General features: G+C 47.9%; 6 protein-coding genes, 1 long non-coding RNA gene and 1 pseudogene across 10 annotated transcripts; 3 read left to right on the top strand and 5 right to left on the bottom strand.

Annotated features, from left to right (window-relative positions):
* The first annotated feature begins 33,702 nt into the window (after positions 1–33,702).
* LOC307047952 lies at positions 33,703–34,091 on the top strand. Its single transcript, XR_013810694.1, has 3 exons — positions 33,703–33,786; positions 33,868–33,984; positions 34,074–34,091. It is a non-coding gene; the product is annotated as an uncharacterized lncRNA (long non-coding RNA).
* Positions 34,092–34,096: 5 nt separating this feature from the next.
* On the top strand, positions 34,097–35,756 carry ZBTB17 (zinc finger and BTB domain containing 17; the record flags this gene model as incomplete). The annotated part of the gene is made up of 5 exons (XM_079696709.1): positions 34,097–34,194; positions 34,420–34,550; positions 34,877–35,086; positions 35,206–35,295; positions 35,372–35,756. 5 exons carry the CDS (start codon positions 34,097–34,099, stop codon positions 35,653–35,655), a joined length of 813 nt encoding a protein of 270 aa, XP_079552835.1. The 3' UTR covers positions 35,656–35,756.
* A 2,454-nt stretch (positions 35,757–38,210) lies between these two features.
* SPEN (spen family transcriptional repressor) lies at positions 38,211–120,293 on the bottom strand (the record flags this gene model as incomplete). Of its 2 annotated transcripts, none has more annotated exons than XM_079728389.1 (15): positions 38,211–38,342; positions 38,816–38,974; positions 39,304–39,498; positions 39,665–40,138; positions 40,560–48,666; positions 53,791–53,891; positions 54,861–54,974; positions 56,090–56,203; positions 56,553–56,678; positions 59,743–59,894; positions 63,462–63,662; positions 65,870–66,030; positions 90,805–91,281; positions 94,609–94,929; positions 120,211–120,293. In XM_079728389.1, 15 exons carry the CDS (start codon positions 120,291–120,293, stop codon positions 38,211–38,213), a joined length of 10,917 nt encoding a protein of 3,638 aa, XP_079584515.1. The 2 variants fall into 2 exon arrangements, with proteins under 2 accessions (XP_079584515.1, XP_079584516.1); XM_079728390.1 differs by having other exon boundaries at positions 39,665–40,135.
* Positions 120,294–146,612: 26,319 nt separating this feature from the next.
* LOC307063708 (dehydrodolichyl diphosphate synthase complex subunit NUS1-like) lies at positions 146,613–147,455 on the top strand (annotated as a pseudogene). The gene has a single exon. The product of its transcript is annotated as a dehydrodolichyl diphosphate synthase complex subunit NUS1-like (transcript).
* A 23,740-nt stretch (positions 147,456–171,195) lies between these two features.
* On the bottom strand, positions 171,196–190,051 carry FBLIM1 (filamin binding LIM protein 1). Its single transcript, XM_079697068.1, has 8 exons — positions 189,968–190,051; positions 189,267–189,536; positions 184,095–184,270; positions 183,414–183,531; positions 180,949–181,118; positions 178,314–178,492; positions 177,373–177,490; positions 171,196–172,683 (listed from the first exon to the last, which is right to left on the bottom strand). Exons 2-8 carry the CDS (start codon positions 189,514–189,516, stop codon positions 172,570–172,572), a joined length of 1,125 nt encoding a protein of 374 aa, XP_079553194.1. The 5' UTR covers positions 189,517–189,536; positions 189,968–190,051; the 3' UTR covers positions 171,196–172,569.
* A 15,080-nt stretch (positions 190,052–205,131) lies between these two features.
* TMEM82 (transmembrane protein 82) lies at positions 205,132–208,770 on the bottom strand (the record flags this gene model as incomplete). Its single annotated transcript, XM_079696928.1, has 6 exons — positions 205,132–205,379; positions 205,705–205,892; positions 207,055–207,472; positions 208,092–208,266; positions 208,468–208,540; positions 208,683–208,770. 6 exons carry the CDS (start codon positions 208,768–208,770, stop codon positions 205,290–205,292), a joined length of 1,032 nt encoding a protein of 343 aa, XP_079553054.1. The 3' UTR covers positions 205,132–205,289.
* Positions 208,771–210,793: 2,023 nt separating this feature from the next.
* Positions 210,794–213,465, bottom strand: SLC25A34 (solute carrier family 25 member 34; the record flags this gene model as incomplete). The annotated part of the gene is made up of 5 exons (XM_079697923.1): positions 210,794–210,976; positions 211,608–211,742; positions 212,101–212,253; positions 212,354–212,419; positions 213,046–213,465. The coding sequence occupies 5 exons, from the start codon at positions 213,463–213,465 to the stop codon at positions 210,794–210,796; spliced, it is 957 nt and encodes a 318-aa protein (XP_079554049.1).
* Positions 213,466–215,229: 1,764 nt separating this feature from the next.
* PLEKHM2 (pleckstrin homology and RUN domain containing M2) lies at positions 215,230–256,047 on the bottom strand. 2 transcript variants are annotated; one of them, XM_079727129.1, is made up of 20 exons: positions 255,866–256,047; positions 231,355–231,461; positions 230,853–230,962; positions 230,183–230,282; positions 229,556–229,643; positions 228,519–228,705; positions 227,149–227,208; positions 223,919–224,147; positions 221,341–222,186; positions 220,960–221,029; positions 220,722–220,812; positions 220,323–220,387; positions 219,900–219,988; positions 219,165–219,297; positions 218,748–218,938; positions 218,322–218,387; positions 217,508–217,667; positions 217,006–217,185; positions 216,807–216,923; positions 215,230–216,158 (listed from the first exon to the last, which is right to left on the bottom strand). In XM_079727129.1, the coding sequence occupies exons 1-20, from the start codon at positions 255,923–255,925 to the stop codon at positions 216,024–216,026; spliced, it is 3,084 nt and encodes a 1,027-aa protein (XP_079583255.1). In that variant the 5' UTR covers positions 255,926–256,047; the 3' UTR covers positions 215,230–216,023. The 2 variants fall into 2 exon arrangements, with proteins under 2 accessions (XP_079583255.1, XP_079583256.1); XM_079727130.1 differs by lacking the exon at positions 227,149–227,208.
* Positions 256,048–257,462: the final 1,415 nt, after the last annotated feature.

Raw genomic sequence — 257,462 nt, 5'->3', positions numbered from 1 at the left:
AACAGCCAGATGGAAGAGATGCACAGGCGAGGTACGTACGCAGGGCTAGGAGCTTCCACACTGTCTGAGAGCGCCACTTTTCCCCAATCTCCACGTGTTCACCAACCCAGAAGCTCTCCAAACCCTGTTCTTTTGGGTTTTAATGGAGGTTCGTTACATAGGCACAACTGATTAAATCACTGGCCTTTGGTGGCCATCATTCTCCAGCCCGGCTCACATCACAAGAGGTCAGGGGGTGGGTGGGACTGACAGTTCCAACCCTCTAATCACGTGGTTGGTTCTCCTGCCCACATTCTTAGGTGACACAGGGGCTTTCCAAAAGTCATCTCATTTACATAACAAAAGACACCCTTTTCACTCTTCTGACTTGGGAAATTTCAAGGCTGTTAGGAGCTCTGTGCCAGGAACCAGAAGACCAAATATATATTTATTTAAATATATATATTTATCAGAGGTGTGGACTTTGAGATAGGGATATTGATCTGGATTATCTGAGTGAGTTCAATCTAATCACACTAGTCCTTATAATTGGAGACCTTCTCCTGGCTGGGTTAGAAAGAGATGCGACAGGGACTTCCCTGGTGGCGCAGTGGTTAAGGATCCGCCTGCCAGTGCAGGGGACACGGGTTCGAGCCCTGGTCTGGGAAGATCCCATATGCCGCGGAGCAACTAAGCCCGTGGGCCACAACTACTGAGCCTATGCTCTAGAGCCTGCAAGCCACAACTACTGAGCCCACGTGCCACAACTACTGGAGCCCGTGCTCCACAAGAGAAGCCACCGCAATGAGAAGCCTGTGCACCGCAACGAAGAGTAGCCCCCACTCGCCGCAACTAGGGAAAGCCCGCGCACAGCAACAAAGACCCAACGCAGCCAAAAACAAATAAATTAAATAAATTTTAAAAAAAAGAAAGAAAGAAAGGAAGGATAGGGACTTCCTTGGCGGTCCAGTGGTTAAGACTCCGCACTCCCATTGCAGGGTGCACGGGTTCCATCCCTGGTCAGTGGGGAGAACTAAGATCTGCGTGCCTCACAGTGCAGCCAAAAAAAAAAGAAAGAAAGGAAAGCTATCCTAAGTACATTTAGCAAAAGTTAACTGTTGAATATGGGTAATACGGGTATAGAAAATATTTCATTATTTTCACTACTCTTGTGTACTTTACAAAGTTTTCAAAATGAAAAGGAATTTAAAAGTGTAGGGCCTCCCTGGTGGCGCAGTGGTTGAGAGTCCGCCTGCCGATGCAGGGGATACGGGTTCGTGCCCCGGTCTGGGAGGATCCCATATGCCGCGGAGCGGCTGGGCCCGTGAGCCATGGCTGCTGAGCCTGCGCATCCGGAGCCTGTGCTCCGCAACGGGAGAGGCCACAACAGTGAGAGGCCCGCATACCACAAAAAAAAAAAAAAAAAAAAAAAAAAAAAAAAGTGTATGTCAAGGATGTGTGCCGAGGATGTCTGTGAAGAGTAAAGGAAACCATTACATGAAAAGTGAGCAGAGAAAAAAAAAAGTAGCCTTTATAAATTAATACACTGTTATATAATTCATGATTTTTAAGCTGTTTATAATCAAACTGATAAACTAAATTGTATAAATAGATATTTGTCAGTTTATCTACAGCGCTTCAAGTTTATATCCACAAGCTGGCCAACCAGTTAAAAAAAATCTCCTTATTGGGAAAATGCAAGGTAGCCCATGTGTAAGTAGTGACTGAGCTTTGGGAAGACTTTAGGGTAGGGGGTGGATGAGGTTTAGGCGGAGACTTCGGAGATGGAGACGGGCCCTGTGTCTCACTCTGAGGGCTAAGGGGTTAGAGGGGGAGGAGCTCGGGGTGAGGGAGCCAGTTAGTAATACACTGGAGGAATGGCCCCTAGTGAGAAACCAGGACAGTCAGTCCTTCACTCACTCAATCAACACATGTATACTTACTCCTGCCCTGTCCCAACCATCCTGCCCAAATGTTTGCATTTCTTCCTCTCTGTTACTCTAAAGAGTTTCTGTCATCTCACCGTCATTTAATGAAGACCACTATGGGGTCCAGATTTTATTCAACCAACTGTGCTGTTAGAACCATTCTCAGCTGGAACATTAAAACACCCAAATCTTTGTAATGTGCATTTGTATCGAGACATTCTGCCAAGTCGAATGTAATCTCCCTTCCTCCTGGACCTAGCACCTTTAGAATCCAGTTACACCCATATTCCCCAGGTTGCAGCTCATGTATTAGTTAAGGTGCTCTCTCTCTCTCTCTTTCTCTTCCTCCTTCCCTCCCTCCTTCCTTCCCTCCCTCCTTCCTTCCTTTCCTTCCATCCCCCTTCCCTTCCCTTCCTTTCCTTCTTTCTTTCTTGTGTGTAAGCCATCTCCATAGTCAGACTCTGTGCTTGTTCCCTGGGGCATTTTGGAATTAGACTCTCTTTATAGATCTGGAGACAAATGAAGGATGGTGGAGTGGTCTCTGAAAGGAACCAGCATCTCCTTGTAAAATAACTTCCTACTATGAGGTTATTACATGCTCTCCAGGGAAAGCAGGATCAGCCCATTCGATGGGAGGAGGGGCTGCTTCGGTGGCACGGGAGTTTCATTGAATTCTGGATTTGGGGAGTCAGGGAACTCAGTCATCTGCATCCACCCAAACATCCCCATTTTGATTCCTAAGTGTCCCTTGTTCCCAGTCAATGCATCTGGCCCGTTGCAGTTATACTGCAATTATGTTACAACTTAACATTGCAATTATATTGCAGGTTAGCAACCCACAGGATCAGCTCTGTCCAATTTTTGACTGCATAAGCCCTGTGGCTACAAGAGATGAGAAAACATATTTAGAGTAGTCAGGAGTGGGCCCTGGTTCTCTGGCTCTGTCTTGAGCTGAGAATTTAAACCCTAAATATTTCTTTTTTGAAACTCTTCAGTGTAATTATAAACAGCCAGTTCACCCCACAGTCCTTGTGGTCCTCACTCTCACCATAATGGTCAGTTGCAGCAACTGCTCCATCTACAGCCTTACCTTCATTAGGCACTTTCCTCTAGGCAACAATACTTATTGTGATGAATGGTAACTTATGTAACTATTTTTTGCCTGCATGAAATAGACTAGATCTGCATCACCTTCAAACTTAATGCCCTGATTTCCATCTTTGAGGGTCAGTTTCCTGCAGAAATAGAAACCTCACTGGACTTTCTCTTTAATTAAACTTTTTATTTTGAAATAATTGTAGGTTCACATGCAACTGTAAGAAACAATACAGAGCAATTCCATCCCCCTCCTCATCCTTTACCCAGTTTCCCCCAATGGTAACATCTTGCAAAACTGTAGTACAATATCACAACCAGGATATTTATATTGACATAGTCAAGGTACAGAACATTTCCATCACTGCAAAGATCCCTTACGTTGTTTCTAAGCTTATTTTAACTAGAAATGGATTTAATACAGAGAATTAAATGTTTATAAACTTACTGGGGGGGCTGAAAGAATGGTCTCTAGACTGGGCTTTTATTAATGGCTCCCAGAATACCATAGAACTCACCAATTAGGAGCTATTACTTCTGCCACAATCAGGAAGATGGGGAATTGAGAGGCCACCACTCAGATTATTGCACTCAAGAACATATCACCACAGCAAGGGTCCATGGATCTAAATTTGGGACTAGAAGCTGGTTCCCAGGCACTAGAATGCTGAGTTCGGCTGGCAACATCTCACAGATGCTTCTGAACACTCATGAAGCTGGAGAGTGGCCACAACGCACTGCTGCAACCCCCCACATTTGCATGACCTTTCTTGTCAGCAAAAATCAGCTAACACCAGCAGGCCAATGGCTACTCCCTCTCTTCCACCCTCCAAATCTTACCTACTGGCAGAACCATCTGTATCGGGAATTCTAACTGCTACTGAGTCTGGGAAATAAAATTTTAACTTTTTAAATTCTGGAAGGAATGGATGCCGAGTCTCAATTGACTACATCCAACACAGATGACTCAGAAGTAGATGTGCATGCTTAGTATTGGGAAGACAGGAGAGTTCCTATCAGATTTGCTATCATTTTCCTGTAAATGAAAGGGTGAAGTCAACTGCTGCTGAGTTTTTTAGTTTCTCTAGTTATTGTGAAGAGAGGAGCAGTCAATTGGCCAGACTGACATATGTTGAAGTCCCTATTAAGGCTGGCAGTCATGGATTTGTAGGGAACAGTCTGTCCCACTGGGTACTTTCTCCAATTGTGTTTGGCTGTTTAGGTGTTGGCAAAGGGAAAAGGAGCAGTTGGATTCACCCAGGACTGAAATTTTTACCAAATCCATGTGACAAAAAGACAAAGAGCAATGGAGTTTTGGATTGTGACAAGAGTGTTTTTTAAATTATGGATCATGAAAAATAAACAGGGTCGGAAGTGAAGAAAGGAGAAAGCCGAGGAACTGTTTGGAAGTAGAAAAGTCAATGGCCTGAAGGTGCTGAAAGTTGGAAAGAGGCCACAGTGTGGCTGGTCACGTCTGCAGGCAGACTTTTGTTTCCAGGCACCCTCATTCACATCCAGGCTAATCCTGGATCTCCTCTAAACAGGGAAGCGGGTAGTGGTTGGCTCAGAAAGTAGAAAAACATAATCGTGGTTCTGCAGCTTTGATGCCACAACTAGGTTCACATCTCTGCTTCATCACTTGTAAGATGCTTGACAGCTGGCAATTCATTTACCCTGAGACTCCGTTTTCCCTTCTTCAAAAGGGAGACAAAAACATCGTATGTTGGTGAGAGGACTTGAGATAGTGCACGTAAAGCGCTTAACACAGTGCCTGGTACAAAGTAAGCGATGAACACGTAGGAGCTGTTATTGTTACATTTGGAATAGAAAACCAAGAAAGGGTTACAAGGCGAACAATTCTAACTGCAGAAGTACTGTATTACAGTAGGCGCATGCGCCTGTCCACGAGCTACGGCTAGGGCGAACGCTGCGCATGCGCCGGAAGTTGCAGACGGGAAGCCAGCGAGGTCGGTTCCGCCCGACTCCAACATGGCGGCGCCCTTTGTCTGCTCTGAAGTGCTGTCCCCGGCCTCCTCGCGGCCGTGATGCACCTCCCTCTGCGGTGGGGTCCAGGACATGGCAGGTGAGGGTCAGCAAGCACCCGGGGCCGGAGGAGTCCCAGGAGTTGGGCGGAGGCGGCGCAGGATGGGGCGCGGCGGGACGCCGGGGACGGTTGTGTGGGGGAGGGGAGGGAAGTGGACTGAGAAGGGAACCCGGACTGAGGGGACCCCACAGGACAAGAGGGTGCGGGGCAAATGGGTGGGGGGCGCCGCCCGGCGAGCGGGCGGGGGGTGGGCGGGCGGACCGGACCCGCCGTCCCGGCGAGGGAGCGCGAGTCGTCTCCGGGCTGGGTGACACCCCAGCTGGTAGCATCTCCGCCCCCGCCGCCCGGCTGTCACCGCCCCTTGACCCCGCGCGCCGCTGCTGGTGGGCGTTCTGAGGCCGCGAGGTGGCGGGGTGCAGGCGTAGCTCACTTTGGCCGGCGGGGCCCGATGGCACAAGCCTGTCAGGGCCTAGGAGGAGCTTGCCGTGTAGGAGGCCGACACTGCCCCCGCATAAGATTATTTCATTCATTCGTTGGCTCCACAGACAGTGCTTCAGCTCCTGATAGGTTCTAAGGATAGAGAGAGTGATCCAGACTGGCATAGTGGTTAAAAAGTTTAAACTGTGGAGCCGGGCAGCCAGGTTGGAATCCCGACTCTGTGCTTGCCAGAGTTCTTCCTTAGTTTCTCTCTCCCTGTCTCGGTTTCCTCATCCTTAAAGCAGAGTTGAGAATAAAATCTGCTTCCTAAGATGGTTATAAGGATTAAATGAGGTAATAGGTGTACAGTACTGAGAACGCTTCCTGGCACAAAGTAAACGCTGTATGTGTTTGTTGCCGTTATCTTTCGTATCAGCATCATCACCCAGAGCTCAGAGATTCATGTGGGAGACATACAGATACATAGGCAATTCTGATGTGATGGAAGAAAAGCAGAAAAGTTCTTGCTCTGGAAACACTGAGTAGAGGCACCTTACTCAGTCTAGGCGAATCCAGGGAGGCTTCTGTTCCCCAGGAAACTGAGACCTGAAGGATGCTTGGGGAGCGCGGGCAGGAAAGAGGGAGAGTATTCTCAGTTGAAGATAGAATTTGTGAGAAAGCTGGGAAGCCAGTGTAATAATTAAATGTAGTTCTCTGCCTAGAGACAGAGATTAGAGGTAAGACTAAAGAGGCAGTCTGGTCTGGTCCTAGGGGGCCCTCCCCACTTTTTTTTTTGGCCACCACACGGCATGCAGGATCCTTAGTTCCCTGATCAGACATCAAACCTGTGCCCCCTGCAGTGGAAGCAGTGGAAGCCAGAATCTTAACCACTGGACCACCAGGGAAGTCCCCTAGAGGGCCTTTTAAACTTAGCTGTGGACTTGAAATTTTAGGTTAATGGGACTCCATTTAAAAGTCAGATTTGTGGACTAGAAAGATCACTCTAGTTAAAGAACGTATTAAAGGGAGTGGGCCCGGAGGCCAATTAAGAGGCTACTAGAACTATCAGGTGAGAAACGAGGGTGGACTTGAGTTAGATTAGAGGCAGAAGGTGGGGAGAGATGTTTTGGAGGTAGACTTGACCAAAGTTGGTGATTACTTAGATGAGGGGTTTAGAGGCAGGGAGGAGTCAGGTTGACCCCACATTTTTGGCTGGTGGCTGGTGGTGCTGCTCAGTGGGATAGGGGGCAGGATGGGGGGCAGGTCTGAGGAGGGAAGATAAATTTCGTTTTGAACATGTTGAGAGTAGGTGCCTGTAAAACGTTCAAGTGGAGCTGCCCAGTGGTGACCTAGCCTCCAACGAAGGTCACTAAAGTTGTGGGCAGGGATGTGTCACCTGGGTGAGGGTCTGGAATGAGAAGCACGGTGTCTGGGACATCCCAGAGGAATGCTAACGCTATAGTAATAATACTTGGACACAGCCTCATTGCTTTTGCTTGTCGACCTCGTGTTATGTCTTTCGGTCAGCAGGCGTTCCTGAGTGTAGGGAATGGGACTGGGTTTATTGATCTTTGTGTCTCAGGTGTCCAGCACAGGGTCTGGCATGCAGCAGGCCAGTAACAATCCAACTTAACACTTTGTGCCAGGCTCTGTGCTCTGCATTTGCCTGTGTTTGGTGGATGAAAGGGCAGCTCTTAGGGAGCAGGTACCCTACAGTTTCTCATCAGATTTTCCACTTGGTCTTCGATTCAGGTAATGAGCTGGAGGAGGAGCGCCAAGCTGGAGTTGCCCCAGACAAACTGTCAGAACAGAGTAGCCTGGGCTACTTGGAAATCTGAGGTATGTCTGTAATACTCGAAGATGAAACAGACCAGGGGGTCAGTTTGTTTGTCCTTCTCTAGGCTCAATGTGATTCAAATCACCCTTTCAAGATAGCTTTTTCTTTACAATTATACAGTAATGACAAAATCCTAGTTAGTTTGGTTGGGAGAATGTTGATAATATTATTGTCGTTTTACTAACAAAGATCATGCTAAGTTAATCCCTGGGCAATGTTCACACCTTGTTTTGAGTAAGTACAAACCAAAATGCTCCAAAATACAGTGGCTGAAAGGAAATAGAAATTTATTCCTCGCTCCTTCACAGACTGGAAGTAGGCAGTCCAGAGCTGGTCAGGGCAGCTCACTCTGTTCCATGAAGTTATCCAGACACAGGGTTTCGTTGATCATGTGGCTCTTCTTGCTCAAACCCAGGCTTCCATCTCATGGACTAAGCTGGCTGCTCTAGCTCCTGCCATCACGGATGCACTCTGTCTGGCAGAGAGGGAAAGACAGAGTGGGGAGCGCACGCTCATTCCTTTTAAGGTTCTAATGTTTAGAGATACATATTTTGGTACAACGTGTCCCCAAACACAAGCATCTGGTGTACAACCAAAGGAGGAATCACGACTATTCCAGTGCTAGAGAGAAAGCTGGCTGACAGAACCTGCTCTGTCCCCAGTGTGACTGGATTGCTGGCTTTGGGGGTTGGGCCCAGCCCAAGGGAAGTCCACTGCACTGGTGAAAGAGGGTGGGGTGTGTTTCCCAGGCCTCTGGGTCCCCAAGGCAGGCTCCCCTGGCTTTGGGTAGTTTGTGTTGCTTGGGCCCAGGGAGTCCAGGCTTGTTTACTCGTTCAGTGTTTCCTGTGCCTGACGTGTCAGACACTGCGCTGGAGGCTCGGGATGTGAAGATAAGTGAGACTGGATCCTGGGAGCAAGGAGCTCTTAGCCACATGGGTGATCACAGTACAACACAAGAAACGCCACAGATACCTGTTCAAAAGTGTGTGGTGTACAGAAGGAGGATGACGGACGTTGGAAGGCTGTACTGAGGTGGTGAAGATTCAGAGTACATGACATGTTTTGGATTGATAACTATAAAGGTCCCCTCAGATAGAGGCGGCAAGGACTCTGGAGTTGGGTGTGAATCCCTGCTTCCCTGGTTAGTGGCTCTCTGTCCTGAGGGTCAGTTACTTCATTCCTGTTCCTCAGTTTCCTCATCTGTAAAGTAGGATAACAATGTTTACTTCAGAGAACTGTTTTGAGAATTATGTGAGGTCGAGCATGTAATTCATGGGATCTTCTGTGAACACGTCAGTTGCCTCCTGCTGCAAGGGGTGGGGTGGTTCGAAGCCAGAGAGACACGTTAGGATTGCAGTTGAAGAACGCCCAGACCGATAGGGAAGCCAGGTTGCGGTCTGTCCTCTCGAGGCAGGAATTATCCAGGTTGTACTCAGAGGGGCAAGGACTGCTCTGTGCACTCCCTGTTTTTCTCAGGGGTTCCACCAACGTTCTAATTAAAGTTGTCAACCTGGATTCTCAGAGACCATACTCTGAAAGGTCTGGTGAGGGGTCCTTTGGGAAGGAAAGGATTCCCTCTGCCTGCTCAACTCCTTCAAGCTCAAATGCTTCTGGGAAACCTTCTCCCAGTCCTACCCACCCCTGCACCCCCGCCCCAGCTGAGTTTGGAGCCGCTCCTCTGTGATTTCTTAGCATCCTGCAATGACCTTGCAGTACTTTTTTTTTTTTTGGCTGCGTTGGGTCTTTGTTGCTGTGTGTGGCCTCTCTCTAGTTGCCGCAAGTGGGGGCTACTCTTTGTGTGGTGCGCGGGCTTCTCGTTGAGGTGGCTTCTCTTGTTGCGGAGCACGGGCTCTAGACACGCGGCTTCAGTAGTTGTGGCGCGTGGGCTCAGTAGCTGTGGCTCACGGGCTCTAGAGCGCAGGCTCAGTAGTTGTGGCGCACGGGCTTAGTTGCTCCGCAGCATGTGGGATCTTCTTGGACCAGGGCTCGAACCCATCTCCCCTGCATTGGCAGGCGGATTCTTAACCACTGCGCCACCAGGGAAGCCCCTCGGAGTACATTCTTACCTCCTATGATGATCATAGGTTTTCTTGCCCATCTCCCTGTGAGACCACCAGCAGCTCGTGGGCAGAGACAGGGTCTTATTTCTCCTGGTATTCCCACTGTGTAGGTCATTTCCTGGCACGCAGTTGGTGCTCAATAAACATTGTTGGATGAATGGATGATCGGCCAGTGGGGCTGGAGAGACCTCCAGTGTGATGAGGGCTTGGCATGCTATTAATGAAGAGAGGACAACCCAATGGTTTATTTGGTGTTTGGGTGTAATATGGGATGTGGACGTGGTGAACTGTGACCTAAACTCTGAGAGTCTAGGTCAGAGATAGTTTCTCTGTCTTTCTTTTTCCAGTAGAGCAGGGTTTCTCAACGTTGACATTATTGCCATTTGGGGCTTAGCGAATCTTTGTCTTGGGGGCCGTCCTGTGCACTTCAGGATGCAAGTAGCATCCCTGACCTCTGCCCACCGATGCCAGTAGCCCCCACCTACCTCCAACTATGGCAGCTGAAAATGTCTCCAGAGGAGGCTGTACGTCTCCTGGGGCAAAATTGCCCCCAGCTAAGAACCCCTGAGGTACAGGGTGCTGGTTAGAAGCATGAACTTCTAAGCCAAGCATACCTGAGCTGGTCCTTGTACTTACTAGCTGTGTGCCTTTGGGCAAAGTACTTGACCTCTCTTAAGCCTCCACTTCCTCGGGTGTGAAGTGGAGATAATGATGACCTCACAGTAACTTTATTGGGTGGAATTATTAATGAGGTAATGCATGTAAAGTGCTTAGTCAAGTCCTTGACTCCATAACTGATAACTAGCATTCTTATGTGTTCGGAGAGGTTGACCTGTGAGGGTCAAGAAAGAAGGTGCGCAGAGCTGAGGAAGGAAAAAGTGTTTAGGACAGGAATACGTGCACGAGGTCCCAAATCAGAAGGTTCTAACAAAAGTACTGGGGAAAGTAAGTCACCCTCCCACGCCTGACCCGATTCCCCTCCCAGATAACTATTAACAGAGTTTGCGTGTCGTGCCCGGGCTCTTCTGTGCATATATATGTCTGTATGTATATATAGGGAAGACCATTTTTAAGTGCCACATGGCTTGATTTTGTTGCACATATACTGAACCTTCCATTTAGAACGCTGAAAGGGCAGCCTCTGTGGGTGGAGCTTCAGTTTTAACAGTTTGCCATAGAAGAGAGCAGGTGGCCCACTCTCTCCCGTCCTGGAATTCCCCCAAGATGGTTCCGCGTGGGTGGCACGGAGGTACTCAGACATGGTGTCTGGCAGGGTGACAGACACCACAAAAGGGAGGGACCCCAACCTTAGAGGAAATGAAAACTCCCAGTACATTTTGTGCACAAAGCATATTGTCCTGGAGACCATAATCTACCTCTTTTGCTGGCCACATTTTTAAATGATTGAAATCAGAGAGGTCACAAAGAGTAGGCATTTTAGCACCGAGTGCTTTCAGCATTTGCTGCAGATGTGTGTGTTGAGTGTCAGCATAGGTGCCTGGCACTCTCGGAGGTCCTCATGGGTGTCAGTAGCTCAACAGTCCAAGGACCAATTAAGGTTGACCTCAATAATGTAGTCACAGATACGTACAGAAAACCAGAGCATGGGCTCTTCCATTCAAAGCTGCTTGTTATGAATTGGAGAGATCAGCCTTGAGCTTCAAAGGAAGGAAGCAAAGGGCATGGTTAGAATTGAGAGTTGTTCACTCATGTCTAAACCGCAGAATGCAGAGGCTCAGAGGCGGCAATTCCAGCTGAGAGTAGGGACCTAGCCCGAAGGGAGGCTTGGTGGGTTCATTGTAACATCAAAAACATACTCAGCTTCTGGTCTTAAAAGGTCTGGCAGCAGAACCTGTTCTCCCCACCCCACCCGCGCTACTTCCTGTACTGGCCGATTAATCTAAGCAGTAATTTTCCTGTCCTGAAGGGAAGGCTCCAGGGTTCAGTGGGAAGTTGTATCTCTCCGGCTTCGGAGCCAGGGTGGTGAAGCACTTCTCATTACTATAGTCTCAGGGCTGGGTGGGCCCCTGTCAGGGACTTTCCTGGTTTAGTGTAACTCAGTCAGCTGCCCAAGTTAATGCTTCAAATCATTGCTTAAAGTCAGAAGGAACATGGTTTAATTTTGTAAATTGTCTTTTTAAATATTGAGTAGATACAAAAGGATACTGTACCATATAAAGGAAAAGGATACAAGGAACACCCATGTACCCATCACCCAGTTTACAAAAAAGAATGTTACCATTACCTTTGGAGTGCCCCTCCCTGATCCTGTCCCATTCCCACCCCCACCTAATCACTGAATTTGGCTTTTATCATTCTCTTGCTTTTCTTTTTTTTACTTTTTTTTTTTTTGGCCCTGCCGAGCCTGCTTGGGGGATTTTAGTTCCCTGACCAGGGATTGAACCTGGGCCACAGCAGTGAAAGTTCTGAGTCCTAACCACTGGACCGCCAGGGAATTCCCACCTCTAGCTTTTCTTTATAGTTTTACCACATGTGTTTGTATTGCTAAGCAATGTATTGTTTAATTTGGCATGTTTTTGAACTAAATAAATCATTTTGTTATTTTTCAGTGATCTAAATTTTTTCCTTAACATATGTTCTTGAGATTAATCCATGTTACATATAGGTGTATTTCATTTTCACTGATGAATTATGTTCCATTGTATGAGAACATATCCATTCTATTGTTGATGGACATTTGATTTGTTTCCAGTATTTTGCTGAGGCAGACAGTGATGCTGTGACCATTCCTGGGACACACGTGTACAGCCTCTCAGGGTACACCCCTGGGAGGAGGACTGGATCACAGGGTGCGTGCATCTTCAATTTGACCAAATAATACCAAATCGTTTCCAAAGTGGTTTCCCCAGTTTACACTTCAACTGACAATTCTGTTTGCTTCACATCCTCCAAACAATGGTATTATCACATTTAAAAATTTTTACTAACCTGTTGGCAGGTCAGTGATACCTTGTATGGTTTTTTCTTTTTTAATAAATTTATTTTGTTTATTTATTTTTGGCTGCATTGGGTCTTCGTTGCTGCACGCGGGCTCTCTCTAGTTTCGGTGAGCAGGGGCTAGTCTTCCTCGTGGTGTGCAGGCTTCTCATTGCGGTGGCTTCTTTTGTTGTGGAGCACGGGCTCTAGGCGCCGGGGCTTCAGTAGTTGTGGCTCATGGGCTCTAGAGCACAGGCTCAGTAGCTGTGGTGCACAGGCTTAGTTGCTCCGCGGCATGTGGGATCTTCCCAGACCAGGGATCGAACCTGTGTCCCCTGCGTTGGCAGGTGGATTCTTAACCACTGCGCCACGTGGGAAGCCCCCTCATAGTTTTGATTTGCATTTTCATGATTATTAGTGTGTTGAGCATCTTTTCATGCATTAATGGATCATTCAGGTTTCAGCTTCTCTGAAACAACTGCTTAAATCTTTTGCTCATTTTTAAAAATTGAATTGTTTTTCTTTTTATTTATATGTAGACATTTTTTCTTGTTTTTTGTTTTGATACTAATCCTTTGTCAGTTAGATGTGTTGTAATTATCCACTTCCAGTTTGTGGCTTGTCTTGTCACTGTAGCTTTTTTTTTTAATGAAAAGAAATTCTTTTTTTTAAAATTAATTATTTATTTGGCTGCGTTGGGTCTTTGTTGTGGTGTGTGGGCTTCTCATTGCGGTGGCTTCTCTTGTTGTGGAGCACAGGCGCTAGGCGCACGGGCTTCAGTAGTTGTGGCATGCAGGCTCAGTAGTTGTGGCTCATGGGCTTAGTTGCTCCATGGCATGTGGGATCCTCCTGGACCAGGGCACGAACCTGTGTCCCCTGTATTGGCAGGCAGATTCTTAACCACTGCACCACCAGAGAAGTCCCCAATGAACAGAAATTCTTAATTTTAATGTCATTTATCAATTTTTTAATAGCACTTTTTGTTTCTTTTTAAGAAGTTCCTACTTCAAGTTTATAAAGGTATTCCCCCATATACTGTCTTCCAAACATTTTATGATTTTGCCTTTTACATTAAGTTCTTTAGTCTGTTTATAATTAGTTTTGTGTACAGTGTGAGATAAGGAGCTAATTTCTTCTTCCTTTTTTTTTTTTTTTTTTTTTTTTTTTTTTTTTTTTGTGGTACGCGGGCCTCTCACTGTTGTGGCCTCTCCCGCTGCGGAGCACAGGCTCCGGACGCACAGGCTCCGGATGCACAGGCGCAGCAGCCATGGCTCACGGGCCCAGCCGCTCCGCAGCACGTGGGATCTTCCCGGACCAGGGCACGAACCCGTGTCCCCTGCATTGGCAGGCGGACTCTCAACCACTGCGCCACCAGGGAAGCCCTCTTCTTCCTTTTTTAAAAATAAGCACATCAGCTTGTCCTAGTACTATTTGTTGAAAAAATATATCCCTTTCTTGTGGGTCTTTAATGTCACCAGTAACCATTATCATACATCAGGTGTCCACAAATGTATGGGTCTATTTCTGGCCTCTTTACCATCTATTCTCTATCTGTGTGCCAGTATCACACTGACTTAATTTCTAAGTTTTCATATAATAATTCTTGGTATCTGGTAAGGCTTTGGCCCTTTGCTTTTCCATCTTCATTTTAGATTGTGCTTATCAAATTCATAAAAATTGTTGGAGTCTTTTATTAGAATTGCTTTGAATTTTATTAGAATTGAATTTAATACATATCAATTTGGATAGAGTTGACATTTTTATGATATTGATCTTCTGATCCACGAATATGGTATATCTCTCAATTTACATAACTTACCAAATTCTAACATTAGTCAGTGTCTTTACACTTTACTCTCAAGCAGTTAGAACCTTAATTCACTTTAATTCCTAACAGTCCCTCCTCAACTTTTATTCTATAGGTGTGTATGTTCTTTTTCAATTTTAGAAGACGTCATTTGTTCAGTATTTGTTTAGATTTACTTATTTCTTACTTACTACTTTAGTTGGTCCTCACTCCTTCTTGCATTTAATACTTTCATTCTGGGATCACTTTTTAGCTACCTGAAGTGTACCTTTTATAATATGTGAATTTGGGCTGTAGTCCATTTGGGGGCCATCTAACGGTTACAGATTCTCCCAGGGAGAATTTTATACCCCTCCATTTGGTGCCAAGATTTCATATAGGCTTTTTCTGTGCCATCTTCTTTCCACTAAGATATAACCCTTTGGGGCCAGCTTTATTCTGGAGGGCCCTCCCGAGAGACCTCCCTTCTTGGCGGCAGGGAGAGAACTCGAGTTTGCTCAGTTCTGCAAACGCCCTCGCGGCCCACCCTCATAGCTCCACTTGCTCTCTGGATTCCAGCCTTTGCTTAAGTTTGTTTCATCTGTCAGTATTCCTTACTGACTTGCCAGTTCTTCGATGCATTTTAAAAGATGTCAAACAATTTTTCTTCAGTATTTGTAGCCGTTTGTAATGAGAGCCAGCCAGGGTACCTGGTGTGCCCTTCTTCCAGAAATTAAGATGCTTCAGAGTTTCAATTTTGTGTTTCATTTGGCAGCAACAAACTCTGCAGGTTAGAACTAAGACTTAGCAATGTTCACTTCTGACTTTTTTTATAACATGTTTTGTGACACTGATTAGTATGAGGAAAGGGGGTTGGTAAGTGCCAATTAATGACAGAGAATTTGCCCTTTTGGGACAGACTAAGGACCTGGTGAACCCAGAATTCCGTGTCTGTCCACGGAAGTTTTGTCCTTGTTTAAAGTGAAAAGAGGACAGCTTGTAGAGTGTGGTGGACTTTGGCCTTGAATCTGGGCATGTCGTTGAGACCTGGGTCAGATGACAACCCCTCTAAGCCTCATTTTGCTCATCTGCACAATGGGGGTGATCATATTAATACCCTCCCAGAGGACTGTTGTGGGTGTGGATGAGGTAGCATGTATATATGAAACACTTTGCAGGCAGGTTGCCACGGCAGCTACTCCAGTTACTCCCTTAGTGGCCCCTGTTAGACGTGTGCTCTCCACAAGTCGCTGCCCTTGGGAAACAGCGAGCCTACTATTTCTCTTGGCAGTAACCTCCCCTCAAGCGTTTAGCATGGCGGGACTTATTATTAGCAAGACTGTTTTATCTAGATGCAGTCCCACAGTCCCACCCACAGTCCTTTACCAGGACTCACGATTTCCTTACAGCTGGGTAATACCCCATCAGGCTGGGAAACTGTAGCCTCTGTATGGGACTGTCTGATCAGTTACTTACATCCAAGCATTTATTGGTACCTAACCAATGAATGTATTTAGAACTTACATCGGTATTGACAGGTCTGACCCAGTGTACCGCCTTCTGCTCCTGCTCGCTGGGGACATACACTGACCTACAGTGGAAACTCAGTCTCTTCAGTCTTTGCCAGTTTGAAACTGGAAGTGGTAACTTGTACTTATTCATATTTCTTTGATTATTAGTGAGGTTGAACATCTTTTTTCTGCATCGAGTATATTGACCACTCGTATTTCTTCTTTTGTGAATTGCCTGTTCATTTCTCTGACTCATTTTTCTGTTGGGAGATTTTTTCTTGTTGTTTAATTTTAATAACAGCTTTATTGAGACAGTCTCATACCATACAATTCACCTATTTTAAGTGTTCAATTCAATGGCTTTTAGTTTATTCACAGAGTTGTGCAGCCGTCACCACCAGAACATCTTCATCGTCCCCAAAAGGAACCCACAGCCCATTAGCAGTCACTCCCCATTTACCTCTATCTCCCCCAGACCTAGGCAACCACTTTCTATCATTATGGATTTGCCTGTTCTGGGCATTTCATATAAAGGGAATCACGCAACTTGTAGCCTTTTGTGGCTGGCTTCTTTCACGTAGCATAATATTTTCAAGGTTCATTCAGGTTGTAGCACATATCAGTACTTTTCTTATTGTCAAATAATACTCTATTGTATGGATATACCACGTTTTATTTATCCATTCATTAGTTGAGAGACATTTGGGCTGTTTTGACCTTTTGACTATTATGAATAACGCTGCTGTGAACACTTGTCTACAAGTTTTGTGTGGATGTACGTTTTCATTGTTGATTAATTTTAAGAGCCTTTGATATATCAGGACTATTAACCCTTATTTTGCATATAGGCTGTAAACAGTTTCCCCCAATTTATATTTGCATTTGGGAAGTTGAGAAGATAAGGGTAGAAATGTGAATGAAACAGAACATTTAGGTTTCTGACCAGTCTTTCATACCCCTAAGGATTAAGTTTGTGTACCCTCACTTCTCCACCCTAGTCCCCATAAGCAGCCCCTTGGGGCTGGCAGGCTTCCTTACATGGCCGTGCGGGTGCTCTCTCTCTCTCTCTTTCTCTGTGTCTTTGTCTCTCAGCCTGCCTGCCCTAGAACCAGGCAGCACTTAGGGTGGTTTCCAAGTTTCTCTCAGAAGCTTGCACTTCAAAATAGCTGGCTGAAAAACCTCCAGGGTTGCAAGTCATCCATTAAAAGGCCTCACGCCGCTGCAGGTGGTGGGTGGGAGGGGCAGGAGGTCCGCAGCGCTGTTTCTTCAAGGGCCGGCGCTGGGGCCTGAGCTGCTTCTAATCCTCCCAGGGCTGCTGTCCAAACACTCTCTTCTGGAGCGACACTCAGCATCTGGATTTGAGTAGCCTCACAGTTTTAAGAAATCCTTGGAAATTGAGACATTGAATTCTTGACCACTTTCTCTCCAGGCCTATCTTAAGTTTTTGAGGTCTCTTAGAATATTCCTCTAAAATATCCTCTTACACATTTAGTTTTGCCCAGTCAAGTTTTACAGAATATTAACTTTAGTTTAATCCTATTTGGAATAGTAAATGTACGACTTGATGTTGGCTTATATAGTTCATAGATGTTCGTATACAGTTCGTAGTTGATGTTCATGTCCTGTATAGTTCATGTTCATAGTTGGAAATCTTAAGATTTCCAATATAGGGAAAGTTTTAGATGAAATAAAAAAACTCTGCTAAATGCTAGATAAATATCTCATTTTTATTGTCATTCACATGGTGTCTGTTACACTTCAAATGCATGCATTTATAATCTTATTAATGAAATCAGTTACTCAACATTTATTAAATCTTAACAGTAGAAGGGACCTTCACAGTTACTAATCGTAATGAGGAAACAAACCCAGAAAAAGACAGTCCCATGAAAAGCATATGCTACATTGAAGTCCATATACGTCTACCTCCTCATAATTAGTATTCAACCTACTTTTCTCTTTTGCTTTGGATTCTTGATCTTAACTAATACCATGGGACAACTAATCCTTCCTTTGGACTTGGTATAGTCTATTCTCTTCCTCAATGAAAGCCTCGTTGCTCCTCCAAAATCATCATGTTCTTTGTAGAAAGAAGTTAGCGGGACTTCCCTGGTGGCGCAGTGGTTAAGAATCCACCTGCCAGTGCAGGGGATATGGGTTCAATCCCTGGTCCGGGAAGATCCCACATGCCACGGAGCAACTAAGCCCGTGCGCCACAACTACTGAGCCTGCTCTCTAGAGCCCACGAGCCACAACTACTGAAGCCTGTGTGCCTAGAGCCCATGCTCCACAACAAGAGAAGCCACCGCAATGAGAAGCCCGCGCACCACAACGAAGAGTAGCCCCTGCTCGCCGCAACTGAAGCCCGCACACAGCAACGAAGACCCAACACAGCCATAAATAAATAAATAAATAATTTTTTTAAATTTAAAAAAAAGAAGGTAGCTTTTGCCTTCAAGTACAAAGCACCTCTGCCTTGCCTTATGGTTACGGTTGAGTGGAATAAGCATTGCAGTTTGCAGGGCCTTTTCCTGATCTTTTTTCAGGTTGAAGCTTTATCTGTCGTGGGTGCCTGGGTTACTGATGAGATTTTACCTCCATTTTTAGAAGGTAGGGCCAGGAGGAGAGCATTGGGTTCCCCGTTTTCCTGTAATAGATCGATGTTGCTGGCATGGGTTTATATGTAGTCATATAAGAATGATGATCATCAGCGGCAGCTCTGTGAAGTGGAAACTTTTATCATCATCTGCATTTTACAGAAAGGAAATTGAGGTGCAGAGATTTAAGTACTCTTGCCTGAGGGACTTAACCAGCTTTGGCTGGATTCCAAGGCAGGGGTTTTAACCGGGTGTGGGGAGTCAGTCAGCCCCCTGAGTGTGTGTGACTCTCCCAGGAGAGGCCTTCAGTGCCTTCGAAGTGTCGGAGGGGTTCATCTGGGTCTGGAAAAGGCTACCAGCTGCTCCTCTAGGGGATTTTCCATTTTGTCCCCTTAAGGAATTTTTGCTCATCATGTTTTCCCGAGTGACACATTCTTTGTGCAAATTATCATAATTTTCCATTTCCCTTATGAGAAATTTTTCCTGTTGAGAAGTTTTCAGTCACCAAGTCTTGTAGAAAATGTCTGAAAGGTTTTACGGTGAATAGAAACAAAGAAACTCTGACTTCGTGGACATTTTCTTTTTTTCTCTCTTTTTTCTTTCTTCCCTCCTTCCCTCCTCGTTTTACTTTCTCAGTTTTAATATTTTAATAGATAACATTTACAAATGGTAAAACAAAACAAACAAACAAAAAATCCAGAAAGGATACAGAGTGAAAAGTGTAAGTCCTTTCCACCCTTCCCCTGCTGCTCTGAGGGGATCCCCGTTACCACTTTCTTGAGATGTGGGCGTTTTCTTTGAAACGTGAGTAAGAGGTAGGAATTCTCAGCCTGGGATGTGGGTTTGGACGAGCATCGTGGCCCAGCTTCTCCCAGGAACGGTCGGGTACTAAATATTAAGGGACGTTGAGGCACTCGAGGAAGAGGTACTTAAAACCTTCAAAGGACGTTATAATATTCAGCAGGAGGGCCGCTTGCACAGGCTGCTCAGAAAGATCCACAGTAATTGTGTTGGATTCTGGGCACCAGCCACATCCTCCTGGTGCCAGCGGGGGGTGACGTCGTCCCATTCTTCACGTCCTGAGGGTCCAGCGCCACGGGACTTCCTGAGTTGTTTTTCTGCTTCTGCTCTTGCCCCTTCAGCCTGTTCTCCTTACTCATGCAGCCAGAGTGACCTTTCAGAAATGTGAGTCTAACCATGGCTCTCTCTTGCTTAAACCCCTGGCATGACTCCCATCAGCTGGGGATGAAGCTAAGTCCTGGTATGATAGGTGGGGCCTCCAGCCTGTCCCTCCAGCTGCATTTCTCACCACTTTTGCCACTCATTTGTTAATCTCATGATGTGAAGCGTGCTGTTCTCCCCCGGCCCAGTCCCCAGGCGTGCACACCACTCTTTGTCGTGCATCCACACCGTTGCTTGTGCTGATCTTTACCTGGACGCCCTTCCTGCCTTCGTTCGTGTGTTTTTAGATGTACTAGGCACCACTTCCTTCCAGGTTGGCACTCGGTGGCACCTGTCAGCTCTCATCAGTGGGTAGTGACAGTCTGGGTCTTTCTCTCCGGGGGAAGGTCCTCGAGCGTGGGTGCCCACACAGCCTTGGCCTTACTCCCCTGGGAGCCGCCAGCTCCCAGCAGGGCCCCCGCACTGGGCAGTGCTCTGCAGTTGGCCTGAAAGTCCTGTCCACTCCCCTGTCCCCTCAGCCCACCACATGCAAAGATTGGACCCCGAATCCATCTATATTTGACTTGAGTGGGTGATTCTTCCCAGGCTTTCTGCCTTAAGTCACACAATCACAAAGACCTGACAGCAGACGTTTGAAGCCAGGTAGGAACAAAGTCCACGGGCTTTTTTGTCACGTTGGACTAGAGTGTGGCTACTTTGGTCTCCAACTGCCTTCCCGAGGCCTTGACCAGCTGCCTTGTCCGAAAGGAGCCATGCGATTCACTGGTAAAGGGACTTCACTGGGATAACCTGGTTTGTTTTAATTAATTCATTTTTTCCTTGTTTGTTTCACTGTGTATCAGTCACAGACTTTGTTAGAGAAAAAATATCTAATTCTACTTTTGCCAAGATTTGTGCAATACTCCCTGTTATTTATCTTCTTTAATCCTCACAGCCGTTGTGTATATGGTGGTTCTCCAATTTAATGGGTGAGCAATCTAGAACTCAGGGAAGCTTGCTTGAGCCCCCCTTGGTAATATTGGAGCCAGGATTCAAATGCATGGGCTTTGAGTCTGAGTCCATAGGTCTTGTCTCTTCTTTGTACAGTAATCTCTCCCAGGGTGGTCCCATTCCGTCTTGTGGCAAAGACCAGAATGAAGTGAAGAGATCTGTTCAACCATCTCTGCTGTTGACATCTCAACTGTAATTGGCCAAAACAGAACTCTTGCTTTCCTCCCACTAAACCTTTGCTCCCACAATCACTCCTCACCTCAGTAAGTGGCACTGCCACTTGGCCAGGCTAAAACCTTGGCCAGGTTTCTCAGGCTAAAAATTTTGGTGTCATCCTTGACTCCTTTTTTTTTTTTTTTTTTTTTTTTTGCGGTACGTGGGCCTCTCACTGTTGTGGCCTCTCCCGTTGCGGAGCACAGGCTCCGGATGCGCAGGCTCAGCGGCCATGGCTCACGGGCCCAGCCGCTCCGCGGCATGTGGGATCCTCCCGGACCGGGGCACGAACCCGTGTCCCCTGCATCGGCAGGCGGACTCTCAACCACTGCGCCACCAGGGAAGCCCTTGACTCCTTTCTTTTCTCAAAACCCGCATCTACTTGATCAGCCATATGTTGGCTCCACCAAAACATATCCCTCATCTGACTACTTCTTTCCACCTCCACCTTGGTGGAGGCCACCTCCCTCTCTTGCTTCTTTCCTGGTGTTCCTATGTCCACGCTTGCCCCCTTGCAGTCACTCTTCTGCTCTCAACCCTCCTAGGGCGCCCCAGCATATTTAGAACTCCAAAGCCTAACTGGCCTCTAAAACCCTGAGTGATCTCAGCCTCTCCTGCTGCCGACCTCAGTGCTTCTCATCCTCTCACTCGCTTCCTCCTTTTCAGGCACGCCGGCCCCTTTTGCCAAGGTCACACCCGTCTCAGGACCTTTGCATTTGCTCTACCTTGTACCTACTGTAACGGTCCCTGGGCTTTTGGTAGCATGGCTCACTCTTCATTCTGGTCTTTGTTTAAATGTCACCTCCTCAAGAGAGGTCCTCCTTGACCCTTCTCTTAGATAGTTAATAGCCTCTGCCTCGGCTTGCTTTGGTTTTCTTCACAGCACTTAGTATGTGACATTATGTATTATATTGATTTATTGCCTGTCTTCCCCGCTAGGCTCAAAGTGAGAATCCTGTCCCTAAGGTGAGCACAGAGTAGGCACTCATTAAATGTTTGAGAAATTCCTTGGTCTTTGTTTATATCTGTTTCTTAATTTATGGACTGAGGACCCCTAGGGGGAATGCAGTAAGTATGAGTAGTTGTGCAGCTGTATCACACCACAGATCTTCTGTATATTAGGGGAGATTTATCATTCACTTACATAGAACTGTTTCTCAAATACATATTAATGCTGTTGTGATTAATAGACGGGAAATTCATTTTTCATAGTGGTTCTTGTCTATATTTTTTCACTTAACAAGCACCAAAAGTACAATGATCATTTCATGAGGGTCCACAGAATATTTTGGCCTTGAGTTGGTCATATTCAACAAGGCCAGGAATTCGTTCTATAGCAGGCCTGTACCCCAACTTGATTTGAGGGCAAAGTCCTAGGGTAGGTGCTATAAACAGCTGTAAGGAAGAAACAAGAAGTCGGCCTGCCCAACAATGAGGTTATTAAACTTGGTAGGGGAGTCCACCTACCAGTATAATTTCAGGCTGTGTCCATGTGCCACCACCACTCAGGCAGTACTGGGCAGAGGAGAGCAGGGGGGACGTTGGGAGAATGATCAGACCCCATGCCAGTGCCACATGTTCTGATTTTGTCTTTTTGGTAGCAAAGCCCTTGATTTATCCCGTGTCAAGCTTCAAGAGTCCCCAGAGCAAGTACTAGCATGATGGGTTCTAAACTGGCACAGGTGCTGGGATACAGGACACACTTTCTTCAGGGCCAGCCAGCCTTCCCGCTCAGCCACGTTCCTAGAGCAGTGGGGTCCATCGGGGGTCAGGGAAAGGGATGTCCACTCCCTCTTCAGAAGTGTGGTTAAATTTAGAGATAGTACAAGTTGTATAGTTTGAAAAGCAAAGTCAATAGCACAGTTTAATTTTATATTCAGACATTATTTTTAGATTTAGAAAAAAGTCATTGTTTTTTATAACACAAACTTTAACGAAGCAAACGGTACTAAATCTTGGCAGGGAGCATTCTGTAGAAGGAAGCAGTGCTTTTTTAGGGTGGGGGCCACTATTCAGGAGAAGATGAAGCGTTTGGGGCTGTTGGGAAGGGCTGAGTCAGGTTTGTGTGTTTCTACAAAGTGGAAATGGACTTTAAAAGTTTGAGAAACACAAGCTTAATATAAGAGCTGTGTTTGCTGGGCAAGGAGGAAAGTTCCAGTACGGCTGGTTTTGTTGATATTTCCTTCTCTGCCACGTTGCGCTGAAAAGGGACGGGTTGTCACAGCAGGTGGGTTGGTGGAGTTGAGCAGGTTGCTTTCATGTTTGCAGGGCTGGCCTGCTGGGAACTTCCGTTCCCTTGGCCTGAGTTTGTGTATGCCCGGTTATGTACACGAGCCACCACTATTTCTGGAAAGTCAGGAACGCTGATCCCTGTCACCCGCTCTCAGGTGCCTCGAGGCCCTTGGATGGCTGTCTCCTGCCCAGGCCTGGAGCTGGCACAGCATGTTCCGGGAGCTGGGGACCGTTGTTCATCAAGGTTGGCGGGCGTCTCCTGGTGGTGGCCAGTTGTTTCCTAGCTAATGGTTTCCCTCTGTGCGGCAGTTTGGAAATGCATGCAGTTCAGTGCTTGCTAATAACCTGGGCAATATTTCATGTTTGACAGGTGCCCATTTGACTCTGAGATGGAGCGTTGCTCCGTGGACCCACTTAGAGCTCTGGGCAGACGCTCCAGCCTTCAGCCAGGAGCACCCTTGGGGTTTATGGAACAGTTGTTCAATATAAAGTGCTTCCCTGACAGAGAAAATCGCTCTGAGTGGTTCTTGCCCAGTGCCCCCCGTCTCTTCATGTTAATTGGGCTCCGGGATTTTTCCAGACTGCATTTAGAAGGAATAATGGGTTGTGATTACAACATCTAAACAAGGTTCAAGTCACCAAGTAGTTTTTGTTTTGTTTTGTTTTGTTTTTGCGGTACGCGGGCCCCTCACCGTCGTGGCCTCTCCCGTTGCGGAGCACAGGCTCCGGACGCGCAGGCTCAGCGGCCATGGCTCACGGGCCCAGCCGCTCCGCGGCATGTGGAATCCTCCCGGACTGGGGCACGAACTCGTGTCCCCTGCATCGGCAGGCGAACTCCCAACCACTGCGCCACTAGGGAAGCCCAACCAAGTAGTTTTTGAGTACACCCGAGGTGCCCAGCGTGAAAGGATATGTAGAAACCATCTGATGTAGTCTTTGGCCTAAAAAAAATATAGAGTCAGCATCTCTGCTTCCTGGTAACAGTCGTTTGCTGAGTGCTTACCACATGCCAGGCACTGGGCAGGCCCTTTGCTTACGTTACCTAGCTTAATCCTGTAAAGAACGTGGGAAGTAGTCCCCCTGGCTCCACTGTGCCAAAGGAGAGCTTTGCTGTAGGTCACCTGCGGGTGTGGTAGGAGGCAGGACCTGGAGGTGAGCCTACTTGGCTTTGGCCCCAGAGGCTCTGCTGCCTCCGTGGTGCTGAGCTGCCTCTCAAGTCCTAACTGCTGGAGGCATCAGGGCGGAGCTTGGGGCCTGGTGTAGCCTTGCTCTTAGTTTTTAGGTGATTGGACTGTGCCACACGTGGTGCCGTGCTGCTTGGCGTGTTGAAGACCCTCCATAAATGCCATTTTGTTGTTACTGTGGGGATCTGGGAATCGGGTTTTGTTGAATTGAGCAGAGTGGATTTCATGACCCAGGGAGAAACTTTTCTCACGGCAGCAGTCTGTGTGTGGATGTTTTGGATCCGAAAGGCAAATGAGATGGATTGTGTTTTCTCCGGCGCTCCACCGCCCCTCACTCCTGTCCGCCTTTGCGGCTCTTTCCCCTCCTCAGGGCAGCCCTGGCCAGAGCGTCTGGAAACATGGTTGGAAACATCCCATCTCTGCACGGATTGAGTGTGGCACTTTTACCTCACTTTTTTCTTGTTACAAATTTTGTTAAATTTTGAAAAATGTTCCCGTATAAAGGTATATGAAATGCACATATTTAGTTTAAATAATAAATCTAGGTGTATCCAAATAAAGAAATACAGCACTCCCAGGATCTCAGAAGACCCTAATTGCTCTTCCTCCCACCCAGAGAGAATTGTTACCCTGAAATATTTTGTTAATCATCCCCTTTTCTTTACAGTTTTACCATCTGTATCAGTTATCTCTTGCTGTAAGCAAACCACCTCGAAACTTAGTATCTTTAACCATCAGCAGTTTATTATTTCTCCCCATTTTGTGGGTTGACTGGGCAGTTGTTTTTGTTCTACAAGGTGTTGAGGTCACTCGTGTGCCAGCATTCAGCCAGTGGCTGGGCTGGAGCCCTGGTGCTGTCAGCTGGGGCATCTCAGCTCTTCTTCAGGGGGCCCGTGCACATTGGTGTCTCCTCCAGGGCCCCTCCATGTGTCCTCTCCCCCCAACAGGAGAGCCCGGCCATCCGTGCCGTGGGGTGGCCGGGTTCCAAGAAAGCAAAGCAGAATCTTCCAGACCTCTTAAGGGCCAGGGCTGGAACTGGCACAGAGTCACTGCATCCTGTTGGTCAGTCATCCCAGGGCCACCCAGGTCCAGCTGGAGTCTCACGGCAGGTGTGGTAGGATGGGAGGGATTGTTGGCGGCCGTCCTCAGAGACTGCGCCCACGGTGCCCGCACATCCATGTCTGGGTTGCCTGTTTGCATCCACACTGCGGGGCTTCCCCAGGTCTCTCACGTTTTCGTTCCCAAATGAATTCCTTGTGAGGCTGGCCAGGGCTTGTGTCCAGCTAGGCTACTTGTCCTCAGGGGAGCATCCCACCTCTGACACCGAGGTCTGCCCCGTCAGTCAGGGATATGGACCGAGCAGACGGCCGTGTCATGGAAGGTGCCCGCTCGCAGGCCGGAAACACGAGGGCTTTGGGCTCGATGGGCTCTGCGGTCTAGTTCTGTGTGAGTTTTCTGTTGTGCTAAGTTTTGGGGGTCTTTCTTAGAAGCAGCTTTAACTAAGGCCCACACGTAGCACCCTTGAAGCAAGATGAAACGAGGAGGAAGGGACCCCACTCTCGTGCTTAGCGGAGGGCACCGCACACCACGGGTGGGCCGGCAGAACCGCACTCGATCCCCGAGCAGCGGGCTGGCTGCTGATCTTGTTACTGTGTTCAGGTCTCCTCAGACGATGCCCCCTCCTTGCGTGCACTGGGGACGCGGCTCCCACATCGCCGCCCGCCCCTGGGGCCCCCATGTCCCTCTGTGTGGCCCAGGCAGGTGCATCCTGCCCCACGCGCTCCCCTCTTTTCCTGGTCCCCTCTAAGCTTGGCCAGATCCTGGTGGGTTCCTTTCACTGTAGAGTATAAAAGAGGAGACAGGAGACAGTCAGAGGACTGCATGCTCATTCTAGAATAACAGTTCACCTAGGTCTGGAGGTGCCCCTCACCGGCTCACCGCACCGTCTTGGGGAGAAGAGAGGGGCTGTTGGAGCTTCGTAGCAGGCAGGCAGCTGGGGGAGGTGAGTGGGTGAGCACTGGACCACAGCCTGGGGGCTCTGAGCTCCACTGCCCCTGGGGGCTGTGCGATTATAAAATCCACGGTGCTGCTGACAAGTGACACCATTTAGCGCTCGCCAAGCCCCGCAAGGGCCCTCACACCCCCTGGGGGGGCCCGGGCACAAGATGGGGCCTGTGAGTGCATGTTTTAGCGCTGTTTATCTGTTGGTGGGGATGGCCTTTTTCCCCTTTTTCCTTCCTTCTGGTTCCTCTCCCTACTTCCCCCATCCTTCCCTGCTTCCTCCTTCCCTTTTATCCTCGGGTGTTTTCTCTCTCGTCCATTTCTTTCTTTGATTTTGTCAGAACAGATGCCCTTTGAGGACTGTTTCTCTTGTTGGAACAGCTTTGGAGGCTTCAGAGGGATTCCAGAAGCCTCTGGTGTTCTCCCGACACCCACATTTGGGGCAGAGCCCACTTCTGGGCGGGCGTCTCGCATCAGAACGCTGCAGTTAGCTTTGGGTGGAAAACATTACTCATGGCGTGCAGCTGCTCCCCCGTGTGTGGGGCGGGAAGGGGCTGGGGTGCTGGGCCACCGCCCACCCTCTCGCAGGGACCTGTACCAGCCTTCTCCCAAGGCCTCTGGAAGTGAGTGCACCCCGCCCCAACGTGTCCCGCCCCCCGCCCCCTGGGCTCCTCTCGGCCTTGGTCCCAGGCAAGGCCAGTAACCACCTGACCTTGGGGCTGGCAGGTCCCTTCCACCCTGTTGGCCAGGAGTCTTGTCTCATGTTTATCTTCCCAGTAAGTCAGATCGCTTTCTGGCTGGAGGGTTCTGCTCTCAGCAGGCTCCAGCCCGGGGGCCTGGGAACAAATCTGTACCTCTGGGGGGAGGGCGGGGGCGGCACGCAGGGCATGGGTGCTCAGCCAGTGCTCCCCAGTTGTTTCTGAGCCTGGGAGGTTCTTCCTCCCAGTTCAGTCCTTGGGTTGGCTCCTGGTGAAGGTGAGGGAGCCAGGCCCACTGCCAGGAGGGAAGAGTTTGGATCTGATTGGAAAGTTCTGAAGGGGATTATTCTGCAGCTGGTTGAGAAGGCACCTGCGGGCCCTGGTGGGCCCTCCCTTTCTGCACCTGGGGGGTATTTCACCTGAGGACAAAGAGAGTGAACTGGTGATGGGAGCTCAGGGGCTGCCCATGCACACGTGCACACATTTGTCTGCTCACGTGGCTTTTTCCACAGCAGAGAGAAGACAGCTCAGGTCGGTTTGGCCCAGGCCTCTCCTTACCACCTGCCTTTGGTTCCATTTACACCTTAAGCCTGTGTGTACCCCCTTTAGGTCCTAGGCCTAAGTGCCCAGCCTGCCTGTTTAACCCTACAGGCTGTACACTGGTTCTTTTCCATGTCCTCCAAAACTTCTCTGTTTTAGCTTTGACCTGCTCAGGAACAGAACAGCTGAACTTCTCCCTTGCATCCCTTGAGGTCACGAATGAGAACTTGCTTTTTCTAGGGACTGAAGGCCTAGAGGAGGATGCCTTTATGGAGTGTCCTGGTCAGTAGCAGCCTTTGCTCCGGCAGCTCCGTGCTGTGCCGGCTGGTTTGTCACCGAGCAGGTTGTTCAGCAGACGCAGAGGGCCCAGCCGCCTTGCACCTGGACCTCTTGACGCTGGGCCTGGCTTCCGGCTCTCCCCTGCTTATACCTAAGAGCTTGAGCCTCAGCCACTTATGATCTGAGCGGTCCAAGAAGCTGTGCCTCTGGCTGGGAGCTTGTGTGTGGAGGCTGGGACCAAAGGACAGTCCTGGGGACATTGGACAGAGGCAGAGGGTGTTTTCAAGTCTCTAACAGCAGCAACTCTGAACTCATGACTCAGGGGCTGGCACCCCATGGCACACGGCCTGTTACCACTGCCTGTCCCCCCTTACTTGATGGAGCCCTCCCCACCTACTCGGTGACTTCTCCCAGTTCAGCAAATACACCCTTCCACTTACGAAAAGTTTCCAGACACCATGGGTGGGTGGGCTTTGCATCCTTCAAAGCCGATCTGTGCTGGCTAAGCCACGTGGGCGGGGGCGTGGCTTTCGTTATGTCTCATCACAGCCAGACGGCCATACATGGTCACTGCAGCTCCAGAGCTGCAGCGCGGTGACTCAGCCCCAAGAGGCTGATGTAACAGGGGAACAGCCGGAGCCAGTGAGTGGCTGCTGAAACCTGGAGGCCGAGAGCCTCCCAGGGTCATGCTCACCTGCCCAGAAGCCTCCTAGGGCAGCTCTGAGCAGACCCAGGCCTCAGAGGAAAGGTTCTAGAAGGAACTGGAAGAGAAACCACTGTCACTTATCAGATTCCAGGCCAGGGTGTGACAGCCCAGCCCGGTTGGATCTATGTGATGTGGTCCCAGGAGTGGGCACTGACGTTTACTTAGAAATTGGCTCTTTCTTGAAAGGAGAGTCTGCTGCTTTTCCCTAGAAAATGCCAATCCTGAGACTGACTCTGGTGTGGTGTTGAGGGGGAGGGGAGAGCCGTTTTAGATACTTACTTAGTCCTGGCTTGTGCGGTTCAGGATGATGATTTGGCACCAGGCCATGGAGTTTTTGTGAGCATTTTTACTTGAGACAGTTGTGGAATTTCCAGGCAGCAAGTGAGGCCTTTGACAGAGAAACTGCAGCCAGGCCAGCAACTCCTGGGCTCAGGATCAGAGTTCATTGTTTCTCGAGGGACAGCCTAGAGAGGTTTCTGGACGCAGAAGACTCACCAGCTCTTGTGTAGTTCCCTGAGCCCATGAATCAGAGGTGGGGGAAGTGGGGGAGAGATGGATCCTCATCCCCCAGGGCCAGGCTTTGCCGAGGACACGGGAACCTGCACAGACCCCTGTGGGTGCAGTGGGAGGGGGGCTGACTCCTGAAATGCTGGATGATGAAACGTCTGCCTTCCCAAGAGCATATTTCACCTGTACGTGACAAACTGAGAAAAATAAGAACAAAATAGAAAGGTTTTCATGAAGCCAAATCTATCCAGTCGAGAAAGATCTGTCTTTTAGTCTAAGATTATCTCATGCATTCTTTTTGTAAAAAAAAAAAGTTAAGCGACCATGTCTTCTTTTTTTTTTTTTTTTTTTGAAATGCTGACAGTAATCAGTGTTTTGTGTGTGCCTGGTTTTTGATTCTTTAATGTCATTACCTGGCAAGGCACAAAGGTGGCTGTTTTGTGTTGGTCCCTCCATGCTTTTTGGGTTTTGGAACTTTCCTGACCAGTCAGCACAGGAATCTAGAAGCCAGCCCCTGGTCGGTCTGGGCCTGCAGAGGCACCTGCCCTTTGTGGATTTGGTTTCACCCTCCCACCCATCCCCCTGCTTCTCACCTGGGAGTGCTGGGATTGCTGTTGCGGCTGGTTGGTGTCCTCCCTCGTGCTAACTCGAGGGCTCTGTGGCTTTCCCCAGCCATGGATTTTCCCCAGCACAGCCAGCATGTCTTGGAGCAGCTGAACCAGCAGCGGCAACTGGGGCTTTTGTGTGACTGCACTTTTGTGGTGGATGGTGTTGACTTTAAGGCTCATAAAGCAGTGCTGGCGGCCTGCAGCGAGTACTTCAAGATGCTCTTCGTGGACCAGAAGGATGTGGTGCACCTGGACATCAGTAACGCGGCAGGTACCCCACTGGGTCCAGGGCCGAGCTTGTGGCGGGCCCCGTGCCACGCGAGGCCCTCCTTTGAGCAGCACCTTCCAGCTGTGGGGTGCGCCAGACCTCCCACACGAGACTCGGCCATGAGTGCGTGGGTACCAAGTTCTTACCACATTTGTGGGCCCTCTTTTGACTGGGAGTGGGGTGGTAAGGGGAGAGCTGGCAGGAAGGGCTCATGCTAAGCTCCGGAGTGAACACAGGACAGGCTCATCAGGAGGGACAGAGAGCGGCAGGGCTCTGAGCCCTGGTCCCTTTCCATTGCTGAGTCAGTCCTCAACCCCCTACCCCAGTGCTCACCTTGACGGGAATGGCAAGGGTTGGGATCGGGAGGGGTGTCAGGAAGGTCCTGGGATTGAGGAAGGAGCTAACTGGTCCTAGGTTCAGGTTCCCAACCCAGAATGACGTGCCACGCCGCCGGAAGTTCAGGCAAGGTGTCGTTCCCCCATTTTACACATGCGGAAACTGAGGCCCAGAGAGGTCAGGTGACTGGCCTGGAGGTCAGGTAGAGAGTTTATGGCGGAGCCCTGATGAAAGCCAGTGGTGAAAGACTCTGTCCTCTGGTGGTGAAGTGCAGTGGATGGGCAGACAGTGTTCAGGGTGGGCACTCACACCCTCCGCCCTCTATGGGTGTGCTTCTTTTTGGAGGCTGTTGTCTGGGTTGAGAATCCCCAGGTTGCCCGCCTCTCCACTGGCCCAGGAGATGGGGAGACAATGGGCTGCCACTGCCACTCTGCTTTTCACAAATCCCTGGATCCTGCCACGGAGTGGAGCAGCTGGACAGGCTGCTGGTGCCAGGCCTCGAGGTGGGTCCGTGATGGCTGTCTGTGTCCTTGGCAGGCCTGGGGCAGGTGCTGGAGTTTATGTACACGGCCAAGCTGAGCCTGAGCTCTGAGAACGTGGACGATGTGCTGGCTGTGGCCAGCTTCCTGCAGATGCAGGACATCATCACGGCCTGCCATGCCCTCAAGTCACTGGCTGAGCCGGCTGCCAGCCCTGGGGAGAGTATGGAGGCCTCGGCCTTGGAAGGTAAGATTCTTGGCAGGCTGTTCCTGAACAGGTGGCTTTTGATGGGAGCTCTGCCCCCGCCTCTCTGTGTCACCTCTTTGGCCTCGCCTGTGTTGTGAGGATCTCGTGGGGAGCAGCCGCGGCGAAGTCTGAGAACGCCTCTCAGAGGGGCCCCGTCTGCCCTCCCTGCCTGAGGGCACCGGCAGCCACGCCTGGCTCAAGGCCTTTGCCCAGGACTTCCCTCTTCCGGCAGGTCTCCCCTCCCACACCCGTCCTCCTGCCCCCCTTAGTGCCTCAGGAAGGCCCCCTGCGGCCCAGTGTGGGCCACATGCCTCGTGGCACACTTCAGAGAACCACGCTCCTCTCCTTGTAAGCACCCATCTCTGATCAGCGTCATTTCACGTGTGACGACTGTCTCCCCAACCAGTCTGCGAGCCCCGTGGGAGCAGCAACCATGACTGTTGTACCCCAGGCCCAGCGGCAGCCTGGTGTGATGTCGGTGCCTATGAATAATCTGTTGAATGAGCAAACCAACAAACCGCTACTTAGATGTATCCCCAGGGAGGTCTGGAAGCGCTGGCAAGCTCTGGGCTACCTCACCCCACCAAGTGGAGGACACCTGATGGGAAATGGCAGGTCTGTCCTGTTCCATCTCCAGTGGGGGACAAGAGAGCCAAAGAAGAGAAGGCGGCTGCCACTACACTGAGCGAGCTGGACCTGGCCAGAAGCAGTCCACCCGCGGGCCTGGGCAGGGAGCCCAAAGAGGAGCGAGGCGGCCAGGCCGAGAGCACGGCCAGCGGTGAGTTGTGATGCTGAGGACCTGGCTGACTGTCCATCACCTGCCAGCAGCGTGGGCTCCAGCGCAGTGAGCAGCTTTCTCAGGAGGCTCCTGGGGGAGGGAGGGAGGGAGGGAGGGAGGCACAGGCAACTGCATCCCTTGAGCCCAGGTTACCCAAAACCACCAGTTATTTTTCCTGGGGCATTTGTTAAAGCCAGAGCAGAGACTCAAGCAGCCCGAGCTTGGATGTGCTCCCCCCACCCCCGGGGCCATAGCCGCTTCCAGGGGTCTGGTCCAGGAGAGCCGACCGGCCCCTGGACAGAGGGTGCCAGTCCAGCCCCGGATGCCCCCACACCCCTACCCCAGGTGCAGAGCAGACGGAGAAGGCCGATGCCCCCCGGGAGCCTGTGGAGCTCAAGCCGGACCCCACGAGTGGCATGGCTGCTGCTGAGGCCGAGGCTGCCTTGTCAGAGAGCTCAGAGCAAGGTACCCTCCGCCAGCTGGGGCACCCGCCCTCACACAGGCGTCCCCCACTCACACGTCACACACACACACACACACACACACACACACACACACACCCTTCCGCCAGCTCTCTGCCTCCCTTAGCTGATCTCACTGTGAGTCGCTCTTTCACATCAGCTTTTGGGCCGACATCTTTCCTCATCCTTGAATTTTGACATCAGTTTCTTGGTTGTACACCCTGGCCATGCCTCCCTTTAGCACAGAAGTGTCCTTGTCGCAGTACTGGCCCTGCTGTTTTTCCCTGGGCTGAGCACCGTGGCGGAACTTGGCCGCCCATGGCACCCACCCCAGCCCCCGCCCCCAGTGCTTGTTGGCTGATAGCACCCTTCCCACCTGTGTCGCCAAATATGGGGCCCCCGGTGGACTGAGGCCCATCTGCATCCTCCAAGCGGCAACTGTCCCGGTCATTGGTCTCCCCTGGGCTTGCCCTGGCGGTGCTGGGGACCATTTATCTGCGGCTCCCAGACACTGCCCTGCCCCTGCGAGGCGCCCACGCAGAGAGAGACACGGTGTGTGCAGAGATGAGCCGTGCCCAGGCCTCACGTGGCCAGTTGCCAGGTCGGCTTCCTCAGCGCCTGCCCCTCTTGTGGCAGAAATTGAGGTGGAGCCAGCCAGGAAGGGAGAAGAACGAGAGGAGGAGGGCGCCGTGCCCGCGGTGGTCAAGGAAGAGGGTCCAACGCTGGAGAAGGGCGAGGCCCCCGAGGAGAGCGAGGAGTCGGCCAGCACGGACTCGGGCCAGGAGCTTGGCACGGAGGCGCGGGGCCTGCGCTCGGGCACCTACGGCGACCGCACGGAGTCCAAGGCCTACGGCTCCGTCATCCACAAGTGCGAGGTGCGCGCGCGCGCGCGCGGGCGGTGGCGGCCCCGCCCTGGCCCCCCGCCCGGCGCCGCCCCTGACACCCCGCCCCCTGCGCCCGCAGGACTGTGGGAAGGAGTTCACGCACACGGGCAACTTCAAGCGGCACATCCGCATCCACACGGGCGAGAAGCCCTTCTCATGCCGGGAGTGTAGCAAGGCCTTCTCCGACCCGGCCGCCTGCAAGGCCCACGAGAAGACCCACAGGTAGGCCCAGCGGCCGCCCCCCATGCCCGCCCGCCCACCCCGGCCCGCGAGCCCTGCGAGCCTCCTGTCCTCGCGTTCTGCCGCCAGCCCGCTGAAGCCATACGGCTGCGAGGAGTGCGGCAAGAGCTACCGGCTCATCAGCCTGCTGAACCTGCACAAGAAGCGGCACTCGGGCGAGGCGCGCTACCGCTGCGAGGACTGCGGCAAGCTCTTCACCACGTCGGGCAACCTCAAGCGGCACCAGCTGGTGCACAGCGGCGAGAAGCCCTACCAGTGCGACTACTGCGGCCGCTCTTTCTCCGACCCCACGTCCAAGATGCGCCACCTGGAGACGCACGACACCGACAAGGAGCACAAGTGCCCTCACTGCGACAAGAAGTTCAACCAGGTGGGGGGAGCCGGCCCCGGGCCCCTGTGCTCCGGCGGCTTCCATCTCGGGGGCCCGGGGGGCCTAGCGGGGAAGTAGGTGGTGTTGGCTGAGCAGAAAATGATCCTGCCGGGTGGAGCTCTTGACTGCTCTGCCGAGCAAACTGGGAAGGCAGGCTTGGCGGGCGGGCGCGGGCCAGGAAGAACTGAGGGGGGTGGTTTTCCCATTTCCCCCGGCCTTGAGGAAAGGGGGAGCCCCGCACAGGCCCCCCGGGAGGACCGAGAATCGGTGGTTCCCTGCCGTCTGACCCCCTGCCTGGGCGCAGGTGGGGAACCTGAAGGCCCACCTGAAGATCCACATCGCTGACGGGCCCCTCAAGTGCCGGGAGTGTGGGAAGCAGTTCACCACCTCAGGTAGGGCCCGGCTGGCCCCGCCCCCAGCCCCGCCCCCGGCCCCGGGCGCCTGTGCCAGGCCCACCCTCGGTCTCGCCACAGGGAACCTGAAGCGGCACCTTCGGATTCACAGCGGTGAGAAGCCCTACGTGTGCGTCCACTGCCAGCGGCAGTTCGCTGACCCCGGCGCCCTGCAGCGGCACGTCCGCATCCACACGGGTGGGTGAGCGGCCCGGCGGCTCCCGGGTGCGGGCACAAGGGAGGAGAGCAGGCGCCGACACCTTCCCGTCCCCTGTCTCCGTCCCCAGGTGAGAAGCCATGCCAGTGCGTGATGTGCGGCAAAGCCTTCACCCAGGCCAGCTCCCTCATCGCCCACGTGCGCCAGCACACCGGGGAGAAGCCTTACGTCTGCGAGCGTTGCGGAAAGAGGTCCTGCCCTTCCGGCCCCAGGCCGGCGCCCTGTGGGGTCCCGGCACTCGGCGGGTGGAGGGGGTCAGAGAACAACCCCAGGGCTCGGTCGGTAGCCCGGCAGACTGCTCCGGCGCAGGTCCCGGCGTCCTCTCGGATCTAGACCCTGAGGTGGGAGGCCCCAGCCCAGCACCCCCGGCCCAGGCCTGCGCGGTTCTGTGTAAGCCTTTCCTTCTGGCCCTGCAGATTCGTCCAGTCCAGCCAGCTGGCCAATCACATCCGCCACCATGACAACATCCGCCCTCACAAGTGCAGCGTGTGCAGCAAGGCCTTCGTGAACGTGGGGGACCTGTCCAAGCATATCATCATCCACACTGGTGAGTGCGTGCCACCCGCCTCTCTGTCCCAAGCCCTGGCTCTGGGGCGCGTGGTGGGGTGGGAGGTGCCCCGGACCCCAGCCTTCGGTGCCGGCGCTTGCTGAAGGCGGCCTTGAAAGCAGTTTAACTCCAAGGAGGGCCCCATTTTTTCAGAGCTTCTGGAAGGTGCAGGGGCCACTGGAAGCTTCCCTGTGCCTCAGGTGGCCGCCCCAGAGCGCTTCCTGCTGGAAAAGACAGGGCTGCAGGGGAAGCTGGAGGCCACTGAGGTCCTACCCCACCCCTGCACCCCCCTCAATGGCAGGAGAGAACCTTGCCTCCCCCCCCAGGAGAGAAGCCTTACCTGTGTGACAAGTGCGGTCGCGGCTTCAACCGGGTGGACAACCTTCGTTCCCACGTGAAGACTGTGCACCAGGGCAAGGCAGGCATCAAAATCCTGGAGCCAGAGGAGGGCGGTGAGGTCAGCGTGGTCACCGTCGATGACATGGTCACGCTGGCCACTGAGGCACTGGCGGCAACGGCCGTCACTCAGCTCACAGGTGCGGACCGTCACTCAGCTCCCAGGGCAGCAGGGGGTGGTCACAGCAGGGGTTGCCCCTGGGGTGGCAGCAAAGGGGCAGGTGAGTCTGGTCTCAGGCCCTGCCGATGCCGCCCACAGTGGTGCCAGTGGGGGCGGCGGTGACCGCAGATGAGACAGAAGTACTTAAAGCCGAGATCAGCAAAGCTGTGAAGCAAGTGCAGGAAGAAGGTGAGAGGGACCGCCTGGGGGAAAGCTGCTGGCCCCAGGGGCCCTTCCTGTGCTAACTGCAGCCCCACTCCCGCAGATCCCAACACTCACATCCTCTACGCCTGTGACTCCTGTGGAGATAAGTTCCTGGATGCCAACAGCCTGGCCCAGCACGTGCGGATCCACACGGCCCAGGCACTGGTCATGTTCCAGACGGATGCGGACTTCTACCAGCAGTACGGGCCAGGCAGCACGTGGCCGGCCGGGCAGGTGCTGCAGGCTGGGGAGCTGGTCTTCCGCCCTCGGGATGGGGCTGATGGGCAGCCGGCCCTGGCCGAGACACCTCCCACAGCCCCTGAATGTCCACCATCTGCTGAGTGAGCAGGCACCCCCTCCTCCTGTTTATTTAAGGTTGGATGGCACCCTAGAACTGAGAGGGGTGAGCCCATTCCCTAGAGAGAATAAATCTGATTATTTTCTAACGCTGCCTATAGCTCCCTGTGGGGCTGGGGCGGGGAGCTGGCAGCTGTGGCTGATGCCGGGGAAGGGTTGCTCCACCCAGCGACCAGTCGGCAGAGACCTGCTTGTGGGGGAAGCCAGGCTGTCCCTTTGCAGAATGGGACTGGAGCCCCGGGACCCGTCTAGAAGCAAGCTGGTTGCTTTGCCCGAGTTGGGGTGTGGGCAGCACACTCAGGCCAGAGAAACTGCGGCTCCACGAGCCCATGCTGGCCTCCTCTTTGGAGGCTTCTCGTTGGCTTGGCGTGAGGATCGGACCTCCCCTCTCCACCTCTCTCCGCTGTGGAGCCACGGCTGTGACCCTGCGCCCTTGGGTTGGGAGCTGGGCCCACAGGGCTTGGCCACAACTGCTTACCAGGATCCAGGCCACCCGTACAGAGCCCAGCTCGGGGGCCCATTCAGCCACAACAGCAAGGTAGGCAGGGCACCAGACCCAGCAGGCCACAGGCCTGCTTCTGTTGGGCCTGGGAAGAGGGAGAGCTCCACACTCGCCTCACGGGAAAACCCTGGCCGCGAGATCAGGGCCAAGCCAGCGTCATCTTTTGAGAACGTTTACTTGCCCTGAATCAGTGGCGTCTCTACAAGGCTGAGAGCCTGGAGGGACAGGAACGAGCAGCCAGGAGCTGTGATGGGGAGGTGGGAGATGGCAGCACTGCTTAAACCAGGAGCAGCAATGCGGACTGTGAAGCAGCTCATTCTTACCTCTGCCAGCAGGGAGACAGGAGATGCCATCTCTGCCGCTTTTCCATACAGCTTGTCCCCAGCAGCTGTAATTCCTCCCTCAAGAGATGGTACCATCTCGCACCGCAAGCATAGCTCTCTTTGGAGGAGCCCCAGGGATACTGCAAGTGAGACCAGCAACTTTGTGGTCCTTGTGTTCCCGTCCCCCACGCCCAACTCCCCAGCTTGTGGTGGGTCCAGCTGCTGGGGAAGCGTGGCCCACCAGTGCCATCCTCCTACTGGGAGGAAGCTGCTGCAGGGCCAGCCTGCACCACGCCCGGAGGAGGAAGGGACAAGAGGCAAGACCCCAAGCCTTCCTTAAGATGTTTCTGAGTTTGAGTGGGAGGTGGCTTTATTCTTTAATCAATCAAATTTGAAGTGCCTTCGACATTACGCAGGAGCCGATTGGGACCTTGAAGTGTCAGGTAAACACCACAGCACTGAAAAAGTTCAAGGTCAGTCTGTGATGCCCATCTTTTGTACAAGATAAAATGATCCTTGGGGAGGATCAGTGGCAGAAAGGAAATACTAGGTTCCATATACAGACGTGGGGGGGGGGTTGAAAGCAAAAGTGGGACGAAGGCTAGCTGTTCCCATAAGCCAAGGACCCCTGGTCCTTCCATCCAAGTGACAATCACATCCACACTTGACATGTTCTGTATTTTTTAATAAAGTTTGTAATCCAATGGACACACAAAACAAAACTGCGCTGAGAAAAACAGTTTTCATAAATTAATAAGTGTTAGGAAGTTGGGGGAGAGGTCAAGGTCACAGGAAGAAGGGAAGCCAGTCTTCTGTACAGTCTTTGTGTGTGTGTGACACTTCCAAGTTGCGGGAGCGGGGCCCGTGCTGTGACGAAGCGCACTTGTACAAATGAGTGACAATACAAAGTCTGAGTATGAAAATAAGATTTTCTCTGAAAACACGTTTTTGGCACAGATTAAAAAAAATGTATGTCGGGGAATTTGATTTTTAAGTCAGTATTATATATATTTATATATATTATATATTTATATATACACACATCCCAAGTTCTGCATATTCCACCAAGAGAGAAAATCCTTGTTTGCTCCTTTCTGATTGTAAACTGTACATCCTGGGTGAATCAAAGACGGTGGCAGCAGGAGAATTAAAGAGAGGTGACATCCAAATGAGCAAGGGGAAGGGAGGGGTGGGGACAACACAGCCCAATGAAATGTTCCTTGACCCCAAGGTTTCAGCAGAAGTTTGAAGTCCTGCGTGAGAGTCTGTGATGTGTGTGCCATGTGTGTTCACGTACACCAAGACATCCAGAGTGTCACAGCCTGTCTTCACTGTGCAAAAGTCCAAGTCACTAATTTAGTGCAAAGGCAGTTCTGTTTTGTTTCTTAAAAACAAAAGCAACAAAAAAATTCCACTGCCCTGTTCCTTTTCTCCAAAAAGAGGAGAGAGAAACCCAGCCTCAAGGTGTCTGCAAGTCCATTGGTTGGTGGTCTGTCCTTGGGCTAAATGTCATGTAAACATACGAGTAGCAGCACCACTGCCCAGGGGGGGTCTGTCGGAGCCGGGCGGGCGAGCGGGTAGGAGAGCGAGGCTGGCCGTCTGGCAGTGGAGTCTGTCCCCCTCGGCAGCTTCTTCCTCCACTTGGCTGGGTTGTCCTATGTTTTATGTTTTGCTGCAGAGCCTCAGGAAGATACACCGAGTGGTGACCATTCAGTGGCTCACACAGAGGCAATGACGATCATGAGGTGGGGAGAAATGTTGGAGATGCTGGCCAGGAGGTCGGGGGCCAGACGGGACAGGTGACTCTCAGAGAACTCGCAGGGCGGGAAGATCTGCAGCACGTAGGCGGGCTGGAGAAAGGGACAAGGGAGAAAAATGGGACCTCCTGTCTTCACATCACCCACCCCACTACCACTCTTCCCTAAAACATTTCCAGCTGGGGGCCCAAAAGCCCAACAGAGAGCCAGGCTGACTCAATTTCCCAACCAGCTAAGGTCTCCAAGACTCTGTCTACCAGAAGAAAACTAGGTATCAGAAAACTAACATGAAACTAACCCGAGAACTTCTTCTCTATCCTTAAGCTAAAGAAAAACCTCTGCTGCCTCAGCCGTCCACTGACTGTCTCCAGGCTGGGCAGCAGTAGTCCGGCCCATGCACTCCACTGGTTTCCTCTATCCAGGATGCCCCTTTGTCCAGCTCCTCTGGGAAGCTGTCCTGACTACTATAGCTGGCACTGGCAGCCCATGCCACCAGATCAGTCAGACGGCCTGACCAGCCGAGACCAGCCCCACGTGTGTGTGCCGAGGCAGAACACTGGGCTGACCTGATTGGAGCCAGGGTTGGGAACGTTGATGATGCCTGCCGCCTGCTTGGCCTGCAGATATGTGATGAAGGCAGCCTTGAGGGACTCGGTCTGGCTCACGACGTCCTCTTGGTCACGGCCACAGGGCAGAGCCAGCAGCAGACAGTAATCTGTCTCCACCTGGGGAAGAGGAAGCTGTCAGTGATCGGGGGGCCATCTCACAAAACAGCCCAAGAAGAGGCCCGTCCAACCCAGGTGACTCGGCTCCTAAATCCCCACCTCTACGATGACCCTGAGGGCCATCCATATATTTGCTGAATGAAAAAAAGCATCTCTGGATCTAGAGGCACTTTACACCCCTCGTGGAGAGAGAACATGCCCTTCATCGTCCCCTCCAAGAAAGCCATTACTGCACCCCGTGACAAGCCACGGAGACAGGCAGTGGGGGGCCACCCGTGCCTTCCCCTGCTGTGGGCGGGGCAGTTGCTCACCTGGGCCCTGAGTCTTACCGTCATCCTTCGGGCAACCCCCTCCAGCTGTGAGGCCTCCAGCCGCATCCGCTGGGCAATCCTCAGGGGGGGCCCTCCTTCAGAGAGCGGCAGGGACCGATGGGCCAGGACATTGTTGCCAGAGACGAAGTGGAGCTGCACAGCAGCTGTGTCGTTCTTGAGGGCCAGTAGGCCCTGCCACACGATGGGGTACTTCTGCTCACAGGGAAACAAACAGAAGTGAGCTCACGGCTGGAGAACACAGCTGTGCTGGCCACGGCCCCAGGCAGCAGCTTGCTGATCTAAGTCAAGTGGGGCTCTCGGGACACTGACAATAGCACAAAGCTCGAAGGGTGGTAGGGGAGGCCCCGCCCAGGCTTACCTTCAGAAGCTGGACCATATCCACAGGTCTCTGGGAAGTCAAGTGAGGAGAGGAATCCTGTTTGGGGGCGGGCTGGCTTTCAGTGTGCGGCACAGCCAGTCCTGGAGGGGGGCTGGGGCCTGAGGGGGTAGGGACAAACAACGGCTGCTTTGGGGCAGCCTGGGCAGGAAGAGGGGCCGGGAGGTCGGGCTTCATCGAGACAGACACGGGGGAGGGATAGGAGGTCTGGCTTGTTTCCGCCTGCGCCCTGTGGACCTGGGCGTGAGGCTCAGCCGGCCTGTTTCCAGGTACGTTTGGGAGGCGCGGCTGCTCTACTCCTGTCTGGGTGCCCTTTGCCTCCTGGGAGACTGGAGGCATCTTGCTGCTTGGTGGCTGGCCTGGCTGGCTGAGCTGGGAGGGCTGCGTGGACTGGGCCGGCTGTGTGGACTGCGCAGGCTGCAGAGGCTGCGAGGGCTCGCCTTCAGGAGGGAGGCCCTGGAGTTGGGCGGGAAGAGAAGGGAACAGAGTCAGAGTCTGTTACGCACCGACAGCATCCTGCCCCAACCAAGCAGCCGTGAGCCCCTGGGCAGGCCAGCTGCAGGGCATCTCCTGTAGGCCAGGCCCCCGGAAGGGGCTTTAGCCAGACGGCCATGCTCTCGGGCGTTCAAGATTGAGGGTTCCGGTGAAAGGTCACCTGTTCCCTACCTCCTCACCCCCCGCAGGCAAGATCCGCCCAGCCACCCGCTCCCACAATGAGCTCCCTCCATGTCCCCAGGCTCTCTGTGCTGTGATTCACCCCTCCATTCTGAAATTTAGGAAGCGCCTCTAAATCCACAACAAGGACAATGTATTTTAGGGACCTTACTGGCACCTCCACCACTATTTGGACCAGAAGGCAGATTTCTGGCGCTCTCACCTGAGCAGGAGCCTTGGTCCGGGAAGGCAGGCCAATGGAGGCAGCAGCAGGAAACTGCGTGTGCGTGAGCTGAGCCGGGCCGTGGTAGGTGCGGATGTCCCCGTACCTGTACTCCTGAAAGAGCTCCCCGCTGGAGTGCACGATCTGCACCCCGTGGGTCACCACCACGGGCGGGGTCAGAGGCAACCCCTGCAGCTGGTTGCTGGGCGTGACTGTGAGGATGCGGGCCTCACCGTGGGGGGCGGGGGCAGGGGCGGCTTTGGCATCTGCCACCTTGGCGGCTTCTTTCCCTGGCTGCTGAGGGGCCTTGCTGGCTGGTGGCACTTTCACCACCCCGTCCGCTGCCCGGGGCTGCTCGCTGACGGCTGTCACATGAGGATGCACCATGATCCTCACATCCCGGGGCACAGTGTACGGGTGTAGTCGGTACTCGGACTGCATGACCAGCACCTCCGACTGCACAGGGGCTGCGGCTCGAGCAACGGGGAGGTGATAATGCACTTCTTCCTCTGGAGAGTGCTGGGAGGCCAGGGCGGGCACACCAGCTGTGGCTGGCTGCGGGGTGCCCGCCCGCTGCGGGGCCCGGACCTCTATTTGCTGGGGCTGCAGGGGGGCCCGAGGAGAGTGAAGCGTCTCTGGCCGGATGCTGTAGGTGATGCTGGGCAACGTGGGCGTGTTCATCCTCACCTCACCCTGTGACAGGTGGCTGAGCGACACGGTCTGGGTGATGCTGTGGGGTGGCATGATGACGGACTGCTCTGGGTGGATGCTAGAGATGAACTGCGGCACAGGAATGCCCGCAGCCAGCATGACCGTGGCATTAGTGGAGAGCGCGGTGGACGTGGTGCTGCTAGGGTGGCATGCCCTCGGGAACGGGGACGGAGCCGGCCCGCTAGGTCGCGGGGGATGCACATCTGGCTTGGTGGCTGCCAAATGGGAGACAGTCCGATCTGTCGGGGTGCTGGGCCCCGAGGTGACGTGGTTCACTTCTGCAGGCAGTTTGCTGGGCAGAGCAGGAGGGTGGTGGGGTGTAAGAGTGGACCCCAGGTTTGCTGGCTGAAGGACCTTGGTCTCTATTTTGAGGGTGACGGGGTCAGCAAGCTTTTTGTTAGTGGTGACTATGCTTGGGGTGAGGACCAGCTGGTTGTGAACCAGCACCGGGGGTGTGTTTATGCCCTGGGTGAGGACCTTTACTGTGCCACCCTGGGTGACGGGTGTGGACACAGAGAGATGAATGGGCTCAGGCTTCTCCAAGGACGGACGGTCGGCCTTAACCGATGAAATCACAGGAGATGCGTTGTAGGTCTGGGCAGTTAGTACCAGAGTAGAATGGGTGGCCACGTTTGCATAGCCTGAAGGAGCTTGAGGGCCTTTGGGCGGAGGCTGAGATGGCGTGACAGAATCGGGTTTGACCTGGGACTTGGACACCGACTGCTGAAACTCAATGTCCATTGCACTTGCTGGGGGGATCTGGCTAATCTTGGCACTGATCCTCTGTGGGCCTTCAGTCTTCTGCCCCGAATAGCTCAGCAGCACAACCCCTTCTGAAGTGTTCACACGCAGCCCAGCACCAGAGCCCGTGTCTGCCGGACGGTCGTCAATCACAGACATAGACCCTGGGTGGAACCGGCTGTTGTCATTAGTGCCGGATCTCTGTCGGCACTTTGCGGATGGTGCAATCACTGCACCTGCCACAGTCACCGCACCTGTTGTCGTGGCAGTCACAACCCCAGATGCAGCAGTCACTGCACCCGCGGAAACTGTCACCGCACCCGCGGCAGCGTTCACTGTGCCCGTGGCGGCGTTCACTGGAGCTGTAAGAACATTCACGGGCCCCGTCAGAACGTTCACTGGTCCCTTTAGGACGTTCACGGGGCCAGCGGGAGTGTTCACCAAGCCTTTCAGTGTGGCCACCGAGCCCTTCACAGGGCCTTTCAGGGCATTCACTGGGCCGGCCAGCGCATTCACTGGAACCAAGGAGACATTCACCAGGCCGGTCAGGGCGCTCACCAGGCCAGTCAGGGTCTGAGGAGCTGGTTTCGCCAGAGTTATCTTTTGCGAATTCTCCAAATCAATGCTGACAGGCATCCGGCTAATAACAGAAGTAATTTTTGGAGCAATGACTGGAGTCACCTTTTCTTTGTCAGTAGCCACTGGAACCTCTGAGGCCTGTGTGTCGGAGGTGTTAGTTACTGGAGCTGCTGCTTTTTCTTCTAAAAGAGGCTTTTTAGGTTCAACCGGAGGGGGCGGTGCCTCATGCAGGCAAGGGGCAGCACTGACAGGCTCTGCAATGGCAGTTGTGACACTCGTGGAAGTGACGCCCGTGGCAGATACGTACTTAGGGTCCATGAGGATCTTCCTCAGCGTGCTGGAGCTGGTGTCTATGTCAGAGGCCTTCGTGTCTGGGGGAAGGGCCGGAGATGGGGTGGACTGCGCCCGTGGCTCCTCCTGCCTCGTGATCCACTCTGTCACCTTTGTCGGGGGACTCTGGTGTGGGATCCCCCCAGCAGCGACAGGGGGTGGGAGCTTTGCTATCGTTATGGAAGGAAGTGGGGGGGTGGGCATGCTTGAGTCACTGGGCGGGGTCACCGGGTCACTTTCAATGATGGAATGCACCTTGAATCTGGCTCGAGGCTCGTCATCCACAGCGGCTGGCTGTGAGGCCGGGGGAAGGTCTGGGAGCGCAGATGCTTTGGTTGGAGTCTTTTCTTCAACACTGCTTTCTTGGGACAAATTTCCCTGGGATGTAGTCTTGCTTGGGTCAGAAGCACAGGACTCAGGGGGAGTGGACTGGGGCTTGTCACTCTGCTTTTCTTCCTGTGGAGTTTCTGGGGGCTGTATCGTGGCCCCCTCACTTGTAGCAGGGCTCTTGCTTTGAACTTGGTCAGGTTCAGAGACATGGGTCTCTGTAGCGCCCCCAGTTTTCTTGTTTGTATTCCGTTTGCGGCGTGATCGAGTGGTCTTCTGGCGCCCTTTGTCTTTCCGAGCAAGAGTAACTTCTGCTTCTTTTGATCCTTTGACTTCCGGCACTGGGTGGGAGGTTTCGCTGCTGTTCTCTCTGGCTTCCTTGGTATCTGCTGGGCCTGCTGAGGCATCAGGTGCACTGCCTGGTGGCCTAGAAGATTCTGTAGCAGCCTCAGTCTCCAAGATGCCCGACACAGCCTCATCGGTCTCAGGCTCCATCCCTTCCTCAGGAGACTGAAGATCTGTCTGCGACTCTGCAGGGTAAGGTGGAGGTGCTGGGAAGTTTTCTGGCTCCCCAGAAATGTCATTGATGATGGAACCGATGGCCGCAGCCAGCTCTGTTTCGCTGGCCTGGTGTGCGGGCTTGTCCCGGTCCTCTGTGGAGAGGCGCTCTGGGGCATCTGCAGCTGCCGCCTTGAAAGCCGCGGGGGTGGAGGTTTCTGCGAGCTTCTCGATGTTCTCCACGGCCTGCTCCAGCTCCATCTGCTTGGCTAATTGATTTGCTTCCGGGGACGGCTTAGAGGCAGACCCATCTTCCTTCTCTGGTTCCTTGCCCAGATCAGCTGGCTCACTGTTCAAACGCAACGATAAACTACCCTCCTCTTGGGGACTCTCGCTCTTCTCAGGGGAAACTGCCACAACCGCAGGCGTCTCCTCCGCTGGCAGTCCCGCAGGGCCTGCAGCCACGCTGGGACTTACGGTGGCTTCCACATTTCTCAGATTTGCAGATTTGTCCACTGCTGATCTAGAGTTTCGAGATCTTCCTCTCTTGGACTTGGAGTTTTTCTCAGGGGCCGTTTTTTTCTCCACCACTTCAACTGAGGGGGTTTCAGGTGGATTTTTGTCTGTGCTAGTTTCTTTTCTATCACATTTTTGTTCACTTCCTGCTTCTTCTTTATCAGTCTTGGATTTTGTGTTATTTTCTTTCACGTTTAATTGGGGACTCACCTCAGTGGTGGCCTCAGGACGTTCAGCATCAACTTTTGGTTCATTTTTCCCCTTTTTCCCTTGTTGGACACCAGCAGCTGCTTTCTGGGATCGTGGGGATCTCCATCCCTCAGCTGGTTTGACTGTCTCCACTGGCTCTTTTGCCTCGGTCTCATCATCTTCATCAGCTCGACGGCGTGCCTTTGGAGGCCTCCCCCTCCTAGGGGTTGTGGGAACCACTGCAGCCTCCTGCAGCTCCCGCTCCAGTCTCTTCCTGGTCACTCGTGGTTGCTCAACGGGCTCCTTGACTGGAGAGCGGCTCTCATGGTCACCCATGGTTGCGTAGACGCTCCTTACATTCCTGCGCCTGGTTCGGCTGAGGGGCAAGCTCGGCTCAGCGTGTTCAGGGTCCGCGGATGAGTTTTTAGAGGCAGCCCTTGTAATCTTCTCCGCCTCCATCTTCAATTCTAAGAGCTTCTGTGCTTCTCCCCGAGGAGAACTGGACCGCCTGAGCTTTTCCCGGTCTATCCTCTCACTCTTCCTTGTGACAGGCTTCTCCACGGTACTTGCTGCAGCTGCCTGAATGGGGGCCTTGGAACGTTTACTTTTGTTCGGCTTTTTATCTTTTGCAGCAACTGGAGGATCAACCTCTACACTTTCAGCAGCTGGAGGCTGGACCTCGTGAACACCTTCAGCGTTTTGACTTGCATTAGGTTCAACATTAGCAGCTGAGTCTGGCTTCTCCACTTTTGGCTCATCGGCTTCCTCAGGCTTCTGAGTCGGTTTTGAAAGTGTCTGGGTACTGGCAGGCTCTGGATCTACACTGATCTCTACCTGGGAAAATGAGGCCCCAGGAGTTGGAGGCTTGGCATCCAAATAAGGCAGCTGATCGACTGATGAACTTTCTTCAACAACTAAAGGAGTCTCAGCAACGTCTTTCCTGGCGTCCACTCCTGGGGGCAAGTCTACTTGTTCAGGCTGTTCCACAGCGATGGGAGTCAGATCAGATAGAGGTTTTGCTTCTTCTGAGACAGAGGCTGGCTCAGTGGTCTTCTCTTCTGTCACCAAAGGCACCTCTCCTGTTTTTTCAGCAGCTGTCTTCTCCAGTGATGAGGCTGCAGACTCTGGAGCTACAACTGTGACACTAGGAGGCCCAATCGAAGGTGGCGTTTTCAGTTCTGACTCTTTATTTTCAGAAGCAGATTCTGGGGTCTTGGGGTGATCCTCTGTATCCTCCTGTTTCTCGACCTCTTTGGGTTTTTGGTCTTTTTCTTTTTCTTTCTGTTGCATTCGTGTGAGTTCCATAAATCTGCTATGGAAAAGAACTACCGGCTCTTGAATCAAATCAGTTGTGCTATTCACTCCATCAGATGTCTGCCTCCCATATAACCTGCCAGAAACGAAGTCAGATTCTTCATCTTTTCTCTCTAGATGCTGCAGTCGCTTGGAATCTTGTTCAAAGATTGAGCTGTGTAAAAAACGAGAAGCAAATAATTCTTGCCTTTCCTGTTCTTCTTCTTTATGGTCATCTTTCTTATCATCCATTTTTCCTTCTGAATCAGTCCGAATTTTCTTCTTTTTCATGTACCAGGATGGAATAGGTCTTGGAGCAGAGTCAACCTTTTCTTTATCTTTGTTGTTTCGAAAATTAGCAAATCGGGAGTCCCAATCAAGAAAAGACCAATTTTCTTCTCGAGATGTAGACAGGGATTTAGCTCTTTCAAGCAAAGCCTTAGTGTCTGGTGTGATTGTCTTATCCAACGCGAAAGAATAAAACTTGTTCCTTTCTAAAGAACTGGAGAGTCTCTCATCTCTCTCACGTAGTTTGTCTTCTCTGTCCCTCAATAAAAAAGACAACCGGGAACTTTCAAATAATGCAGAGGCTCTGGGTGAGTGAGATTTGTGTTCACCATCTTCATCAGAATCAGAAGGCACCTCACCAGGTTCCAAGTCACGTACAGACCTCTTTCGAAGGCTGTCTCTCTTAATTATGCTGTTCGGGAAACTCACGTCAAATCTGCTGGCATCTTGTTTCATTTGAGAGTCCCACCGATTTAGTTCATCTTCAGGATTCAAGACAGATAGCTTTATTTTGGCCATGTCTGCCATCTGTTCTCTCCTGCTAGAATCATAAGGATTAAATTTTAAGGACTCTTCTCTGACTGTTATATTAGAATACGGGAGACCTTTTTCATCTACTTTAGGAGACCCTCTTATTGACATTACCCTCGGGGAACCAACAGGGTCATCTTCCTCATGGAAGGAACCATGTCGGATACTGGGGGAACCACCAGTCCTTTCCGAATCTTCACTGATTTGGCGTGAACTTCTGTAGTTCCGTTCTCTCTTGGTGCAGATGTCAAAATCGACATGGTCCATCCTTTTCTTTTTGCTGGGAGGAGAGTCGTCGGTGACATCCTGGGGGGGTTTGCCGACCTCATGAACAAGACTGCGTCTTTCATATTCGTCCACGTCTTTTTTAGGGCTGCCGAACTTTTCGGACTTGGCTGTTTCCATCTCCATCTGCTGTTTCCTACGACTCTGCTCCATTTGTTTTCGGTAACTCTGCGTGTGATCAATATCAATGCCAAGTTTTTCTTCAGTATTTACTGAATGTGGTTTATCTTGGCCTGATTTACATTCAAGTGGTTCATCACGAAGACTGCAATAGTTTTTCCTATTATCTTCTCTCTCTGGTCCTTGATCATCTAATAGCTCCAGCTGTTTGAGTGGTGGTTTTGAAGGAGTGGGTTTTTTGGACTGGATGTCTTGATTTTCCACAGATTCACCTACTGGTTCTCTCAGCCTTGCTTGCAGATCTGAGTTAGGCCTTGATACAGTCCCAACAGAAATGCTGGCAAGCTCCTGACACTCTTTGGGGCTGGGAACAGCACTAAGTCTGTCTAGTTTGATTTTTTTAGATTCTCTTTTAAGAATTTCTTTCCTCACCGTCTTTTTTTCAGACTCTCCTTCCCTCAGTAGAATGACATCTCTAGATGATATGTCAGGCTGTTTCTTTAAAAGCACCCGAGCATCTTCCATCTCTGGGCTACTTTTCTTAACATCTGATTTTTGCCTTTCTGCTTTCAAATTGGAATCTGCAAAACGCCTTTTCCTCGCTTCCAGCTTCTCCAGATCCACAGCACTTACCCCATCAACAGTTTGCTCTGGTTTTAGGTGCTTCCTGGGTTTAGGCCTGCCTTCCTTATCTACCACTTCTATGTGGCTTGAAAGCCCCCTTTCCTTTGGCGCTTTCATTCTAACAGATTCTAGTTTAGACAACTCAGATTTTGCAGGCTCTGTCTGAGAGACCTGAAGTTTCTGATCTAAGGCAGAAGACTTGACAGTGTCATTATCAAGCTTGGCTTTCAGCTTTTCCAAAGGAGCGTGGTCAATAACCTTCCCCTCCTTTTCCTTCACTCGAGTCAAAACCACACAAGGCATGAGTTCCAAGCGGTTTTTTGCTACTCCTTCTTTGTCAGCTTTCTCTCTGCTCAGTTTATTAGAACTCCTTGATTTTTCAGGGCTTTGTTCTCTCTCATTTTCTTGGTCTGTTTCTGAAGACTGAGAACTAGGGGAATGAACTTTTCCTTTCCGTTTCTGCTTGTCAGTTTTGTCCTTCTCCACCTTTTCCTTCCTTATTAAACGTCTCTCTCTTTCCACTCTCTCGGGATCAAAAGTTCGTTCTTTATCTGTCTTTTCATTTTTTGTATAGCGTTCCAAACGAGGTTTGTCAAGTTTATCATATCTTGGAGGGGAAAGTGAGCTACAGCTTCCACTCCGGTCCGAGGATCGGCTGTAAATCCTCCTCTCGGAATCACTAGGTAATCTCTCTGACTGTGAGGGTGACGCTCCAGGACTCTGTGGGCGTCGCAAGTGAACTGGACTCTGACTGCGTTCAATTGGCCTCCTCTCATGGTCTCTGTCCCGGTCAGACTCAAATCGTTCACGTTCTCTTTCTCGTTCCCTTTGCCTGTAACTGTATTCCCGAATATCTTGTTCATAAGGATCATTTCTGTAATCCCTATATTCCCGGGGATCATCGTAATATCGTGATTCATAGTAGTCTCCTTGGTAAGTTTCCCATTCCGAATAAAATTCTCTCCCTCGAGCTGGATAGTCCCGTCTGGAATCCTCAGCATACGTGCCTGGAGTACGAACATTCTCATAATATGTACGATCTTGGCTATAGTCATACGATCCCCTTCGTTCTTCTCTGCCAAAGACAAAAAAGAATGTATTAGTTTTTTGTTTCCTCGTCACTTACACATTAATCATACATATGAGATTACAAAGTCCTGCTTCCTAAAATCTTTTCCATTTTTTAATCATTAGAACTGCACTGTCCAATACCATACCTACAAGCCACATGTGGCTACTGAGAACTTGAAATTTGGCTAGTCTCAGTTGAGGTGTGAGTGTAAAATACACACTGGATTTGGTAGACTTAGTTTCAAAAAAAAAAAAACACTTCAATAATTTATTCAGATTGAGTATATGTTGAAACAGTATTTCAGACGTATTGGGTTAAATAAAATTAATTTTACCTTTAGTTTTACTAGAAAATGTAAAACCACATATACAGCTTGCATTACATTTCTATTGGACTTGGACAGCAGTGCTTCAGCCCCTTTTTATTCTTTTGGTATCGGCTGTCGTGACTTATGATGAGCACTAGTATTAAACAGTATCACATCCCACATCTCTAAGTCTTTCATAATTACTTTCCTGTCAAAAGATAGTCTTACCACAACTTGGGAAACAAATGTACTGTTTGAAAAGATAACAATTTAACTAAAATCTTCCCACCTATGCAACCTGTATATCGGTAACACCTCTACCTCAATTCACAATTTAAAAAAACACATTGGGGACTTCCTTGGTGGTCAAGTGGCTAAGAGTCCGTGCTCACAATACAGGGGGCCCGGGTTCAATCCCTGGTCAGGGAACTAGATCCCATGTGCCGCAACTAAGACCTGGCGCAGCCAAATACATATTAAAAGAAACAAAACAAAAAAATCCCCACACACGCTGGGGGCCAGTCTCCCTGGGCTCAGTCTCCTCACTTACAAAATGATAACTCTTCTTCACAAAGCTCTTAAGATTAAATAAGATAACATTTGTAAAAACTTTCCTAACATAATACAAGGCACATACTTGGCCTTCAGTAAATGTTACTTTTCCCCAACCTGCCAACTAACAAATTAGGTGATTACAAACTGTGTCAGATAATTCCTTAATTGTAAAAGAATTCACCTCAGATTTTCTCCCACAGTGACATGTCCCAGTGCATTGAAAATAGGATTAAATTTACGTGCAAGAACATGTATGGTGTATAAAATGAAATTCACCTGTAATAGAGGTCAATTCCTTTACTCTTGTTCACTTTCCATTTTTGTCTTTCAAGCAGGTATGGCTTACTCAGTCTACATAGTACTGTCAATGACGGCTCAATGAAACATAACGAACCTAGAACTTAAACCTCTGAAGGCATGAGCTTTTGTCTTCTCGGCTCACAGCAGGTACTCATTTGTTGAAAAAATGAACCTTAGAAAAATATGTCAAAGTTGCTATTGGGCAATGTTCTAACCCATTTTCAATAGCCAATGAAGCATCTAGACTTACCATTCAAACACTGGAAGCATCAATAACATATTATTATATGCATTTATACTGAGCTTTCTCATTTCAAAGAGAATAGTTTATGACATATCTATGATATCTGACTTAATTGGATTCAAGATGATCCTTCTACAGTTCCACAGGAATCAGATTCTTTGCCTCAATACTGGCCAGCCATCTTGCAAATAGATGTTACTAGGAATGAAATTAGGCTAATTTAACTCATTACCATCATAAATACAAACTCCAAGGAAGCATCACTTTCATTATGTAAAGGTGAAAACACTACAAGCTTTCTTTTCTCCTTTGGCCACAGCACTGCTTGTGGGATCTTAGTTCCCTGACCAGGGGTTGAACCTGGGCCCCTGGCAATGAAAGTGCCGAGTCCTAACCACTGGACTGCCAGGGAATTCCCTAACTTTCTAATATAAAGTGGTTAAGACACCTAGAATGGCCACTAGTTTGCTGCCTGCATTAAAAGTATGTTTAAAAATGGTTTCCAGATATTTTCTAAAAAAAGCAAACTAAAACTATATCCAAAATATGAAAGAAAAAGTTACAGAAGTCAAAAGGTATACGTGTAAACATTAGTGCTGCACTGTTCAGTTTAATAGATGATGATTTTGTACATATTTTGCCGGGCTCTACCAAAAGAAATGAGCATTCCTGCCACCATGGAACTCAACTTATGCAAGAGACAATACAACTGCACACTGGTACTATATACAAAAGGCTCTGGCAGGACTCTGAGGAACTTAGAAATGTCAGGTTTTCAGAGAACGCTGTTCCCATGACTGCACGATATCCAAACTACCGTAAGTAGGTGGGAAATTCATCTAAAGCATAATGTGACCCTATAAATGTCTTGAGAATCACTTTGGTAAACGGTAAGGCTCAATGCATTAGCAGGTAGGAGCCCTGGGTTTACCCCCAGCCCGACCACTTACTAGCCTGTGACCTTATCAGCAAAGTCATCTGATCTTCAGTTCCCACCATAAGTAATAAATGACAAGGGCCACAGCCCTATTTCCCTGACACTGTATTTAAGGGAATAAAAGAAATATTACTTTTAAACTGCAGGGCACTATGTAAATGGGTCATCATTTGCATTCCTGAGCTGAACTGTCATTAGGGGTAAAGCTTTTTTTTCCCCCCACTTATTCATCAACTCTTCAGTGGGATGACTTCCTTCCACTCTATGGAAAAAGGGCAAAGATGCTCAAGTTCTACTGCAAGGAATGCATTCCAGAAGCACTGCCATCTGAAACCAAATGGGGCAAAACTGGGTCACAGTGAAGTCCCACACCCTCCTACTTCCCCACTTTAGGAGATAAACTCCATTCAACAGAGATAGATAACCACAGGTAAGAACCAAAGAACAAAGCCAGAGCCAGATCATCAGTAAAGTGAGAGAATTTAAGTGATAATATACAAAAATTAACACCCACACAACATTATCAAACCCTCCCAAGATACCATTCTTTGAAAAATATTTAATGTGCACACAGAATTTTAATGGAATTTTTATGTCTTAAGTGCCACTAGACCATCAACACACTTTTCACTCACTTATAGGTAAGAATTCCTATCAGCACTTAAAGTATTAACAATGACTTCAGACTGCTGGGGTGGGGGATGAGGGCCGCCAAGATGGAGAACCCTCCCTACAGACACATACGTTCTCTTACATATGTTCATTCTCTCTCTCTGTCTCACACACACACACACAGAGAGGGAGGGAGGGAGGGAGGGAGGGAGGGAGGGAGAGAGAGAGAGAGAGAGAGAGAGAGAGAAATTTAGAATGTGGATTCCAATCCACTAGTGAAAAACCATCGAAACCTTAGAAGTTCAACCTTTTGGAAATTCCGCTGTAGGGGACATTTTTCATTAAAAAACCTCTCAAGTATTCAATGACCATTACACTATACTCCATGAGGAAATGAAAAAGAAATATATACCTTCTATGATTTAAACAAAAATGAAGTGGCAAGAAGAGGCAGTAAAAAGGGAATGCATTCAACAGGTTTCTGGGAGCACGATCAGGATTTTGCCTCATCCTTGCCCTAAAGCCCTTTTATACTTGAACTTGAGTGTCTAAAGGCATTTGTCAAACGGTCTTTTGTCTAACACACATCTACAGGGGTGGAGAACTAGTAGTAACATTCCAGGAGACTTAATCAGAGGCATGTTGGAACAAACAGGTTCATCATATGGATGATAGTTTCCATTTTCAAATGTGATCAGTTACTGAAGAACCTGGTGACATTGTTAGGATGTTTTAATATATTTAGTCTAAAAAAGAATCAATCATCAGTTCTGGGGCAATTTTTAAGCTAACGGAGACAGCCTGATTCACACTGTGAGACCTTAAACGATTGTGAAATGTTCCCACAAGCTGCAGAAAAAAATACTACAGTCCCATGACTGAAAACATTAACAAGAAGAAGTAAGGTTTACTTTTCTTTTCTTTTTTTTGGGTCGTGCCCTCATGGTTTGCGGGATCTTAGTTCCCTGACCAGGGATTGAACCCAGGCCCATGGCAGTGAAATCACCCAGTCCTAACCACTGGACCACCAAGCAATTCCCAAGGTTTACTTTTTACACAGCTAAACTTACCAATTTATATCAGCTTTGGCTTACTGATTCACAAATTTAAGAGATCTGAATTTAAAACAAAGATCTTGACAGTCTTTTGAAAGTTTTTGTTTTTTTAAATTAATTCTATGAGCTCATGTGTGGTGACAACCTGGATGTTGTCACTACTAAATTCACAGGGCATTTAATAATTTACAATGCGGGGCTTCCCTGGTGGCACAGTGGTTAAGAATCCGCCTGCCAAAGCAGGGGACACGGGTTCGAGCCCTGGTCCGGGAAGATCCCACATGCCGCGGAGCAACTAAGCCTGTGTGCCACAACTATTGAGCCTGCGCTCTAGAGCCCGCGAGCCACAACTACTGAACCCATGTGCCACAACTACTGAAGCCCACGCGCCTAGAGCCCGTGCTCTGCAACGAGAAGCCACCGCAATGAGACGCCTGTGCACCGCAACGAAGAGTAGCCCCTGCTCGCCGCAACTAGAGAAAGCCCGCACAGCAATGAAGACCCAACAAGCCAAAAATAAATTAAAAAAAAAAAAGTTTACAATGCATTTCAACATGTTATATTTAATTTAAAACTGTAAGGCAAAATGATTTGTACATAGTTATAATCTGGAAAACAATAACTCTTTAAATGAGTATTCTCAGGGAGAAAATACCCCAACTCCCATGAGCTACATGAAAATTGGATCCATAAAAATCAGTTTTTACGTGTTTGTTTTTGTTTTGTTTTTTAAAAATATTTATTTATTCAGCTGCATCAGGTCTTAGTTGCGGCATGCGGGATCTTTCATTGTGGCACGCAGGCTCCAGAGGATGCAGGCTCAGTAGTTGCGGCACGCAGGCTTAGCTGTCCCACGGCATGTGGGATCTTAGTTCCCAGACCAGGGATCGAACCGGTGTCCCCTGCGTTGGAAGGCGGATTCTTACCCACTGGACCACCAGGGAAGTCCCTTTATGTGTTTTTTATGTGTTTCTTTCTGTATGTGGGGATAAAAGGGATAAGTTTGGGGGGAATGAGAGTAGCAATAAGGGGTAAAAAACAAAATTTAATCCCATCTAAATTTTACGTATTAGAAATTTTAAAATTCAAGCTATGGTGATAGGTTTAAAATACATACCTTCTTTCTGCTAACATTTCATAGAAGTCTCTGATATCTTGACCAGATTTTTCCATACAGTGATAAAATGCCAGCTGACTTTCCCGATTTGCAAAATCCACCTTTAAAAAAAAGAATACTGCGTGTTTAATACAAGTTCCAGATTTTAATGATGGAAAGTGTTACCAAATTTGAAAAATTCTTCCCAACATAGCCTTCTGGATAAATTTCAAGAAAAAGTAACTTATCCAAGTGAAACAGTCCTCATAACTAAAACTGTATTTTGTTAACCTGAAATCTCTCTCAAATTCTACACAAATCTTGATAAAGAATTACAATTTAAAGTTCTAGAACCCAATCCTGAGGAGGGGAAAAAGCAATATGGAAAACTGAAACATACCTATCATGATTCTAGGTTGTCAATTAAATAATCAGACCAACTAAATCCAGTAATCTATTGTGCATAATTTTCTGGAACCACAGTTAGAACATAAAATAAAATATGGAAGAACATTTGAACTTTACTCACAGCCAGGCCTCAGAGTCACTAAAGCATGATAGCCACCATCTATCAATATCTTATTTAGAAAAGACTGATTTCAATCTAACTGTCATAGTTATTAAGTGCAAAAATTCCTTCAAACTATCATAAACAAAAGTTTCTAAACAAAAACACCAGACAAATATCGTGCTTTCAGTGGTTACCCACTCTTTAGGAGAGGAGGAAAGAAGATGAAGAGAGGATCATTCAAGAAGCTGGACTGATACTTGGAGCTCCTGGGTGTGCAGAAACCCACAGGGGACTGTGGGCCAGCCTGCACTAAGCGCACACAAGTGAGCGTCGGGTACCTGGGGGCGTAGGGAAGCACACGTCCTTGAATGAGAGGATTTTTAGGGAAGGTTCTATGGCTAATGGTTTAAAAGACACTGTGCCCTTAAGTAGCTAGCCATATATAAAAAATGTAATATCGCCCTTAGAAACTGAGGCCATATATACTGCATGTCCTGTAAACCAACAAAATGCCAATTATTAAGAGGTTGGGATCTGAACACGATTTTGTTTTGCTTCTGTTTGAAGTCATTCTGCACACCTTAATTTTATTCCCACCGATTTTCCTCCCCTTGGTCTCTTTTACAGCTGCTTGTGCATATTCAATTTCATTGTAGAGAACCAGGGCCATGCCTTTTAAGCGGTCAAACACCACCTGTAAAAAAAACGACGACAAAAAAAAACAAGAGGCTCATCCACTAGACTTAGTGTCAGTCCCAACAAAATCCTAAATCACAATGACACTGCTAAGAAAAAATATATATATTTTTTTATTCTAGAAAAAATTTCAGGCTTTTCTGATGATGCATGTTATACTGAAAACACAACAAAATGTCGTAGGGACCATTTAGAACCATGGATATTGTGGCTTGAGGTATATTATGCCTTTAAATTGTTTTTCTGTATTTACTTTATTTTACTGTATTTCTTTATTTTATGTTGACTGACTCATTTTGGCTCAAAAAAACAACACCCCTGAAAAAGGGGGAAAAAAGTAAAGAGTACTGAATCAACATAAATTTCATATTGTACATCCACTGTACTTCAGCAAAAAAAAGAAAAAACTACACTATAGCAAAGGAAAAATAAGAAAAAAAATAGTAAGGTGCAATGAATTTTGGTCATAAGCAGCACTGTCTTAAAGCTTCTAGGTTTTTTATTTATACTAATAGTCTTTAAGATGTGCTTCTTCAAACAACAAACACTACATTTCAAGAAATGTCAAAGTTATGCAACATACCTACCACAGTATAAATCTGCTTTCAAGAAGTTAAAATCTTTACCTTCACATAATGGAATGGGGTCCAGAGACCCTTTTCCTGTTATGTTTGTGAATGTGTTACATAACAAACATTGGTTAGATGAGTATTCTGTTGTGTGTTCCTTTAAAGTCATCATGGTTTTAAAAAAAATCAAGTCTAATTACATATTAGTGTGAATGTGAGTAATTATATAATTAGACTGTCTAATTTTAATGTGAGATAAAATTACAGAAATCCCTAAGAAACATTCTATTTAACAGTATTATGCAGATTAGTTCCAAAATTAATCATTTTGGCGGGTTCTAGATAGTTTCTCAAAATATTCATTCATATCATAAGCTAATAGATGCAAATACTCTTCTAAACCCAATTTTGGAAGAGAATTTTAATGTATGAGTTACTAAAGAAAAGGAAAAGTCAGTACTAGAAACTGGGATTGAAAGGACAGAATACCAAAAAAAGGGAGTCAGAAGTAACTCTAAACCACACAACCAAACCTCCCACCTACCTTCACCACAGGCCCATATCGGCAGAAATGTCGTGTTAAATATTGATCCGATACGTTTGAAGAAAGCCCATCTAACCACACACAGTTTGTAGGCATGCTCTTTCCAAAACCCAGCTGAATACAAAAGGCAAAATTTCTATTAGTTAAGTCATCAATTATTCAACAACAAAATTCTGAGAAAACTTGTCTTCTGTAGGAATCTTATCAAACCAACACCTCAAGTGGGAACCATCAGGTTAAAATCAAACAGAAACTGACACAAAAATTATCCTGCCTGGCTAAGCGAGGATTAACTCAGATTACAGTATAACAGGATAAGGATGCAAAGAAGTTTATCACCTTTATGGTTATCTAACTGTACTACCACAATTTTAAATAATCAGACATATGAACAAAAAACTGCAAATCTTAAAAAAAACGCAGCGACTATTAACAACACAATAACTTATGTAAATTCCTTTACCTTGAGACGATTATTTCCAAGGTATTCCCCATCCATCTTCTTAATAGCCTTACAAACGCTGGCAATATCACAGTATTGCAAGAACGCATACTGAGGAACTCCATTTACTTTCTTAATATCAATATCCTGAAAAAGCCAATGGATGGATACCACTTAGTGATACGCCAATAAAAAACAATCAGAATAAACCAAGTCCATATGAGCTACATATTTCTCAAAATAGTCATATTCCCCCAAATCATTTCCTTAGTTACAATTATACATCTTAATGCAACTGTAAATTAACAGCCTAAAAAACTATTCAACACAGCATTTGTAGTCACAAACCATGAAATCCTTCTCACGTGAAGCTCTTTGCAGAAGAGCAACTGCAGTGCAACTCAGAACTCAAAATTTTAAATCCACAACACCTGTGTTAAGAGAAATTTAAGAGAAGAAAAAAAGGCAGCCTATTTAATGAAAATCTAAGAAATAATTCCCTTCTGCAATATCTAAAATCCTTATTAGGGGTAAGCCATTTAAAATATAGTATCTGGGAAGAGTAAGAATGATAAAGAAATCATGTTTTCAAAAAGTGATTTAAAATATGCAATCCTAAATTAGAAGACTCATTCTATCAGTATATCTAACTGAATCAAACCTGGTGATGATAAATGTGGTAATAATCTCTCATAACCAGAATGAATGGATTATATAAATACCTGAACTACTCCATGAAGATGCATTAGAACATCATCCCTGGATTAAAGAAACACTCTATAAAGGAATACCCCCATCTCTTTGGAATGCTCAAAACCTGTAGTCACATCTGACACTCCAGTCCTGCCTACTAAAAGGAGGTAGTGAAAAAACCTGGCTTACACAGGAAAATGGTCCAGAGAAACCAGACACTTGGATGGCAAAACTTGTACTTAAACAATAATGAGCTGGGCCATATAGTGCAGATTATGTGTTGTGATTATCTAAGCCTCCTTAAGGGTCACAAGCCAATAATCAAAACCTGAAACAGAGCAAAATGAGTAATGCATTTAAAGAGCTGTTTGATGGGTCTTAAAAAAAAAAAAGCAGTAATTTACACTCAAAATTTTTCTAAGTAATGGTAAACAGAAGCTGTTTTCATCATTATGTAGAATATAATAACCCAGGATAGCTCTACTTAAGAGAAATGTTTCAAAGGAATATTGGTGGGTAGATTCACTAAATAGGTGCTTCCGGCTATAGCATAATCTGTTATCGATAAGCAGAAGACCATGTTCTCAAAGTTTGTATGTCATTAAAACAGTGACAATCATGAGCAATTGCAAACATGGTAAGATAACAGTTTTCAAACAGAGTACTGACATGTCCACCTTATTGATAAGCATAGCTCTTAAAACACAATAATCATCCCATTTTTAGCAACCCTGGTGATGAAAATGTATCCATGTGCCCAAATACAACTTTTATACTCCTCCAAAATTTATAGTAGCAGCTACATTCAATAAAAGTATGTTTGAAAGTTTTATCAATTCAAAGCCTCATGAATGCCAAACAGCAAATTAAATAACAGATCGTGGTCTAAAGACAGAAGAAGCTGGAGCCCAGATAGGTAACTGAGCGTCTAGTCACTCATCCAGGTAGGCAGTAGAGCTGGAATTAAGAGTATACACTACCCTCTGGGCTTCCCTAGTGGCGCAGTGGCTAAGAATCTGCCTGCCAATGCAGGGGACACGGGTTCGAGCCCTGGTCCGCAAAGATCCCACATGCCACGGAACAACTAAGCCCGTGCGCCACAACTACTGAGCCTGCACTCTAGAGCCCGCAAGCCACAACTACTGAAGCCTGCGCGCCTAAAGTCTGTGCTCCACAACAAGAGAAGGCACCGCAATGAGAAGCCCGCGCACCACAACGAAGAGCAGCCCCGCTCGCCGCAACTAGAGAAAGCCCACGTGCAGCAACAAAGACCCAATGCAGCCAAAAATAAAATAAATAAAATAAAATAAATTACTTTAAATTAAAAAAAGAGTATACACTACCCTCAAAAAAATAAGAAACTAAGAAAAGTCGAAATAATTGAAAAAGAAAGATGAATGTTTTGCTGGTATATCTAAATGTACAGCTTCTCTTTTTTTTCTTCACTTCTACCAACCACTTCAATCTCTTGCCTCAAGCCCCTAAAGATGAGGTTTAGCTCAGCCACAAGCACAAGTAATGTTTTATTCACAGGACTAGATTATGTCATTAAAAAAATTAAGAATCTTTTGCTTAGAGCATTAGTGTATAAATACAGATGAACAAATGGACATCACACACACCCCTAAAAGATTAACAATAGCTGTTTCTATCCAAAACATTTTTTTACTCTCCTAAGTCCAAATATACTACAGTACTTTCTTCACTGTTATTAATATAGAGAAAGTCTAGGAAAACAGAAGTATTTCCCTGTTTTTTCAAACACAAAATAGTATATCCTAAGGGTACAAAGCTGCAACCAAACTATTTTCACTATAATTTGACTCAAGTTTTAAGTCATGGGGAATAGAAAAATCCTTCTATCCCTAAATCTAACAATGACTTGCATAATTTAAAAAATGATTCTAATTAGAATTTCAAAATAGAACTGAATTTCCAGCATGCTATCCACATTCTAGTAATCCCCAAGGTACTTCTGATGTGCATTGTGATAAAAATAATCATACACTAATCTGCTGCTTCTTTCTTACAAACACATTTTCTCTTCCAGATTTTCCTTTCAACCCACAGGACGAGAGATGGCATTAAAACAGCACCAGATGGACAAAGATAAGAAAAGTGGAAAGGAAAATATATATGTAAACAAAATACAGACAATTATATATTTTTACATATACACATAAAGCAGTCCCTGCTGGGTTTTGCCAGATCATCTTTTAGCAGCAGTTATAAACACATAGGGCGGGAGATACAAGAGGGAAGAGATATGGGGATATATGTACATGTATAACTGATTCACTTTGTTATAAAGCAGAAACTAACACACCATTGTAAAGCAATTATACTCCAATAAAAAAATGTTAAAAAAACAAGCAAACACATAGGGCAAATGGGAAAAATATTCATTACACCATCTAAGTATCGTTTTTCCAAATATAATCTCTGCTATGCTTTATGTTTTATGACAAAGATCTAACACTGTTTTTATTGTAAAAAAACAAAACAAAACAAAACATACCACAATTTCTCCAAAGCGCTGGAAGATGTTGCGAAGATCATGATAAGTAGTGGTTTTTTCAAGGTTACCAATAAAGAGGGTTCTTGTTGCTTTGGGGTGAAATTCATCTATCCTTTCATCCAAAGGGCGAAATTCATTTTCACTTTCTGTTTCTGTAAGTGGGATGGGGACAGAGAGTGTTTTAATGTATTCATATATCATGGGAAAATCTACTTTAAAAAATTAGATCTCTGAAATATTGGGATTAATTCTCATATAATCTGAAAAATTATACACACCATCAGAAATAGCTCCAAATCAAAAGAATACAGAGGCTAGAGAAACTTGTCCAAAAAATTAAGAGAAAGCTAACACCCTGATCTTTAAAATAGTAAAGAAGACTGAATTTCAATCTAAGTTGATTTGTTTTAAAAAATAGTCACTAATACAGGAATAGGTTTTAATCCCCAGCAAAAAACAGTAATTATTTGAGCCTAATCTTAGGTTCCAAAATTATGTGGCAGGCTCTGAATGTGGAGTATAAAACTACAATCTGAAATAAACATAAAATTCAGCTAAAAATAGTCCAGCTTCATTATTTAACTTACATTTCAACATTTTATAAAATAGTTAGCATTTTATGTTTGTCATACCCAGCTGTCTAAATGCAGCAATTTTTAAATACAAGAATAATACTCGTATGAAAACTGACTGAAGTAACGCTTATGAAATATCTTCTTTTGGTGTTGCATGGTACCCAATGACAAACAGAAAGAGATTAAATGACTCTTAAGGTTTCTATTTCTTATGATCAAAAGCCCTGGTTCAATGTCTAATTCAATCACAGGCTTTCTCTGAAGCTCCATTTATTAACTTCGTCTAGGGCAGGGACATTCAACGTTTTCTGGATAGTAATTATAATACAGCCTGTATGTTCTCGCTCTCTTTTTTAATGTAAAACAAACCCATCCCAAAAAGTTAGTATTTGATCAACCTGACTAATAAAACAAAGTGTTTAGTGCCAGCCACTGAAACACTACTGATGATGTCAATGACAACACCGGTATTAAAAAGACTCAACTTCTGAGATGTTGGGTGAACTCAGCCAGAACACATCTCACTCCTGATTCCAGTTTGATAGTTCTAATGGCAGCTCAGCTTAATCTTACCTGTGTCATCAGAGAGTACATACTTTTTCAGTCAGGTGACCCCAGAAACTGCCCAGCACTCATACACCTATCTCTACATTTTCATCTTATTTCACAGGGGTATATCTCATTTTAAGCTCAACTAGGTCTTCTTAAAATTATGTAGCTAATAGAGGGCACATACTTAGAAATATTTCATTTAAAAGGAGAAAAAGAAAAAAATAATTCAGGCACATCTTGAGGTTTGTACTTCAAAAGGCAGAATCAGGGGAGTTCCCTGGTGGCCTAGCGGTTAGGATTCTGGGCTTTCACTGCCATGGCCCACGTTCAGTCCCTGGTTGGGGAACTGACATCCTGCAAGCCACGTGGCGTAGAATAAAAAAAAAGGCAGAATCAGAAGGATAAAGCATGATTTGCAACCATTAAAATCTGTAATGACTTCATTTCTACCAAATAGCTCACTTAAAATTTCAAAATCAGAAATTCAGTTGGGGGCAGGGAGGGAGTGTCTTTTCCACATGTAATCTATTCAACCTTCATGACCAGTTTTAAGTCTTACTGTCTACACATCATTGAAAAGACTGTTTTATCCTGCAATTTCATGTTTAGGGGATTGTAATGCTGTGCATAGGAGTACAAAAGCACAATCTGAGAAGCCACCAGAGGTCTGTCTACAGAGTTAGGTTTCTTGGATTTGGATCTTTTTAATTCCAAGACGTCCTTGACCTAAGGAAGCAATCAGCTCCATACATTTCAATATAAAACATTTATGACAACCATCCAACAGCATAATTCCAACCAAGTGTCCCTACTCAGCTTTCAAATATCCCATTTAAACTGGTGTTTCAATGCTGTCCCATCTGGAAAAAGTACCTTCAGCTTTCCGATGCTTGAACCAATCAAACTTCTCAACATCTTCAATGGCAGGTGGTTAAAAAGCCCAATTAACATCCTGGGTGCTAACTAATTAGGTAAAATGATTTTTTTTTTTACAATAAATATCTCAAGCTAAGCCCACTACTTGGAGATTAGAAAGTCACCTATTGATAATGCCCCTGAGTTAGATCCTCACTAGTTAATAATTATATATGGCTCTAAAAACTTATATAGATGATATGACATTCTAAATATTATTCCTCAAAGTCAGTTCTGACCTGTTCCAATTGTGTTAAATAAGAACTCCTGAGTTGCTCTTAGCCCAGTACAAGTTAGGGCAGTACATCTCAAACTTTGCGGAGGAGGGAATGTGAAGGCATAAGTTATAATTCCTTTGAAAAGATAGTATGTCTTTGAACTCCTGTGTTTTATCATAAAATTATGCACACTTTATAGTCTTCACTCTAACAACCCTGACTGTGCCTGTTTTAATATACAAATGACACATTCTTATCAGGGAAATTCTATTTTTTTCCTCTTAATTGTCACATAAAATGAATATTCCAAGAAAATGGTGTGTTTACCCTATAAATTCCACTCAAAGTTTTAGTCTTAAAGTTCAACTGTCCCACACACATAATGTGAATGCATAATTTTAACATTTCTATTCATTCTTCTACAGATTTACTCACAAGTAAGTCAGGGGTTTTTAAAACTTGAATATGCAAATTTTGAACCAGTAAACTGGGGTATGATCAAAGAGTCTGTATTCTAAACAAGCACTGCAGGTGGTTCTGAAACAGGAAAAACACTGACCCAAGTCATGCCTGACAAGACTCCCTGCCTTAGAATAGATAGGTCTTACAGGTAGGTTCAAGCAATAAAATGTCCCCTTGAAATTTTCAATGGGTTACACTCAAAAGACTTAGTCCTGCCACTCTGTCACTATCTTTCAAGGTCATGGAAGCTAGAATAACAGATCCAATTTGTGCTGGGCATAGTGGTAAGAAAACTGGTCTAACTAGTCCCTCAAATTGATATAGCCTGTTTTCTAATTCAGAATAATTCTGGTGTCATTCTCCTCGGAACTATCACCTTATCTCAATCAACTCAATCCTTTTGGGAAAGCAGGGTTCAACAAGGGACTATACTTTGCCTTTCACAACTCTTCAAAGTTAGCATACTCTCTAACAGAAAGAGTACAATCTTTAACCCTTCCTAGCCAAAACAACCTATTTTATTAAGTTGAATGACAAAATGTAACCACTCTTTAAAACAGAAGACACCGAAAGTATGTTTTAATAAACAGAGCTTGGGGGCTTCCCTGGTGGCGCAGTGGTTGAGAATCTGCCTGCTAATGCAGGGGACACGGGTTCGAGCCCTGGTCTGGGAAGATCCCACATGCCGCGGAGCAACTAGGCCCATGAACCACAGCTACTGAGCCTGCGCATCTGGAGCCTGTGCTCTGCAACAAGAGAGGCCACGACAGTGAGAGGCCTGCGCACCGCGATGAAGAGTGGCCCCTGCTTGCCACAACTAGAGAAAGCCCTCACACAGAAACGAAGACCCAACACAGCCCAAGATAAATAAATAAATTTAAATTGTTAAAAATAAAATAAAACAGAGCTGGAATAGTGTCCACATTCAGGATAACATGTGGCCCTTTCGTATAATGGAATAAAAATTACACTAAAACTCAGCTTCCTTGTCTCTTACCTGGCCCTATCCATGCTGTTACTTCAATCTGCATGCCAAAGAAAAGTTTTCCTTTTGATGCAGTCAATGCTTTTTCTTGGTCCTCCTGCTGCCGAAAGAATACCAGACCATACCTCTCTTCTGAAGTTCCATGTATCTGCACTGAAGTCACCTTTCCAAATTTCTTAAATTCATGGAAAAGGCCATCTTTGAGACTTGTATCTAAATCCCCAAACAAAAACAAGTTGCTTATTTTTCTAATTTAGTTACAACTCAAAGTGTAAGCTACTAAATCTTTAGTCTGATTTTTGACCTAATTAGCATTAAAACTTTACTTTTTCAAATAAAATAACTCTAAAAATGCATTTTAGAGACTACCGTACAATTCTGAAAATAAACCAGGGGTTAGAAGATATTACTAGTCATTTGTTAGGTAAGAATGATATCATGCTTACGCAGGAAAATACCCTTATATTTTACAAATAAATACAAAAGTGTAGATCTTTTAAGTTAAGTGTGAAATGATGTAACATCAGGGATTTACTTTATGATAAAAAGGTAACAAAGAACAGGAAAGAAGAAAGATGGAGACAGACAAAGCAAATGTGGCAAAATATTGATGATTTTTTAATCTGGGGTATGGTATAAGGGGAGTTCATTTTGCTACTCCTACTGTGGGTATGTTTAAAATTTTCATGATAAAAACTATACAAACACACATATATATGCACATATAAAACTTTAAAGACTTAGAAAGAAAGCCGTATTTCTAGTTTTCCAAGCATCATGTTGATGATAACATTGTGTGGGAAATGGCATGTAACATGCTAAACAACGTTAAGGCCTTTTACAGATGAATTATACTATCTGTCGGTCTTGTGTTAATTTGCTTCATTATAAAAATTAAAATTGTAGGGCCTCCCTGGTGGCGCAGTGTTTGAGAGTCCGCCTGCCGATGCAGGGGACACGGGTTCGTGCCCCGGTCCGGGAAGATCCCACATGCCGCGGAGCGGCTGGGTCCGTGAGCCATGGCCGCTGAGCCTGCGCGTCCAGAGCCTGTGCTCCGCAACGGGAGAGGCCACGACAGTGAGAGGCCCACGTACCGCAAAAAAAAAAATAAAATAAAATAAAATTGTAGAGAAAGACAAGCCAATTATAACCCCTGTCCATTCCTAAATTACAAAGTAATCTAAATCAAAAGTTCACCAACATTTGTGTCTCAATATCTCTATTCACAAACCTGGTATGTAGGTTTTATAGGCTGTTTTAATAAATAATTTAAGTAATCATTAAAATGCACTTAGCTAAGAAATGCTTAGTTTGGTCTTTGTTGGTTTGACCACCTACTAACAGTTGTTTAGACCATCTACTAACAGTTGTTTATATACTCAATATGCCTGACATAGAAATAAAAATATATTACGGCCAAATGTCAGTAAAAAATATTAGGAATAAAAGACAATGGTATAGCTTTTAACTATATAAAGTGATTATTCATCACTTTCCTCATTTAAAATATTAATATTTTGAAATGGATTTCCTATCATAATTTTTTTATATCCAAGTTATTTCACACAGGACTCCAGACCAATATAAATCTAACTGAAAATAGTATTTCTACAATTTCATCGTACCAAATTTTCCCTAATATCAAAATATTTAATCCAGAAAGCATTTTTATTCAAAAATGAACCATGCTTTTTGGGACTTCCCTGGTAGCACAGTGGTTAAGAATCCTCCTGCCAAATCAGGGGACACGGGTTCAATCCCTGGTCCGGGAAGATCCCACATGCCACGGAGCAACTAAGCCCATACGCCACAACTACTGAGCCTGCACTCTACAGCCTGTGAGCCACAACTACTGAAGCCCACATGCCTAGAGCCCGTGCTCCACAAAAAGAGAAGCCACCGCAATGAGAAGCCCGTGCACCACAACAAAGAGTAGGCCCCACTCGCTGCAACTAGAGAAAGCCCACGCGCAGCAATGAAGACCCAACGCAGCCAAAAAAAATTAAAAAAAAAAAACATTCATAATAAAAAATGAACCATGCTTTCTTTACATAACACGCACCATAAAGTCTTTATGTGTGTATATGTATATGCATATAATATGCATAATAATGTGTATTTATATATGTATGTGTATATAATTAAGTACAAGTAACATGCAATCTTTACATATATAACAATCTAGAAACTACATAGTTATAATCACTTGCTTTTTATTACACGGCATTAAATATCAATGAACCACAAAAAGAAAAAGGGGGAGAGAGTCAAATTGAAAGACAAATAGAAAATATTACCAACAGTCAGATAAGAAAGAGAGCTATTTAAACAAATTCTGTACAAAGTATAGAATTTAAGTTGCTCAATCTCTCATTCCCCAACAGTAGCATAGAGGAAAGCAGAGTAACACAAAATTTTACCTGTAGAGCGTACTGGAAGATTCTGAACCTTGATCCCAAAACTTTTACGGGGCTCATCTTTTTCCAGGGATGAAAGCAACTGGGAAGTGGGTGCTGGGACTGCTGCAGACTGAACTGATCGGGCTGGAGAGTCATCACTTGAACTACTGCTGGAATCAGTGCTACAGAAGGGGGGGGAAAACACTTACATGAAAAATCAAACAGAAAATGGGTCGCATATAAAACTTCTTAAAATTAACATATGGCAATAATTAAAAGGTCTAAATTTCAGGTCTGGGATTGTTAGACACCCTACCTTCTCCACATCTATTTCATACTCTACCTTCAGAGATGGCAGAAGACAGCAAATACCAGCCTGGGAATGTGGAAGTAAAAGTAACAATCTTTTACCACCACATGCCACTGAAAGACAAATGTTTCGTTCTGTGCAAAACCTGAACAATTTTTTCCAAATGAAATATGACTAGTAAACACAATTGACTTAAGGGTAATATTAATAGAATAGTGGATATATGGGTTTTGGATTCAGAGATCTCGATTCAAATCTTGGCTCAGACATACAGCATGTATCCTTGGACAAGTCACTTAACCTCTTGCTAAGCCTCAGTTTCTATATCTGTAAAATGGAAATAATAACAGCACCTATCTCACAAGGTTAAGAGTTTGATAAAATAACACACAGGCTAACAGAGTTTGGAATATGACGGCAATCCATAAATGAAGTGGCAATGCTCTGTTCTATTACTGTTACTACTACTATCACCACCGCCTCATGGGTAAATTAATCTTTAGGAAAAAATAGACATCCAAAATAATTTCCCAGGTAATTTTAATTTTTAAATTTTTGAAGGACTAATAAAGAAATATTATATAAGTTACTTGAGTCTTGTTAGTTTAGGCTCTTTTCTCTGTGAATAACGTGGGAAATGAGAGGCAATGAAATTTAATTTCTCTCTTCAGTTTAATACAAAGCTCAAAGGGAGAGACAGTCACAGTTGAAAGACAAGGAGAAAATATTACCAACATGGTCAGAACAAGTTTATTATGCCCAAGAACCATGTGAGAAATATTAAATTATTTCAGTACTGCATGTGCAAGACTGCTATGGTTTTAAGTTCTTTTATAGCATTCTCAAATACATTAATAAAAAGCTATTTACAGGTTTATGAAATTTTGCTTCATACTCTCCCCTCCTTGCCGCGGAAGACTTAATCCTAAAAGCAAATAACTTGGGGTGGGGGGCAGGGAGGGCAGGCAGTTTATCCACTTTAGGCACACTCCGTAGACAGGTTCAACAGTTTTTGTCATTTGCGCCCAGACTACAGCTCTCACATCCAATACAAACTCTAAACCAGCCAGATGAATAAGTCTAACTCCAGGATCTGAGACAAATTTGCTATCTATCACTTTTTAAAAAAAGAAATACCATAAGAAAATAGAATTTACATAGCATTTTTATTTAGCTCTCACACGATAGGCAAAAGATAAAAACTTTATGAAGTTGCCAGAGCTTTCTGCAGTTTGAAACATAAAGAAATAAATCTATGCCAGTAAGAGCCAAAAGGAGATACCTGAGTTACAAAATACAAACTACTATGGATAAAAGCCTCAAGGTAGAACCACAAGTCATCATTGCCAAGCCTCCTAGAAATGACTGGGTTTCAATTTTCCCATCAATAAACATAAATTTTTTTCCGTATCATTAAGCAAAAGTAGTATTACTAGTACTAAGTGAATAGGACATTGTACTTTCTCAAATTAAGGGTTAACAAAATTAATTTATCTTCTGTTTTTAGCACAGAAAGAAAAAAATGTTCTACATGTATAACGTACTCCAAGCAATACAAGATTATTCATAAGGCCACCAGATGACTACAGTATAGAATATGTGGGTGACTTATCAACTTAATTCCAAGGAATCATAAAATAACCACTAAGGAAAACACTTTAATTACAATACCACCAATAATATATACACCAAAATTCCTTAGCAGTAGTGGGTAAAGAAGTAAACAAATATGGGCAAGAGCAGAATTTCTGGGTACTAAAATAATGAGCCAACAAAGTTCTGTTTAAGTCCATATTATAAAAATGCAACAGGGGCTTCACTGGTGGCGCAGTGGTTGAGAGTCTGCCTGCCGATGCAGGGGACACGGGTTTGTGCCCCGGTCCGGGAAGATCCCACATGCTGCGGAGCGGCTAGGCCCGTGAGCCATGGCCGCTGAGCCTGCGTGTCCGGAGCCTGTGCTCCGCAACGGGAGAGGCCACAACAGTGAGAGGCCCATGTACCGCAAAAAAAAAAAAAGCAAAGGAATCAATGCGAGTAATGATTTTAAAGTATAAAATAGTGATAGAAATTAATTTTGTTATAAATGTCATCACACTTTTGGTGAATTCCCTGCTACCACACCAATTTTGAAACAAGATGTAAAATTTAACTGGCAGAAATATCTGTTGACCAATTTGAAGTTATAACTAAAAAGGAAAGGTTTTAAAATAAATTATGAAATGATAAAATGATACAACTTTTGAGTTCACATTTTAATATGCTAACCCAAAACTGCAATGTATATTTCCAGTGTAGTCTATTAAATGTACTATGGATTTTAAGGTCCTGCATCAAAACAGGGGCACAAATTTAGACCCCCAAATACTTTTTAGTCCTATAAACTGAAAGAAAATCCAAATGCCCAGAATATGTGTGTCAATTTTAACTTTAAAAAATTCTTATTTTCAGAATCTTGTTAAAACTGAAGAATCACAAGAATTCACCAAAACTTATGATATATAGTATTTTAGTTGTTTCTTTAAAGCCAGAAGTAGTTAATAAGAAGCTTTTCAATCTAAACTGTCTAAAGTAGTGGCAATGATGGTGCATCAACTCATAGTTTTAAGAAAGTGAACTTCAAAGTTACCTGGCCACAAGAGGCACATGAAAATATCTCCAACATCGCTAATTATCAGATAAATGCAAATCAAAACTACAATGAGGTATCACCTCACACCGATCAGAGTGGCCAGCATCAAAAAGTCAACAAATAATAAATGCTGAAGAGGGTGTAGAGAAAAAGGAAACCTTCTACACTGTTGGTGGGAATGTAGATTGGTGCAGCCACTATGGAGGACAGTGCGGAGGTTCCTTAAAAAACTAAGAGAGCTACCTTATGATTCTATAATCCCACTCCTGGGCATATATCTGGAGAAAACCATAATTTGAAAAAATACATGCACCCCAATATTCATTGAAGCACTATTTACAATAGCCAAGATATGAAGGCAACCTAAATGTCCATCGACAGATGAATGGATAAAGAAGATGTGGTATATTTATACAATGGGATATCACTCAGCCATAAAAAAGAATGAAATAATGCCATTTGCAGCAACATGGATGGACCTAGAGATTATCATACTAACTGAAGTAAGCCAGACAAAGAAAAACAAATATATGATATCACTTATATGTGGAATCTAAAAAAAATATGATACAAATGAATTTATATACAAAACAGAAATAGACCCACAGACACAGAAAACAAACTTATGGTTACCAAAGGGGAAAGGGAGTGGAGGGTTAATTAGGAGTTTGGGATTAACATATACACACTACTATATATAAAACAGATAACCAACAAGGACCTACTGTATAACACAGTGATCTATACTCAATATTTTGTAATAACCTATAAGAGAAAAGAATTTGAAAAAAAAAGATATACATGTATGTATAACTCAATCACTTTGCTGTACACCTGAAACTAACACAACATTGTAAATCAACTTCACTTCAATAAAAAATTTATAGGGACTTCCCTGGTGGCGCAGTGGTTAAGAATCCGCCTGCCAATACAGAGGATATGGGTTCGAGCCCTGGTCCGGGAAGATTCCACATCCTGCTGAGCAACTAAGCCCGCGCGCCACAACTACTGAGCCCACGCACCTAGAGCCCGTGCTCTGCAAAGAGAGAAGCCACCACAATGAGAAGCCCACGCAACGCAACGAAGAGTAGCCCCCACTCGCCACAACTAGAGAAAGCCTGCGTGCAGCAATGAAGACCCAGTGCCGCCCAAAATAAAAATAAATAAAATTTAAAAATAAATAAATAAAATTATTAGACTTTGGAGCTTCCTCTCCAGAAGCAGACAACATCTTGAGGTATTTGGCTCTCCCATTTTCATGGATGAAGATCTTTGTCTCCAATATGAAAACTTTATTCCGTTTGCCTTTTTGCCTCTTGCTTTTGCTCTCTGTAAATGCACAGAAAGACAATGTTCCTTAACTCTGGCAACTGCCTCTAAATCTACCACTAAGGCCACAGCTCCACAACAAAAGTCCCTAGAATTTCTTGCTAAGGTGGTTTTGGATAATAGCATTGCTTTCGATTACTTACTGGCAAAACAAGCCATAAATCTGTGCCATAGCAAATACCTCCTGCTATAACTGGATCACACCCTCCGATACTATAGCAAATACAGGAGATTAACAAACAAGCCTCTTGACTTAAAACAGGTTGATGGCCCTTCGGGTACATTCTTTGCTTTATTTGATAAGAACTTGTTTGGTTCATAGGGAGCCCTAAGGAGCATATTCAGTCTCTTGGTATTATCCGACTGACCGTCATCATTATAATCTCCCTGGTGGGCTATGTTCTCTCAAGGGTCTTAAATTCATGTCTGTAGCCATCAGCAATACATCAGATGGTCTCACTGTACTTGCAGAGAAATAAGATAAACAGTGAGATGAACAGCAAAAACAATTCTTCCACAGACCAGACTCATAACCTATGAGTTTCACGACGAGACAAAAACAACAACCTGATGGGTGACCAAGAGTGGCACTATCACCAAATTTTTGGTTAAACTCTCCGATATGAGAGGAGGGCGAAAAGGAGGGGGGAATGTGTTAAATTAATTAAACAAGGAGACCATTAGACCGAGGTGGTTCTAATACCTTAGCAACCCTACATAAGCAAACTAAAACCTAAGCCTGTAACTGCCTCAAGGCTAAGAAATCAAACCTAAGGACAACCAATAACAAACAGCCAATGAGGCTTTTCCAAATAAGGCAAACGCTAAAGCTATAACTGATCAACTAATTTTTCTGCTTTGCTTTTCTCTATAAAAGCTTTTCCCCCAGCTCCTGTTGATGGAGCGCTCCTAACCATTTCCAGTTTGGCGCTGCCCAATTCAAATAGATATTTGCTCAAATAAACTATTAAAATTTAAAAGGAAAGAAAAACGTTATGGCGAATTAATAAAATTTTCAAATTAAAGTTTAAATTTCTAATATGGCAAATGTCAATAGATATTACAAAGTAAACAAAAGCTCAATAATTTAAGAATGTAAAAGGGTCCTGAGCCCAGAAAGTTTAAACTAGAAACAAAGACTCCACTAGCTTAGTAGGCATTCTGATGTGATCTTAATTCCATTTTCAACTCTACCACTTCTGATACAACCTGAATTAAGTTTCTGTCTTTTTTGTTTTATAAGAAAATCAGGAAGGAAATACTCAACTGTTCAGTCTGGTAAGGTACCACATTTTGCCTCTCTAAACTTTAATTTCCCTAGTGGGTTACCAGACCTCATGACCTTCAAAGGTCCTGCTAACTCTAGGGTTCTATGACTCTCCACCTACCTCCAAACCTTCCAGCTGACAGCTCCACATTGTTCAACAAGGGAGAGAGGGGATCCTTTAGAACTTGGCCCCAAACTAATTTTCTAGTCACTTATTCTCATTCCCTTGTCACTCTTTATCCTACCCACTAATGATCTATCCACATAAGAGTATACTAGTTTTGGGAATTCCTTGGTGGCCCAGGAATGGCCACCAAGTGGTTAGGGCTCTGCGCTTCCACAGCAAGGGGCATGGGCTCGATCCCTGGTCGAGGAACTAAGATCCCGCATGCCGCACAGCGTGGCCAAAACAAACAAAAAAAGAGTATACCAGTTTCTAATCATGGGCACTCCCCTTTTTTTCTTATTAGATATAAGTCCTTGGTTAAATTACTTCCTCTCTAATACTTCACTTTCTTGTATGTAAATGGTGATAATACCTATCACTTGTGAGGGGCTATGGTGAGAATTTAATGAGTTAGTGATTGTAAAGTACTTAGCACTCTGCCTAGCATACAGCAAGAATATGAGAGCTCTTGTCCATACCTATTCCTACTGAAGACACCTTTCTGTCCCTCCCTGCTTGCCCTGCCTTCAAGGATTAGCTAGTTCCAGTGTTAACCTCCTGCTCTGCAGCTGTTCTTGACATTCCCACCCCACCCCATAGCATTCATTGATTTCTTAGTTGTGTATTTCTAAGCCTCTTTTACTACAATGTCTATCTCAAACCCTTTCACTCTGTATTATAACTACTCATTTACCAGCCTCCTAAAAGTCCAAGACTAGGTTCATCTTTGTAAACAGAGCCTAGCATGGTGCCCAATATGTAATGGATGTGTGACTCCAGAAAATTATTGATTTGAATTATCCAAGCAACTGAAATTAATGCCTAGGAAAGTACACCAAGCCCGATAAAATGAAGGTATTAACTACATTCAGTATCTAAGAGTGAAATGAAAATTTCTGAGAAAATATTACTTTGTTGGAAACTGCAAAGTATGTCTTTCTTCTTTCATGTTAATGGCTGTTCTAGCCAAGACTCTAGGACTTTGACATATATTAATAACCTGACTGAAAAATCACTGGTAACTGTAAAAACAAAAACACTTCATGGATCCTGTCATCTAGAACTTGGTAGAAGATGATTTTTTAAAATAGACATTTTTCTGGGATGAAAGCAAAAGCACAATTATAACACATAAAACAGTGCTTTAAATATCTAACAAAGTCCAGAGTGTGGATTCTGCACTATTCTATTTCATTCATAAATCCTATAATTGTGAATACCTGCATCAGTGGCTCTCAACTGGGGCCATTCTGCACCCCAAGGGACATTTTTGGTTGTCCAACTGTGGGTGGGTGGTGAAGCTTACTGCAATTTAGTGAGTAGAAGCCAGGGATGCTGCTAAACATCCTACTGTGCACAGGACAGCCCCACAACAAGGAATTATCTGGCCTCAAAAGTGAATAATGGGGGCTTCCCTGGTGGCACAGAGGTTAAGAATCCGCCTGCCAATGCAGGGGACACGGGTTCGATCCCTGGTCCGGGAAGATCCCACATGCTGCGGAGCAACTAAGCCCATGCGCCACAAGTACTGAGCCCGCGTGCCTAGAGCCCATGCTCCACGACAAGTGAAGCCACGGCAATGAGAAGCCCGCACACTGCAACGAAGAGTAGCCTCCCCCTGCCGCAACTAGAGAAAGCCCGCGCGTAGTAACTAAGACCCAACGCAGCCAAAAATAAATAAAATTAAAAATAAATAAATTTGTTTTTTTTAAAAAAGTGAATAGTACCAAGGTTGAGAAACCCCAGCCTACATGACCTTCTTTGACCGCTTTCCCTTCTTTTGAAAATCCAACATGCTCATATTAAGCTGCGATTCAAATGCAGGATCCTTACAGTCACTGTTCTTCCTTATTACTAATATATCACTTCATAAAAATCTCTGAATAAGTGCAAAACTTACGGGGGAAAAAAAAAAAAGGTCAACTTCTAAAGATTAGACTGAGAAGAAGCTGGGATCCAAAATGTACTGATGTCACTCGATTCTGGCAAACATGACAAAAAGAGAAACTGCAAATAGCTTTTTACAGTATGTGTTTTGCCATGTCAATAGCAGGGTCAAAGTATTTGTAGACAAAACTATTTTATAATTTTGAACAAATAATGGGTGAAATATATAGTACTGCTACCCCTACTCTAGTAAGGCTTACATCAATGGTAACTATTCCAATTCATGTTAAAATTGTTTCTCAGCTCAATAGCTTTGTTTACCCTCAAACTAGGGACTTAAGATGGTAGTTTAGTATCACAACTAGATTTTTTCTCATCAAGTACCATGGTCAGAGAATGAATAAAACTTCTATTCTGCATAAAGAGCTTAAGGGGGTATTTTGTCTTATAACTTTAAGACATTTTTAAATTTGCCTTTAAGAATGAAAACATAACTCAACAGCAAAAAAAAAAAAACCAAAAAACCAATCAACCAACCAGATGCAAAAATGGGCATCTTTGAACTCTGAACAGACATTTCTCCAAAGAAGACATAAATGGCCAAGGCACACATGAAAAGATGCTCAATATGACTGTTACGGAAATTCAAATCAAAACAACAGCAAGATACCATTTCACACTCATTAGGATGGCTATTATCAAAAAACAGAATATAACAGTGTTGGCTAGGATGTAAAGAAACTGGAAGCCCTGTGCACTGCTGGTGGAAAAGTAAAATGGTGTAGACTCTATAGAAAACAGTATGGTAGTTCCTTAAAAACTTACAATTGCCACAATCATTCAGCAATTCCACTTCTGGATATATAACAAAAAGAATTGAAAGCAGGTACTTGAATAGATATTTGTTTACCCACATTCAGAGCATGTTTAACAGCCAAAAGGTAGAAGCAACCCAAGTATATAGCGACAGATGACTGGATAAACAAAATGTGGTATCTATATACAATGCAATATTATTCAGCCTTAAAAGGGAAGAAAATTCAGCCATACACTAAAACTTGTATGAACCCTGAGGACATTTTGCTAAGTGAAATAAGCCAGTCACAAAAGGACAAATGCTGTATGATTCCTTTTTTTTTGAGGGAACTAGAGCAGTCAAATTCATAAAGACAGACGGAATGGTGGCATAGCCTGGGGCTGGGGAAGAGGAGAATGGGAGTTGTTTAACGGAAAGATGAAAGGGTTCTAGAGATGAACAGTGGTGATTGCTGCACCACAAGGTGAATGTACTTAATACCACTGAACACTACACTTAAAAATGGTTAAAATGGTAAATTTTAGGGCTTCCCTGGTGGTGCAGTGGTTGAGGCTACGCCTGCCGATGCAGGGGACACAGGTTCGTGCCCCGGTCCAGGAAGATACCACATGCCGCGGAGCGGCTGGGCCTGTGAGCCATGGCCGCCGAGCCTGCGCGTCCAGAGCCTGTGCTCCACAACGGGAGAGGCCACAACAGTGAGAGGCCCGGGTACCGCAAAAAAAAAAAAAAAAAAAAGGTAAATTTTATGTTACTTTAACACACACAAACACACACATATACAAACATGACCTAAGAAGTAAAGTACAAAATGAACTGTTTTTCTTGGGAGTTCCCTAGTGGCGCAGTGGATAAGACTCCGCACTCCCAATGCAGGGGGCTCAGGTTCAATCCCTGGTGGGGGAGCTAGATCCCGCATGCATGCCGCGACTGAGAATTCACGTGCTGCAACGAAGGAGCCCATGTGCCACAACTAAGGAGCCCACGGGCCACAACTAAGACCGGCTCAACCAAATAACAAAAAAATAATTAAATATTTTTTTAAAAAAAACAAAAATGAACTGTTCTTCTCTTTGCGCCTTAGAAAAAAATGAGATTCCAAACCCGTCAATGTAACAGGCTACCTGGTGGGTTTTGTCAATAAGGCTCTGCTGAATCAAAAGGTCTCACAACCTGGCTTATCAAGGTAAAAGTTCCTCAGAAATGATTTCAGAGAAATGAGTCAGCTCTAACTGGCGATTCTGCAACTACTGCAAAAGAAACGGGGAAAGCACTTTAGGACTTGACTGTATAAATGATAAATTAAATTCTTTAGAGCCAAAGTTAATGAAAAGTTGTCTAAATTCTTGGTATTTAGGATACTTATTGAGAAAAACTGTATTAATATATTAAACAGTGAAAATGCATTTTTTAAATTATGGAAACCAATATTTTAACTTCAATTTTGTTTTGGTCCACATATTTCTTCTTCTATCATTACAAACCACAAAGACTTCTAATGGGAAAAGATCTGATTTAAAAAATTACGACTAAATAAATTAATAGAGTGAAACTGACAACAGAGGAAGTTTTTTTCTCCTTGCTTTTTTGATCATTTATCTGTTTTTTTCTAATTGAAGTATAATTGATTTACAATGTTGTGTTAGATTCAGGTGTACAGCAAAGTGATTGTTATTTATATTCTCTTTTTCAGATTCTCTTCCACTATAGGTTACTACAAGATATTGAATATAGTTCCCTGTGCTATACAGTAGGTCCTATTGTTTATCTATTTTATATATAGTAGTGTGTATCTGTTAATCCCAAACTCCTAATTTATCCCTCTCCCCTCCTTTACCCTTTGGTAGCCATAAGCTTGTTTCTATGTCTGTGAGTCTATTTCTGTTTTGTAAGTAAGTTCACTTGTATCATCTTTTTAGATGCTACACATAAGTGATATCATAAGATTTTTGTCTTTCTCCCTCCGACTTACTCTGCTTAGTATAGTAATCTCTAGGTCCATCCACATTGCTGAAAGTGGCATTATTTCATTTTTTATGGCTGAGTAATATTCCGAAGTGTGTGTGTGTGTGAGTGTGTGTGTGTGTGTGTAAGTCTTCTCTTAATAGAAACAGGTAGAAGCAGAAAGAGAGCCATAATCCACCAGCAGTATTTTTTCCTTTCACTGCAATCAGTTTTTATTGCTGATATAAAAAAATAATTTATTTCCTAAGGATTTCTAAGTATAACAGAAAATCTAGGGCTTCCCTGGTGGCGCAGTGGTTGAGAATCTGCCTGCCAATGCAGGGGACATGGGTTCGAGCCCTGGTCTGGGAAGATCCCACATGCCGTGGAGCAACTAGGCCCGTGAGCCACAGCTACTTGAGCCTGCGCGTCTGAAGCCTGTGCTCTGCAACAAGAGAGGCCGCGACAGTGAAAGGCCCACACACCGCGATGAAGAGTGGCCCCTGCCTGCCGCAACTAGAGAAAGCCCTCGCACAGAAACAAAGACCCAACACAGCCATAAATAAATAAATAGAAAAAAAAAAAAAAAAAAAAACAGAAAATCTAGACCTCAAAAATTAACTTTTCTTGAGTTCTAGTTTCCACCTAGCCTTCCCCTGTGAGCATTTATAAATATCAAGCATGCCTAAACCTTAGACAGGTACTGGCTCCATTTTATAGGTAGATAAGATTGAACATGTTTAGTGTTCATGGTCACTAAAGTGGTGGTAAATTCAACCACAGTAATTAAAATAATTGGTTTTATTTATCTTCCTATTCTAAAGTCCAACAGTTTACATAAATGAAGGAAAAAACAAAATCATTAAAGACAGGTTTTTAAAGAGCACCTTATTTTGGTGGAAAATACTGTTTAAAATTGAGCTTAAATATGCTATGTGTGGTTATGCACAAGTAACTCTTTAGGATGCAATTACAGCTACAAGTTAATGTTTTTAAGCTTACTACTATTTTTAGTAGAATTAAAAGGAATATAGAAATAGTTTATCTATAGGATGGCTGCTGGATAATTAAAGGTTACCCCAAAAAAAGCCTGAAGGAATATTTTTCAGTCTTAAAAAGGAAGACAGGGGCTTCCCTGGTGGTGCAGTGGTTGAGAGTCCGCCTGCTGATGCAGGGGATGCGGGTTTGTGCCCCGGTCCGGGAAGATCCCACATGCCACGGAGCGGCTGGGCCCGTGAGCCATGGCCGCTGAGCCAGCGCGTCCGGAGCCTGTGCTCCGCAATGGGAGAGGCCACAACAGTGAGAGGCCCGCGTACCGCAAAAGACAAACAAACAAACAAAAAAACACACACACACACAAAAAAAGGAAGACACGACTTCCCTGGTGGTGAAGTGGTTAAGAATCTACCTGCCAATGCAAGGTACACGGGTTCGAGCCCTGGTCCGGGAGGATCCCACATGCCACAGAGCAACTAAGCCTGTGCACCACAACTACTGAGCCCACATGCCTATAGCCCGTGCTCCACAACAAGAGAAGCCACTGCAATGAGAAGCCCACGCACCGCAATGAAGAGTAGTCCCCGCTCGCCGCAGCTAGAGAGAGCCCGCACACAGCAACGAAGACCCAACGCAGCCAAAAATAAAAAAATAAATTATAAAAAAAAAATGAAAACAACTTAGACCTAATTTTTAAAAAAATAGTTAAAATGGTAATTTCATATTATGTATATTTTTACCATAATTTTTAAAAAATTGAAGGCTTACAAGTTTTGGCATTAAAAGCATAATTTCGTGGTTTCAAATCTAAGTATTCTAATAACAATAGCAAAAATGGAAAGCAGCTATGCTCTTATAAATCTATTACTAAGAATCACGTGGCGTATTTGCTGGTGGGCTTTATGGGACCCTAAAAAATTCCCTAGTTAACTTTAAGAATTATAAGATGATGGGTTAGCAGAGACCTAGTCACGAAGTGCAGCTTACCATTTTTTTTTAAAAACAGATTTTTCGGGGGCAGATATGTGATCTGATTCTGCTACAGACAGATTCTGCTAAGTACAAAATTCACAGAGGATAAAGTGAAAAAATTATTTTTCTACATATTCTGTGTCCAAAACACAGCCCTTACCCTAGGGCCAAGAGTACTTCTGTCTTAAATTCCAAAGAGCCTAGGCCTGCAGTGTCATTACATTCTTGGCAATCCCTTAAGACTCACAAAACCTGCTACTCAGGTAACTCAAAGCAAAAACCATCAAACATGCAGGCGCCCTAGAAGTAATGAGCAGATATAACACACCTGCCTAAGGAACAAGAAATCTTTCTGTATGGCAGCAAAGCCCTTAGAACATCCATGGGATGGATGCCTCACTCAAGGGACAAACTCAGGAGAAATCTAAACTGTTAATTGTAACAGTGGGATTTCTTACTTCCTTAACCACATGCAGTATAAAAACTACTATATATATATTTCTTATATGAACAACTAAATGGTTTAAAAGGCATAAACCAAGAAAGCATACAGATCACGTGAAACCGTTTTGTTGTTGTTGTTTTTAAGTTCCAAATGGTTATGTACAAATGCCGTAGCCTTTACCAAACCTAAAGTAAATTTGAACTTTGGGTTTTGCCTTTTTCCAATTTAACTTTGGTGCTAATTACATCTCCTTACTATCCAGAATAAAAAAGCTTGCTATTTCCCACTTCTGAACTCTCTGTTAAGGCAGCTCCATACTCAAGAGGTTAGGAAGGGCACCTAACTCCTCACCAGGAAGCCTAAAGCCACCCACTGTTTGATGCACTTGTTTAATTATTTATAAATGACTTCAAATTACTCACCAAGAAACTCCAGCCTAAAGTCCTTCTACTTAAATAACTCCTCTGCAGTTTCTTCCAGTGGAAACAAACACAAAGCTACACTCCAAATGGCTCCAACCACCATGACACAGCACATTCAGGAAGCTACTGTGCCCCTCCCCACACAATCAAAAATAACATTCAAAGAACCATGGAACTCCCCAGGTGTGGTTACATAAATCATATCTAGAAGCAAGACGAGCATCTATAAAATGTGTGTCTTATTCTAATTCCAACACCAGAACTCCATGCCTGTTAATAGACACATTTTAAACCTCTATCAAAAGTATTAGCCATCGCTTCAAAATTACCTTCAGATTAAGGGGTTGTGTGTGTGTTTTTTTTTTTTTAATTAAAAAAAATTACTCTGGTTTAGATGACTTAATTTTCTTCTTGGGGGATTAAACTAATTTATTTGGGGACTTAAATATTAAAGCTTTTCAACAGCTGAGACACTCCCTTGGCCACCCTGGAAATCAACATGCATTTTAATATTTTAGCCTGACCAATCCTAAATTTTTTAAAGACAGAATCTGCAAAATAGTTCAATATATATTTTAAGCTCATAAGTCCCAAGAGCCTTTTCCATTAATCCATAATTTCAAAAGAGTAGAAGGGTGTTGAGAATAAAAATAGTGGACTCTATTCTTTAAACAAAATGAAAAGCAGTAAATGGACACACAAATTACTCCATGACATTCTATCTTGATAGAGCTCATTTCTATTCTGTGCTGTCCAACAGAAATTTAATAGAAGTCAAAAATGTAATTTAAAATTTTTAAATAGCCACACTTTAAAAAGTAAGGGACTTTTACCCACTGGTGGTCCAGTGGGTAAGAGTCTGCACTCCCAATGCAGGGGCCAGGGTTCAATCCCTGGTCGGGGAACTAGATCCCACATACATGCCGCAACTAAGAGGTCCACATGCGGCAACTAAACATGCCGCAACCAAGATCCCAAGTGCTGCACTAAGATCCAGCACAGCCAAAATAAATAAATAAAATTTAAAAAGTAAGAACAGGTGAAATTTAATAACGTATTTTATTTAATGTAATATACTTGAAATATTATCTCAACATGCGGTCAACATAAAAACCAGTAATACTTTTTTTTTGTGCTATATCATCAAAATTCTGTATTTTTAAAAATAGTTCTACTGGGGCTTCCCTGGTGGCGCAGTGGTTAAGAATCCTGCCAATGTAGGGCACACAGGTTCAATCCCTGGTCCAGGAAGATCCCACACACCACGGAGCAACTAAGCCCAAGTGCCACAACTACTGAAGCCCACGCGCTCTAGAGCCTGCAAGCCACAACTACTGAGCCCGTGTGCCACAACTACTGAAGCCCATGCGCCTAGAGCCCATGCTCCGCAACAAGAGAAGCCACCGCAATGAGAAACCCACGCACCACAATGAAGAGTAGCCCCTGCTTGCTGCAACTAGAGAAAGCCCGCGCATAGCAACAAAGACCTGACGCAGCCAAAAATAAATAAAATTTTTAAAAATATAAAAAATAAATAAAAGTATACAATAGTTTTTAGTATATTTATGGAATTATGCAATCATCACCATAACGTAACTTTGGTACATTTGCACTGCCCCAGAAAGAAACCTCATACCTATTAGCAGCACTCTCCATTCTCTTCCATCCTCTACCCTAGGTAACCACTAATCTACTTTCTGTCTCTGTAATTACCTATTCTGGACATTTTATATAAAGAGAATCATATAGGGCTTCCCTGGTGGCGCAGTGGTTGAGAGTCCGCCTGCCGATGCAGGGGACACGGGTTTGTGCCCCAGTCCGGGGAAACCCCACATGCCGCGGAGCGACTGGGCCCGTGAGCCATGGCCGCTGAGCCTGCACGTCCGGAGCCTGTGCTCCGCAATGGGAGAGGCCACAACAGTGAGAGGCCCGTGTACCGCAAAAAAAAAAAAAAAAAAAAAAAAAGAGAGAATCATATGATTCGTACCATCTTCTTTCACTAAGCATTTTTTTGAGGTTCATCCATGTTATAGTGCGGATCAGTATTGGTGCACAGACTAGCCAAATTTCAAGTGCTCAACAGCCACATGTGGCTAGTGGATACAGTACTGGACAACCTAGTTCTAGAACGAGAAAGCTCCCCAATAAACAAGCATATCAGCCTTAAATAAGAGACCATGTTAGGAACTTCCCTGGTGGTCCAGTGGTTAGGATTCCAAGCTCCCAATGCAGGGGGCCCAGGTTCGATCCCTGGTTGGGGAAATAAGATCCTACATACCGCAACTAAGCTCAGGTGCCACAACTACTGAGCCCATGTGCCACAACTAGAGAGCCCTCATGCCACAACTACTGAGCCCGTGCACTCTGGAGCCCATGCATCACAACTAGAGAGAAGCCCACAAGCCGCAATGAAAGATCCCATGTGCCGCAACTAAGACCCAACGCAGCCAAATAAATATTAATAAATAAATTAAATTAAAAAGAGTGTAACTCAGATTCTTAGGAAAAACCAACTCTGTTTTGCAAAGTTAATTTTAAAATATATTTCACTATCTTGTCTACCTGGAAAGAGGAAGTACATTCATCCTACAAAGTAGACTTTTAGGAAGATGTTCCACAGAAATGACTTTATACAATTTGTAGCAGCAGGAAACCCTAACGGCATTTAGATTAAGTAATGACTAATAATTTAAGCAAATAAATTATCAGAGGGTGCTCTTTCCATTTTCTCATAGAAGAAGCAATCACAAAACTACCCTTTATAGATAAAGGCAAGCACTTAGGTTGTAGTCTAAGACATAGATATTTTAAAAAATATTAAGGAGAGGGTGTGGGTAATGAAATCTTGGCTAATTCTGAGCTTCAGAAAATGCTAATGTTTATTTTTAAATGAGAACACCACATTTTCCTTTAGTTCTGTGCATGGATGATCCCTTTGTTCAGGGCAGGGTAAAATTATACCATGACTTCTGAGAATGACCATAGAAGGCCTCCAAGTGAAAACAACCCAAAAAGGATAAAAGAGAGTAACAAGGTCTCTGAAACTGCTCTGAGCAAACTTTCACCGTAAGTAAAAAAGACTAACAGAGGTTTCGATGTCATTCCAAAAGTTTAAAACATAAGCAAGGTTATAGGAACTTACATTTTCTATATAGCCCTGGCGCTGATAAAGACAAAAATAAATGTACCCCTTTATTTGTGGTTTTAATATTTCTTAGTGACTTCCGAGTGTTCTCTGATCAGGAATTAGGCCATGTTTAACTCCCTTGTCAAAGAGGAAAGCTGACAGAGAGGCTATGCACAAAGCAGTCACGACACTAAAATATGCAATTTAAGCATTTTTTAAAGAGTTTGCTTCTAAATCAAACAAATACAATCTAGCATAGCATTTTTAATTTTAAAGTTTGTTGTTTAGGACCTTAATGTGAATTACTTTTTGTTAATTTTTAAGGCAACATTTAAAAAATTTACTTCAAGGTTAAATTAAAACTCACAAGATACCAAGTCACAAGTTTACCCCAGAAACCTATTTTCATTCCTTCCACCTAACAATCAATCAAACCAAAATAAACTCCAGCACAACCCCAGCGGAAAAAATGAAAAGGGGCATGGGAGAGAGTTCTTTACTGCAAACAGACTAACAACTAAAAGCAAGTTCCTGGGGAACTTTGGTAATTAATTAATTTTTTGGTAATAAAATCTTTAATACTAAACGCAGACCATGCTGTGATGTACCCAAGCAGCAGCATGGCAGAAGCTGTTTTTCAAGCCTTAGTTTCTAAGGGGCAGAAGACAGAAAGTTACAGTTAAAGCAAGGGAGTAATAACGGAAAGATGCACTGAAAATAGTAGCATTCACACCAGCTTCCAGCCTTCGATTCCTCAATCCTTTATTTGAAGTGCCTCCTTCCCATGAACAAACCCGGGTTAACTGGCACCCACTTCACAGCCTCTACTCCCCTAAGCGGCCGGTCACAGTGCGCAAGCCCCGCTCCCTGGGCTGAGGGCCAGGCAAAAACTCTGGCAAAATAAGGAAGCCTCTGGGAGGTGGCAAGCAGCCAACTCAAACTGGATGATTCCAGTTTAGTCTGGTTTGAGTCACAAACAAGCAGTTCCTAGCTTTCCCCACCATATTCAGAGGCACTGGCTGCTCAGGCGGCGCACAATGAACTCTCCTCATTTATTCTCAGATCTAAGCCTACCTCATTCTCATTTCCCTAGCAGCAGAGGCTCGAAATGAAAGCAAGGTTCCCAGTACAGCAAATATGGGTCAGTCCCGCACTTGTTTCCGAAGCCAACTGCCCATTCCGCACAGAACGCTAAAACTGGCAACAACTACACCTCTCAAAAGCCTTACTGAAATGCTGTACTTGACAAAAAAGGAAAAACAGAAAGGAACTAGTCTGATTTATAAATCTCCATAATGAAAGTTAAGCCCACCAGAGCAATTAGAAAGCAAACACTTCCATTTTCCATATTTAGCACAAAAAAAGGCTTGGCTGGCTAACATGACCCCAAAAGACAGAAGTGTGTAGCTTACTGCCCAGTAACAAACTATACAGTAGCCTACAAAGGAATGTTGTTTCCAAAATATGGGCTCTTCATTTTGCCTGCCACTGATGAGAATGGAAAAAAATACTACCAATAAAATAAAAATAGGGACTTCCCCGGAGGTCCCGTGGTTAAGACTTGCGCTTCCAATGCAGGAGGCGCGGGTTCGATCCCCAGTAGGGGAGATAAGATCCCACATGCCGTGCGGTGCAGCCAAATAAATAAAAATAAAAATTTAGGGCTTCCCTGGTGGTACAGTGGTTGAGAGTCCGCCTGCCGATGCAGGGGACACGGGTTCGATCCCTGGTCGGGGAAGATCCCACATGCCGCGGAGCAACTAAACCCGTACACCACAACTACTGAGCCCACACGCCACAACTACTGAAGCCTGCACACTCTAGAGCCCGTGCTCTGCAACAAGAGAAGCCACCGCAATGAGACGCTGCGCACCACAACGAAGAGCAGCCCCCGCTCACCGCAACTAGTGAGAGCCGGCGCGCAGCAACGAAGACCCAATGCAGCCAAAAATAAATAAAGATAAAACGTCTAGATCTTTCACAAAATGATTAGCAGAATTGGTCTTTATTTAAAAAAAAAAGATTAGGGGGCTTCCCTGGTGGCGCAGTGGTTGAGAGTCCGCCTGCCGATGCGGGGGACACGGGTTCGTGCCCTGGTCTGGGAAGATCCCACATGCCGCGGAGCGGCTGGGCCCGTGAGCCATGACCGCTGAGCCTGCGCGTCCGGAGCCTGTGCTCCGCAGTGGGAGGGGCCACAGCAGTGAGAGGCCCGCGTAACGCAAAAAACAAACAAAAAAAAGATTAGGGACTGTCGTCGTGTTAATACTTATTTAGTTAAAAGGGTCACATTCCTTTTAACTTTTAACTGTTGTAAAAATCCAGAATTCGGTCAATATTCTAATTACTATTAACTATAATTCATGTAAAAGATTCTTAGATTGTCTAACAGAAAAAAATTAATACGGTTGTAGACAACTTTTGATATATTTTATTTACTTTTTTATTTTTGCGGTGCGCGGGCCTCTCACCACTGCGGCCTCTCCCGTTGCGGAGCACAGGCTCCGGACACGCAGGCTCAGCGGCCATGGCTCACGGGCCCAGCCGCTCCACGGCATGTGGGATCTTCCCGGACCGGGCACGAACCCGTGTCCCCCGCATCGGCAGGCGGACTCTCAACCACTGCGCCACCAGGGAAGCCCTGATATATTTTATTCAAAACATATAAAAGAAATATACAAACAAGTTCTACAAATAATACCAGCAATAAGAAATAATTTTCATTTCCCTTTCAATAAAAAGTAATTATTCTAACGCAAAGCTAATATACTGGACAAGAGATGGGCATAAAGCATGCCGTTATCTTAATACGGCATCAGAGTTGAAAAGGCTGATTGCCTGCAGGTCTATAGGCTTTTCTTATTACATTAAACAAACATCACAAAGACTATTTCACATGCTAGTTTTCCTGTCCTGGAACTGATATTGTATGGGTGCCTTTTTCTCCTGCTTCCTGTCTCCAAGCTTCTTCCTTATATATTCCAACTTGTGAACCCAGGCCCTTGGCAGTGAAAGCATGGAGTCCTAACCACTGGACCACCAGGGAACTCCCTACATACAGTTTTTAAGTCAACTTATTTCAATTCTTAAAATCTACTTAAGAAGAAAGCTTGCTCTAAAATTCTGATTTTTTTCAAACAGGTAAACTAATAAGCACAATTTAAGGCCACGGGGCTTACTGAAAGCCACAGAGACAAGAGACAATGAGATGTCACCCACTACAGTTATTTTCATGTAGTTTTCTGTGCTTACTCCTACTACATTTATTTTAAGCGTTTCCATCTAAATGTCTATTTCTGTGATTAGAAAGAATAAAAGTCTGTAGGTTACCTGACATATTCTTCTCTAGACAAACCAAAAGGATTCAGAGGAACAAAAAGAAAAAGGCTGACAAGACACCTCCAAAATTTTTAAGGGGGCAGAAGATGGGGTTGCCTTTGATAAAACTGTAAAGATGCACCTAGCCATAGACACCCAGGTTAATTTAATTACATGTTAACTCTTAATTAGACATATGTAGATTTTGTTTTGGATTAGCCACAGCCAATGTTTAATCCAAACTGGCTCTATTTTTGGGACTCCACACAACCAGCTATTTTATTTCATAAATTTGGTGCAAAAAATAAGCAATATATGTTAAACAAATAGATGGCTGAATATAAACTCAAAAGTTAACTTTAGGACTTCCCTGATGATCCAGTGGTTAAGACTCCACACTTCCAATGTAGTGGGCGCAGGTTCGATCCCTGGTCAGGGAGCTAAGATGCCACATGACTCACGGCAGGGGCCCCCCCACACACAAAAAAGTTAACTTTAGCCTGAAAGAAGATTTAGGGAAGTAATCTATTGAGGGGGAAGGGATAAAATAAGAAAAGGTTTTAGATTATCCAAATCTCAACTCCCTCCCATTACTTTTTCATCCATTTCCCCTCATTCATTCTGTAAACCTTTACAGGATATAGAATCAAGGGCTAACTGCAGCTCCAAAGGAGCCAGGACCCCTTTTCAGCAATCTGGTGAAGTCTATGGACTCCCTTTCAGAATAATGTTTCTAAATGCATAGAATAAAATAAATAGGAATTAATTGGAAGCAAATTATACTGACACAGTTATTAAAATGTTTTAAATTTCTGTGATATAGTAATGTCTTTATTAACATTAAATAACAATACCTAACACTGAGTTTAATAACTATTTCCCAGTAATGATTAATATAAGCCCAATTTTGAGATCTCTGCAACTATAATAATCATAAATTATCTGTGTATTTATACTGAGAACAAAGTCAGTCATACTGTTAATCTACTGTTTTTTTGTTGGCTACTTTCATATAATGGGAGGCAATGCTTAATTCACTTTCAGGTTAGTGAAAAGATGTAATTTTTTCCCCTGCATCTAAATTCAGGGACCAACAAAATAATAATAATAAAATTTAAAAAGGGAATTCCGTGGCAGTCCACTGGTTAGGACTCCGCACTCTCACTGCTGAGGGTCTGCGTTCAATACCTGGTCAGGGAACTAAGATCCCACCACAAGCTGCGCAGCACAGCCGGAAAAAAAAAAGGTTCAGGGACCCTGAGCCAGCCTAACCATCTTTGGTTGTGATCAAAGTAAACAACGGAGAAACAAATCTCAGTTAAAATTACTCTAAGATAGTAGGAAAGGATATTATGAACTAATTTAATTTCAATAAATTCTTCAACTCCTTTAGCCTGAATTAAAGCAAATTCTTACAACATGATAGAAAAAAAAAACTGATACGGAACTACAGAGATAAAATACGTTCAACTTCAATCAAGGACTTTTAAAATAAATGCTTTTGTGGAATTTATGTATTTAAATTTTTATGTTGAAAAGTAAAGGGACTCCCTAAATGACCAAGGCAGAGAAAGAAACAGACGTACAGCAGCACAGGGCTGCACACAGGAAAGAGTGTAACATTAAGACCCCCTCCTCCCCCAAACTTCTCACCAGCTAAATACTGTGAATAGTTTGGCAGAAACATTAAGTGTATCATTTATAAGGACTTCACAACTAGACTGTCATCAATCCCACATTTAGTCATTTGAAATGCACTGCTAGGAATCTGTTCACCAAAGCTGTAACAATTAAGGGGGATGGGGCTTCCCTGGTGACTCAGTGGTTGAGAGTCCGCCTGCCGATGCAGGGGACACGGGTTCGTGCCCCGGTCCGGGAAGATCCCGCATGCCATGGAGCGGCTGGGCCCGTGAGCCATGGCCGCTGAGCCTGCGCGTCCAGAGCCTGTGCTCCGCAACAGGAGAGGCCACAACAGTAAGAGGCCTGTGTACCACAAAAAGAAGAAAAAAAAAAAAAAAAAAAAGAACAATTAAGGGGGATGGAGGATGATTAATTTCCCAGTCAGTCATACAGACAGAATAGAAACTTGTTTTTATAGATAAAACAAGCTATATTTTGTCTGCTATTACATGTTGCTTTTAAACATCTTTACAGGACTTGGAATGTCACCATTTCACAATCAAGTTTTAAAGATTACAGGGCTTCCCTGGTGGCGCAGTGGTTGAGAGTCCGCCTGCCGACGCAGGGCACACGGATTCGTGCCCCAGTCCGGGAAGATCCCACATGCTGCGGAGCGGCTGAGCCCGTGAGCCATGGCCGCTGAGCCTGCGGGCCCGGAGCCTGTGCTCCGCAATGGGAGAGGCCACGACAGTGAGAGGCCCGCGTACCGCAAAAAAAAAAAAAAAAAAAAAAGATTACAAAAAAGAACTTAGTTCTTCCAAAAGGGCATTAAACATTCTGAGTTGACATAACACCTCAAAATATTACATTCTGAAATCAATATAATTATAGAGGAAAAGAGGACATCTGATAAAAGGGGGGATGAACCCAGGGATAATGGATATACTCTGAACACCAAAGGATTTTATTTCTCTGTACTTGCTTCAGTCACAATATAATGACCAAATCTTTTAACTATTTATGTCAATTTTGCTTTTACCTTCCTATTAGCTAAGAATTGCATCTAAGTATTTCAACTATTTGAACATGTACTCAGAGAAGGGCAATAAAAACACTTGGTTGGCTCTGCAGTGTGCCCAAAGGAAGACCTGGCCCTGTTCTTACAGGATGACACCAAAAGGCTCATCATTTGGTCATACCTTCAAAAAAAAGTTGTTATTGTTTTTCATAAATCAACATAATCTGATTCTTAATACAATGTCCCTTCCGCTTTCCCCAAATTAGGCACTCTCATAGTCCAAGTTTGCCTTCTCCGAAATACTGGAAGAGTCTAACTGGAATCTCTGTCTTTCCTATTCTAAGTCCCCAGATGCCTTTCTAAAGCAGATCTCAACAAGATATTTCCCTTCTCAATCCTTCAACGGCTCATCTCTGCATAAAGAAAAAAACCCAAAAACATTAGCGTGGTTAAGTCATACTAAATTATTTGCTGTTCTCAGAACATTCTTCCACCCACTCGTATCTCTTCAAGTTGTTCCTTCTGCTCACAATGTTCCCTGTCTAGCCTAAAATTCGTCTCTTCTTGTTGAAGAGAAGAATACATATCCTTCAAAGCCCTAAATCATAAAAACTGCCAGCCCTAAGTATGGATCAGGCAGCTGACAGAAGAGAAAATATCCTCTATGGTTGTAATTTAGTCCCCATGTAGATTTTCCAAGCTCATCCTGCCTTTGTGGCAGTTATCTTTCTAAATGTAAATATTCAGAAGCATATAACTGTTTCTTTTGATTATGTAAATAGGGAATTAGCTCCATCAAATTCATCAGATCACCTCTGGGTTCAAGCTTCTGAGCCCAGAATGCCAAAGGACAGATCTCAAACCACTGTAACTCCCACCAAAGTACAACGTCATCCTGAAAGCCGTGAATTATGTTTCACCTCTAACTTCCATACTTCCACAATTGGTTGGCTTCTCATAAAGGTTTGATCCAGTGGAATGCAGTGTCATCCCTTTAATGAGGTAGGTTTGGGGAAAATGACTAAAAACTTAAGTATCTTAGACAATTCTACGTGGAAGAAAGTGAATCATGACAAGATTTTATAATCAGCTTATAGAATTCAAATGAATACTGAATAATATACCAAAAGAAGTTAAGGGTTTTTTACCCATGCCACAGAGCTGCAAAGCTGGAGCCAGAAACTAACTCTGCTGACTTCCTAAACTAAGTGCTTGTTTCATTATAATATGCTACATCTTCTAGAATGTTTGAATTATATCTAGATATATAAAATGTTTCCATTTATTATTTTGAATTTGAAAATTTAGGAGGCCTAAAGGAGCCATTTATCAATTCCATGATCATTTACTTTTCTTAAATTAATTCTAAACAGGCAATACTAAAGGAAAAATAATCTGGGCATTTTTAATCAGGTTGAAGAATCTGTATCTTATAAATTTAAAACACACACCACCTGGGACTTCCCTGGTGATCCAGTGGTTAAGAATCGGCCTTGCAATGCAGGGGATGCTGGTTGGATACCTCTGGTCGGGGAACTAGGATCCCACATGCCTCGGGGCAACTAAGCCCTCACACGCCCCAACTACTGAGCCGGCGCACTCTGGAGCCGGCACGCCTCAACAAAAGATCCCGCGTGCAGAAACTACGACCCGACGCAGACAAAAAAATAAAATAAAAATAAATAATATACACACCACCTAAATTTAAAACTAGAGTATCTGAGATTAACAGATTGAATAACAATCACTAGAAATGGGAAATACTCAAAAGACTATCAACATGTGTACTGAATAGCAGTAATAATTATAGCTAGCAGTTATTAAAGGTTGTATTTATTTAACATATATGAGTATCAAGCTAAGCACTTTATATATTTTTTCATTTTAATATTCAAAATAACTTTATGAAGCATGGTTCTTATAAAAGATGAGAAAGCTGAGTCCTAGAGAGCTTAAGTAACTTGTCCAAAGATTATAAAAGTAGTATACTGTCTACCTTGATCTATTATTTTTCAAAACCCATATACCTAACTTCTAAGCTGTTTCTTGTTAAGATTATTTTCAATTTATTATTTTCATCTTTGGAATAAAACTCCTTTGTAAAAAAAATTCCCAACTAATGAAATGAGCTTCCTCAGCCTTAGTGAACAGCAAAGTTACAACCTGAATTTAAAGAAAGCTTTCCTACTTGAGCTTATAAATTGACTACCATCTTGATGTTAAAATTAGTTAAAATGTACATAAGTTAATTTATACATTGATAATAAATGTGTCGACAATATATTTCACCAATACATCTTTACCCAAACAGCTCTTTTACAAATTTTCAACCAAATAATAGAAATAGTATTAAATACCTAAGAAATTAAGAACTTTTAAAAGTTCATTACGTGGCACAAGATTTGTTTCATACAACTAACGTTACTACTTTTCTTCCTTTTTGGCCATTTTAATATTGAGCAACTGGAGGATGAAACAGTATTTGCAAATCATCATTTAGCTTTAAGTACTTGGGAGAATGGTTAATTCAATGGCCACAATGCTAATCAATGTTTCTTCATTCATTATATACATGATCCAAGAGTACTTTCTTTTAAAAATATTTCTATACTAAAAATCAGTACCACTGAAAGTAGAAAATTTGTAACAATTTATTCAACAGCTCATCTGTTACAACAAAAGGCTGTTAACCTACCTGTCACTGCTGGTACTACTGCTGCTGCTGATTGAATCACTACTGGAGGATCTACTCCTAGAGCCGCTGCCGCTAGGGGACCTTGTGGGTCTAGACGCTTGGCTAGCCAGCCTCTGAGGAGACTGATTTCTAGACTGGGATGAATGTGGTGAGCGACTCCTGCTGTGCTGGTAATTCCGCTCTGGCCTTCTGCCTCGTACCTCCCGGGTAATATCATCCCTGTAGATATCCCTGTGTACCACACTGGGCAGTGTAAACTGCTCCCGAGCCCTAGGTTCGTATCGGGGGTCATGAGCGTCAAAACGGTTTGGACTTCGACTCCGAGAAGTGTAATAGAGCCCATGTTGTAAAGTCCGCTCGCGAGGATCTCTATAGTAATCCTGATCGTAATGTCTTGTCCGATCAAATCCTCCCGTCCCCCGTTCATGGTGTCCATAGGCACTATGTTCATAAGCACGCTCCCTGTTATCTGAAGCCCTGCATTTAGGAGGGGGGAAAAATATTTAATCAATCAGAAAGAGGAAAGCAAAACTAAAAGCAAGTCATGCAAACATTCACTTGAGCATTGTCTTTGTCTTTGCAACTGGTCATTTTCTAAACAGCATTAACCTACTTAGTAAGCAAACACTAATAAGCTTAACATTTTACTTGACTCCAAAACTTATTTTCACAGCTGAGAAATCACTGTTGTAATTGTATACTGGACTTTCATGACTAGTGTTCTGCAAGTCAGCTGTTCTTTTTATTAGTCATTTTCTGGCTTATATACAGAAATATACATATGCCATCTCCTTTTTATTTTAAATTTAATGGAACAAGAAGAGACTTTCATTTTAATATGAAATGAAATACTTTCATCTGATTAAAATATATACCAAACTTTCTTTACTTTGCAAGTGTATTTCAGGCAAAATTTCCATGATAGATTTTTCACACAGACATGAAAGCCCCATTGCAATGTATGCCCATGTCCCAGCAATAGGAGGGCATTTTCAAAGCAGCACAGAAAAAAATGTTAAGTGTAACTTTTTCTTATTAACTTTCAACTTCTTGGGTAATTATAAAAATTACTAAATTATGTAAATTGTTGTGCCCAAACAATCACATTTAATAATAAAAATGGAATTTTAAAAAGAAAATCAAACCAAAAAGCCACTTGGGATATAAAAATATTGGGCTGCCACATGCTATTCTATGATGAACTTAACTAATTAAAGAATAATGGTTATTTTATCTTCTTGTGCTATCAAATTCCACATAATTTTTAAAATGTCTATTCCATGATTCAATGTGTTAATGTATCACTTAATGGTTACAGGAAATATATTCTCTTAGGGTTCAGCTATATTCAAATTGCCTCTGATGAAATAAGTCAACTTGGGAAACCGTTAAGATACGCTAAAGACTGCTATTAGCAATGGTTTAACTTTAAAAAATCTTCCTGTAGGGCATGAATACTTGTCAATCTAAGAGTACAAAAACTGTTGCATGTACAATTACACACATGCAACTACGTGTTAATATTAAAAACCGATTCCAATCCTACAAAGAAATCTTAAGTTCTCTACTTAAGAGAGTTCCTAAAAGACAATTTCACTTGAATCTCAAACATGAAGTTGAGTCTCTTCTCAACCTTACCTTTGGGTCTATCTTCTATCAAAAGTGATTAAGGAATTATGAAAGACATAGAAGAATTAGAATCTCTCCAATGAAGAATATGTGGCAAAATCTTACAACTAATACTATGTCTCCAATACGTGCTTAGATTCCAAATCTCTCCACTAACCTTCATTTTCACCCACCATTTCACTTAGCAACCATACCTTCTCCTAGGCTGTTTTTTCTTTTTACTGCTATTATTAAAAGCAACTGGCGGGCTTCCCTGGTGGCGCAGTGGTTGAGAGTCCGCCTGCCGATGCAGGGGACGTGCGTTCGTGCCCCGGTCTGGGAAGATCCCACGTGCCGCGGAGCGGCTGGGCCCGTGGGCCATGGCCGCTGAGCCTGCGCGTCCGGAGCCTGTGCTCCGCAACGGGAGACGCCACAACAGGAGAGGCCCACGTACAGCAACAAAAAAAAAAAAAAAAAAAAAAGCAACTGGCATGGCAAAAATTCAGTATTATCTTTCTTATTTAAATATACTAAATGACTTTCTCCTTTTTTATTCACTATTTCTGGAATTTGAATAGATATTTCAACTTCTAACAAACAAGAGGTATTCCTTTGAGACAAGAGAAAATTTCATAAATAATTCCATTAATACCCTATCAAATGTTAATCAGTAAGAGCTGTTATTAATGATATAACAGAAGCAACAGGCAATAGTTCTAGGAGAATTACTGCTACAGCTGATATTTTATAAATATGCAAAGTTCTTAACCATTAGGAAGATATAGAAGGCAGGCACAAGAGCTAGCAGAGCTGAAATCTAATAGCTATTCTTTGATTCATCTATTAGTACTAAATGATTCTAGAGTTAGTGGGAAAAAAAGAAAGTTTGACTTGGGTTAGGAGAGGGGCTAATATACACAGGTCAGGACATACCAACCTTTTCCAAGTGTGGAAACACGACCTATAATCCCAATTAAATCTAGGGAGAGAATTGTGAACATAACTTCCCCAATTTTGGCCCCTCTTATGGGGGTAATCCACCTTCTTAATGGGTAAGGGTGTCAAATGATATTTAGATGAACCACAAGGAAAAAAAAATCTTAATGACCAGATAAAATAATTCCACTGGAAGCAAGCAGTCCCAGACAAACTGTAACTCTCAAACCCCCAGACTTCTTTCTTGAGATAGCAGAAAATTATAAATTGATCCACATTCACAGAAATGTCCAGCCCTAAGTATGAATCAGGCAGCTGACAGAAGAGGAAATATCCTCTACAATTCCACCAAATAAGGAAGGCACAGTTGCTCGCCAACAGTTCACCTTTGTAGGCATCCAGCACAGTCAATTTTGATTGCTGTATCCACAACTGATCGTCACCATGTGTTCAAAGCTAAAGTACCTTTAATTGGACAGCAACTTGCTTAAGAAACAAGATAGTAATCCTCTTCTCCTGGGCTAATGGAATCTTGACTGCACGACATCCCATACATTCCAGCAAATAGAAAAGAATGGCTATATTCCAGGATTTAGGAACGTCCATCATCTCAATTTTTCCCCATTCCATCAAGGAGTATAATTCCAACATGGAAACTGTGTAGATCCAAAATGGAAAAATGAAGCATTGCCTTCACTCTTCTTCATCCAAGCACACATTTCCAGGTTAAAGTATTGTTTGTAGAATCCAAGAGGTTGAATCATATGGTCTGCTAGGTTTTTTGGTGACAATCCAATTAGTTTGTACACTTTGTGTAATGAAAATTGAGAAGCAGATATCAAATTCTAAAAGAATCTGTAGGCTCTAATACTCCAGAAATATTCCATATAGTACAACCACAAAATCTGTAGCCAGGTAGCTCCATCAGGTAGAAGGGATATATCCAAGGAAAGACTTAACATTATCCAAGAGAAGGAATAATTAATTCTAGAAGACAGGTAACTCCAAAAATGATGCTGCCATACAAAATCTTCCACCACTTTATATCTCAGGAGCAGATATCCAACCAGCTGCAGGAAATATCCTCTACGATTCCATAAGATACCAGCCACTGGGATAGAAATCACTTCCGTTTCCAACCCAAAATAGGAAACATTGAGAATGCCCAAAACTTTAAATCCATCTGGGGCCCCTAAATACGAGTTTCTGTTTCACCATATCAAATACAAAATACCTGCCTACAGAAACCTTGGAACTTACCCATCAAGTCTCCGCTCATAACGTCCTTCTCGTGCATGAAGTGATGGTGGGGGGCCATAAGCAGGCCCTCCACCACCTCCTCTGAACCCAGAAACCTCTCTACTACGAGATGCTATGGAAACTGTATCATCCAATCCCCGAGCAGCGCTCGGAATGGTGCCTGGTTCATTATAATCCGTGCGTAGGTCTCTATCTCCCATTTTGTTGACTGAGTTGTGAGCCTTCTGTGCACTTTTGATGTCCACAAAATCCACAAAGGCAGCCACTCCTCCTTCAGAACCCCTCTTGGGGAGAATTTTGACACTTTCCACGCGGCCATATCTGAAAAAAGATAAAGTCAACGTTATTGTTGCATAGTAATAATTTTCCAAAAATAGTTTTAAAAACTGTTTGTTATTTTTAAACAATTTACATTATGCATGTATGGGGGAGGGGTTTCGAGTTAACTTAAAATGGCTTTTAAACTCACATTTTTCTTTTTTGAGGCAAATATTTACAAACATTTTTACCACATTATTTTATTGCTCTAATTTTTTAAATATAGTATTTACTATAAACTGCCTTTTACCTTCCTGGAACACTTCGCTGAAATGACTCTCAGAAGTTTTTAGGAATTTTTACATTCTAAAAAAGGATATTATACCTAAGATAATCAAAGTAACTTACCAATCTTAAGAGATTTTCATTAAAGTAAAAACTGTAGCTAAAAATGGCTATTTTACAAATCTCATTTTAATTTAATTCATTAAGTGAAAATGATCTTAGTGAAAAAAACACTCCTTACTGGAAGGCAAAATAAATTCAAATATTTTGTGCATTTGCAAGTGTCAGTCTAGTTTTTAACGTAATCTTTTGCCATTTAATTCTCTTTTCCAGGGGATTAAAAGAAAAAGTGTTTATAGATTTATAATTTATGTATAATTGTTATTCATATAAATTAATAAATCAGAAAATCTTTTGACAGACTCTTATGTATACTTATAATTTGGCATTTTAGAAAGAAGGGCACAGCACTTTTAAATATAGCACTCTTAATGCTGACAATCCAAGATCATAATTTTTTTTTTTTTAAATTTATGGCTGCATTGGGTCTTCGTTGCTGTGCACAGGCTTTCTCTAGTTGTGGTGAATGGGGGCTACTCTTTGCTGCAGTGCGTGGGCTTCTCATTGTAGTGGCTTCTCTTGCTCTGGAGCACAGGCTCTAGGCACACAGGCTCAGTAGTTGTGGCACACAGGCTCAGTAGTTGTGGCACACAGGCTTAGTTGCTCCGCGGCATGTGGGATCTTCCCGGACCAGGGCTCAAACCCGTGTCCCCTGCATTGGCAGGCGGATTCTTAACCACTGTGCCACCAGGGAAGTCCCCAAGATCATAATTTTACACTTCCCCTGAAGAAGCTGACAACATTATCAGAAAGCCGAACTTTCCTTTTATATCCTTCAGTATGATTTAAGTTATTACCTCTCAGAAGGGAAACATAATCCTAAAATCCAGTTTCATCAGGCAACTGAACTAGATGTAACGAAATTACTTGGGGTAAATTAACTGATGAAAGGATCTCTTAAATTTGGGGGGAAAATGATAGAAAATGAAATAGTTCTTTCCATACAAACACTAAAAAAAAAATACCTTCCAATGTATCTGACAAAGGACTTGTATCTAGAATATAAGAAATCTTACAACTCAACCCATTTTTAAAAAATAGGGAAGATGGGCTTCCCTGGTGGCTCAGTGGTTAATAATCTGCAGGCCAATGCAGGGGGCACGGGTTCGTGCCCTGGTCCGGGAAGATCCCACATGCCGCGGAGCGGCTGGGCTTGTGAGCCATGGCCGCTGAGCCTGCGCGTCCGGAGCCTATGCTCCGCAACGCGAGAGGCCACAACAGTGAGAGGCCCGCGTACCGCAAAAAAAAAAAAAAAAAAGAGAGATGCTCAAAATCAGTAGTCATAGGGAAATACAAATCAAAACCACAATAAAATACCACTTCACACCCACTAGGATTGCTATTAGAAAAGAGAACAGAACAGAACAAAACAAGTATGGGCAAGGATATGGAGAAATTTGAAACCTCCTGCATAGCTGGTGGAACTGTAAAATGGTGCAGCCACTGTGGAAAGTGGCATTTTTCTCCAAAAGTTAAGCAAAGAATTACCATATGACCCAGCAATTCCATTCCTAGGTATATACCCAAGAGAACTGAAAACTGGGGCTCAAAAAGATACACTGCACGAATGTTCACTGCATCATTATTCACAAAAACCAAAAGATGGAAACAACCCGACTGTCCATCAATGGATGAATGGATAAACAAAATGTGGTATATACAAACAATGGAATATTATATTAAAACATAAAAAGAAATGAAGTTTCGATACACACTACAACATGGATAAACCTTGAAAACATCATACTAAATGAAATAAGCCAGACACAAAAGGACAATTAGTTTATGATTCCACTTACATGAAGTATCTGGAATAGACAAATTCATGGAGACAGAAAGTAGAACAGAAGTTAACAGGGGCTGGGGAGACACTGCTTAATGACACAGAGTTTTTGTGTGGGATGAAAAAAATTCTAGAAATAGATAGTGCTGATGGTTACATAACATTGTGAATGCACTTTTTTTTGGCCACGCCAAGCAGCTTGTAGGATCTTAGTTCCCTGACCAGGGATCAAACCTGGGCCCTGGCAGTGAAAGCGCTGGACCACCAGAGAATTCCCTGTGAATGCACTTAATGCCACTGAATTGTACACTTAAAAATGGTTAAGATAATAAATTTTGTATATTTTAACACACACACACAACTTATCACTAAGCCCAAGACCACATAGGTTTTTCTATTAGAAAGAAGAAAAAAAGAAAAAAGAGGGAAGCATCAGCCAATTCCCCATCAAAAAAGTCAGTTAGCCAAAGCATAATACAGGGAAAACAAATATTTAAGCTTAAATTCTTAATAACAAAGAGCTAAATGCAATACTGAAAAGAAGGACCAAATACTTAATGCATAGATTATGCATGTAGAACAAAGTCAAATGACCCTCCGTCCTCAAAAGAGTGGGCTCACAGTTCCCATAATTTTTACATAAGGAGAGTACACTCTGGAAACAAAATACGAATTTATCTCCAAATTTAACATAAGAGAACTTTATCAGGTATTACATTACTCTTCTACACTGAGAAGACTGGAAACTCCCAGATTAAAAAACAACAACAACAACAACCTGTTAATTCTTCACAGCCATGAGAACTCAGCTGGTAAATGTAAATGTGATGTCCTGATTTTATCTACTCTTTCCAAAACAACACAGTTCCTATAGTATTCAAGTATTCCTTAAGTATTCAAATGAAACATTTACTGACATCTACTAATTAAAAAAGAAAAAAGAGCAAAAATAATAAAACCACAGTTAAATAGTATTTCTTTTTTTTAAACATCAAGCCTTAGTTTCAGGTTTTCAGAGAACCTATAGTCTCTGAATAGTCTCCAGTAATATGCACAAAATATTTTCTTAATTTACATAGTCAAAGGTTGTAGTAATAAGTTAACTCATTTTTAATTTTTAAAGAATCAAGGAAACCTAATTTTTTTTTTAAATGAGAACATAAGATTAAGAAAGTGTGCTTAATTGCTACAAGCTGCAGTATATAGCAATCTAATGGGTTTGTCTTCAAAAACACAATCAAAAAACATTAAATTGGTTTCTGTTTGGTCAAAAATATTCACCATCAAAAAATATTAAATTGATCAACAAACACTATAATTCTTCTACGTTTTTGAGAGAGAATTTTAAAATAACCCAAAACAATGCCAGATTTGCTGAGATGTTTGGTCTTTCAACATGTGACTATTTATAGTCAAATTTATATAGTCCTTAGCATTTCCTTGAAGAATATAATTGCAGTGTATTAATGGCCTCACATTTTACACTTGAGAGCATCATGATATACTCTAATGTTTTTCCTCCACTATGAGAAAAGAGTAGGGTTCTAATCCTGAATCAATTATTTTTAATTTTATGGTTCTTAACAGGCACTGTTGTAGGCACTTGATGCATATCAGGGAATAAAACAAAGATCCCTAGTCTCATGGAATTGATTTATTTACAATTTTCAGCTCCTTGATATGTGAAAAGAAGATTCCTCCTATTCTAAACTTTTCCTCAACTCTACAAGAAACTTTGTTAATTTCCAAAGCAACACCAAATACATAAAGCTAAAGATCATTAGTATGCTAAAACCCAATGAATTCTCTCAATACCCTTTCTTTCTAAAAGTTACTACATTCATCCTTTATTAGCTGGTTTATCAATAAGAATGCAATTATTAATTTTAATCTTACCTTTTTTTGCAAGTGACCCTACTAATAATAAGCAATAACAAAGAATAGCCACTATTCGTTTTCACACAAGTCCTCCCACTACAGAAAACAATCCTCCTCAAGTCATTCTTAAAACATCTACCTGTTATTCAGGATAGACTTACAGAATTGTAATGAGGAGAATATCAGCCTCTTTGAAGAGGCATGCAATTAACCTAAAACACCCATTCATCTAAAACCCAATACATCACTTTCCAAAGATTACATATTTTATCAAACTATCAATTCTTTGGGTACTGCCCACTTTTCCACCCTTCCACCCTATCATGGCTAAGCTGCTCCTTATTCAAAAGAAAACGATCAATAAGTATGAATAGACAGAAAGCGAAAAGCAAATGAGCATGCTGTAAGGGATAAAAAGGCCCAAGAGATGAGTATTACAGTCTGGTTGGGTGACCTATAATAGTAGAAACAATAAATGTTTGTGTTTACTTTTTTTTTTTTTGCCGTACGCGGGCCTCTCACTGCCGGGGCCCCTCCCACCGCGGAGCACAGGCTCCGGACGCGCAGGCTCAGCAGACACGGCCCACGGGCCCAGCCGCTCCGCGGCATGTGGGATCCTCCTGGACCGGGGCACGAAGCCATATCCCCTGCATCGGCAGGCGGACTCTCAACCACTGCGCCACCAGGGAAGCCCACTTCTTTTTTATATTATGAAAATATTCAAAATCATTCCTCTTCCAAACTCAGACAGTGGGTCATAAATATATCCATTACAACCACCAAATTATCTGCAATAATGCGGTAACATCAACATTTATATAAACCTTTCATAGTAAAAAATTTTTATGAAGGAATTACTAATTTATAAATCAACCACTTGATCCTATATTTAGACCAGAAGACTGGTTTCCCCTCTGTGTTAGACCTTTATATTATTTTCTATACCAGTGACTACAAATACTTCAAGAATGCCAAAAGGCAGAATCCCCTAGAAACTTAAATAATGCATCATAACAGCATTTAAATTAGAGCTGGCCACATTTTTCCTACATGATCACAGGTCAAATTTTAAAAAATTTTTATTGTGATAAAATATAACATAAAATTAGCTATTTTAACCATTTTTAAATGTACAATCCCAATCTTTTCAAATTAATCACGCCTATTTCTTGTCATCAACATAGTAGAGGTAGACATTAAAGCTACCTCATTCACAATTACTGATACCCCCCATACTTCAAACCATTAAATGTACTAAGTAGCTCAGAATCATATGCTCAGATGGCAAAACTCCTGCAATTTGGACATAACCAAATAAGATGGTAATATTTTTAATGTCATATGTCTCATTACATCAGTTAAAATAAGTTAAAATCCAAAAGAAGAACTTGTTTTAACAATTATCTAGAATGACAAAGATAAATTTAAATTGTTAGCATGACAATGATAAACTACAAGTTAACAGTTTTACTCTATCCAAAGACAATGATCAAAAATTGATATAAACCGGGCTTCCCTGGTGGCGCAGTGGTTGAGAATCTGCCTGCTAATGCAGGGGACACAGGTTCAAGCCCTGGTCTGGGAAGATCCCACATGCCGTGGAGCAACTAGGGCCGTGAGCCACAACTACTGAGCCTGCGCGTCTGGAGCCTGTGCTCCTCAACAAGAGAGGCCGCGACAGTGAGAGGCCCGCGCACCGCGATGAAGAGTGGCCCCTGCTTGCCACAACTAGAGACAGCCCTTGCACAGAGGCGAAGACCCAGAACAGCCAAAAATAAATAAATAAATAAATTAAAAAAAAAAAAATTGATATAAACCCAGAAAATAGAAAATATTTGCAAATTATTTATCTGATAGGAGCTCTTACAACTCAACAACGAAAAAGACATAATGCAATTTAAAAATAGGCAAAGAATATAGACAATTTCTCTAAAAATATATACAAACAGCCAATAAACACACAAAAATTTGCTTAACAACATTAGACTTCAGGAAAATAAAAACCAAAACCACAATGAGATACCACTTCACACGCAATAGGATGGCTAAAATACTGATAAAAGTGACAGGCAATAACAAGTATAAGGAGAACTCTAAACCCTAATAAATCGCTGGTGAGATTGTAAAATGGTACAGCCACTTTGGAATTCAATTTGGCAGTTCCTCAAAATGTTAAACTTAGAATTACCGTATAATCCAGCGATTCTACTCCTAGGTATGAACTGAAAAGAGAACTCCACATAAAAACACATACAGAAATGTTCACAGTATCATTATTCATAATAGCCAAAAAAATGGAAACAAACTAAATGTTCAACTGCTGAGTGGAGTTTTTAAAATGTCATATATGCCCATACAATGGAATGTCATTTGGCAATAAAAAGGAATGAAGTTCTTATACATGCTACAACATGGATGAACCTTGAGAACACTATAAGGGAAAGAAGCCAATCATGTATTTTATGATTCCATATATATGTGAAAGGTCCAAAATAGGCAAATACACAGAAATAGAAAATAGATTAGTGGATTCCAGGAGCTGGGGAGAAGGAAGATTGGGGAATGACTGCTAATGGGTATGGGGGTTTCATTCTGGAGTGATGAAAATGTTCTGAAATTAGTGGTGATGGCTGCATAGCTCTGCAAATATACTAAAAACAACTGTACACTTTTCAAAGGAAAAATTTTATGTCATGTGAATTATATCTCGTTAAAACTGTTATTAAAAGAAAAAAGACAGGGCTTCCCTGGTGGCGCAGTGGTTGAGAGTCCGCCTGCCGATGCAGGGAACACAGGTTCGTGCCCCGGTCCAGGAAGATCCCACATACCGCGGAGCGGCTGGGCCCGTGAGCCATGACCACTGAGCCTGCGCGTCACGTACCGCAAAAAAAAAAAAAAAAAAAAAAAAAAGACAAAAAATAGTACCTGTCACTGTCTTTTATATTTATTTATTTGGCTACACTGGGTCTTAGTTGTGGCATGCGGGATCTTTAGTTGCGGCATGTGGATCTAGTTCCCTGACCGGGGACTGAACCTGGGCCCCCTGCACTGGGAACACAGATCCTTAGCCACTGGACCACCAGGGAAGTCCCTGTCACCATCTTTTAATACAACAAATTTTACATCTCCTTTAGTCACAAGTGTCTGCATTATCTCAGTACAAACCAACTGTCTGCCATGTTTCCTGTAAATGGGCACACTTAAGGAAGACATTTTCTATTTCAAGCATTCCTGAAGATAAGTAACCCATTAGATGACAGCCAAAACCTATCTTCATTTCATGGAGATAGAGAATTCTTTCGGGAAATCTACTGTGAAATAAATTTATGTATAAAAGATTTAAAAACTATTCTTAGATAATTAATATATTTCCCTTTAATCACTTTATCTTTGGAGTAAGTACAAATGATTACTAAAGATGAAAAAAACAGACTCAGAATCCCTAAAGCCAGCAAAGGGCAGTCAGACACAGGCCCCTAGCCTCATTTTAGAAAAAGCTAATATCCTAAAATGTTTCTCTGCTTGGAGGAATGGGGGAGAGGTGGAAAAAGAAGGGGGGGGAGAATGATTTGTAATATTTTGCTGATTTGTGTTCTCTCTCTGCCAAAAAAAAATATATATATATATATATATATATATATATATATATATATTAGTTTGTTGTAGTCTTCGGTCTGGGAAAGACCCTCAGCCTGAGATAAAATCCCTATGTCACAAAAGAAAAGACCACGTAAAAATTACAGCTCCTAAATAGCAAAATACAGTCAAAAGACAAATGGGGAAAAATACTTGCACATGAGAAATAAGTGATTTCCTAAATATAAAAATTCTTCCAAATCAAGGGAGACAGAGGTCCAAACAAAACACAGGCAAAATACCCAAATAGGAAATTTTTTTTAATATTTATTTTATTTATTTCTTTGGTTGCATCGGGTCTTAGTTGCAGCAGGCTGGCTCCTTAGTTGTGGCATGCGAATTCTTAGTTGAGGCATGCATGTGGGATCTAGTTCCCGGACCAAGGATCGAACCCAGGCCCCCTGCATTGGGAACACGGAGTCTTAACCACTGCGCTACCAGGGAAGTTCCAGGAAATTCTTTAAAAATACACACAAAATGGTAAGCACACACACACTCAAAAAAGCTGCTCAATTTCCACTCAAAATTTCAAAAATCCAAATTAAAAAAAAAAAATGCCATGCAATGCAAAGACCTAAATTTTAATAATACCTAGATATTAGCTAGAGTCTAAGAAAATAGATACTTTCATAACACTGTCTGCAGGAGTATAAATTAGAGAAACCTCTGAGGAAGACAATTTGATAGACTGCTTAGTAAGCAACACTGCTTATAACAGTTAAAAAAAAAAGAAGAAAAAAAAAAAAAGGAACGCACCATTCCACTTTCTCTATGAATTTGACTGCTCCTGGAAGCTAATGTAAGTAGACTCATAAAATATTTGTCCTTTTGTGACAGCCTTATTTCACTTAGCATAAAGTCTTCAAGGTTCATCCATGTTGAAGCATGTGTCAGAATTTCCTTTCCTAACATAATATTGCAAATCAACAATACTTCAATTTTAAAAAGAAGAATTTCCTTCCTTTCTAAGGCTGAATAATACTCCATGATACGTATTATGTTGTCACACATTCTGTTTATCCTCTCATGGGTCATGAACACTTAGATTGCTTCTATCTTCTGGCTACTGTAAATGCTTCTATGAAGATAATACATTACTTTTTTAAGATGAGAAACGATTTATTGATTCTAATTAGAAAAGGTTTAAGAAAACTTGAAGACTGAAGATAAGCTTAATTCAACCAACAAAACTATAGTCAGCTGTTTATCAAATCCATGGTTAGTTAGATTCCTGTACATGAAAACTTGATGACTACAACTCTTGGGAAAAGGCAATGTTTTCAGTAAAGCTTTGAATGACAAAATTCTTCAGAACTATTACCGGCACCATTACTTCAGTGAAAAAATACATATATGCATTATTTTGCACCAATCTAATGGTGCAAAATAACTATTTACTAAGTAAAATTAATTGTTAACAAAAAGATAGTGCGCAACTGATATGTAAACCTCTGAAAGATTATCCAATTATAAGGAGAAAAAAATCCCAAAGATTCTATGATGTTTAGATGTTACTAGTTACATAAAATAGGAAGCCTGAATCTTTTAGACAATCCTAGAAAGAATTCATAAGGTAATTTTTCAGAGAATAGGAGGGAGTTTACACTCTACAAGTCAAAATATATAGTGCAGGGGACTTCTCTGGCAGTCCAGCAGTTAAGACTCTACGTTCCCAATGCAGAGGGCCTGAGTTCGATCCCTGGTCAGGGAACTAGATCCCGCATGCCGCAACTAAAAGATCCCACATGCCACAACTAAAGATCCCACACGCCGCAAAATCCCACGTGCCACAACTAAGACCCAGTGTAGCCAAATAAATAAATAAATAAATATATATATATATATATATATATATATATATATATACATACATACATATACACATACACAGTGCAGGAATACAGACAATGATGGTGGCCACTAAGTTAACATTTGGACATTTCTTCTCACAATAATTAATGAACAACGTCATAAATGTGTCTGATTTACATAGTACTGAGAAAAGCTCAAGTATAATTGTAAAGAGAATGCAAATGACCATGATTAACCATTTCTTAAAGTAATGGCAGTAAATAAAATAGTTAGATGAAGAAAAAAAGGAGCAAGGCAAGTTGATCAAAAGGGGAAGGCTGGAGAAAAAAAAGTTGAAGTAGCAGAAGCCAAGAAACTAACAAAAATCCACACCAAGAGTCCGGGGTGTAAATGCAAAGGACTCTTTGAAAATGTGCTTCCTACCTGGCTTAATAGGACTATTACAGTACAATTGCTGAGAAGGAAATTAACTTCTAACCTATGGCTTACTTCTTAGTAAAATAACAGTTTAAAAAAAGACTTTGAGGGGCTTCCCTGGTGGCACAGTAGTTGAGAGTCCACCTGCCGATGCAGGGGACACGGGTTCGTGCCCCGGTCCGGGAGGATCCCACGTGCCGCAGAGCGGCTGGGCCCGTGAGCCATGGCCGCTGAGCCTGCGCATCCGGAGCCTGTGCTCCGCAATGGGAGAGGCCACAACGGTGAGAGGCCCGCGTACCGCAAAAAAAAAAAAAAAAAAAAAAAAGACTGAGAAATTTATAAATTCCCTCTAATATTTCACTTGATTAGATTTCTATCCTTATTTCACAATATATGGTTACTTAGAACAGAATCAGGACAAATGTGATTTTTTTTTGTAATATACATAAATTCCATATTCTTTTCATCCACCACTGTATTTCTGTAAATCTTTAAAGACTACCGATATTTCCAGATTAAGGAAATGGGTCTTCTTTATCACTCTTTAATCTTAAAAGGCCTTTGGGTTTTTCTACTCAATTCCAATGGTTTATAAACTTTTAAATAATCATGCTTCCCAATAAAAACTCTGCATGAAATTAAGCCTATTAAATTAAGAAATAAGTCACCAGTCTCTATGCCAATCATTCCTGAAACTTGTTAAATATGCAGACTTCTCCAGTCAACACTTTAGTCATTAATTATAATCTCTAGAACTAAAAAGCTTTTCTTTACAAGCAAAAACTTTATACAAATTTCCAATAAGATCAACACAAAGGAAATCAAATGTCATAACCCTGTGAGACCCCAAGCTGTGATGAAAGTTCCTTTTATACATCCACTTTTAGACCGGCACAGCAAACTTATGCTGAAAAGGAATAACCTGTGTCAAAAACCACCGTGGAAAGGGCTACTTCATAAAAAAAAAAAAAAAAAAAAAAAAAAAAAACAGAGAGGTATAAGTGACAAGAAAAACTAGAGTATATCCTTATACACCTTAGATTAGTATAACAAAGCACAGACACCATTTTTTTAAATTAACTGCAATATAATTTAAAACTATTTGAAACTTTACAAATGCCACTTAAGTCTGAACCCAAGAAAGACTATTTTTGATTGATGAGCATAGCTGGTTAGGAGAATGATTCAACTGAAAGGAACTGGTACACCAATGTTTTGTATGATGGCTACACAGTATTTCTAGATATCAAGCTCTTTTTTTTTTTTTTTTTGCGGTATGCGGGCCTCTCACTGTTGTGGCCTCTCCCGTTGCGGAGCACAGGCTCCAGACGCGCAGGCTCAGTGGCCATGGCTCACGGGCCTAGCCTCTCCGCGGCATGTGGGATTTTCCCGGACCGGGGCACGAACCCATGTCCCCTGCATCGGCAGGCGGACTCTCAACCACTGCGCCACCAGGGAAGCCCTCAAGCTCTTTTATAATCCAACTAATCATCAAAATATACTTTTTTAAAATCTTCACAGCATTCCAGTGACCTTTATGCACTATGAAGAATGGCTAGAATAAGATTTTTTGCATGAGAGAGCTTTAAATATTATACTTATTCATCTCTCAATTTAGATGTTCAGTTATCAATGGAAACACCATTTGTATCAAAAGCTGACACAGTGAGCACATACACAGCAGAGTCACGTATAGATTTTCAATGACCCCATAGAGATGTTACATGTCCCATTTTACACCTTGTTTTGTCATTTAATATTTTTCCATGCCCATAAAGACCCTTTGCCAGTTCTAACACAGTGTGCCCTAGAACAAGATTTTCTAAACTAAAAAGACCTAAGAAATCTTTTTTTCTAATTTATTTTTTGGCTGCATTGGGTCTTCGTTGCTGTGCGCAGGTTTTCTCTAGTTGCGGTGAGCAGAAGCTACTCTTCATTGTGGTGCTCGGGCTTCTCGTTGCAGTGGCTTCTCTTGTTGCAGAGCTCTAGGTGCATGGGTTTCAGTAGCTGCAGCACGGGGGCTCAGCAGTTGCAGCACGTGGGCCCTAGAGTACAGGCTCAGTAGTTGTGGTGCACCAGCTTAGTTGCTCCGTGGCATGTGGGATCTTCCCAGACCAGGGATCAAACCCGTGTCCCCTGCATTGGCAGGCGGATTCTTAACCACTGCACCACCAGGGAAGTCCCCTTATAAATCTTATAATCCGACCCATTCAATTTATGGGAGAAAATAAAGGTACCTACTTTATATAATAAATGTGTTACTGGGAACTTCCCTGGTAGTCCAGTGGGTAAAACTCCACGCTCCCAATGCAGGGACCCCATGTTCAATACCTTATCAGGGAACTAGATTCCACATGCATGCTGCAACTAAAGAGTTCACATGCTGCAACTAAGAGTCCACATGCTGCAACAAAGATCCCACGTGCCACAACGAAGATCCCGAGTGCAACAACGAAGATCCAGCACAGCTAAAATAAATATTTAAATAAATAAACAAATAAATGTTTAACTGAAGAGTTAAGGTGTCTTATTTTGTTTTTGTTTTTCTTTTTCTGGCCGCGCCGCACAGCTTGCAGGATCTTAGCTCCCCGACCAGGGACTGATCCTGGGCTTTAGGCAGTGAGAGCACAGAGTCCCAACCACTGGACTGCCAGGGAATTCCCTGTCTTTTTTATATACAGCATCACATACTAACTGAATTTTAGATACTCTCTATAAATTGAGATTTTTGCAAATCTTGTTTTCTTTGATTAAGGCTGAACCCACTTACATAATAGAAATTAATATCTATTATGGCATTTAATTCTAACACTGGATGTGTTTGAAATTCATTTCATTGAAAGAATTCAAGCTGACTAAAAGGAACAACCTTAAAAAATCTAAGGATTCCATGATTTCTACGATAAAACTGAGGGGGGGGGGGCGGTGGATGAAAACAACAGAAAAAAATTCCCACAAGAAAAACATCAGTTCTAATCCTATAAGTTTACAATGAGGAAAAAGAGGAGGGGGAAAATAAAGCTATTCACGGGACACTATCTCTGTTTTGTTTACTAGTCTTAAAGTTTTTCGGTGATTCTTAACTTTTTAACCTCAACCTTTTTATGTCAAAGCTAAAGTAAGTACTTAAATATACTGCTAGCATTCTATTCTTAACATAATGGTTTGCCTAAACCAATATTTCTTACACTTTTTTCCACGGACTGCTTTGACAGCCAGTGAAACCTATAAACCCTTTCTCGGACTATTATTAAATTAACCAAGTAAAATGCACGAATTACAAAGAAACCAATTATATTGAAATATAATTCTCAACTTTTGAACATACAGGAAATACAGAGGACAAAAGGTGATGTTAATGTATACAACAGGACAGGCATGTAATCAGCAAAACACACACTGAGAAACTCTACAACTTGGTTTCCAACAAATTAGGTTGTAAGCAGAGAGAGAGATTAAAACGTATGGACTTAAAAAGGGTGAAATAGGGCTTCCCTGGTGGCACAGTGGTTGAGAGTCTGCCTGCCGATGCAGGGGACACGGGTTCGTGCCCCGGTCCGGGAAGATCCCACATGCCACGGAGCGGCTAGGCCCATGAGCCATGGCCGCTGAGCCTGTGCATCCGGAGCCTGTGCTCCGCAACGGGAGAGACCACAACAGTGAGAGGCCCGCGTACAGCAAAATAAATAAAGAAATAAAGAAATAAAATAAGAAGGGTGAAATAGTCCCATGTCCATCAGTAAGTAAATAAACTGTGGTATCCTGACCGTGGTGGTGGTGATTACAAGGATGCCTACATTTCTCAAAATTCAACAAACTCAACACTTGAAATAGGTACGTTTTACTGTATGCAAATTATACCTCAATAAAATTTTAAAAATATATCTTCTGTACCTTATTTAGAGCCTGACTGAAAAAAAAATTCTTAAAACAATTACAAACTCAAGTACTGGCTGGATATTTGAAAATAATGACTGGGTATTTGAAATAAGAATATACCACAGTATTGCTGAATATCTTTAAACAGTTCTTATCTTCTAGAGATAAACACTGAAATACTTGTGGATTAAATAAGATGGCTGGGATCTACTTCAAAATAATACCAACTATACACATTGTAGGGCTTGTGCAAAGGAATAAGATTTTAATTCATTAAGGAACTCTTTGGACAGGGGTGAAGACTAGTGTAGAGGAAACAGAAAATAAAAGTTGATGCATCCACTATGGAAAGCAGTATGGAGGTGCCTCAAAAAGTTAAAAATAGAATTACCATATGACACAGCAATTCCACTTCTGGGTATATAACCAAGGAAACGGAAAACACCAATTTGAAAAGATATGCATCTCCATGTTCATTGCAGCATTTTATTTACCAAAGCCAAGATACAGAAACAACCTGTGTCCAGGGATTGATGGATGGATAAAGAACATGTGGCATATGTGGTGTGCGCACATGTGCGCACGCACACACACACACACACATGCGCACACACAATGGAATACTATTCAGCCATAAAAAAGAAGGGAAATCTTGCCATTTGCAACAACATGGATAAACCTTGAGGGCATTATGCTAAGTGAAATAAGTCAGAGAAAGACAAATACCATAAGATCTCACTTATATGTGGAATCTTAAAAAAAAAAAAGTCATTGATACAGAAAACAGATTGGTGGTTGGGGGTTGGGGTGATGGGTGGAATGAAAGGGCTCAAAAGATAAAAACTTCCAATTATAAAATGAATAAGTCATGGGGATATAATGTACAGCACAGTGACTACAGTTAATATTGTACTGCATATGTGAAAGTTGCTAAGAGAGTAAATCTTGAAAGTACTTATCACAAGGAAAAAAACCGTTTTTGGTAACTATGTATGGTGAGGAATGTTAACTAGACTCATTGTGGTGATCATTTTGCAATATATACAAATATCAGATCATTATGTTGTACACCTGAAACCAATATAATGTTATATGTCAGTTATACTTGTTAAGAATAAAATTAATTAAAACTTATTCACTTAAAATTAGTATTAAAAATTTTAAGTTAAAACAAACAAAAAAAGAAATAAGGTTGAGGTCAATACGCTTGGGGGGAAGTAGGGCGAGGGCAAGATTTTGCTGAGATACCACACAAAGTGAGTGACTGACGCCCAAATAAATGGAGCAATGATGATACCTAAAAAACAAACTCCCTTCTTACTAGCCCCTCTTCTGAATGACTCAGCATATAATACAGCTCATACTGATCCTGTGATTAACCTCATGTCCTAAAGTCAGCGGTGGAAGTAGAACCAAAACTAAAATTCTAAAAGTGGGGTAGCTCTAAATCCGCTTACAAACGGCACCAGAGGCAGGTAATTCATTCATCCACAAGTTGTCTCCTATGAGAGAAAAAACTGAAGACAAAAACATGCAAGTCATTTCCAGCCCCACCTTCCTTTTCTTGCCTTGCCTTCCACCTCCCCCACAATGTTGGTTTCCAAAGAGAAAAGCCAAGAGGGAGGTGATCTGACGCAGAGGCAGCAGGGGTGAGGTGCCCAGAGGTGGCAGGCAGAGGTGGGGGAGGCAGAGTGGTTGGCCTATTAGTTACACTGAGAACATACTGGGCAAATTAAGTAAATATACTGAGAATAATGAGAGGTTTCTCACTGTCTGAGAAGGGTTTATAAACATGGAAATGGGGAGGTTAGAAAGAATCCTCATGTATTGAAACATGTGTGAACATGTTATATAGAGATACATGTAATTATATTATTACATAGACATACATTATATATATTATATAGAGATACGTATATTATATAGAGATACATGTAATATATATATGTAAACATATATACATGTGTACACACACAATACATATCCTCTTAGCTCTGCAGCAATGGGTAAACTGTGCACCCAGATCTTGGGTTTCTAAATACCATCCCTCCCTGAAAGGAACCAGAGTCTCTTGGAGAATGGCTGATTACAGGGCTGGGAAAGGGAAAATACAAGATGAGCCTTTGTTGTTGCCAGAAATAAAGAAATACTTAAAAGAGTAGTGGGGAGATATCAAAAGGACACAGTAGCCAGTTTGAAGGAGCTCCCACTGGTCAAATCTAGAATGATTTGGGTATCAAAATAAGCAAGTCCTGAACTAAAACCCATTGAAAAAAATGGAAATCAAATATATGCGTGTGTGTATGTATATTTCCAAATATAATTATGGAGAATCTTACCTACAGCAGAATAAATGTCTAAGAAATCACAGTAATAGATTCTCATTTGGCAACAATCACAGCAGTATATAATAGTCAAGAGTTATCAATGGGGGACTACCCTGGGGATCCAGTAGTTAAGAGTCTGCCTTCCAATGCAGGGGATGTGGGTTTGATCCCTGGTCGGGGAACTAAGATCCCACATGCCACAGGGCAACTGAGCCCGCGCGCCACAACTACTGAGCCCGTGCACCAAAACTAGAGAGAGAAGCCCGCATGCTGCAACAAAAGTTTCCACATGCCGCAACTAAGACATGATGCAGCCAAAAATAAATAAATGAATAAATAAATTTTTTGTTAAGTTATCAATAGCTGCTAAGGCTACTGGGTTTAGGGTTGATGATGGAAGAGACTATCAGTGTAATACTGGAATATCTCCCCATAAAATGCTAATCAAATAAAGGGGGGGAAATGGTGAAGACACTAACTTTACTAGGTGATCAAAGTTAACATCACCAGTGGTGGGATGGATCCAATACTGTCTCCATATTCTGAAAAAGCACAGAATCATTTCTCTGGTATTCCTGCCAAGATTGCAAGACCTGATCTGGTCATGAGGTAATACTGGACAAACCTGGGTAGAGGGTCAGCCTGCAGAATGAAAGAATTATGCTCTTGGGCTTCCCTGGTGGCTCAGTGGTTAAGAATCCGCCTGTCAATGCAGGGGACACGGGTTTGAGCCCTGGTCTGGGAAGATCCCACATGCCGCGGAGCAACTAAGCCCGTGTGCCACAACTACTGAGCCTGTGCTCTAGAGCCTGCGATCCACAACTACTGAGCCCGTGTGCCTAGAGTCCCTGCTCCGCAACAAGAGAAGCCACCGCAGTGAGAAGTCCGCACACCGCAAAAAAGAGTAGCCCCCGCTCGCCACAACTAGAGAAAGCCCGCACGCAGCAATGAAGACCCAACGCAGTCAAAAATAAATTAATTAATTAAAAATAAAAAAAGAATTGTGCTCTTTAAGACTATCAGGCACATGAGAATTACATGAGAATTAGGGTAAGAAACTGTTCCAGACGGATGACACATGACCACCAAAGGCAATACATGGTACTGGCTAGGATCCTGGACCAAAAGGGAAAGAGGGACATTGTTGGGATGGTTGGCATCATTTGAATGAGGTCTATGGATCGAGTAATAGTGCTATACCAATGTTGATTTCCTTGCCGAAAATACTGTATGGTGCAATGCAGTTTTGGGGAGATATACACTGGAGAATTTAAGAATGTCACGCCGGGAAAAGACAAGAGAAGGTAATGGAGCAAATGTGGCAAAATGCTAACAACTGAGGAATTTGTGTGAAGGGAATGTGGGAATTCTTTGCACTTTTCCTGAACTATTTCAAAATAAATTTTAAATGAAAAACAACAACAACAAACAAACACACAGGAAGGCGAGAAGTGGATCTACGTGTATGGATAGACCTTCATTCCTGTGTATCAAATGCCATATTTTCAAAGAGGCCTTCCTCGTCACTCCCACCCGCATTTACTCTCCATCCCCTCTCCTCTGCTTTATTTTTCCTCATAAGGCAGAATACGTCATGGTTGATGGTCACTGGGGCTGAACAATGGGTACATGAGATTTATTTACTATTTTTCTACTTTTGTGTATGTTCAAAATTCTCCAAGGTAAAGTTTAAAAGTATACCCACAACACAGATTGATCATACAGTAATATATATATGCATCTTTATTGATGCATTAAATAGAAGTATTTAGCAGCAGGTCTAATAGCTACTGTCATTTCTAAGTTGTGATGAGCATAAATGAAATATCTGCAACAACTGTAATATAAAATATGAAAATACATCTGATTGGTGTTGGTGGTGAAATCATCACAGGTACTACTAATACTACCATGTTGGTACTACACCACAATATAGTTATAATTGATGGAAATGCTAAATTCTGATTAAGAAGTTAGTGAAAATAAAGACATACTATTTTCCTATCCAAATTTAAGTAGCTCGTCCTAAATTCTGGTCTAAATAATAATAGTTTTCGTCTAAATAGTAATAGTTTTCATTCTAACATCCTTTTGATATAATAAAGTGATAAACTTTTAAAATCTTTTTTCTTTTCATCCGAGGTTACTTAAATAATCTTAAGTGGGGAATTCCCTGGCAATCCAGTAGTTAGGGTTCCTTGCTTCCACTGCAGGGGGCATGGGTTCGATCTCTGGTCGAGGAACTAAGATCCTGCATGCTGTGCCACGTGGCCAAAAAATAAAAATTAAAAAAATAAAGAATAAAAAAACCTTGAGTGAAAAAGAGCCTTTATTGCAGGCAGCATAAATTTTAAAAATTAATGGTTGAAACAAAAATCCACCACCTACCAATTTATTGACTTACAAAAGATGCAAATCGGGCTTCCCTGGTGGCGCAGTGGTTGAGAGTCCGCCTGCCGATGCAGGGGACACGGGTTCGTGCCCCGGTCCAGGAAGATCGCACATGCCGCGGAGCGGCTGGGCCCGTGAGCCATGGCTGCTGAGCCTGCGCGTCCGGAGCCTGTGCTCCGCAACGGGAGAGGCCACAACAGTGAGAGGATCGCATACCGCAAAAAAAAAAGATGCAAATCACTATACATCAAATGTAGTTTGTAAAATACAAAGTGTTTTTGAATAAAAAATCCTAGTTTTTTGTTTTTATTTTTTTAATTTTTTTTTTCTTGCGGTACACGGGCCTCTCACTGTTGTGGCCTCTCCCGTTGCGGAGCACAGGCCCGGATGCGCAGGGTCAGCGGCCATGGCTCACGGGCCCAGCCGCTCTGCGGCATGTGGGATCTTCCCGGACCGGGGCACGAACCCGTGTCCCCTGCATCGGCAGGCGGACTCTCAACCACTGCGCCACCAGGGAAGCCCTATCCTAGTTTTTTAATCAAAGGAATAAAATGATGGGGTATTTTTTTAAAAAATCACTGAGTCAATTTTAAGAATCAAAGAAACTGGGCCTCCCTGGTGGCGCAGTGGTTGAGAGTCCGCCTGCCGATGCAGGGGATACGGGTTCGTGCCCCGGTCTGGGAGGATCCCATATGCCGCGGAGCGGCTGGGCCCGTGAGCCATGGCCGCTGAGCCTGCGCATCCGGAGCCTGTGCTCCGCAACGGGAGAGGCCACAACAGTGAGAGGCCCGCGTACCACAAAAAAAAAAAAAAAAAAAAAGAATCAAAGAAACTGTAAATGTATTATATGTAAACATATACTGTGTGTAAACATGATAAGAATGTAACAAAGCCAATACAAGATATAAACAGAAAAATCTTAATTTCATTTGTCAATGTAACCCAAACTCAGCATCTAATACAAAGATACAAAGACATACATATACCCCCAGAGTTTAATGCTGGACTAAAAATCTAGCACCAAGTACATAACACAAGCAATAAAAGGTGTCTTCCATTTGAATTTTCCCAGAAATATTCCTTAGCTGTAAGAGGTGGAGCAGTTCTTATATAATAAAAATCTTTAAACATGCTAGATTTCAATTCATCCCTATACTCAAAATGAAATCCTAAGTAACTAAATCCAAAAATTCACTAAATTTAAGTTAGGGTTTTATAGAGACATCCTGTTGTGGGGTTTTTTTAGATGTTTATAATTTTCAACTTGGCAGACAGTGACACATGTAGAGGGAAAAATCGGAATATTGCAATACTTTAACATTATACCAAGAACATCTTTTCACTGCAAAGCGTATTTCCACCCACTAAAAACCAGCTAGACAGCACACAAAATTATATAATTTCTAATAAATTAAACATCCTAATTGGTTTCCACAATAGAGTATGCTATTTTCATTCAAAATATGGGTAGCGGGCTTCCCTGGTAGCGCAGTGGTTAAGAATCCACCTGCCAATACAGGGGACATGGGTTCGAGCCCTGGTCCGGAAAGATCCCACATGCCGCGGACCAACTAAGCCCGTGCGCCACAACTACTGAGCCTGGGCTCTAGAGCCCGCGAACCACAACTACTGAGCCCGCGTGCCACAAGTACTGAAGCCCACGCGCCTACAGCCCGTGCTCCACAACAAGAGAAACCACTACAATGAGAAGCCCACGCACCGCAACAAAGAGTAGCCCCCGCCTGCCGCAACTAGAGAAAGCCCGGGCGCAGCAACGAAGACCCAATGCAGCCAAAATATAAAATAAAAGAAAAGAAAGAAAGAAAGAAAATTTAAAAAATTTTTTGAGTAGCTGTAAGACATATAATAATAAAGAAAACATTAAACAAAACAAACAGTAAAGGTTAGAAATTGAACTACAGAAAAGTGTTACGTTATTTAGTCTCCTTGTTCAGCAGACTAATATGTCAGTTTAAAGTTGACAAACAACTATTTATTTCAAATCATCCAATATCAACATTCAGGAGCACAATGTGAATGAATATACATACTCAAGGTATTTTTCAGCCTACAGTGTTTACTCTAAATACTGTGACTAGTTAAATACAGCTCAAACACTAGGGAGTCTTAAAAGTAAAAGCAAAAAAATATATAGTCCCCAACTGGAATATGCTAGTTTTCATGAAATATTTCTATTTTTTTTTTAATTTAGGCAAAATTTCAAACTAAGAGGAAAATGAGACTTGGAAGAATATTTGGAAAAACTTCCACATTACTACTATCTCTATAACTTCTATACAAGTCTTTCCAAACCATTGGTGCATACAGGATTAAAAATGTCTCCTAAATCAAGCCCGAAATCTCTTCATAAGCATACCAAACAATACAACGCCTGAGCAATCAAGAGTCCACAAGAAAGGTAGTTGGGAAAAGGTGCCCTCTACACAAGTCAAACACCATCATTCTTCTTGGCACTGAGCCCTATGTTTTCCTCCAATCTGCCAGAAGCATTCTAACTCAGGAAATAAAATACATCGCAAGTATTCTGTATTAGTTTCTAATGCTATTTCTCAAGATAAGTATAAAATTATTTTACTTTACTTTTTTTTAGGTTCAAAAAGCCTGTCATGGAAATAGGTATTCAAAATTATAACATTCAAAAACAGAGGTGTTTCTTCAAAGAAACTGGCTCAGCTCAAAAGAATAAACCATGTAGCAGTGATGCGGGCTAGGGAGTCAAATTTGTTTAAGTCTAAAAGTATCTCTAGTTATAGGAGTATGTAAGGACAAGGAAACTTTACCACAATACTTTATATTGTGTCCCAGAAATAAACCAAATTCATGTAACATAACATATATTCCAGCTATTTAAACTCAGGAAAACCATTATGATTGGACATGTAAAGTTAGCAAAATGAGGGAGAAGATATGCGGATATATGTATATGTATAGCTGATTCACTTTGTTATAAAGCAGAAACTAACACAGCATTGTAAAGCAATTATACTCCAATAAAGAGGTTAAAAAAAGTGACTGCAGCAAGATAAAATAAATAAAGTTAACAAAACAAAACACTTTTAAATGAGTTTCATTCTTTTACAAAATTTTTACATGAGCTGCTACCTTGCTCAACCTCTGCGTGATCTTTAACTTATTCTCTAGAACTGGAGAATGGATGGGAAGAACCTGAATATGTGATTTACTTCAAACCTGAAAATAAGATACAGAGACTTTTATGTCCTTTAAAGGGTTCTATTCACTTGCTCATTCTAATTCAGGGAGTCGCCTTTGCACACACCTCTCTCCCTCTAACAACTAAGACAGCGACCAATTGTTGTATAACTCCTCCCTTCCCCCTTCAATCCAGCTAACATACCATACAAAGGAAAGGACTTTCTCTATTGTGCAAATTCAGTCCCTGCAATGGATCTTTGTTAACTAAATCTGATTCAGAAATACTCATTTAATTCTTTTCAATCAGCATATTGAATGCTGTTAAAATCATGAGCAAAATAAATTATTCTTATTGCAAGAAGGTAAAGCCAAATTTTGAAAATGTTCTGATTACATTTTAAAGGTTTGCTCTTTCTTTGGCACAGAGAGAAAAAAAAGCCAAATCAGCAACCTTCCCTCAACCTATTTTCTACCAAAAACATTGATCAAAATATAAATAAAAGAATTGGCTCTGACCCTCCCCCATCCCAAATGCCTCTTAAACTGCCCTGCCCCCAAAGCTGCCTCATCTAATCATTTTTTAAATCCAAATACTTACTACAAAAGCCTAATCACCGTTACGAGTACATTCATTTTGAAAACATTTTATATAATGTATTCCCAGTGTACACCTCTTAATCCTGTAAAACAGCTATTAATGTTGAAATCAGCTAGGGAAAACAGTAAAAGTAGGCACTTTAACCTCAGTTTTAGTATAGGTATTGCATGGTTTTTCTCATTATGATTTCTAGAAGACATCAGAATTGAATGTTCTTATATTTTCTTGCAGAACTCTCATTCTGGTACAAGCACCGTTTTATCCCTTTCACTTTAATTATTCACATTTAGTTTTCCTCCCGGTAGCAACCACACACTTTACAAAACATTTTCTACAATAAGGATAAAAGACCTTAAATTTCTCCAAACAAAGTCCATTTAGCTTCACAGCTGGGTCAGCAAGAACATTTCTTGTACCCGTTTTAAGGATACACAAGAAACCAGAAACAGAGATTACCCGTTAGGGGGTGGAGATGGGAAGGGGAGAGTGGGAACTGGAATTCCCAGGGTCGGGGTAAAGAGGAGATTTTTCTCTGTAAACCTTTTTACACTCTTTAAACCCACTAAGAATGCACTATCTACCCAAAGAACTAAGCAAACTTGTTTAAAATTTTCAAAAGTCGCTTTTAAAATAAAGGAATTTCAGGGACACTAGGTCTACTTAGTTTTAAGATAATCTTATCAATAGCACCTGCTTTTGCTCTGCAATAGGTAACACACTCCTTTAAATGCAGTCGTGAGCAATGTGCCAGCTAAGCCCTCTTTAATACAGCAACGTTCCTCCAGACCGCCGCTTTCCAAGGCAGCTCGCATCCTCTGCCCGCTCCTCCCTCTGTGCATTCTGAGATCTGCTCTGCTGATTCCCACTTAAAGTGGGTCCTGGCCGCCATTTTAGAAAGTCATTCACACAAGCCGGCCGGCAGCACCATCCACTTAAAAAACCTTCCAAAACTCCCTCGGACGATTTCCTCTTTCTTCTCTAGCCCCTCATCTTGCAGAGGGGTCAAACTCCCCGCGATAGGCATACAGTGGCTCTAGAATCTGCATAATGCGAAATGACACGTCTGGCCACATGATACTGAGGGGGCAAAGCAAATGCTGCAATGCACGTGTTTGCACGTCGGTGCATACGAATTTCCCAGGCAGACACCTACAGAGAAGGTCCACAAGGAGATAAAAGTGAGCACATCTAAGTGGCTTTTCCAGTCCAATAATCTGCACCTAAATGATTTTTCCACCAAAACACTGAAGATATGGTGCCTCCATATGGGGTAAGGGGTGGAGCAGCGCCACGGAGAGTTCCCATCTGTTTCCCCACTGAGCCCGAGATCTCCCCTTTGTCACAGGGGACAGAGGCGAGTTTTTGCTCCTGCCTTCCCGCTGCCTGATTTCTCAGCACAACGTAGTAAACACCGGGAGTCCCTGGAAGCGCGCCTCCCCCAGTCCTGCCGAGGACAGCTTTAGTGGGTCATGAACGGCCTCACTATTCCAGGCTCCCTTTCACACGCGGACACGCGCAGACGCGCGCTCCAGCGGTGAAGATTTAATACCCCAGTAACAGCAACCACCAACAGAATCAATGATCCTCCATTTGAAAGAGCGGAGCTCCGCTGCCTCTGCTTCCATTTCCTTATGCAAGCTGCTCAAGAGCAAGCGACGCAATCTATTTTTCCCATGGTGACTCACTAATAAGGGCGCTCCATAATTTCCCCTTCACTCACTAGATAGTAAGAGGAATTTAGAGTATACCAAACTTAAAACCTTCCGAAGTCTTTAATATCGCAAGAAACAGTAATTTTCGAGGACAATCACATATCTGCTACAGTCCTTCTCAATTTACACCAGTGTAAGTAAACCGTCATTTTCAGTATTTCACATGGAGGGCTCTATCAGCTATGACCCACATAGATTTCACAAAACAAAAACAAACGGTAAAAGCTACTAAATAAGTAAAATGTATCAAGAACATTCATTCCTACTACGCCATGAACAAAAAAAAATATTCTGGGAAGAACCTTTTTAAAAGCTACATCTTTTTTTAAAAGAGCTACATCTTCTAATCTGAAAAGGCATGCATTTTTTAACCACTGATTTAGGAATTCTGGGTGGGAGGGAAACACCATCCTTTTAAAAGAAGGCTCCGCAGTGTTAACGCCGGCGCGGCCGCAGCAGCGGAGATTCCCGAGGCTGGGAGCACAGCGCGGTGGGGACTCTGCTACATGAGGTGGCTCCTCCTCTGCGAGCACTCGGTCCCCACCATCCTCCTCATCCAGGGACCCCAGAGCGCTGAAGGGAGGAAGGCGAAAAGAGCCGAAACAGACGCACCAACTTATTTTCAGACACCACCCTCCACCCAACCCCACATAAACAAGGGGAAGAAACCAAAACATTTGCGTTTGCCATTTCCATTTAGTTTCTAGGTCTGTGAACATTCCGTGAGACGTCCCTAGAATCCAGTAGGGTCTTCCCAGTTCCGAGATATCCCTACGATACCTACCAAGACTTTTGTTTTTGTATAACCTTTCCTTTCCCCACAAAACCCTCTCTAGGTCAGACATGTCCACGCGTCCGCAGGGCGAGGAGCGCGAGTTGCTGCGGGACTCTGGAGTTGGCCGGGCCGGGGGCTGTCGGGGCGCGGTAGGGGTTAGGGTCCCGGCCCGGCGGCGGCTCGGTTCCGCCGCATCTGCCGGGCCGGCGGGGGCGGCTGCTCGGAGCCGGGGCAGCGGCGCGCTAGGACGCGACCCCACCGCCGGCTGGCCAGCCTGAGGGCACCCTCCCGGCGCCGGCTTCGCGGAGGCCGAGCGACAGCCGCCTCCTTATTGGGAACGGAGAGGGCGGCAGCCGGGCCCGCTCCGCCGAGGCCCGAGGCCCAACGCCGCGACACGGGCCGAGCAGCGGCCAGGCAGCCGCGCGCCCCCCGCACCCGTCCGTGGGTCTGGCCCGGGTCTCCTCACCAGTTCCGCGCACGGGGAGGGGCCGGCAACGAACCGGAGGGGGCAGCGGCGCCCGAGGAGAGAGCGCGGCCCCGGGCCTCATGTCACTCACCGTTTGAAATGCTCGATGATCTTCTCTTCCCGCACATTCTCCGGTAAGTTGCCCACCCAGAGGTGCCTGGTTTCCCGGACCATGCTGGGCGGTGTGCCGGCGACCGCTGGTGCTGGTTCCCCCTCGCCGGCTTCGTACGAGCCCGTCAGCGCCGGGAGGCGGGCGCCGAGGCGGCGGCGGCGGCGGCTGCGGCGGTGGCGTCGGCAGCGGCGGCGGCTCCTCCGGCTCCCCCCCGTGCAGAGACCATCCCTCTCCCCCAGGTTCTGACTCTCGGGCCTCGCAGCTCAGCTCTGCCGCCACCACACACCCGAAGCCGACCCCCGCGCTCCGGCGGCGCATGCGCCCGGGAGGCGGCGGGAGGGGGAGCGGGTAGGAGGGGCGAGCGAGACCCGGGCGGCAGCGACTACGACGGAGCTGGCGCTGTGGCAGCCGGACGCTTCCCACCGGCGCGCGCGACCCGCCTCCCTCACCGCGGGCGCGCGCGCAGCCGCCCGACAGCCCGCCGAGGCTGAGACGCCGAGTTCCTCCCAGCCGATGCGCAGGCGCGCGGGGGAGGGAGGAACGCAGGGCCAGGAAGGAACGCTCGCGCGCTTGGTCCCGGTGCGCAGGCGCGCAGCACTCTGGAAGGGCGGGCGCCGTGTCAGGCCTCGGGCGCTGCGCTTGCAGAGGCAGGCATAGCCTCCAGCCCCTCGAGTAGGGGTCCCAGGCGCTGGCCTGGGGGAATAAAAGAGAGAAAGGGGGTTGGTATTCACAGCGCTGCGTGTCAAAGCGGCTGCCAAGGCTTCTCTCCTAGGAGAAGCCAGGACCTCTTCCCCTGCTCACCTTTGGCCAGCTTCTGGCGTTTCCGGGCACTTAGAGCCGCGCCTGCTTGGGAAAGTGTCAGAACAAGGCCGCCCTTCTCACGGCCCAGCAAAGCTGTGACGGCTTCAGAAACCCATCCCTCCCAAGAATCATTAGCTTGTAACATTAAGCAACTTTATTTTATATAGAATCTTGCGAAACCGTTTGCACGTTCTCTTTGCTGATCGTTATGGCATACCAGGAATAGAACTGAATGAAGCGAGACGGTTACATGTCTGATGGTGTTCCCCTCAGAGGATTTGCTATATAATTTAATATCTAAGCCGAGGAGGGGATTAGAACTCCAGCCTTTCCAGGCCTAAAAGCTTTTAAATTTTAAAGCCTACAGTTGAACATTTTAGTTTACAGAACCCCGGGGAAAACCCATAAAATTAAGGCAACAGTACTGAGTCCAGAAAAATGGAATTTTTTAGAACAGTCAGCAACTCAGCTTTCTTTTACATTTTCTATCTACAGAAATAAAATATCACAGGTGTAGTGCTTTAGGTACAGACCAGATTTTAAATATTCGATCTCATTCACTTTCTCCATAAATATTGATACAGACCAACTTATCATCAAACTGTGCTCTTTTGAATTGGAAAATATGGTCACCATAATAAATAGCACTAATATATGGGGTCACCTGTGCATAAATTGTTTCTTTAATTCCACAAATGGTAAAGCTCCAAGTAGTTTTTTTGTTTGCCATATAGTTTAACATAAGCTTCTTAATGATGTGTCAGAGAGTCACATCAACTTTTCTTGTATTTGGTTTAATAATCTATATACTAAAACTTGATCTCAGCAGGTCTGCTCAACTGAGATCGTCTCTCTTCCTCTCTCAGGATGTTAGAAGGCTAAGCAAGCCCCTGTGTTACTTACAGTTACAACAATTACAGAACAAGATGTGCTAGCTCAGGTAATAACCTTATCATCCATTGAAATAATTTTTGGAATTTTGACAAGTTACTTCTAAAAATTCTAAATTCTGAGCCAGGTAATTTAATTTTTTTCTATGCTATTTTTCTGGCTTATGTTTACATTTTCTATTTCAACACACCTTTTTGTGGGGGGGGGCGGTGGCCAGTAACAGGCAGAAACAGAAAGAGGTGGTTTAGAAAAGTTAGCAAAAGCACCACCACAATAATGGCACTCATTCATAATTCAGTTAAGGCCTTTAATGCCACCACAGAGGTTGACCTTGTCTTCATGCAAATCAGAGTCATTAAATGATATGGAAATTTTTGTTCTTGAAAATAGTATGGAATTGATTCCTCAGTAAAAGTGAAAGCAAATCAACCTACATTCAGATGTAGGATTAGCCATTTACATTTGCCACAACTATCACATAAGGAGTGTCAGGCCAGTACACTGTTACCTAAACTCATGAACTTCATAGTTCTGTATATGTGGCTGCAGTTAGTGTTGAACCGATAGGCATTTTTCCACAAAGCATAAATTTCAATATTAGCAACCACAATTTGAAATACATTTAAAAATATTATGTAAATTACTCATTTAAAACCTGATAGACGGGGCTTCCCTGGGGGCGCAGTGGTTAAGAATCCACCTGCCAAAGCAGGGGACACGGATTCGAGCCCTCGTCCGGGAAGATCCCACATGCCGCGGACCAACTAAGCCCTTGCACAACTACTGAGCCTGTGCTCTAGAGCCCTCAAGCCACAACTACTGAGCCCATGAGCCACAACTACTGAAGCCCACACACCTAGAGCCCGTGCTCAACAAGAGAAGCCACTGCAATGAGAAGCCTGTGCACCGCAACAAAGAGTAGCCCCCCGCTCTGAGAAAGCCCGTGCACAGCAACGAAGACCCAATGCAGCCAAGAATAAATAAATAAATTTTTAAAAATAAATAAAGAGTCAAAAATTCCAGTTCCAATTTTGTCACTGGCTATATGGCCTAGGTAAAGTCAATTAAATCCTCAAAGTCTCAATACCCTTATCTGCAAAATGAGGATAAAAATATCTGTTTTCTCTACCTGGTAAGGTTGCTAGAAGTATCAAATGAGATAACACATGTAAAAGTATTTGGAAGTAACACAGCATAAAAATATCATGAATACTATTAAGTTGACTGCTAATTTCATATGAATATCAAAAGTAAGCATCAGTTGAAGTTAAAAACATACCATGATCAATTTATAACATTTTCAGGATTATAGCCAGGTCTTATAATCAAATCAACATGCAGTGATTGCATATCAAGTACGAAGTTCCTTGCACTCTTTTGCTGACTTTTTCTGTTGCAAAACTCTTAATAACAACAAAACTGATAAGTACATGCCCTTTGCACAGCCCCAAATCAAGTGTTGGGTTTTCTCAGTGCTTTCATGTTTATTGGCAATGTATCAGGAAACACTGGGTGGGGGGGGAAAGCTTTTCTTTGTTTCTGTCCTTGTTACAAATATTTACAAATTTTTTTCATAAGCATTTATTTTTGTATGTTTTCAATAGAAATACAACCCACTCTTATTCTGATTTTTAAAATTTAGTTTAACAATTAATAATTGACGCTCACTGAAAATGATTAAAAAGTAGGGTGTGATCTCCTCTCTCTTCTATGATAAATGGATGGTGAAGTGAATTTCCCCATTTGAGTGTGAAAGATCATTCAGAAAGGTGACATTAAAGCAGAGGCATTTGCAAAGTGGAATTAAAACAGATGTGTTGGGCTTCCCTGGTGGCGCAGTGGTTGAGAGTCCGCCTGCCAATGCAGGGCACAAGGGTTCGTGCCCCGGTCCGGGAAGATCCCACATGCCGCGGAGCGGCTGGGCCCGTGAGCCATGGCCGCTGAGCCTGCGCGTCCGGAGCCTGTGCTCCGCAACGGGAGAGGCCACAACAGTGAGAGGATCGCATACCGCAAAAAAAAAAACCAGATGTGTTTTTAATCAGGTCTTATTTCACACTGTGAAGAGCACCTGTATTTAGCATGCTAGATGTGCTCAAAGAGTTCAGTCATGCATAATGGAAGCCCAGTTGGGGAAAGCATCTGAGCCTCAAACTCAGGCTCTGAATGCTAAGCTAGCCAACAGAGCAGATAAATTACTATCGCCATTTAAACAGGAGAACAGAATAGTTACCAGATATTTAACAAAAATTTTGTTACCAATCGAGTTCCACACTATTAAAATTGAACTGTTTCATGAGAAAACATATATTTAAAATATAAACACTGTTCCTAAAAGCACCATATAAAAATATATTAACTAGCTCTAAAATGATCAAAGACCCAACCACATGAGAACTTGTCAATATTAACAAACTCCTATTATTAGAATCAGGGTTTGTTTTTTGTTTTTTGCTTTTTCCTAAACAGTAGAAAATAAAACAGACAACACTAATATATTATTGTCAAAGAGTGGTTGACATCTTGCTAGTTCTGAGGGTCAACTAGTGAAAAAGACAGACCAGTCTATTAACGGATTTATTTTGATATAGCAGGCTCACTGTAGTGAAATTAGGCATACATAAATGATCAAAACGACGATCAGTTGAATAGTATTAGCTAGCTAGTCCTTCTCGAAATAATTCTTTCAGCATAACACTTCATAATCTACTTTACTGTTCAATTCTCTAAGAAAGCTAAATAATTTATTCCACATTGTTTTTGGTTTTCCAGAAATGAATATAATGGCTGATATTTTCCTTTTTAAAAAATCAATTTTTATATTTCTACCATTTCCTTGGAAAGTTGCTAAAGGTAACTTTCTTCCTTCTATGAGGAAATACTGCTAATATACCTAATATTTTTTTTAACTTTCTATTTTATATTGGAGTATAACCGATTAACAGTGTTGTGATAAGCAACACTCCTGCTCCTGGTGGAGCAGTGGTTAAGAATCCACCCGCCAGTGCAGGAGACACGGGTTCGAGCCCTGGTCCAGGAAGATGCCACATGCTGCAGAACAACTAAGCCCGTGCACCACAACTACTGAGCCTGTGCTCTAGAGCCCGCGAGCCATAACTACTGAAGCCCATGCACCTAGAGCCTGTGCTTCGCAACAAGAGAAGCCACCGCAGTGAGAAGCCCGCGCACCACAACAAAGCGTAGCCCCTGCTCACCAGGACTAGAGGAAGCCGGCGTGAAGCAACGAAGACCCAACACACCCAAATAAATAAATAAATAAATAAATAAATTTAAATAAATAAATAAATAAATAAAAACAATGTTGTGATAGTTTCAGGTACATAGCAAAGGGACTCAGCCATACATATACATGTATCCATTCTCCCTCAAACTCCCCTCCCATCCAGGCTGCCACAAAACTTTGAGCAGAGTTCCCTGTGCTATACAGTAGATTATACCTAATAGTTAGAATTGTGAATACAATTTACTAATGTTTACGGCACTGAATAAAAGATAGACCGGAAGGATACTTGCAAATATTAATAACGGTAGTGCCTATGTGGTAGAATTCAATTTTTTTAAGTTCTTATTCATCTATATTTTCTAAACTTTTATTTGGTTAACATATATTGCTCTTATCATTAGAAAAAGTTACAGTAAAATGAGCTGGAAGTCAGCATCGGGGTTACTTTAGTTTAGGGCTCCTCTGAAATGCTGATACTTCACTACATTAAATCAACATATTTATGTTAACAGATCCCACATGAACAAAACGTTATTATTCTCTATGTTAATTCAGAGAGTTCCTTCAACCTTTTAAAAGTCTACTACTAATCCTCATGTGAGAAAAAACTTAACCTCTTCATTACAAATGATATACAATAGCAAAAACACCCCAGGTCTAAGAGATTGTCACTTACACATCAGGAAGTCAGCAGAATACACATAATGCAAATCAAGGCTAGTATTTAATTCAGAGAAGACTATGAAAGTGCACTTGATGGAATCTCAAAAACAATAATACCAAATAAAATATATTTAGTAACTTATTACACGTGTCTTGACAGTTTCAGACTTCGGGTGTTAAGCTCCCCTACTGCTCCTCTGAAAGCCTCGCTCTAGTTTGAAGTAGAGAATTCAAAACATCATGAACTGGTTCCAAATATATTTTAAAACTGTTTCTGGGCCTCCCTGGTGGCGCAGTGGTTAAGAATCTGCCTGCCATGCAGGGGACACGGGTTTGAGCCCTGGTCCGGGAAGATCCTATGTGCCGCAGAGCAACTAAGCCTGTGCACCGCAACTACTGAGCCTGCTCTCTAGAGCCTGCGAGCCACAACGACTGAGCCTCAGTGCCACGTCTACTGAAGCCCATGCGCCTAGAGCCCATGCTCTGCAACAAGAGAAGCCACCCAATGAGAAGACTGGGCACTGTAACAAAGAGTAGCCCCTGCTCGCCACAACTAGAGAAAGCCCGCGCGCAGCAACAAAGACCCAACGCAGCCAAAAATATAAATAAATAAATAAATTTATTTTGTAAAAAAACCTGTTTCCATTTTAATTAAATTATTTCTATTTAATAGTAATGCCCTTTATTTATTTATTTTTGACTGCGTTGGGTCTTCCTTGCTGCGCGCGGGATTTCTCTAGTTTCAGCGAGCAGGGGCTACTCTTCATTGCAGTGAATGAGTGGCTTCTCTTATTGCAGAGCACGGACTCTAGGCACGCGGGCTTCAGTAGTTGTGGCATGTGGGCTCAGTAGTTGTGGCTCACAGGCTTACTTGCTCCGAGGCATGTGGGATCTTCCCGGACTAGGGCTCGAACCCGTGACCCCTGCATTGGTAGGCAGATTCTTAACCACTGTGCCACCAAGGAAGTCCCAGTAATGCTTCTTTAAATCACGTAACTGGTTCAATATTTTGCTATTAATCTTCAGGATGGTAATGATTGCTAATTTTACATAATATTCCATAATTAGACACTTGAAACCTTTGGCTTAAAATAAAACCACATTCTGTTTAAAGGCTAGGTAGGGCATGATGCATTTCTGAGTTAAATGCTGGAATTATTTTTAAATGTATATTTAAAAGTTAAATTTCAGTATTTTGATAAAGGAGGTAATAGAATTTTTTTCAGGCTATATACTACAAAAGTCCTAGGAACCATCCCTTACAGTTTTATTTGGAAAATTCTTTGGCTGAGAAGCATTCCCCTCAAGATAACTCTCTTATTTATTTATTTATTTATTTTTGGCTGCGTTGGATTTTCATTGCTGCGCCCGGGCTTTCTCTAGTTGCGTTGAGTTGGGGCCACTCTTCGTTGCAGTGCGTGGGCTTCTCGTTGCAGTGGCTTCTCTTGTGAAACACGGGCTCTAGGCGCGTGGGCTTCAGTTAGCTGTGGCACGCGGGCTCAGCTTCTCCGCGGCATGTGGGATCTTCCCAGACAGGGCTCGAACCCGTGTCCCCTGCTTTGGCAGGAGGATTCTTAACCATTGCGCCACCGAGGAAGTCCCAAGATAACTCTCTTTGAAGATAGGAGATTAACTTAAAATGTTTTTTCTAAGAAAACAGAACCAGCAAGAGTCACAACTAAAGATTTCACTGTATACTGTTAGCTGGTGGGAGGGGCGGGGTGAGACGAACTAATAAAAGGGGTTTGTGTTTTGCCCACCCCCACAAGATAATTTAAACACACACCCAAGCCTAAACCCTTTACTTAAAAAACATTCACCAGAAAAAGTGGCTTTAAACTAGGTTACTTTTGTTCTCCATAGTTTTCAATTTAAATACATTGTTTCCCTCGAGATCAGTTTCCCAAGATGCTAATTATTAGATAGCACATAAGAACTTTGATTTTATGCCTATCTAAAATTGCAAAACGTACATACTCAAATTTTTCTTCCCCCTTTTTAGTAGCGTTATCCTTATTGTAGGAAGTTTGTCTTTAAATACTCTCATTAACCATAATTTGTTAAGGCAGAATCTCTAACAGAAGTTCTGCAAACTCAAGGGACTCTTGATCTGGTCATTTCCAAGCCTCAAATGACAGTATAGCCTTGTTAGCAGGGGTAGAATTCTATTGCTTGCTAGAACTTCAACAGCCCCAAGATAGCTAAGAGTTCCTGCTAGTAATCTGGCACCAACTCAAAATTCCCACCAGGAAGAAAGATATCCCTGAGGTAGGACCCACTGAGTGGCTCCGCCCATAGCGATGACCTGGACTGACCTCGGGCTCGGCGTGGTCAATGGCTCCCTAGCACCTGCGGGCGAGTTAGCAGGTGCTCACGACGATAAAATGCCAAATTGCAACCGCCACGTCAGTCTTTTGGAGCCCCGAAAGGTGCCTTTTTCGCAAACAAGCTCCCTCTTTTAAACCTTACATCTCTGAGGCTTTGAAGGTACGTTACACGGCTAACGAATATAGGAAGACAATTACTCCACTGGGGAAACGAAGGTACTTCAAAAGGAAGAGTGGCAAGGAAACAAAGCTCAGACTGGAAAAGTGGCAAGCCTCCATGCCCTGCCAAGACGACCTTACTTAACCTTCTGGATTTCAAAAACAGGGTTGGGTGGAAGTGGATTACATGGCAAGGTAAAGAGCTTGGGGCGGGTTAAGAACCTACAACTCTGGCAGTAATTTCCATCACACTCCTAAAGGAAGAGAAAAGGAGAACAAAACAATAGGCACCTTAAGAGAGTAAATGCGGTTACTATGGTTACCACGCTCCAAGCTCAATTCTGCACATGGAGACAGAGCGGTACGCCAAGGCCCTTTCTTTGTCTGTATCCTTACACGGAGGACCAACCCAGCAGCCAGCCCCGCCAGCCCGAGCAGAGGCTGGCGTCGAGGACCAAGGGCAGCGTACCAAATAAAGAACACCTTTATTTTGGCTTAGTAAGCAAGAACTGCAGGCAGTTCCTGATGGAAGCCAGCGCGGCCATCACCCAGTCCTTCGGCCAGGGCTGTTTTCCCCACTTGGGAGAAGGCTCCAACACACTCCAGTCACCGATTCCAGTCTGGGGTCCTGGCACAGGCAGGAGTGGAAGGGGGCCAACGAGACACGGGGCAACCTTAGCCCTGAGACACAAAGGGAAGGCCAATCTCCAGGAAACCCGCGGGACGTAATTAATAACCCCTCAAGAGGCTACAGTTTCCGCGAGGGGGAACAGAGGACACAGTGAGTAGGGCACAACCGAGGTGTTCAGACGCACCTCACCATCAAAGACACTACCACAAGCTGCGCGGAAAAATCGCGGCCAAGACAACCCAGTGCGCAGGCGCGCGGAGCAGCGACTCCGGAGCCTTGGGCCTGCCCCTCCCCCACTACTCTCAAAAGGCCAGGGGAGTTGGCTCAACGCGCTTGCGCAACGACGGAACGTTGGGGGAGGGGAGAAAAACCTATTCCCTTCATTGTGAGAGAACCGCCCCGCCCCGCAAGGGGAGCGCGCGCGCGCACACCTACGACTCTCACACTCGTACACTCGGGCGTTGAGCTTGCCGCCCAGGGCGTCGCGCATGCTCCGGGAAGAAGGTGGTGTCGGAGCCTACGGCTTTTTGCTGAGTTTCCCTGAGAAGTTTCTGGAAAGACGGAGCTCGGGGGAAGCTGGGGGATGGGGAGCGCAGGGAAGCGAGCGTTTGAGAGAAAGAAAAGCGAAAAATCCAAAGCACACCGCCACCACCCTGCCTCCATCAAGCCACGACCAAAGCAAAGCCCAAGCCCACCGAGACCCTTACGCCAGGGGAAATAGCATGGGGACCACAGCAGCCGCTCCTTCCTGTACCTGTGCCCAGCCCCCGAGGCCCCTCACCACAGGGAGAAGGGAGAGGACAGGGGGGAACGATGAAAAACCTAAAATGCTCACTGGGTGTTTGCGTGGTGGAGGGAAAGCCGACATCCGCGCTCTGGATCTGCCCGCGCACGATGGGCCACCAGCGGCTCTTCGCTGCGCTCTCGGGTGTGGGCTCAGTGCGTTGGGGTTCGACGTGGCTGCTGAAGGAGTGGTCTGGGGCTTTGGCCCCTGGTTCCTTAGTTCCCCCTCATTTGGGGGCCTCTTTGATCACCCCTTTCCTCTCTTTGGTGACCTGGAGCTAAAGTTGCGAGTGTGGAGACCCTAGGAAAGGTTGCTCCCTCCCCGCGCCCGGCCCGAGGGGCGTCCTGGGCGGGCAAGGGTCGCCCGGCAGGTGTGCCACGCTCAGTTCTTTCCAGTTTGTACCCCCTTAAGTAAGAGCCTCCTGAAGAGGGGCCCGTTTGGAAGAGCAGAGGCAGTCCAGGCATAAAGCCCCTGCATCGTTTGGACTCGAGGCGGGGTGGCGGACCGTGCTGCCCGGCGGGGCGCCGCGGGGAGGCCGTGGTGTCTTCGTGGGGCTACGGAGGCACGCCGAGGCCTCCGACTGCCATCAGGAGAAAGCTCGGCCTGGCATTGCTGCGCTGTGGGGGAGGGGTCCGCGGCGCCTTTCATTTCTCCGCCTGGGCCCGCTCGGGCTGCCATTTTGTGGTGTGGCCGCCATTTCGCGCAGCCGCAGGGGCGGGGGCGGAGGGGCGGGGCCGGCGAACACGCGCGGGCTGCCTCCGGCAGCGAAGGCGGGCGAATCCCCTTTGTTCTTCGCCTCTGGGCTCGGGGCTCGGCTCGAGCAGTGCCGCGACCCGCCCCGGACACGCGCCGGGTGCGCGCGGCGTGTGAACCTCTGAAAAGCTCCGAGAGCCGTGCACGGAGGAGTCCCGAATTCTTCCTGCTCTCTAAGCCCTTGAAAAGTGGGACTGCTCATCCCTACCCTTGCAATGTGAAAGGGATCGATTTTACAAGGCAGTGCTCCGAACTGGAGCGTGGGAAGCTGTAATTTCACCCTGAGAGTGAAGGCGTTTTCTGCAGCCCTGTGCTGCCGGGGGTTCTAAGCCCGCTGGAATTCTGTGCCTTGAATCACAGTGGCGTTCCGCAAATAGAAGTTAAAACTGCGGAGCTGGGAGACCCAACAAAGGTGCTAAACGCCAGTGTAACCGAGAGGTTGGTCTCTTTAAAAAAAAAAAAAAAAAAAAAGTAGTGTCTTTGAAGGGCTGTCAGCTGCAGGAGAAACGAGACGTTGCTTTTCATTGGCTGGCTGTGAAGCACGCACTGCGCAACTATTTTCAGATCAGGTTTTATAGCCTATTATTTATATCTGAGCTATAAACTGGAACAATAGATTGGAATGTCTTATTTCTGTCTATTGAGAGTATCTTCCGTTTAACTTCTTTTTAAAATCCTTTGTGAGTATGTGAATAACAAATTGACTCAATAAAATCTCCGTTCTGTGCCTTCCAGTATCATTTGAAATCCTGAAAGAGCTATTTTCCTGATTTCAAGGGACATATTTAAATATGAATCTTGGCATTGTTAATCTTAACTTTGCGACTCGAATCAACAAAGCCAGGAAATTCAACAGTAATGCTGCTGAATTTGTCTTCTAGGCTTGCTTTGTGTACAAGGTATTTTTGTTTAACTTTTTTTTTTTTTCCCACAGTAGCCTGAGTTCATAATTTAGCCAGGCTTTTCTGGCTCAAGTTTTTTGGTGTCACAGCTACAGTAGGTTTTTCTTTCTTCTTCTTCTTCTTACTACGTTTAATTATAGGCGGTTATCTGTTTCAGTAATAGGGGGGGTAAGCTATAATGATAGGATGGAAATGTAAAAAATATATTTGTTGTTGAGGGAACAGATCAGGATTTGATGGCTTCCAGATGAAAGAAGTGTCTGAGGAGTGGATGTTAGATTCCAAATTTTATTTCAGTTCCAGTATGACTAAAAGCACTGCACAGAGTTTTGATTTTTTATACCCAAGGTTTCTATAAAGCAGAATACTGTACATTCTTTTCGTTGTGAGAGTTTATGAAACATTTTTTTTCTTTTTTAAATTTAATTTTTATTTTATATTGGGGTATAGTTGATTTACTGAGATGTATATTTTTTAATTTATTTACTTATTTATTTTTGGCTGTGCTGGGTCTTCATTGCTGCACACGGGCCTTTTCTAGTTGCAGCGAGCGGGGGCTAGTCTTCGTTGTGGTGCGCAGGCTTCTCATTGCGGTGGCTTCTCTTGTTGTGGTGCACGGGCTCTAGGCACGCAGGCTTCAGTACTTGTGGCACGTGGGCTCAGTAGTTGTGGCTCCCGGGCTCTAGAGCGCAGGCTCAGTAGTTCTGGCGCACAGGCTTACTTGCTCCGGGGCATGTGGGATCTTCCCGGACCGGGGCTTGAACCCGTGTCCCCTGCATTGGCAGGCGGATTCTTAACCACTGCGCCACCAGGGAGGTCCCTGAAATGTGTTATTTTTAAATGCTGTTACTTTTTGCCTACACAACCAAAATTAAATAGTATGAAACTACTAGTTTTATTGGGAAATTAGAATATGGTATCCTAATAATGCAAACAAAATATCATGCCCCTAATTAGCCAAGCAGTTGAAATTCAGAGAATGATTGCACAACCTTTCTTTCACTTTGTACAGACATAGAAGTATGTTTAAACAATTCTAATTCGCGTTTTTTAAATTTATAAAACGAGTACTTATTTCACATCTTTAGCTATTACATTTAACACAAAAGCACATCCTTTTTTACACAAAAATGTTTGCAATTCGTATTTTTTTTTGCACTAATCCCATTCATTTATTTATTTTTGGCTGCATTGGGTCTTTGTTGTTGGGTCTTCGTTGCTACACGTGGGCTTTCTCTAGTTGCGGTGAGCAGGGGCTACTCTTCGTGTGGTGCGCGGGCTTCTCATTGTCGTGGCTTGTTGCAGAGCTCAGGCTCTAGACGCGCAGGCTTCAGTAGTTGTGGCTGTGGCGCACGGGCTTAGTTGCTCCGCGGCATGTGGGATCTTCCCAGACCAGGGCTCAAACCCGTGTCCCCTGCATTTGCAGGCGGATTGTCAACCACTGTCCCACCAGGGAAGTCCCGCAATTCGTATATTCTTAAGAGTAAGTAGTATCTATGTATGTACTATATGATTCCAACTGTATCCTAGAAAAGGCAAAACTACGAAGACAGTAAAAAGATTAGTGGTTGCCAAGGGTTAGTGCAGAGGGATGAATGAATAGGCAGAGCAGGGGCTTTTTAGGGCAGTGATACAGTGGTGGATAAGTGTCATTATATGTTTGTCAAAACCATAGACTTACAGTACCAGGAATGAACCCTAATGTAAACTGTGGGCTTTGGGTGATGATGTGTCACTGTATGCTCATCAAATGTAACAAATTTACTGCTCTGATGTGGGATGTTGGTAGTTGGAGAGGCTGTGTGTGTTGAGGGCACGGGGCATATAGGAACTCTGTACTTTTCGCTCTATTTTGCTGTGAACCTAAAACTGCTCTAAAAAATGGTTAACTTAAAAAGTGACATCACTTAAAAAAAAAAAAAGTAGGTAGTGTCTTGCACTGTTCACTTCTCCCTTATGACCAATGCCATACATTTGCAAAACAGTCGAACAGAAATTCAGGAATAACTCTCCTCCCCATTCTCGCCTTCTCCTATTGTTGGCCTCAAAACATTTTCCAACTTTTCATAGTCTCATAATCTGCCCCAGGAGTGAAAATACTTTTGTATATGTAGTCCTGTGTCTCTTCACTTTGTCAAAGCAGGCAGGACTAGTGGATTCCAGGATTACCAATCCATTGTTCCGTTAGTTTTTCTTTCTTATTCTAAAACAGGTTTTGAATTAATTTGTAGCAGATTGTGTTCCCTGAAAGAAATTAAGTGTTAACCAAAACCTTTAATTATACCCAGATCCTTAAGACAGCCGGTGTAGAATTGAAGTGGTATGTGCTAGGCCTCTTTGGCTCATGCCTTTGATTTTATTTTTTGGCATTTGGTGAAGCTTGTGTGCAACTTTTCTAAACAACATATAGAAATATTAAATATCTCTATTCATTGTTCCAGGAAAGGATAGCTTTTCATGTCAAACTCTGGCATCGAAGCAAATTTAAAACAATAATAACCTTTTCCTGGAAAAGATAAATGATCTTCTTTAAAGACTTTAGTAATATGAGAAGTTTTTCAAAATATTTTTGGCTGTAGTTAAGCACTCCCACATGCTGTAATAGTCTTTTCCCTTCTGAGGCAAAACTGAGAAGCTCAGCACTTCAGAAGTACTGGAGTTCAAAGAACAAATCCTTGCAGCCAACAGTATATTTTTTAGAAAAATAGAAATATATCTCTACAAATTAAAAATACTCCTGAACAGCCCAACATTTGTTTGTCCTGCCAGAGTATATATGGTCATCCCTAAAACAAGACAGTTGTGCAGATTACATGAAACCTGTAGGCTTATCATTTTGGCATCCCAGTTTAAATGGCCTAGCTAGACAATACATCAATAAGACTTCTAAAATCAGGGTCTTTACTCAACAAATAATTTTTGAGCATCACCCTTGTGCCAGATCCTATTCTAAATACTTCAGATACATTGCTGAATAAAACAAATACCTCATGTTCTCATGAAGTTTATTGTGGGGGAGAGGGGAAGAAGAGGCAATAAATATAATAAAAAGGAAATTAAATAATAGCAGTAAGATGGTGAAATATAAAGATAAGAGAGAGGAAGCATGTGTTGGCGTTTCAAATGGGGCAACCAGGGTAGGCCTCAAGAAAATACTGAAGACTTGAAGGAGCTAAGGGAGCAAATATATGGATATCTTTGATATCTTTCTTAGATATGGATATCTAGGGAAGAGGTTCCAGGGAGAGGGAACAGCAAGTCCACAGACCCTGAGGTAGAAGCATGACGGGCACATGAAAAACAGCAAGGTAAACCAGTGTGGCTGAAACAGAATGAGCAAGGGAGAGAGTATAAGATATGATGGGTGTCAAAGAGGTAAAGGGAGTGAGAGGCAGATCTATACTACCTGGTAGGCCGTAGCAGGAACGCTTTGGCTTTTAATTGGTGAGGTGTTGCATGATATGACTTAGGTTTTGAGAAGCATTGAGAATAAGAGATGAAGGATAGGGGCTTCCCTGGTGGCGCAGTGGTTAAGAGTCCGCCTGCCAGTGAAGGGGACACTTGTTCGAGCCCTGGTCTGGGAAGATCCCACATGCCGCAGAGCAACTAAGGCCGTGCGCCACAACTACTGAGCCCACGCACCTAGAGCCCCTGCTCCACAACAAGAGAAGCGACCGCAATGAGAATCCCTCGCACCGCAACGAAGAGTAGCCCCTGCTTACCGCAACTAGGGGAAGCCCATGCACAGCAACGAAGACCCAGTGCAGCCAAAGATAAAATAAATAAATTAAAAAAAAAAAAAGATCAAGGATAGAAGCAGGAACCTAGAAAGGAGGCTCTTTCAGTAACCCAAATGAAAAATAAGAGAGCTTTATTGACTAAGGGATCCTGGATATATTTTGAAGGTAAATCGAAGAAGACTTTTTGATGGATTGAATACAGAGTTCATAAAAGGTGTCAAGGATGAGCCTGAGGTTTTTCACCTGGGCAACTAGAAAGATCAAGTTGCAATCATCTGAAATAGGAAACACTAGACAGAACAATTATCCAGGGGAATATTAAGAGTTCAGTTTTGGACGTGTTCAATTTGAGATATTTATTAAATATTCAAATGGAGACATTAGGTAGGCTGTTGGATATGAGTCTAGTTCAGGATGAAGTTCTGAAGATATATTTTACATATATATATATAATGCATAATCGTGTGTACGTGTGTATTTGGGAGTTGTCACCATATGAATGACATTTAAAGTCTGAAACTGAATGACATCACCAAGAGAGTAAGTTTAGATACAGAAGGAAAGAGAACCAGGAAAGCCCTGAGGCATTTCTCACTTAAGAGGTCTCAGAAGAAAGGAACTTGCAGAGCAACTGAGTAGGAACAAACCAGTTAGGCAGGAGGAAAACCAAGAGATGAATAGTGTCCTGGAATTCAGGTGAAGAAAATAATCTGAAGGAGGAGGAAGTGATCAACTGTGGAATGCTGCTGAGAGGTTAAGGTGAGGCCTGAGAATTGACTCTTGGAGCAATGTGGAGGTCACTGGTGATCTTGGCAAGAGCAGTTTTAATGGAGCAGAGAGGACCAAAGCTTGATTGGACTGGGTTGAAGAAAAAAAATTAGTATATGAAGTCTGACCTTTGGAAAAGTACTACAGTGGACTTGGAGAGAAAGATGCCAGGGACTATGATGGTATAAAGTACTGTCAGTTTCAAAAAGTTCCTGGATCAGTGCAAGAATCAGAAACTCAAAACCTTTAGGCTTTTGGAAGAATTATTACACTCTCAAGATATGGCCTGCTGCTAGCCTCTGTTCCATAATGATCTGAATAATACACGATTTCTTTGGGAAAGAATACTATCTTAAAATATCTGAAAATTCTGAACTTGGAATTTGGTCAGTACTTAGAAGAATTTGGTTAGTAGGACAAAGAATCTAGTAGAGAGATTTTCCTGGAATTTATATAAGTATTGATGCTCACCAGTGGTCTGAGGCGATTCAGCCAGCCAGTCATGCAGTGCTTAGAGATGCAACAAGGCAGACTTTACCCTGGTTTCTCAAGTGTATACTTCAATAATTGCTGATGACTTTGCAACTTTTGTTGGACTTCTGTAAAAGTATTAGAACAATGATGACAAACTGACTCCATCACAAGAATGGTAATGCCCTAGAAGTTAAGTGCCCAGAAGTTTCCTTTTAACAGGTTTTCTCCATCTGTCATATTGGAACCTGCTGTAGTTCCCCAATGAACAACAGTTAACTAGTTTTGCTACATGCTTTATTTGAAATGTGTTTATCATCCTGGGCTCAAGCTCCACCTTCAGAATCTTGTGTTCTGATAAATACAGACGTTAAAATTTTTACTTTCAACTGTATTACTTAATCATTCCTTATTGGAGCCTGTGGTAAAATATAAAGTATTATGTATATTTTATCCTGAAACATTTATGCTTAATAATTGTTGAAACAATTTCTACTTATGAAGTCTAGCTCATTATGTAGTTTATATTTTCTAATTACTCTCTTGTACTAGCACAGACTATACTTCCATCAATTCATACTGATTTGTACTGGTAAGTGATTCATTCAGGGGTTGAAGGGAGACTGTCTCCCTAGAATGGAATATCAGAATTCCAAGGATTCTGATATGTCTGCTTTGTAGGACTTTTCTCATACCTCCTGAGAATCCCTGATGTGGAACTTAAAATATAACTGAGGAACAAAAGACCACTTCCTTAACAAACTAGTTAGTTGACTTGAGATGTATTTCTGATGGTATGAGTGCATCAATTGCTGGTGTGGAGGATATGTCATGAAAAATCGACTTCCTTGGAAGGTCCAAGAATACTATTTTTTTTTTTTTAAAGATACCTCATTTCTTACTTTGAAAAACTGTAGCATCGGGCTTCCCTGGTGGCGCAGTGGTTGAGAGTCCGCCTGCCGATGCAGAGAACGTGGGTTCGTGCCCCGGTCCGGGAAGATCCCACATGCCGCGGAGCGGCTGGGCCCGTGAGCCATGGCCGCTGAGCCTGCGCATCCGGAGCCTGTGCTCCGCAACGGGAGAGACCACAACAGTGAGAGGCCCGCGTACCGCAAAAAAAAAAAAAAAAAAAAAAAAAAGGAAAGAAAAAGTGTAGCATCCATTGTATTGGAGAAATTGAAACTATATGTGCAAATATTATGCTGGATGTTTCTAACCACTGGTTACAGTTCTCCCTTTTGGAGAAATATAAAACCAGTTATTTTTGTTTGTTTGTTTGTTTTTTGCGATACGCAGGCCTCTCACTGCTGCGGCCTCTCCCGCCGCGGAGCACAGGCTCCAGACGCGCAGGCTCAGTGGCCATGGCTCACGGGTCCAGCCGCTCCGCGGCATGCGGGATCCTCCCGGACCGGGGCACGAACCCGTGTCCCCTGCATCGGCAGGCGGACTCTCAACCACTGCGCCACCAGGGAAGCCCAAACCAGTTTTTTGTTTGTTTGTTTGTTACAAGTCCTCTGAATATTCAAACTTACTTATCTTCATGTGAAACATTCCTAGTTCATTTATTCTGCATCTGTTCCATAAATACTTATTTGACTTATAAATTAGAGAATGGGAGCACTTTGCTGTGAAAGAAGAGAAGAAAAATGGAGTGGTCACTGGTAAGGGGGAATGGCTGGGGGAAATAGGATTGAGAGAAGTTTGTTTTTATTTTATTTATTCTTTTTCTTTTTGGCCTCACTGCGCGGCTTGCAGATCTTAGTTCCCCAACCACGGATTGAACCCACACCCTCGGCAGTGAAAGTGCGGAGTCCTAACCACTGGACCGCCAGGGAATTCCCAAGAAGTTTGTTTTTAAGGGGGAAGAAATTTGAATACTTTCTTTTTTAAGACTTATTTTATTTATTTATTTTTGGCTGCGTCGAGTCTTAGTTGCAGCGTGTGGGATTTTTCGTTGCGGCACGCAGGCTTCTCTCTAGTTGTGGCATGCAGGTTTTTTCTCTCTCTAGTTGAGGCGCATGAGCTCAGTAGTAGTGGCACTCGGGCTTAGTTGCCCAGCGGTATGTGGGATCTTAGTTCCCTGACTAGGGATCGAGCCCACTTTTCTCCATTGGAAGGAGGATTCCTAACCACTGGACCACCAGGGAAGTCCCAAGGAATTGACCTTAGCTGGGAGTATAAAATAATTGATCTAGTGAAAGACCAGAAGCTGGAATGTATGGGAGCAAATGCTGGTGAGCAAGTCTGTACAAGAAATGTCACTACTGTACTAAGAGACAGAGTCGAGATAAGTACGTTTTCCATGCTCCGTTTTTCCAACTGAGGATGGGAACAGTCAAAAGGTTTTGGATTTACTTTCTATGGTCTTGGGCAAATCACAAACATTTTTTGCAGGCTCTTGGTGTGTTTTATATTCCACTGAATGGTCATTATCTAAAAGAGTGTCTGGCAAACAGTAGCCATTCAATAAATATTCATTGAATTAATTTTTGGAAATTAATCTGTTAAAGAACTGTACTATGTATGCCATACCTACCCCACAGGGTTGTTCTAAAGACCCAATGAAATGAGAGAGTGGATGTAAAAGTAGTTTACAATCTGAGAAATGCTATTGAAATCCAAGGTATTATGTTAGAAAGAGTTGGAGTAAAGTCCACTGAGTTTTTGACTCCTTAAATGAGAAATACAATATAAATATGGAAACAGAGTCATTGTTAAGTTGGATGTTTTTTCCTTTGAGGGATATACCAAGACCTAAAGATTCTGTCAACTGGTTTGAAATTCAAAGGTGGAATACAGCCTTTGTATTTGAATTTGTAAAATAGGATTTGATCCTATAAACCATGCATCATTACAGAACTGACAAAAATATACAAAGGCCAGAAAACCAAAACCATCTAAGTCAATTAGCTTTATGCAATGTCGTAAATTAAGTTCCAAGTTATATTTACAATACTGGGCATATGAGTGGTATAATACCTCTCTTTTTCTTTTCTTTCTTCCTGTCTTTGTTTTATTTTCTGGTAATTTATAATTTCCAAAGAAAATACAGTATTGGAGTTGTGGATTTACTTTTCTAGGTAAAAGAAAAAAGGTTTAAACATAATGATATTTCTGCTGAGAATTTCTTAACATACTCCAAGTACACAAGACTATTTTCATGATAATTCTATATGGTCTTCCCACATTATAGGACTGATTTGGACCAGAGTTGTGACTGAAAAAAAAAAAAAATCCCGTTCAGTTCATTTCCATTTTCTTATCATTCCAGGGACTAAAGTAAGTAATACACTTAATTGCTAGAGTTTGAAAGCAATTTCCCATATGCTGAAGTTTTATTCCTAGGAGAAGCCCTAATCTTTGGTCCTGGTGGAATACCTGCAAGGAGAGTGAATCAGCTCATGCCATCATTTTCAATTTTTCATCATTATCTCTGGTGATTAGATATTACATAATTAACCAAGGTCATACAAGAGGATTCAGTGGAGCACTTTAGGATTAAATTTAGGAATTAGACATTAGGAACTCATTGGGATTCCTATAAGTGTTTTTAAGTATTGCAGTATTGGGATGCTTAATTAGGCTACCAGCTAGTTCCTGCTGTTACCCAGCACCAGGCCTTTTAGGATTACTTAGAAAAAACGCTCAGTTCTCAGAAAATCTCAGAAGTCAAGCTCAGGCTGAGGAAAATATTTGCTGAGTAATACAATTCAGTCCCCTTCCTTGTAAAGTCGGAAGTGCCATATGTGTTTTTCTAATTAGCCCCACCAGATTTCTTCCAGGCGTGATTATGTGTCATGAAACTAACCATTCTGCCTCTGAGGATTTATGCATTCTTGGGGAAATTTCTCTACACCATCTGATGTGATAGTCTGCCTATACAGGTTCCTGTGGCCCAGTTCTGGGTCACGTTGAAAGACTGTGCCACCTGGTCTTAACCTACTTTTTTTTCCCCTGACACCTCAGTAAACAACAGTGGTGACATCCACAAAATATATCTGCCCTCACAGTAACACCAGTCCATCTTGCATCTTGCACAGGGCACCTTTTAATCTGAAGGATCTTACAGCCCACTGCAAATTTTTTTTTCTTTTTTTTTGCGGTACGCGGGCATCTCACTGTTGTGGCCTCTCCCATTGTGGAGCACAGGCTCCGGACGCGCAGGCTCAGCGGCCATGGCTCACGGGCCCAGCCGCTCCGCGGCATGTGGGATCTTCCTGGACCAGGGCACGAACCCGTGTCCCCTGAATCGGCAGGCGGACTCTCAACCACTGCGCCACGAGGGAAGCCCTGCAAATGTTAATGATACTTCATAAATACCTCATAGATACTGGGCTGTAAGCCTCACTAGACACATTTTATGATTAAACATCCCCCAAATGAAGAGATGGAACCCCTTCTTCAGCCCACTCAGAACGAGGACAAATCTGGGTCATGAGCACAGCTCCACTCGCCTACTTAAAAATGTCCCTAGGGCTCGAGGAGAACTAATTTCCACTCCATGTTCCCCCAATACTCAGAAAATAGATTTTTTTTTTTTAATGTGTGGGTGCTTTTCTCTTAAATGCCTACCTTTGTTTCGCTGCTGATTTGGCTTTTGTTCTTTCAATTCCAGCTAGATGTGGAGATTTTCTGAGCATGAACTCACCTTTGGCAATTTGTCCAAAAAAAAAAAAAAAAACTGAAAATGTCTTACATTTGCACTAGTATGTATGCATGTCATCATCAAAAGCAACTCAGGCCCTTTTTGACCTGCTTTCTTTTTTCCTTTTTTTTTTTTAAAGTCGGGACAATATACTCTATTTTGGTTATTTCTTGGATAAGAAGTTGCACTCTGGAGTCACCTTAACCAGTGCTGCCCTCTCGAGGTTACAGATGCCGCCACCCCTACTGAAACCTAGGTTAGGCCTGCGGGTGAGAAGGAGCAGATATGCAAGTAAAAGGACCAAGCAGACATTGTCATGATAAACTGAGAAGCTTTTGCTTTTATGTGATGGGGTAGTGAAAAGAACACTTAACAGGGCACCGCTGAGTTCTCATTTAAGCCACTGGCAGACTGTGTGATCTCAGGCCCGTCGTTTCTTTGTGCCTCAATTCCCTACCAATAGAATGGGAACGACTGGTCAGTGCAGGAGTCAGCCAACATTTCCTGTAAAAGAGCTTGGTGGGTCATTTGTCATTGTGGCAACTCTGTCGTTGTAGCTCAAAAGCAGCCATAGACAAAATGCATGCAAATGAAGGTGGAGGTGTTCTGAAAAAACTTTAATTTATGGACACTGAATTTTGAATTTCATATAACATTCACGTCATGAAGCATTATTCTTCATTTAGTTTTTTTAAACCATTTAAAAATGTAGAAACCATTTTTTTAGCTCTCAGCCCGTAGAAAAAAAACAGGCAGGAACTTCCCTGGTGGCGCAGTGGTTAAGAATCTGCCTGCCAATGCAGGGGACACGGGTTCAAGCCCTGCTCCGGGAAGGTCCCACATGCCGTAAAGCAACTAAGCCCGTGCGTCACAACTACTGAACCTGCGCTCTAGAGCCCACGAGCAGCAACTACTGAGCCCACGTGCCTCAATTACTGACACCCGTGCACCTAGAGCCTGTGCTCCACAACAAGAGAAGCCACTGCAATGAGAAGCCCGCGCACGACAACGAAGAGTAGCTCAGCTCGCCACAACTAGAGAAAGCCCGCGCACAGCAATGGAGAACCCACGCAGCCTAATTAATTAATTAAATTAAAAAAAAAAAAAACAGGCAGTGAGCCAGATATGGCCCAGGGCTGAAGTTTGCCAACTTCTGGACTAAGTCATCTCAGAGACCCCTTCCAATACAATCTTTTACAATTTAAAAAGTTGACTTAGTTATAGTTCCTTTTCATTTCCTTTTCTTGAAGGATGGCCTAGTATATGCTTATTTCCTGTGACATGAGGGATGTTAGAAGACATCTTGTCCCCAAAAAGATGTCTGCCAACTTCACACTGGTCAGCCTCAAAGACTAGCAATTCTACTTCTAGAACTGCACTGACCAAGACTGTCCAAGCTACAAGTCGAATTGAGTACTTGAAATATGGCTAGTCCAAACTGCAATGTCCTTAAGTGTAATACGCACACCAGATTCTGAAGACTTAGAATTTAAACTGTCTCATTAATATTTTATATTGATTGTTTTTAAAATATTTTTGACATATTGAATTAAAGATATTAATTTACTCTGTCCCTTTTATTTATAAAATGTAGCTACTAGAAAATGTAACATACATGGCTGACATGTCTCTACTGAACAGCACTGCTCCAGAACGTTACCTGTTTCATTGATTTCAGACTTGTTTCACATTCAAATGCTATATTCTTGCATTTGCAGTCATACATTTAACTATCATCATTGTGTGGGTCTGGAAATGGAAGCTGGGGAGTCAAGATACACCTGAAAACATAAAGTTGGGGTGAGATAGAAGTAAGCTTCTCCCCACACATCCACTTTTTAAAGTCCTGACCCTAATATCTTGGAGTTCACATGACCGTCTTCTTTAAGGAACAAGCACTCATCTGGAGGTCAGGATAAATGGGTCTCAGCCTAACCTGTAGCTCACTAGGTAAAGGGTAAGGCATTTCACTGTTTCCTCATCTACAATATGAGAATAAAATAGATCCTCTGTACCCGCACAGAACTAAGAACATGTGTGAGAGTTTGTGAGCTCTACGATATCCCAACAGTGTCCAGAAAGCAAGTAGCAATGACAGGTAGCTGCTGCCTCTAGCCTCCCACTGACTAGCAGGCTGTACTCTTCCTTCAACTGCAGTGCTGCTGCTGCTGCTGTGGCTGCCCTAAAATCTCCACAACCTGATTGGCAGTTACAGACCAAGGATCCACCCTTCCTTGAGTGACAGCTAATCCAAGCCTGCCAACTTTAGCTGTCCCAAGTCACATTCACTGACTTATTAAACCATACCTGTCAGTTCCAAGGAGTGCCTCAAGGGGTTTAAACCCTCACGCCTCACCCAGCTGAAACATTGCCACCATTCCTTGCAGTGGTAATTCAAACACGCAATGCTTATTCCCGCCTCAGCGCGTTCTCTTTGCTGTCTCTTCATCTAGATTTGCACACAGAAGTCTCCCTGACATCAATCGCTAGATCTCAGCTAGCACTTCCTTAGGCCCTTTGTGACCATCAAGAACACTCCCACACCATTGCCCTGTATCTTTCCCTTATGTTATTGTTCCTTGTGCTTATTTCTATCTGCGATCTCTCTTTTTTTTTTTTTTTTTTTTTTTTTTTTGCGGTACGCGGCCCCCTCACTGTTGTGGCCTCTCCCGTTGCGGAGCACAGGCTCCGGACGCGCAGGCTCAGCAGCCATGGCTCACGGGCCTAGCCGCTCCGTGGCATGTGGGATCTTCCCGGACCGGGGCATGAACCCGTGTCCCCTGCATCGGCAGGCGGACTCTTAACCACTGCGCCACCAGGGAAGCCCTGCGATCTCTTGTTTACTTGTTTTTGTCTACCTCTCCCGCTAAAATGTAAGATCCAGTGCCTAGAAGAAAGTCTGGCAATAAGCACTCAGTAAAGTGAATCTCTCCAGCCTTCTCCTTCTCAACTTAGCCACATCCCAGAGTATCCCTGCCCCAGCCAGACCAATCTCAGTGCTATCCCAATGAGTGTTTGTGCCTTACGTGGGTCCAAGGCCTCTTCTGGGTGCCCAGTGACTACTTCTATCACCATAAAATGCGTTTTAAAATTTATTTTTTATTTTTTAATTTTTTGGCCACACTGCGCGGCTTGCGGGATCCTAGTTCCCCGACCAGGGACCTAAACAGGGCGCTCAGCAATGAGAGCTTGGAGTCCCAACCACTGGACTGCCAGGGAATTCCCATATTTTGTTTTTTAAAATTATCAGTTTGTCGAATGCTATATCAGAACAGTTAGGAAAAACAGAAAATAGTCTAGGTAGTTCCAGTAGAAGTGGATTTTATGTAGGCAACTGATAGCAAAAGGGTTGAGAGGGCTGGAGGAGCAAATGGAGGAAGGAGCCCAGAAGCCCACTCTTGTCATGATGCTGATGGACCATCCTTGGGTCAGGTTTCCACACACTCCAGTGGATCACTGCCCTGGATCAAAGAACAGCCTACCCCGTTGTCCATAGAACCAACCAGTTTGAAGAGGAAGTCACTCGCCTGACACCAAGATGATATTTCAGAATTTCTTCAGGACTAAAATACGGAGTTATGTTTCTATCTGCCCCACAGATGCGCTCAGTAAATGGTTGTTGAATTGAATTCCAACCTTGGACAATATCATCCATTGCCACTTGCTACAAATGTATTTTTCTCTTCCCTTTCCCCTTCCCAATCCAACAAACCCCTCCAGCTTCACCTCAAGATTCACCTCCAAGAATGCACCCCTGGCTTCCCTGGTGGTGCAGTGGTTGAGAATCCGCCTGCCAATGCAAGGAACATGGGTTCGATCCCTGGTCCCGGAAGATCCCACATGCCATGGAGCAACTAAGCCCGTGCGCCACAACTACTGAGCCTGTGCTCTAGAGCCAGCGAGCTACAACTACTGAGCCTGCAAGCCACAACTACTGAGCCCACATGACACAAGTACTGAAGCCCATGTGCCTAGCACCCACGCTCTGCAACAAGAGAAGCCACGACAGTGAGAAGCCTGCTCACCACAACGAAAACCCAACACAGCCAAAAATAAATGAATAAATTTTTTTTTAAAAAAGAATGCACCCCTCTCCAGCTCCCACTGGTCTCTGAGGTCGTATAGCATTTGCTTCATTGTCACTCATTTTGGCCTTTTCTCTACAACACCTTCATGTTCTTCATGTCTTATCTCCCTAATTAGATTGTATGCTTCTAGAGGCAGGAACTCTTCCATGTAGACCTTTACAGTTGGAAGAGATCTTAGTGTTTCTCTGGTCCAACCTCTCACCTAATGTCTGAATCCCCGACATCTCTGGCAGCTTCTGATTCGGTCTCTTGAAGACCTCCAGTTCCCGGGCTCTTCTTACCTAAAGAAGTCTGGCTCAGTGTAAGAATATAAGAAGACGCTAAATACAAAGTTGCTGCTGAGGCTTCCCTGGTGGCGCAGTGGTTGAGAATCTGCCGGCCAATGCAGGGGACACAGGTTCGAGCCCTGGTCTGGGAAGATCCCACATGCCGCGGAGCAACTGGGCCCGTGAGCCACAACTACTGAGCCTGCGCGTCTGGAGCCTGTGCTCCGCAACAAGAAAGGCCGCGATAGTGAGAGGCCCGCGCACCGCAATGAAGAGTGGCCCCCGCTTGCCGCAACTAGAGAAAGCCCTCGCACAGAAACGAAGACCCAACACAGCTAAAAAAAAAAAAAAGTTGCTACTGAATTCATGCTACTTCTGCCTTACGACTGAGTCAGTCCTTGGATGGGTGTGGGATGCAAAAGAGGGAGAACACTGAGGAATGAACAACTTTTTGGCTAAAAATGTTGGAAAATGTTTCTAGCAAGGGTTCGTCCAGGCTGTAATTCACATGTTGATTCAGCTCTTGCCCAATGGTATTAGGGTAAGTGAATTACAAAACTTACTCTCAAAAATCTCTTTTCTTCTTGCTTAGGAAACACTATGGAGAGTAATCTTTTGGGATGACGGTCATCCAGAAGGTTAGATGGACATCTTACCCATATGGCTAACCCTTGGTAGGAGCTTTAAAGTTTACAAAGCCCTTTCCAATACTTCGGCTCATTAGAACTGTTTGATGGAGGCAGCATTATCCTAACTTTATAAAGGAGGAAACTGGGACTCAAATTAAGCCCTTAGGCTGGCAGAGCCAATGTGCAAACTCAGGTCTGCGTGGTTCAAACAGTCTGGTGTTGGAGGGAGCTAGCGGCGGGGGCGAGGTGAAGTGCTGGCAGCAGAAAGGAGTTCGGAAAAAAAAAGTGTATAAAAAGGGGTTCGGGGGGCTTCCCTGGTGGAACAGTGGTTAAGAGTCCGCCTGCCGAAGCAGGGGACACGGGTTCGTGCCCCGGTCCGGGAGGATCCCACGTGCCCCGGAGAGGCTGGGCCCGTGAGCCATGGCCGCTGAGCCTGCGCGTCCGGAGCCTGTGCTCCGCAACGGGAGAGGCCACAACAGTGAGAGGCCCGTGTACCGCAAAAAAAAAAAAAAAAGGGGGTTCGGAGGCGGGGGGCGGGGAACGCGGGGCAATGGCTGGATAAGAAGCGGTCTGGCCGCGGGTGGGGGAGGGGGAGGAGAGGACGCCCGGGTGCCACGAGACTATGACGGAGCTACAGGCTCTGCTCGGCCTGCACTGCACTTTCACTTCCCGGCTCCGCTTGCGGTTCGGCACCTGGAACTGGACCTGGCGGAGCTACTGCTGCACCGCCTCCGCCGCGGTCCTAGCGCCGCTCGGCTTCGCGCTCCGCCAGCCCCCGGCTGTCGGCGGGAGCAGCAGCCTTGACCACAGGCATCCGCGCGGGGAGCCCGCCCCGCTTGCCGCCCACCCGCGGCTGCAATGGCCCGAGGACGCCAGTTCCTTGAAGAAGCTGCCTGTGCACGTAGACCTGGTGATCACCGAGGAGCAGGAGCCCAGCTTCTCCGACATCGCAAGCCTCGTGGTGTGATGTATGGCAGTGGGCACCTCTTACATTAGCGTCTACGACCACAAAGGAATTTTCAAAAGAAATAACTCCAGATTGATGGATGAAAATGTAGAACAACAGCAGGAACTTCTGTACATAGATGGTTCCAAATACTCACCAGAATTTGCAAATCGTAATGACGAAGATTGCCATTCGGCAGTGAAGGTGCTGTCCCCAGAAGATGCAAAAGCAGATATTGTGAGAGCTGCTCAAGACTTTTGCCAGTTAGTAGCCCAGCAGCAAAAGAAATCCACAGATTTGGATGTAGATACATCAGACCGTTTATTTAGTTCGAATGGTGCCCGTGGTCCTGATTTAGTACTGAAGTTTGGTCCTGAGGACAGCACACTAGGCTTTCTGCCCTGGCACATCAGCCTGACAGAGATTGTCCCTTTGCCTTCCCACCTAAACATCAGTTATGAGGACTTTTTCTCTGCCCTTCGTCAATATGCAGCCTGTGAACAGCATCTGGGAAAGTAGTGATCCTTGGCTGTGATAGGGACAGAATAAAGGGACAAATTTAGGTAATTAAATAGTCAATCCCACTAGGGGTATGTAAGTAAAGAAAAAAGTATGGGAGACCCCCCCAAGTTAATGATCACTCAAGAAAGCAGGTTTGCTTATCCACGAAACCAAGCAGACTTGCTTAGCAACAAAACCATGCAACAGAAGCACGAGACATGCCCCAAAACAATAAAACAGTGGTGGCATGAGACCCACATCCTGCCCGGTGAGCTCAGTAAGTTAATAACCCCTAGGACATGCTCTCTGCACACATAAAAAACAATAATTTATGGAAAGGTGACATTTCAAAGTGAAAGACCCTCATTATACTAAGACCTAAAATAATTTTTCCATAGTGCCATGACAGCCCTAGCTTGACCATGTAGGGACAAGAAAACTCCCTTGCCCAACTTGGAGGAGGAGCTAATGATGGAAGCATGACATCTACCCAAGAATGAGGCAGAAGGTGGTCTTTTCCTCCTCCCCACTTTTCCTCTGATTATAAAAGTGTAGCCCGCTAAGTTCTCCCGGGCAGCACCCTCTCGCTTGCCCACTTGTAAGCCTCATAGCATCCTATTCTAATAAATCACTTCTTATCTACCACTTTGCCTCTCACTGAATTCTTTCTGTGCTGAGACATAAAGGACCAGAGCTCTTCGGAGCCCCCCAAAAGGACACCTAACAGTTTCAGCTGTGTAATTTGATTTCAGGCTTTTGGAGAAAAGGACTCAAGTGACTCATGTTGACAAAGCACCTCTGAAACCCTGTACACACCTAGTTCATAATCCTCATAATTTATCAACAGACACCAAAAAAGTGTCTCACTTGAGACTAAGAGCACGTGTGAGTGAGTATGTGTGGGTGTGTGCATGCATGCATGTATGGAAATAAACTTATAAATGGGGGAAGTATTGGAGAAGAAAATATGTGGACTTGCACTTCTGAGCAAAGAACAGCAATGTTTTAGGAGCTGAAATTTCAGATTTAAAGGCTTCAACCCCAACCACTTCCCTGTTTTTGTGGGGAGAGAAGGAGGTGATTAAAGCTGTTCTGTTGTTGTTTTTGGGGGAAGGGGAATAATTTTTGTTCAGTCTTTCCTAGTGATCCAACTTTAATTTTTAAGAATAATATATCAGGGACTTCCCTGGTGGCGCAGTGGTTAAGAATCTGCCTGCCAGTGTGGGGGACACGGGTTTGATTCCTGGTCCAGGAAGATCCCACATGCCGCGGAGCAACTAAGCACGTGAGCCACAACTACTGAGCCTGTGCGCCACAACTACTGAAGCCCGCACGCCTAGAGCCCGTGCTCCGCAACAAGAGAAGCCACCACAATGAGAAGGCCGCGCACAGCAACGAAGAGTAGCCCCCACTTGCCACAACTAGAGAAAGCCTGCACGCAACGAAGACCCAACGCAGCCAAATATAAATAAATAAATAAATAAATTTTAAAAGAAGAATAATATATCGACATTAAATGGAAGCATTCTGAGTTTGAGGGATCACCAGAGGAATGGAGTTCTGCGTTGCTCACATGTTAAAAGTTTGTTCACCTTTGGAGCAGAGGGAATACCTCTTTTCAGACATCCGTCCATTTTCATCTCTTCATTGCTGTCAAACAATATGACTTGAAAGTGTTGCTCTGTTGTCTGTGTTCTGAAGATGATTTGAAAAAGAACTCTTACAACATTGAAATGCAGAATTTTAAAAAATTTAAAAATTGCATGAAGCAGTCAAAAAAAGGTGAAAAGCTTGTAATCTTAAAAGTAAAGGTGGAAAGTTTCCTGAATAAGGAAAGAAAGTTTTGATTTCCTTTTCTGTTTGGTGGGCCTTGTGCTCTGTAGTACCCAAAGTTGGTTTACAAAATATTTCCATTAACTATGTTTATTTAAAATAAGTACTTGAGGGAGGTTACCAAGGCAGTTCTTCTCCTCAAAAGTCACCTGTTCCTCTTTGGAATAGAACATTTAGGGCCATGTGAATACCCACGATTTTTACTCAGTAAATCCTGATGATGACTTTGCATAAAAAGATCTTTAAGTAAGATTGAGGTCTGTGTAGGTAATAAAATATTACCAAAGTCTACAAAAGTAATTTAATTTTGCATGTTCACTGATTCTGGTTTTTTGTTTTGTTTTGTTTTGTTTTCTGCGGTACGCGGGCCTCTTACTGTTGTGGCCTCTCCCGTTGCGGAGCACAGGCTCCGGACGCGCAGGCTCAGCGGCCATGGCTCACGGGCCCAGCCGCTCCATGGCATATGGGATCTTCCCAGACCAGGGCACGAACCCGTGTCCCCTGCATCGGCAGGCGGACTCTCAACCACTGCGCCACCAGGGAAGCCCAATTCTGTTGTTTTTTAAATGAATAAATGATTTTTTGATAGGTGTTTAATATTTCTTCCCGCATTATGGCCTGCAGGATCTTAGTTGCCTGACCAGGGATGGAACCCAGGTCCACTGCAGTGAAAGTGCCAAGTCCTAACCACTGGATCACCAGGGAACTCCCCCCAAAAGTGTACATTTAGAATGGAGTGGTTTAGGGACTTCTCTGACGGTTAGGAACTAAGATCCCGAAAGCTGGGCGACACAGCCAAAAAAAAAAAAAAAACAGAATGGAGTAGTTTAAATATTAGGTATGAAAAATAACCTAGCCCCCGCTCACAGCAACTAGAGAGAGCCCGCGCGCAGCAACGAAGACCCAACGCAGCCAAAAATAAATAAAATTAAAAAGAAAAAAAAACTAATCAAGAGATATCTTAAAACAGATGTTCTCAACTCTGGCTGCACATGAGAATCACCTGAGGGGCTTTTAAGAAATCCTCGGGGGCTTCCCTGGTGGCGCAGTGGTTGAGAGTCCGCCTGCCGATGCAGAGGACACGGGTTTGAGCCCCGGTCCGAGAAGATCCCACATGCCACGGAGCGGCTGGGCCTGTGAGCCATGGCCGCTGAGCCTGCGCGTCCGGAGCCTGTGCTCCGCAACGGGAGAGGCCACAACAGCGAGAGGCCCGCGTACCGCAAAACCTCTGGGAGTGGGCCCTGGGCACAGCCTCATCCCTAACATTTGCAGGACCTGGAACTAGAGTACCACTGGAGATTCATATACCTGAGTCTAAATACTTAAAATTCAAGCAAACAAACTGTTAAGTCAAATATTTTTCTATTCTCCCATCTTAACAAATACAACTTCATAACAGCTTGGAAGTCCAGGTTCAAATGTACAGTTCTTAGACTCTTTGGAGTTCCAAACTAGAGGTGGCAGTTGGAGGAGAGTCGGCTATTGGCCTGCAGCCTCTCCCCCTTTCTCCTCTTCCCACCTCTACTGCTCTTCTGCACCTAGAGCCTCATGAACACAGGTGTGGGCACCCCAGCCTCCGCGTCTAGGAGCTAGTCACGCTTCCTACAAAGAGAGCCCTGGACTTCCCTGGTGGTGCAGTGGTTAAGAATCTGCCTGCCAGTGCGGGGGACACGGGTTTGATTCCTGGTCCAGGAAGATCCCACATGCCGCGGAGCAACTAAGCGTGTGAGCCACAACTACTGAGCCTACGCTCTAGAGCCTGCAAGCCACAACTACTGAGCCCGCACGCCACAACTACTGGAGCCCGTGTGCCTAGAGCCCATGCTCCGCAACAAGAGAAGCCACCACTTGCCACAACTAGAGAAAGCCCGCATGCAACGAAGACCCAACGCAGCCATAAATAAATAAATAAATATATAAATTTTTAAAAAAAGAATAATATATCGACTTATTAAATGGAAGCGTTCTGAGTTTGAGGGATCGCCAGAGGAATGGAGTTCTGTGTTGCTCACATGTTAAAAGTTTGCTCAGCTTTGGAGCAGAGGGAATACCTCTTTTCAGACATCTGTCCATTTTCATCTCTTCATTGCTGTCAAACAATATGACTTGAAAGTGTTGCTCTGTTGTCTGTGTTCTGAAGATGATTTGAAAAAGAACTCTTACAACATTGAAATGCAGAATTTAAAAAAATTTTAAAATTGCATGAAGCAGTCAAAAAAAAAGGTGAAAAGCCTGTAATCTTAAAAGTAAAGGTGGAGGGCTTCCCTGGTGGCGCAGTGGTTGGGAGTCCGCCTGCCGATGCGGGGGATGTGGGTTCCTGCCCCGGTCTGGGAGGATCCCACGTGCCGCGGAGCGGCTGGGCCCGCGAGCCATGGCCGCTGAGCCTGCGCGTCCGGAGCCTGTGCTCTGCAGCGGGGGAGGCCACAACGGTGAGAGGCCCGCGTACCGCAAACAAAAACAAAAACAAAACAAAACAAAAAAACAACAAAAAAAGTAAAGGTGGAAAGTTTCCTGAATAAGGAAAGAAAGTTTTGATTTCCTTTTCTGTTTGGTGGGCCTTGTGCTCTGTAGTACCCAAAGTTGGTTTACAAAATATTTCCATTAACTATGTTTATTTAAAATAAGTATTTGAGGGAGGTTACCAAGGCAGTCCTTTTCCTCAAAAGTCACCTGTTCCTCTTTGGAATAGAACATTTAGGGCCATGTGAATACCCACGATTTTTTTTTTTCCCAAGTGATATTTGAGTTTTTATTTATTTTTATTTATTTTTTTTCTTTTTCTTTTTTTTTTCTTTTTTTTACCCACGATTTTTACTCAGTAAATCCTGATGATGACTTTGCATAAAAAGATCTTTAAGTAAGATTGAGGTCTGTGTAGGTAATAAAATATTACCAAAGTCTACAAAAGTAATTTAATTTTGCATGTTCACTGATTCTGGTTTTTTGTTTTGTTTGTTTGTTTGTTTGCATACACGGGCCTCTCACTGTTGTGGCCTCTCCCGTTGCGCAGCACAGGCTCCGGACGCGCAGGCTCAGCGGCCATGGCTCACGGGCCCAGCCGCTCCGCGGCATGTGGGATCTTCCCGGACCAGGGCACGAACCCATGTCCCTTGCACCGGCAGGCGGACTCTCAACCACTGCGCCACCAGGGAAGCCCTATTGTTAACTTTTGATGGATGTTCATACATGCAGATAGGAAAGTTGTAGGTATACAGCTTGATGAATTTTTACAAATATATTGATCAAGGATGTATGCATTTATCATAAATATTTTTTTTAATTGAGAACATTCTTTTTTTTAAATTTATTTATTTATTTTTGCCTGTGTTGGGTCTTCGTTTCTGTGCGAGGCCTTTCTCTAGTTGCGGCGAGCGGGGGCCACTCTTCATCGCGATGTGCGGGCCTCTCTCTGTCGCGGCCTCTCCCATTGCAGAGCACAGGCTCCAGACACGCAGGCTCAGTAGTTGTGGCTCACGGGCCCAGTTGCTCTGCAGCATGTGGGATCTTCCCATACCAGGGTTCGAACCCGTGTCCCCTGCATTGGCAGGCAGATTCTTAACCACTGCGCCACCAGGGAAGCCCCTATCATAAAAATTATGTTTTATTTTATATTAAAAAAATTTTTTTAGGTAAGAAGTGGATTTATTTAGAGGGATACACATTCCATAGACAGAATTCAGTCCATCTCAAAAGGCGAGAACAGCCTTGGGAAAAAGACACTCCACAGACAGAGTTTGGGCCATCTCAGAAGGTGAGAGGCCAAAAATTATTTTTTAAAAGGGAGTAACAATAAAAAGAAAAGAATATTGAACACAAAATTTATTTATTTAATTATTGGCCACGCTGCAGCTTGTGGGAATTAGTTCCCTGATCAGGGATCAGACCCAGGGCCCCAGCAGCGGAAACGCACAGTCCTAACCACTGGACAGCCAGAGAATTCCCTGAACACAAGATTTAGAATAGTGGTTTCCTCTGGTGGGGACTCAGGGGATGGGACAGAGAAAGACACATTATCAGTAATGTTCTCATTCCTAAATTGAGCAGCAAGTTCACAGTTTATTATGCTTCTTGATATATGTTTTCTTTTGTACATCCTAAAATCAACCCAAAGTCCTGCAGTCTGCGGGCACTCTGCTTAAAGACAAATTAAGGCTGCATATTTCAAATGCTCCTGGGAGCATTCCTGTAATTGATCATCTTGACTCATCTGAAAACAAAACAACTCTCTATGAAGAAAGGAAAAAGGAAAGCATATGAAACATTGTAAGACAATTCAATGTAAGGTTATTTTTTATCTTTTTTTTTACCGATTACAAATATGCATGACATAATACATAAAATTTAAGCACTATATAAACCCAAAGCAAGAGAAGTAAAATCTCCCTAAAATGCTCTCTTCTGCAGAGTCAAGACCATCAACAACATGGTGTGTATTCCTCAACCTTTTCTATAAGTAGTAACGTTATTGATTTTTTGCAAAAATGGGATCATTTTAGAGAAACGCTTCTGAGCCTTGCTTTTTCACTTAGCTATCGCTAAGCTATACAGCCTTTTCCCTCATAATGTCCTTCAGAGAGAAGGGCAGATGGATTTCCCCACAAATCCCCACCACACTCATCTTCCTAAATCCAGCTCAAATATCACATCCCTGAATTCATAGGGGGCCAGGGAAACCATTGATCTACTAATCTGCCCTGGGAAATATCATGTCCTAGGGAATTTAGTCTCTCTTATCACTAAATCCAACTCTGTGTGTGTGTGGGGGGGAGCCTCATTTATGTGAACATAAATGAGTTCTTATAAGTGAGGATATCATATATCCATTCATTTAACCAAAATTTACGGCATGCCTACCATGTGCCAGTCAGGGGTGAAGTGGACAGAGATCTCTGTCTTGTGGCACTCTTATTCTAAAGGGGGCATTCAGCAAATCAGGAAACAAATAAGACTTTTTTTTGGCCATCCCGGGGACTTGCGGGATCTTAGTTCCCCGACCAGGGATCGAACCTGAGTCCCCTGCATTGGGAGCGCAGAGTCTTAACCGCTGGACCACCAGGAAAGTCCCTCATGTTTTTTGTTTGTTTATTTGTTTGTTTTGCCAATAAGACTATATTTGATGGAGGTAAGTGTGGAGATGAAAACCAGGTGTGTGATGTGACAGAGAATGGCCATTCAGGGGGAGGCACGAAACATTCTCTACTGTGGCTGATATTCCCAGGCAGGAGTGAAAGAAGATACCCATCAGACAACTATGAACTTGTGTCCCATTACCTGGCCACACAGCCTGTGGCCTCTTGTGCGTGAATATTTTTATAATTCTTGTAATCTTGTGACTAGCATAATTGCATTGTGATATATGTGTGTTTTAAAAGAGTTTGCTTAGGACTTCCCTGGTGGCACAGTGGTTAAAAATCCACCTGCCAATGCAGGAGACACGGTTTGATCCCTGGTCCAGGAGGATCCCACATGCCACGGAGCAATTAAGCCCATGTGCCACAACTACTGAAGCCTGAGCACTCTAGGGCCTGCATGCCGCACCTACTCAGCCTGTGCTCTAGAGCCCGCGAGCCACAACTACTGAGCCCGTGTGCCACAATTACTGAAGCCCGCGCACCTAGAGCCCATGCTCCGCGACAAGAGAAGCCACCACAATGAGAAGCCCACGCATCGCAACGAAGAGTAGCCCCCGCTCACCACAACTAGAGAAAGCCTGCATGCAGCAATGAAGACCCAAGGCAGCCAAAAATAAAATAAAACTTTTTTTTAAAGTTTGTTTAATGTAAACATTTAGAACGTACTATAATTTTTGTAAACCTATTTCAGCATCCCTTCATTGGGTAATGAACTGGGAGCCACCCAGAATGGAAGCATTCTAGGGACCTCTTGTTCTCTACAGAACCCTAAATTGCAGGCACTTATCTCTTTTGAACTTGTAATTATACATTGTCAGGTCCTTGAAGGCAAGAAGTATTCCTAACATTCTATCCACGGCTGAGTTAATATTTGTCTGGGAGATCATTATCAAAGAGAGGTTGGGAATTTGCTGCTGGTCCAGTAGTTAGGATTCCACGCTTCCACTGCAGGGGGCCCGGGTCAGTGATAAATGGAATATTTAAACAAAGGATTCACAGTCATCAATGATTGCAGCCCTCCAATGTGAGCCGGTGAGCCCTGAGGAAGCTCAGGGCTGAAAAGAATACATGCGGGACTTCCCTGGTGGTGCAGCGTTTAAGAATCTGCCTGCCAGTGCAGGGGACACGGTTCGATCTCTTGTCCGGGAAGATCCCACATGCTGTGGAGCAACCAAGCCTGTGCGCCACAACACCTAAGCCTGCGCTCTAGAGCCCGCGAGCCACAACTGCTGAGCCCATGCACCACAGCTACTGAAGCCCGTGCACCTGAAGCCTGTACTCTGCAACAAGAGAAGCCACAGCAATGAGAAGCCACCTGTGCAACGCAACAAAGAGTAGCCCCCGCTCGCCCCAACTAGAGAAACCCTGCAAATAGCAACAAGACCCAATGCAGCCAAAAATAAACAAACAAACAAACAAACAAACAAATAAATAAAATTAAGAGAAAAACCCTTCCCCCAAAAGCCATCGGGGAGCTTGGGTCTTTAAAAAAAATAAAAAATTAAATTAAAAAAAAAGAATACCTGCCATCTAGCAGCCATCAGACTGCAGCCCTGTGGAAACTCAGGATGTGAAAACATGGGACACTGGCCCCAAATAGCTGAGGTGCATATCAAAGGAATGATTTCAGTGAGCCCAGACTCTTGCATGTCCCCATAGAAAACCACTAAATTCCTTAACTTGAGATATCTGGTTTTCTTTAATTAACAATAATATTTTGATATTCAGACTACCTGCTTTTTGTTATAAAACTTCTATATAACCTGGCTCTCCCCGTCACCTCCTTGTAGCAGTTTCTCAGAGCTATCTGAAATGCTGTCTCCTGGGCTAGAGTCCTCATTTTGCCTCAAATAAAACAACTTGCAACTCTCACATTGTGCTTTTTTTCTTTTTGTCAACAGTTACGGCGACCACGAAGGGATCTGGAGTGGACTTCTCTCCTTCACCTGAGCTCTACGAGGACCTGGAGCCTTGGTACCAGCAGAGGCCCCTGGCACTCGTCTGCCTCCTTGGAGAGTCCAGATGAATTTGGGTAAGTCTCTCCTGGTTCTCGGATCTCCTGTGTTGGTTGATGATCCTGAGTTTTATTTGGTGATGTATAGAAGGTAACTGCTCCCGATCAGTTGAAAGATACTGTGTGGGGGGAGGGGGGCGGGGCTTGGTTGAAAGATACCAGGGTTTGCTCAGTTGTAGGAGACTGAGTGGTCTTGCCTGAGTGGTTAGGTAAGAGGTTGACCTGACGCTTTTCCTCAGTTCAGCTGCCTTAATAGAATTTGTCGGGATAAAAGTGAAGATATTACATGAGAGCGTTACTCCAAAGAAAAGGGACAAGACTCCTCCCGGCCAGTTATGGCTTTCTCAGGAGACTGATAAATTTACAGGAGTATTGGAGGCAAAGGCCTCACACCGTGCAGTGGTCCCATAGGGAAACCCACTCATTAATCAAAACACTTACTTGTCCAGGGGTCACAGATAAAAATTGGCCATTCAGCGATCTGAGCACCCACGGTAGTCTTAGACCACTGAAGGGAAAAACTGAGACACAGAAGGGGGCTGAAACGACTCTAGGGTTACGCCTAGAGGAGTTAAGCTCACAAGCAGCACACTGGCCACCACACAATTCAACTTAAAAGGAAACTAGAATCTCTCAAACACAAAAACGAGGGTGTCAGAAAAGCAACCTCCAACTAACACCCCAGCCAGATTCATGTACAACACTGTATGGAGCTCACACTTGCAAGTACCTAGTTAATTGCAGAAATTATGCTACAGGAGATCTCAACCTAAAATAGCCAAATTGGGGTTCTTCTGATAGTCCCAAATTGCTATAGTTGCACACACAGTTTAAAAAAAGCCAGCCTGGGCTTCCCTGGTGGCGCAGTGGTTGAGAGTCCGCCTGCCGACGCAGGGGACACAGGTTCGTGCCCCGGTCCGGGAAGATCCCACATGCCGTGGAGCGGCTGGGCCCGTGAGTCATGGCCGCTGAGCCTGCGCGTCCGGAGCCTGTGCTCCACGGTGGGAGGGGCCCCGGCAGTGAGAGGCCCGCGTACCACACACACACAAAAAAAAGCCGGCCGTAAGATCAAACAGACTGAATGAATGCTTACGTTGATTGGTACCTAGAAGCTTCTAAAAGAGAAAATGGTAGAGTAACTTTTTGAAACTATATCAGAACTAAAAAAGGCTGCTAGGACCCTGTCTCTGACTCTGTCTGTCCCTGACTCTGTCTGTCCCTCTGCTCCTCCCACATGTCCTCTTCTATCAGAATTGCCTGACCCAGACGCCATTTTTTTTCTCTTCCAACTCTTCTGTCTCCTGCTGTTCCCTCTTCCCCAGCAAAGGAGGATAAAAAATCAGAAGTGATTACAGCTCCCTTCAAGGAGAAGCCTACTGCAGGGAGAAGTGAACCATCCTCTGTGCTTACGTACACACCATGGACCCAAGCAGAGCTTACAGCCTTGGCTAAGGAATTTCCCAATCCGAGTCAGAATCCATTGGGATTTGCTAAGGAATTTGAGGTAACCATCTGGACCTACATGCCTGGGTTTTCAGATCTATAACAATTAGTATTTACTTAATTGGAAATTAAAGGAAATCTCACCCTAAAAATGAGGAGGCTCTTTTATTGCGTACACAGTTAAATTAAGGTTAAAAGCTGGCTTGGGCTTCCCTGGTGGCTCAGTGGTTAAGAATCCGTCTGCCAATGCAGGGGACATGGGTTCGAGCCCTGGTCCGAGAAGCTCCCACATGCCGCAGAGCAACTAAGCCCGTGCACCACAACTACTGAGCCTGCGCTCTAGATCCCGCAAGCCACAACTACTGAGCCCACGTGCCACAACTATTGAAGCCCGTGCGCCTAGAGCCCGTGCTCCGCAACAAGAGAAGCCACTGCAATGAGAAGTCCACACACCACAACGAAGAGTAGCCCCCGTTCGCCACAACCAGAGAAAGCCGGCGTGCAGCAACGAAGACCCAAAGCAGCCAAAAATAAATAAATAAATTTATTTTTAAAAAATATGTTTATTTTTTTTAATATTTTTATATTTTAAAAATATTTTTTCAGAATTCTGACTTTAAACAAAGGCCTTCTGGGGGAAACTTGCATTTCTCTTTCTGTGTCTTTTAGATGTAAATGTCCTACCTGATCTTCCTAAGACGTTCCATGTATGTCTATGTCTGTATGTACGTGTTTTGAAAACTTGACCTCTGCCATACTATTTTTGAGAGTAAACTCTCCAGATCTTACTTAGGTTACATCCTCCCCTGCTCTCTTATGGGGAAGCCTTTGCATCTTAATGGTTTGAATCACTATAAATACATATACTTTATTAATGGCCAAATGATGGATCCTTTTAAAGTTGGGGAAACTAACAAATTGGTGAATCTAGCACTCTCATTATAAATAGTTGTTTTATTGGTACCTATAAAAACAAACAAAAAGATCAAATTAAAGGTGGAAGAAAGAAATATATCAAATTATTAACCTAAGAACTTCTTTAACTTAAAACAAGTAAGAAAAACTGGTTTGGGAAGCTTCATTTGTGGTCTTTACTTTCCCTCAGTGGGTCTCACAGATGCTAATAAAAACATTAGAATAATTAATGTTAACATGAAAAATCCTGTAAGGAAAGTCTAGATACTATTTCCAATAAGGTAGAAATTTTAAAGGAATTATGTCAAATGAATAAAGAAGTCTTTAGATGGTTATTTAAAATTGGATAAATAAAATGGACATTTATGTGATTAAAACACAAAGTTTTGATAATACTACACTACCTAAGGTTAAATGGGCCAAAAGGGACCTCCTACTGGTCCCAGCATTAAAAGCCAAACAAGTCTGTTCTATTTACCCCAATTTTAAAAGATATTTAAGGGGCTAGAAAAATTTGTTATAAAACTTCTATATAACCTGGCTCCCACCTCACCTCCTCCGAGCAGTTTCTCAGAGCTATCTGAAACGACGTCTCCTGGGCTACCATCCTCATTTTGCCCCAAATTAAACTTAACTCGCAATTCTCACATTGTACATTTTTTTTTTTTTAGGTCAACATCAGGGAACTAGATCCCACATGCCACAATTAAGACCCAGCACAGCCAGATAAATAAATTTTTTAAAAAAAAGAGAGGTTCACTACCATGAATAATGAGGCAAGTAAATCTCCCAACAGAGCCAGACGTTGGACTTGCGTTTTATTTCCCCAGATTGCTCCGAGAACACAGCCCAGCTCTCTCTCATCCAAGGGTTTTGTTTATGCTGTCCTGAGTGTGTGGTCATTATGGGTTGGTAGCCCATGAAGGCTGAGCCAGAGAGAGAAAACCTAGCTTCCAGAGACAAGCCTGGATATTGGGAAGGAATGGACCAATTTGAGGGACAAGCCCCTGGCATCAGCAGGGCTTTTGACCTTTGTCCCTGAGGAGACAGCAGCAGAGAGTTGGGCATTTGGTCTCTAAAGCAGATCACCTATTCCCCACTTGTGGTCACAGTTGCTAAATACTATTTCTACTGCTCACATGACACGTGGGAGAAGAAAGAACAACATAGGCTTGGCAGGTGCAGTGGCCCCTGCACTGTGGCCTGGCAGGGAGCCTCTCTGGCTGGCTGCTCTCTGGGTTATAAGCCAACCAGCCTATACATCACTCTCTTGTTAATTTTTGTTTCAACTGTGCAAGTCCATGTTGGTTTTAGTCCATAGGGGTTGCTATGACAAAATACCATAGACTGGGTGGCTAATAAACAACAGAAATTTATTTTGTCACAGTTTTAGGGACTGAGAAGTTCAAGGTCAAGGCACTGGAAAATTTGGTACCTGGTGAGTTCCTGCTTCCTCCTTCATAGATGGCCATTTTTTGCTGTATCCTGACATGGTGGAAGGGGTGAGGGATATCTCTGGGGTCTCTTTTATAAGGACAATAATCTCATTCATGAGGGCTCCTAAAGGTCCCACCTCCTAACATCATCACCTTGGGGATTAGGATTTCAACACATGAATTTTGAGGGAACACAAACATTCAGTCCATTACAATATTCATTGTAAAAAATTAAAACAATATATATCTTAAAGTGGGCAAATGATAATTTCCATTTTTTTTGCCAGTATAAATAGTGCTGGAATAAACATACTCATACATCCATGCTTGCATATATAGAAAGAAGTCTGGATGATTATTCTTTTAAAAACATTTATTTTTATTATTACTAAAGAAATTCATGCTTGTAGTAAAAAAAAGTCAGAATGAAAAATGGAAAATGAGGATCGCCCACACCTAATCCCCAGTCCCAATCCCCAAGATAATTAATATATGGTCTTAGAGATTTTTCTCTGCCTGCATTCAAGCATTTAAAAAAAAAAAAAAGAATCATCTTGTGCATAACATTCTGCAATGGCTTCTTTACTTGCTATTGCAAAATGCTTAGGTTCATTCATTCCACATTTATTGAACCCCTGCTCAGAAGTTAGGGACCCAACGATGTTCTTGTTTTCAAAGAATTTACATTCTAGTGGATGAGACAGACATAGACAAGAAACAAACAAGAAGTAGTAATGAAAGCCGAGAAGGAGATGACAAGTGATACAAGCTAACAGGAAGGCAGTTTCTATAGTTTTAAGTCATCTTTTAGCAATTCCACTGTGTGCAATGGAATTTCTAGTTCTTCTCTGTTATAAAGGCTGCTGCAAGGTACATCTTTGTCACGTAAATTTTCATGTCTGTGGGAGCAGCTCCTAGGGCTTAGGTGTCTTTAACCCCTTTTCTATCTAGGACTAGCAAGTGTTTCCAAATCCAAGGCTGAATGGCGGCTCCAGAGATGCAGGAGAGAGAGGGAAGTGGGAACCGAGCAGTGCCAGGGAGCGGGCACTACGTCTGGAGTCAGACCGAAGAACAAGCCATAACTCTGCCATTTGCCCGCCCTCTCTGAACACGCCCCCACCCTCCATTTGCAAAATGGGGACAACCTTCTAATCTCACAGTGTTATTGCAAGGACGAAATGACATTGTTTCCCTTCACGCTCTTCCTGGGACAGACATAAGCATTTCGTTCTTTCATTCACCTACTCATCCAACAACTCCAAGAGATCCATTAAAATACATCTAATAGGGGACTTCCCTGGTGGTCTAGTGGTTAAAACTACGCGTTTCCACCGCAGGGGGCGCGTGTTCGATTGGAGCTAAGATGCCGCGGGGCGCGGCCAAAAAGTAAAAATGAAAAAAAAAAAAATGAAGTGGAGGAGATCGATTTTTAAAAAATACACCCAATATGGACAGATTTCCTAATGCATAATGAGAAAATTGCAAAGGGAGAGAGCCTTGCTACTTATTTCAGCCGCGCTGACCGCCGGGGAAGTCCCTGGACCCTTGCTATTTAAATTGTGGTCTGGGTACCAGCTGCATTGACGTCACCTGGGAGCTCATTAGAATTGCAGAATCTCTGACCTATCAACTCAGTATTTGCATATTAAGATCCCCAGAATTTCTTATGCACATTTTAGTTTGCGAAGCATTGGTTTAGAGTGGAAGATAAATAGCAGGTAGAGTTAAATATGTCTTCATCTCAATGAGGAATTGTCGAGGGAGTGACCTAAAACATTCTTCTGGGTTGAATTTGGCCTTGTTGCCTGGACCACCAGTATCATGTTATTTATTCTTTCAGGAAGAGAACTCAAAAGACCAGATCATTTCCTTCATCTGTTTCTCTAACCAGGTGTGGAAACCCAGCCCGCCTCAAGACCTTGAGCTGTCAGGGTTGGGTGGGCCCTAAAAAGTCTTCATTCCAGCTCAATCCTCTGTTGCTGCCCTGTCCACACTGCCCCACCCCTATTTCACAGGCCAGGCCCTGAGAAGGGCGGTGATTTGCTCAAAGTCACACACCAACCAGGTGGTGGCCTCAGTCTTGGCTCCCAACCCGTCCTCACCTCTTCTCTAACACAGATTTTGGTGCACTGTTTTTTCTATGGATTCAGATCAACTTTTTTGAAAAACGATTTTTTTTTTTTTTTTTTTTGCCGCGCCGTGTGGCATGCAGGATCTTAGTTCCCTGACCAAGGATCAAACAAGTGCCCCCTGCAGTGGAAGCACAGAGTATTAACCACTGGACTGCCAGAGAAGTCCCCAGAAAAATGATTTGTTTTTAAATTGGTTTTTTGTAACAGAATTATGTGCTCATTTTAAAGAATTCAAACAATGTAAGAATTGTCCCAACAATTCCATTCTTAGGTATATACCCAAGAGAAATGAAAACATATATCCACATAAAAACCTGTACATGAATGTTTATAGCAGCATTATTCATAACAGCCAAAAAAATGGAAACAACCCAAGTGCCCACGAGCTGATGAATGGATAAACAAAATGTGGTATATTCACACAATGGAATATTATTTGACAATAAAAAGGAATGAAGTATTGACACAAGCTACAACATGGATGAACCTTGAAAACGTGCTAAGTGAAAGAAGCCAGATGCAAAACACGATGTAGTGTATGATTCCACTGACAGAAATGTCCAAAATATGGGACTTCCCTGGTGGTCCAGTAGTTAAGAATCCACCTTCCAATGCAGGGGACGTGGTTTCGATCCCTGGTTGGGGAACTAAGATCTGCATGTGCCTCAACTAAGACCCAACGAAGCCAAATAAATAAATAGATATTAAAAAAAAAAAGAAAGAAATGTCCAAAATAGGCAAACCCATGGGGAGTAGATTAGTGATTGCCAGGGGCTGAGGGCATGGGGAAAGGGGGTATGGGGTTTCTTTTGGGGGTGATCAAATGTTCTGAAATTAGATAGTGGCAATGGCTGTACAATTCTGTGAATATACCAAAAACTACTGTTAAAAAAAAAACCCAACTTCAAAAGGCTGAATTTTGTGGTATGTAAATTATAGCTCAATAAAGCTGTTATTAAAAAACCACAGTAGAAAGAGGAAAGTCACCCCACCCCAGACTCCCCCAAGTAGCCACTTATTCACTCCATAAATATTCACGGAGTGTCTGTTCCCTGCAGCCTGTGGGATGAGGACACAAAGGGAAGCAAACAACTCACATCCTGCGAGCAAAGGCTGCCCCGATGTTCAGAGCCCCAGAACCAGGGCCTGCACCGCCTCGATGATTTCCACTGACTGACCTCTGCCCCTCACCTCCTCCCTTCCCTCTGGTACCCCAACCCCAGCAGTCACGGAGCCCACCCCCTGCTCACTGTTCCTCAGCCCCCCCTTCCTCCCTGTCACTTGATGCTTCCACCACCTTCCCCGCTCCTGACTCCAACGCTAGTCAAACCGAGCTCTCCGCCCACTCTGCGCCTCCCCTGGGCAGCTGGATGCGCCTGGAGCAAAACACACCACCTTGCCAGATGCCTCACTTTATTTTTTATTCTTTGGGCGGTGCCCGGGCGGCTTGCGGGATCTTAGTTCCCCCACCAGGGATTGAACCTGGGCCATCGGCAGTGAAAGCACCGAGTCCTAACCACTGGACCACCAGGGAATTATCCCAGCCGCCCCCACTTAAAAAAAAAATCCGTGACCTGAGTCCCGAGTGGGCCCTCGGGGCTACCCGGATGTCACGATCCTTCACTCCCCATGACCGTGGCCCACCTTCTCTTCTCCCTGTAAAATGGGGACACTAGTATTTCTGCCTCTTGGGGCTGTTGGCTGCGTTAGCACCTGACACATAGTAGGCCCTCAATCGGTGACAGCCACGGGGGATCATTATCTCTGGTCCTCTGTCCAGGCGCTTCCTGGTGACCTGGTCTCCGAAGAGCCCTACCCTGCAGTCGGTATTTTGTTCCACTGGCTGGGCAGCCACGGGTTCTTTGCCGGAGCGGCTCCTCCTCCGGAGAAAAAGGAGGGGGCGTGGCTCAGGGCAGAGGAAGCGTGGCTGAGCTCAGGGTGGGAGCGGGGAGAATGCACCTTCCTGCAGCCAATGTCCACGTGATGGGCTGAGCCTGAGTCAGACCAGGGGCCAAAAGGGAAACTTGCCAGGGCCTCGGAAAGGGAGTGTACAGGAGTTGGGGATGCAGATGGCCGAGCACCCCAGTCTGGACCTGCCGGGAGGGGGGCTGCCCCCAGGAATCCAGGCTGTGCCTCCTTCCAGGGAACTGAGACCAAAGCCCAAAGGAAGGAGGAAGTGCGAGTCTTGCTCCCCAGTGACTCACTTCATCCTTTGGGGCAAGTCAACTCTCACCGAGGCCGGAAGCCTGCCCTCCTTCCCCCAGGGGATCCTCTGCCCTGGGTCAGCCTATTCAAAACCCCGACCCAGTTCGCCCGCCCACACCCTTCGTTCTTCTACCTCGAGATCATTGCAGATACCTGCCTGGGTCCACAAGTAAGTCTTGGAAGATAATAGAGACAGTGGGAGGGGCGGGAAAAACCCTGTTGTGGAAATCAGGACACCTGGGCATGGTGCTACCCTGCTGTGTGAGCCTGGCAGGTCTCACACCCTCTCTGGGCTCCAGTCTCCACTTCTGTGAGAATGGGCAGCTGGATTCCACGTCCTCTGGTTCCCTGGCTCTGGATTTCTACCAGGGCTTGGGGTTCCTCTATCTGGCCATTGCCCTCAGGGATAAAGTACCATCCTCTCCACACAGCCCAAGGGGCCCTTGCTGACTTGGTCCTGACCTTGGCTGGACCTCATTCCCGCCCCTTGCCACGCCCCCAGCAACATGCAGCTGCCCAGCTCAGAGAGCAAAGCACCTGGGATGCTCTGGAATAGCAGCTCGCTGGCTGACCCCCACTCATCCTACAGTGGATGTCAGGTTCTCTCCAGCTTTCCTCTCCTGACCTGCCGGTTATGTGTGTCCCCCAGCAGAGGCTGTTCTGTTTTCTCTCTCGTTAAACTGAGTTCTGTGCCAAGGGCAATGACGGCATACAGAAGGGGTCAAGGAATATTTGAATGAATGAACAAAAAAATGAATGAAGTGGAAGCTCCAGGCAAGCTGCTGTGGCCATCCCAGAGCTGTGACCTGCCCAGGAGGTCGGGGTGGGGTGCTGATGGAGGGGTGTAGATTTTCAAGAGAGGTTCCAGCTGGGCTCAGCCAGGCCACAGCCCCAAGCTGACTGGCCCATGACTCACAGGCCCCAAACAGAGCTTTCGTAACCCTCCCTGGCCTTTCTGGATCTGCCTTCTGATCAGGTCTTCAGGCTAATACCTCTCAGGTTTCTCTCTTGCTCCAGCCGGTCTCTCCCTGTGAACTTGAACTTTGCAAGAGCCCCTCTGGCTTTAAAGGACCAGCTCAAGATTCTTGGGCTGTATTGTATTTCCTTTCCCAAGGAATTCTTGCTCTGTTTACAGAAAGGAAAAAAAAAATTGCCACCCACGCTGGTTAAAGCTCACCCTGATTTTCTGAAATCTCCTCTCCACCCACTCCTCATTTGGCATCTGTCTCCTCGTTGCTGGCGTGGTCCCCCACTGCACCCCAGGACTCCCAGGCCATACGGAGACCCCCTGGGAGGGGGAATGACAGCCCCAAAGCTTTGTTTACACTGCCTGCCTGGCCACAGCCATATGGGGCCACCAGGGGCTTGCTCTGATCCTGGGAACTATTGAGAACAGAAATCCACATAAATTGGGTTGGGTCCCCCACCTCTCCTTCCTTGCCCTCTCTTTCATCAGTAGATCCCCTCCCCCTTTTGCAAACGTTTCCCCTCCTCCCAGCCAAACAGATTCATTTGCAGAATGGCCTCCTCTTGTCCTCGTGTCTTCCTGTCAGCCATGGGCAGTGCCTCCTGGAGCTCACAGCCTTCTCCTTTGTCCAGTTACTTTTAAAATAATAAACTTTTAATTTTAGAATAATTTTTAGATTTCCAGAAATGTTACAAAGATCACAAAGAGAGTTATCTTACACATTTCACCAGTTTCCTTTTTGATAACATCTTACATAACTACGGCATATTTGTCCAAACGAGGAAAACAACAGTGGTACAAAACTATTCACTAGGGGCTTCCCTGGTGGTGCAGTGGTTAAGAATCCGCCTGCCAATGCAGGGGACATGGGTTCGAGCCCTGGTCCAGGAAGATCCCACATGCTGCGGAGCAACTGAGCCCGTGCGTCACAACTACTGAGCCTGCACTCTAGCGCCCATGAGCCACAACTACTGAGCCCAAGTGCCACAACTACTGAAGCCTGTGCGCCTAGAGCCCGTGCTCTGCAACAAGAGAAGCCACAGAATGAGAAGCCCACGTACCGTAACAAAGAGTAGCCCCCGCTCGCTGCAACTAGAGAAAGCCCGCGCACAGAAACAAAGACCCAACGCAGCCAAAAATAAAAATAAATAAAATAAATAAGTTTATATTAAAAAAAACCCCAAAAAACTATTCACTAAACTCCACACTTTATCCAATTCACTAGTTTTTCCACCAATGTCCTTTTTCCGTTCCAGGATCCAACCCAGAGAACCACATTGCATTTAGTCATACGTTATTTGTGATGAGGAAATTATAAGTATCTCTGTTTTACAGACGAAGGAAGAAGAGATCGGAGGAGTAAGTGACTTGCTAGGCAGCAAAAGCAGTGGAGGAAAGGGATTTAGAGCTGGAAGCCACTCGTGGTGCGACCTGAGCCTTAGCTTCCTTGTCTGAAGGGTGGGATTTACTTCATGGCAGGAGCAAGGACTAAAAGAGACCATGTCTATGTGAAACCATGCAACTCAGATTGGGACTTGAACCCACGTGCTGGTGTAACAGGGAAGAGCCAAATCTGACTTCATGTTGGATCTGTTTCTTTCACTTTAACCTTTGCTTCCCATTGCTTTTGCTCACTAAGAGGATACTGTCTATACAAAATGGCCTGCCTCAGGGAACCCTGCCCCTCTACCTGAATGTTAAACCAAAGTGCCTTTGTTCAGGGAAATATCCTGACCCTGTCCACCTGTGGATGGCTGCAAGAAAGAAGAAACTGGGACTTCCCTGGTGGTCCAGTGGTAAAGAATCCGCCTTCCGATGCAGGGGACGTGGGTTCGATCCCTGGTTGGGGAACTAAGATCCCACATGCTGCGGGGCAACTAAGCCCGCATGCCACAACTACTGAGCCCGCGTGCCTCAACTAGAGAGAAAAAAACACCACACGCCACAACTAGAGAGAAGCCCACGCTGCAATGAAAGATCCCAAGGGCCTCAACTAAGACCTGATGCAGCCAAATATAAAAATAAAATAAATAAATATTTTTAAGAAAGAAGGGCTTCCCTGGTGACGCAGTGGTTGAGTCCACCTGCTGATGCCGGGGACACGGGTTCGTGCCCCCGTCCGGGAAGATCCCACATGCTGCAGAGCGGCTGGGCCCGTGAGCCATGGCTGCTGAGCCTGTGCGTCCGGAGCCTGTGCTCCGCAACGGGAGAGGCCACAACAGTGAGAGGCCCGCGTACCGCAAAAAAAAAAAAAAAAAAAAAAGATCGTTTTCAAGAAAAGGTAAAATCATGACTCCCATACAGATAAAAAAAAAAAAAATGAATACGTGTTAAACATTTTGTTTAACTCAGAAGGGCTGTTACAACCGGCTGCAGAAGGACATTCACATTTATAAGTCAGGAATATTGAAATGAATGGGCAGATGTAGTTGAAGCTGATTTTTCCACAAGGGGATGGGGGGAACCTCTAAGGAGGGGATTTATCAGTTACTACAATTTACAGAGTTGTAAAATAGCTGAAAGACAATGAAAAGCTAGAATCCAAAAACCAGGAAGATGGTGCTGCATGCAGACAGTCTGTAGTTTTCCACTGAAGTGAACATTTTTTTTCAGCAGAAGGAAGGTCATGGGTAGGGCACAGTCCCAGGTCTCTATGCTGATGATCATTCACGAGATTAGTATGATTCATACACTATAAATGCAAGATCCTTTCTGAATGCATCCGGGAAAGTACATCTCACTTGCAAGAGGCCTGCAGCCTAAAATCAGCAGCTCTTAAGATGAAGGGCTCAAAACATTTAAGAATTTTTTCAGATGGATTTTGGCATCTGTGTTACACGATGGGTTCTGGAACATTCTAGAATGTGGGTGTTTGTGATCTGCGTCTGTAGCACTGGCCTGTAGTTTTTACTGGACCTGGTTTGATCCTGACTCTGATGTGCAGCCCTAGGCAGTTACACCATCTCTCTGATTCTCTGATGTGCAGCTTGTCTTTGAATCGGGATATTAACAGTAGCTACTTTGTAGACTACTATTTTTTAGGAGGAGCTATTCACCTTATGAGAACTGTATTGTAAACTGATAAAACCATTTCTTTGCAAATGTCCTGTGGCCACTAGGATTCTTCCTTATCAGCCCAGTCTTCTCTCCTCTCCCCAAACTTGATCCCCTTCAGCTCTCCTTTAATCCCTCATTTCCACCATTTGTGTCCCTAGCAGAGTAGCGAGCAGCATTTGGTTGCCCTGGAGGGGTTGGCACATGCTGGGTGTGGCCTCGGGTTAAGGGGGACTCTGGGGACAGGGTGACAAACTGGAAGGCTCAGGGTTCCCTAGCAACCTCATGGTGTCCCTTGTCCCAATTCTATGCTTACCAAGCCCAGGTTCCCAGATATAGACTTGCAGGGGTGGCAGCGTGGGAACTCCCAGGGGACCCTCCTAACAGGTAGGGGTTTGGGCAGATGAGAAATTCAGTCTCTTGACATGGGTCTCCCTCCAAGACCCATGTTCCACTTGCAGCAATTCCACAGCCACATCGCTCACTTTCTAGTTTTCCAAGTCGTTTTCTTCTCTCAGCCTCACTGCAACCATGTGCAGTGGGCAGGCAGGAATTATTCCCATTTTGCATCTGGAGAAGCTGAGGACCCCGTGAGGGGCATGAGAACGTTGGCTCCCCAAGGCTCAATGTCCGGTTCGCTAGCCCATGCTGCCCTCTAGTGGCCGTGCACAGCACCTGCCTTCAGGAAGCCCAGGTCAGCCTGCAGCATCTCACTCACTCGGTTCGCACACAGTAATGGACAGCCTTCCTAGGACCCCAGAGTGGGGCATGGCACGTCCCCGCCTCGGGACTCTTACATCACTTTATCAGCTCCTCACTCTGTCTCCAAGCATTCAATTATGTATACTATTTAACTGTGGTAAAATGTACATAATATAAAATTACCACCATAACCATTTTTTAAAAATTATTAACCTATTTATTTGGTTGCACTGGGTCTTAGTCGTGGCAGGCGGGCTCCTTAGTTGCGGCACGTGGGCTTCCTGAGTCGCGGCAGGCGGGTTCCTTAGATAACCACTCTTAAGTCTTCAGCGGCGTTAAGTACATTCACACTGTTGTGCAACCACCTCCCCCATTCATCTCCAGACCACTTTTCATTGTGCAAACTCACATTTTGTACTCGCTAAACAACTCCCTAACCCCCCTCCCCGTAGCCCCTAACCCACCACCCTTCTATGAATTTAACTACTCTAAGACCTCACATATGTGGAATCATACAGCTACTTGTCTTTTCCTGACTGGCTTATTTTACGTTGCATAAATCTCCCTAGAAGTGTCCCCTTCTGGAGTGATTCATGAATGTGCGGCCCAGAAGACAAAGGCACCCCCCAGAATTTCATCCAGACACCACCCTTCCAAACACAACCAACCAGAAAGAGGCTGGGACACGAGGAACCACAGCACAAGATGACGATTTAATGACAAGAAAAACCACACCAAACCAAACTTGGCGACTAAGAGAGAAAAGTGGCCCAACAGCTGGGAGCTGCTAGCCCGGCCCTCACCTCTGGGCCTTGGTGAGCTCCAGCCTCACAGAGCACTGTAGGCGTGTCCTGGAGCCCAGCCCCTCTGGGCTAGATACAAAAATGGCCAATACCCCTCATCCTGTGAGCCGCTGCTTCTCCCCTACCAAGCACAGCTACAGTGCCACATCCTAGATAGACAAGAATCAAGCTTCTCAACCACAGAACGCCCCTGCTTCCTGACAGCTCACATCCGGAGTAAACCCCTGCTTCCTTAAATCCTCCCCAAACCCCTCAATACCTTCCCAAGTTCTAGGAGCCCCCCAACTCTCGCTTACTGAGATGCCCTGCCGTTCCCCATGCAGTGCGCCCCACCCCCTGCAGCCAGCACGATAAACCCAACTTTGCCAACTGTGGGCATGTCCCCAGAGGTCTCTGGTTGATGGGCTTCAAAAGGACCGTGGAGGAACGCTGACAGGAGTGATGGCTAAGAACTGCCAGCCAGCACCAGACGGTACAAGGGACTCAAGAGCTTCTCAGAAACCTCACCGGCCCAACACTTCTATCCCAGCAATCTTCTATGATAGATACTAGTGTTGCTTCCATTTTAGAGATGAGAAAAGCAAGGCTCAGATGATTAATAACTTGTCCACACTGTAGAGCAGCAGAGCCAGGTCTGAGACCGGGGTCACCTGCCTCCAGGTCCAGTGCCCTTTCTGGCCCCATATCCTTCTCTCCGGAGCTGCACTCACCAGGCCCAGCTGGTGGTGTCCGAGCTGCAGCGGGTGAGCAAGCTCACGGGCAGCGTGGCCCACGTGCAGAGAGCACATCCTGAGGGTGGTGTTGACTCTGCTAAAGGATTTGGTGGCCTTAGAGGGCCTCCTGCAGGACCATCCTGGTCACCCAGCAGCCACGGCATTGCTGGTGGGTGTGTCCAGGAACTGCACCTGCAAGCTGGCCAGTGTAAGTCTTCATTGCTGGGGATGAGGGACAGGAGCTTCTTGACCTGCTGAGAAGAGCCCCACTTTGGGGGCAGGGGATACAGGCACTTGCTGGACACTCATGCCACACTGAGCAGATATGTTCAGACATTTTTTCTGGTGCTACTATCAAAGGCCAGCATTTACCTAGGTGAGGTCTTAGTTGGAACACAGACAAACTTCGAATAGTTATGCATTTATTTTCATGTATAACTAGCATATCATGTGACTGCATGGATATATTGCTTAGTTAACCTAAGACTAAATCGGTGAGTAAAAAAAAAAAAGGATGCTGAGTTAAAGAAAATATTAAGGAGATAATAGAATAGGAGGTCCTTGTATGATAGAAATCGTGGAGGTATGGGAAGGCCTGGAGTTTGCGACTCGCTGCTCTAAGCTTCGGGCAAGAAGCTGTGCTCTGGTTTGAAGCCCTTAAGGGGCCCTACAGAGAAACTCTCCTGGTACTTGGAGCCCAGGGCATCCTCCTAGGAGAACATGGTACATCGAGACAACCCCAGGGAGGAAAGCGCATCTTGTTTAATGTGTTCATGTTCTACAAAATGTCTTAGAAGTTACAAAGCAACAAAAATGATTTTCCTTAAAGGAGAAAAAGAATCTTCTAGGTGTGGACTTGAGAAGGCAGTGGTCACAGGGCAGCCTGGGCTGGAGGGCCCAAGTAGGGGTTGGGGGACACCCCTGTTACTGTCCTGGAGGAGTGTGTGTGTGTGTGTGTGTGTGTGTGTGCGTGCGTGTGTGCACGGCCGTAGTCGAGGCTGCTGCAGGAGGAACACTCAGAGCTCCTGTACTCTGCTACCCAGCATACAACAGGCACTCAATCGATGTGCGTTGAGTCACTGCTGCACACAGGAGGCGCCGGAAGCCAGGGTGCAGGGGTTGCTGACTTCCTTGGGTGTCAGCGTGTCATCCTTTGCTCCTGCCTCTGCTGTTCAGGTTCATGCCTGGGTCCCATGTCAGCATGACATGTCCCCAGTGTGGGAAGTCCATGGCCATGCCACCAGCAGGTCACAATCTTGTACATTTATGAACAATGGAAGGCATTTTCTTTTAAGATTCCCACCTCCCCTCCAAAAAAATCCGAAGAATGTTTCTCATCACTTAAACTTCAAATTTTAAAAATAGTGCTTTTTAAGGGACTTGGCAGTTTTCCTGAAATAGTTCAGTCCTGCAAGGCAGAGCTGGTCTCAGCCACCCCCAGAGCTAATGTGTCACTGCTAGGGGACACAGGGTGCCATCTAGAGACTCACCCCAACTCACCCCTGGAAACGGAGGTCAAGGCCAGTGCTCAAGAGGGGCCAGAGTCGTAGAGATGGGACCCCCAGGCATGACACTCATGGTACGGAAGCCTCCCGGTGCCCAGAGGAGAGAAGGAACAGCTGAGAGTCTAAAGGGCGCTCTGAGCTGGGAGGAGGCAGGCCTGCAGGCTGGTCCCTGTGTGGCTCGGAAAAGTGTGCAAGACCAGGTCAGGAAGGGAAACAAGTTGGGGAGGGACCCCAAGTGGGGTTAGTGTGCGACCATGGCTCTCAGCCCACGGGTGCCCTCAGCAGCACCCTGCAGCACTCCGCTTCACGTGGCACGGCTTGCAGAAGAGACGGTTGTTCAGAGGGTAGCAGCCTTGGTCCGTGGGCTCCACAGACAGGAGGATCCTGCAGTCCTGCGGGAACAAGGCACACGTGGATGGACCCCAGGCCTGAGCACTGCAGCGTGGAGTCTGCGCAGGTCAGACTCGCCAGCATCCACTGAGGAAATTAACTCAATCCGCTGAGGGGAGAACCGAGGACACTGGGAGAAGAGGGGGCCCTTTGGTGGAGAAGCCCCCTGAGGGATCGTGGAAAGGGCTAGAAGGGCCTTAACACCCTCCCCCTGAGGTCCGGGGAGGGGTGCGGCCTGCCTCAGGTCACACAGCTGGTTCCAGAGCTGGGAGAGGATGGGGTCTCCAGGCTCAGAATTCAGGGTTCTTTTTGTTGTTCCACTGCCTGAACAGCTTCAACACTAGCACAAACCTTAATATCTCTAATTTTCTAAATCACCAAAAGATTTCAGAACAAGGAGGATGGGGACTTGGGGCCCAAACTTTGCCAAATTCACCATTCTGCCACAAGCCCGCACCTCATCTGGGCCTCACTCGGGCACACGCAGGAAATAACAGGAACAATTAATGTCCAGAGACCCAGCTCAGGGCACGGCTGGTGTCCCCTGGAAGCTTCACTGATCAGAACAGAGGGGTTGGTCTCCATAGAGACAACTTTGGGGTCACGAGTGCCATCCGTGTGTCTCTTCCCTGGAACTGCACCTCGAGTGTCTCAAGGGGACTCTGGGCTATTTAATGCCAGGACCTGTGCTATTCCTAACAGTCACTTGTTCAGCATTCTGAGAGCACCAAGTGCCAAACCTAAAGTCCCACAGGGGCACATGTGACCTCTTCTAAATGAGAATCAACCACGGCCGAGTCGCACAGTTTGCGAAGGAGCTGTCGGGTGGCAGAAAGCTGGCCAAACCCAGCCCAGAAGAACACAGGGCAGAACCACTTTTCTCACCCTCAGTTTCCTCATCTTAAATGGAGACGGGAACTCCCATATCGAGAGATCATCATTAGGATTAAATAAGGTGATGTGCATGAAAGCATTTTATATATTAAAAAATACTAGCCGAGGGCTTCCCTGGTGGTGCAGTGGTTAAGAATCTGCCTGCCAATGCAGCAGACACGGGTTCGAGCCCTGGTCCGGGAAGATCCCACATGCCGCGGAGCAACTAAGTCCATGTGCCTCAACTACTGAAGCCCGCGTGCCACAACTACTGAAGCCTGCGTGCCACAACTACTGAAGCCCGCACATCTAGAGCCTGTGCTCCACAACAAGAGAAGCCACCGCAATGAGAAGCCCGCACACCGCAACGAAGAGTAGACCCCGGGGCTTCCCTGGTGGCGTAGTGGTTGAGAGTCCGCCTGCCGATGCAGGGGACACGGGTTTGTGGCCCGGTCCGGGAAGATCCCACATGCCGCAGAGCGGCTGGGCCCGTGAGCCATGGCCGCTGAGTCTGCGCATCCGGAGCTTGTGCTCCGCAATGGGAGAGGCCACAACAGTGAGAGGCCCGTGTACCTCAAAAAAAAAAAGAGTAGACCCCACTCGCCACAACTAGAGAAAGCCCGTGTGCAGCAACGAAGACTCAACACAGCCATAAATAAATAAATAAATAAATAAATAAATAAGATACTAGCCAAGTATGAAGGTATTATTCCCCTTCCAGCAATAGTAAGAAATAACATGGACCACAAAGTAGGCAGGAATGGGGAATTCCCTGGCGGTCCAGTGATTAAGCCTCCGAGCTTCCACTGCAGAGAACACGGGTTCGATCCCTGGTCAGGGAACTAAGATCCCATATGCAGGGCAGTGCAGCCAAAAAAAAAAAAAAAAAAAAAGTAGGCAGCAATGGTGAAAGGAGCGTGGATGGTGTCTTGAAACCCATTTCCCTTCCTAGAGAAACAGTACCCACATATGCTTAGGCCGCTGTGGTTTGAGCCTTACAGCCTGAAATGCAGGTGGTGGAATCCAAACTCTGACTCATGGCAGAGCCTGGGTAATGTTCCCGGTAGCCTCAGCCAAGCTGACCAAGGAGGAGCAGGGAGGGCTTATTTGCTCACCAGCCAGGCCCGGGGAAATGCCAATCACCACTGGATCGAACGTGGGCTATGGCGATAACAGCACTTGAATTTCACCATTGTTCTTTCAAGATGCATTATCAGCTGGACTTTGAACCAGAACAAATCAACATAATCATGAAGCAATGTGTCAACTTCTCGACTAAACTCCCTGGTCACCCTCAGCAAAAATGCTTCTTAGTTCTACATATCTGTTATTATTATTATTATTATTATTATTATTATTATTATTATTATTATTTTGGCTGCATCACGAGGCTTGTGGGATCTCAGTTCCCTGACCAGGGATTGAACCCAGGCCATGGCAGTGAAAGTGTCAAATCCTAACTACTAGACTACCAGAGAACTCCCTACATTTCTGTTTAAATGTGAGTAAATAAATGTTTGGAATCACTCACTGGCTAAGAGATTTACTCTGTTACAAACTATTACAGATAGGATAGATAAACAACAAGGTCCTACTGTATAGCACAGGGAACTATATTCAGTATCCTATAATAAACCATAATGGAAAAGAATATGAAAAAGAACATATATATGTATAACTGAATCACTTTGCTGTACACCAAAAACTAACACAGCATTGTAAATCAACTATATTTCAATTAGGAAAAAGGAAGAAAGAAAGAAAAAAAGAGAGACTTGCTCTGGAGTCCCCACTTAGGTGACACCTTTGTCACCATCACCAGAGAAGCCAGAAACATCGGTGACATGGAGGTGACAGGAGGAGGTAGGGGAGGGCTCTTACAGCCTCCCCAGCAGGACTGACTATATAATTTGCAGGGTTCAGGGAAAAATGAAAATGCAGAATCCCTTATTCAGAAATGAAGAATTAGGGCTTCCCTGGTGGCACAGTGGTTGGGAGTCCGCCTGCCGATGCAGGGGACGCGGGTTCGTGCCCCGGTCCGGGAGGATCCCACATGCCTCGGAGCGGCTAGGCCCATGAGCCAGGCCGCTAAGCCTGCACGTCCGGAGCCTGCGCTCCGCAAAGGGAGAGGCCACAACAGTGAGAGGCCCGCGTACCGCGCAAAAAAAAAAAAAAAAAAAAGAAGAATTAAAAGAAAATGACAGCAGAGCTTCAAAGCAAGCACGGGACCCTTCCGAGTGTGGGGCCTGTGCGACTCCCCAGGCATTTCTTGCTGCACCGGCTTCTAACCAGCCTTCCCACCTCACCCTCCCCACTCCCTGCAGCCTGAAGTCCAGACTCCTTCGTTTGGCACAGGGGGCCCTTTCCTTCTCTCTGGCCTCACTGTTACCACACCATCCAGCACTCTACACTCCAGACACACCTCGAAACTTCTACTTCCTCCAGTTCTTCAGGCTGTTTGTGCCACAGTAGGATTTCACAGGCCCATGCCTCCTTTTGGACTTCATTTCCCCTCTCTGAATACATGGCAAACTCCTACTCAACCTGCAAATCCCAGGTTAAGCACTGCCTCCTCTAAAAGAGTGCCTTTGATTGCACCAGCCTTGATCACTTGATCACTGCCTTCTTTGTCCCAAAGCTGATTTATACATGCTCTTTCTTAGCACCTGAAAAGGACATCTGTGGTGTGGGTCTTCCCAGCATCCCTTTCTTCTTTCCAGTGGTTGTATCAATCCCAATCTGTTTCATACAGTCCTGCCTGCCTGGCCCCAGAGGTTATCAGTCATAGCCCCTGGTCACTGATTGGTCAAGAATGGGCATGTCATAAAAAGAAACGAAACTGAGCTATTTGTAATGAGGTGGATAGACCTAGAGTCTGTCATACAGAGTGAAGTAAGTCAGAAAGAGAAAGACAAATACCGTATGCTAACACATATATATGGAATTAAAAAAAAAAAAAATGTCATGAAGAACCTAGGGGTAAAACGGGAATAAAGACACAGACCTACTTGAGAATGGACTTGAGGATATGGGGAAGGGGAAGGGGAAGCTGTGACAAAGGGAAAGAGAGGCATGGACATATATATACTACCAAACGTAAGGTAGATAGATAGTGGGAAGCAGCCGCAGAGCACAGGGAGATCAGCTCGGTGCTTTGTGACCGCCTGGAGGGGTGGGATGGGGAGGGTGGGAGGGAGGGAGATGCATGAGGGAGGGGATGTGGGAACAGATGTATATGTATGAAAAGCAGAAACTAATAAAAAAAAATAAAAATAAAAAAAATAAAAATAAAAAAAGAATGGGCATGTGACCCATGTTGGGTGAATCAGAGGCCTTCTTGAGACTGTACGGGATCCCTAGATGGGGTTTCTAAGTTGGAAGGATATAAACCTGAGCCAACCATGGCCACGCGCTGTACCCCCTGCCCCACAGAGGATGCCAGCCCACAGGAAGGGAAAATGAAGCAAACACACAAGAAAGGCAGAACCGAGAGATGGAGAGAGAGCCTTATGATATCATATGATGTCATCAATGATATCACCATCAAGAGCCTCCCCGTTAAGATGCCCTTTCTTGCGGAAAGCAGGTTGAGTATGGTTTCTGTCATTAACTCAAAGAGTTCTGATTAAGAGAGCATATTTGTAATTATTTTCATTTTCATTTGTCTCTGCTATTGGATGGTGAGCAATCTGAGAGCAGAGCCCCAACCTGGACTTGTCTCGGCCCAGGGCCTGGCACACAGCAGGCTTTCAACAGGGCTTGTCTGGTGATTGCACAGGATCAACTGCATCTTATTAAATCAGCACTGCTCCACTCACCTCACACCTGTAGCAATTCTCATGGAAGTTTCTTCCCATGCACTCGATTTTGAAGGCATCCTTCCCGTCTCGGGGGATGATGGGATTCTCACAGATGCTGCATACAGGGGCGAATTTCCTAGAAGGAAAGAAACTTATGCTCAGGAGGCGTTCACGCCAACAACCACAGAAATTAGCTGTCAGAGTGCAGGCCAGCTCTGGTTCACCTCCCAGACCTATTTCAGACCCGTTGCTATCTAACTACACCTGGAGCTACAACCACAAATGCCTATTTCTTCCTGGCAGGAGTGAATGGAGAGACCTGTGTAATTAGACCCTGCTTCCCAGGGTATAATTAGCTCAAGGCAAGTAAGTGATGGGAGCATTAGAATTTAAGAAAGCAGAGGGGCACCCATTTCATTTGTCTTGTATTATAGGTCACTGCTTTTTCTTCTTCTTTCCTTTTTTACTAGGCACACCTGTCTCTCCCCTTGGGCAGTGAGCAACTCGAGGGCAGGGATGGGGCCCTGCAGATGTGTGTTGCTACCACTCCATACGGCTCCAGCTCTGAGGGGAGGCACTGCGGTCTGGGGTTTGAGAGCAAGGCCTGGACATCAGGTCAGTGGGGGTTTGAATCACAGCTTCCATACTTACAATCGGGGAGACTTTAGGTACTTATGTACTGCATGCCTCAGTTTCTACATTTGCTAAAACAGAACCTTTAATAGTGCCTGCCTGTAAGACAGTTTTGAGATTAAATGGCCTAAACCCAAGAGGAATTGCTCAAAAAGTGTCAGCTGAAAGCAGGTGCTAAGTCAAACACAGGGTATGTGGAACAGGCAGTCCTGGATTCTGCAGGCCAGCTCTGACCCAGCCCCCAGCACTCAGGCTCGACTCCTCCATCCCACCTAAGCCCCACCCTGTCCTCCGTGCCCCATGCAGTGCATGGACCCCTCTTGTACCTGTAGAAATCGTCCAGGCAGTACACCTCATTCTGACTGTCCAGGGCAAAGCTCTCATCCCCGATGCACCGGGCGCAGATCACACACGTGAAGCAGGTGGGGTGGAAGGCCTGGCCCAAGGCCCTGATGATGTGCTCCCGGACCACCTCGCCACACCTGCCACACTTCTCCAGGGTGTCCTGGGACAGAGGGCCACTGCCTCAGAGCCATCCCATGGGTGTGCCCACTCCAAGCCACAAGGGGCATCAGACTGGCTACCCACAGGGGCCCAGAAGGCAGAGTTATGGGAGAGGTGCTCACATTCATGCAATTGGCCTGGAACTACTACCCCCAAACCTCCACATTGCTTAGAGGGGATCGAGTTTGGCACATATGCCTGGTGTACAGTCAGGAATCCTGCCACGAAGCTATGACTGCATTCTTTTTGTTACTAGGAAATGCTTGAGGCCAGGGTCCATGAGGGCCCATAGGAGAAATTTCTCTGAAACTTCAGAGTCAGTAAAAGGCATTCCCAGAGGAATTGCTGTGCTTTTTATTTTATGGACGATAAACCTTGAAACTTATTACCCTTTTCCATTTGGCCACTTGGAAGCTCATAGTCCAATTCCATGCTCCACTTTTAGGATGAGTACAGGGGTCTTTCATTCACATATTTTTGGGGTACTAACTGTCTACCTTGATTTTCCTCTGTTTTATCTATTTATTTTATATCTCATGGTATCATATGTATCGTCTAAAAAATTTTTTTATGTTACTGCGGTAAGAATACCTAATGAGATCTATCCTCTTAACAACGAAGTTTTAAGTGTACAACATTATTATTATTTTTTGGCCACACCATGCAGCATGCAGAACTTCCCCAACTAGGGATTGAACCCATGCCCCCTGCAGTGGAAGCACGGAGTTTTAACCAGTGGACTATCAGGGAAGTCCTACAACATTATTATTGACTACAGGTATATGTGCATTCTTATAAGCTGCCTCAAATCCTTTCTGGAATGAGGAGGGATGAGAGAGAGACAGAGAGAGAGAGGGAGAGAAGGAGAAAGAAAGCGGTAGGCATCACTGAGGCAGAACAGAGGGCCTCTTGCTAACCCATCCACCTTTTCCCCTACATGTCCCTTTCCCTTCCTGTTCATCTTAACCTGATTTCCTCTGGACAGATACGTTTGGTGGGGGCAGCATTTCCCCCTGCTTCCTGCCCCCCACCACCCTGGGGGAAGCCCTTGTCTCACCAGCACACTGCTGAAGCCCCTCCTGGCTGCTCCCAGCTGTAAGCCCACCGTCACCCCTTCTTCGCCTCAGTGTCTCACCCCTGCCTGGCTCCAAGCTGGGGAAGAGTGTAAGGACACCCCCCACTGTCATGTTGATGGGGTCAGAGGGTCAGGGTAGGACGGCCTGGCTCCTTTCTCCTTCCACAGCACCTTACTGCCTGGGATCAGATCATTTTGAATTTTCTAAATAGTCCCGACTCCAAATATTCTAACACCTCAAATCAGTAGTTTTCAGACTTCAGTGTGTATCAGAATCACCTGATAGACTTGTTAAAAATGCAGATTGCCAGGTGCTACCAATCTATAAGGACAAGGTGAGATCCACTGTACCCCCAGGTGATGCATACATGGGAGTTCTGTACACTACCTGGAAAAACACCACCACATGCCACTGGAGAGTTAGCAATTCCAACACCGTGGCATCCAAACTAGCTCTCTCAGACTGTCTTTGGTACCCAGAGATGCCCCGTCACACCGTGCACTGGAACTTTGTGGCTCTAGGTGAGGGAGCTGCAAGACCACGGGCAGGATGGGACTTCCCTGGTTGTCCAGTGGTTTGGATACAGTGCTTTCACTGCCGAGGGCCCAGGTTCATTCCCTGGTTGGGGAACTAAGATACCGCAAGCCGCGTGGCATGGACAAAAACAAACAAACAAACAAAAAACCACAGTCAAGTGTTCAGAACCAGACAGCCCTGGGGTGACAGTATAAAAGGCTGAATGATGCCTTTGGATCTGATATCCAGATCCAAAGATATCTGGATCCTAAGCCCTGGAGTCTGCAATCAACCATCTTGCATGGCAAAAGAGACTCTGCAGATGTGATTGAGTTAAGGATCCTGGGATGGGGAGATTATCCTGGGTTATCCAGGTGGGCTGCAAATGTCATCTCAAGTATCTTTACAAGAGGGAGGTGGAGGGAGATTTGACACAGAAGGAAAAGAGATACTGATGCAAGATGCCACACTGCTGAGTTGGAAGATGGACAAAGGAACCAAGAAATATGGCTTTAGAAGCTGGAAAAGGCAAGGAAATTGATTCTCCCCTAGAGCCTCTGGAGGGAGCAAAACACTTGGATTTTGACTCAGTGAAACTGATTTTGGACTTCAGACCTCCAGAACCATAAGAGGATAAATGTGTACTGTTTGAAGGCACCGAGTTTGTGGTCATTCGTTACGTCAGCCACGGGGAACGAACACACCTTGGCTGAGTTCCTTCCCCTCCCTGAGCCTCAATTTCCTTATCTGTAAAATGGGTCACTAGTGCCTATCTCCCCAGATTGTTGTGGAGAAAGAGATGATACCACATCTTCCAGGTGCCCAGCTCAGTGCCAGGCACTTGGGAAACTGCCCTGGGGCTTACCTGGTAGCAGGGTTCACAGAGGGGCCGCCCATCCTTCTGGTAGAAGCTCTGTCCGGCCAGCTGGCGGCGGCAGATACGGCACGTGAAGCACTGGGCATGGTACTGCCTCTTCATGGCCTCCACAGCCAGCTCTCGAGGGGACACGGTCTTGTGGCAGAAGGCACAGACGTCTGGGGTAGAGGAGATACAGGCCATGACCCGCCCAGCCTGGGAGAACTGTACCCAGTGGCCACCCAGAACCGGCCTGGAGTGCCAGGTCTCTGTCTGAAACCCCTGGGCATTGTAAATGCAGCCTCAGCTCATGGGCAGGGTCATGAGGGGCATTAAGAAGGAAGGTGGGGGGGACTTCCGTGGCGGTGTAGTGGTTAAGAATCTGCCTGCCAGTGCAGGGGACACGGGTTCAAGCCCTGGTCCAGGAAGATCCCACATGCCGTGGAGCAACTAAGCCCGTGAGCCACAACTACTGAGCCTGCGCTCTAGAGCCCGCGAGCCACAACTACTGAAGCCCGTACGCCTAGAGCCTGTGCTCCACAACAAGAGAAGCCACCGCAATGAGAAGCCCGCGCACCGCAACGAAGAGTAGCCTCCGCTTGTCACAACTGGAGAAAGCCCACACGCAGCAACGAAGACCCAACGCAGCCAAAACTAAATAAATGAATGAATAAATAAATAAATAAAAGAAGAAGGAAGGTGGGGGACCTTCCCTGGTGGCACAGTGGTTAAGACTCCACCTGCCAATGCAGGGGACACAGGTTCGAGCCCTGGTCCGGGAAGATCCCACATGCCGCGGAGCAACTAAGCCCATGTGCCACAACTACTGAGCCTGCGTGCCACAACCACTGAAGCCCATGCACCTAGAGCCCGAGCTCCGCAACAAGAGAAGCCACCGCGATGAGAAGCCCACTCACAGCAACGAGCTGTGAGCCCGTTAATAATAATTAATAAATAAATAAAACCTTACTTTAAAAAAAAAAGAAAAAGAAGGAAGGTGGGGAATTCCCTTGCAGGCCAGTGGTTAGGACTCCATGCTTTCACTGCCAAGGGCCCGAGTTCAATCCCTGGTTCCCTGGTTGGGGAACTAGGATCCCACAAGCAGCGTGGCCAAAAAAAAAAAAAAAAAAAGGCAAAGGGTCTTTAAAAAGCTAAAATCAAGACACATAGTGTGGGACGTCCCTGGTGGTCAGTGGTAAAGAATCCGCCTTCCAATGCAGGGGACGCGGTGAGTTCAACCCCTGGTCAGGGAACTAAGATCCCACATGCCGCGGAGGAGCTAAGCCCACGGCCACAACTACTGAGCTCACACGCCTCAACAAGAGAGCCCGCGTGCCGCAAACTACAGAGCCCACGCACTCTGGAACCCGCGTGCCCTGGAGCCTGCGCGCCACAACTAGAAAGAAGAAGAAAAAAAAAGACACATAGCGTTAGGACAACTGGGTTGCCATCTGCAAAAAAGTCAAGAGAGGGAACTCTGTTGTGACACCTTACACCCAGATAATTCCAAACGTATCAAAGACCTAAATATGAAAAGGGAAGCCATAAGAACACTGGAAGAAACCAGAGGAGAATTATTTTACAACCCTGGACTAGAGAAGGCCTTGGTACATGGTAGGCACTTAATAGCCATTTATTAAATAAGTAACACACAGTGCTGGAGAGTCTGTGGGCAGACGGGCACTCCGACACTGTTGGTGGGAATGTAGATCTGGATGACCAAGAAAGACAACTTGGCAAAAATATCACAGTGCTTCCTCTTCTAGGAATTTATCTCACAAACTTGCACACAAGCAAAATGATCAGGTACAAGGCGATTCACTCAGCATTACCACCTGAGCACCTGTCCACAGGCAACTAGTTAAATGCATGTGGTCAGGCCCTGCTAAGGAATACTACACAGCTGTGGAAAAGAACAAGGAGCCTCTTTATGTTCTGATGTGGAGTGAGCTCTAAGACTACAAAGGAATGAAAGCAAAGTGCAAAACAGCACAGAGCTTGCTACTATTTGTGGGGAAATGGGGGAAGGATATATTTGTATCTGCTTGCATACGCATAAGATATCTCTGAAAGGATATGCACAAGGTATTAACAGGTTGTCTATCTGGAAGGAAACTAGATGATACAGGGATGGGGAAGGGGAAAGACTTTTCACAGTGTGCCCTTTTGTGCTTTTTGTTTTGTACTATGTAAGGGTGTTATGTATTCAAAAAATTATATAGTGAAAAAATTTAGGGCATTTTTGCTATCATGGCAAATTTTGCCGATCAATATTTAAATGGACTTTAGTTATAAAGGAAAAAAGCTTAATGCAATAAAAATAAAATTGATGCACAACTGTAAGGCCCATCACCATACTGTGAGCTGGGACAGACACGGTGGTCCCTGCTCTCCTGGTTCCCCCTGGAAGCTCATGCTGGCCATACAAGGGCCCCTGGGGGTCACACACAGTCCTTCCGTCCCTGCGCCCATACCTGTGGAGGCCTCTCTCTCGGGGAAGCCGACAGGCTCCTCTGGGGGAGGCGGCAGCTCCTCTTCTATGGGTCTGAGATGATTGGGCCGAGGCTGCAGTGGAGGCCCCTCCACGAGGGGCTGCGGGGATAGAAGGGGAGAAGAGTCACCCAGTGGGGACCGCACACAGCCCTCTCAGCTCTGTTCCGCATCTGGTGGCACCAGGCGCAATTAGCCCCTTTGTACAGAGGCAGAAACTGAGGCCAGATCTCCCAGCTCCTTGCCCTGGGTTCCTTCACCCAGGGAAGTAGCTTCCTTCAAAGCTACTTCCCTCTGCTTCTAAAGAATCTCCTGGAATCAGGGTTTCCCTTGGCCTGGAACCTCTCCCATTTCTACAACGCCTCTGTTAAGGGCAGAGGAGTAAATATGGGTTTTCTATGCAGCATAAGGGATTTAGGTTAGACACAGGGGAATGCTGCCCTCAGAGATGAAGGAGGCACTTAGCGGGGGAGAGGGTGTGGCACCCCTTCTCCAGGGACCTTGAAAACCACGTCTAATTTTTACCAGCCTGAAAGAGTTTTGAAGAGGGACTGCCCTCAAGTAGGAGAAGGGACCAAACAACCTCCAGGCCTAGAACCCCGAAAGGCCCTGACCTTCTCTCCCCAACCCACGGGGCTCCATCAGGGACCAAGGGTTGGCGGTACCTGCGGCGGGGGTGGGGGCAGCTGCTCTAAGTCTGAAATGAGTGACGCCCCCATCGGGGCAGGGGGCTCCTCGTCAGGAGGCAGGTACACCGGAGGGGGAGGCGGCGGAGGTGGGAGGAGGTCCAGGTCGGGGAGTGCGTCCTCGCCATCCAGGGGAGGAGGAGGAAGCGAACATCCTGCAACCAGAAGGGGAGGGTGGGTTGGCCAGAGTCTCTGCAGGTGCACAGAGGAGGTGACACTTGCCCAGAAGGCCGTGCAGCATGGTGGCTAAAGGCTCAGGTCCAGGGTCACCCGGACCTGGGTTCCATCTCTGACTCTGCCACTGACTTGCTGTGTGTCCTTCAGCAAGAAACAATCTCTCTGAGCCTCAGTTTGCTCAGCTGGAACATGGGTCTCAATCGCTTAGGGTTGTTAATGAGGATTAAATGAAATGATGCAGGTGAGGGCTTGGCACAGTGGCTGGCATGTGGCACAGGCTCAGAAAACAGTAGCCGCCAAAGCCCTTCCTAGCAAGCCTCCCCTACCTGGGTGTTAGAGCACCTAAAATCCCCGCTGGATGGGCCTTGTGCAGATGTAAGCAAAACTAACCCCCAAGACTGTGGTTCCCAAGGTGTGGCTCCTGGACCAGCAGCATGGCACCACCTGGGACTTTGTTAGAAACACAACTTCTCGGCCTGCCATGCAGCTGCACAGTCAGAAACTTTGGGCTGGCTCCCAGTCACGGGGTGTTTAAAAAGCTCTCCAGGTGATGCTGATGCCACTCAAGGGTGGGAACCACCGCCTAGTTAAATAATAGAGTCAGGTAATGACTATTAGGTGTTGAAAGTATCAAGCAGACAGTTGGTGGCAAACTTTCCAAAGGAAAGGTCCAGCTATCATCACCTGAAGCCACTGATTAACCTCAGCAGACATCAGGGGTCTTCTGACTCGTGTTACGTATAGGAAGGGATGGGCACCATTGATGAAATGTCCTTATTTAAAAAAAATAACCCAAGGCTTCCCTGGTGGCGCAGTGGTTGAGAGTCCGCCTGCCGACACAGGGGAGGGACACGGGTTTGTGCCCCGGTCCGTGAAGATCCCACATGCCGCGGAGCGGCTGGGCCCGTGAGCCATGGCTGCTGAGCCTGCCCGTCCGGAGTCTGTGCTCCGCAACGGGTGAGGCCACAGCAGTGAGAGGCCTGCGTACTGCAAAAAAAGAAACAAAAAACAAACAAACAAAAAAACCCAAAACATAAAAAAAAAACAACTCAAACTAATCAGGTTTCTAGAGTTAACTCCATTTATAATAAATTTGGAAAACAGAGGGGCAAGTTGGATGAGACCACAGGGAGGCAAAGGGACAAATCAGGGTGTGGGACATTCTATAAAAATGGACTCTGTTTCTTCAAGAAGTTAGTGGCATGGGAGAGACCAAGAGAGGAGATGTCCCTAGAATTAAGAGATGGAAAAATGACCATATATAATGTATATATCTGTGCTGTCCAGTACAGAAGCCACCAGCCACATGTGGCTATTGAGATGTGTCGGAAAACTTAGTACTAAAAAACAATGTGAAATAGCTCATTAATAATTTTGATAATGATTACGTGCTGAAATGATAATACATTTTATATATTGGGTTGCGTAATATATATCATTAAAAGTAATATCATATATTTCTTTTCATTTTTTTCAGAGTGGATACTAGAAGATTTTTAATTACATAGGAGGCTTGCATTTGTGACTTGCATGATGTATTTATTGGCCAGCACTGTTATGGACCTTATTTGGATTCTGATTCAAAGGATTAATCATCTCATTTCATTCTCCTCATTTTGTAGACAAGGAAAAGCTAAATATTCCACTAAATGATACAGCTCAAAAGAAATACAAGAGGGCTTCCCTGGTGGCGCAGTGGCTGAGGGTCCGCCTGTCGATGCAGGGGATGCGGGTTCATGCCCCGGTCCAGGAGGATCCCACGTGCCGCGGAGCGGCTAGGCCCGTGAACCATGGCCGCTGGGCCTGCGCGTCCGAGCCTGTGCTCCGCAACGGGAGAGGCCACAACAGTGAGAGGCCCGTGTACGGCAAAAAAAAAAAAAAAAAGAAATACAAGACACAATCCATTCCTCTACAATCCAACAGTTAAAAGGCATTTTTATGACAATTCAGGGAAAATTAATTATGGATAGACTATTAGATAATCATAAGGCATTCCTGTTGATTTTGTTACGCATTGTTTGGCCTTGGGGTTATGTAAGAGAAAGGCCATATTTAGAGATGCACCCTGAAGGATATGGGGCTGAAGTGACTTGATTACTGGCATTTCCTTTTAAATATTTCACGAAGGAAAAGAAAAAAAGGAACAGATGAAACAAAGGTAGCCAAATCTTGGTAACCGTTGAAACTGGATGACGTGGGGTATACAGGGTTCCTTGTACTGTTTCCCCTACTTCTGTGTATATTTAAAAGTTTCATTACACAATAACAACCCAACAGCAAACACACACATACACACAGAGGACAGGAGTGGCATGGCGTGGGGCGATGGCGGGTGGGGAGGTGGCCTCCACCCTAACTGCCAGCCAGCGGGAGCTCCCGGCAGGGAGGGAGGAGGCGGGGTGGAGGATCTCCTCCATCCAGGAGCACTCACTATAGTGTAACCCCACCTCCGCAGGCTGCCCTGACAAGGGGCTGTCCAGCTCCCTGGGGAGAGGCAACTGGGCAACTCGGGAGAGAAGCCTCAGCGCAGGGCTGTGCCCACTGCCACACTGAAGGGGAGCGCTATTAATAGCGCCCCAGGATAGAGGGCATGGAGGCACTGTGCCCACCTCCTGTCATGGGGGCACATGGTAGGCCAGGCTCCAGCGAGGTCAGACCGCCCTAGACACCCTGCAAGAGCACAGAGAGAATGTTCAAGGCCCTGCCGCCTAAAGACCTGGGCTCTGGTCCCATTCCCTGCATGTTCGCTGGGGCACCTCTCTGGGTTCAGGTTTCCCACCCATTTGACAAAGATAAGAACCCCTCTGCCCAAGGGCTATACAGATGCGAAGCTTGTTCTAGACCTGTGAGTCTGCCCCAGAATCGCCTGGGGGCTTGTGCAAACGCAGATGGCTGGGCCCACCCCAGTGCTTCTGCTTCAGCAGGTTTGGGGTAAGCTCTGGAAATTTACCTTTTTGGAATTGCGTTTTGAATTTACACTTCCTGGGTGAAGCTGACACTTTGGGTTCAAAGGCCACACTTTGAGAACTACTCTTCTCTTCCGCAAGTCTCACCTATTAACGTCTTTGGACTGGAACAGTCGTTCTCAAAGTGTGGTCCCCAGACCAGAGCATCAGCATTACCTGGAAACATGTAAGGAATGCAAATTCTCGGGCCCCATGGCAGACCTGCTGAATCAGGAAGATCCAGGGTAGGGCCCAGCTGGCTGTGTTAGAACAAGCCCGCAGGGGATGCTGATGCTGCTAAAGTGTGAGAATCTGCTCTACGTGAGCTGACTGACTCAGGAACCAGGTCATGAAGAGACAGCAGGACAGCTGAGGCCTCTCCCAGGACCTGCCTGAGGTTCTAGACATTCAGCTGTGGAGGGCGGGCAGGTCCCAGCTAGGGCAGGAATTCAAGAGAGAGATGGGGGGCTTCCCTGGTGGCGCAGTGGTTGAGAGTCCGCCTGCCGATGCAGGGGACACGGGTTCGTGCCCCGGTCTGGGAAGATCCCACATGCCGCGGAGTGGCTGGGCCCGTGAGCCATGGCCGCTGAGCCTGCGTGTCCGGAGCCTGTGCTCCGCAACGGGAGAGGCCACAGCAGTGAGAGGCCCGTGTACCGCAAAAAAAAAAAAAAAAAAAAAAAAGTCCAGGAAAGTTTGGCATTTGGGCAACTAAACTATATTTCCTAGTCTCCCTCTCCTACCCAGAAGGGCCATAATTTTTTTTTTTTCATTGGATCAATGTCCTGATATGTGAAGTTTGGTCATCATGGTCGTGGTTCTCCTATACAGAGAAGCAGCAGGAGGAGGCTGTTCTTGGCATGTGTGGTTAGGAAGGAAAGATCAGTTTAGGAGGCTGCGTCATAATGAAGAAGCATGTTACACGAATATTCATGTACTCTCACGTGTACCCACATGTGGTCCCTTCTTCCATCTGTTTTTGGCTTCCCATAATTGGCACTTCCCATTGGCCTCTAGGTGGTTTCCATGGTGATGGATGCACAAGGCTGCCTTAGCCTTGCTCTGGGACAGCAGGACACCTGACTAGGCACCTGAGGACTCCGGGGGGTTCACCTGCTTTCCTGGGCTGGCCTCTCGCACTAAGCGTCTCAGTGCCTCCTTGTTCGAGCTGGTGCCCTATCAGACGAGGAGCCACCTCGGGCCCCTAGGTTGTCATCCTTCCTTGCTTCTACCCAACAGTTGAGATTTCACATCACATACATGACCAAATTTCCACCTTCCAGAGGAAGAAACCGAGGCCCAGGGTGAGGAAACAGCTTGCCTAAGACCACACAGCAAGTGAATGGCAGAGCGCAAGAGAAAACAAAACTATCTTTCAGGTCCTTCAACTTGCCAAATTCATTCCTGCCTCAGAGCCTTTGCACTTACTGTTCCCATTTCCCTTCTAGCTCCACTCTGTCATTTAGGTCTTAACTGAGCTGAGATGTTACCTTCTTTGAGAAGCCATCCTGACCACCCCATAAAAAGCTGCACCTCCCCAGCTCTTCACTGTATTCTATTCTAGTAGAGTGTTTGTGTCTTCCTGATGTTATATTTTATGTTTTTATTATCTGTTTCCCCCACTAGGAGGTAAGTTTCATGCAGGCTGAAAACCTTCTCTCTTTTCACATTCCCAGTTCCTGGCCCAGAATAATAACAGTGGGTATTTAGCACTTTCTACATGGCAGGCACTGGGCTCAACCCTTTACATATGTATTAACTCATCTAATCCTCACAAGGACCCTTTGAGGTGGGTACTATCATTATCTTTATTTTACAGATTAGGAAGCTGAGGAACAGAGAGGTTAAGTGGCCTGCCAATGTCACACAGTCAAGAAGTGGAGGAGCCAGGATTCGAACCCAGGCAGGAGGGTTCCAGAGGCTGCCTGGGACACAGTAGGTGCTCAACGAATGACCTCAGAGCCTGCCATTTCCTCCCCATCTTGGTGATGCCTCTCACCCGGTCTCCCACCCACCGCCCTCACCCTCTTACCTCCACTGGAAAGCTGAGGTGGAACAGCTGGCACTGGGGCTGCAGCCCTGCTGGGGGGTGTCCAGGAGCGGAGCCTCCCCGCAGAGCCAGCCCCGGGTGCCTTCGTGGGGACAGGAGATTCCCGGGGGCAGCCAGGCCGGGCCTCACAAGCTGCCCGCCTCACCTCCTCAACCACAGCCTCATCTCGACGTGGAGGTGCCAGGGTGATAAAGACAGACGAGGCGACCCTCTTCTCAGGCTTTGAGGCCATTGCTTCAGCTTCTGGTGGGGCTGGGGACAGAGTGAAGCGCAGGCTTGGGCAGGGTTCAGGGCATGGCAGGGGCGGGGCAGAGGTGCTCCACCTGGGCACGCAGACACCCCCAGGGCAGGGAGCCTCTCCCCTCCCAACAAGACAGGAGCAGCTACTCCACAGTGCCAGCGCCCCACCCAGCCACGGAAGGGGCTGCAGATGTCCCACAGGGAAAGGCAGGTGCCCACCAGGTGGCTTGGCCACAGGGTGGGACCCAGGAGTCCTGAATACCCCTCCCCCAGACCTACACACATGGAGAAGCAGAGGGCAGCCCTGCCCTGCTCACCTCACAAACGATTAATTTCCCTCCTCTACGGAGCGTGAGGGAGGGGCCTCTCCTCCAGCTCCCCACTACCAGGGCAGCTGACTGCCCGTCCCAGCCCTGGGCCACACCCCAAGTGAACTCCCTCACCTGGGATCTGGATTTTCCTGGGAAAGCTGACGTCCCCAACGTTCAGGCCAGCTCCACGGTGGGCGGGAAACAGTGTGACTCTCGTCAGAACATCAGGGCTGGATTCCAGGAGGCAACGAGGACAGAAGAACAATCAGAGCTACCATTTACTGAGGCCTGTTCTGTGCCAGCAGGGCCCTAAGCACTTTCTGTGCAGTAACTCACGGATCCTCCCACCGCTGCGGCGGAGAGGCACTACTACCACACAATGACCGTGCCCATCTTACAGATGAGGAAACCCAGGTGAAGAGGCGGAAGTCATCTGTTCAGGGTCACGCAGCAGCAGACCTGGGATCTGAACACAGAGCCCACGCTCTTGGCCACTTGGCTCTTCTGCTCTCTCCCGGCCCAGCTCACAAACCAGCATCCTTTTCTCCGCCATCAGAGTCCACATCCAATCAAGTCTTGATTCTATGCCCAGAATGTCTCACTCAGTCTCTGTGATCTCCAAAATCACAGCCCTGGTTCAGGCACAGGGGTGAGGGTGCCTCAATGATCTCCAAACCTGCCTCCTACCCTATCTCTGGAGTGATCTTTCTGGAGCATAAATCTGTTTCTCCTCTAGTCAAAAGCCTCCCATGGCTCCCTACTACCTTCAAGATAAAAGTCTAAAGTTCCCTGGCCTCAACCTATTTTGGACCACCCTGGACCACGCACGGTTCCTGAACCATCTTTCTCCCTTACTTGCCCTGGCATGTTTCCACCACCTGTTTTTCCTCTCCTCCCTGCTGCAGGGTGAATTTCAGTTTTTCCTTAAAAGCCTAGCTCAAACATCACCTCCTCCATGAAGCCTTCCCTGATTCCCAACTCCAGGGCGATTGTCTATTCCACAGGGCAACGACAGCTGACTCACCATCACCCTGTCTGCCCCCCCCAACTGACAAGTGACCTCATCTACCTTCAGTTGTGTCTGTGATGACTGTGTGACCCAAGTCCGGCTCACAGTAGACATCAAAGCATGGATCTGGGAGTGGGGCGGCATCCCCACCGGGGAGAGCCTATTTTCCTTCTCTCAGGTGGTTTCTGCAGAGAGTAGGCTCCGGGGCTAGGGATAAGGTGGGGTCATGGGCTGGGGTGAGTCGACCACACTCAGCTCAGGAATGTCCCCTTTTTCTATCTTACTCTCCATATGGGCCACACCGACATGGCCCCAGAGCCCGGCCCATAGACTCATGGGGAGGAGAGTAAATAGGGACCCAAAGAGTGAACCTGGAGAGGTGGGGCTGGGTGGGTCGGGGGTGAGGCCTCAAGGGACCCTAATGTGGACTTGGAGCCCAAGTGGCCACTCAAAATTTTCCCTCCACTGGCCATCGTGGGCTCTCTTGGAGACTGATGGAGAATAATAATAACAAAAACAACAACATATGCTCCTAAATTCCTTTTAAATTTGTTTATGTTTGGTTAAAACGTGCAGCTCGTTCTGGTAAGAAACCTGAATAAGAAACCAATATATGAATAAAGCTTTAAAAGTTCTTTTAAAGTATTTCTCTTTTGTTTCTTGTTTTGTAAGTGATGTTTGGAAGTACATCTGCTTCTGTTGGCTGTCCTCGACTTCAATTTCATACTTCGTTACAAGTTTAAGAATCTATTTTTGCAAACAATTTTCAGAGTGCATTTAACCTTTAAATGCAAGAAACAACAAGGGCACTCACTGATAAAGTGCTCGCCCTGTGCCAGGCACTATGGAGAGTGCTTTCCCAGCCTCAAAAGTCACCTAATTCTCAATACAGCCTGCGTTATGCCCCCACTTTATAGATGAGGCCAGGTGAGGCCCCAAGCAAGAGGTTGCAGACTTGGAATTCTAACAGAGCACCATCCAACCTGGAAGTCCAGGGGGTATCCTTGAGCCTGAGAGGACACACTTTTTCTTCCCTGGATGGCTGGGGGGGGGGGGGGTGTGTGATGCGGGGGGCAAAATTCCCAGGCCTGTTCTTACCCCAGGGTGGCCCAATCCAGACCAGTTATCTGATGGTCAGCATATCCTGGGCTCATCCCCAGAGACAGCTGAGGATGCCTCCTCTGCCTCCCTCCCCTCCCGCCCCAAACCCCACTCCATCCCAGCCCACCCCCACCGGGAAATCAGATCTGCTGGTTTCTCAGAAAATGTCCAAGGCGAACATCCCAGCACTGAGACCAGATGTTCACAGCTGGGCAGCACTCCCCCACCCCCATCCCTCCCCTGCGGTTCCAGCAGGGACTTCAGGCCCCAGGGGAAGGGGCCGGGCTAGGGATTTTCAAAGCCCCGTCAGTCAGCCCCGGGGAAGGAAAGGGAGCATCGGCTTCCCCCTGGTCCCACTGCCCCCCAGGTCACCCTAGTGTGGGGTGCGGGTGAGAGAGCTCCCTGTGGGGCAGCCTCCCCGCCAGCCCAGCCCAGGGGACCCTCGGCAGCCACCCTTCCTCCCCCAGAGGGCAAATCTAAGATCCAGCTGGGTAAGCGGAGAAAGTGGAAACAAAGGGAAGGAAAGTCATTTCCTGTCAAGAGGAAGGAAGGAGGCCGAGATCCAGCCACCCACCCAGCCGGGCTTTTGGCTGCGGCCCAGGGCAGGGCCCGGGCTGGCTGAGCCGGAGGGCCTCCAGGGGTGGGGTAGTCTACCCCACCTCACCCCCGCCGCCACACTGTCGCCTGTCACACTCCTTCTAACCCCCTCCAGAACCCTCTGGAACTACCTTTAAGCTGTAGCCTAGGCTTGGTTGGGAGCTAAACTTTGCTGGAGGTGGGAGTGAGACTGAGCCCCACGCCCCCTGCAGGGGACCTTGCAGCCTGGCACAGGAGGTCCCTCTTCCTTTCCCCCACCCCGGGGAAGCAGAGGAGGCACAAAGGGCTGAGTTCACCCTGGGCCCCCTCCTTCCTGCTGGGCGACCCTGAGCAGGTCACTGAACCTCTCTGGGCCTCAGTTTTTTCATAAAGTGAGAAGAATGAGGTTTTTCTGGAAGGGTGCCTGAGAGGATAAAAGGAGAGGGGGTACTCAAAATCTTGATACTTGGTAGGTGTCAAGAGAAAGCTAACTGGTTAGTCAGCCCCAGAGGGGGAGGAGGAGCCCCTGGGGGGCCTGCGAGGACCAGGACTTAGCCTCCATCATTATGAAGAGCAGGAATCTGGGCGCTGCCCACCCTCTTCCCGGGGTCCTCAGATCCGGGCTGCAGGAGGACGCAGGCCAGGATGCCCCAGGCACACACCTTGGGGATCGCCCAGTCCCACCCCTTCCCAGCCCCCGAGAGGATCTGAGGCCCACACAGGGGCAGCCCTGCGGCCTCTCCTTCCCCTCGCCTGACCCTGGCTGGGTAAAGGGGTCCGGAGCACCCCGGAGCTCCGGAAACCCAGCGCCCTCCAGCCAGCAGCCCGGCGGGGCGGCCGGCCGGGTCACTGTGGGGCGCTGCCGGGGACTTTAATTCGATCCATGTGCGGGACGCTGTCCTCTTTGTGCGGGGGCTTCCGCCCTGCCCATCCCTGCTCTCCGCGTGCCGCTCCCGGGCAGGGATCCCAGCCCTCCCCCCCAGAACTGCCCTCCCTCCACTCGGAGGACAGAGACCGAGGGATTGAGACAGAAGTACAGCGCCCGCGGCCCCTCGTCCCGCGGGCCCCCTCCGGGAGCGACGGGGCTGGGGTCCCGGCTGGGGAGCAGGGTGGACGCAGGCCGAGGGCTGCCCGTGCTGTCACCTGTCTGTCGCCGGGGCGGGGACGGAAGGACAGGACCCCCACCCCACCCCCGCCCCGCTTACCTGGGCCGCCCGCGCCCCCGGCGGCTCCGGCCGGTCACCCGATCGAGCAGAACCGGGAGCGGCGCGGCGCCTCCCGCCCCTCCGCCCTCCCCGCCCCCTCGGCTCCCTCCGCCCCGCCGCCCCGGCCGCCTTACCATAAAAGGTGAAGCTTGGGGGAGGGGGCCGGGATTCCCGCCGGGCGGAAGCGGCCCCTACCTGCCCCCCCACCTGCCCGGCCGCGCCCCGCGCCGCCCCCTCCCCGCTCCCTTTGTTCCCTCGACCACTCGTCCCTTCCCCTCGACCCAGGCCTGGAGGGTGGGAGGCCTCCTCCTTTGTGAACCCAGAGTGGTCCTTCCCCTGCCCCTCCCCCAGTCACCTGGGTTGGTGGCTCCACCAGTTTGGCCTGGGATCTCCCCAGGTCTTAAGAGTCAGGTGGATCTGGATTGAATCATGTGACCCTAGGCAGTCACTCCACCTTCCTGAGCCTCAGTTTCTTCACCTCTGAAATGGGGGTAATGACCTGTCTGGGCCTCTAAGCCCTCTGCAGGCAGGTCCTTAGAGTCTTGGGGGGACAGGCTCCTCCAGGAGGCCTGGTCGACAGGGCCCAGCTGGCAATCAGGTCACCCGGTTTGCCACCCTGGGCCCTGTATCTGACCCCCTCCCGCCTCCTGCACCCCCATCCCCCAAACGTGGAATGGGGAGGGAGAAGCCGAGGCTGGGCTCTGGGGCAGGAGATGGAGCCTGGATGGGCCGCCTGAGTCCCTGGAGGCCCAGGGAACATTGCTGGGAAAAGGAATCTGGGTCTGATTCAGAGGCAAACAGATTGTTCTTTTGATTAAAGCCACAGTGGCTGAGGCCAGAGGAGCGCGGGACCCGGCGCCATCTGTGGGGCGGCCAGGCAGGGTCCGGCTCCCCTCTGCGGGCCCAAAGCTGCAGTCGTGCTGGCGGGGAGGGCTCCGGGGGTGCTCTTGTGGGGCCCACACTCGTGGGGGTTGGGGGGGGAGCTGGACACCGTGTCCCGCGCTCCTCCTTCTCATCCTGCCTCCTTAAATCCCTCACCTACGTCTTGTCACCGCTCCCGTCCCCCTTGTCATCCCTTTTATCGTTCGATCCTCTCAGCCACTCTACAATAACAACAGAAATAACAGTAGCTGCCGTTTATAGGGGCTTTCTATCTGATGCTCGGCCTACACACCTTTCCATTTAATCCCCGGGAGAGCCCTATGGGAAAGGGCTGATTATCCCTGCTTCACAGACAAGAAACTGAGGCCCAGAGAGGCTCAAGGTCACACAAGAGGCAAGTGGAAGAGCTGGATTCAAACCCAGACCAGCAGGTGCCCCGGGGCACACACATTGCCCTGCGGTCCCAGGGGCTGGTACAACTGCCACCCTTCAAGATGGGAAGAGAACTGACTCCCTCGCTTTTTGGCAGAGGGAGGTTCACACTCAAGGCTGCCTGAGCCCCTGCTCAGGCTCATTCTCCAGCTTGGTAAGGTCACTTCCCTTTGCAGCACTGCTCAGAGCAAGATCCCTATGCCTTCCCCCAGGAGGAAGGAGGGAACCACTGGACGTCAGCCACAGGAAGGACCCTAAGGAGGAAGTGCAATCCAGGGGTTGTCAGACACTTTCAGCCACAGAACCCCCTTTTTAAGTGCTTTGTGACCCAGAAGCTTATTTAAAACAAATAAAAATGGAGCTGCCCTCCCTCTCCTCCATGATACACCCCTGAGCCACCTACCGCAGCTCCAGGTGGGACAATGAGGCACCGAAGGGTTGATCTGGAGCCTTGTCTAAGATCACAGCGATTCCACCTAGGAGCCAGGCCTCCCCACACCTGCTCTGGGCTAAGACTGGCTTCGGAAGGGGGAAGGTCCAAGGGGTATGTGAGGTCCAGCTGTCACCACTTACCGGCTGTCCAACACCCCTGGTCACTTGTCCCACCTCTGCCGCTGCTCCAGGGTGGAGAGGAGCGTCCTGGACAAGGGACTCCCGCACCAGCCCTGGTGTCGGTGTCACCTTAGCAGGTGCCCGGCTTCCTGCAATGGAAACCCAGGAAGTGCACTGGATGAGAACACACGCCCTTTGTCTGCCAGCTCAGAGGCCCTGCTCCCCCCATCCTGTCCTGCCAGGCTCGAGCAGCTTTCTGCCAAGCCCCTGAGCCAGGGGGCTCAATCTTCTATTAGGGTCGCGGCAGCTGGGACCCTGGGTGGCAGGGAAGGGGTGGGAGACAGGGGCAAGATCCAGGGCAGTGGGGATATTTGCTGCTGTCCAGTGTGCTGGGGAACATGGCACCTACTGCCCACAGAGCAGTCGGGCACCTACTGTGTCCTCGGCTGGCTTGCGGGATCTTAGTTCCCCGACCAGGGATTGAACCCCAGGCCCTGGCAGTCAGTGAAAGTGCTGAGTCCTAACCACTGGACCGCCAGGGAACTCCCAAGAAAAATGAATATAATTACCAGCGGTGATGTGTGCTATAAAGGAACGGGCAAGGGGCTGAGACAGAATAAGGGGTGTGGGTGGGGCTCGGGCAGGCCTCTCTGGGAGGAGATAGGAGGAACCAGCCACAAGAGGAATGGGGGAGGGCTTTCCAGGGGGAGGAAGGCAGTAGGGAAAACATGGGCTTTGGGGTCAGACTTAGGCTTAACTGCTAGCACCCTGGTGCTGCCTGTGACCTTGGACAAGTTCCTTCCCTCTCGGAGGCTCTGTTTCCTCACCTGTAACATGGGGCAGCTGGACTGATTGCCCTCGAATGAAGACATGAAAGCTCCCCTTTGCAGAGCTGCTGGGGACAGAGGCAGGGAAAGGGCGCACCAGGGCCTGGTCCAGAGTTGGTGCCCCACCAGTGGTGGCGCTGGCTGTTCCCACATCACTCTCACCTGGTTTCTAGAGCTCTCTGCTCACAGGGTCCCTTTGCTCTGCAGCTAGATCCAAGAAGAGTGACAAGCCTGGGGAGAGTGGCATGGAGGTGTCCTCCCCTCTGTGATTTTTCCTCTGAGGCTCCCTGAGCTGCAGCCCCCAGGGAGCCGGTGACCCCAAGGTGGGGAAGCATCCATTGGTCCAATTGCCTTTCCCCTGGACAGGCTCCGCCTGGGCCAGGTCAGAGCAGAACTGTCAGTCCTAGCCTAGGGGTGCCCACGTGTGGAGCTGAAATTATACACCCGGGTTGGGGTCTACTGCTTGGCAAACAGCCTCAGAACCCCCCCTGGGCCTCCCTGTCCCGGTTCTGCTCCTACCCCTCCCCCCATCGTCCACTCTGCCTGCTTGAAGTCAGGTCAGTTCAACACTTGTTTCCTGAGCACCTACTGTGCTAGGGGCTGGGCAGGGGTGCAGCAGTGCAGGGAAGTGGGGGCTCCCACAAGCTGTAGCAGGGGCAGGTTGCAGGCAGAGGGGGGCAAGCACAGATATGAGTAACATCAGCGCCTGTGAGTGACCGCAGCTCTGTCACATGCCAGCCTGTTACCTTGGGCAAGTCACTTCTCTCTGAGCCTCTGTTTCCTCTTGTGAACCTGGGATAGCAGAACCTCCCTGTGGCTTTGTGAGGATTTGTTGGGATGAATTTTCCTGGTGCTTAGTAGGTGTTCAGGTGAGTTGCTTTCCTCTTCCCATCATATAGAGGACAGAGGTTTGGGGATGTTATAGTGAGATGGACAAAAGTGCTGAAGGGAAGGAAGACTTGGCTCTGCTGGAGAATCCAAGGCACTTCACAGTTCCTGTCAGTTAGCGTCACTTTCTCGGATTCTGGTAGCAGCACCCAATTTCTCTTTGGGAAACTCACTCCCACTCTCAATGCCTGGCTGGAACTATGTAGAAAGAGGCAGTATTTTTCCAGGGTGACAGGAATGCAAGCTTGGCACCATTTATGCCAACACTTGGACCAACACAGAGGACAGCAGGGCAAAGATGATAGAGAAGGAGACCCAAATCTATAATGGGCTTCCCTGGTGGTGCAGTGGTTAAGAATCCGCCTGCCAGTGCAGGGGACACGGACTCGAGCCCTGGTTCGGGAAGATCCCACGTGCTGCGGAGCAGCTAAGCCTGTGCGCCACAACAACTGAGCCTGCGCTGTACAGCCCGCGAGCCACAACTACTGAGCCCGCAAGCCACAACTACTGAAGCCCGCGCGCCTAGAGCCCGTGCTCTGCAACGAGAGAAGCCACTGCAATGAGACGCCCGTGCACCGCAACGAAGAGTAGCCTCCGCTCGCCGCAACTAGAGAAAGCCTGCGTACAGCAATGAAGACCCAATGCAGCCAAAAATAAATAAATAAATAAATAAAATTTATTTATTTATTTGCGGTATGCGGGCCTCTCACTGTTGTTGCCTCTCCCGTTGAGGAGCACAGGCTCTGGACGCACAGGCTTAGCGGCCATGGCTCATGGGCCTAGCCGCTCCGCGGCATGTGGGATCTTTCCGGACCGGGGCACGAACCCGTGTCCCCTGCATCAGCAGGCGGACTCTCAACCACTGCGCCACCAGGGAAGCCCAATAAATTTATGTTTTTAAAAAAAGGAGAGATAACTGATTACATCACTTAGGCTGCTGGATCCAGCCATGCTTGAAGTCCTACCTCTGGATCTCTGGAGCCAAGGCATTCTCTTTTTTCTTCATTTTTCTTCAACCAGTTAAAACTATTTCTGTTGCTTAAAGCAAAGTCATGAGGAATATTGGTGAGACTCCATGGGTCTGGATCATCTCTTCCTCCAAACTCTGCACCACTGTCACCACTTTTGAGAAGCCTGCCCTGATTCCTCCAGGTGTCAGGACTCATGTAAATCCTATGGATTCATTTCAAGGCTGCTGGGTTGAACCAATATGCTTTACCCACCAAACTGGGAGCAGGGCTGTGTCTTATTATTCTCCATGTCTCCAGCACCCAGCACAGTGCTTGGCACATAGTAGGGTCTCAGTAATTCTGATGAAATGCAGGAGTAAGAGTAGGGGGTCTTAAGTAGCTGCATGTGCAAATCACATGAGAAGTAGTAAAGGGTAGTGAGCCGTTAAGAAGCCTGGGTTTTGGAGTCAGACCCACTTGAATTTGGATGTTGGCTCCCCCACTTATTAGCTCTGTGACCTTGAGCAAGTCACTTAATTTCTCTGAACCTTGCGTGTTCTCCGGGAAGATAGAGAAAAGAACAATCAACTCCTTAAAAGGTCGTCCTGAAGGCTGGGGGAAAATAAGGCAAGAAAAATACGGAGCTCAGGCTCATAATTCCTCATGCAGCTCTTTGCAAATAAAATGCAAACGTGCTTCTTCTTCCTCTACCTGGGGAGCGGTCTGGTGGACAAAACGGGGAGGCGGGAGACCTCTTCATTCTCTTCCTTCGCTGAGATCCATTCCTGCTTCTGCCGCCTGAGCCAGTGCCTCCTTCCCAGTCCCTCTTACTCAGCTGTGTTCATTGACCCTTCATATCAGAAGGGCTTGGCCGAGACTGAGTTGCAGTCCTTTGTGGGGAGGGGGCGATGCGGAGGGCACTAGAGGCCACAGTCAGGCTCCGGTCTAAGTGCCCTACCTCCATCAACCTGTTCAGTCCTCTCAACAAGTGGGGAAACTGAGGCACAGAGAGAGTAACTTGCTCAGGGTCATCTCCGTTAGGAAGCTTCTTTCAAGCCCATGTAGTCTAGCTCCAAGCCCTTTTACTAAACAGGCCAAGCGTGTAGGGAACTGTTCAAAAACCAAGTAGGGAGTAACCAAGCCACAGTTATAGCCACATGGAGTTCCCCACTCTCAGGCCCCAAGCCCGTGTCCACTTGGGCCAGGCAGGGCCCAGCCTCTAGACCTGGCCGTGACAACAACATCTGGCTCTTAATCCCCTCCCGGTCCAGTGTCCTGAGCTGGCTCTGGCCGGACCCCCTGGTTCCCATGGGCCCCCCTCAACTAAGCACACCCGCACAGGCTTCACGGTGAGGGGCGGGACGTGTGGGGTGGCCACGGGGGGGGCGTGAGTCTCAGTGGGCTGGAAAGGCCCTTCCTTGACCCAGGCCTTGAAGGTCAGAGCCCCTTCTGTGGACAGAGGAAAGGAAGTCCTGGCATCACTCACTTGGGAGGGTTCCTGGGCCTGCCCCAAGCCCTCGGCTGCTTGCCAGGGGCAGGGCCCCGTTCCCCCACCGACCCCAGGCCCCTCCTTGAGCTCCCGTTTCACTGCGAGCCTCCACCCCTGGCAGCATCTATCCAACACCTCACTGTTCTCTGGCAGTGAGGACCCCCATCCCTGAGACGCCTCCTTGATGAAGTGTAATGTGGCCTAGACCCTGCCAGGGCCCCTCGCCGGCCTCCTCACTTCTCTCTTCTGCAGAGGTGGGCTTACTGTGAAGTTAATGAAACTTATGCTCAGGCCTCTCACTTGCACGGCCCCTGTGAGGACTGGGGGTCTCTGGAAGTAATGAAGTGTTCTAGGAGGGAGGAGCAGCCAGGTTACACTCAGGAAACATTTCTCTCTAAGTGTTCCTGGCAAACTGCCCACAGAGATGTCAGAGGAAGGACCCAAATCTCCAAGGTTCCAGCAGCTCGTCCTGCTTTTCTTTCTCATTCTCAATCAATATTCACTTTCATATGAATTTTGTATTTTTTTCTCTAAAGGGGACCCTTTCTTTTTTCTTTTTGGCCGCACCATGCGGCATGCGGGACCTTAGTTCCCTGACCAGTGATCAAACCTGCGCCCCCTGCCTTGGAAGTGCGGAGTCCTAACCATTGGAACGCCAGGGAAGTCCCTAAAGGAGACCCTTAAAATTGGATGCGCCCTGCTCTTCCTCCTTGCAATCCACTCTCCAAGCCGGCCAGGCCATCTCGCTAAAGCAGCACGTGGGCATCACAGGCCCCGATACCCCTTCTGTGGCTCCCACCACTCTTGGGGAAAATGCGAAACCCCTCCCCTGTCCTGGCGATCTGGCCCCAGCCCACTTCCGGGAGTGACAGCATCTCCCGCCACTGTGCCCGTTGTCTCCTCGGCTCCAGCCACACTGACCCGACCCCTCCTCCATCCCTCAGCCCACGCAGGAGCCTTGAGACCTGCCTGGGCTTCACCACCACCCCATGTCCTGGGAACTCCCCCTCAACCCTCAGGATTGGTTTCTGCAGCTCTTTCTCAGAGAGGTCTCTCTGAACTCCAGACCACATCACACACCTCACAACACCTGGACCCTCCACTGATGCTGACCACACCTGCTTGGGGTAGCCCTGCTCTGTCCCTGGAGGCCCTCATCTCATTCACCCAGTTGCTCAGGTCCCAAAGCAAAGAGTTCCCAGGATTCCTCTCTTTCCCTCAAGCCCACATCTAACTGACCAGGAAATTTTATCAATCTCTCAAAACATGTTCAGGGGGCTTCCCTGGTGGCGCAGTGGTTGGAAGTCCGCCTGCCGATACAGGGGACACGGGTTCGTGCCCCGGTCCGGGAAGATCCCACATGCCGCGGAGCGGCTGGGCCCGTGAGCCATGGCCGCTGAGCCTGCGTGTCCGGAGCCTGTGCTCCGCAACGGGAGAGGCCACAACAGTGAGAGGCCCGCATACCGAAAAAAAAAAAAAAAAAAAAAAACATGTTCAGAATCCAACCACCCTGGCCACCTCCACGGCCACCACCCTGGTACACGCCCCTGTGCTCTCATCTGGGTTGTTTCAAATGCTTTCAAACTGGTTTACTGTTTCTACACTGTCTCTTCTAAAAACAGCAAGGAGAGGAATCCTTTAAAAACGTAAAAGTCAGGGCTTCCCTGGTGGCGCAGTGGTTGAGAGTCCGCCTGCCGATGCAGGGGACACGGGTTCGTGCCCCGGTCCGGGAAGATCCCACATGCCGCGGAGCGGCTGGGCCCGTGAGCCATGGCCGCTGAGCCTGCGTGTCCGGAGCCTGTGCTCCGCAACGGGAGAGGCCACAACAGTGAGAGGCCCGCGTACCGCAAAAATAAATAAATAAATAAATAAAAATAAATAAAATAAAAACGTAAAAGTCAGATTATGTCACCTCCATGTGCAAACCCTCCACTAGCTGCCCATCACAGGGGAATAAATTCCTAATGCTGGCTGTGGCCCTGAGCGATCTGGCCCCTGTCCACCTCTGGGACCTCATTCCTGCCACTCCATCCTCTTTGTGATGCTCCAGCCATGCTAAATTTCCTGCTGTCTCTGGATTCTCCCAGCTTGTTCCCACCTCAGGGCCTTTACCTGTGCCGTTCTCTCAGCCTGGGGTGTTCTTCCCTCAGCTTTCCGCTTGGCCTGCTCCTGCAGTCCATTCAGGTCTCCTCAAAGAAGCCTTCTGTGGAAGGCAGCTTCTAAAACGGCCCCCTGAGGACCCCCACCCTCTGCCATGCCCTTGTGTAATCCCTTTCTCTAAAGGGTGGGCTAGACCCAGCGACTTGACCAATAGAATACAGCAAAAGAGTGGGATGTCGCTTTTAACACGGGGTTACAAAGACGGTGACTTCTGTCCTGCTCATCTTCTGTCTGTCTCCCTGACTTGCATCACAGAGGGAAGCTGGCTGCCATGTCGTGGGCTGCCCTATGGAGAGACCCACGTGGCAAGGAACTGAGGGAGACCCTGGCCAATAGCCAGAGAGGAACTGAGCCCCTCCGTCCACTAGCCCATTATAGACTGAATCCTGCCAACAGCAATGTGAGTGAGACTGTAAGTGGATCCTGCTCCAGTCGAGCCTTAGGATGACATCACAGCCTTGGGTGACACCTTGACTGTGGCCTGCGAGACTCTGAGCCAGAAGACCCAGCCAAGCTGCACCTGGATTCCCAACCCCCAGAAAAAGTGAGACAATAAGTGTCTGTTGTTTTACACTGCTGTTTCAGGGTCATTTGCTACATAGCTATAGATAACAAATACACCCTCCTTCACCCCTGTCACTCTATCCCCATACCCAACTTTTTTTTTTTTCCCCCCGGCACCAGTTGCTACTTGTGCATCTTGCTCATCCTCAGTATTTGCCCCAGAGCCTCGCCCCATGCAGATGTTCAGTAATAGGGGAGGGAATGCAGGACATCAAGAGGGACAATGCCATAGCTCAGAACACCCACAGGTGCAGGGGCTCAGGAGGGAGGAGGAAGGCTCACCCCAATCCCAGGTTCTCCAGAGGTACATTCCCTCTTAGCAGGGACTGGGGCTCGGGTTTCCCACCTCTTCAGAAGGATGCTGTTTTGGGCCCAGGATTTGGGATCTCATGGTCTGTGGCAGAACAAGTTCAGCTTCATGTCCCTGTTGCAGACCATACCTTTTCGATTTCCTCTACCCTCTGGACTTCAGGCCTAGTTCTCTGTTTGGTAGGGCTCACTAGAGTGATCTAATTTTTATACCCTTCTCAGATTTTTCACAAAAATAATTTAATAGATAAGAAAAGAATACTATTCCAGCCCACGTGGCCCAATTTTTGTTTGGAAAACAGTCCCTGTGCCCATAAAAAAGGAAAGGACTGCCAAGTCCAATCTCCTCCCAGCCCTGGCTGCACCGGGTCCCGGGCTGTGGGGAGGCGGCTGGGAGGCCAGGGAACCTTCCAGCAAAAACATCAGGCCCGAGTTGGAACCCGGTGTCCAGTCTGGCTTTGGCAAGGGGCTGGCCTTGTGCTCACCTAACTGAGCCATTTCCTCCTAGACTGGGGCAAGTTTCCTGCCCAGAGGGAACCAAGCACACTCCCAGGCAGAGGGGGGGTGGGGTTCTGTATTGGGGGAGGGGCATCCACAGGCACTGCCCCCACCTCAGTTACTCTGCAGCTGAAAGGCCCCTCCTGGGGGTGGGATGGAGAGCAGGGGATCAGAAGTTGGGCTCAACTGTCTGTTGGTGGCCATTCCTGGAGGAATGAGCTGAAACCGCCCTGTCCGGCCTTGGGGCCAGCCTGTCCCTGTTTCTCAGGTGCACCCAGGGTGGGGAGTGGAATCTTAGGCCAGACTCTGTCTGCTCCAAAGCAGTAGACTTTGGGTGACCACGGTGGGCTTTGCTGAGAAGTGGGACCCATTAGAGCCTGGAATCCTCGAAGAGCCTTCTCCAGGTCCCACCTCCTCCCTGGTGCCTCCCCTGCCTCTCCCAGACAACCTGACCCTCTCAACCCCTTTGGAAGCCCCCTGGCTGGCAGCTTCCTTTGCTCTATGGGGTCCCTCCTGGGAAAGGGCCTCTGAGTTGGGGCCCTCAATCCCCATGGACACAAACTGCCTTGTGGGCTGGGTGCCTGGGCCAGGAGAACATGGGTGTGGGTAGAGCCTCAGGCTAACCTGGACAAAAGGTGGTGGGAACAACATTCCAGAACCTACCAGGAATGGACCTGCCATATTTTTTATGCCCATCTCTGTTAGTTTCCCTGGCCCCAATTCTTCAACAAGAAGTGGGTAGCAGCGGGCTTCCCTGGTGGTGCAGTGGTTGAGAGTCCGCCTGCCGATGCAGGGGACACGGGTTCGTGCCCCGGTCCGGGAAAATCCCACATGCCGTGGAGCGGCTGGGCCCGTGAGCCATGGCCGCTGAGCCTGCGCGTCCGGAGCCTGTGCTCCGCAACGGGAGAGGCCACAACAGTGAGAGGCCTGCGTACCGCAAAAAAAAAAAAAAAAAAAAAAAGAAGTGGGTAGCAGGGAACATGCACAGCACTTGAACTCTGCAGGTCAGGCTACCTGATTCAAATCCTGCCTTGCCACTAACTAGCTGTGTGTCCTTGAGCAAGTTACTTAGTCTCTCTGAGCCTCAGTTTCTGAATCTAAAAAGGGATTAAGAGTACCTACCTCTTGGGGCTGATGTTAAAATGAAATGAGATAATAAAAGTGCTCAGCGCACTGCCCAACACATGGTAGTTGTTCTTCTGACAGGCTCAGAGAGGGGCAGTGGCCTACCCAAGGCCACACAGCAGGTAAGCAGAGGAGCTGGTACCCAACCTTTTTCCACATACTCCGTGGCCTTCATGAGCTGGGCCCTGCTGGGGATACAAGGCTGAACAGGGCTGAGACGGGAAGGATCCTCGTGTCAGGGTCAGAGGCTGGGGACCAAGGGCACCAACAGAGGCCTAGGCATCGTACTCCCTCCAGTTGTTTCTTAGTCTAGGATAGGACAGGATGCGGGCATCATCCACCCAAGAAGCAGGTGAGTCCCAGACCATGTGCCCATCCACGCCACTGCATCCCTGTCATGTCCTCAGCCACATCAATATTAAATTCCTGAACCCCAGGGACCCAGCTGGCCCATATCCCAGGAGCCTGCCTCAGTCGGAGAGCTCTGTGGCCTTAGAAAAGCCTCTTCACCTCTCTGTGTGTTCATGATTCTGAGACAAATCTGAGAGAATCACCTTTACTGTTTGTGGAAAGGGCAAGGGAGGCTGGTAAAGGCGGAAGCCATTCTGCGGATACAATCTCTCCCCACCCCCCAACGCTCCGGGAAGGCAGGGCTGAGGGGCTGTATCCATTGCCCACCCTGAGAAAAAGAGGGTTAACCCAGCAGCCTCCATGCGTCCCTACCCTCTGAGGGGCCCAGCCCCAAATCCTCCCCTCCCTCCCGGGGGCCCCCAGTGCTCCAGGTGGGGGACAGCCCTGCCGTTCTGCCGCCAGGCAGCATCCTGGGGTCAAGGCCTCCAGGTGAGCCCAGGCGGCTCTGAGAGACTCCAGGTCCTTGCTGAGGTAAGTCAGGAGGGGGCCGTCCCCTGGGGCTGGGCAGGTGCCGAGGGCCGGGGCTGGCTTGGAGCTGACGAGGAAGGCCTCTGGGATGGAAAATCCTGAGGGCAGGCAGGGAGGAAGGGATGGACGGTGCCACTCAATTCCCCCATCCCGCAGGGGGGCCTCAGCCTTCCGAGAGTTTCAGGACCTTCTTCCCGTTCGGGGTCCTCTGGGGCACTGGATAGGGTGGGGGGCGCCCGCCCCGCTCCTAGTGGCTACCGAGGGGTCAAAAGTTAACCCCAGGTGGGGGAGGGGATTCCAGCTGCCTCCGACCCCCGCCCCGAGGGAGGTCACCCCGGCTCTTCTGAAAACTTGTCGAGGCCCCCAGGGCTGTCTGGAGGGGGGCTTCAGTGTCTGGGGCACGTTCAGGGAGGGGGTGCCCACCTGTATCTGGCAAAGATCAAACAGGGTGCGGGTGCCCAGCAGGCACCAGAACTCGCCCAGCAGGGAGGTGAGGATGCCCACGAGGTCCAGCCAACGGCCCACAGTCAGCAACAGCAGAAAGAGGCCGCACATGCGTACCAGCACCGTCTGGACCTGGCTCTGCAGGCCGGGATGCCGCTGCTGCTCCTCTGCAGAGACACGGTCCCTGTCACCGGCTGCCTGTCTGCCTGCCCTGAGGTCCAGCTGAGTCGGGTGCCTGGACCCCCCAGCTCCCCCTCCCGCTTTCCTCAGCGCGTGCCTTCCCCTCCCCAGGCAGCCCCACTCCGAGCAACTACAAGGGCGCTTCTTCCTCCCAGGCCTCACTGCCCACCCCCCGTCCCCCCCTGCAGTCAGGACAGTAGTCGTCCTGACTCCTCTTTCCTGCACTCCCTTGTCTGGTCCATCAGGAAGCCCTATGAGCTCTTCCTACCAAGTAGATCTGGGTCCCAGCCCCCTTCATCTCTCACAGCAGGCTCCTCACTGGGCTCCCGTCTTCTGATCTTGACCCTACAACTCAGCGTGTACTCAGCAGCCGGCAGCCTTCTCAACACACTAACGAGATGAAATCATTCCTCTGCTTATAATCCTCCCAGGATTTCCCACTGCATTTGGAGTAAACTCCGAACTCCTCACCTTGTGCGGCCCTGCCCCACGTGACCGGAGTCCCCTCTCCGACCTCATCTCATCTCTGAGTTGGTCCCTCTTGCTCTCCAGCCCCAGCGATCCAAGTTTTCACCAAGCACGCTAGGTTCATTCCCACCTCAGGGCCTTTGCACCTGCTGCTCTGCCTGCCTGACTGCCCTTCCTCGTCCTGACTCTTCCACCCCATCCCTACCCTGCAGCCAGGTGGCTCCTCCTAGAGCCCAGATCTGAGCAGGTCACTTTCCCCTGCTTAAAACCCTGCTATGGCTTCTCATCAGGCTACCTTGCCAGGATGATAACAGCTCTCCATCAGGCCCCCGTGAACCCAGCCAGCCTCATCCGCTCCACTTGCCTCTTGTCTCACTTCTGGGCTTTGGCATTTATGGTTCCCTCTGCCAGGATCTCCTTTGCTCCCTCATCTCTCCCAGGGGCTCCTGCTTATCCTTCAAGGCCCAATTCAAGTACTGTGTCTCCAGGCTCCCCCTGCATGCTGCACCCTTATCTGAGCTGCCCCACTGCATGGCCCCTGCTAGCAGGCTGGGTGCTCTGGGATGGCAGGGGCAGGGTCTGAGTGTCGTCGGCCTCCCCAAGGCCTAGCACAGCGCTGGGCCTGGGTCAGATGGTGGGATGTGAGTGTCGAGTGAATGAACTGCCGCCCGCAACCCTCACCCTGCATGTAGATGACCAGCAGGGTGTAGCAGATGGTGAGCGGCATCCAGAAGCGCACAGCCTCCGAGGTGGTCAGGAAGTCCCGGTTGAGGAGGGCCACGGCTGCCATGTTGCCCACTGCAAAGGTCAACGCCAGGGCGCGGCCCAGCAGCCGGGGGAGGCCACGAGCGCCAGCCAGCAGGCCCAGGCAGACCCCACAGTAGCGCTGGCTGCTGTGCAGCTCATAGAGCTGGCAGACGTGGCGGCGGAGGCGCCGGGTGCCCGAGCGGAGCAGCGCGGCCAGCCCCAGGCCCAGCAGCAGGTTCAGCGTGCGGTGCGGGGCGCCCTCCTGCAGGAAGCTCAGGCTGCAGGTCAGCCCGCAGCCCAGCGAGTACTGGCACAGTAGGTACAGCTGCAGCCTCTCGGTGCCCCGGGCGCCCTGGGCGGGGGAGGTGGCAGAGAGGGGCCACGATTGTGTGCGCTCAGGCCACTCCTCACCGCGCGGGGACCCAGAGGGTGTCAAGGTACAGGTGGTCCACTCTGTGGGAGGCCGGGGCCTGAAGGAACCTCAGGGGCCGTTCCCGAAGAGGGAGTATTGCCTTCAGGTCAAGCCCTACTGGGATCATTTCTTTCAGCTTAATTTCAATCATGATTATTACTTGGGACCTATCTGCTTGCTGAAGGGTGGGGGCTCAAAGCCTTCGAGACCTGGGTTCAAAGCCCGACTCTACTTCTTGTTGGTTATTGGCCACAGATAAGCCACGTAGCATCTCTAAGCCTTAGTTTCCCATGTGTGAGATCGGGATCACAGCAGACTTCTACCCCCTGTGGTTCTGAGGATGAGATGATGCACCCAAAGCATCTAGCACGGTGCCTGGCTCATGGGAGGCTCTCGACATCCGGGAGCTGCTGTGTTATCTTCTTGGACTGGGGTGGTGTCCACTCTGAGTGGAGACTCGGCTTTGGCGATGACAACCGGCCCAGTTTCCTGTATTTGGGGGTGAAAACTAGGGCCCAGGGCCGGGCAGTCCTCACCCACCACCCGCCTGTGGTCTTACCTTGTCCAGGGAAAGCAGCATGGAGACAGCCCGGAGGGAGAACTCGAGCACCACGAGGGCGGCCACCCGGACCCCCACGACGGTCAGGATCAGGGCCAGCCCCGCCAGGTGCACGGTCTCCAGCGAGGCCCACTGGGCCCGCAGCCGCTCCTTTTCAAGCTGCCGCTCCGGGTCACTGTGGAAGCAGAGAGGGCACGGGGCAGAGGGGCAGAACTACCAGCCTCGTCCCTGGAGGGGGTCCCGGTGCCCCCAGCCACACCCTGGGGGTAAGGGATGGGTGGTCTCTTCCTCCCAGTCCTCCCCTCGGAGGAGGCCAGAGTCGCATGCAGTGTGGGCTCCAGGGGGCTGGGAGGGGGCCGGGGAGGCGGGCACTCACTTGGTACAGCCCACGAAGAAGTAGACCTTCAGGAGGTTGTTCAGGACGGAGACTCCGCAGGCCCCGACGAGGCCTGACGGGGTTAGTAGGGAGGGTAGGCAGCTCGGTAGGGTTAGAGGAGGGGGCGGTGGGAGACGCACGTGGGTGGGGCTCGTCTTGCGCCGGGCTGGTGCCCCGGAGGGGGCGGGGCTGAGGGGGATGGGGGAGGGGCTCACCTTGCAGGAGGGCGTCGAGGAGGCCGGAGCCCCACTCGAGGGAGGGGAGGCTGGGGAGCCAGGAGGGGAGGGACAGCGGGGAGAACATGGCCGCCAGGATCCAGCCCCAGCCTCCGGCCTGGTCTGCGCCAGAGACACCGCAACGTCACCACCACCGGGCAAAGGTGGTGGAGGCGAGGGGAGGGGCTGGGAGGGGTCAAAAGCCCAGGCGAGGGGAAGGGAGGAGCGGGGAGGGGAGGAGAGCCAGGGCCTTAAACCTTTGGGCTGCTGGGTTAAGACCGCTGCCCAGGGGCTCCCCATTTGGGCAGCATGGGGTGGGGGGCATCTCTGGGTGGGCTGGTCTCTGTCCTGCTTTTCTCAGCACAGAGACCGACCCACCCCTGGGCCTTGCCACCCATCCCTTCCTGAAGCCCCAGGCCTCGCCTCTTCTGCCCTCCCCCAGCCTCCGGTCTGGGTCCCCGCCCTCAGCCCAAGGTCTGGAAGGGGGGCTTCGATCTCCCCACAGCCTGAGGTCAGGCTCTGCTCTCTCAGCCCAAGGTCTGGAAGGGGGCGTTTCTCCCGCCCCAGCCCGGGGCTGGGATCCAGCTCTGGGCCCTCCCCTCCTGCGCCGTAGGGCAGCCCGCCTTGACGATCCTCCCCGTGTCCACTAGGTGGCAGGCCTCACTTGGCCTGAGGGGCGGGGCTGGCTCGCCCCAGTTCTTTTGGATCCTCCTTTCTCAGACCGAGGAGAGAGAGCCAAGGGTGTGGGTTCAGGGGGCGGGAGACTGAGGCTGCCAGCAGAGGGGAGTCGTTGAAGTAGACAAAATAGAAAACTTTATTGGTTTGGAGTGTGCAGTAGGGCTGCCCCTGGGGAGCAGCTCTTTGCAGACATGGGGTGTGGTAGGGAAGGTAGTTCAGGCTGCTTGACCTCTCGGCACAAAGGCCTTAGGAACACGCCCATGGTGGGAGGGCGGCTGCAGCGTCGGGGAAGAGCCTGCGACGAGGCTGCCCAGCTCTACTACCTTGGGCAGGTCACTCACTTCCTTTCCCGGGACCTGAGTCTGCTCACCTGAACAATGGGCACCATCAAGCGCTACCTTCCAGGACTGTCGTGAGAATCTGTGCAAATGTCCACAGTCCTGGGCACCTGGGAGACCCTCAGTAAAAGCCCTCAGTCGATGCGCTGAATTGTGTCCCCTCCCCCTCCCCAGATTCATATACTGAAGTTCTAACCTCCGAATGTGACACTTTGGAGACAAGGTCCTAAAGAAAGCAATTCTCAAAGGAAGTATTGATGAGTACGTTAACATGAGGTCATTAAGGGTGGATTCTAATCCAATATGACTGGTGTCCTTATAAGAAGGGACTAGGACACAGACACACAGAGAGAAGACCATGTGGGGACATGGAGAAGACGGCCATCTACAAGCCAAGAAGAGAGGCCTCAGAGGAAACCGACCCTGCTGACACCTTGATCAGACATCTGGCCTCCAGGATTATGAGAAAATAACGTTCTGTTGTTTAAGCCGCCTAGTCTGAGGTCCTCTATGACGGCGGCCCTGGCAGTCTAACACAGACGATGGCATTACGGCCTCACGGTGCTCCCCAGGGCCTCCCCACATGTACAGTGATCCCTCAGGGGCACCCCAGCACCCATGGTCCCGGCTCTTGCCAAGGGCACAGGTCTGGGCTGGGCAGAGCTGGGTTCTCTGCCCCTTCAAAGCTGTGTGGCTTTGGTCAAAGCACTTCACCTTTCTGAGCCCCCGCTTCCGAATCAGTAACAGAGCATTTTACCATCTCGTACTGTGTGAGGACTAAGCGAGCTGGCGCGTGTAAGTGGCCCAGCTCATGGCGGATGTTCACACCCTGAAGTGGTTATTATAACAATGAGATAAGGTTACCCAGGACAGAGAGGGAAGAGAAGCTTTCTGGAGAACAGAGTGGGTGGTGATTCAGGGCGGATCCGCTGGCCCTGGGTGGGCCACAGGGCTGGGTTGACCACAGCTGTCTACACGCTCCCTGAATCTGCGGCAGGGCCTGGGCCTGGGCGGGCTCCTGGACGGCCATTCCCAGGTGGAGCGGGCCGTCGCTTCCTGCCAGGGGCCCGGCTGTGTCAGGGTGAAGGACGCCGCCTAGCTGCCCTGGTGCTGGCCCCGCATGACCAGTTTCCGGAGCTCATCCCAGAAGAGCATGCTGAGGATGGTGTGGGGACCCAGGCGCAGGTAGGTGGGGCCCAGACCCTTGTAGAGCGCCAGGGGGCCCTCCTGCCGCCAGATCTTCACCAGGCAGTCGGCGAGGCCGCCATACAGCCGGCCCTGGGGACAACACAGGGCAGACATCACTACAGGCGTCGTGGGGCCCTGGCTGGCACAATGGGGCGCGTCTGTGTGTACAGGCTTCTGTGGCACATCAGAAAGGGCACTCCCCCAAGCTCGGCAAATCACATAATAGTAACCCTTCGGGCTGTGAAAGTTAAAAAAAGGGCCTCTTCCTCCAGGCAGCCACAGCCCCAGGCCAGGGGCTCAGCTTGGTTAGTGGCACGCAGGTGGATTTCACCGCTAACTCAGCCCGTGGAGGGCACCTCTGTGTTGGGCACACCTTGCACCAGTGTACGTGGTGGCCCCTGTGCGTCTGTGAGGCTGGGGGGTCAGGACTCGATTCCAGGTCAGGCTCCCCCACCTACCGGCTGCGTGACCCCAGGCAAGTCACTTGATCTCTCTGAACCCCCGTCTCCTCATCAGGAGAACGAAAGTTGTTGTGAGGACAGAATAGAATCCAGGTGTGAAAATGCTTAGTACATGCTTGGGACATAGGTGTTCAGCAAACAAGCCGAATTAATGTGTGTGTGTGTATGTCACACTTCTCCGTGTCTCTGGCTCTGTGTGTGTGTGTGTTGGCGGATGCTGTCCAGCTCCCACGCCCTCCCCCACTCTGTCCCCTGCTCACCCTGCCCGCTCTGTCCACAGGCTGATTGTACAGCCGCGTGCTGACCACGTCAAAGGGGGTCATGACTGTGACCACAGCTACGCTGCTGATCATGCCCCCGGCCAGGGCCACCAGCCAGCTGTCCTCTGGGAGCCACTGTGGGGACGTACAGGCTGCTGAGCCCTGGAGTGCCCTCCACCCCCCCACGTGGTGCCCACCCCATCCTCTCGGCGCCCTGGGGCTGGAAGAGCTAGGGAAAGCGGGGCAGATGACGCCCCTCCGGCCACTCCCCCACCCCCACCCCCCACCGCCCTGAGCTCCTTTACAGCTGGAGGGTTCACTGCGGACTCTCCACTCTCGCTGGACCCGAGGGCCAGAATCACGGCCCTGAGGGCAGAGTCAGGGCCCTCGGCTTTCTTAAGGGGCCTGTCACCACCCCCTGGGCTTCCCTGCATGGGGTCCAGCTGGAGATGTGGAGGCGCGATAAGGGGCGCGGGTGTCCCCCACTCCTCACCTGTTGCTCCTGCACCCAGGCCTTGGCGGAGGCGAAGGTGGCCAGCTGAGCAGCCGAGCCGACCATGACCCGGGGCACGGCCCCACCCACACCCTGCCACAGCCCCGCCAGGCCCCGCTGCCGCCAGATGGTCCCCAAGGCATCCAGGACGCTCTGCAGGGAGAGGGCACAGGGTCACCGGGCAACCCCTGCCCACCCAGGGGTCCATCCAGCCCACCTAGCGGGGGAAGCTCCGGGGAGTGACGGTCCCCACCTGGTGAGGGTGCTGGTGTCCCACAGCCATCGCGGCCACCGTCTGGGCCTGCAGCTGCGTTTTGACCTGTGAGAGCAGAGGTGACACAGGGCCTGGGGATGGAAACTTAGAAGAGCCTGGACGAGCTGTGCGTGTTGAGGGCACCCCTCCCCGGGCCCTGACACCCAGACCTCCTTGAGCCCACACCTGCAGCTTTGCGGGGGGGATGTGGAATAGGGTTGGGGCTGAGGCTCTGGAGTCGGCTTGGGTCTGCATCTGGGTGTGACCTGGGACAAGTTACTTAACCTCTCGGCCTGCCTGCTCACCCTTGGAAGACTGCTCTGGGGACCAAGAGAGATGATGAATGTAGCATCCAGGTTGGGATGTGGGGCCCTCTCTCGATGGAAGCTCTATGCTGAACTTGCACAGGGCACGCAGGAAGACAAGTGACCACGTGGGCCTGAGCCAGCACACCTCCTGCCACCCTCCGCCCCCTCCCCTGGCTCAGGACCAGTGGGGCGGGGGCCCCAGGGGAGCAAGGTTCAGGGCGAGGCCCTGGTGCCCTGGACCAAGGGGCAGATTCCAGGCCTGGGTAGGGATGTCCCGGGGAGCAGCCCCACCCCATCTGCTCCACGGAGGCCAGCCCAGGAGGCTGCAGAGCCCCCATGGGAGCTGGGTCCCAGGGTGGGAGCGGATGGAGACAAGGCACTCACCAGGTAAGCAGGGCTCCCCACGAAGGCTCCCAGTGCCCCTGCCACAGCGCCCGCGACCACGGTGCCACCCGGCTGCTGGGCGAGCCCAGCCTGGCATGCCAGGCTGTAGCAGTAGAAGCGGACACCGTTCATGAGGCCCTGGTAGAGGAGGCCGGCAGCCAGCCCCTTCTGCAGGCCGCACAGCCCATCTGCACGGGCGATAGCGACGACGGAGGCCACAAGGCCCCGGTAGTGCCGAGGATAGGTGCCCCGGGCCTGCAGCTCCCCCTGCAGCTGCAGCCGCGTCTTCACCACCTCCAGGGGGTTGGTGAAGACACAGGCCAGGCAACAGGCCGAGGCGCCCAGCACCAGGTCCACAGCTGGAGCCACCGTCTCCATGGCCTCCGGGCCAGGGACCGGCTGTGCCCGTGTCAGGGGCATGGGCACGGGCCCTGGGGTGGCGGTGCTTAGGCTGTCTTCACCCGCACAGGGCCACAGGGCTGGGGATCGAGGGAGCCTGGGGCCATGTCTGGAGGGCAGAGTTCCGGGGCAGAGCGGCCGGCTGCTGCCAGGCGGCCCTGCTCTGTCTCAGGAGTCCACCTGCTCTGCTCCTTCCTGGGAGCCTGGGACACGCCCCCGCCGGCTCTGGACCAATCCCAGCTGCTTACGTCCCCCACACCTCCCTGCGGGGGAGGGCCTGGACCCTGGGATCTGGGGGAAAGGTCACCTGGGCCCCAAGGGAGACGCGGGGGGGATGGGGGTGGTGTGGGGTGGGACAGAAAGTGCCTATCAGCCAAGACGCCTCCTCCTGCCCCTCTGGTCCTCCAGCCTTCCCTCTGGCCCTGGGGCAAAGGGCTGGTGCTGCTGCCCTCCCTCTGGCTTGGCCAGTCCTGCTGTAGCTCAGGGCCCTGGGCAAGAGGCAGCTGCTTGGGAGGCTCCTCTCAGCAACTGCCCCACCCCCACCCCGCCCCGCACCCCTGCCACTGTGTGCCGTCCCCTTTCCCGGCCTCAGTCTTCCAGTCTGGCTCCCACGGTCTGTGGTCCCACTGCCAGTGACAGCAGAGGGCTCCGGAGTCCTGTGAAACTGATCTGGAATCCCAGGAGCTGCTATTATGTGTGCCCAGGGCAAGTCAGTTCCTTTCTTTGAGCTTCAGTCTCTCCATCTGTAAGATGGGGATAGGGGTACCCACGGCAGAGGTTCTTTGGAGGATTACAGATGTGTGAAGAACGCCTAACACAGTGCTTCACTCAGTAATAGGCGGCCCACATCCCCCCCTGCCCTGGGGGCCCTGGGTGGGTAGGAGATGGAAAAATAAGGGCCACTGTGTCTCAAGGAGTGACCTTGTAGCTTTGGTCACTCACCTGGTCGCACTTGCCCCCTAGGCCTGCCCTTCCTCTTGGTGGGAGCTGCTCCTGGGCCGTGGTTCTCTGGAGCAGAGGTCCAGGCATGGGAATGGACCTTTGTGCCTGGTGAGAAGGGACCTCCCAGCCCTGGGCACTACTGTCAGGTGCCAGGCTGCTCTGGTGGGGGGCCAGCACCACCTTGCCCACCTCGGCCTCTGCCCCATGGTACCTCTCTCTTGCCAGGGCCACCCTGCATCACCCAAGTCCCCATCAGAACCAGAGGCAGGGCCGCCCTGCCCAGAACCCCACCTCTGTGGCCTCCACACCTGCTTCTTCCAGGTGTCCACCCCTTTCCTCCCAGCTGTGAGGCCCTGGAGGCCGCCGTGCGGAGGGGCTTGAGGGCTGCAGAGCTCCTCCTAGGCCTGGAAGGCTGGGCACCCTCTGGCCAGCCCCGGGGTAGCAGCTTAACAAGAGGTCTTGGGGACAGCTTGGATTCTCCCGGGTTGATCCCGAGTGGCCGGCACTCAGCCCCCAGAGCTGGGGAGGCAGGGCAGGCAGGAGTGCCCTGCCCTGGCAGCGTAGCCACGGCCTGGGACTCGAGCTGGTGGCTGCCCTCCCCTGGCCACTGCAGGAAACAGGAAGGAGGGCAAAGGTCCAGCCAAGAAGCTCCCAGAGCCCGAACTCCTCCACACAGTGAGTGCTGGGGGGCAGCCGCCAGTGATCTGGATCCCGGTGTGGGCACAGAGCATCTGACGGAAGAGCATTTGTGGAATGAATGAGGATCGAAGGGCCGAGTGGCCTGAGAGGAGGCGCCGGAGATCCCTCACCTCCATCCTGGTCAAAAAGGGCCAGTGACAAGTCTTGGCAATATAACATGTCTATTTTATTTTAAAAAACAAAACCCAGGCCACCTGACCCCTTCCCCCAGAGGGCCCTCTTGGGAAGGTACCTGGCGCCAGCCAGGCAGGGGACACAGGCTGGTGGGCTTTGCTCCTCTCCAAGCCCTCCTCCCTCCCCTTTGCTCCTGGCAAAAGGAGATGGCCTGAACCCTGGGTCCTACAGGCACTGCCAGGTTTGGGGGAGGGGAGGTAGGGGGCCGTGGACATGCAGGGCCTCCTGGTAGCCAGGGAGGGCCATCCCGGCCCCCTGCAACCCCCCGGGCCCTGGAAGGCAGGGAGCAGTGTGCTCGGGGATGGAGCTCGTGAGGAGAAGACATGCACTGAGACCGCGGTGTTCCAGCTTCCCTCCCAGCCGGGTGAATGTTCAAACATGAACAGGGATGGCCGGGCACTCAGAGCCCCCAGGGCGGCCTAAGCCTCTGCCCGGGCCCCTGACCCAGGGGAGGAAGAGGGGCTCCTGCCCTCCCAGTCCTTCTGCTCCCCTCGTGGAGTGCGGCGGTGGCCCCGGGGAAGGGGGCCGTGCATCTGCGGAGCCCATAGGGCTCGGACCCTCTGCCCCCAGCACTTCCCAGTTGCCGCCTGCCGGGCAGGAGGCCCAGGGTGTTGAGCACCCATTCTGGATCCCTGGGAGGGAGACCTTGTCTCAAGCCCCACTCGGTGGTTCTGCTGCCCGGGAACGAGGGTGGGAGCCTGACCCCGAGCAGCCGCTCGCGTGCCTCCCTCTCCGGCCCCTCCAGGACGCCAGCCAGCTCCACCTCAGCACCAGGGGTCCCGGGAGGCTCTGCCCCGGCACAGGCTGTCGCTCCGCTGCCAGGCGCTGTGGATGAGGCTCAGGGCGTCCTCGAACTTCTTGTTGGAGGCTTCCTGGATGGCCTTACGGGGGAGGTCCACCTGTGTGGGGCGTGCAGGGAACCTGAGGGCTGTACCAAGAGCCCCCAGGGAGCCGAGGGGCCGTGGGGTGCCCCCCGCACCAGGTGTAACCTTGCCCTGGAACTACATCCACGCTGCTGAGATCTCCTGCTCCTCAAGGAGGGGCTCAGGCCGACGGGGTGACGCTCCCTGAGCCGCCCCCTTCCAGGGAAGGCCCCGGTTCTCGGAGGAAGGGGCTGGGGGTGGGGCCGGGAGGCGGGCCATGGAACTCCGCCCAGGGCTGGTCCGGAGCTTCCGCGGGGCAGCCCAGCACGCGCTCAGACTGCGATCTGTCCAGGCATTCGATGAGGCCCTCTCAGCCTGGTGCTGAGCTCCGTGCCCCCATCATCCGGACACAGCTCTAGCCCCACCGTAAGCACTTAATGCCGGCTTTTTCATGGGAACTGAGGTGGTCAGGAATGGCGTTTCCTGGGCTCTGTGCTTAGCTTTAGCCTCACACTCACTGGGAGGCAGGGTCTTGCCCCTTTGGTTTTACACATTCACGTCCATCCCAGAGCTCCTAGTGTGGTGCTGCCCCAGGCCCCCAACTCCTGCCTCGGTCTGAGCCGTGCAGGGGCTCCTTTCCCTAGGGAAGGGCTCCACTCCTCAGGGGCCTGGGCAGCCGGGTACCTGGTAGATGGTTTTCCACCCGGAGTTCAGTGCAGACAGGAATCGGTCCAGTTCAGATGTGCAGCTCAGGTAGATGACCCAGGGTGGGAGGGGCTGCTGGCTGTCCTGGGAAAACTCCTGGGGAGAGCGGGGGCCCCAGGTGAGCAGACACAGCGCTCCTTGGGCAGGGCCTGCCTCCATCGCCCCCTACCCGGCTCACCAAGACACAGTACTCCTTGCCCGGTTCAGTGGAGACGGCGCTGATGTCGGCCAGCTGGGCGGTGCCCAGGGAGCGAAAGAAGCTGGTCTGGCAGTCCTCGTGGCACGTGAAGAGGCGGTCATTTGTGATCACCAGGCAGCAGGGGATGCAGGGGCTGGGAGTTACCCCCTGGGGGATGACCTGAAAGGCACCAGCAGAGCGGAGGGGAGGGGCAAGCTGGAGCTCTCCAGGGCTGGTCTGCACCAGGACTCCCCTCTGCCCCTCCCTCCAGAGGCCAGGCAGGCTCCGCCCACCTCAGGAGTACAGGGGCCGACAGGGGTGATGGTGGCAATGTCAGGCCACAGGCGGCCCTAACCTCCAGGGTTCACTCCAGGGCTGGCCCCTGGAAGTCCCATCTTGATCCTCAGAGGCTGCTGTATGACTCGCGTGGGCTTGGGGAAGGGACCCTGGGGACCCGGGGTGGGGTTGGGAAGCAGTGAGCCGTGGGGCGGGAGGCCCTCACCCCTTTGGACACGGCCTGGCAGAGGTGCTGCATCCAGTCGGCCATCTCAGCCTCGCTGCCGGCGCTCAGCTCCAGGCAGGGCCGGTCGGCGAGGATGACCTGGAAGGCGTGGGGCCGGTCCGTGGTGCTGGATCTCCGACAGCCACCGCATTGCTCCCCCCTGGGCCAGAGGCGGAGGGTGAAACGGGAGCAAGGGGGCAGGGGTCAGGGGGCATGGGCGGAGCCCCTGGGGTTGGCCTGCCCCGGAGTCCCGAGGGCTGGAGGACACCAGAAGGTGGGCCAGAGCCCTCCGGCTCTAAGGAGAGGTGCAAAGCCGCTGGGCGGCCCTGCCCCTTTTCTGTGTAACACCTTTTATCTCCACAATCACCAAGGTTCGTCTAGATACCTGACTAGGGCCAGGTGAGGGGTTGAGAATCAGCTCTTGGCTCCTGCCCTCTCAGAATCAGTGCACATTCATTCCTGTTCCCCTTACGGGCCTGATGTTTCCTCCAAGCGTGTGTGTGTCCATCCTACCCATCAGGTCAAGTGCTTCCCAGGGAAAGGACTGCCTCCCCTATCAGATCGGGGGACGCCTCCCCTACCTGATGGGATCCTTTCCGGGCAGGGAGCTCCTCTTGCTTCCCCACCCTCTCCCCATTCACCCAGGGCTCAGCAGACCCCAGGGCACTAAATGGGGGTGGGGCCGAGGGGGTGGGGAGGCTGAACCGACAGGAGGGAGAACCAGTTCAAGCCAGGGAGGATGGGAGCCCTGAGGCTCAGGCCCAGCCGGAGCCCCGACACCTGCCCGGCACCTCCCATCGCCCAGGACACTCACCCCATGTTCACCGAGAGCAGGGGGGTGACATCAGTGCGGTCGGGATACTGGTAGAGGATCCCGTTGCTGCAGGGGCACAACGTGGCAGGGGTGAGGCCTGTCCCAGGAACTGGGGGCCACGTGGGACAGATCCCAGGGACCCCCACAGGCTGGGGCCTGAACCCCAGAGGCCAAGGAGCCCGGGGCCTGCCTTCTACGGCAGGGAGGGCGGACGAAGAACTGCAGAGGCACAGCAGGGAGCGCGTGCCCCCAGCCCTGGGGACAGACCCGGTCTTCACCTGGGGCATTCTGGGCTTCCCTGGGCCCCAGAGGGCTGGCTCTACAGAGAAGATGTGGGATCCCAGAGGATGTCTACTCCAAAGCCCTTGACGGGGAGGGCGCTGTCCCCCATCCCAACCTCCGGGCCAGAGCTGCGGGGGCTCCCACCTGAGCACCACGAAGCACGTCTTCCAGTGCTCTTTGCCCAGGTAGGAGGTGCCCGCCTTGTAATGCAGCATGCCTTCTTTGGTGACGGCGCCCTCAGGGGGCAAGCAGTGGCAGGGGGTGCGGCCCAGGGACTCGTCCTGGGGGTCCTGCCAGTGCACGAGCCCGTAGAAGCACACAGTAACAGTGGTTGCCTGCGGAGGGGGCAGGAGACAGAGCGCTGAGGTCTGGGCCAGAAGCAGGAGTGGCCGCTGGCGGGGTGAGGACACACCCCCCGTGGGGAGGGGGACAGGCCGGGAGGGAGAGCCCCTCCTAGGTGGGCGATGGAGAAACGCTAGAGACAGCTATTTGCACCTCTTGACCCTAACACCAGGGCTGTCATCTCGGGGACAACACCCCCCCCCCTCCCCAGGTGCTTACCTCACACTTAGATTCCTGGGCCACAAATTTGGCCAGTGCCAGCTTCTCCATGGTGGCATCAGTCAGGACGCTGGGGTAGGGTGGTTCCCGACAGCCCTTGATCATGGCTGACTTCAAAGAAGCCAAGAAGAACCTGTACGCGGAGTGGGGTTTGCTGTCAGAGGCCTGAGGCCCCCACCCCTCAAAGGGCCATGGCATAGTCCTGGGGACTTCCGGCCTGAAGGGGTCACAGGATCTTGGGGGGGAGGACCTGGCTGGAACCAGAGCTCCGGGTGGCGGGTGGGGCAGTGATGTGGCAGCAGTCCATGATCATCAAACCGTGGCCGGGAAAAGCCTAACCCTTCCCAGTGGCCGAGGGGTCTTGGGTTGTGACCTCAAGGGAAGCAGCGGGACTTGTACAAAGACCTGATCTCAGGACAGACAGTTTCCGTATGGAAGTGCAGGGGGCACGTGTGGCCCCAAGGCCCCCCAGCCGGGCTTGCGCTTTCTCTCCTGTGGGGGTCACTCCTGCCAGCCCCCTTCCTCTCTGTGGGCCACTCAGGGTCTGAGGGCACCAGTCACTCAGTGTGCCTGTCACCTCCCTGCTTCTCTGCCCGGCCTGCAGGCTCCAGAAGGAACTTATCTCTGCTTTCTACTCCTTCAAACCCCACTTCCTACCCTCCAGCCCCAAGGGTGTGGCCAGGCCAGTGGCAGATGCTGATTCTCCAGACCCGCAGAAGGGGGCGTGTCACTCACTCGGCCAGGGCCACGTCTGCCGTGTCCAGCAGAAACTGCTTCCTGCGGTTGGTGCATACCAGCTTCACTGTCTGCTGGTCGAGGCCCACCTGCCAGAAACCACACCCTCACATGCACACGGGGCTTGGCCGCAGCTGCCAGAAGGGGCAGCCGTGGCCAGATTGAGGGCGGGCAGGGGAGGGAGGCAGCGCACTCTGAGGTGACCACAAGGTGGGGAGGGATGGTCAGATGTACAGCGGAGGAAGAGGTACCCTCAAGCTTGCTTCTTATCCCCGGCATCAGGTACAGAAGCTGCTCAGAGGTAAGAGCTGGCACCCACCCCCGGGGCTGAGGCAGGGGTCAGCCTTGCTCTGCAGGTCTGAGGCGGGGCAGCCCGAGGAGCCCTGCCCTACAGCACACACCAGTCGCAGAGCCTGAACTCACCGACACGTAGTCAAGTTCATTGTAAGAAACAGCCTCTTCCACCAGGTATGGCTTCTCTGTGGCCCCTGAGAGAGGAGACCCCAGTGTCAATTACCCCCAGTGGCCTCTCGGTCCTCCCCCTGCCCCATTTTCTAAGACCTTTTCTCCACGAGGACCCGTCCCTGCCCTGCGATCTGAAATGATGAGGTAGGAGAACGACATGGCGTGCTCATGGAGGGGGGCCCCAGGCTCATGTCCTGGGCCAGCTGGGACTGCTGACAACCTGTTTCATCACCACGTGCCAGGCAGGACAGAGACACTCAGGGCGGGGCCGGGGGGAAGGGAAGGAGGGCGGCAGTCCGTCTCATGCCCCACGTGCCCTCGGCAGCTGCCCTGGCCTAGCCTGGGGGCGGCAGGCACCTTTCCGGAGCAGGTAGACGTAGCAGTCTGTGAGCAGCACGTACAGCAGCTGCAGGTTGCCCTCCATGTGCCCTGTGCTCATCCGGATCATCTGAGGGGCCGAAGCAAAGAGGTCAGGCACCGTGGCGCCCGCCCTGCCCCAGACAGCCCGCTTCCCCTTCTGAGCAGAGGCGGTGGCCCGTCCGGCCTCGCCTTTGCTGTGCTGGCTCTTGCTCATTCCTGAGATCCTGGGACTTACTTTGAGGAGCTGCTCTTCGTTTTCTCGAAACACATGGATCATGAGCAGGAGTAAGTGATTGTTGTCTACTCTGTGAGAGGGACAAGTGCAGGGAGGGCGAGGTGTCAGGCTAGGGCAGGGGCGCGAGAGGCCACACAGGTGCACAGAGACGACACACATGCACGGGGGCGATGCAGGCACCCCGAGGTCTCATGTCTGCAGTGGCTCTGCCCCCCACCAGGAGCCAAAGTGAGGGAGGGGAGGGCCGCACCCCTTCCTACCTCCCAGCCCAGGCTAGGTCTTCCGGAGGTTGTGCTTGGTGTGTTTGGAGGGCAGATGCCCAATGTGCCCTGATCCACGACAGGGGCGTCTCAGGCAAGCGGCACAGACAGACTGGCTCACCTGAACTCTGCCGAGTGGCTCATCTCGGAAGGGCTCCCCTGACCCTCATCCACCCCAGAGTCCTCGGCGCTGCTCAGACAAGGGCTGGGCTGGTCTCGCTTGAGTCGGCAAAGAGTTTCCTGGGTCTCAGGCTCCTGCTCAGGCACAGGTCCCTCACCGACCAGGGGCAACCGGGTCTCCGGCTCCTGGGCCTCTGGCTCCTGTGTCTCCCCCGGGGTGTCCTCTAGGGGCCGAGGCGCCTGTCCCGGTCCTCGTCCTCCTCCCTCTTCTTCTTGGCCAGCAGCCGCAGGGCTACCAGGAACATGCAGCGGTTGGCCAGGCCCTGCAGGGTCATGGTGGCCGCCACCTGATGCAACAGTACCTGGACTCTCAACGGTAAAGCGGTAGAAGTCCATTGGGGCTGGAAGCCCCTCACTAAAGTCGCAAAATGGCGGCCTCTCCGGGGCGTCCCCGGGAGAGCCAGTCCGAAAGGGCTGGTTGGGGGGCTCGACGTGGGAGCACCAGGTGCTGGGGTCCAGCTGCCCGTTGAGCTGATCAATGACCTTACTCAGGGGCTGCCCCAAGCACTCCATGGAGGTGTCTTTCATCTCGGGGATAAGCAGGCCCACCTGGCCGGGCTCTGAGCGCTCGCTGCCCTCGGCTGTGCGGCCGGGCCCCTCTGTCTCCTCCTGGGCGGAGGCGAGGGTCTTGTCTGGGGAGACCCGCCCGGGGCCTGGGCTGCTGACGAGGGTGTCACCACTGCCCCGCCTGGCGCACGTGTGCTGGGTAGAGGCCGGGTGGAGTGGACTTGCTTCCTCATCCGATCTGGGCTTCTTCTTCTTGCCAATTTTCTTCTTCTTGGTGACCCTGGATGGTAGTGATGGGGAGAGGTTTGAATCTGAGCACCCCAGTACTGAGGGCAACGAGATGGGCTGGGCCCAAAGAGGTGATCTGGGACTTCCCTGGTGGCTCAGTGGTTAAGAATCCGCCTGCCAGTGCAGGGGACGTGGGTTCGAGCCCTGGTCTGGGAAGATCCCACATGCTGTGGAGCAACTAAGCCCACGAGCCACAACTACTGAGCCCGTGTGCTGCAACTACTGAAGCCCATGTGCCTAGAGCCCGTGCTCCGCAACAAGAGAAGCCACCGTAACGAGAAGCTGGTGCACCGCAACGAAGAGCAGCCCCCGCTCACCGCAACTAGAGAAAGGCCAAGGGCAGCAACAAAGACCCAACGCAGCCAAAAAATAAATAAAAATTTTAAAAAAATCATTTAAAAACAATGTCTTTCAAAGGAGGTGATCCTGGGCGAGGGACCTCTGAGAGCACAGCCAGAGCTTCAGTGGTCCCGGGCAGCACTAGGTGGGAGGCCGGGGGTCGACAGCAGCTCAGGCCCCAAGTACTTCCCACTGCCGGCAGAGGCAGGGCCAGCACGAGGGAGGCACAGGCGGTAGCGGCCAGAGGAAGCCCTGAGTGGGTCCTGTGAGTTCTAGCTGACGGCACAACTGGGCTAGCTGTGCTCTAGGGAACAAAAACAGGCCATGGCTGATCAGACCAGTGGCCCCCCTCTACTCAGCCTCCCCCTAGGATGTGGGCAGCCGACCCTGAGCTGACCCTTCTTTCCGTTCGGGGTCATTATGGATAATTCAAAAGAATCAAAGCCTTCTGAGCTCAAACTCCTGGCTCCTTGGTTTCGAGTTGGCTGAAGTGTGCCTGGCTAAGCAACCCTCGGTCTGAACCACTCAAGCTGCTCTGGACTCCAACCAGCCTGTGGGAGCTGGACTCCTGGCTCCAGTCACTGGAGAGCAATTCCCCCACCTTGGGCCGGCAAGCCTCTGGGAGGTCTGACGTGCACGTCTTCTTACTCAGGGCGGAGAGACTCAAGAGCAGGAGCCGGGGAGGTCAGGGAGCCGAGGAGGCTCTGGGCCAAGAGTTTCCCAACCTGTTACCCACCTCCTCTTTCCCTGTTACGTCCCCAGCAGTATGATGAAGATGCTCTTCTTTCAGCGAGCCATGCTGAACTAGAATTAGTACGAATCTCAGAAATTGTGCTCTAATGTCCAAGAACTCCCTTGGAACGAAGTCTAGGCTGAAGGTGCTTTCTGGATGGACCAGACGAATGCCCCAGCAGTCTGGGCACGGCCCCAGAAGCCGGCCATGTTGATGCCTGTGTCAGCCATCTTCCAGGCTCGGGCCCTCTGTTTCCTCTTTTTTTTTTTTTTTTTTTGCAGTACGCGGGCCTCTCACTGTCGTGGCCTCTCCCGTTGCGGAGCACAGGCTCCAGACGCGCAGGCTCAGCAGCCATGGCTCACGGGCCCAGCCGCTCCGCGGCATGTGGGATCTTCCCGGACCGGGGCAGGAACCCGTGTCCCCTGTCTCAGCAGGCGGGCTCTCAACCACTGCACCACCAGGGAAGCCCCTCTGTTTCCTCTTGATCAAAGAACTACTGAGCAGGGGAGAGGTACCTAGTCTCCGGGAAGATGCCCAAATGCCCTCAGCGGGGAGGAAGGTCCTAGTCTGCGTGGACTAAAAAGTGATGCTAGGAGTGGACAGGATGGACACCAGGACATTCACCAGCTTCTCGAGGCCCCTCCCCACTGACCTGATGACCTCGAGCTCTGTGCAGGTGTCTGGGAAGTCCGGGGTGTGGAGCTCCCCCTTCTCCTGAGAGGCGGTGTGCACAGGGGTGGTGTCGGAGGAGGACACTGTCTCCGCCTGGTCCTCATTGAAGGGGTTGTGGCGCTGGGTGGGACTCTTGGTGGAAGCCTTGCTGCTGGTCGGGTCCGAGGCCGTCGAGCGGGGGCCACTGACAGTGTCTGTGAGGTCTCCATCTGGGAGAACAGGAAACACGAGACAGCCCGTCAGACACCAGCGGGCCCCCAAAGCATGCCTTATCTCAAGAGGGAGGCAGGTGAGTTCTTTTCAGGGAAATCTGATCGGGGTCGCCTTGTTTCAGGAGCAGAAGCCCCAGGCCGACAGGACACGGGATTTGTGCTTTAAGAGCAGCTTGGAGGAATGCCATCGCCACCACCACTGGGGGCCCCCGAGCGCTCACAACAATGTGGCCAAGTTTGAGTTAAGAGCTCCAAGGTTAAGCAGCCTCCAGGCTTAAGCCCCTTGGGGATGGTGACCTTGATGCCTCTCAGTTTAACCTTAGAGCCTCCTTTAGCTCCAGACACCCCCGATCAGACTGAGATACCCAAAGTCCTCTGAAGGGTCCCCCACAGTGGCAGGTACAAAGGAACAACGGAAGAGAGAAGAGAACCAGGATCAGAGAAAATGAGGGGTTCAGAGGCTGCGAGGCCAGGACAGGGATAGTCCAAGGGTGAGGAGTGGGGGGGAGGGGCAGGAAGGAGGACCCAGGGCGGAGGAAGCAAGAAAGGCGCGCAGAGCGGCTGCCCCTCGCCGCCACAGATGCCCTGTGGGCCCTTCTCCCTCGATATCCCACCAGGCACCCCTTTAAGGTGGGTGCTGAGAACTCCATGTCTTCCAAACCTCAGCCTGCCTACTGGTCCTCTCTGGGCACACTCTCTCCCAGGGCTCCACCCTGGGAGATGACGCAGCCCCTCTAGAGGGGAGCTGGTTTAACGGCTGCCCTCACCTCCAACCGTCCATCCCAGGTCACTGGAACGGGACACAGAGGGGAGGGAGTGTCAGCATGAAAGCACATAGGGTGTTTATCCAGTGGCAGATGGGAGGCCGCCCATGCTGGCAGAATAGCCTGGGTGACAGTTAATGACAAAGCACACAGGATGTTCACGCTCCATGTGCAGCTCGCACGCATCTTGCTGGCCTTTATCTGCCGGAGGGGACGTGGCCAACATGCTTCCCACCGTCAGCCTCATCTGGAAGGGCCAACCTGCTTAGTGGATCTTGGAAACCACTGGGCAGCTGTCTGCTGATGCAGCACATCATCAAAAGTACACTGTCTTTTAATATAAGGACAAATGAGGGGGCAAAAAGCAACTCCCAGCTCTGCCAGAAAAACACTAGTGAAATAGGAGACTTTCTTCAGATGTCCAGGGACCCCAGCCAGGGCCCTAGTCCTCAGATGCAGAAAAGCCTGTCCTTCAGTCTGAAAGAAGCCTCCTGCCAAGCCCACGCGTTCCTGGTCCAGCCTGGGATGTGCAGTTACATCCCCCTTGGGGAGGGGGTCCCAAGAGGTGGGCAAGCAGATCATCGGACGTGGTCAAGGCTGGGATAACCACCAGTTCTTTTTTTTCTGGCTGTGCTGCACAGCAGCATGTAGGATCTTAGTTCCCCGACCAGGGATCAAACCCGTGCCCCCTGCAGTGGGAGCGTGGAGTCTTAACCACTGGACCACCAGGGAAGTCCCTACCCCCCAGTTATGTAAATGAGCCAAGGACCATGAAAAGGCCTCCCCAATCCCCACCCCAGGGCCCAGAGCTGCCCTCCAAATCCTGCTCTCCTCCAGGTCTGAGGAGAAGACAAAGCCTTCCCAAGTAAGCTTCCAGAACCTGCTCAGGGCTTCTTCAGTGCTCTAGGAACTCAGGAAAGCAGGAGATCGCTGCTGGGACAATCTCAGCCCGCCCTGGAGCCTGGCCCGGCCCGAGCAAGCAGTGTGACTGGGCTGTTAGTTCTCAGGCCACAGGGAGCTCTGGAGGGCTGCAGACGAGGGTCAGGCCCTGCTTGTCAAGTGACTGCAACAGGCAGCAGGTAGCTGGGTCAGGAGGGGGTTAGTTGTTAGAGGGGTGGGGGCGGGGTGGAATCAATGCCCAGCATGTGCGCTGCGAGAAGAGAGGCTGAAAGGATAAATGATGTTGTTATGATGGAATTCTGGATTTCAAGCTAATCTTAACTTAAAATGGGGGACTCTTCCATGGTACTCTGTTGGCCAGTTTTTCCCAATGCGATATCTTATTTCCCTCAAACTTAAGCTACTGCACACTTGCGTTACTTGGGAAAAGATCATCTATCAGATGACGGCCCTAACAACACGGGGCTCACGGGAGCAGCAGGGAGAACCGCCGTCCCGCGGCGGCTCTAGGTGACCAGTCGGCACCTCCTCCTCCAGAGGCTGCCCCCCTGCCCCCATCCTGGGTGGAAGTGGCCCACAGGGCAAGAGGCTATTTAGTAAGGGGGGTCTGGTTATGGCCTCAGCTTTAAGGAGGAAGGATTAACCTTCTCAGAAACATGTCCTCTGCTTGGAGTGATCCCGGGAATCCTGGGAATAGCTCATGACTGTTTTCAAGCCCAGAAGTGGCGTCACCAGCAGAAAAATGCCCGAGCATTGCTGCCACCTAGCGGACAGGGTGGGAGGGTTGACAGATTTTATTTTAGTCGGCCTTAAAACTTCAGAGAATCTCCCTAGAGGGAGTTTCAGTCATGCCAGGGCAATTTCCCTCGTTTGGACCTCAATCTCTTTCCAAAACACCCGAGAGGAAGCCATTAAGAACAGAATCAAGCCCCTCTGCCTTTGCTTCCCGATGCTTCTGATACAGAAGCGCATCTGACCTAAATAGGAGCTTTCAACCCACACGTTCAAAGGCAGTGTTTCCCTGCGCACATCTGGTGTATCGACTGGCACTGGAATCAGGAAGGGTGATCCGTGTGTCCCCGAAATGCAGACACTTAGCGACTTCACAAGGCCACTGCATAAAGGCAGGAGTCCTGCCCTGGGAGAAGGGGTTGGCCTAGGACTCAAGGTCAAGTTCTCCTACTGCAGAATTCCATCTACCAGAACACCAAACTTGGCTTGATTATGATCATTGACGTTATTATAAATAATAAGCTGATTTTGAATCATGCAGCAAGCTTGGTATGGAAACGTTGCAAAACAGGAAAAGAGGGTAACAGCGGACTCTGTCCCACCTTCCCAGTCTGTGCTGGGTACAGACGGCACTGCTGGAAACACATCTCCAAAATCATAATCTATAAAAATGAGGGACAAAACTGAAGATTAGAAACACAGGCAGTGGAAGGGCAGGGAGGGTGGGGGCAACAGGGTGGGAGACATTGGGAGAAAACAAGAGAGGAAAAATTAAACTTTCTACATTTTATCTGACAACCTCAGGGGAACTCTGAGGACCCCAGCTCCTTCTCAGCTCCGGTACTGGCCCAGGAGCCTCTGACGAGCTGGAAAGACCTGGGGGCAATCGGTTCCAACCCCAGAAGGACACGGCTCCCCTGTACCTAACCTCCTTTCCTTCCCTCCACCCCCAGCAGCTGAGATGAGGTGGGCTCAAGGGGACACTTCTTTCCCTGGGCAATGTGGCCGCTCCCTTGAGGCCCGTCCCTCCGGCTTCTGGCGGCAGCCCCTGAGCCCAACCCAAGGAGACTGAGCTGCCGTCTCCTGCTTCTGCAACGAGCAACACAAGCCTTGCTAACAGTGAGTCTATGTCCCTCCCTGGGACATAGCGCCACAGCACAGGCAGAAATAAAGAAAGAAGAAGGTCAAGGTCTCAATGTGAATGCAACCCTAGGGAGTCCCTGGGGCTGAACTTGTGCTTGGAGCCCCTTCCCTGGAGGTGGGGTGGGGTGCCATAAATGAAGAGCTCTGGTTTCCCACAGGGGACGAAGGTGGGAAAGCAGCCAGTTTTATTAGATGAACACGGAGGCCAAAGGTTTGGAAGAAATCAGGTTGTTCCAACCAGTTGTTGGACCAAAATAACCAATGACCTACAGGCGTGAGGACGTTCTTTTTCAGTCTTTGGTGGCATGCGTGTGACCACCTCCAACATGCTGGCAGGTATGGGAGGGACTCGGAAATCGATGGACCCGTGGGGAAGGGGGGCGAGTCTTCCTCTAAACTTTAGGCCCATCGGGTCCTCCCTCCTCCTTCTAGGGGTTGCTTATAGCCTCTTTCCACCTAGAATCGAGGGTAGGATGAACTCCCCCGAAGTGGGTGGCAATCACCCCTGGAATGTCAGGAAGAGTTTCCAGGCTGCCCTGCTAATCCCCCCGACCTAAAAGAACTGCCCTGGGCATATGGCTACAGGTTTCTGGAAAAGGGTCTAACATTCATAAGATCTCATTTTGGCTTTTTACCCCCAGTATCAGTTTTTGAGCCACCACAGGGACTCTGAGGAAATGAAGATCTGGGAAACGACTGGCCCCGTTTAACTCCGAATTTCCACCACTGGACCGGAACCAGCCAAGAAAGACTCCCCTCAGTCAGGCTTACGCGGCTCCGAATCCGTTTCGCCACAGAGGCCGGACTCCTCCCCGCCCCGGGCACTCACCCTCACTAGACGGGGCGATGGCACTGTCGTCCCACTCCAGGGTGGTGGAGGTGACGGAGTTGAAGGAGTTGAGGGAGAGGCTGTCCGAGCCGTGGACCGAGCTGGGGAGGCGGTCTTCAAAGTCCAGCAGGTACTGGGGTTTGTAGTAGTCGGGCATGTAGGGGGCCAAGTCTAAGTAGGGGGCGTCCTGGGGAGAGAGGGGGAGAGGCAGGCTTGGGTGACGGGAGGCCTCGGTGGGCCCAAGGGCACAGCCTTCCGAGGATCTGCCTTCACACCCTCCCAGGCCGGTTTTTCTTTGGAAATCTATGTCCTTAAGGTGCTAAATCCAGAAATAAGCTGTTAAAAGAAGGACTGTGAACGGCTGTGGTTCGTAAGGCTGTGGACTTGGGGCCCAGAGATGACAGTGCCCACTGGGCCTTCTGACCCTCCTTGACCTCTTGTATTAGAGTTGCTCATTTGCTCCAGTTTCTACTACTTTTCAGTAGCCAAGTTCCTCTTCTGGTCTGTGCTGTCGGGGTTGGGACCTAGGCTGGTGACCCGATTAGGATGGGGCGGCTGCGTGCATCTTGACAAGACTGCAGAGGAGCCTCTGTAGCTCCTGGGCCACCCTGCACCTCTCCAGTGCGTGACCGTGACCGTGAGGGAGGCCGGGAAGCAGGGAGCTGAGAGGCTTTTGCAGGATCCCGGGAGGCACAGGGATGAAGCTGCCTCGTCTCTCGACAACGACTCACGTCCTGGACTCACGTCCTGATCACGAAGGAGAATACTCCAGTGCTAAAACGCTCCAGGCAATGTGGCTTTTCTCCAATGTGGGACAGAGAGACAGGAAGGAGTCCCCCAAACCAGCAATTCTGGCCAAGAGAGAATCACCTCAACCCCACACCGTTCCACTGGGCAGACCCTGAGCTGTTCCCTCACCTGAACGGAAAGGACGACGCTCGGACTCAGTCACACCCGTCAGGCTTCCTGAGCGGGACCACGCGCCCAACCCGCCCGCCCCTCTGCCCCCACGAGCAGCGAGAGCCGTGGCGTCTCACCAGGTCCAGGTCGAACCGAATGAACTCCAGCCCAGACACCAAGGTCAGGAAGAGGGTCAGGTGGTCATGGCTGCAGACCAGGGCATTCCTGCGAGACACGGGAAGGGGCGAGGGTCGTTCTGGGTCTGGTTACCAGCGCGGCCCCATGGCCCCCGCCAAGCCAGCTGCGCTGAGGTTGGGCATGTGACATCCCTCCACCCAGAGCTTGATGCGGCCTCCACCCACCCCCTTCCAGCACTCTCCGGCTGGCTCTGGAGCCAGACGACACTTTACCGCCCTGCCTGTGTCGGGGCCGCAGCAGCTCTCGGCAGCTGCTCTAAATCCCCCGTTTCCGCGGCAACCCCAGTGGAGGCTGAGCCTCCAGTCAGGACTGAGGCCTGGGTGGGGGATCCGGCAGGGGCCGACTAGGCACCAGACGGCTCACAGGAGCCCGGCTGGAACCAGCACACCTGGCCAGGGCCGTCAGAGGCAAGCTCCACTGGCCCTCTGGCCATCGCTGACGTGTCCTCAGCACGCACCGCCAGGCTAGGCCTCGGGGTGCCAGTGTGGCGTCTGCGTGTGACAGGAGACATTGGGACGGGGCTCGGGTGCCCTGGAGCGGCGTGAGACAGCGCCCCGGACACTCACTTGACGTAGTACTTGTGCAGGAGACCCAGGTTCTCTTGGAACAGCCGCAGGTAGCTCTCCAGGGAGTTCTCGTTGAGGGCCAGGTACAGCCAGGCCCGACCTGCAGACAAAGGGCAGGAGTAAGCCAGTAAGGGGTGCTGGCTTTCCTTGGCCCAGCAAGGGCGGGAAGGGCAGGAAGAATGGCCGCGGGGAGCGAGCGCCCCAGCAGCCTTCTCTCCTGACAGAGCGCCGCACCCTGAGATCTTGATTTTCCCCGTCAGACCCTAGCCTGTAACTGGCCAGGAAACTTGGATGAACGGGGCAGATCGCAAACTCCAGATGGGTTGAGAAATGCAAGGACTTTTCACTGATCCTGTAGCTGACACTGACCCTGGCTCAGGGAGAGAGGCGAGACCCCCCCGACTAGGTGCTCGGGCTGGGATCTGGTAGGAGCCCCGCTCTCTTCAGCATCTCACTTTCCCTCCTCACAGCCACGATGTTCCAGCCAAATGTCGTGTGTGGGAAGAAGAGAGGCCTCGTGGAGGCCGCTGGCATTTTAACCAGCCTACGCCACTGGACACCACAAGGCACCCGGCCTCCCAGGCGGACCCTGAGGTCACACCTGAGCCCCAAGCTGCCCACAGGGAGGGCGGGACTGGTCCCTTCGCCGAGTCCACCTGGTACTACTCACTGCGTCCCAGGTTGGTGGCCACGTGCTGCAGCACCTCGATCTGCTTGATGGCCTCTCTCCGGGTGAAATGCACCACGAGCACCCAGTAGCCAGATGAGAGGTCTTGCAGTCTGAGAAAATAGGACAGGAGCTGCTATGACCTAAACAGGGCCACCCTGGGAAGCTGCAGTCAGTTGGTCCACCAGCCTTCGTGTCAGGAGGAAGCTCAAGGCTGAAAGCGAGGGATTCCCAGCGGGACCCCCAGGCAACCACCAGGCCTTCACACCATCATTTCGTCTGTCACTAATCCTTTCCCCAGTCATTCATGCCCGCTCAGAGACGGATTACTGGGATAACCCCAGACAGTCTGCAGCCCACCTGAGCGAGACAAATCGTTTTCTGCTAAAGGAAAGAAGAAATAAAAGGCAGACAAGTCTAGGGACTGCCCTCTGGAGGCTACTCACGGCCTCAGGGGTCCTGCCCCACTGCTCTGTACAGTCCTCTCCAGAGGCCACCTCCTTACCCATAGAGCAGGGCATGGTCCAAGTGCTCACACAGACGCTGGAGGACCTTATCGTGGTTCCGGATGGCAGGGGTCTCATCTTCACATGCAGCAAAGTAGCTCTGCAACTGAAAGGAAAAAAAAAAGAAGTTCCCCCAGATTAGAAATGGATAATAAAGAGGAGGGCCATGGAAGTTCTGGAATCAAGAAGGTAGCTGAGGGGGCTTCCCTGGTGGCGCAGTGGTTGAGAGTCCGCCTGCCGATGCAGGGGACGCGGGTTCGTGCCCGGGTCCGGGAGGATCCCACATGCCACGGAGCGGCTAGGCCCGTGAGCCACGGCCGCTGAGCCTGCGTGTCCGGAGCCTGTGCTCCGCAACGGGAGAGGCCACAACAGTGAGAGGCCCGCGTACCGAAAAAAAAAAAAAAAAAGAAGGTAGCTGAGAAAACCAGTCAAAGGATGTATCTGTGTTGACCAACAGAGAGTCGACCTCAAACTACCTACACCAACTGCTTATCCTATGCTGCATGTTCCAGAAGGCACAGGAGGACACTTAGAGCCCAGTCCCCACGAGGCACTTATGGCACGATGACAGCTGGATGCTGGTGAGGAATTCATGGTCTATGATGTGGGTCTCCGGTGGTACCAGGCTTCAAGCCAGGGCCACCGAGCTACACAACTCCAGGGACACTACCTACAGTGCTATGTATATAAATGAACACTCAGTGCCCAGTGTAAATCCCCCTGGCCCGCCCCTGGAGTTGGCCACACAGTGGCCCTGCCTGGAGCTGTCCCTCTGCACAAACTAAGGGCTGATGGACGTGGGCACCTGCTCCAACGGCCTTCTTGCCAGAGGCTGACATGGGACGCTGGACTTACCTGAGGACGCTGGCCAGGCTGGATATGGATCCAGGGACCTGCCAGGCTCAGGTCAAGCCCCACACCAAGAAGGACACTGTTCCCAGGCTGGACTAAAAGGAGATTTGGCCAGTAGGCGAGATGAGCTGCAGCGCTGAGGAAACCCCAGCAGGCTGATGGAGGCGAGGGCAGCTGGCTCAGCTCTGTTAAGGCCAAGGAAGCCCAGATCAGGACTGAGTTCTCTGCAGCCACAGTGAGGAGGGGGCCCTGTCAGGCGAAGCGGCGGGAGAAAAGTCTTTCCCACTTCATTGGGCCACACTCTGGTCTGCTGCTGCCGTTCTGATGGCCAGAAGCGGGACGAACACACACAAAAAGATTACTCGTCCCTGTACACCCATCTCAGGTTGAAGCTCCTGGCTCTGGGGAAACATGCTCTCAAGTTTTTTCTGGAAGCAGTGGTAGAGACAGCAGCAGCAGACAGGACACATCGACCACACCAGCAAGCACGCGCTCTTGGCGAGAAGCCAACAATGCAGCTCCCACAACAAAAATAGCTTCTCTTACTCTGTGGCCTGGAGTAAGCCCAGCAGCCCTGCTGGCCCTGGACAGGCCTCGGTCCTGCAGGGTCTGCGCCTCCTTCCAAGAGGCAGGCAAAACAGAGCCCCAGGAGGAGAGGTTTCTAGAACTGAAAGAAAGAGGAAAGGGCCTACGAAAACTGCAGCGGCCGAAGGTCACTGCACGGGTTAGTGCTGAGAACTGTGACATCGGGGGCCAGCTTGTTTTTTTTTTTTTTAATTTCAAAATCCAAGTAAATCTGAGATCAGAGATTCTTAGATGTTAGAACTGGAAGGATCTTTAGAGAACTAGTACACCTCCCCTTATTAAAGAAGGAAAACAGAGGCTTATTTATTTTCTTGATTATAAAAGTAGCCACACCCACCATGCTTGAAAAACATGGAAAAGTTTAAAATTTTACTGATTTTGACGCGCGGGCCCAGCGGCCATGGCTCACGGGCCCAGCCGCTCCGTGACATGTGGGATCTTCCCGGACCGGGGCACGAACCCGCGTCCCCTGCATTGGCAGGCGGACTCTCAACCACTGCACCACCAGGGAAGTCCCCTGATTTATTTTTAAACAGAGAAGGTGACTAAGGCCAACAAAGGTTAAGTCCTTCAGTATGATTTTCAGCTAAGTGAGGGAGCCACGGCTGGAACTCGGACTCCTTTTTCAGGTCAAGATACCTTAAAAAATAAATATTCTGAAAGCAGTATCTGCTCATTGTAAAAGTTTAAGCAACATGGAAGTGTGTATAAATGTAAAGACCTCCTCTCCCCTGTCCCCCACTGTGAACAGCCTGTGTGTGTGCCCTCCCAACTCTTTTCCTGCATACATAGACTTAAAAAAAAAAAGTGAAATGGGATCACACTGTACTCATTGTTCTGAAATCTTTTTCTTAATAGAAAAAGATTTAATAAGCCATTTTTCTAGACTATTTTGTTTAATTGATCCATTGTTTCTTCCAATACGTCAAACGTATACTTCCATATCATTACATACAGATCCACTCCATTATTATTATTATTATTTTTGCGGTACACGGGCCTCTCATTGTTGTGGCCTCTCCCGTTGCGGAGCACAGGCTCCGGACGCACAGGCTCAGTGGCCATGGCTCACGGGCCCAGCCGCTCCGCGGCATGTGGGATCTTCCCGGACTGGGGCACGAACCCGTGTCCCCTGCACCGGCAGGCGGACTCTCAACCACTGCACCAACAGGGAAGCCCTCACTCCATTCTTTTTTACAGCCACAAGTGTATTCTAAAATATGCTGTACCATGCTTTAACTGTTGTTAGATATAGGTGTTGTCTCTACTTCTTTGATATCACACATAATATTGCAATGTACATCCGGGGATGCCTGGGTGGGTATTTCTGTATGGTGGAACAGTATATAGAGTGGAAACACAGAGCTGAAGAACATGCATATTTACAATTTGGCTGGGTCTTGCCATTTGCCCTTTTAAAATGTTGGATTGATTTACACTCCATCATGCTGGCCAACACTGGATATAATTAGTCTAATTTCTGCCAGTCCAGTTGGTGAAAAATAGTATCTAATTGTTTCAAGTTGTACTCCTCTGATCACTAATGCAGTGGAACATCCTATTAGTCATTTGTATTTCTTTTTCTGTGAATTGCCTATTTAGACCTCTGTGCAACCTTCTCCTGTTTGCTTTTTTTTTTAAAAGGGTACAGCCACTCTGGAAAACAGTTTGGCAGTTTCTTTATTTTTTAAATTAGTTAATTAATTAATCAATCAATTAATTAATTAATGGCTGTGTTGGGTCTTCGTGGGTGCGCGCGGGCTTCCTCTAGTTGCGGCAAGTGGGGGGCTACTCTTCATTGCAGTGCGCGGGCCTCTCTGCGGTGGCTTTTCTTGCTGTGGAAAACGGGTTCTCGGCACGCGGGCATCAGTAGTTGTGGCTCAAGGGCTCTAGAGCATAGGCTCAGTAGTTGTGGTGCCCAGGCCCAGCTGCTCCTTGGCATGTGGGATCCTCCCGCACCAGGGTTCAAACCCGTGTGCCCTGCGCTGGCAGGTGGATTTTTAAACACTGCGCCACCAGGGAAGCCCTGCTTGTTTTTTTCTTATTGCTCTGTTGAAGCTCTTTGTTTGTTAAAGTTTTAATCTTATATGTTGCTATGTGGGATGTTTTTGTTTTCATTTGTTTTTGCCCAGTGTCAACTGACCTCTTATTTTATTTTTCAATTGGCCTTTAAACCTTGCTTATGGTACTTTTATTTTTCCTATTGAGAAATTCTTATTTTTTTTGTAGAGTCAAATCTGTCAATCTTTTCCTTTATAGTTTCCCATTTTTCCCAGTCTAATATTACAAAAGTACCTTTATTCTTCTCTAGTTTTAGGACTTTCTTGGTTTCTTTTTTAATGTTTAGATTTTTATGTGTGGCATGAAGTGAGGATCCAGCTTTATTAATTTCTGAATGGATAACCCATTTTCCACATTTATTAGTAGTCCCTTACTGATTTGTGATTTAATAAGCCATGTTTCTAGACTGTTTTGTTTAACGGATCCATTGTTTCTTCCAGTGCCAGTCCCCTACTTCTAAGTGTTTTCACTTCATTCCACATCTTGACATGGATACAATGAGACCACCCCCTTCCCCAAGCCTTCTTTTTCAAAACTGTCTTGACTATTCGGGCACATTCTTTTAGAATAGTATTTCATTACAATCACTTTCTGGATTTGGAGGCCAATTATACTGAATCCAGAGATTATTTGGAAGAGAAATGGTATTTTTTTTGGTTTGTTTTTTTTTGGTTTTTTTTTTTTTTTGCAGTACGTGGGCCTCTCACTGCTGTGGCCTCTCCCATTGCGGAGCACAGGCTCCGGACGCGCAGGCTCAGCGGCCATGGCTCACGGGCCCATCCGCTCCGCGGCATGTGGGATCTTCCCGGACCGGGGCACGAACCCGTGTCCCCTGCATCGGCAGGCGGACTCTCAACCACTGCGCCACCAGGGAAGCCCGAGAAATGGTAATTTTGCAAAACTGAGTCTTTCCATCCACGAACATGGAATTTTTTTTTCCATTTATGCATGTCTTCTTTTACATACTTTGGTAAGTTTTCCAGCTTTCTCTGGATAGGTCTTGCACATTTGAAGGGGAGAGGCTGCATACATACACATGGTACTAAGAGTTAGGGAACAGTCTGTAACCAGGAGACAATTAACCAGGAGACAATTTCTGCAAAAAGTGTAACAGAAGGAGTGTATAACATGGTGGTGAAGAGCAAGGGCTCTGGACAGGAAACATGGGTCCAAAGACTGGCTCTGCTACTATAGAGCTGAGTAGCTTTGGCAAATTACTTAACCCTCTAACCCTCATTTTTTTCCTCATCTGTAAAATGGATTCAAAAGATTCTTTAGAGCTGAGCTGTCCAATACAGTAGCCACTAGCTACATGTGACTATTTGGATTTAATTAAATTTAAAATTAAACAAAAGTAAAAATCCAGTTCTTTAGTTGCACTAGCCCCATTTCAAATGTTCAGTGGCTAGTGGCTACTGTACTGGACAGTGTAGATATAGATAACGGTCCATTATTGCAGAAAGGTCTATTGGTTTAGGGGATCAAATGATATAAAGCATGCAAAAGGCTTAGCATATATCCTGGTAAGCAACGAGTGCTCAGTAAACATTAGCCAAGATTCTTTTATCTATCTATCGGCTGCATTGCATCTTTGTTGCTGCGTGCGGGCTTCCTCTAGTTGCGGTGTGCAGGGGCTACTCTTTGTTGCGGTGCGCCGGCTTCTCATTGCGGTGGCTTCTGTTGCGGAACACAGGTTCTGGGCAAGCGGGCTGCAGTAGTTGTGGCTCGCGGGCTGCAGTAGTTGTGGCTCACGGACTCTAGAACGCAGGCTCAGTAGTTGTGGCGCATGGGCTTAGCTGCTCCACAGCATGTGGAATCTTCCCGGACCAGGGCTTGAACCTGTGTCCCCCACATTGGCAGGTGGATTCTTAACCACTGCACCACCAGGGAAGCCCCTAGCCAACATTCTTAAGGATAATGAAGCCACGGTGACGGTTCATGCAGCATTATTTACAATAGCCAAGCTATGGAAGAAACCTCAGTGTCCATCAACAGATGAATGGATAAAGAAGTGGTATATATACAATGGAATATTACTCAGCCATAAAACAGAACAAACATAACAAAACCGATACAGACTCATAGCTACAGAGAACAAACTGGTGGTTTGCTAGAGGGGAGAGGGGTGGAGGGATGGGCAAAATAGGTGAAGGGGACTAAGAGGTACAAACTTTCAGTCATAAAATAAATAATTCACGGGGATGTAATGTACAGCAGCAGTCCCCAACCTTTTTGGCACCAGGGACCTGATTTTTGGAAGACAATTTTTCCACGGACGGGGGCAGGAGGATGGTTTCGGGATGATTCAAGTGCATTACGTTTATTGTGCATTTTATTTCTATTATTATTATGTTGTAATATATAATGAAATAATTATACCACTCACCATAGTGCTGACAGGAGGTGGAGCTCGGGCGGAAATGCGAGCGATGGGGAGCGGCTGTAAATGCAGATGCAGCTTCGCTCGCTCGCCCGCCACTCACCTCCTGTTGTGCAGCCCGGTTCCTAACAGGCCATGGACCGGTACCAGTCCGTGGCCCAGGGGTTGGGGACCCCTGACGTACAGCATAGGGAATATAGTCAATAATATTGTAATAACTTTGTACGGTTACTTATCATAGTGATCATTTTATAATGAATAGAAATATCGAATCACTATGTTGTACACTTGAAACTAATATAATATTGTAAGTTAATTACATTTCAAATAAATAAATAAATAGAAGGAACAGTGAACCCATATTCTTAGCCACACCAGTGACACACCACTTAGCTAAACGTAAGTTCAGGGGCAAAGAGGACTCGGTGATGTTCTCTGCTCTCAAGAACCAGGATTCTGCTCACCAGCTCATCAGCAGGTGGTTCCAAAGCCTATTCTTTAACCACTCTTTTACAGCAGGTTGAAAAAAATTTTTCCATTATCTCAGGGAACAAGGAGACCTTCAATCAATGTGACAACCCAGCACAGTTCTTGAGAGGAGCAGGAAGGCGAAAGGGACTGTCTCTGAGTCAGTGACGGGAGAATTTCAGGAGCTCCGTCAACAGCTTGAGCTCACACTCTGGGAGCTGGTCAGAAAGCACCACATAAAGATGCACAGCTGGAGTCTTCTTCCCCCGCCATGGAGAGGCAGCTGCGAGGAGCCACTCACGGCACCAGGAAGGTCACAGGCTCTGAAAGTGGGAGGAGAGCAAACATCGAGGCCTCACTTGAGGGCCCCTGAGCAAGCGAATCAATGAAATGAGGATAATGGACACAACGGTGCCTGGAAGCACAGCTGCCAAATTTTATTCCAAGTTACTCTTCAGTTACACACAATTCTTGCTGGTGGAGCTACCACTGGCTGTAATTAGAGCCATCATTTATTGAATGCTTGTTATGTGCACTAGGAAGGCGGCAGACAACTTGGATTTGAACGTGGGCTCTGCTGCTCACTCACCGTGTGGCCTTGGGCAAGTTACTTAACCTCTCTAAACTCAGCTTCCTGCTCTACAGCCCTACAGGTTGGGTGAGGGTTCAGATGATACCTTAGCTGTTTATCAAAGAGCACGACGCCTTGGAAACACTTCATAAATGTAAGCAGCTGTGATGACGTACTTCACAAACACCACTTAACTTAATCATCACAGCAACCCCGTAAAGTAGGTCACAGAGCTAGTAAGTGGCAGAGGCAGATTTTCAAGCCAGGTCTTCTCATCCAACCTGGCTTCAAGATCCCCGAGTGAATGACGTACGTAAAGTGTTGTTCTAATATGCTGTTCTAATATGTTGTAGGAGAACCCAAGAAAGTGAAACGCAGTCCCCTCTTCTTTAAGTCACAGGAACTAAAAAGCCCACGGTGCACATGAGACCAGTGTCTTCTGCAGCTCTGCTTCCTGGAAGATGGATGGAGGAGAAAGGCTGGTGCGGCTCCTTTAAGAAGAAAGCTTGCCTGCTCTCTCCATCCTTTTGCCCCGAGTTGGCCTCTTTCCAGCAGTGAGGAAGTGTACTGTTTGGTTAAATCAGCCACAGTTGCTTCAGGAGGAGCTTTCCTCACTTCTGGGAAGAAATTCATCCTGCTGATTAGACTGCCAAGTGGTTCTGGGTGTTTCCTTTATGCCCATGAAAATTTGGGGAAAAGGCTGAAAATTTCACAATTAGTAGGGGTCTAGAGCAGGGGTCAGCAAACTATGGCCAGTGAGTCCGCCTCCTATTTTTGTAAATAAAGTTTTATTAAAACACAGCCACACCCATTTGTTTTGTATTATCTACAGCTGCTTTTGCACTATGATGGCAGAACTGAGTAGATGAGACAGAGGCTGTATGGCCCGCAGAACCTAAAATATTTACTATCCAGCCCTTTATAGAAAGTTTGCTGACCTCTGGTCTAGAGCCTTAAGCAAAGGTGACAAGGAATGCACACCTGTCACAGGCTGGGCCAGGAGATGTCTCTTGCCCAATGCTCAGTTCAGCAGTGGCCAGAAGAGGAGGCTCGAGCCTTAAAGATTCATATATTTCAACAAAGATTTACTGAGCACCCACTATGAATACACCAGCTGCTATTCTTATACAGAAGTCCCGGCCCTTGTAAAATGTAAATCATATGTAAATATATAATATAGTGCCAGGGATGAATAATGCTATAAAAAAAAACAAAGCAGGGATCAGGAGTCTGTTATAAATATGGGGTCAGAGAAGATCTCACTGAGGCAATGACTACTGAGGTAACTAGGGGAAGAGTATTCTAGTTAGGACAGCATGTGCAAAGGTCCTGGGGCAGGGGCAACCGTAAGGAGACCGGTGTGGCAAGGATGTGAGTGATACGAGCTCAGAGAACAGCCAAGGGCCACATCATGTGCAGCTGTACAGGCTGTGGTAAAAGACTTGGCATTTCATTACTAGCTTGATGGGAAGTTATTGGAAGTTACTGAAAACAGGGAGGTAACATAATCCAATATGTATGTTATGAGGCCGCTCTAGCATCTGTGTGGTGTATATATGGACTCTGGAAGGCCAAGGTGGAGGCAGAGAGACTGGCTGGGAGGCTATCACCAGTGCGGATGGATAATGGAGGCTTGGAGCTGGCTGTAGCGGTGGAAGCAAAAAAGGGTTAGATTTAAGTTACTCTGCAGGTGGTGCCCCAGGGACTTACGGATGGATTAGATGTGCGGAAGGAGAGAAAGAAAGCTGCCAAGGATGATTCTAAGGTTTTTGGTCTGAGCAAATGAATGGCAGTGCCATTTCCAGATCAGGTGGAGTTCTGTGCCGGCCATGGTAAGTTTGAACCATCTATCAGGTATCTAAGTGGAGATGTCAAGGAGACAGTTGTATAAATGGGTCTGGAGTTCAGAGAGAGGTCAGCGCCATCAGCCTTTGGATGGGATTTAAAGTTGTGGAATTGGATGAGATCATCTTGGGAATGCAGAGAGAGAAGCACCTGAGCACTAAGCCAGGGTGCTCCAGTGTCAGACCAGGGGTCCTCCCGCAGTCTGCACAACAGGGCCACTTGGGGAACTGGAGGAAAAGAACAATGCCCAGGCGCCTCTCCAGATCAACCAGAGCAGACACTCTGGAGGTGGGGCCCAGGAACCAGCATTTCTTAGTAACACTCCCCAGATAATTCTAATGCCCAGCCAGGGCTGAGGATCACTGCTTTAGACTGAGAAGGCACAGGCAGCAAGGCAGGTGGACAATCCGGACAGTGTGTGTTCCAGAAGCTACATGAAGACAGTCTGCAGAGGGAGGGAATGATCAGTCCATCGGGTCACGTTCCCACATAAAGGGAGGGGCCGGGAACCTCGATGAAAAGCAATCGGGGTGAAGAGGTAGGGAAGAAAGCCTGGGAGGAGTCCGCCAGGGAGAGTCAGAGCTTTTTTGGATCTTGTTTCAAGCAAATGAGGTATTTGTAGACTGACACTGATGAGGCAATTGGAACTTGAAAACGGGAGATGTTTGATGACATGGGGTAATAATTATTATTAAATTTGGTTAGAAGAGAGAAAAGAAGAGGAGAAGGAAGGAAGGAAAAAAGAGAAGACACCAATACAGAAAACTCCTTTGACCAGCTTTGCCAAAAAGCTGGCAGGAAAATGGGGGTGGAGTAAAGGAGCCAAGTCCTTGAACAGGAAAGACGGGGTGGGATCCACTGCCCAGGGGAGGGGTGGCCACAGATGGGAGCTTGATGGAGGGAGGATGAAAAAATCCTTATGGGAAGAAAATTTTAAAAAGCAAGGCAGGGCTTCCCTGGTGGTGCAGTGGTTAAGAATCCGCCTGTTGATGCAGGGGACACGGGTTCAAGCCCTGGTCTGCGAAGATCCCACATGCCGCAGAGCAACTAAGCCCATGCGCCACAACTACTGAGGCTGAGCTCTAGAGCCCATGAGCCACAACTACTGAGCCCATGTGCCACAACTACTGAAGTCCGTGCGCCTACAGCCCGTGCTCTGCAACAAGAGAAGCCACCGCAATGAGAAGCCCGCGCACCGCACCAAAGAGTAGCCCCCACTCGCCGCAACTAGAGAAAGCCAGCACGCAGCAATGAAGACCTAACACAGCCAAAAATAAATAAATTTTTTTAAAAATTAAAAAAAATAAGCAAGGTCCTCTGAGAATGAAGAGAGAGAGAATAAGATTTAAAATTGTTTTTAAGGCTTCCCTGGTGGTGCGGTGGTTAAGAATCTGCCTGTCAATGCAGGGGACATGGGTTCGAGCCCTGGTCCGGGAAGATCCCACATGCCGTGGAGCAACTAAGTCCAAGAGCCACAACTACTGAGCCTGCACTCTAGAGCCCGCGAGCCACAACTACTGAGCCTGCGCTCTAGAGCCCACGAGCCACAAATACTGAGCCTGCGCTCTAGAGCCCACGAGCCATAACTACTGAAGCCATGTGTCTAGAGCCCGTGCTCTGCAACAAGAGAAGCCACCACAATGAGACGCCCACGCACCTCAGTGAAGAGCAGCCCCCACTCGCCGCAACTAGAGGAAGCCCACGCGCAGCAACGGAGACCCAACGCAGCCAAAAATAAATAAAGAAAGAAATTTATTTTAAAAAAATTGTTTTTAAAGCCATGGTTTCCTGCGAGCCCTTGAACTCAGGCCTCATCTCCAAGTCATGCTCCCAGGCCACACCCGGACTGGCTGAGCTGCTCTTCTCTCCCTGTTCCCAGTTCTCCAGGTGCACTTGGGCACCCAGGCCAGGAAGAGCTGGGTTCAGCTCACCCCAGACTCTCATGGCCAGGAGGCCGGTGCTCCCTGCTGAGCCATCTGGGAAGACTGGCCATCACAAGACTGTGCCAGACCCCGTGGCTGCAGGGACATGGGGGTGGCGCACTTCCGCAAGCCAAGAAATGCCTGACTCCGGGCATTTTAATCAGGGTTAGTCCCACTCTCTGCTCAGAGCTGCCACAGCCAGGCCCTCTCGGTCTTGTCTCTCTCCTGGATGCATAAGCATGAAACAATTTCTAGCTCTACGGTCGGTACCAAGAAATCCTTCCAGAATTGGTCCCTGATAGGTAACTCCACGGCAGCTGTGAAAGATTAACAATGGCCACGTGAACATGAGCTGGTTCCAGGGGCCTCCTTTCCTCCTCCCTGGTCAGCTGAGACCAAAGAGGCTGTGATGCTCTCAGCAAACAGCCCGGGATCTGAAATCTTGCTCTGCCCACGGTCTGTACTGGGGCGGGCGGGGTGGGGGTGGGGGCTCGGCACGCCTAGGTTTACAGAGCAGCAGAAAAATCCCTGCCCCAACAAAGGCGGGAGAGTCTGTGAGGCTGGACAGACCCAGGCTGTCGACATGCCCGTGTGAGCCGCCCAACCACCCTGGGGCTCACTGCTGGGCCTGCTGCATCCCTGCTCAGCACGCAGAGGACACCAGCCTTGAACACAGGAAACTCTCCCGCTGCTCAGGGAGGAGGTCGCCGGGTAACAGCAGCTGCTCTACTGGCTCCACGGGGACCAGATGTATTTAGACGACAGAGTATTTAGAACAGCCTCCCCAGTGCAGGCCTAGGAAGTAGAAATCCAAAAGCAGAAAAGACCCCAGCTGAAGAGAGGTGGACTGCCAGCCTACCTCAGAGCACCTCTTTTACAAATTAAACCAATGATGGCCCCGGTTACACGAACTCAACTCGAACCCGGAGCCACCCTGAGCTGCAGGACCCACTTGGACACCTCATGCCCGGGCTGCCTCTCACCGGCTGCAGCTGGGGTGCGGCCCGGGCGAGGGACGAAGCCTGCGGGAAGTGGGAGGCCTCTGCCCGCCTTGCCTTTGGAATGCTAGCAGCCGTGGGGCCTCTGCTGGGTTCAAGCTGCACCTGTGGGCCTCGCGGACACTTGCTCTTCTTTCTGAGGCAGACCCTCCGAGGACAGGCAGAGGTCAAGCTGTGTGATACCATTTATTACTTTTGGGGTTAGGATGTCCCCAAACCTGGATGCCTGGACGCCCCCAGGGAGAGGGACCCCATGAGGGCTCATCCATGGCAGACAAGGGCTAAAGAAGGGTTGGCGCGGCCACCGAATCAACGTCCCCACCCTGATCCCGCACCAGTAGTTTGCACTGGCTTCAGACACAGACTCTCATGGATCTGAAGAGAAGGCCAGTGCTCATCACCCTTCCTCTCAAAAATAAATGTAAACAAATAAATAAATAATAAGGCAGGCAGGCTGGAGTCTTTTAAATCTTAGCAAAGTTTCTTAAAAACAATAATGCCGGGAGTTCCCTGGTGGCGCAGTGGTTAAGAATCCGCCTGCCAATGCAGGTGACATGGGTTCGAGCCCTGGATTGGGAAGATCCCACATGCCACAGAGCAACTGTGCGCCACAACTACTGAGCCTGCACTCTGGAGCCCGTGCGCCTAGAGCCCGTGCTCCGCAACAAGAGAAGCCACCGCAATGAGAAGCCCACACACCACAACGAAGAGTAGCCCCCGCTCGCCGCAACTAGAGAAAGCCTGCACGTAGCAATGAAGACCCAACGCAGCCAAAAATTAATTAATTAATTAATTAATTTGAAAAAAGAGCAATAATGCCTGCTTTACATGATCCAAGGAAAGGAAGGCTACTGTCGACAGCATTTCTGGAAAGACTCTCCATTGGAATCGAAGACAAGGCTGGGCGCTGGCCAGGATGAAGAATTTCAGAATCTAAGGGCGTAAGAGCCCTTAGAAATCACCAGTGGTACGAGGATGGAGTAGAATCCTGTGTGTGGCGTGTTTTTTCAGGCTGTCGCTTGGCTTCCAGGTCTCTGGTGTTTGCGCAGGGACCTCTCGGGAGGGCCTCTTACTGTCTTCCTCTCCTGGAGCCTCTCGTTCAGGAGGGTGTGGGGGGCAGTTAGAGTGAGCAAGGGAGAGGCTCTCAGTGAATGGAACTTTAACTGCTGAATGCACTGAAAATCAGAAAAATCATCACTTAGCCAGAACCTTCATCTCGTGGGTCTGAGAGGCTGGGGCCCAGGGAAGTGAAGACACTTCCTGCACCTCCTGGCTTTGTCCAGTGGTCCTTCTGCTTTACTGCAGTGTCTTGGCCCGGTGTGCTCAGATACCACAGAAGTAGCTATTCCTGGAGCCCCTTCTGCTTCCATCCTCCCTGGGGATAAAGTGAAGGTCAGGGGCACCTGCTGTGACCATCCGGAAAGTGCTCATCCCAGCGTCTTACTGAGGAGGACAGCAGTAAGGGTCTTGGGCCACTCCCAGGGCTCTGTCGAATGGGAGCTGGGAGTTTAGGGGGGCAATGTCGGGAAGGTTCCAGCCACTTCCTTCCTAGACAACATGAGAATGTCCACAGAAGCTAAGGCCCAGTGGGTGTCCACGGCTCCACCAACCCCAGGCAACCGCAATGTATCTGACTCATTCGCCTCATTTTAAAATCCCTCACCTGAGATCCCGCCCCACCTTAGCCTGGAAAAGAGCTCATTCCCAACGAGAATCAATTATAGTAGATTATAGAACTAGAGAACCCAGGCAACACCTCGGCACAAGAACCAGTCAGAGCTCCTGCCATTCAGAAACGACGGGCCTGGTTTCTCGGTGGGCATGAAAAACACAGTCCTGCAGCCAATGCCCCTGCCCGGGAAAGGCTTGTGCCCAGGCTGGTGGCATCCTGGGACTGACTGGCACCACCCCATGTAGGGTTGCCATAAAGGGTGAGCTGTTTGTTTACCATGGGCCTGCATTGTTCCTGAAGCAAGTTGGGTGAAATCAACGCTTCTGAACCATTCATTTGCCACTAAATACACCCAATTATACAGCTTTCTTTCCCACCTCCCCAATCACTGCTCATTAGCCCCTTTGCTGGAGTTGGCAGGCTCTCTGCTTTACTGGCAGCTCTGTTGAAAGATATACAGGGGAAAAGCTGAAAAAAGCAGGTACTCGGGAATTCCCTGGCGGTCCAGTGGTTGGGACTCCGTGCTTCCACTGCAGGGGACCCGGGTTCAAACCCTGGTCAGGGAACTAGGATCCCACAAGGAGCGCGTGGCACGGCCAAAAGAGAAAAAGAAAAAGCAGGTACTTGGATTATCCATGGATTTCATTTTTTGCGCTTTCTTTGGAGTGCTGGAACAATGACAGCAGGAGGGGACTAGCCTAGTTGGGCACAGATCTCTTGGTAACTGGGTAAATTGACAGAATATGGTTTCCAAAAGCAGTTCAATGCTCCTCTTCCCAGCAGGGGAGTGTCCCAGCCCCGAGGTACTACGGTTGTTCTGCCTCTGAACTCAGCACAGGGTTGACCTCTGCTGGAGGGACCGAGGGCTCCTTTCAGAGTGGAGAAGAAAATGTAAGAGGCCCTCCCGAGAGGTCCCCGGGCAAACAGCAGAGACCTAGAAGCCGACCAATGGCCTGAAAGAACACGCCGCAGGCAGGATTCTACTCCGTCCTTGTACCGCTGCGATGGAAGCAGAAGCTGGCAGGAACCCTGCTCTGTTTTCTGAGCGCTCACATTCAGTGCTGTGTGTAGCCCCGGCGGGAGGAGGGAGGGAGGTCTTCAAAGCCTCATTTTACTCAGTCTCCCAAAGCCTGGGAGCCTTCACTGGCTCTGTGCTCATCTCTCACTTCCCTCTTCCTCTGCCGTAACTGCAATGTGACCTCATGAGTACCTCCCCCACCCAGACAGCCATACCGTTGCTGAGGAAAATGGCCATCCAGTCACTGTCTAAATCACGACTTATGTTGAGGCTTCGGAGGCTGAAGGTGTAAATACAGGGTCAGGAAGTGTGCCGAGGGCACCATGGGTAGGTTCCTGAAGGACACGTGGGAGGACCTGGGGCAGGGCACACGCCCCATCCGCTGTGATTTGTTTAACGCTGGTCTCGTCTTCTAGAGTGTCAGCCCTGAGGGGGCAGGGGCCTGGTGGGCTCTGTTCACTGCTGAGTCCTAGTGACTGGAAGGGTGCCCAGCACAACATAGGCGCCCATTTGTTAAATGAACGGGTGGTTTTATAGCGGACTGGCCCCCAAGACTGACCTGTGGGGATGGATTATCTGTTATAATTTCAAGACAGACATGATGGAGACGGAAAAGGCTCAGAGAAACGGGAAGAGCAAGAGTGAGAAACATGGTTCAAATCCAGATCTGCCCCTTATGAGGGTCAGAATCTTGGGCGAGTTACTTTTCTAAACCTCGCTTCCCTCATGTATTAAACAGGGATCATGATCCATCCTGCAAGTCTGTTGTGAGCCTGACTGAGGAAGTGTGTGTGAACAGCGGGTGGTGAGTGCATTAAATGTAAGCATTCTTCTGCTATGATCACTCCGCTTCCTGTCAGCGTGTCTGGACGTTTCACGCCTCAGTAGTCTGTAACACCAAAAATAAAGAACTTAGGGTGAAGTGTGAACAGAAGTTGACGACTTTCAAAAATTAAGTGTGGATGTCAAGTCTACATTAGTCCTTCCCTTGCTCTTACATGTTACTGGGTTTCTTAGACTCTTTTAGTTCTAACTCTTAAGTACAGATAGCCAGGGAGGAGGGGCGGTTATAGGAAAGGACCACTTTCTTCCTTATACATTTCTATGTTTGTGACTCCTTAGAAGCAAAAGGAATAAAGATGAATTACAAATACATAAGATGGGAGAATGTCTCTGTGGCAGAACCAGTTGCTTTGCTAGAAGGACAGAGGAGATGCTCTTGGAACCCTAGGTGGTCATACCAACCAACAGATCAAGGACCTAAACTCTCAGCTCCAGCCAGACGGACTCTCCCAGACACTGTCCTTATTCCCCTGCCTCAAATGGAAGTTCTAGGACATCCAGACATCAAGCAAGCAGCAATGAGGAGGAGGACAGGGCTGGAAAGGAACGGTCACCCAAACCAGCCCCAGGGAGGACAGCTCTGGGCCCAGGGTTGCTCACTTCACCTTGTTCCGCGGGCGGGGGGTGGGTGTCCCTGCTCCATCAGCATTGAGGTCACCCGGGAGAGCTTTTTTTTTTTTTTTAATTTTCTTATTTACTTTTCTATTTATTTTATTTATTTATTTTTGGCTGTGTTGGGTCTTTGTTTCTGTGCGAGGGCTTTCTCCAGTTGCGGCGAGTGGGGGCCACTCTTCATTGCGGTGCGCGGGCCTCTCACTATCGCGGCCTCTCTTGTTGCGGAGCACAGGCTCCAGACGTGCAGGCTCAGTAGTTGTGGCTCACGGGCCTAGTTGCTCCGCGGCACGTGGGATCCTCCCAGACCAGGGCTCGAACCTGTGTCCCCTGCGTTGGCAGGCAGACTCTCAACCACTGCGCCACCAGGGAAGCCCCCAGGAGAGCTTTTTATCACAGGGGGAAAAGCCCCGTTGCTTTCCTTGGACATAAGGGCACTGCCAGCCTCAGTGGCACCACACTCTCCTTGCCATGGTGGCAAATCCTGATGCCAGAGATGAGCACTGAAGACTCGAGGGGGGAGAACGACCCACCCAGAGCCCCCCCAGCACCTACAAACGCCAGCTTTCTCCTCCCACAATGCTCGCACCCAGAATACCAGCTCCTTTCTTTCCACGTGGAAACGTCTTGACCACCCCACCCTCATTCAGCATTAGCTTTTAGGGCTGACGTTTCTGTCAGCCATCAGCAGCCTTTCAATCTTGCCGGGAAATTTCTTTTCCCAATGGGCTCCAGCCGGATGAGCTTCGAGGGGGACCCGCAGGCATCGCCACTTCTCCCTCTGAAACTCCGTGTGTCCACTGTGATTACACAGACGGCTGGGGCCCACCCCGACTGAACGGAGCTGCCGCTGCCTGATGCAGACCTGTTTCTGCCTGGCCTCCAGTCATCAAACGGGGCCTTTCGAGGTGGATGAGCCTAATGCTAGAGCCAAGGCACGGAGAAAGAGAGGGCCTGGGGTGTCCTGTGATGGGGTGGAAAGGACCACAATGCCACCAGCCTTCACACAGAGGCCTAACATCAGAGGAGCATCTTGCAAAAGGAGAACCACAGTAAAACTCAGGCAGGGCTCAGAAAAACCACTGACCACTTCTCCACTAGCGTCTCATGCTGGGCCTGGGTGGGGTCACTCGGGGGGTCAGGGGCACACCCAAGTGGTTCCTGCTTGGAGCCACTCATCCCTCTCTAGGTAGCCTCCGTCATGTGAGGCTACAGAGAGACAGCTACTGCCAACCTCAGGACTCGGGCAGGGGAGGGGGAGCCCTTAGCACTTCTGGTTATAAAATGTGTGTGTGGATATTTATTATTTTATCGAGCTCTTTGCCCAGGTGACTCAGGTCATCAGGGCTTTTCAGAATGCTTAAGATTTTAAAACTCTTAACAGTTTTTCCATGAAGGCAAGAGAACAAAACTATTGATTGAAACCAAATGGTCAGTGTAATTCCCACATAGATCTAACTACCAGGCCCTCTCTGGGAAGGAGCTGCCTTAGCTCATTTTTAATGTACTGGCAGATCTAACCTCTCTGGTGGAGTGGAAAAATGGGGGCAAAAAGCCCACCACCGGACCCAGCCGTTTCAGCTGCACTGCCAGGCGAGGTTGAACAGCTGCAGCTCTTAGACCAGCGTCAGCAGACCCCGATCGGGAGACCCCCGCTCAACGCAGGGTATGCCTGGCCAGAAATAGGCCACTCAGAGCCCAGCCCGGTGGGGCAACCCGCCCAGACTGAGGGCGCTGGGGACCTCGGTTGTCCTCTGTGAGAGAAGGTGGTCCCGACCTAGGAACATTCTCTCAAGGAGGGTTACTTTCTCAATATACATCTATTCACCCTGTTTAAGGGGATCCAAATTGGGGCTGAGGAGACAGAGAACTGGGGTTGCTTACTTTTCATTTTATACACTTCTGAGCTATTTGTGTATTTTTTAAAACAACTCCTCGTCTTCCTAGACTAATGTCTCACTCTCTCATCCTAGTCAGTGTCCCTTGCTGGAAGCAATGTCACCTCTCTGGCAAGTCTTCTCTGACCACCCCCCTCTGCAGCAGGTCCTCTGCCAGCTCACCACCTTTTCCTGACCGAGGCCTTCAGGACACATCACAATGGGAAGGTCTTTGTATTGGTTTGTCTGCTAACTTATCACCTTCTCCTCCTGAAACAGGAGGGAAGGAGGCAGGGCACAACCTTTGAAAGAATAACGTAGCCCGAGGACATGACATAAACTGATTAGAACCAAATGGGTCCAAGATGGCCCACTAGACCCGAGCCTCAGTATACGTGTCAGCAAGCTAAATGACACACCCACAGGTGCCATGACAGCTCCAAGACCCACAGTAAGGATCAAAAAGTGGGCAGTAGCCCAATTCCTGGAAATCCCCGCCCCTTCCTAAAATAGCTGGAATACTCCCCCCACTCATTAGCCTATGAAATTACCCACTCCTATAAAAACTGACAACCCCATACCCTGGTGCCTTTCTCACCTTCTGAGATGGCCCACGCTCTGTTTCTCTCTAAATAAATCCACGTCTTACCTATCACTTTGGCTCTCACCAACCTGAGCTTCATTAAGTCCTGAAACCAGGTGTGTGATCTCACTTGGAAGACTGTGGGTTTTGGCTGGGTTCAAGTCCCAGCCTCATGGGTTCAAGTCCCAGCCTGGGTTTGGGCTGGGTTCGAGTCCCAATCTGAGGTGCACGGTTTCACTCCTACTGGAATATCCACTCCAGAGATCTTATCTGCCTTGCTCACTTCTACCCTTTTAGGGCCTAGGACAGTGAGGACAGAAGAAAGGTGATCAGTAAATGTTTTTGAAAGACAGGATACGTGGACACACATCCAGTGGTATTTACGAGCATCCGTATTCATTCCACAAGCCTGACATAGTAGAAAAACCCAGTGACAATAGAGATTTCATTGACTATGGGACTGGCCATCACACCAGCTTCTCTGAAAGCGATCCCTAGCCTACCCTGGGGAGGACATTTTTGTGCACAAATACAAAGCAGCTCTGGGCCAAATCCAGCTACATGTATGGATTGTCTGTGGTTGCTTTTGAGCTACAAGGGCAGGACGGAATAGTTTCAACGAAGACCACATGGGCTGAAAATATTTACCATCTGGTCTTTGAAGAAAATGTCTTGACAAACCATGAGCTTGAAGAAACAGAGAAGTGTAGTGTAAGACTTTGAAAACTGCACAAGAGAAAATGGCAGGGTTCACACAGACACTTGCAAGTGCTAATGGTAGCTAATACCTTATTCAGGCCTTGTTATGCATGAGACCTTGCACTCAGTGCTCTGAGTGTGTCATCTCCTGTAATTTCATTCTCATTACAACTATGAGTAGGTTCTGACTGCTGAGGCTAATTGAGGGCCAGTGATTTGCCAGGGTCAACATGGTCAGTGACAAACCCCAAATTCAAACCCAAATCGAGGTCTGTGTACTTGTATTTGTATCCTGCATTTGTAACCTGCATCTGTATCCACTGTGCTGGACAGCTTCGAAGGAAAGTACTTTCCAGCCGCATCGAGGAGAACCCTCCACACTCCCGAGACGGCTCTGTCTCCTCACTGTCCTCAGAAGGCCACCCGGATGTCCCCACTGCCTTGGGGATGTTAAGTGCCTACTTTCTACCTTAAGTGCCCACTTCTTCTCTGTCTCTGAATTCTACCCATTTGTCAAGACTCAGTTAAGCTCGCCTTCTCTGAGGCTTCTTCTTGCCTTGGTGACTTTTTAAATCCTCCCTCCAACCAATATACGAACTGTTGGAGGGCAGAGGCTGCCTTCCACTGCACAGAGCCTTTGCTCAGACTGCAAGCGTGTGCAACAGACACGCTCCTCAGAAACAAAACAAAAACAAAACTCTCATGAAAACCACTGCCTCCCCTCCCCTGGAGAAGATGCTATTTAGTAGAACCACACGCCAATTCAAAATGCCAACACTCTTTAACTTGGACGTCTCTCTTTAGCTATTAACAAATCGGGAACCACAAGCTTTATTGTCTGCGTCTGGGATGTTTCATATGGCACTTGCCTTTCATTGTTATCATTGTCATTTAACTGTGCTAACTATTAAACTCTCCAATTCTCTCTAACTCCCAGGAATCCTGCCTTCATATCAGAACACGGGTTCCCTGGATCAGCTACTGCACTGGTGTTACAGGGCACGTTCAGCATCACAAAATCTAGGTGTGAAAGTAGCTGAACTCAACAACGCTGCTTAGGAACAGTGGTTGCACTTGGGGGTGTCGTTTCTGCGATGATGGCTGTGTTCGTTTCTTGCTCTAGGTGCTGGATATGTGGATGTGCTCACTTCGTGAGAACTCACTCAGCTCTACATTTAGGAGTGTAAGTATATGCTATTTTCTGTAGGTATATTCTATTTCAATAAAAAGTTCTCAAATACCCTTTGCAAACATAGCTAATACACATGGATCTTTTTTTTTTTTTGCAGAAATCACACCTCGTTTTCTTCATGCAACGTCCTTATAAAAGGATCGTTTAGACCATTTTACTAGCGGTAGGATGGACGAAAAAGGCGAAGCAACTCTCAAGGCGCCGTATAACAAATTTAGGAGGGACTGGTGTTCAAGGTCAAATCCGACCCCAAGACGGCTAGCCCTCAAAGCCTACTGCTGTAGCTGAACCGATTCCTATTAGAAGCAGATACTCTGACTCAGAAAACCAAATGCCCTTCATATGCCAGAATCATAAAATAGTTTTCTGAAACGCAACATACAAAGGAAGTGGGTAACAAGGCCAATTAGCAATGCCTGGGTGGTAAGGTCGTTAGCCATCTTCAGACCTTGTGAAAGGGAGGAATTGGCTCTACCACAAACAAACAGAAAAAAGCGACCCCTTATGCTATAGATGGAAGGTTTGTGTCCCCCTACAGGTTCATATGTTGAAATCCTAACCCCCAGTGTGATGGTGTTAGGAGGTGGAGCCCTAATGAATGGGATTAATTCTCTTATAAAAGAGACCCAGGAGAGCTCCCTCCCCCCACCCCCCCATGTAAGGACACAGGGAGAAGGCAGCAGTCTGCAACCCAGCCCGAAACAGAGCCCTCACCAGAACCCGACCATGCTGGGACTCAGTGTTTTCAGGCTTCCAGCCTCCAGAACTGTGACAAATAAATGTATGTTGTTTACAAGCCACCCAGTCTATCGTGGTCTGTTACAGCAGCCTAAACAGACTAAGACAGCTTATTTTTTTATTTTTTATTTTTTTTACAACTTTATTGGGGTATAATTGCTTCACAATGGTGTATAATTGCTTCACAATGGTCTATTAGTTTCTGCTTTATAACAAAGTGAATCAGTTATACATATACATCTGTTCACATACCCCTTCCCTCTTGCGTCTCCCTCCCTCCCACCCTCCCTATCCCACCCCTCCAGGGGGTCACAAAGAGCTGATCTCCCTGTGCTATGAGGCTGCTTCCCACTAGCTATCTATGTCCATGCCTCTCTCTCGCTTTGTCCCAGCTTACCCTTCCCCCTCCCCATATCCTCAAGTCCATTCTCAAGTAGGTCTGTGTCTTTATTCCTGTTTTACCCCTAGGTTCTTCATGACTTTTTTTTTCTTAAATTCCATATATATGTGTTAGCATACGGTATTTGTCTTTCTCTTTCTGACTTACTTCACTCTGTATGACAGACTCTAGGTCTATCCACCTCATTACAAATAGCTCAATTTCGTTTCTTTTTATGGCTGAGTAATATTCCATTGTATATATGTGCCACATCTTTTTTATCCATTCATCCGATGATGGACACTTAGGTTGTTTCCATCTCCGGGCTATTGTAAATAGAGCTGCAATGAACACTGTGGTACATGACTCTTTTTGAATTATGGTTTTCTCAGGGTATATGCCCAGTAGTGGGATTGCTGGGTCATATGGTAGTTCTATTTGTAAGACAGCTTAGTAAGGCTGGGTTAAGCACCACGCTAAACACCGCATGTACATACTCTCATCAAATCTTCACAACAACACTAATTTCATCCCTGCTTTACAGATGAGAAAACTGAGGCATGGAGAGGGTAAGGAACCTACCCAAGGTTACAGGGTTATTCGCTGGCAGGGCAGGGATTCTATCCAGGCCACCAGACTCCAGAACCCATGTTCTTATCCATGATGCTAGTCACGCCTCTTGTCGTGATTCACCCGCGGATGGGTTTCCAGTTTCTAGTGTGCGTGCGACATACCTTCTGATGCACCCTTGCTTGTCCAAACGCATCCAATGATAAGCATCTTGTCAAGCACACCCAATTCCTTCATAAATGGCAGGCTGGTTCACAGAGTGGCTCTCTGCCCTCAAAAGATTCGTGCTTACAACACATGTCCACCCCCTTTCTACCTGGACTTTCCCATTTATTTATAAGTTGGAAATCTAAAGATAAAACACGAGGCCTACATGAAGCCATAACCAGCCCAGATTAGATTAGAAAGGTCAGCAGTCTTCCTTTGTCTTCCATTACCAAAGATGGATTGCTTTTTTATTTATGTATTTATGCATTTATTTTAAAAATTTATTTATTTATCTATTTTTTTTGGCTGCGTTCGGTCTTCGTTGCTGCGCACGGGCTTTCTGTAGTTGCGGCGAGCGGTGGCTACTCTTCGTTGCGGTGCGCGGGCTTCTCGTTGCAGTGGCTTCTCTTGTTGAGGAGCACAGGCTCTAGGCGTGTGGGCTTCAGTAGTTGTGGCATGCGGGCTCAGTAGTTGTGGCTCGCAGGCTCAGTAGTTGTGGCTCATAGCCTCCAGATCTCAGGCTCAGTAGTTGTGGCGCATGGGCTTAGTTGCTCCGTGGCATATGGGATCTTCCCAGACCAGGGCTCAAACCCATGTTCCCTGCATTGGCAGGCAGATTCTTAACCACTGCACCATCAGGCAAGTCCCTGGATTGCTTTTAAACAAACTATTTGCTCATCCTACACTCCTTGAGTAAGCAAAAATAATACCCCATTGCATTAGCAAAGCTCAGGAAAACTAAATAAAACTTTCGCTGGATGTTTGCAATGTTGCTTTTAGTTGTACTTTTAGAGGAAACTTTTAGTAAGAGCACATTTTGAATCGACTTTTCTTTTTATGCCACACTGATCTTTATGAAAGGTAAAATTGCTTGCCTATGTTGCTTTTGAGGAATTTAAGTGGGGGGAAAACATGGTTATTAATTAATTAATTAATTTATTTATTTATTTTTGGCTGTGTTGGGTCTTCGTTTCTGTGCGAGGGCTTTCTCTAGTTGCGGGAAGCGGGGGGCCACTCTTCATCGCGGTGCGCGGGCCTCTCACTATCGCGGCCTCTCGTTGCGGAGCACAGGCTCCAGACGCACAGGCTCAGTAGTTGTGGCTCACGGGCCTAGTTGCTCCGCAGCATGTGGGATCTTCCCAGACCAGGGCTTGAACCAAAACACGGTTATTTAAATACAAGGGTTGATTTGGGACTTCCCTGGTGGTCCAGTGGGTAGAATTCCACACTTCCAATGCAGGGGGGGACTCGGGTTCGATCCCTGGTTGGGTACTAGATCCCGCATGCATGCCGCAACTAAGAGTTCATGCCACAACTAAGGAGTCCACATGCTGCAAGGAAGATCCTGCAGGCCGCAACTGGGACCCGGTACAGCCAAAATAAATAATTATATAAATAAATAAATAAATATTTAAAAAAAACAAATATAAGGGTTTATTTAATGAATTCTCTTCATTTTGGTCTGTTGAAGTAATTAAACCAATGTGATGAGCCTCCTCCTACCCATCAAGTCATCCCTGCCTCCACCACCATCTCGTAGTTTCTGAGACTATCGGGTGAACTAGGAATTCTAATTAGGAAAACATTCCAACAATATTCCTCAAATGATTATCGATTCTGGTTTGGTTTTAAGTGAATATGAATTCTACCTTTTGTCTCTTATCTGGGACCCTTCCTCAGATAAGCTGACTCCTTCACACATATAGTTACATGCCCTTAATAGGTCATAGGTTTTCTCTACCTGGAACTGGGACATTGATCTCTACTGCAAGGAGCCCCATACACCGTAGTGTCACCATGTTCCACAGGTCACTGTCCAAAATGCAAGGTACTTTAGGTTCTCAATCAAAGCTCTGAAATAAGCCTCTTCAAAACTGCCATCCTTGGGCAAGATTTTTCAGGGAATTTCCCAAGACCAGAGGCAGTGTCACCCAGAACTGGGAAGACGAAGCTGCTTATCACGGGCCTTCACCCAGACTGCCACTCCCGAGATGCAAACACAGGGGAGATCGAGGATGCAGCGACGCCGTCCAGGGATGCTCTGCAGGTGGGGCCCTCCCAGAGCTTTTCTGCTGCTACCCCCAGAGTGGGGGGTCCTGGCGGGTGGCGGCCCCTCTAAGTGACTCAGGGCCCCCGGGTCTGGCTTGCAGAGGCTCCCAGGATGCTGACCTCAACTTTGTTTTTTAAAAATAGCTCGGAGGCAGCGGCGCACACGTGAGCCGCCGGGCTTCCCCTCCAAAATCCCGGGGCTCCCGGCGGCTCCTCGTCCTCGGGGTCGCGGAGGGTAAGGGCGGTGTCCCGAGCCCCGGTGACAGGAGGGACCCCGGCCCGCGCGAACGACTCGGGGGAAGAAGGGGGCGCTGGATGGGGTCGGGGGCCCGGACAGGGCGGGCCGGGTTGGCCTCGGGGCCCGGGCCGGGAGGGCAGGCCGCGCTCACCTTCTTCACCGACAGCGAGATGTTCTCCAGGATCCGATCCTTCACCTCCCGCGGCTCCATGGCGCCGCCGCTGCCGCCGCCGCCGCCGCCCCGCCGCCGCCGCTTCCCGCGCCGGGGCCCCGGGGCCGCCAGCAACCGCTGCCGCCGGCCGTACGGGGGCTCCGTCGTGCCGGCCGCGGGGCCCGGCGCACACCGCCCGGCCCTCGCCTCGCCCGGCCCCTCGCTCCGCCGCGGCCCGGCGGCTCCGGAGCGCGGCCGGCAGGGAAGGAGGCCACGGGCTGTGCGCGGCGGCGGCGGCAGGAACTGATGTCAGGCGGGGCGGCGCCAAGGCCGGCGGTCGGGCTGGGACGCCGGCGCCGCGCCCGCGCCCGCGCCCACGCCCGTAGAGCCGGGACCCCGGAGATGCCGTCGGCTATCAGACGCAGGTGCCTCGGCCTTTCTTAGAGACCCTGGAGGCCCTCCTCCGCTCCGCTCGGGGCCCCCGGAGGCCCCCTCGGACCCCAGGGATCTGGACACCTCGCCTCCCGGCGACCCCCACGGCCCAGACTCCATCGGTAGCGTCCCCTTCCTTAGCCCCGAGGTCCCCTAGATCCCTCAATGCTCAGACTCCGGCTCTCAGGCCCCTTGGCTTCTGGCAGCGCAGAGACCCCCTCCCGGAGCTACCCACAGACCCCGGCCGACTGGTCCCCACCGGCCAGCCTGGCCCTCACCAGCCCAGAGGACCTGGCGACTCCACTCCTCGGTTCCCCACCCTCACCGCCCGGTCCCAAACTTTCAGGACACTCCGGGTCCTCGGTACCCCTCCCTGCCTCCAAAACACACCCTCTTCGCCTCACCTTCATCTTCAGTCCTGATGCCCCTGCCAGTTCTCACCCTGATCCCACTTCTTCAGCTGGTCCACATATCCTGAGGGCCCCCCACTGCCTCAGCCCTGAAACCCACCGTAACGATTCCCCTTCTCCCCACACAGCACTCTTCCCAAATTTCACCGTGTTTTGAAGCCACTTATACTTAAGGTTCTCAGTCTCCTACCGGGCTCACTTACTCATTTGGTTCCCAAATAAGTATATTCCTGATACATCCATTAGTCCCTCCTTTCTATTCCTTTTTTTTTGTTGTCAATATATATCATTGTATTTATTTTTTTCCGCTTTTTAAAAGTTGAGATATAGTCATATAACATATTAGTTTCAGGTACATGACATGATTCAATATATGTATATATTGTAAAATGATCGTCATCCTTTTTATTCTTAAGATACCCCAATTTTGGCCTTCCCTGGTGGTGCAGTGGTTAAGAATCCGCCTGCCAATGCAAGGGACACGGGTTTGAGCCCTGGCCGGGGAAGATCCCACATGCTGCAGAGCAACTAAGCCCTTGCACCACAACTACCCACGTGCCACAACTACTGAAGCCCATGTGCCTAGAGCCCATGCTCTGCAACAAGAAAAAACACTGCAGTGAGAAGCCCACGCACTGCAACTACTGAAGCCCGCGCGCCTAGAGCCTGTGGTACGCAATGAAGAGGTGCCCCTGCTCTTCGCAACTAGAGAAAGCCCATGCACAGCAACAAAGATCCAATGCAGCTATAAATAA

The sequence above is a fragment of the Hyperoodon ampullatus genome, assembly GCF_949752795.1.
Source record: "Hyperoodon ampullatus genome assembly, chromosome: 2".
In the NCBI taxonomy this organism is placed as follows: domain Eukaryota; kingdom Metazoa; phylum Chordata; class Mammalia; order Artiodactyla; family Ziphiidae; genus Hyperoodon; species Hyperoodon ampullatus.
The sequence above is the reverse complement of the archived record's forward strand: the minus strand, read 5'-3'. Positions and strand labels throughout refer to the sequence as shown.

Excerpts from the sequence above, each read along its gene's own strand:
- PLEKHM2 (XM_079727129.1), bottom strand. The coding sequence starts at position 255,925 with ATGGAGCCGCGGGAGGTGAAGGATCGGATCCTGGAGAACATCTCGCTG. Across the intron at positions 230,963-231,354 it reads GACCATGCCCTGCTCTATGG|ACTGCAAGACCTCTCATCTG; the intron begins GTAAGGAGGTGG and ends CTATTTTCTCAG. Across the intron at positions 227,209-228,518 it reads CATCGCCCCGTCTAGTGAGG|ATTATGATTTTGGAGATGTG; the intron begins GTGAGTGCCCGG and ends TCATTTTTATAG.
- FBLIM1 (XM_079697068.1), bottom strand. The coding sequence starts at position 189,516 with ATGGCCTCAAAGCCTGAGAAGAGGGTCGCCTCGTCTGTCTTTATCACC. Across the intron at positions 184,271-189,266 it reads ACCTCAGCTTTCCAGTGGAG|GATGTTCGCTTCCTCCTCCT; the intron begins GTAAGAGGGTGA and ends TTCTGGTTGCAG. Across the intron at positions 177,491-178,313 it reads TGCCTGGACGATTTCTACAG|GAAATTCGCCCCTGTATGCA; the intron begins GTACAAGAGGGG and ends CTTTCCTTCTAG.